This window comes from Leucopleurus acutus, assembly GCF_964270905.1.
Source record: "Leucopleurus acutus genome assembly, chromosome: 1".
NCBI classification, from domain to species: domain Eukaryota; kingdom Metazoa; phylum Chordata; class Mammalia; order Artiodactyla; family Delphinidae; genus Leucopleurus; species Leucopleurus acutus.
In genome coordinates, this window is record NC_139142.1 from 125155586 (window position 1) to 125362388 (window position 206803).

Sequence of the window (206803 nt, forward strand, 5' to 3'; positions counted from 1 at the left end):
TGCTGTGGAGCACGGGCTCTAGGCACGTGGGCTTCAGTAGTTGTGGCGTATGGGCTTAGTTGCTCTGCGGCATGTGGGATCTTCCCGGACCAGGGCTCGAACCCGTGTCCCCTGCAATGACAGGTGGATTCTTAACCACTTCGCCACCAGGGAAGCCTCCAGAGTCTAACATATTCTGAGAGGTTTTTTGTTTGTTTTTGTTTTTAGCGTGAAACATAGTGTTTTATCATATAGGTTAAAAGCATTTGTAAGATTTGATAAATCTTTACTGAGTAGTTTATAAGGTGCTCCAGAGAAAGAGAACCAATAGGATTTGCATGTGTGTATGTGTATGTATGTACAGATAGGTAGGTAGGTAGGTAGGTAGGTAGATAGATAATGATAGATAGAGATTGACTGAGATTGAAGGAACTGGGGCTGCTAAATCTGAAATTTGCAGAGCTGGTCAGCAGGCTAGAAATTCTGACAGGAGTTGATGTTGAAGTCTTGAGTCTGGAGGCAGAATTCTTTTCCTCTTCAGGGGTACTCAGTCTTTTTTCTTAAGGCCTTAAACTGATTTGATGAGGCCCACCCGTATTATGGAGGGTAATTTGCTTTACTCAGAGTCTACTGGTTTAAACATTAATTTCATCTTAAAAAAGAAAACTTCACAGCCATATCTAGACTGGTGTTTGAGCTAGCAACTGGACACTATAGCCTGGCCACGTTGATATCTAAAACTGACCAGCGTAAGTACCCATTAGGCACTAAGCATTGCTCTGGACAGTGGGGACACAGCAGTGAACTAAAGAGAGGAGGTCCCTGAGCCCCGTGAAGCTTGTGTTCTTGTAAAAGTCTGAATGTCATTTCCAGGGTGAGTTGGGGGTGGGAGGGGCAGGCAGAGGAGGAGCTGGGGAGGTTGGGGTCTGGGAAGCCAGAGAAGAGACACGTGACAGCATGAAGGTATGAGGTGATGATGTTAAGACTGGAGTGACAGCGGTGTGCCTGCAGTGGAAGGCGCTAATTGGAGGCGGAATGAATAGTAATTAGTATTTGGGGATCGACATCAACTCTTCATTTTGCAGAGAAGAAAACTCAGGTCTGGAGAAGTGATATGACAAGTTAAAGATCTTGTGACATATGGTGACATTCTTTTCTTTTTCTATAAATGTATTTATTTATTTATGGCTGCGTTGGGTCTTCGCTGCAGTGCGTGGGGTTCTCATTGCCGTGGCTTCTCTCGATGTGAAACACGGGCTGTAGGCGCACGGGCTTCAGTAGTTGTGGCGCACGGGCTCTAGAGCACAGGCTCAGTAGTTATGGCGCATGGGCTTAGTTGCTCTGCAGCATGAGGGATCTTCCCGAACCAGGGCTCCAACCCGTGTCCCCTGCATTGGCAGGAGGATTCTTAACCACTGCGCCACCAGGGAAGCCCTGTGGTGACATCCTCGATATGAAGCATATTCAACAGGTTTGCACTGACATCCTGGGGTACCCTGAATCACAGGTATGGACCAAATTTTAATCCGTGTGAATTCTTTTTTATATATATATAACTGAGGATGCCCTATTTGGCTATAATTGAACACAGCCTATCGTGAAAAATCAGATCAATATCTGGTCAAATGATGGAATGTAGAATAAAGTACCCTTAACTTGAAAATGGTGAGATTAAAGGTCAAGTTACCTAGTTATCGGAATGTGTGAGAACTTCGCCTCAGATAAGCCTAGAGTAGACCCCAAACAAATCAGATTATAAATGAGAATAACCATGCGGGTTTGTTTTTCTGATGACACAGCACCATCGCAGGAGCAGGGGGAGTAGAGACTCCAGGGAAGAGTGGAGACAGCCAGCAGTGAAACGCCACCCTCAACGGGCAGTGAGGGTTTCACATCGGCCAAGAGCAGCCCAGAAAGGTCACCCTTGCTTCCTCCTGAGCGTACCTGTGGCTCTAACTTTATTACAATTAGCGTTCATTCTGATTACATTTTGGAAATATTTCTGTGGGAAGACAGCACCATGACATTTAGACATTTAAAAAAATACTAGAGACTGGACTGAACTCCTCTTAGTCCAGATCTGGCACCTACCAGATCAGAGAGACCATGTGTTCCTGGGCCACCAGCCAGCCAGACACAGGTCTTGCTGACCCAGAGCTCTCACTCTTAACCATTCTACCACAGTGGAGACACCTAGGCTTTAAAGACCCACAGCTCATAGACCGGAATTAATGCTAGGACATATCTATCTCATACTGTGGAAAATTGAATGGAGTCGTCAAAAGAGTTCGGCATAATTCCAACCTCTTCTAGAAACTACCCCTCATCACTGCAATTCAGAGATTCTCCTCCCAGCCCCCTTTTAGTCCTATAACACACAGCTAGCATGTAGTTGCTACTTAATATTATTTCAGTACATGTTTGTTCCTTACATGTTGTTCATTGCATTTTTTCCTGCATTTTAGAATTGCTATTTAACATTTCACATGTATAGCTTGTTGTTCCAATTAGATTGTAAGCTAGGTCTCTGCTCTCAGGGTTATTCTCTATCTTATCCTTCCCACTGTACCCAGGCCAGGGCCAGTTCATAACAAGGCTTTACTCAGTCTAACATGAGTGAAAGGTTTGTTATAAAACTCTCCACGAGCAGTGTCTCTGTAGTCTCTCAAGGTCTCCTTCTCTTCTTCCCACTATTAGTTCTTTCCATTGGCCCATTTGTATAACCCGATGCTATAGGCTGAGCAAGATGGGAGGATGGGATACAGTCCAGTTCCTGCCCTCAGAGGGTGTAGCCAGAGCAGGTGACACAGGTGTGCTTATAATAAACCCTAACAAAATAGAAAGAGTTCCATTAGAGAAGCACAGATAAAGCTTAGTACCGCATGTCAGAGGAGGGGGAGATTGCTTCCAGCTGTTGAGATCAGGGAAGATGGCTTCCGGGATGTTCACTGTCTTGTGCCACTCACCCCCGACAAAGAGAGGTGACCTCGGAAGACTTCAAAGGATACTGCTAACCAAGTAGATAACTAAGAAACTGGAGAGCCTAGCCTTGTCTGTGTTCTTTGGAGTACCTTTGCATTTGCTTTATGCTGCAAAGTGGAATCTGTTTTAAAGACTTACATGGACTAGGGAGAGCTCAGAGAGAAGAGGATGAAGAGAGAAGCCCCAATTTGGTTAATCATGTCAGAGGTGATTTTGGAAAGAGAAGTTTTAGAAGAGTGGCGAGAGAAGCAGCTGGATTGCAAGGTTACAAGGTGGGAATGTAGAATGAAGAAATGGAGACATTCAGTCATTCATTTAGCAAATATCTGAGTGCCAGCTACATGCCAGGTACTATATTAGACAGTGGGATTCAGGAATACGCAAAACAGTCATGTCTCTACTTTTTGGAACTAGCAGCTTATGGGTCCTCTTTCAAGAAGACTGGGAAAATGTTATATGTCAATTGCACAAAGAGAAGTAGGAGGGTAGCACCACAAAGCAGTGGAGAAAGAGTTTGTCTGGCTTTGTTGTTGTGTTGGTATTAAGATGAAGGAGATCTGCATATGGTCTCAGGCTGAGGGGAGATAGAGATGGACTTTGGAAATGCCAGGGGAGGGGGATAGCTGAGACGGCAAAATCCCAGAGGAGGTACGTATAATATGCTGAACCTAGCCCAGCACTGTGTCAAGCACATCTTGTAAATGATCTCACTGGATCCTTACGATAACCCTATAAGGCAGCTATTATTGGAGATGAGGAAACAGGTGCAAGGTCACATATCAAGTAGGTAGATACAGAGATGCAAAGCCAGGTCCAACTGCAAAAGCCAGGCTCTCTAGAGAATTACACTGCTTTGAGAGAATGCGGCCAAGACGACTTTCAGTTGAGCCTAAAACTCACTTCAGCTGGTCTACACCACAATGTTTTATAGTCCTCTGGGCCAATGTTTTCTTGAACTTTTTGCAAAGTTTTGAACAGTACAGCCTGGGGGAGGGGGATCGTCTTCCCCCACTTCAGGCTACTCTGAGTCCACCTGCAATAATGTGCTGGTGCATGGGCTTCCCTGGTGGCGCAGCGGTTGAGAGTCCGCCTGCCGATGCAGGGGACGCGGGTTCGTGCCCCAGTCCGGGAAGATCCCACATGCCGCAGAGCGGCTGGGCCCGTGAGCCATGGCCGCTGAGCCTGCGCGTCCGGAGCCTGTGCTGCGCAACGGGAGAGGCCGCAACAGTGAGAGGCCCGCGTACAGCAAAAAAATAAAAAATAATAATGTGCTGGTGCAGATCCAACCCTGATACCAAGGCTGACTGCTCCCTCCTTGTCTCAGGCCCCACACTGAATCATCCTTGGAGCTACTGTTGCTTCCTTTGGCAAACCCCCGGCACCCATTTCCCTAGCCTACTCCTCTAGGTTCCAGCAGTCACTCTCTCCCCACCCAGCCCGGTTCAGGCTCTAACTCAGAACAGTGCTTAGCATATAATATGCACTATAGAAATGATTGACAAATAGCATTTTGCATTTCTATAGCAATCAACTTACATGGAGTATCAAAACGGCACAGGGGTTGATCAGACAAACCTAGATTTCAACTCCCTTCTCAGTACCTAGAAGCAGCGTGACTCAGAACAAATTACTCTTTCTCTCTGAACCTGTTTCCTCATCTAGGAAATGGGATGGCAAAACCTTCTTCCTACACTGTAGTGAGGACTAAATGAGAGAATTTATATAATGTGTTAAATGTCTCCCTCACAGTGTGTTTTCTTCTCACCTCAAACGCAATCTAATAGAGCACCACCCCTCACAAGAGCCTGTAGTGTTGGTCCCCTTATCCTTGTTCGACACCCTGGGAAAGTCTCAAAAAAGGAAATAGGACCTAAAGCATCATTCAGTTTGCCAGAAATCTGACTGGGTATTCTTTTCAAAATAGAAAAATCCCTACCTTTTATACACTGTCACATAAGGCATTTGCACACCAGAAGTGTGACTTTAAGCAAGAGAAAGAAACTGCCTTTTGCAAGGGCCCCCATGCTATTGATGACATTTTTAAAAGCTGCTGCAAAATCCTCTAATAGAGTTCATTTGTTGGTGGTGTCATGAGATGCTGATCTTAGAGTAGGACTCATTCATTAGACCAGGAGAAAGCCAAAACCTCAACAGGGAAGTTCTCTTTCCGTAAGCAACAACAGATGAAACCAGAATAATGTTCTCACCCACAAGCCACCTGCTCCACTCTGCAGATGGTACGGGGGGGCAAGAGCAGAAGGGGATGTTCGGGGATGTAGTTCGGGGATGTCTTCCCAGTCCAGTGAAAGACAAGCCCCCACCAAAGTCTGCATGACACTGGACACTGCAGAACCATCGTTATGACATCCCCTATCCCATTCCACCTCTCAAACCTTGAAAGACTTTCAGTCTTTCAGGACATGGGTTTTTTAATGTAAATTTGAAAGACACACACAAAACACTTGGTTGGTTAACAGTGAAGAAAAATGAGTTGCTTAACAAGATCTACACCCCCATCCCTGAGACTTGATGTGATTTCTCAAGCAACCTACAATAATCAGTTTAGCTCTAATAGAAGAGGATTAATGTCCAAAATATACAAACAGCTCATGCAACTCAATATCAAAAAAACAGACAACCCAATCAAAAAATGGGCAGAAGATATAAATAGACATTTCTCCAAAGAAGACATACAGATTGCCAACAAACACAGGAAAGGATGCTCAACATCACTAATCATTAGAGAAATGCAAATCAAAACTACAATGAGGTATCACCTCACACCAGTCAGAATGGCCATCATCAAAAAGTCTGCAAACAATAAATGCTGGAGAGGGTGTGGAGAAAAGGGAACCCTCTTGCACTGTTGGTGGGAATGTAAATTGGTACAGCCACTATGGAGAACAATACGGAGGTCCCTTAAAAAACTAAAAATAGAGTTACTATATGATCCAGCAGTCCCACTGCTGGTCATATATCTAGAGAAAACCATAATTTGAAAAGATACATGCACCCCAATGTTCATTGCAGCACTATTTACAATAGCCAAGACATGGAAGCAACCTAAATGTCCAACAGAAGAATAAAGAAGATGTGGTACATATATACAATGGAATATTACTCAGCCATAAAAAAGAATAAAATAATTCCACTTGCAGCAACATGGATGGACCTAGAGATTATCATACTAAGTGAAGTAAGTCAGAGACAGACAAATATCATATATCACTTTCATGTGCATGCTAAAAAAAAACGACCCAATGCACTTATTTACAAAACAGAAACTGATCCATAGACTTTGAAAACAAACTTATGGTTACCAAAAGAGTAAGGGGGAGGGAGGGATAAATTAGGAGTATGGAATTAACATATACACACTACTATATATAAAATAGATAATCAACAAGGACCTACTGTATAGCACAGGGAACTCTATTCAATATTCTGTAATAACCTATATGGGAAAAGAATCTGAAAAAGAATGGATATACGTAAAACTGAATCACTTTGCTGTACACTTAAAACTAACACAACATTGTAAATCAACTATATTCCAATGTAAAATAAAAATTAAATTTTAAAAAAAGAACAGAGAGACACTTGTTCTGCCTACACCACTTCCTTCGCCATAAATGAGGAATCGTCATGTCTTTTTTGAATGACAAAAGAATCTTGCATAGGGTCTGAAAGTAATTTTTTCCTCTTCGAAATGGATGCATCCTAAATGTTCAACTGAGGCTGGTACCCCAGAGAAGAAAGTTTTGACAACTTACCATTCACAAGGTCAACACCAGTCCACATGATAATTTGATTTAGCCCATTAATACTCCAGCCTGCCAACCAAGCACTTTTTTTTTTTGTTTTGTTTTGTTTTTTTTTGCGGTACGCGGGCCTCCCGTTGCAGAGCAGAGACTCCAGACGCGCAGGCTCAGCGGCCATGGCTCACAGGCCCAGCTGCTCCGCGGCATGTGGGATCTTCCCGGAGCAGGGCACGAACCCGTGTCCCCTGCATCGGCAGGCGGACTCTCGACCACTGCGCCCCCAGGGAAGCCCCAAGCACTTGTTTAGTGCTCACAACTGTATGGGAGATAGGGTGAGCTCAAAGCAAAGACCAGATATGTTTATATCTTCTACTTTCTAAAGCTTAAAATTATGTACTTCTTGAGAGAAAAGGCAGAATAATCTTTTTTTAAAAATTTTTATTGGAGTATAGTTGCTTTACAATATTGTGTTAGTTTCTACTGTACAGCAAAGTGAATCAGCTATATGTATACATATATCCCCTCTTTTTTGGATTTCCTTCCCATTTAGGTCACCACAGAGCATTTAGTAGAGTTCCCTGTGCTATACAGTATGTTCTCATTTGTTATCTATTTTATACATAGTATCAATAGTGTATACATGTCAATCCCAATCTCCCAATTCATACCACCCCCACCTTCCCCCTTTGGTAGCCATACATTTGTTCTCTCCGTCTGTGTCTCTACTTCTGCTTTGTAAGTAAGATTGTCTATACCAATTTTTTCAGATTCCACATATATGCATTAATATACAATATTTGTTTTTCACTGACTTACTGTACTCTGTATGACAGTTTCTAGGTCCAACCATGTCTCTACAAATGACCCAATTTCTTTCCTTTTTATGGCTGAGTAATATTCCATTGTATATATGTACCACATCTTCTTTATCCATTCCTCTGTTGATGGACATTTAGGTTGCTTCCATGTCCTGGCTATTGTAAACAGTGCTACAATGACGAGGATAATCTATCTGAACATTAACTATTTATGGGGACTTCCCTGGTGGTCCAGTGGGTAAGACTCTGTGTTCCCGATGCCAGGGGCCCGGCTTTGATCCCTGGTCGGGGAACTAAATCCTGCATGCTTGCCACAACTGAGAGTCTGCATGCTGTAACTAAAAGATCCCACATGCTGCAATGGTGACGCAGCACAGCCAAAATAAATGAATAAATAAATATTTAACTATTTATGATAATTACTCTTTCTTTTTCTCTCCCCCTCCCCTTCCCTCCTTCGCTTTCCTTCTTTCCTCCCTCTTCTGCTTAACTCTTGAGAAAAGTCAAAGAGTGGAAGAGGGAATTTCCATCTTCAATTCACTTAACAAACCCAGGACGGACCTTGGGTAAACTTAAGACTTCGGCCCTATTGGCCTTCAGCTCTTTTCCTGACCTGCTTAGTCCCCACAATGCTGATCCTGCTCACAGGAACCCAAGGTGACTAGGAAACCACATTTTCTGGGCCTCTCCAGCCTAGCCACTGCCGGAGATCGAAGGCTGCAAAGCTGTATCCGTGATCGCCTACATGGCAGTGAGGCAATTGCCAGCATCAGTGGTCATCTGTGCCCCCGGAATAGCATGCAAATGGCTGACTGTGGGTGCAATGCCACAGCACATGCTCCCTGGGATCTGCAGTTTTGACTTTGAGCAAGGGGAAAGGCCACAGTGGGGAAGTTGGCCCTGCCACGTTTCTCTCTTTACCCCTTTTGTAAATACTGAGGACTGGCCGTAGGAAGATGATTTTGATTTGCTGGAAGCAAGCGGAAGAGTGGGAGATCCAGTCACACCATCAGCACCGTGGTTTTAAAAGTGAGTGTAGAGGCGGCTGCTAAGCAAGCGCCTTTTCAGGCTCCTTTTTCAAAGCGGAGCGGAGATTACCAACCAAATGGTCAGACTCACCTGTGGTGGAAACATGAGTGAGTGGCGCCCCCTCCTGGCAGAGACGCCCTCCAGGCCGAGGCTGGGAAAGCGCCCCAGACATTTTGTTTGGGCACACCAGAAAAGTTCAACGCTGGGAGGAATGACAGGGCTTGTTCCGGCCCAACCTGAACTTGTTGTAGAGGAGAGGAAACCCAGGTCTGCAAAAGTGACCTCACAAAATCAGGGGCGGAGCTGAGACACGAAATGAACCACATCTGTTGAATCCTTAACAAGGGCTGAGGGCTATGCAAAGCACAGGACATCCCCATAAGAAGTCTGTGAAGACGATCTCTTCTCTCCCATGTTCCAGGTAAGAAAAGTGAGGGCAAGAAAGACTCGGGATGGCGAATAAGTGACCCAGATCCCCGCTACCTTTCTGATACTTCCCAGCTGCCTTTCAGACACGTGGACATCACAGGCGACAAAGAGTAAGCCCGGGCTCCAGTGTATCTGGAAAAAATGCTGCTACTGAACTATGCATCTGGCTCTTTCACCGGCCCTGAGAGCCTGGATGGAAACAGGCCAGTTCCCTGGAGAGGGAGGGGGTGCTGGGAGCCCCGGAATCTCCAGGAAGCAAGTGGTTCCTGAGAAGTCACTCAGTAAGCAACATTCATCATATACCCTGTTCTCTCCGTTAGCTTTTTCATAAATGTCAGACCAGCTTCTTATTTGGAAAATGTGGTTCCTCTGTGGAACACAGTAGACATTCAACAGATACTTGCTAAATGAATTGTTCCAAAAGGGAATTTGGAGACCATCTCCCCATGCAGTGCTGTAACTCTCCTTCTCTCCCCTCACCCAATATTCACTGTTCAACACCCCCGACACACACACGTGCACGCACACGCACACACGCCGCTCCAATTCCTTATTCAGCTTGAATGTCTCCAGGAAACTCACTATTTTAAGAGGTGGCCAATTTTCAGTAAGTGCTTATCATTAAAATTATTCCTGTTGTTCAGTCCTGTTTGTCATCTAACAGTTGCACTACTGGTCCTAATTCTGACCTCTTGGGCAACATAGGACCTATTCTCTCAAGTTTCCACTGTTCCTCCCTTTCAGGTTTCTTTCATGGTTTCTCAACAAGGCTTCCCTTCTCTGGTCACACTACATCCCTAGAACTCCACCCTGCCTCTGGGCAGATCAGCTGCTGAACAGCAAGGCTTGTTTTTCTTGTTTAGGCCCAGGAACAGCCAGGCCCAGAACTCCTACCTCTGCACTCATGTGAGAAAAACCAACCTGTAAAGCCAGCTCTCTGTTGCTTGCAACCAAACGCTTTCCTAATTGATACAAGTACGTGCTTTGTACCTGGCTCTGTGCTGGCTACTGTATTATGCCATCTCCCAACATCAGGAAAATTCACTAACCGTTTCCACCTCAGTGTTCTCATCTGTAAAATGAGGGATCTGGACCCTATTATCTCCGTGGTCCTGTCCTATCAGATGTCAGCTCCACTGGCCTCACCACCAATGGTCCTCAGCTCCTACACTGGACTCTAAAAAGAGTGATGGCATTTTTCTTCAGTGATTTACAGTCACAACTGTATTTAATTTGCATTTTAATATTTTCCTTCCTGGAAATATTTTTCATAATTGCTCTTTTGGAGGAGGGAGGGAGGGAGGGAGGGAGGGAGAGAAAATGGTTTTGCAGAATCTGTTCCTGATGAGTTGGAGAATCCTTAATACTCCAAATCCTCTCTCTCCTCCTCCCCCTTTGTCATCCATTCCTCAGGCCAGTGCAGGAACAAGCACCCCCAAACACTAGCCTCCATCACTTGGTACAGAGAGCATTGGAAGGTGTGTGATGTGGGCTGTTGTCCACTGGCCACCAAGCCCCAGGGGGAAGGACCACACAGAGTGTTTGACGGCTGATGAGCCTAATATAGTGTTGGCTACTAACTACTGCCAGAACTTCTATAGGCCTCTGTGTGTCCATCTGTATGGGGGGGCGTGCGGTGGTAATGATACCTGTCTAGCCTGCCCTGTGTGGATGCTCTGAGGGGGTTAATGATGTTTTTTTTTTAATGTTCCAACAGTGCACTTTAAAAAAAAATATTTATTTGGTTGCGCTGGGTCTTAGTTGCAGCTCACCAGCTCCTTAGTTGTGGCACATGGGCTCCTTAGCTGTGGCACATGGGCTCCTTAGTTGTGGCATGTGACCTCTTAGTAGCGGCATGCATGTGGGATCTAGTTCCCTGACCAGGGATTGAACCGGCCCCCTGCACTGGGAGCACAGAGTCTTAACCACGGCACCACCAGGGAAGTCCCTAATGACGATTTTTGAACACTGAAGAGGCTGCTTATGTCAGGATCACTTTTAAGATTATGACAGCTACTCTTTCCATATGATGATAATTTTTATGACTAGGATAATTATCATTATTTGTTATGATTCAAAGCTATGAGATGTGGCACGTTGTCTTTACCTAAATATGTCCATGTGTGTCGAACATACATTTATTTGTACAATGACTACATTTATCAGACTGAAGAATCGAGGGTTTAGAGCGTCTAATTACTCTGGCACAAGAAGTATTTACTCTCTTCCTAAAGGACCTAATCCTGTTCCTAAAAGGGAAAAACACCCCTTTAAAGTAAGCGGCAGTTGCCTGGCTATGGCGATTAGAGACACCACGATTTGTGACTTTTACTTCTAACTCTCTGAAAACCAAGGGCAGGGTTCACGCTGAAGCTCTAATTTGAGCCCAGCTCCAGGGCTTGTGCTGCCCCTCTGTTGTCAAGTTTCCCTGTGGGCAATGGAGACAGGAACTACTCTAGTGGCCACCACCGCATGGGAATAATCATCACAAGAGAGAAGAGACAAAAATATTTTAATTGCCTTGTAACCTCTCCTTAGCTGTGAAACAAGGTGGCCTTTACAGCTGCCCCCCAGACAGACTAAACACGGGGCCAGAACTGTTTTGAATGGAAAGTCCAAGCATTTAAAAGGAGTGTTACTCCGTAATCACCGCTGCTATTTATAGAGCTTGCCCGGCTCCACGGGCTTACGGCCACACAGAGAACGTGTCTCGGTGACTGCCCTTACCAGCTGACCTTGCTGGGATTGGGGGTGATGTCCTAGAGGGACCTGCAGTTGGAAGAAGCCTGGGCTCTGTGATGCTGCAGTCACTCACACAAGGTTCCCCAGGAAGTGGACCAGGGCTTGAACCCAGGTCGGAGACTTGTGCTGCACCAAACCATGCAAGGAGGAAGGTGAGCAGACCAGTTGAGCCCTACCATCTTTCCCCTGTCTCATACACACAACTCTGGAAAGCTGGAATCTCTACCCTTGGAAAACATTATTTTTAAAAATTTTAAAACTTTAAAATGAGAAGTTCTCTCCTAATGAAGTTGAGCAGCTCTAGAGTTGCCTGGATTTAGCATTTAGGGACTGCACAATGGACAGCTAGTTTCCTGCTCACTCACTTGCTGGTTGACAGGCCTCTCCCATTCACACAATTTCTTAACAGAAATTCTTAAACAGGAACAGAAATCCAAGGATCACCAGACAGTTGGTTCAAATTACAACATGAATGAAAGAGCCAAAGAAATAGAAAAATTGGCTCCAGAGGAAACAAAGGTAATCTGGGGAACAGAAGAGAACTTGAAAAAAAAATCTGTAAAAAATATCCTCAGAAGAATGTGAGAAGATACCATGCCTTTAAAGCAAGAACGGGATGCTATTTTAAAAGGAACAAATAAGAAAGAGGTCTTGGAAATTAAAATATGATTGCGGAAAGAGATATTCAGTAGAGATTTTGGAAATAAAGACAAGGAACTCTCCCATAAAGTAAAATAAACACAACACACAAAGACACAAGGACAATAAGATGGAAAACGCCCCCCCCCAACCACAAAAAAAATCCCACAGAGACACTAAAAATGAGAGAAAAAGACAACCAATCAAGGAGATCCAAACGCTGTCTTAAGTTTCTGAAAGAGCAAACCAAGAACATGGAGAGGAAATTATGAAAGGAAGAATATAAGAGAAATGTCTAAACCTGAATGATGTTATAATGTAAATGAGTGACATTGTAATTAAAATAGTCCACTGAGTGCCTGGTACAATAAACTTAAAAAATAGATTCATACCTAGATATAGAATGAAAGTTCACAATACTGAGAATGAAGAAGATTCTAAGTGCTTCAAGGGAGAATAAAACAGAACATCAACAAAAGAACAAGAATCAGATGACAATATCAACAGTAGATGCAAGAGGACAGTAGAACAAAGATCTTAAAATTCTGAGGGAAAAAGATGATCAACTTTTATATACCCAACAAAGGGTGTATAAAACCATTTGAACCTTTTGAACACGAAGGTAAAGCCAAGGCGTTTGCAGACATGTAAGGACTCAAGAAACTTATTTCATGCAATCTCTTTCTTAGGAATTTACTTTAAGGTATGGGAGTAAACTGAGGTTAAAAATAAGAGCTAGGAAATACTGGAGCCAGTCTAGGAGAGGCGTCAAGGGATTTAAAGAGATTTCTTGAGCGTTTCCAACCTGAGCAGGAAGCCAGAAATCTCCAAAAAGAGGTCTCCAGGGAAAATGGGCACTTAATACTTAAGTTATGAAGAGCTTGGAAATAAGTGGGAATATGCTAAAGACAACTGATGGAACAAAAAAGAAAGCTACTGAGAAATTCCAGGAGAAACAGAAAGCTACACAAAAAGAACTTCAATTATAATACATACACTGTGTGACTCAGCAATGAGCACTATTTACCTGGTCATAATAATATAATTGTTGCTTACTAATTTTCAGCTGTTGGACTTAACCAACAGGCAGCTCAAGGAAGACTAAACTATGGTTTGAAAACAGAATGTAACCATTAGGAATCTTCAAAATACAAAACTAAAAGTTAGATGAACTGGATTAGGAGAAAGAGAGGAAGCCAGCTGGAGGGAAAAGGAGGGGTATTGATAGGAAGCCAAGAAGTGTTGTCTCTAGAAGATGGAAGAGAAAAAGGTATTGTTTTTATGTAAAGTTGTAAGTATGGCTGCCCTAGCCTGTCCGGCTGCTATAACAAAACACCACAGAATGAGTGGCTTATATACAGCAGAAATTTATTGCTCACCGTTCTGGAGGCTGGCAGTCTCAGATCAGGGTGCCATCCTGGTCTGGTGAGAGTCCTCTTCCAGGTTCAGAGTTCTCCCTGTATCCTCACTTGGCAGAAAGGGCTACGGAGCTCTGTTTTCATAAGAGCAAATCCCATTCGTGAGGTCTCTACTCCCTTGACCTAATCACCTCCCAAAGGCCCCACCTACTAATACCATTGCCTTTGGTTAGGATTCCAACATGTGAATTTTGGGGGGACACACATTCAGACCACAGCAATGGGTCAACAGAGAAATTGAAAATTGGAATATAACAGTCCTGGGAGTTTATAACAGTAGGAGATAGAATAAATGAGCTGTATCACCTGTTATAGCAGGAAATAGGTAAAGTGTAAAACTGGTACATCAAGGAATAGAAGCAGAAACGTTGTTTACACAGATCATGGGAAATAACTAAAACTTTTGGGGTAGAACTGAGGATGAACATTTCAAACTACATTATTATCTTTATATTTAGAAATAATTTTAAACTTAAAAGTTGTAGAAAATAGTACAAATACTTCTCATGTACTTTTAATACAGCCTCCCTTAGATGTTACCATTTTACGTAACCACAGCACATGATCAAAACCAGCAAGTTAACATTGATATGATACTATTAACTAAAATATAGACCCTATCTGAATTGCACCAGTTTTTCCACTTTTGTCCTTTTTCTGTCCTAGGATCGCATCCAGGACCCCATCATTCATTTATTAGTCATGCACCCTTGGTCTCTGCCAATCTGTGACAGTTCCTCAGTCTTGCCTGGTCTTTCATGACTTTGACTCTTTTAAAGAGTTATTTTGCAGAGTGTTTGGCTAGGGTTTGCCTGATGTTTTCTCATTCGTATTAGATTGAAGCTATGCATTTGGCAAGAAGATCATGAGTGACACTGTGCCCTTCTCACTGCCTCGAATTGGGGGTACCTGATATCAACATGACTTATCCCTGGTGATGTTAACCTTGACCACCTGGTTACGGTGATGTCTGCAAGGCTTCTCCAAAGTTACTATTTTCCCCTTGGTAACTGCTCTCTCCAGGGAGGTACTTTAAGACTATGCCAACATCCCGTTTCTCTTTAAACTTCAGCATCCATTAGTGTGAGTCTTGCCTGCAACAATTATTACTGTGATGTTTGCCTAACAATGATTTTTAATTTCTCAGTCTTCCCACATTAATTCACTGGAATTCTTTTGTGAGGAAGAGTTGTCCCCCTCCACCATTGTACTTTACTCAGTTATTTTTATCAGTATAGACTCATGGATATTTATTTTATTCTATGGGTTATAATGCAATACTATCATTTTCTTGCTCAATTTTTTCCACTCTCACTGTTGAGAGCTCCTTCAGGTTGGCTTCTGGGTTCTTCTGAGGTCCCTTTATCAGGTTCTGAGAACTTATTTTCTGTAACTACAAGATGTTCCAGGCTCATCTTGTATTTTCCCTGCCCCAACGCTGGATTCAACTTTTTCTTTAAGGAACCCTGGTTCCTTTTACTGGAGAAGGATGGATCCATCTATCTTTATATATATATTATAAACCAAGATTCATTAGAATTCCTCCAAATTTAACTCACCACCATAGAGCCTCTTCTAGCCTTCTCCCTTTTTTGGTAACTTCCTTCTCACCTTGAGAAATGTGGCTTTCAATATCTATAATATATTTACTTATTTGTTCAGTTCTGGTATATACCTACAGTCGTTTCAGAATTGCTAAACCATACCACTGTGAGAAACAAGTATAGGAACTGGAGTACAAAATTTGTATATAGTTTGTCTTTAACCTTATAGTATCCAAGCAAAATATTGTTCTGCAAAGTTCTTTAGGTTATTTCTTTTCTCCTTCACTCCCCTCAATGTAGTTATGGTATTTTCACCTCAGTCAGGTTCATTTCTTACTGCCTATATGCCACATTGGGTTCGCCCACATCCTGGTTGATTTTAAATGTTTATTTTGGGGTGGTATGTGAAACATGACTACGGTTGTGAGTCGGAGCTTCAAAGAAAGGTCTATTCAGAGAAGTGCACTCTCTTCACATCGCCATGACCCCAGTCCAGTTCTTCCCTTCTTTCATTTCCCACCTACACTCTGTAGGGAACTGTATTTCATGCAAAGTGCCATGAACTGAGTGGCTTAATACGATAGAAAGTTATCTTTTCAGTTCTGGAGGCTCCAAGTCCAAAATGGAGATGTTGGCAGGGCCGAGCTCCCTCTGAATACTTCTTGCTGCTTCTTGGCTTCGGGTGGTTTGCTAGCAGTCTTTGGTGCTCCTTAGCTCATAGATGCATCCCCCTTATCAATGCCTTCATCTTCACATGGTGTTTTCCCTTTGTCTCTCTCTTCACAGGGTCCTCATCTTATAAGGACACCAGTCATACTGGATTAGGGGCTCACCCTGCTCCAGCATGACCTCATCCTAACTAATTACAGCTGCAATGACCCTGTTTCCAAGTAAGATCACATTCTGAGGTGCTGGGGGTTAGGACTTCAACAGACCTCTTCAGGAGTGGAGGGTAATGGTGTGGGGGGGAACCACAATTCAACTCATAATAGTAATCTATCTCTTGGTTTCTGGTTTCTCCTCATATTTTGTATGAAAGAACAAATACATGTATATTTTCCCTATAACTCTTTTTTCTCACATGTAGGATAACACACTAAGATGCTCTTTTGCATGTTAATTTTTTCACTTAACAGTGTAGCCTGGAGGTCATATCAATTTTATAGAGATCTTCATTATTTTATAGAGTGCTTAGTATTCCATTTTCTAGATGAGCCATAGCTTATTCAATCAATCTCCTTTGAATGAGCATTTAGATTTGTAATTACCAGCAATGCTGCAATGAGTAACCTGGTGCTTATATATTCTCACATTGTTGGAAGTGTATCTGCAGGAGGTATTCCTAAAAGTGGTGTTGCTAGGTCAAACTGCTTCTGTAGTTTTGTTAGGTTATTTCCAAACTCTCTTTGCAGTTTGCATTTCCACCAGCAATGTGTGAGAATGCCTGTTTACCCGATGGATCATCATACTTCTTTTTTTTTAACATCTTTATTGGGGTATAATTGCTTTACAATGGTGTGTTAGTTTCTGCTTTATAACAAAGTGAATCAGTTATACATATACATATGTTCCCATATCTCTTCCCTCTTGCGTCTCCCTCCCTCCCACCCTCCCTATCCCACCCCTCCAGGCGATCATCGTACTTTTTAATTTTCACCAGTATGATGGATGAGAACTGTATCTCAGTGTTGCTTAATTTGTCCCTGAGTGAATTTGAACATTTTTTTCATATGTTTGAAGAATATCTCCCCCCATTTTTCTATTGGACTTTTGGTCATTTGTCCCTTTTACAAACATCCTTATTGAGATAGAATTCATACACCATAAAATTCACGCCTTGCAAGTGTACAATTCACTGGTTTTAGTATATTCACAGACTTCGGTAACCATCAACACGATCTAAGTTTAGAATATTTTTATCACCCCCAAAAGAAACCTGGTATCTACTCTTATTCTTTCCCACTCCCCAGCCCTAGGCATCCACTAACCAACTTTCTGTCCCTCTGGATTTGCCTACTGTAGACATTTCATATAAATGGAATCATATAATGGTCTTTTGTGACTGCCTTCTTTCACTTAGCATAATGTCTTCAAGGTTTATCCATGTTGTATTCCATTGTATGAATATACCACATTTTGTTTATCCATTCATTACATGGTGGCCATTTGGGCGTTCCACTTTTTGGCTTTTGAGAATAGTGCCATTTATTAAAATGTCCATCTTCGCCCTATGATTTGAGATGCCATCTTTAATGTCTAACTTTCCATATGTTTCTTGGTCTATTTCTGGGCATTCTATTTTACTGGTCAATGTGTCTCTTCATGTGGCACTACTACACTTTTAATTACACGGGATTTATAGTATATTTTAATATTTGGTAGGGCTAGTCATCTCTAGTAGTTGTTATTTTTCAAGTGTTTTCCTGGATATTTATGCATTTGTTTTTCCATGTGAACTTCATTATCAACTTGCCTAAACTGCAACTTGTCGGTATTGCATTAGCTTTTTCAATTATTTTAGGGAAAACGACATCTTTATAATGTTGTGTCGTTCTATGCAAAAACAGGAAATGTCTTTCCGTTTAAGAATACTTTTGTATCTGTCACGAGTGTTAAATTATATTTTAAAGTCACTTTTCAATTAATTTAGGGGCTGTACTGAGGTTTTAGGAATGCGATAACATGCAAAATAGAGACATGTCACATTCTACGCAGAAAAAAAGACCAGTATCTTAAATGCTAATATGACTCTCAGAGCAAGTGACATAATAAAAGCCTGTAGCCTGATCGACTAACGCCCTTGATGAAATTTTATCAATGTCAGCTGTGGAGGGAAGCTCTGGGCAGCCAGGAAATGCCAGAAATACAGGGTTATTTTCTTTCTTGGATCTTCCTCTCAGGGCTCTGCAGGGAGCCAGATTTTTCCCACCTAAACCATAAAATTTCTTGGGAAAGATAAACAGCATCTCCCTCTTGAAGAGGGGGAGGGGAGCTGATATAACCAATAGTCCATGATCTGAGACAAAAACTTTCCAAACAGAGTGGAGGAGAGAAAGAAAGTGTGTAAGGATTTATAAGCAGGACAGCAAAGCCCTCGTAATAGAATAATCAGGCACTGGATTGACTGCAGAGAATTTACACATATCCATCCACCCTTTCTACCCTCACGCACAAACATACCCACAGAGGACAGAGAATGACAGAATTGATCAAGACACAGAACAAAGGTCTGAGAGGGACAGAACAGAGACCCTGGCTCTGCCACTGTAGCCAGGGAATTGTTAGCAAATCCCCTCTGTGAGAGAAGTGTTGTGTTCTAAGCCCAAAGCACCTTGATACATTAGATTTCTAATCAGTGGTAATGTTTTACTATTTAGAAAATTTTGTCCATGGCTGACACTTGTTATTTTGAGAATGCTGTTCACTACAAGTCCCACTTTAAGAACCTGATAAGGTTCTCTGAGAAAAGGCAAAGCTCTCCCTGCCCATTAGGCCCTGACTCAGGGAAAGACAGCCTGCATTTGGCTTCTCCACCCCCATCCTATCTGGAGGGAGGAGGGTGCCGGCTGGATGACTGACATGCCCTACTCAGCCCACCTGATGCTCAGGCCTAGTGAGGTTCAGGTGAGCTCATTAGTCCTGGATACAAGGGTCTGAAGTTGTGCGAAGCCTGGGTCAGGGGACCACCCAATGCAGCCGACCTCACTTCACAGATCCAGGTCTGCTCCTAATTTACTCTGTGACCAAAGCAAACCCTTGCTGTGTCGTATCTTTCTGATCTGTCAAGTGAGAACAATGACACATGCCCTACCTACTTTACTGGCCTTGAATAAAAGGAGACAATGAATGTGAAGATGCATTAAAGAGAATTATAAGTGCTGTCTGAAAGGAAGAGACTCCCTAGACCGCTTTCAGTGTCCTAATTAGGGAGTGAGGGAACAATTAGATAACTTTCAGACATGTTTGTCATGGATGAAAAATAATATCCATTCACTTAGTGGCCGAGTCACTATTCTAGCCACGGTTGTATGTATGTTAGATCATTTAAAAAGGGGTGAGTAATCTGTGTTCCACAGCTGAAAAGACTTCCAGGCTCCCATAACCTGGCAAACAAACTTCAGAATGAGGCCATCCCCTCATGGCTGGCAGAGGACGCCGAGAACACGGAGGAAGAGGTTGAGTCAAAGGGAAAAAGTTATTGTCACTCTGGAAAAGATTCCGTAGACCCCTGGAGAAGGAGTATCTGTTATATTTAACTAGGAACCAATATAATCAAAGAAAGCCCCACATTTAGGTCTGTCCCCTTTGGTGTGAGCATTGTTCTCTGAGTTCATGCCCATGAACAGTAAGCATCGTTTAGAGTAACTCAATACTTGCAAGTATTCTGTGTAGAGATTCGTGAAATGCTTCTCCCACACAAAAGTCCCGAGCGCGATCTCAGGCAGAGGAAATAATTCAAGCAGTGGCCCTGCTGCGGCTGACGACGCGGCTGCCCACCCGGGGACCCCGCCCGGGCCTCTTCTCCCGGACTCAGATCGATTTCAGGTCAACAGCCCAGAAGGACACGGCCAGACTGTGAATATCGGCCTCTTCGGACCCCAGCCTCGCGTTTCAGGGCTTTTCCACCCCAAGCGAGATGTCCCTTTTCCTAACCTCTATCCCCACTGAGCAGACCTTACCTTAGTCACTTATACTTCTACTACAAACACATTTGGGTTCAGGAAACATTTGTCCTTTGTACTAGAATTCAGTCTTTTAAGTATGGAAGTGAAAGGTCTTATGTGCTATTATTAAAAGAATTTCAGGGGCTTCCCTGGTGGTGCAGTGGTTGAGAGTCCGCCTGCCGATGCAGGGGACACGGGCCCGTGCCCCGGTCCGGGAAGATCCCACATGCCGCGGAGCGGCTAGGCCCGTGAGCCATGGCGGAGCGGCTGGGCCCGTGAGCCATGGCCGCTGAGCCTGCGCTCCGCAACGGGAGAGGCCACAACAGTGAGAGGCCCGCGTACCGCAAACAAAACAAAACAAAACAAAAAAAACACACATTTGGGCTTCCCTGGTGGCGCAATGGTTGAGAGTCCGCCTGCCGATGCAGGGGACACGGGTTCGTGCCCCGGCCCGGGAAGATCCCACATGCCGCGGAGTGACTAGGCCCGTGCGCCATGGCCGCTGGGCCTGCGCGTCCGGAGCCTGTGCTCCGCAACGGGAGAGGCCACAGCAGTGAGAGGCCCGCGTACCGCAAAACAAACAAAAAAAATTTCAGCCATCAGCAAATAGGTGGGGGGAGGCTGGCGGAGGCACATCCAGTTGCCCTTGAATCTCACCCCTCCCGCAAGGGAGGCCAGTCCCGAGAGGGAACTGAGTGTACTCATTTGGGGTGCTTCGGAGTCACTTGCGTCATGGGGCACAAGGGGAGAGGGGAGGGCTTTCTTCCTCCCTCCAGGGCCGCTGTCTTACCTGCTCTCCGTCCTGGAGACGCCATGGCCTCTGCAGGTCGCCGCTGTGACCACACGGCCGCTCACGGGTCCCTGCTCTCCTCCGGGCTCTCCTCCGGGCTCTCCTTCCTCTCCCCCGACACCTCCCCCACGTCTCGGAACCCGTGCTCACTGCTGCTCCCTCCTCAAGCCCGCCTTGCCTATTTCAGGTTCTCTCCCGCCCACGCTTCCCCCGGGGGAATCCCAGGTTGTTCCAATCAGCAATGATACCCGCAGGTGCCGGGACTCCAGGGAATAGGACTGGGCGGGGCCTCAGGTGGAAGCGGGCAAAGTGAAATGGGGCCTGGCTCGGGGACAATTGGGAGCCCAGGTCAGCCACAGCAAATCAGGCTCAGGTGCCCGCAATGTGCGCGGAGGTGGGAAGGTCAGCACCAAGTGGAGAAAACTGTTGGCATTAATTACAGGTCCTGGAATACCTAATAAAGAGCAAAGAAAAACCCAAAAGCTTGGTTTTGGCTGGAGACACACTACCAATTGTATTGTTTATAAACGTCCCCCAATCACCACTTGTTCTATTAAATACAAAATATAATAAAATTAACTTATCAGAAGTGATGTTTAATAATTTGGCGGCCCATGTAATACGATCGCCTCATGGGCTCACAGCTATTTGCTGGTAACCTCCAAATCTTCACCCACCTTTAGATCCACAGCTGCCTATCAGAAGCCTCCCCTCTGATGTCACCCCGTGGAAAGTTCACAGTCCTTTCTGTTCCGGCGGTGGCAACACCGGCACCCATCCAGGTGCCCCGATCTGGGTGTCGGGGTAGGTGTCAGCCCAGACTCCTGTCTTCGCCCCTATTGCTCCCCCCTGCCCAACAGCTGCACCTCTCTCCATATGACATTTCAACCCTGGCTTCAGACGCTACCATTTCTCACCTTCGTCCTTGGAACACTCTCCACATTAGCACCTGCCCCCAGACCTGCTACCCTTAAATAGGCAGAACGAGCTTTCTAAAGTTCATACCAAAGCACGCACTTTTTGGCATGTAACTCTTGAATAGCTTCCCCACTGCTGATCAGATTCCTTAGCATCGAACATAAGTCCTTTCATGATCAAACCCCTACTTTTCCCCCAGCCCAACATAACCTCTGTTATTTCACTGGCTGGGAGTAACTCATAATTATCTCTGGTGGGTCGCTTGTTTTACTTCACTCTTTCTTTTTCACGGGCCACACGCACTGCTGAAAATGAGAGGGCTGGTTCCAGTTCAAAGCCTTTCGCAGGTCTGAGCGCTCAGCCAGAAGTCCTGCATCTGTAGTCTATTAGCTCTCCTGATCGCATTTTGTTATTCTCCTTGCAGCAGAAAAAACAAACAGCTGTGTCTCCCACAGCCTCTGCCTTCCTCCCGACGTCAAAGAGGCTCTCCCCCAGGTGACCCCCTGTGACCCCGCGGAGTTCCTTCCTCTGCGGTGGCCTTACCCTCCCAGTTGTCCAGTCTCATCGCCACCCTCCTGTTTCTGATAAATCACCCCATTCCCCATCCCCCTCGCCCTGTTCTGTGATGATCTTCCAAGGTCCTAGATCCAGCGCTTCACACTGGATGCTGGTTGCCAGCGATTCCCACACGTTTGCTTCTGCCCGCATTATAGGACGTTCAACGTGGGACACCTTCAGCATCACTGTCTGGGGCAACCTCAGCTCTAAGGAGGAGGTTGCAGGTGTGATTTGGGGATTTGGCTTATCTCCCCATAATCTGCATTAGATCTCTCCCAAGCCATCCCTAGCAAACAGAATCCGTGTGGAGACAGTGTCTTCACAGTGCAAAGATAGCTCCCCTTGCAACCAGACTGCCAACCTTAAGCTCCTGAAAGTCAAATCTGGAATCACCACAGACCGGCTATCTGCAATGTTGCTTCGTTTTTGACATTGGGCTCTCTTGGAGAAATTTCTTCCAAGGCTCTGGAGTTGCCTGGAGGAAGCAAGCTAATTTTGCACCTTCCCAGGTTAGCCACTCAGAGCTGCTTCATCATTCCCTTTTGCGGTGTCTAAGCATGACCCAGGCCCATTGATTCCAGTGCTGTCCAATATGTAGCGCCAGCCCCCTGTGGCTATTTGAAATGTGGCCGTTCTGAACTGAGATGTGCTGGAAGCATAAAATACACACTGCATACTGAAGACTTAGTATCAGATAATGAAAATCATCATTAATAATTTTATATTAATTACATGTTGAAATGTTAATATTTTAGATATACTTCATTAGATACATTATTACTATTAAATTCATTTATCTCTTTTTACTCTTTAAAATGTGCCACTAGAAAATTTAAAATTACATGTCACCTGCATTATATTTCTATTGGACAATGCTGGACTAGACCTTGGCTCAGTCTTAAATGTCTTAATATACCTTCCAAAGGCTTGCAGTATGTGCTATGTGTTCCTTCTTTCCCACCCCTAGCGATGCTTAAATGAGTAATTAGATGTTTTGATGATAACGCCCAAATTCCTATCCACATTGTCCCCAGATGGCAATGAGGGAAAGTATGTAAATTGACTCATAGGGGCAACCACAGATATTCAGAGTTCTGGTAGTAACTGAGTTAACAGAGCTTTCTTTTTTCCCTTCTCACACTTCTTTTGAAGATGTAGACAAGGATAAAACATTACTGAATTCCTTGTAGCTTAAAACCACACAACGTCAACATTTATCCACAAGCATTACAACATTACAACACATAGCAATACTGAAAAAGCAAAGCAAAGCTAGTTGGCTACTCCTCCTTCATCATTGAGAATTTGGTCATCCCATTGGAGCTATTTCATTGTCTTCAAGTCTGGAAGTTTATCCCTGGGCTAATGCGCAGTGACTGAGTATTAACCATGTCATTGATCTGGATCGTGTTTTCAAGTCTAGCATCCATGAAAATCCTGTTTGTTTAAACAGATTATCCTTAGCTCACTGTGCTCATTACCTCTTACTGACTGGAGAGAATATGCTTGAGTTTCTCATTTATAAAATATATGTGAAACAAAAACAACTCTTAGGAAGGTATGGGGTTTGCCTTCATAGTAATTATTTTTCATAAGAGAACTTAAGTCAGGATCTGAACAATGAATTGAGCATCCTCAACAGCCTACAGTTATGGCTTTAATCTCTGGTTACCCTCCCAAGGCGAACCCTCTGCTCCAGAGTTGCGTGCTCGCTCAGGGCATCCAGAGGCCCTCCCCGCCCCTCCCCTTCTCTCTGGAGACTGAGAGCCAGCAAATGATCAGCAACTCTGGGCTGTGAGTGGCTTTCTTTGCTTTCGGCTCTGTTTTGATTTGCACTCACATCATTATCCTGAACATAACTTCATGGGAAGGAATACCAATCCTTCAAACAAAAGAGCAGCGATGATCTAGTTCTCTTTTATATAATAAGGAAGCTTCTAAGGATGAGTTGAATCTAATTTCAGGCCAGTTCAACCTTGATGCCACTGAGAAAACCACAAACCTGAGTAGTGATTCGTGAATTCACAGCTGCTGAAGATGAATCCACCGGCTGATAGTACCATTCATTTATCAGGCTTTTCATTGGTAAAGAATGGAACCCTGAACCACGAACTATAAAATTAGATACATTTAAGTGTTTTTCAAGCCACATCTCCATAACCCTTTGCCACCCTTTACTTTTAGGTTGTGTGAGAGGTGGAATTTCTACAAATGGTCCAAAAGCTCAAGGCCCAAATGCCTGCAATCCGTGACCCCCATGATTGTGTTATGCCTACAGCACAGTCGACTTCAAAAGGGGAGATGATAGAGGTGGGACTAATCAACTGAGCCTTGGAAAGTGAGAATTCTCTCCACCTGGTGGCAGAGAGGACGGCAAAAGGAGGCATCAGGGAGGTTGTAAGCATGAAAAGGATTGCACACACCATTGCTGGTTTGAAGATGGAACAGCCAAGTGATGAGAAATGTATGTGGCCTGTAGAAGGTTAGACTGGTCCCCAGATGACAGCCAGCAAGAAAATGGGGACCTCAGAACTCTAGCCACAAGGAACTGGATCATTGAAGCAGCTAAGAGTTCGGTTGGTTGACACCTTGGTTTTGGCCTGTGAGGCCCTAAGTAGAGAAGCCAGCTGAGCCCATGTGGATTTCTTTTTTGTTAATTTTTAAATTAATTTTATTCAAGTATAGTTGATTTACAGTGTTCTGTTAATTACTGCTAAACAGCAAAGTGATTCAGTTATACATATATATATACACTTTTTCATATTCTTTTCCATTATGATTCATCATAGGATACTGAATATAGTTCCCTGTGCTATACAGTAGGACTTTGTTTTTTATCCATTCTATACATGATAGTTTGCATCTGCTAATCCCAAACTCCCAATCCCTCCCTCCCCCACCTACCCCTTGGCAACCACAAGTCTGTTCTCTATGTCTGTGAGTCTGTTTCTGTTTTGTAGATAAGCCCATTTGTGTCATATTTTAGATTCCATGTGGAGTTAATGACTGACTGAACTGTGAGATGATAAATGGGTGTTGATTTGAGCTGCTAGCTTTGTGGTCACGTGTTATGCAGCAACAGAAAACAAATACACCTTGGTAATTTGCTGATTGGATGCTACAGCTTTCTTTTTTTTTGTTGTGGTTCATAATCCACTGAGTTTATATGCTGTGTGGCCTCAGGTGTATTACTTGTCCTTTTTGAGCCTATAAAACCTGCCTCACTGAGTTTTTATGCAGATTACATGGGACCCACGTAAAGTGTTTACTGCAGACCCTGGTGCTCCGCAGGATCTCAGTCAAGCTCCTTCTCTGCATGTGTATTTTCACAGTTCCCATCATCCCCCTATACACAGAGCTTCCTGCCTATTACTGCACAGGGCCAGGGATGCTGTAGGTGCTCAATACATGTGCACTGGGTCTACATACAAACAATACTCACATTGTATTTATGTGTTGGAGAATGAACACATTAAAATGTATACAAAGAAGTCCCTGTTTTCAAGCTGCCCAAGTTTGTAGGCGAGAATTATGTACACAAAGCACAGCAATATACGATCCCATTCATGCTACTAGGTACCAACTGCCAGGCCACAGCACCCTTCCGCTGCTCCAAGAGGAGGAGTGATTTTGCAAGTGGACATAAGCAGGTGCAGAGAAGTTTTCAGTGATTAAGGGCTGGAGGGAGGCGTGGTTTGGGTGGAGGGCAGGGTGCCTGAGTGGGGTACGATAGAAGGTGGAACTCGTGCATTAAGCTGGGGACAGACTGCATTTCATGCCAACAGGTTTGGGCTTCTTCCTTCTGGCTCTGGGGAGCTTTCAGAGCGTTTTTGGCAGAGTAACCTGATCAGATTTGTATATGAGAAAGGAAACACTGGTGTGGGATGGAGGGACCGTATAGGATGGATTGCAGATGAAGAGACTGGCAGAACCGAAACAGGCCGCTAATTTAGCGATATTCTTTAATGCTCAAGAAAAATACACACAAATCTACTATTCACAGTGAGGTCCTGCGATTCTAACACTTAGTATAATATCCTTTATAAAAAGGAATGTGCCTGCCCTGATGGACAGCAAAGCAAGGACTTCCTGTACGGGGAGGCACGGTGCCGGCTAGCTACCGCCCGAGCTGGTGAGCTCTGGAAGGGTGGAAGCGGGGAAGGCAGGCGTCTGGACCCCATAGATTACAACTAGTCTGGATTTTGGCAGAAACAGGGCTGGAACAGCACCTTCCTAGGGCTGACTGGGGGTGAGGGTGTTGGATTCCCTTCTAACTGGGAAACTTCCAGGAGTTCAGAGGAAGGATGAAAAGATACTTACTTCTGAAGTAACACTTGGAATTCCTCTTCTCATAGAAACAATGTTATAAATAGGTTCCATGGCTGGTCTCTGGAATGAACAACAGCAAGTCTGAAATCCAGTCCATTTGTACCTTTATTATTATATTGCCTTCTGTATATTTTACTAACAACCAGATTTTGGGAACAGGACCTGTTTGTAAAATGGAGATTCTCTGTGGTTAAGAGTTTATAATCATGCTAGGTAACCTGCTATCAATTCAAGGTTGTCTTGAGAATTCCATGTGTTGCTGCAGAGAACTAGATTAGGAGCTATTGGCTAAGGATAATGGCTTGGAAACATTTCTATTTGAAAATGAATCACAGTTTCTGTTTTTACTAGAATAGAACTTTATTTGTGGCATCAAGATTTTAAAAAATGGTTTTATATTTTAAAGTATGCAATAACTTTTGATACATTAATCTTGATATCTTTTTCCCATATGAGAAGATTTTAAAAAACAATGTCAAGTGGCTTATAATCCAAATGAATTGTTTAACTTGATAATTCTCTGGAATAATTTCAGCATTATAAATAAAAACTGAAAAGAAGTAACCATTTAAATTAGGATGAAATGCATTTGTAGCACAATTTTATGCCTGTTAAAATTTGATTACAGAGAAAATAATAGGCTAAAATTATGTGCTTATAATTCTAAAAAAACCCCGACGTCCTTGCTTTACGTAAATGACCCTATTTTACTTCCAGCCGTAGAATGCATTTGAGAAACTTTGCTATCTGGGATGAGGGGCTGTGTTGCTCGATACAGATTCCTTTTGGACCATCAGTGCACACCTGGGAGATGATGGTCTGTGGCTGGGGGCTGGTGGTGGGAGTGTCTGGTCTCTTTAACACCCTGTTTTAGCTGAGTCACAGAATCATCCACGTGAATGAATCGGACAAAAGGCAAGCTTTGTATTTTCTCAAGCTCTGATATCTGCTGTATTTCACAGAAGCGATATTTAAACAATCATGTGGTAAAATCTTGTTTTAACAAAAATAGTTTTCACATTCAGTTCTACATAATGAGAACATTCCAAAATGCATTGGCCCATAGTAATATTACTTTGCTCATGTGGAGAAAATGAATTCTGATGGTAAGATCCATGTACAGATAAACATGCATATGTTTATCTGTATATATTCAATATCAGAGATGTTCCTACTTCCTTGTCTGTCAGCAGTCATTTTATTTTTAAATGAAGAGATTTTTCTTTGGGAGTGTAGTTCGTGTTCACACCTGATTTGACAAAATCTGATGGTCAGCGCAAAGCACCTTCTGATCGTATGATACTTTACAAAGCATCTTTCTGGAATTTACAATAATCTTACATGACAATGAGAGTGTGCATGATTATTTTCCTTTGACAGGTGAAGAACCAGGAGCCCGGAGAGGTGAAGTATGCTGCTTCAGTTTAAACATTTGGTAAGCGATAAAATTAGGGCTACACCTGGTGGTCTCCCCTGAATGCTAGTTAGCAAGGTGCAGATAAGACACAGGGTACATAGATCTGTGAATTACTCTCCCTAAGCTGAGCTGCTGATGTGCTGTTTGGAAAGTGGTTTTGCTTCTGTCACATGGGACATCCCTACCAGGTGCTGAATGGTACCCATTGTGTTAGACCCCAACGAACTTTAACCAAGAGCCAGATGCACTTTTTACAACTCTCAGAGTATGCATATATATATATATATATTTGTATGTATTTAAGAAGATTAATAACATATATTTACAATTACCCCTAAATCACGAAGATACCATATTGAGAAATAGCTTTATCTTTTTGCAAGAGCATTTTCTATATAGTCATTCCAATGTAGGTATAAAATATACAGATACAGTCTTGGCACACTTATCTTTGCAGGGGCACTGGAACACTTTCCCTTCTGCCCTCTTCTGCTCACCCCCACTAACGTTTGATTGTTTGGAAATTCCTTTACACATCTCTAAATTCCTTGAGGATGGGGACTCAGCTAGATTTCTTTGAAGCTGACGACTGTCACCCCAGGGCCTAGACAGAGCTATGCACATCGCAGGCATTCAGTAAACCTTCACTGAATACATGCACAGGATTTTTATGTACTTCAGTGTGGTTAAAGTCGGAGTCTCTCTGTAGCATTTTGCCTAAAGAGTTTTGGATTTATAGCAAAACATTTTCATAGTAAACAGGTTTTTAAAAAAGCATAAGAAATGTGGTAATTTAATACAAATTATGCCTTATAACTATTCTTTGGTTATTTTTAACAAATTATTTGGTTTTTTGATTAAAGTGAAATACTAAAAATATAAAAATGCAACTGCAGAGATTAGCTTAATCTGTAAACATAATAAACCCTGTAAACATATATTTACTACATAATTGTACAACTGTAAAGAATGACTAGTAAAGGCAAGTATTATACATTTAACTTAGTTCTTCAAGGCTTATTTAGGAATACTGCTTTGTCAAGCTTTAGTTTGAAGAAGGAATTCTTTTAACTAAACTAACACAGTAAAGAGTGATGACTCTACCAATGAGCCATAAGGATATACAGGCAAGAGGGAGGCGTTAATACCTTAACCCTTAGCAAATTTGAATTTGCTTCACGTCTTATGAACCACCTTGCTTAGTAAAACCGCATATTAACAAAAGCCAAATGCTTTTTAAAATGAAGAAGTAAACAGCTTTTTGCAAGTGACTAAAAATATAGGTAACATACTTTCTAAGATTTTTTCCAAAAATCTGGGCAGTCATGTGCAGTAGGCAGGTCTACAAAATAATAGCTAGCTGCAGGCAGCACTGACTATATTGTAGTGTACTCAATATTAAAGTTTTTTCCCCCAATTTCAGTTTCCTTCTCAAAAAGCATCAAACTTTTCACACATGACACTTATCACAAATATTTCACAGTTATAATTTCAGTAGTTTAAGAAACTGCCTGGCAAATACTGTAAAAGAGGTAAATGTCAAGGACAACACTCACGATTTCAGGCACACAGGACTTTTATACTAGAGGGTGAACTCAAGATAGAACAAAACAACTGCGTAAAAGCAACACCTTATATAAGTGAATGAAATAATGGAAAAGTTGTCATACTATTTCTTCTAATTCTTTGACATGATTTTCTCCATTATCTGGGAAGCATCAATGGCCAAGGGTTAGTAGTTCCCTGGAAAATTTTAAGTCAAGATTTTGCTTATAAAAAAGCGGCAGTAAAACGCCATAGATGGTTACTTGTAATCTAATCGACGCCATCAAAACCTTGAGTGTTCTCAATGGCCATCTGAAGTTTATCCCATAATTCTTCAAAGGACTCATACGGTGGCAAGTCCAAGCGATTAAAGCTGAAAGAACAGAGAGGGGCTGGTTATTGCAGACACTGACAAAGCGAGTTCCCAGGGCAAACTGTTCATGGTGCAGCTATGCGTGCTATGTTTCAACCACACGAAAAGACCTTTTCTCCTCAGGGAGAAGGAATGTTTAGGATTGGACTCCAGGTGTGGACTCTCCCCATGAATTCTTGGTGGTGACCTCTCACCTCCACCCTGATCTCCAAACGTCTGGGCTCCTGTCATTTGAACCTTCAAAATGGAATGTTCTAGTCCTTCTTGGGATGGATCATCATTCATGTGATGGAAGCAAGATCTGGTCAACAGTTTACCTTTTTTTTTGGCTGTACCGTGTGGCATCTGGGGTCTTAGTTCCCTGACCAGGGATGGAACCCGTGCCCCCTACAGTGGAAGCACCGAATCTTAACCACTGGACCGCCAGGGATGTCCCCGGGTCAAAAGTTTAGATGGGTCTCTCCAGTGTTCAGCTGCCTGGTCTTCAGGCCTGCCCAGTAAAGAAACAGCTGTTCCTGGGTTGGTGTGGCTGATTCCCGGCCCTCCTCCTCTCCTCTCCCTCCTCCCCCTCCATATCTGCCACCAACACAGCACAGAGGGAACTAGACCTTCCGTACCCAGACTGTAAGAGGACCTTCTGTCCCCGAGGACTTGTTCTCTAGGGTCAGAGAAACTGCTTACCACGTATGAGCTCTTGGCAGCTTCTCAGGGGTGCCCCACTGCTCAACTGTAAATGACTGTGGTCCGTTTGAGCCTACAAGGAAGAAGGGTTGCTTTGGTTTCAATTTGTCTTACAGGAATTTCTGGGCATTTCACAACTCACTTTTGCTAATGTAGAACTTAAACACACAGAGAACATCTAGTTGCTTTTAACTCAGAAGAAATAATGTTGTCCTGGGCCTGATGACTTTACTGTCCAGCCATGAAATGAGGTCTCCTCTTCTATCAGTGCATTTGGGACCACAGTATCCCTCTGCCCTGGGGCAGGGGGTGGGGGTTGTGTGTCTGACGGGGCTTTTGCTGTTTCCTAGCCCTGCATTTCCATATACCACCTCTGTCATAGGTACACAGAAAATGTGTGTTTTTGAGTCCCACTGAAAACAGCTTTTTCTGATTATTTTTTCTCCATTGCTTTATTTTTTTGCAGTGAGATTATATAATGAAAGATGCAAAAATAACCTGAAATTCCACCATTAAATCTGAGTAAACATCCTATCATGAATCTTTTTGTGCATGTGCATCTATATAGGATTTTATGTGCACGGGATCATGTTATACATGCTACATTTTCCTCTTATTATGGACATTCTTAGAAACTTTTTTTTTCCTTTGGAGTTTTCGCTTAGCTCTTCCTTCTCCAATTCTCAAATTCCTCCAACCTCCCAGGTCATCAATGCTGACAACATGATGAGACACCTTCCATACTTCTCTGATGTCTTAGACTCATATCCAAATATGTGTGTGTGAGGATAGTTGTCAGAAGCAGCACTAAAAATACCTAAATTTTCCATATTACTCTTTTCTCAAAAAGCATTGCTTTTCACACATCACCCATCACAATTATCCATACAGTTAAAATTTCAGTACTTTTGTCATTGTGTTTTCCATAGCATGGAATCATATTTCCTTTCCTCTTGATTCTCTCACCTAAACAATCCATCTGGAAAGCTTCCTGTAAGTCAACCAATATCAATGTAACATACTTTTGCGTGGAAGTTCGCACTTGGCTTCCCGAGGCACCCCTTTCCCCTTCGCGAGTAAAGCCTGGGTACAGAATGTCACCATCCTTTGCCTGACCTCACCAAACAAGCCTTCTGACAGGTCTCCCATCATCTAGCTTTCTCCTGGCTTCAGTGCATCTTCTCCAGGATGACCCAGGATCTTGGTGCTCTGGCCAGGTGTCAGGCCTGAGCCTCTGAGGTGGGAGAGCTGAGTTCAGGACATTGGTCCACAAGAGACCTCCCAGCCCCTCGTAATATCAGTTGGTGAGAGCTCTCCCAGAGATCTCTATCTCAATGCTAAGACCCAGCTCCCCTGAACAACCAGCAAGCTACAGTGCTGGACACCCCATGTCAAACAACTAGCAAGACAGGAACGCAACCCCACCCATTACCAGAGAGGCTGCCTAAAATCATAATAAGTTCACAGACACCCCAAAACACACCACCGGATGCGGTCCTACCCACCAGAAAGACAAGATCCAGCCTCAACCATCAGAACACAGGCACCAGTTCCCTCCACCAGGAAGCCTACACAACCCACTGAACCAACATACCCACTGATGTCAGACACCAAAAACAACGGGAACTATGAACCTGCAGCCTGTGGACCCCAAACACAGTTAAGTTAAGCAAAATGAGAAGACAGAGAAATACACAGCAGATGAAGGAGCAAGGTAAAAACCTAACAGACAAAACAAATGAAGAGGAAATAGGCATCTACCCAAAAAAGAATTCAGAGTAATGAAAGTAAAGATGATCCAAAATCTTGGGAATAGAATAGAGAAAATATAAGAAACGTTTAACAGGGACCTAGAAGAACTAAAGAGCAAACAAACAATTATGAACAACACAATAAATGAAATGAAAAATTCTCTAGAAGGAATCAATAGCAGAATAACTGAGGTAGAAGAAAGGATAAGTGACCTGGAAGATAAAATAGTGGAAATAACTACTGCAGAGCAGAATAAAGAAAAAAGAATGAAAAGAATTGAGGACAGTCTCAGATACCTCTGGGACAACATTAAACGCACCAACATTTGAAATACAGGGGTCACAGAAGAAGAGAAAAAAGAAAGGGACTGAGAGAGTATTTGAGAGATTATAGTTGAAAACATTGCTAATATGGGAAAGGAAATAGTCAAGTCCAGGAAGCGCAGAGAGTCCCATACAAGATAAATCCAAGGAGAAACACGCCAAGACACATATTAATCAAACTATTAAAACTTAAACACAAAGAAAACATATTAAAAGCAGCAAGGGAAAAGCAACAAATAATATACAGGGGAATCCCCATAAGGTTAACAGCTGATCCTTCAGCAGAAACTCTGCAAGCCAGAAGGGTGTGGCAGGACATATTTAAAGTGATGAAAGGGAAAAGCCTACAACCAAGATTACTCTACCCAGCAAGGATCTCATTCAGATTCGATGGAGAAATTAAAACCTTTACAGACAAGCAAAAGCTAAGAGAATTCAGCACTACAACAAATGCTAAAGGAACTTCTCTAGGCAGGAAACACAAGAGAAGGAAGAGACTACAATAACAAACCCAAAACAATTAAGAAAATGTAATAGGAACATACATATCAATAATTCCCTTAAATGTAAATGGATTAAATGCTCCAACCAAAAGACAAAGACTGGCTGAATGGATACAAAAACAAGACCCGTATACATGCTGCCTACAAAAGACCCACTTCAGACCTATGGACATGTACAGACTGACAGTGAGGGGACGGAAAAAAAGATATTCCATGCAAATGGAAATAAAAAGAAAGCTGAAGTAGCAATTCTCATATCAGACAGAATAGACTTTAAAATAAAGACTATTACAAGAGACAAAGAAGGACACTACATAATGATCAAGGGATCAATCCAAGAAGATAATATAACAATTGTAAATATTTATGCACCCAACGTAGGAGCACCTCAATACATAGGGCAAATGCTAACAACCATAAAAGGGGAAATTGAGAGTAACACAATAATAGTAGGGGACTTTAACACCCCACTTTCACCAATGGACAGATGATCCAAAATGAAAATAAATAAGGAAACACAAGCTTCAAATGACACATTAAACAAGATGGACTTAATTGATATTTATAGGACATCCCACCCCAAAACAACAGAATACACTTTCTTCTCAAGCACTCATGGAATATTCTTCAGGATAGATCATATCTTGGGTCACAAATCAAGCCTTGGTAAATTTAAGAAAATTGAAATTGTATCAAGTATCTTTTCCGACCACAACACTATAGGACTAGATATCAATTACAGGAAAAAAATGGTAAAAAATACAAATACATGGAGACTAATCAATACCCTACTAAATAACCAAGAGATCACTGAAGAAATAAAAAAAATCTATAAACAAATGACAATGAAAACACGATGACCCAAAACCTATGGGATGCAGCAAAAGCAGTTCTAAGAGGGAAGTTTAGATCAATACAATCCTACCTCAAGAAACAAGAAAAATCTCAAATAAACAACCTAACCTTACACCTAAAGCAGTTAGAGAAAGAAGAACAAAAAAACCCCCAAAGTTAGCAGAAGGAAAGAAATCATAAAGATCAGATCAGAAATAAATGAAAAAGAAATGAAGGAAACAATAGCAAAGATCAATAAAACTAAAAGCTGGTTCTTTGAGAAGATAAACAAAATAGACACAGAATTAGAAATGAAAGAGGAGAAGTAACAACTGACACTGCAGAAATACAAAGGATCATGGGAGATTACAACAAGCAAGTATATGCCAATAAAATGCACAACCTGGACGAAACTGGCAAATTTTTAGAAAAGCACAACCTTTTGAGACTGAACCAGGAAGAAATAGAAACAGACCAATCACAAGCACTGAAATTGAAACTGTGATTAAAAATTTTCCAACAAACAAAAGCCCAGGACCAGAGGGCTTCACAGGTGAATTCTATCAAACATTTAGAGAAGAGCTAACACCCATCCTTCTCAAACTCTTACAAAAAATTGCAGAGGAAGGAACACTCCCAAACTCATTCTATGAGCCCACCGTCTCCCTGACACCAAAACCAGACAAAGATACTCAAAAAAAGAAAATTACAGACCAGTATCACTGACGAATATAGATGCAAAAATCCTCAACAAAATACTAGCAAACAGAATCCAACAACACATTAAAAGTTGATACACCATGATCAAGTGGGGTTTATCCCAGGTGTGCAAGGACTTTTCCATATATGCAAATCAATCAGTGTGATACATCATAATAACAAATTGAAGGATAAAAACAATATGATCATCTCAATAGATGCAGAGAAAGCTTTTGAAAAATTCAACACCGATTTATGATAAAAACTCTCCACAAAGTGGGCATAGAGGGAACCTACCTCAACATAATAGAGGCCATATATGACAAACCCACAGCAAACATCATTCTAAATGGTGAAAAACTGAAAGCATTTCCTCTAAGATCAGGAACAAGACAAGGATGTCCACTCTTGCCACTATTATTCGACATAGCTTTGGAAGTCCTAGCCACAGCAACAAGAGGAGAAAAAGAAATAAAAGGAATACAAATTGGAAAAGAAGAAGTGAAACTGTCACTGTTTGCAGATGACATGATACTATACATAGAGAATCCTAAAGATGCCACCAGAAAACTACTAGAGCTAATCAATGAATTTGGTAAAGTTGCAGGATACAAAATTAATGCACAGAAATCTCTTGCATTCCTATACACTAATGATGAAAAATCTGAAAGAGAAATCAAGGAAACACTCCCATTTACCATTGCAACAAAAAGAATAAAATATCTAGGAATAAACCTACCTAAGGAGACAAAAGACCTGTACGCAGAAAACTATAAGACACTGATGAAAGAAATTAAAGATGATAAAAACAGATGGTGAGATATACCATGTTCTTGGATGGGAAGAGTCAACATGGTGAAAATGACTCTACTATCCAAAGCAATGTACAAATTCAGTGCAATCTCTATCAAACTACCAATGGCATTTTTCAGAGAACTAGAACAAAAAACTTCACAATCTGTATTGAAGCACAAAAGACCCGGAATAGCCAAAGCAATCCTGAGAAAGAAAACAGAGCTGGAGGAATTAGGCTCCCTGACTTCAGACTATACTACAAAGCTACAGTAATCAAGACCGTATGGTACTGACACAAAAACAGAAATATAGATCAATGGAACAGGATAGAAAGTCCAGAGATAAACCCACACACATACGGTCACCTTATCTTTCATAAAGGAGGCAAGAGTATACAATGGAGAAAAGACAGCCTCTTCAATAAGTGGTGCTGGGAAAACTGGACAGCTACATGTAAAAGAATGAAATTAGAACACTCCCTAACATCATACACAATAATAAACTCAAAATAGATTAAAGACCTAAATGTAAGGCCAGACACTATAAAACTCTTAGAGGAAAACATAGGTAGAACACTCTATGACATAAATCACAGCAAGATCCTTTTTGACCCACCTCCTAGGGAAAAGGAAATAAAAACAAAAATAAACAAATGGGACCTAATGAAACTTAAAAGCTTTTGCACAGCAAAGGAAACCATAAACAAGATGAAAAGACAACCCTCAGAATGGGAGAAAATATTTGCAAACGAAGCAAATGACAAAGAATTAATCTCCAAAATATACAAGCAGCTCATGTAGCTCAATATCAAAAAAACAAACAACCCAATCCAAAAATGGGCAGAAGACCTAAATAGACATTTCTCCAGAGAAGATATACAGATTGCCAACAAACACATGAAAGGATGCTCAACATCACTAATCATTAGAGAAATGCAAATCAAAACTACAATGAGGTATCACCTCACACTGGTCAGAATGGCCATCATCAAAAAGTCTACAAACAATAAATGCTGGAGAGGGTGTGGAAAAAAGAGAACCCCCTTGCACTGTTGGTGGGAATATAAATTGATACAGCTACTATGGAGAACAGAATGGAAGTTCCTTAAAAAACTAAAAATAGAACTACCATATGACCTAGCAATCCCACTACTGGGCATTTACCCTGAGAAAACCATAATTCAAAAAGAGTCATGGGCTTCCCTGGTGGCGCAGTGGTTGAGAGTCCGCCTGCCGACGCAGGGGACACGGGTTTGTGCCCCGGTCCGGGAAGATTCCCACATGCCGCGGAGCGGCTGGGACCGTGAGCCATGGCCGCTGAGACTGCACATCTGGAGCCTGTGCTCTGCAATGGGAGGAGCCACAGCAGTGAGGGGCCGGCGTACCGCAAAAACAAACAAACAAACAAAAACAAGAGTCATTGTACCACAATGTTCAATGCAGCACTATTTACAATAGCCATGACACGGAAACAACCTAAGTGTCCATCATCGGATGAATGGATAAAGAAGATGTGGCACATATATACAATGGAACATTACTCAGCTATAAAAAGAAACGAAATTGATTTATTTGTAATGAGGTGGATGGACCTAGAGTCTATCATACAGAGTGAAGTAAGTCAGAAGGAGGAAAACAAATACTGTATGCTAACACATACACATGGAATCTAAAAAAAAAAAAAAAAGGTTCTGAAGAACCTAGGGGCAGGACAGGAATAAAACTGCAGACGTAGAGAATGGACTTGAGGACACGGGGAAGGGGAAGGGTAAGCTGGGACGAAGTGAGAGAGTGGCATGGACATATATACACTACCAAATGTAAAATAGATAGGTAGTGGGAAGCAGCCGCAGAGCACAGGGAGATCAGCTCAGTGCTCTGTGACCATCTAGAGGGGTGGGATAGGGAGGGTGGGAGGGAGACACAAAAGGGAGGGGATATGGGGATATATGTATACGTATAGCTGATTCACTTTGTGATACAGCAGAAATTAACACACCATTATAAAGGAATTATACTCCAATAAAGATGTTAAAAAAATGTAACATACTTTTTATTGGCTAGATAATACTGCACTGCAATATTAACATTCTGAAGCAACTTCTACTTCTTTTGTAAACCCTTAAGAATTTGAATTTATAGTCTAACACTAATAACTCTGGACCTGTGTGTGGGATATCTCCCCCAAATTCCAAAAAATTCATTATATCAGTGGACGGCTGTAGGCCTGGGCTGCATAAAAGAGGGCACTGGATCTAGAGATGGAAGGGGTGTTTGCCCTGCTTAACTGGATTTGTCTTTCCAATGAGCACATTGGTGAGCAGCAAAGCTCTTGTCTCAGCCTTCCTACTGGGAGTGGTTACTCTAGGTGGAGAAGTGGCAGCTGCTTGACAGGTTCTGCAAACAGATATAAATGAAGCTTAACAAGGAAACCAGGTTGACCAAGGAGGGGACAGTAGGGCTCCAATCTTGGCTCTACTTTCTCTGAAAGATTTGTTCTTCTTGGTATCTTTAAAAGCAAGTAAATGTCATTCCAATAAACAGAATATTTAACTTCATTTAGTCCGTTCTTTCCCCCAAATGTACTCTACTACGATACTCTCTGTGTTTTGTTGTACGCTTATTAACACCCTGTGGAACTTTACACGCTGCCTGCCCTAAACCATCACACTACAGGCAATGCTTTTTCTGCAATGGAATGCAGGGTGGGAATCAAATTTAAAATTCAAGAACGGGAAGTAACTTGAGTCATTTCGTGTTTGCAGTTTTCTCCTTTGCTATCTGATTAGAAGGTGTACATATATTTTGACCTACTTCAGTGTATCGAATTATAATCATTTTAAAATCTTAATTTTTAAAATTAAGCTAAATATTTGTATAAATGATAGAAGCCTGAAGACTAGTCAGCCATGAAAAAGACAACTGCCATAAGCTCCATCTTTTAATGATCAATGGAAATCCTTACCATACAGTTCAGCAAATCCATTCATAGGCACACGGGATGTGCCAGTGACAAACTGAAGTAATCGTATTCTTTTTTCTGAGTCCATCATTAAAACAGCCTGCAAAAGATAAAAGCAGCACTTAGGAACATCACTGGGAAAAAACAGTAACAAAACTATCCTGAAAAATATGCTATCAGAATTTAGTTAGAGCATTAATGATCACTTATGAAATTTGCATGTTTCTTTTAGTTCAAGTTGTGCTTATGGGTGGTTCACGAAGTCCTTGAAACTTCATTTCCAAGGCTACATGGTAACTCTTTAGAATGGGATTATAGCCTACTAAAGTGACAACATTTCCTCTCAGATGTGACTCACGGCTTTTAAAAAATTGTTATTTACTGGTATTGAGTAGCATACACATTTCTGTATAAGATGGAAAATCACATTCCAAGGAGCCATGCAGGAGTCCCAGAGAATACACTGCAGGTTAGTACAAGTTCCCTTGAAGAGTCCCAACTTTAGTAAGGAATCAAGTGCTTACCTCAGCTGTCACTGCCGCTTACTACATGCTGTACATTTTATGTATCTAAAAATATGTATGGAGGTTGGAACCATATTCCAGAAGGTAAACGTATACAGTACAACATCAAAGATAATTTTGGCAGGGCTATACATATTTTTGTCGTATCCCTATGTGATCCACTAGTATAGTTAAATATGACTGAATCTACTGAAAAGTAATTTATGAAAATAGAAGCTTTCTATTACCTTCCAAAACCACTGGATGACTTGATGATTTACACTGTAGCCATTTTTGTACTTTGTGTGTTCTCTCCAGTCATTCACATCGACATCTCCCAAGCCGCACATCAGAAGCTACGTAATAAGAAATGTCAAGCTGTAGACATGAAAAATAATGGGAACAAAAGTCCTGTTTTAAGATATGAACAGTATTTCTTACCTCTAGTTCGTTTTCATCAAAAATTTTGATGAGATCCTGTGGTATCAGTTCAAAAAATCCCTAGTAGAAAGAATATATTTAAAATCCTGGTCAGTGGGGTCAATGGACAATCCCATACTTCGTCTTCTTCCACTATACATTCATGGGCTCTTAACTGACATTTCAGTGTTGGCAAGAAAGTATACCTGTCTGTTCTCTCACTGATTTCCTCAAAGTGGCTATTTTAAAACTTCCCCACAATTTTTAAGCCTCCTCCTCCTCCATGTCACCCCTTCTTTACAGCAGGTAATTTCTACTTGAGAGAGAAAATAGAGGCAATTCTGCAGGATGGAATTCCCTCAACCTTCTGCATCCCCACATACCAACCAGCACCAACATCCACGAGGGCCTCCTCCCCACTGCTGTGGAGAGAGGGACCACTTCCTCTCTGTGCTTCATCTGCTTCCTCAAGGATGTCATCACTAAACCTTTATTAGCTCACTCTTGATGCATCTAAATTTGTTCAAGCCTTATCTACCTTAAAAACAAAACAAGAAAGCAAGCCCCTCTTTCTGCTCTCCACACTCTGGACAGTGTTACTACGCACTTCCAAATCCCCTCGCTCACCCCCATCTATCCCTCAACCACTGCAATCTGACCTCTGCATCAATGCTTCCCTGAAGGTGTCCTGGAGAAACTCAAAGGCAGCTCTGCAGCTACATCTACTACATGCTTTTTAGTTCCCTATCTTATTTGACTTCTCTGCACTACGATATTGTTGACAACACCCTTGTTCTTGAAACTCTGCTGTTGTTGATGGTTTTCCTCCTATGTCTGTCTGCCTTTGCTGATTTCCTTTGATGTCTCTGTTTCTCCTGTCCGTTCCTTAAATGTTGGTGTTCCCACATCCCCACGTGTGGCCATCCACTCTCACCGTTCTTACTGTTCTTTTGAATTTTCCATCTTGTCTAGTCCACACCTCCACTACACACATGCAGAGGATCCCCAGATCTCTATCCTTTAAATCACCCTAAGCTATAGATCTCCCTTCCTGAGAGCCACTCACGTGCCCACACAGCTTTCTTCCCACTGTCCTTACCATTTCTCCCCGGGATTACTGCAGCTCTTTCCAACTAGCCTCTGTGGCTCGTCTTGCCCTCTCTAGCTCATTACATACCACTTCCAGAATGATCTGACCAAACTGTTTCAATACATTGAATCCTGGTGTTCTATTGTTAATAGCCTTTAATGCCACCTTCTTCCCTCACTGGACTTCAGAGAAAACTCTGAACAAACAGGGCCCCCATCATCTGGTTCTTCCCATCTCTCCAGGCTTAATTTCACCTCTTGCATCCTCTTATCCAGTACAGCAATGGCTTGTATTCTCTCTAACGTGTGCCCAGTCTGTCTTACTGCCACACTTCACAGGTGCTGCTCCCTCTGCTTAGAATTGCATTTCCCCTTCCTTTGTGGCTGGCCGATCCCTCGAGCCCTCTCCTCCCCTGCCTCCACCTCTCTCTGCTCTGGTTTCTACCTCTCTTCTCTGCTCACCTAGTACTGCAGGCTTCCCTCTGTCCATTTCCCCCTTTAGAGTCTCTGCTCCTTGACAGCAGGACCTATGTCTCTTTGCCTCTCGCATAGCACCAGACACAGTCAGTGCTCAATGTTGAATAAATGAAAAAGTATGTGATAAATATTTAACAGAAGACTTTTAGTTAGCTTAGGAAATGAATGCCCTGACAACAGCCTAAATGTCTATCAATTGGCAAGTTTAAATCACTTATGAATTTAGAGTATGAATAAAAGGCAGCCACAAAGAAAGGTCGCTATATATCTTGGCAGGTAAAGACCTCCAATAAGTATTTGATAAGCGAAGAAAGTGAGTCACAAACCAACATGTATGATGTGACCCCATTCAGGAAAAGAAACAAATAGTATATTCCACCATCCCTCTAGCACTCTTGTTCCTTTGTTCACCCAAGGTTACTTAAGGTGAGGGGAGTGGGACTGGGAAAGCTGAGGGGGATCCATGTTAAGGAGGACAGTTTATTGCATGGATTTCTTGAATGACTGCATTTTAACTCAACATCTATTCATTTAATATTTTGTCAGTATGAAAATGAATTTAAAATGGTTTTAAAAAGTCATGTACTACTTTTTCTCTGACATGATAAGGCCCAATATTTAAAACTTACGGACTGTACTTTTAAGTTATAGAAGAGGAAACAAAATGAGTACCTCTTTAAAAGCAGCCATTTGCTTCTGGATTCGGTTTACAAATCGCCATTGTATTACAAGACTAAAACAAACAAAACATTTCATCGTTTTCACAGGAAACAAGAAAAACTGTTAAGGTACATGTATTCTGGTTAGAAACAAAAAATAAAGACTAGCTAAGCCCAAGGCAAAAACATGAACATGAGTGAGTAATATGACATGGTTACAGAAAGAGAAAAAGAACATTGAGGCTCTGACTCTGGGGTAAGAGAAAGAAGGTACAAAGAGTCTTCCCAGAAAGAAGTATAAAATTATTTCCAATAATTTACTAAATAGAGTAAAATACTTACAACAAAATACTTACTAAATATATTCCTTTTTGTTCTTATTGGTGACGACTATTTCTGATCCGCCGATTTTCAACTCATGTTGATGGGTCTAAAATTAAGCATGATACCTTGATATGTTATTTTAGTGAAAAAAATTAAGTATAAATATGATAGTTATACCAGAAACCTGGTGTTTTAAATTAAATCCATTCAAAAGCTAAGAAAACTTGAAATATTAGTTTTACTAAAATAAATATGGAATGAGTCAAATGTTAAAGAAGCAGAAATTCTTTCTGAGAGACAGCTTTCATTACTGGAAAATAAATTTAAAAATAGAGTGCAGAAATATGTTGAGTACATGCATTATTTAACATCTAAACTTAAGTTATGACATTTCACTTAAGTTATTAAACTTAAGTTCTAAAGTTCCACAATTTATGTACCATTTTAATTAATCAAAATTTACAAACCTGTCCAAAAAGTTCTTCATCTATGACAAACCTGAGGTCCAGTTCTGTTGGATCGTTTTCAAGAATCCATCTTAGTGAATTGTAATACTCACTATCCTAAATGGGAAAGATGGCATATTTAAAATTTGTGTATAGAAAGAAGATACCTGAACCTGCAGAGGAAGTATGCTGAGGGTCTGAATAATTGGACAAAAGATGAAAAGGTCAGTTGGACATCTTTTACACACACACACAAGTATTACAAAGAGATGAATGACCAGTAAGTATAAGTGCATATATCAACAGCTTGGGGCCTGCTTAAAAGTTTCGAAGTCTAACTCTGTTTGGAAGTAGTGGAGGTACAGATTTTATTATCCAGTTAAAGGGTCAGTTTTGACATGAATCCTAACAGCCGTGCACACTCAGGAGCACTCAACACCTGTTTCACGTGGCCTGTGAGACTGTGTTTGAAGTGTTTAAGCAGCTCTGAGGAGGCCGTTATTTATACCTGGCCCAAGTTGAAGAAAAATCTCAAATTAAATACAAAACTTCAGTGAACCAACGCCAGTAACTGTGCAATTTTATGATTTATGAAGAATTATACTGTTCACACAAATAATGTGTCACAAAAATGGGACTTGGTAACACAGACGAGGTCTCGGAATCCATGTGTTCACACACTGTGTGATGCTATTCAGCATAGGTTACGAAGTTATGGTCAAGGATTTAATCCTTGGGTTTCTGCTTCTTTTATTAATTTTTATATTTTATTTATTTTTTTATACAGCAGGTTCTTACTAGTTATCCATTTTATACCTATTAGTGTATATATGTCAATCCCAATCTCCCAATTCATCACACCACCACCCACCCCTCACTTTGCCCCCTTGGTGTCCATATGTTTGTTCTCTACACCTGTGTCTCAATTTCTGCCCTGCAAAAAATGGTTCATTTGTACCACTTTTTCTAGGTTCCATATATATGCGTTAATATACAATATTTGTTTTTCTCTTTCTGCCTTACTTCACTCTGTATGATAGTCTCGAGATCCATCCACATCTTGACAAATTACCCAATTTCGTTCCTTTTTATAGCTGAGTAATATTCCATTGTATATATGTACCACATCTTCTTTATCCATTCATCTGTAGATGGGCGTATAGGTTGCTTCCATGACCTGGCTATTGTAAATAGTGCTGCAATGAACATTGGGGTGCATGAGTCTTTTTTTTTTTATGGACCCAGGTTGCCACTTCAGGTGGTCAAAATAAGTCATCAACTTCTTGATTCCTTGCATAAGCCTTCTTTGGTGAGCTTTTTTTTTTTAATCCACTAGGGAATATAAGTATAATACATTTTTTAAAATTTAATTTTATTTATTTTTTTACATAGCAGATTCTTATTAGTTATCTATTTTATACACATCAGTGTATACATGTCAATCCCAATCTCCCAATTCATCCCACCACGCCGCCCCCCCACCCCCGCCCTGCCACTTTCTCCCCTTGGTGTCCATACGTTTGTTCTCTACATCTGTGTCTCAATTTCTGCCCTGCAAACCGGTTCATCTGTACCATTTTTCTAGGTTCCACATATATGTGTTAATATACGATATTTGTTTTTCTCTTTCTGACTTACTTCACTCTGTGTGACAGTCTCTAGATTCATCCATGTCTCTACACATGACCCAATTTCGTTCCTTTTTATGGATGAGTAATATTCCATTGTATATATGTACCACATCTTCTTTATCCATTCATCTGTAGATGGGTATTTAGGTTGCTTCCATGTCCTGGCTATTGTAAATTGTACTGCAATGAACATTGGGGTGCATGTGTCTTTTTGAATTATGGTTTTCTCTGGGTATATGCCCAGCAGTGGGATTGCTGGGTGATATGGTAATTCTATTTTTAGTTTTTTAAGGAACCTCCATACTGTTCTCCATACTGGCGGTATCTATTTACGTTCCCACCAACAGTGCAAGAGGGTTCCCTTTTCTCCACACCCTCTCCAGCATTTGTTGTTTGTATATTTTCTGATGATGCCCATTCTAACTGGTGTGAGATGATACCTCATTGTAGTTTTGATTTGTATTTCTCTAATAATTAGAGAGGCTGAGCAGCTTTTCATGTGCTTCTTGGCCATCTATATGTCTTCTATGGAGAAATGTCTATTTAGGTCTTCTGCCCATTTTACACTGGATTGTTTGTTTTTTTAATATTGAGCTGCATGAGCTGTTTATATATTTTGGAGATTAATCCTTTGTCTTTTGATTCATTTGCAAATATTTTCTCCCATACTGAGGGTTGTCTTTTCATCTTGTTTGCAGTTTCCTTTGCTTTGCAAAAACCTTTAAGTTTCATTAGGTCCCATTTGTTTATTTTCGTTTTTATTTACATTACTCTAGGAGGTGGATCACAAAAGATCTTGCTGTGATTTATGTCAAAAAGCGTTCTTATATGTTTTCCTCTAAGAGTTTAATAGTGTCCAGTCTTACGTTTAGGTTTCGAATCCATTTTGAGTTTATTTTTGTGTATGGTGTTAGGGAGTGTTCTAATTTCATTCTTTTACATGTAGTTGTCCAGTTTTCCCAGCACCACTTATTGAAGAGACTGTCTTTTTTCCATTATATATCTTTTCCTCCTTTGTCATAGATAGGTTGACCATAGTTGCTTGGGTTTATCTCTGGGCTTTCTATCCTGTTCCATTGATCTACATTTCTGTTTTTGTGCCAGTGCCATACTGTCTTGATTACTGCAGCTCTGTAGTATAGTCTGAAGTCCGGGAGTCTGATTCCTCCAGCTCCGTTTCTTTCCCTCAACACTGCTTTGGCTATTCAGGGTCTTTTGTATCTCCATACAAATTTTAAGATTTTTTTGTTCTAGTTCTGTGAAAAATGCCACTGGTAATTTGATAGGGATTGCATTGAATCTGTAGATTGCTTTGGGTAGTATAGTCATTTTCACAATATTAATTCTTCCAATCCAAAAACATGGTATATCTCTCCATCTGTTTGTATCATCCTTAATTTCTTTCAACAGAGTCTTACAGTTTTCTGCATACAGGTCTTTTGTCCCCTTAGGTAGGTTATTCCTAGGTATTTTATTCTTTTTGTTGCAATGGTAAATGGGAGTGTTTCCTTAATTTCTCTTTCAGATTTTTCATCATTAGTGTATAGGAATGCAAGAGATTTCTGTGCATTAATCTTGTATCTTGCAATTTTACCAAATTCATTGATTACCTCTAGTAGTTTTCTGGTGGCCTCTTTAGGATTCCCTATGTATAGTATCATGTCATCTGCAAACAGTGACAGTTTCACTTCTTCTTTTCCAATTTGTATTCCTTTTATTTCTTTTTCTCCTCTGATTGCCGTGGCTAGGACTTCCAAAACTATGTCGAATAATAGAGGCAAGAGTGGACATCCTTGTCTTGTTTCTGATCTTAGAGGAAATGCTTTCAGTTTTTCACCATTTAGAATGATGTTTGCTGTAGGTTTGTCATATATCCCTTTTATTATGTTGAGGTAGGTTCCCTCTATGCCCACTTTGTGGAGAGTTTTTATCATAAATCAGTGTTGAATTTTTCAAAAGCTTTTTCTGTATCTATTGAGATGATCATATGGTTTTTATCCTTCAATTTGTTAATATGGTGTATCACATTGATTGATTTGCATATACTGAAGAATCCTTGCATCCCTGGGATAAATCCCACTTGATCATGGTGTATGATCCTTTTAATGTGTTGTTGGATTCTGTTTGCTAGTATTTTGTTGAGGATTTTTGCATCTATATTCATCAGTGATACTAATCTGTAATTTTCTTTTTTTGAGTATCTTTGGTTTTGGTATCAGGGTGATGGTGGCCTCATAGAATGGGTTTGGGAGTGTTCCTTCCTCTGCAATTTTTTGGAAGAGTTTGAGAAGGATGGGTGTTAGCTCTTCTCTAAATGTTTGATAGAATTCACCTGTGAAGCCGTCTGGGCCTGAACTTTTTTTGTTGGAAGATTTTAAATCACAGTTTCAATTTTATTACTTGTGATTGGTCTGTTCATATTTTCTATTTCTTCCTGGTTCAATCTTGGAAGGTTATACCTTTCTAAGAAGTTTTCCATTTCTTCCAGGTTGTCCATTTTATTGGCGTAGAGTTGTTTGTAGTAGTCTCTTAGGATGCTTTGCATTTCTGCAGTGTCTGTTGTAACTTCTCCTTTTTCATTTGTTATTTTATTGATTTGAGTCCTCTCCCTCTTTTTCTTGATGAGTCTAGGTAATGGTTTATGTATTTTGTTTATCTTCTCAAAGAAGCAGCTTTTAGTTTTATTGATCTTTGCTATTGTTTTCTTTGTTTCTATTTCATTTATTTCTGCTCTGCTCTTTATGATTTGTTTCCTTCTGCAAATTTTGGGGTTTGTTTGTTCTTCTTTCTCTAGTTCCTTTAGGTGTAAGGTTAGATTGTTTATTTGAGAGTTTTCTTGTTTCTTGAGGTAGGCTTGTATAGCTATAAACTTCCCTTTTAGAATGGCTTTTGATGCATCCCATAGGTTTTGGATCGTCATGTTTTCGTTGTCATTTGTCTCTAGGTATTTTTTGATCTCCTCTTTGATTTCTTCAGTGATCTCTTGGTTATTTAGTAATGCACTGCTTAGGCTCCATGTGTTTGTGTTTTTTACATTTTTTTCCCCTGTAATTGATTTGTAATCTGATAACGTTGTGGTCAGAAAAGACGCTTGATATGATTTCAATTTTTTTGAATTTAGTGAGGCTTGACTTGTGATCCAAGGTGTGATCTATCCTGGAGAATGTTCCATGCACACTTGAGAAGAAAGTGTAATCTGCTGTTTTTGGATGGTATGTCCTATATATATCAATTAAATCTATCTGGTCTATTGTGTCATTTAAAGCTTGTGTTTCCTTATTAATTTTCTGTTTGGATGATCTGTCCATTGGTGTAAATGAGGTGTTAAAGTCCCCCACTATTATTGTGTTACTGTCGATTTCCTATTTTATAGCTGTTAGCAGTTGCCTTATGTATTGAGGTGCTCCTGTGTTGGGTGCATATATATTTATAATTGTTATATCTTCTTCTTGGATTGATCCCTTGATCATTATGTAGTGTCCTTCCTTGTCTCTTGTAACATTCTTTGTTTTAAAGTCTACTTTATCTGATATGAGTATTGCTACTCCAGCTTTCTTTTGATTTCCATTTGCGTGGAATATTTTTTTCCATCCCCTCACTTTCAGTCTGAATGTGTCCCTAGGTCTGAAGTGGGTCTCTTGTAGACAGCATAGATATGGGTCTTGTTTTTGTATCCATTCAGCGAGCCTGTGTCTTTTGGCTGGAGCATTTAATCCATTCATGTTTAAGGTAATTATCGATATGTATGTTCCTATTACCATTTTCTTAATTGTTACGGGTTTGTTTTTGTAGGTCCTTTTTTGTCTTGTGTTTCCCACTTAGAGAGGTTCCTTTAGCATTTGTTGTAGAACTGGTTTGGTGGTGCTGAATTCTCTTAGCTTTTGCTTATCTGTAAAGCTTTTGATTTCTCCGTGGAATATGAATGAGATCCTTGCTAGGGAGAGTAATCTTTTTTTTTTTTATAAATTTATTTATTTATTTATTTATTGGCTGTGTTGGGCCTTCGTTTCTGTGCCAGGGCTTTCTCCAGTTGCGGCAAGCGGGGGCCACTCTTCATCGCGGTGCGCGGGCCTCTCACTGTCGCGGCCTCTCTTGTTGCGGAGCACAGGCTCCAGACGCACAGGCTCAGTAGTTGTGGCTCACGGGCCCAGTTGCTCTGCAGCATGTGGGATCTTCCCAGACCAGGGCTCGAACCCGTGTCCCCTGCATTGGCAGGCAGATTCTCAACCACTGCACCACCAGGGAAGCCCGGGAGAGTAATCTTGGTTGTAGGTTCTTTCCTTTCATCACTTTAAGTGTATCATGCCACTCCCTTCTGGCTTGTAGAGTTTCTGCTGAGAAATCAGCTGTTAACCTTATGGGAGTTCCCTCATATGTTATTTGTCATTTTTCCCTTGTTGCTTTCAATACTTTCTCTGTGTCTTTAATTTTTCCCAATTTGATTACTATGTGTCTCAGCGTGTTTCTCCTTGGGTTTATCCTGCCTGGGACTCTCTGTGCTTCCTGGACTTGGGTGGCTATTTCCTTTCCCATGTTAGGGAAGTTTTCGACTATAATCTCTTCAAATATTTTCTCAGGTCCTTTCTCTCTCTCTTCTCCTTCTGGGAGCCCTGTAATGACAATGTTGTTGTGTTTAATGTTGTCTCAGATGTCTCTTAGGCTGTCTTCATTTCTTTTCATTCTTTTTTCTTTATTCTGTTCTGCAGCACTGAATTCCAACATTCTGTCTTCCAGGTCACTTATCTGTTCTTCTCCCTCAGTTATTGTGCTATTGATTCCTTCTAGTGTTTTTTTCATTTCCATTATTGTATGTTCATCTCTGTTTTGTTTGTTCTTTAATTTTTCTAGGTGTTTGTTAAACATTTCTTGCACCTTCTCATTCTTTGCCTCCATTCTTTTTCCGAGGTCCTGGATCATCTTCGCTATCATTATTCTGAATTCTTTTTCTGGACGGTTGCCTATCTCCACTTCATTTAGTTGTTTATCTGGGGTTTTATCTTGTTCCTCTATCTGGTACATAGCCCTCTGCCTTTCATCTTGTCTATCTTTCTGTGAATGTAGTTTTTGTTCCACAGGCTGCAGGATTGTAGTTCTTCTTGCTTCTTTTGTCTGCCCTCTGGTGGATGAGGCTATCTAAGAGGCTTGTCCAAGTTTCCTGATGGGAGGGACTGGTGTTGGGTAGAGCTGACTGTTGCTCTGGTGGGCAGAGCTCAGCAGAACTTTTATCTTCTTGTCTGCTGATGGGTGGGGCTGGGCTCCCTCCCTGTTGGTTGTTTGGCCTGAGGCAACCCAGCACTGGAGACTACTGGGCTCTTTGGTGGGGCTAATGGTGGACTCTGGGAGGGCTCAAGCCAAGGAGTACTTCCCAGAACTTCTGCTGCCAGTGTCCTTGTCCTCATGGTGAGACACATCCACCCCCCGCCTCTGCAGGGACCCTCCAACACTAGCAGGTAGGTCTGGTTCAGTCTCCTATGGGGTCACTGCTCCTTCCCCTGGGTCCCGATGCACAAACTACTTTGTGTATGCCCTCCAAGAGTGGAGTCTTTGTTTACCCCAGTCCTGTCAAAGTCCTGCAATCAAATCCTACTATCCTTCAAAGTGTGATTCTCCAGGAATTCCTCTTCCCTTTGCCGGACCCCCAGGGTGGGAAGCCTGACGTGGGGCTCAGAACCTTCACACCAGTGGGTCGACTTCTGTGGTATAAGTGTTCTCCAGTTTGTGAGTCACCCACCCAGCAGTTATGGGATTTGATTTTATTGTGATTGCGCCCCTCCTACCGTCTCATTGTGGTTTCTCCTTTGTCTTTGGATGTGGGGTATCTCTTTTGGTGAGTTCCAGTGTCTTCCTGTCGATGCTTGTTCAGCAGTTAGTTGTGATTCCGGTGCTCTCCTACAAGCCCACCTTTTTATCGGGTTTCTGTTTCTTTGTAGTAGCCTAATCTCAAGGCCTTGCTTTTGGACTGCCATTTTGAAAACATATGCCGTTCATCACAATTCAAATACTGATGCAAGAGACGCATAAAACTGATGTATAACATGTTGAAGTATTTAGAGAGACATTTACTGATATATGCAACTTTCTCTGAAATGCATCAAAAAACCAGGATGGATTGATGGATGGGGGTGTGGACAAGTGAGTATAGATAAAAAGCCAATTGTGTAATCTGGGTGGTGTATACGCACATAGCCATTGTAAAATACTTTCAATTTCATTATGCATTAGAAAATTTTCATAATAAAATGTTGGGGAAAAATGTTCATTTGTATTTTGACACATCTATTGATTTTTTCCATTATTAAAAGGTAAGCCTGTAAGATATTCATTTGCCTGTTCTATCATACTTTATAAATGAAAAAGACATACCACTGATTCCATATCATGAAGTGTTATTGGCTTGTGCAGCATCATCTTGTAAAATGGGCGGATGAAAAAGCCTTGCAAAAAATCAAATATATTCAAAATGATTACCAAGTGAAAGAAATCAGATAATTACATTTAAAAAAATGTTTTAGGCTTAATACTAACCATCCAACAGTTTGCCATGATAAACTGCCATCCCAGCTACCCGGCCAATAAACTTGAAGTAAGAGAGGTGATCTTCATTACACAATCCAGAGTTGGGATTTATCTGTAGGGTATAATTATCCCTGTAAAGATAACCACATTTGAATGTCCCTTTCTATATTTCACACAGAAATTTTAATATGACTAAATAACTGTAAATCATCTCCCTCTTTTCAGAGTTGTTTACCTCTGTTAGAACCATATTACACCATTGGATTTAATGGTTTTAAAAATAGTCATTTTGATCAAAAGGTGGAAACAATCCAAAATGTTATTGAAAGATAAATGGATAAACAAAATGCGGTAGATACACATAACGGGGTATTATATAGCCTTCAAAAAGAAGGAAATTCTACCACATGCTGCTACATGGATATAACCTTGAAGACATTATGCTAATGAAGTCAGTTACAAAAAGACAAATACTGTATGATTCTACTTATATGAGGTACTGAGAATAGTCAAATTCAGAGAGACAGAAAGTAGAACGGTTAATGCCAGGGAGTGGGGGAGATAGTGTTTAAAGGGTATGGAGTTTCAGTTTGGGATGATGAAAAAGTTCTGCAGATGGATGGTGGTGATGGTTACACAACAATGAATGTATTGTACTTAATGCCACTGAACTATGTACTTAAAATGATAAAAATGGTAAATTTTATGTTATGTATATTTCACCACAATTTTAAAAAGTTATTTCTGAAACAACATTAGTTACAGTCTCCGTTTTCTGACACACTGTGATGTACATTTTCCTTGCATCACATCACTCTGTTACTTTCAAAACAGTGATTTTCTTTCTGTATACAGTCATTGTAAAGGTACTTACGTAGCAGAATATTCAAACAACCCATAATAAGGGTTAAACATTTCCTTCGAAATCAGAAAGAACCATTCTCTGGCGACTCCTCCATAATCTAGTCCCTTTTCGCCATCAAACTCAATCCACAGTCTAGCCTTGAGGAAGTCTGCTCTCTTGACCCCCATAATTCTCCTGTAAGAGTCCTCAAGGACAGTTGCACGGCGAAGTTTCATTTCAAATTTGTTTGGAATGTCATTCTGAAAACCCAGAGAAGAGAGACTAATGGTTTAAATCAATTCAACAAGACGACACATTTCTCTCATGAACGTTATAAGATTCATTGTATTCTACCCTGTGCCCAAGATCCTTTTTCAGGGAAAACAGGACTAGGTATATTGTCTGTATTTCCTCCACAGTATGAAAGCACTCATGCATTTTCTCTAGTCACTTAATTACATAGACTTCTGATTTTCACATCTGAAGAAGCAGCTTCTGATGGTGGTAATAAGGCTCACGTGAATGCACTTCATGAACAGTTCTTTCCGTCTTAAGATCCAATGAAGAAGACCATTCTGTGACCTGCAGTCAGTCTAGCCACTGCCTGCTACTTGTGTGCCTGTTGGCTCAGGGTTCTTCCCTGCCCTCCACTTTTCCTCCTTGGAGCCTGCCCGCTTCACTCATTAACAGGTGCTAACATTTACAGACTGTGCCCGTACTGTTCCCAGCATTTTAGTGGGTTAACTCACTTACTCCTCATAACAACACTATGAAGAAGCTACTATTATTGTCTTCATTTTATAGGTGAAGAAACTAAAGATACAAGTTAAGAAAGTCTTAGCTCCTGACTCTCTGTTCTTAGTGAATGAGCTCTGTTGCCTCACTCATCTTTTGTACCTACTTTGCTTATATGACAAATGTAGGTAACTATGCTTTTAGGCAGACCTTGTAAATTACATAGAAATATATCTGAATATTTTATTCTTGAGTGCTTTGTGTGCAACGTTCAAGTGGAAACCATGAAAAGGAAACATACTATAAATATTCTGTCACTTCAAAAAGAGGGTTAGCTCTAAGGGGAAAAAAAAATCAATTTCACTCTCATATTTAAGAAAAGTGGAAAGTCCTATAGAAACATAATAATACAAGCAGTTTATATAAGCAATATAAGCATAACATAATCAGTTTCCTCTGCTGCTTATGCAATTTTAAAAAGTGGTAAGATTGGAGAAAAGGACTTTTAGAATTTTAGGCACTAGGCAAACAGTGCAGGTAACTCAGCAAGCATTTACTGAAGGCCCGCTCTGGGCTAGGTCCATGCTAGGTAGGTATCGCAGCGGGGGCAGAGATGGGAGGAAAAGGGAATAAAAACATGGCATAAGATGTGGTCACTTTCTCAAGGAGTTTATAATTTGGTGTGTGTGTGAGAAACAAATGTAAATGTTACTAATTCTGAGATTTAAAAGGTAGGAAAAGTGTTAAAAATAGAAATAGACGCAAAGTTCTTGTGGGCAAAGAGACTGAGCTATTAATTGCAAGTGAGACAATCAAGGAGGCTTCAAGAGGGGAAGGGAGAGGGCTTCCCTGGTGGCGCAGTGGTTGGGAGTCTGCCTGCTGATGCAGGGGACATGGGTTCGTGCCCCGGTCCAGGAGGATCCCACATGCCGCAGAGCAGCTGGGCCCGTGAGCCATGGCCGCTGAGCCTGCGCTCTGCAACAGGAGAGGCCCGGCAGTGAGAGGCCCGCGTACTGCAAAAAAAAAAAAAAGAGGGGAAGGGAGACAGGGACTGAGCAACAGCATGCAGGAGGGGTCTAAGCCATCTGACAGCTGGACGGTACAGAAGGAGGAGGGGAGGGAGAGGAGGGATTAGAGTGCAAGATGGTTTAGAAGCAGTGTGAGGCCACAGTGTAGACAGCGCGAAGGCTGACCAGGAAGAGCTGCTGAGCAGGAAGCCACAGGATCGGACTGGTGGGTTCTCAGAGGCTGATGGCGTCGAGTGTAAAGGGTGTTTTTAAGGAGAGACAAGAGACGTGCTGGTCAGTGAAAGACCCCTGAAACAGACCGTGTGAGAGAAGACGAGTGGACCATGTGAGTGAGCAGTGGCAACGAAGAGAGGGCTGAAGGAGAAATTTCCACCTCTGAGCTGAGTGGTGGACCATGCATGGGTTCTAGAGTCAGGGGACACTGTGTTCAAGTCCCGGCTTCACCTCACACATCTTTTCAAAGGCTTAATTTCCTCACCTATAAAACAGGGACGATAATACTGACCCTCAGGGCGCTGTTTCAGGACTTATTAGGATAGCGCATTTCTTGTGCTGACACGATACCAGGCATGCAGTGATCTCAGTAATGATCAACCACCCTTATTCCTAACTAATGAGATGTTAAGGATTAGGCAGAAGAAAAGGTTAAAGACAGCTCAAAGCTCTGGAGCACTGATTTAGATATTTTCATCTCCATCTTGCTCTTTTGCTGTGATGTGTCCAGATAGGGATTTTAATTTTTAAATCCTGCTTGGGAAATTTTGTTAAACTGAGGATTCAGATTCTCAGCCTCTTTTCTCAGGCTCTCCAGTCTCTCTTTCTGGAACAGCTTCATGCTTCTCTTAAGCTTTCTTTCATAATTTTAATCTTTTTATGTATCTTTGTTGCATTCTGGGTAATTTCTTCTCTTAATCACCAATCTGATATGTCAGGTGGCTTAAGAGAATGGACTCTGGCGCTAGACCACTTGGTTTGTTTCTGGCTTTGCCACTAATAACCATAGAACTTGATCACATTGCCGAATTTCTCTGAACCTCAGTTTCCTCAGATTTAAAACGTGATAATAATAGTCCCTTCCTTATAGAGTTATTGTAGAGATTACACGTAGATAATACACATAACTTGTTAAGAAAAATGCCTGTTATGTAGTGAAAGCTCAATAAATATTACTGCTTTCATTATGGTTTTTGTGTTCTGTGACCTGCTGCCTCATCAACCATTAGATACTGTAACATGCTTATAAGTGTTCAGACTGGCAAATGGAGAAGCTAGTGCTTCTATTCCACCAATACACTGTCATTAAGAATGAAAATATTTACCAGACAAGCAACTCAAAATAGACTTAAAATCCCAAATAATTTTAAGAGGTAGAAAACAAATTTCGAGTGATTTTAACATAAAATTATTATTGAAAATGCATTGATGAAAAATGCATACTGATCCTCCTCTGAGGATAAAGCATTGATATAAAGCATTGATGAAATTTTAGGGCTTTATTCAGGCATAAAATATCTGCACTATAAAACTACCATATTTCATTTTTTTGTTAAATTTAGGATGAGAAAATCTGTGGAAGCAGACCCACCATCTTGAATCTGGAAAAGCAGGCTTCAGGCTTGGAAGGCAAGTAAGTGTAACCCAATATAGCCACCTAGTGGCAGTACTCCTAAACTGCAGGGCAAGGGGAAAAGCACGAGCAAATTAGAAAGGCATTAAAAAATGGTCATCACCTTCACAGATATAGAGAACAAATTAGTGGCTACCAGGGGGAGAGGGAAGGGGGGAGGGGCAATACAGACTTGGGGGGGGAAGGGTTATTATGGAGTTACATGAAATCGTGTGTGTGAAACCTTTGAAAACTAAAGCACTATGGAATTTAAAGAACCTTTCAATTTTTAAAAATTACTAAAAAAAAAAAATAGTCATCACCAACAGAAAAGAAATAGATGGGCAGATGAGTTTAGTTCCAAACATAATGAATTTGTGGTGATGGAAAAGAGAGTAGTGAACATTTCTGATAAGCAGAAGGAGACAAGCAATAAGAGGACTGCTCCAGCCACAGCTGTACTGTCAAATTATGCAGAGATATATTATATTTGAAGCTGTAAATAACGAATGACTAACACTGGAAAACAATAGTCAAAGCAGAAAAGGAATCCAGAGAGTCCTCCTACACAATTAAGTCCAGGCCTGGGGATAATCTCCTGAGCTATTCTCGCTTAGTTTCTACAAAACCCAAACCCCACAAACCCACGAGGGAACCAGGTTAGAGCTCTTTAAAAGCACACTTCTAATACTATTTTTCTATATTACAAGGTATATTGAAAAATAAAGACATAAAATAACTGTGGTCTCTAATCATATATTACAGGTACTCAAAAAATACACATCCTTTCCCTAAAAGAAACTATTCAAAGTTGTTAATATATAGAATAAATTCTGTTACTTTTTAAAATGCATTTCTCATGCTTTCAGTCTATATGACAATCATTCCTGAGAACTCGTTATAAGTATCACTAACCTGCTTCTTCAACTTTCTTCGGAAGAACTCATACTTTCTTTTGTAATCCCTGGAGTAGGGCACTGCCTTGAGTTGAAAATGTTGGAAAAATAAAGAAGGTTTAAGTTGTTTCATTCTGGAACAATTTTACAAACTCCCCTCTGGGTATTTGATGAACATAAGTTAAAGGCATTAAAAGAGAATATTTGAAAAGTTTAATTCAAAGAAAAACCATATATATAATTTAAAAATTTTTAATATCTCTGTTTAAGATAAAATTGTATTCAGCAATTCCTATGGCTGTAATTTTCATCATGCAATACTCTTGAAATGCAACAGGCCAGAAACAGGAAATGTCTTCCAAGTAGAGAAATATTAGAAATGAACATTTCCATTTCTAAAGAGGCTTTCAAAGTGATTTCTTCATTAAAGGAGTAATTTGAAAAATATACTTTTTGCTTGCACTCTGAGGAGTTGCCTTTTTTATCCATTACTTTAAAAGACTAAACATGGAATCAGAAGAGTAATCTACAAGAACTGTATCTTCAATTTTACTTATTTTTGTGAATTAGGAAACAGTTAAAATCTGAAAAACTGAAGCTGGAAAAAGAAGCTATATAAAAGAGGAAAATGATTTTCCTATCGTTAATCTGACTCAAGAGCAGTGTAAACATCATACATGGTCATAACTGTACTTAAATGTGAGTACGTCTTATATACCGGTATTTACAACGATTTCAACCAAAAAGTTCAAGTCATGACCCTGAGTTGATAGGGTGCTCTCTGCTTCCTCACCAGATACACTCTTGGCTCCTTTGATCTGCTGAGGATTGCCAGCCTTCTTCTTCAGACAAGTACTAGCCTGAGCACGGCAGACCACTGCCTTAGTATTTGACTATCTGGCTCACTGGTTTCACAAGGCTGCCACGCAGAGTACGGATAATGACTTTATATGCTCTTTTCAAATAACTGAGACCTGGTGTATGGGCGGTGGGGAGAGGGGAGATCTGCAAATGTGCTTTCCTCTCAACACCTTTAGTGCTATGTTCTTGATCAAACACCCTTGAAGAGACAGGTAAGTGGACAACCCCATCAGAGGATCCTGGTACAAAGAGACTTACTGGTCCAGTTATGGCTACATTCTGCAACCGAGGATCTTCCCATTGCGTTCTTTTTATATCTGAAGAAAGAGAGAAAAAAAGATGTTCTCCATCCTCATGTACAAAATTCGACACTGCAAAAGATAATGTAATGAAAATAATCACATTGCACATACTGTGATTTATGTAGAAGATTCTTCCATCGGTGTGAGTTCTTTCTTCCCATCCTGGCTATAATGAAGAATATATTTCAGTTATGTTAGGAAACGGTTTTCAACGTATGGGCAGAGAAATAGATTTGGTTATATGGTTGATTTCATTTGCATATTCCATTCTTAGTAGAAGACATCAACACTTCAACAATAATATTAATTATAGTTGTTAAAGAACTACTGTATTCCAAAATACAAATGTTTGAGATAGCCAAGTTAGATGGGTAGCAGTTCTAGAAACTTACAGGTAAAGGCCCCAGGTCATTGGAGGAATCAAGTGATGTCTTTCCTCTCACATGAGCTGGAATTTTCAGTCTTGGATCTTCCTTTTTTGGTAGAGTAAATAAAGAAAACAATACACACACACACACTTTAAAATCGTGAAAGTCAATCTGTTACTATGTTTTCTAATATCAATGGATATCACTTTTATTTCTTTTGCTTACTCTATGAAATAATAGGTTCTCATCTAAAATCTATCACTCACAGGCTACAATATTCAGTTCTCAGATCTCAGAGGAGGATCAGTATTAACTCACTACCTCTTTCACAGAAACCATTCGGAGTATTTTGCCCACTCTTTATGGACTGTGTCACTACTTAGGGCTCTTCTCTAAATAAAAACTGGTGTAAGAGTGGGACATAAAACTGGAGCACATGTTACTTCTGAGGCCCTGAACATGCTTTTAGGCACCTAGCCGCTAAGGTGTTAATTTATTAATATTTATGAAAGATGGGAAGGTAAGCGCAAAAAGGTTATTAAAGGCAGTTCAAATTGTTGAAAGAAAACAAAATTTAATTTATTGATGTATAATTTTAATATTATTTTCTTAAATCATTTATTGTATAATTTTAGTTTTTTTTAGGTATATTGGTGTTTTAAACAAATTTATTAATCAAAATCTCTTCATCTGCAGCTGATTTTCAGTAATTTTTCAATTACTGGTGAACCAACTGCTCAACAACTTTAAGCCTTATCTTAACATAAAAATACCTATTCTACCTAGTCTCATAAGTTTTTTTGGGTACCATGAGATATGGATTCAAAAGTACTTTGGAACTATAAGCCTCATATAAAGGGAAAGGATTATGACTAAATGTCTTCCTCAGTATTCATGGCTAGTGAGCTAAAAACTGCAAACATGGTAATTCCCTGGCAGTCCAGTGGTTAGGACTCCACACTTCCACTGCAGGGGGCGTGGGTTCGATCCCTGGCTGGGGAACTAAGATCCCACAAGCTGCACAGTGTGACCAAAAAAACACACACACACAAAGACAAACAAACAAAAACCCCCAAAACTGCAAACAGGAAGTAAATGTATCTCCATGACAATCCCCCCAAATATTAAAAATAGGCATAAACATATTGAATAGAAATAATCCTATGAAGAATTCAACCTATCTCTAAATGAGGACTAGGAAATGTAGGGTATATTAATGTATAATTAAAGATTATCAAGAACTACACATGAGACACTATTATTGTTGTTATAAATTTAAACTGGAGAGCACTGAAGTTACCCAGGTGGTGGTTTTGGTGTTGTGGTCAATGAAGAAAGGCCTCCCGTTTGGTGCATGCCGGACTTCCCAGCCTTTGGGAAGGAATCCTTGCTCCACTTCAGATGGCTGGGTCACCTGCTGTGCTGCGTCACTCGTGGGGGCCTGTGGGTGAGGGCCTGCAGAAGAACCCTGGCTTGATGGTAGCTGACTGGTCTCCACTGTGGCCTAGAACGTTAATTTAATCGTGTTGCAGTGTTTATAGAGAACACACAAATAGCTGTGGTTAAAAAGGTAACTTAACCTGCAAACAGCACACACAATTATAAATAGGCCTAAAGATTGGAGGCTCATTTTTCCAATACAGTGTTTTGTCAAAGTTTGTTTTTAAAATAATTTACAATTTCTCAGCTGATTCTTGAGCAGTAAGAATGCTGGTTAACCGTCAGTCTGTTAGCCCTAGTTGCAAGGGAAGCTGCAGTGCCAAGTGGAGAAGGTTGTCTTTGCTCATCCAGAAGACTCATGTAGAGTGGGAATTTCCCATACACACAAAGTGGGTTCAAATGCCGGGAAGACAAAATGAATGACAAACATATACTACAGAAATGCATACCTGAAAGGTAATACATTCATGTGATGAAATATAAGGCAGTAGTGAAAAGAAATACACTGGATTTATATATAAAACAACATGATAGGGTTTTAAAACAATGGTGAGCAAAATAATATTTAGAATTACATAATACATCTTTGCAAAACTTGACACACGGACATAAATAACATTTTGCATTGTTTAGCTCTCTATTAAGTACATAAAATAGGCAGGAAGGATCCCCAACAAGCTCACGATGGTAGTTCCCTCTGGGTAGTGGGGTCAAGTGCTTGGCTAAAAGGAATTTAGTTTTATCTGTAAGATTTTAGTTTAAAAAAGAAAATGTCTAGAAATATATATGGTGATTTGTTAATGGCGGTAAATTCAGGGTGTTAAGAAAATCGGTATTTACTATCTTATTCTCTGTACTTTTCAGTTTTAAAAAATTTCTCAATAAGAGACATGGTGATAAGAGAAAATATTTTCCTAAATGCTTGCAAGGAAATATCACAAAAGGCGCTCACTGTTGCCAAGGACAGAGTGTCATCATGACAAAGTTCTTTGATAGATACTAATCATCAAGATTATCTTTTAGCAAAATAATGATCTTAACCATTCAAATTACACAATTACCCAGTGGACCAGATCATTTACTTTGTCCTCCTATTCCCAATTGGACTTGTTTTACATAATAACAAGCGGTGATTCATGTATATTAGAGATCGGCCGGAAATGGCAGACAATTAGCACCAATATCAGAAAATAATTAGAAGCATCCAGCATATACTACAAAGTGACATAATAGCTTCCATAGCTTTCAAATTATGTAAGAAAACACATTAATGGATAGATTGCAGGGTACCTGTACAGTGGGCTTTATCCAGGTAGTAGTTCTGCAATTATGATCCACGTAATATGATCTTCCTCTTTCATCTTGTTTTTCTTCCCAACCTGGTGGTAATCCAGATGAAGTAGGCAAGAGCTAAGTGAAGAATAACAGAAGAATTAAATATTAATAAGAAAGAATCCTTTTTAAAAGGACCACATCCCTTTTTCACTGCTAGCTCTCTTTATTTTTATTTTTTTTAAGATTTTTTTTTTGATGTGGACCATTTTTAGAGTCTTTATTGAATTTGTTACAATATTGCTTCTGTTTCATGTTTTGGTATGTTGGCTGTGAGGCATGTGGGAGCTTAGCTCCCCGACCAGAGATCGAGCCTGCACCCCTTGCATTGGAAGGCATAGCCTTAACCACTGGACCGCCAGGGAAGTCCCCCTGCTAGCTCTCCTTAAAATGAATCATGTTTTAAATCATATTTTAAAGTGTACAGCATTTCACTTAAAAAAAAAAACCTCCAGTAGGACAGATAATAAGGATGAGAACGATAACACTAAAAATCACGAGAGTAATAACAACCACAACCTAAGTGCTTTAACACAGATCATGCCATTTAACCTCCACACAAACCTTAATGAGATAATTAAGATTACTGGCCCATTTTACTTAAGGATGAAACTGAAGCTTAGACAATGGAAGCAATTTCCTACCAGATAACATTGCTAGTATGCAGCTGAGATTTGAACCCAGGTAGTCAAACCACAGATATGATCACCCATAAGTGCCAAGTCAAAAGTTACCCCTGCTTTCTTTCTGTGAGGGCTGGGGACATGCTGATTATTGTAGTGTATTACTAAGGAATAAAAGAGGTCTAGTTTTCCAGGTTTACTTAAAATAGTCCAGGTCTGGCCTTCCTTTTGTCTTTATTTTTTTTTCATGAGCTTTCAGTTTTTAAATTTTTTTGGCTGTGCGGCAGGTGGGAGTCTTAGCTCCCCGACCAGGGATCAAATCTGCGCCCCCTGCATTGGAAATGCGGAGTCTTAACCACTGGACCGCCAGGGAAGTACCCGTTTTGTCTTAGAGATTAGACTCTTCAAGGTTTCGCCTGGTTCCCTAATGTGTCCTACATATATAAACTGTCACACTAGTCTGTTCACTAGATATACTGTTCCCTAGATGTACGGGGGTTAGATGTACATTGCTGACAGTTACGATGAGCTATGAGTCTACAAAATAATGGAAATCAAATTTGCCCAACTTTACAAATGTCCTACAGCTGGTGAGTAGATACATGGGATGTAGTAGACACATCTGCACGATGCAATATCATGAGCTACTGAGACATGTAACAACATGGATAAACCTCAGAAACATCACATGAAGTGAAAGAGGCCAGATACGTAAGACGGCATGCTGTATAGTGCCACTTATATGAAATTTCTAGAAAAGGCAAAACTAGCAACAAAAGCAGATGAGTGTTCACCTGGGGCTGAGGGTAGGTATTAGGATTAAGAAAACTTTTTGTGGTGATGGGAGCATCTCAAACTTGACTGTGGTGATATTTGCACAACTGCATAAATTTACTAAAACTCATTTATTTGTGTACTTAAAAATGGGTGGATTATTATGGCATGTAAATTATACCTTAAGAAAGCTGTAAACATGCAACCAAACAAAAGAGACCTCTAATCAATGTATTGAGAAGAAAAAGTCATGGAAATCGCTTTTCCAGTACCTAAAATGTAAATCATCTCTAGATTCTATGGCTCATCTGGTGTACTTAAAATAGTTTCTCGGATGAGTGCCTGTCAGTCAATCAGAAATTCATGTTTCAATGCATAGAGGAAATGATGAAGTGAGGCGGGAGAAATACCAGGGATCTCCTTAAGTGGCTCCAGGAGAGTGGAGGTGGACAGACACGGGGCAGTAAGTGAGAGGAAGGCTGGGGAGGGCAGTCTTGCCGTGGCATCCACCCTCTTGCTGATGGTCAATGGTGACTGGACCAACTGCACAGGTGGGTACCCCTTCCTTCCTCAGCACAGGGTCCATGTCCCTCTCTTGATGCAGGGCCACCTTTTTAGATAGATGAGCCACTCCTAGGTCGAGGACTTCTGGGCCTGTGCATTCTTTTGCTGGAACTCCCGTGAAAGCAAAAACAATCCCCACTTTTCAAAATTAATATACAGACTGCCATTCAAAATCACAAATGGTTGGTGGGGAAAAAGTGAGGCGGCCAGTCCAAGTGGGGAACTGGAACACTCACAGACCCAGAATGGGGAGAGAATTAGGACATGGAACCAGGCTATTTGGAAGAAAGAGCCCAGACAGAAGGGAAGGTGGCAGGGGCGGGGTCTGTGGGTGGCTAAGAGGGAGGGGAGGCTGAAAGGGCCAGGAGCCTGAGTGTTTACATTTGCTTTGAAAAACAAGCGGGGACCATCTGAGGAAGAGACAAACTCAAAGCAATGATGCTTGAGTCAGAAAGAGGATGGAGGCCATGACGTTGTTAGGTCTAAGCTCCAGTCCAGGTCATGGCGGGAGATGCTACTGAGGAAGCAGCAGACGGCTCCTCAGCGGGCTGATGAGGTTCATCCTGGCCGCCAAGCCTGCCGACACCAGGGCACACCTGCCTGAGGGACTGGCCCCTGACGCAGCTTCTTGCGGAAACAGTCGCAAGATGCCACGGGCCAGGCACAGAGCAGAGGCCACTGGAGACCACAGTCTCGATCTGTACGCAACACCTCCAGCCCACACAGCGCTTCACCTGCCAAGCCCAGACGCTACCCACCAGCAATGGGGACTTGGCTTTCTCATGATGGGAGAGACAGGTCTCCAGGTTTTGTCTTTAAAGGGCCTACCTAACCCATTTCCCCTCCCTCAACCTCATCCCCCAGAGCCCAGATGCTGTGCTGGATCAAACGTTCATGTTCAGCATTCCAAAAAAAAAAGTTGCTGCGTCTTATATTTTTATTGAGGACTGAGGGGAGAGGCTAAAACTCACCACAGGAAGTGTAGGCTGTTCCTCAAAAGTATAGGCTTGTAAGCTGCCTCTTCTGCTGGAATGATTCTTATAAAAGAAAAACAAAAGAACGATAATAACCTTAGGTCTCTGCTTTGTCTTTGAATGGCAGATAAGGTAGCAGGGTGGGTATGATGGGGCAGAAGAAAGAACACCCACCCCACCCACTCTCGGCCTCACTCAACACCATGCCACCCCCGCCGATGCCTTCCAACTTCCAGCTCACACTTGTCCCTCGAGTCCTAGACTGTCTCCTGGACACTTTCTCTTGAAGGTCTAACAGAGAACCCTTTATTGTGTCCAAAACTGGATTCAGCTTTTCCCTGTCCACACCCACTCAAACCTGTTCCTTCGCAGGTATTCCACGTCTCAGTGGGCAGCAAGTGAGGCCAGCAGCTGCCCTAGGCAGACATCGGTCAGCCCCCAATTTCTCCCCCTCCTGTCCCTTACAGCCGGGTCAGTTACCAGATCCTATGCATTCTATTTCTTTACTAGCTCTCAAATACATTTCCCTTACACTTTTTTTTAAACTTCAGGTTTTCAGCCTTTATCACCTTGGCTATTACTATGGCAACATCCTAACAGATGTGCTTGCTGCAAGTCTTATTTGCTTAAATCTACTCTCCATACCCCGTGCTGCAGCCAGAGAGCGTTCTGCAGCGCAGATCTCATCACATCATTCTCTCACTCCGAGCCCTTCGATGACTTAAATTCACTAGGATAAAATCTACAGCACAGAGCACAATGGTTAGTGAGCTTCCGGACCTGGCTCTTCCTGCTGGCTGCAGCCCTCCAATCTCACAACCCACCCTCTGGACATTCCAGATTACTTGTTTCCTGGAACTCGCATAATTTTTCTTTCCTTGTGCTTTTATATGCACGCTGTTGTTGCCATCTGAAATATTTTAGTTCTGTTACTTAATGACATTAAAATTTATAATATATGTATAAATTAAGTCAGAGGAGCCTCTGTAGGATTGTTTACAGTAACAAAGAACTGTAAACCATCTAAAGTCCATCAAAGGAGACTGGAGAAATAGCTTAAGGGTTACTTGCACAAGGGAATGATGTTTGATTATTTTGTTGTTGTTGGTTTTAAAAAGAGCACACCTATATTTACTGAAATGGTCCAATGTCTACGATACAGTATGTAAAAAAAGTAAGTTACCAGAAAGTGCGCACAAGATGATCTCAGGTTAAAAAAATGATATACAAATATGTCTGTGCATGCATGTTTATGAATATGTAGAGAATGTTTAAAACTATATATGCCAAACCATTAATGGCAATTGAGGGAGCACATGTTAGAGGTAAAATGGAAGATTCAATTTTTGCTTTATAGACTTCAGTACTGTTTCAATTTTTAACCATGACCATATAATACTTTAAAAATAATAAATTAATTTTTTTTGAATTAATATGCACATGGTATGAAATTCAAAAGGTACAAAAGATATATGCCCTGTTTACCCTGTTCCTCTCTTCAGAGCCGAGCAATGTGACCAAGTTTAGTTTAGTTTTCAAGAAATATGATACACATATTTATTCTCTGTCATGTAAATACTTTTATAAATGGTAACGTACCAAAAACACTGTTCGGTACCTTGGTGTTTTCCACTGAACAATATCTCTTAGGGATTGTTCCATACAACATATACATTCAAAGATGCTTCATTCTTTTCAATGGCTGCATGGTATTTCATTGTATGGATGCCACCTTTTACTTTTTTTTTTTTTACCATCTTTATCGGAGTATAATTGCTTTAGAATGGTGTGTTAGTTTCTGCTGTATAACAAAGTGAATCAGCTATACATATACACATATCCCCATATCTCCTCCCTCTTGAGTCTCCCTCCTACCCTCCCTATCCCACCCCTCTAGGGGGTCATAAAGCACCGAGCTGATCTCCCTGTTTTATAATTAAAGAAATAATAATAACAGGAAGAAAGGGAATAGGACCTTATGTGATTTATCACCAGCAAATCAATATAGCTTATCCTTGAAGTCTTTGACCTTTCCCACTCCTCTGACCAAAAAATAAAATGAAATGAATGGAAGATAGAATAGACGGATGGAAGAAAGGAGGGGAAGGGAGCAGGCAGGCAGACCTGCTCTTGGATATTCACACAGGCATTTACACAGAACTGTCTACATTGAAGCGTCTTAAGGGAGGTGCTAGAACAGAAGTCAGCAAACTTTTTCTGTTAAGGTCCAGATAGGAAATATTTTTTATGGGCCAAGCGGTCTCTGCTACAACTACTCAACTATGACGATCTAGTGTGAAAGCAGCCACAGGCAATACTTAAACAGATAGGTGGGCTGTAGGCTGAAGATACTTTAACCAGCATATAACCTGCATGCGGTCAGCCCTCCATATTTACTAACTGAATGAAAAGCAAGGAATTCCAACTGGAAATGACCACAGCATCCTCAGATGCCTCTTTGTCTTCCACTGAAAGGTCTCCCTTGATAAGGTTAGAGAGCTAGCCACAAGGACCTCATCAGGGCAGTGTATGTTGGAGTATTTGCTTCTGGACCCCACAGACAGCAATTTTTCAAGCAGTTGCTGGAGTGAGAAGGTCATCTATCTTCTTGTTTAGTCAAAGTACATCGGCTCTTATTCACATGTGTGTTGGTGACATGTGTGGTATAACTGAGAAGGAGAAAAGTAACCCTAAACACCCAGGACCCACCCTGGCACTCATCGGCATCATCAAGACAAAATCAACACTACTTTGTAATCATGCCTAAACACAGCAACATGTGAACACTGTCCAAGCCACAAAATACCAATTATCTCTCTATCCTGGCAGATATAAGTGACTGCTGCTTTTTTGCTAAATATAGCTTTAGTCTCGTGACAGATAAGATTTGAGATACCCAATCACAGAATAATCTCTGTTTCCTGACAGCATCCAATGCAGAGCAAAGTCCTGCTTCCTTAAACCCTCCTCAAAATTGACTAACATGAGCCCAAATCCTTTAAGTCTTTCCTAACATACTGCTACTGAGACACTCGTGGTGTGTTTTCCCCTTGCTGAAATGAGTAATAAACCCAACTTGTTCAATTACAGGTGTGTTCCTGGCAGCCTTTGGCTGGAGGGCACTGATTTATGTAATGGACATTTAGACTCCAATGACCATTTGGGTTTTCCATAACTCTGCCTCATACTATTAGTGGGGCTATTTGAAAACGGCCGTGCTGTAAAGTACCAAAGTCCCTAACACATTATTACGTGTAACTTAAGACAATTTTTTTCTCATCACAAGAAAAAAAAAAAAAACTTGTCAAGTGTTGGATAGTAACTAAACTTACTGTGGTTACAATTTTGCAACATATTTATAAAATCATTATGGTGTACATCTTAAACTAATACAATGCGTTATATCAACTGTATCTCAGTAAAACTGGAGGAAAAAAGATAACATTCAGTCTTTAGACACTGAATGGAATGATATATAATACAAAATCCTGAAGCTCCAACAAAATCTAAGACCATCTTACTGAGCTGGATACTGGCTGGCCAGTGGCTGAATTTCCATAAACAGTGAGTCTGGCATTCAATTCTTCTGCAAGATTAGTCTGGACATCCAAGTTATTTGATGGTGGAGATGAGGGGAAGGCCTGATGGCTGTACATGGTGGCTTCATCTTCTCTTATAACTTCCCAGTTCTAAAATGAACAGAATAAGCTTAAGCCACACATACCTTAATCTACTGCTGTAACATATGTCTATCAACAAGAATGAGAAAATGATTTCTACCTCGGAAGACTCTCGGCTGTAAACACTTTCTGTTTCCTCAGATATCTGCCGCCTGGTGGTGAATGCACGCTGGGCTTGCAGTTGAATGTTACCATTCTCAGCATCTGTTAGGTTGTCCCTGTATTAGAAATGTAAAAGCCATCACCCACGTCTGAAGAGAGTTAAAGTGATAGTCAAAAATTCTGTTTTCATTAAAAAAAAAACCTATATCAGATCAGAATTTATTGTTCTGGGCCAAAGGTTGCTTCAAAAGGCATAGATTAAGTCCTAGGCACAACGGTACCTGCAAGAGTACCTTATGGAGTCAAAGTTTTTGTGAAAATGTGTAATTCCTAATATTTTCATTCATCACTGTGCCTAGGATCATGTCTCCCATATATGGGCACTCAAAAAGTATTTGTTGAATGAATGAATACCTGAGAGTGTCATAAATAATTTCATTATATTATGACTTCACCATGTTCTTACAAGAGTAAAATCTAAAGTAGCTCCAGAAAGTTCATAAAACAGAAGCTTTAAGAGTTACATATACATCTTCATGAATCAGACAGTAACATTTTCCAGAACTGATCTTTAGCCAAGAGTAGATTTCCCATGTAGGAACGCAGAGGGCAGAAGGAAAGACAGTGTAAGGAAGCTATAATTAAAAACTTGATAGAGTACAGATTAAATGGTATCTATCTGCTTTTGATCATATACAGTAATGGACCGTAGTAAATGGACAGTAGTAAAGGCGTGTCTGAATCTAGGAAAGGTACGGTTAATCAGACTGAACACCCACTCCCCAGTCATTTCTGAGTTATACTGTTCTAGCTAGTTGTGTTTAATATAGCCAGACCATAAGATCTAGAATTTTATATAGATATTTAATAACAAAATTATTGTTCATTTATTTAATGACAGATAAGCCCAGGATAGTCAGAAGACCAGTTCTTACTGCACTGCTGCTGGAGAAAACATAGTGGTCCTAAGGGAATGCCTCACACTTTTTTCCTCGTAAATAGTTGATTTTTGCTGGCTGAAAACAACATCAACCACAGTGAAAAAAAATGTGATTCTGCTCAAGTCAGGCTTGCCATAATACTGAGGTATACAACAGGAGGATGTTGCAGAAATTTATCGTGCTTTCGGTCTTGCAATCTGTACGCCATTCTACAGAGATCAATGCCTCTGTGACACGAAGAACTTGGATCATTAATTTGCTTTGGAAGGATGTGAGAAGGGCAAATATCTATGAAAGTGCTTGGACTATATCAGATACAAAATACCAAAGCCAAAAATTAGAACATTATGGGACAAATAAGAAAAATTTTATGTCTGTGTCAAAAAGAAGAAAACTAAAGAAAGACTTCATAAGGTTATAAGGAAGGATAAGTGGAAGGATATTTGATAATAAACATGAATAATGGAAGAATTTATAAATGTTATTTACAAACATACAGTCTGATGATAATAAAAGAAAAATGTCACTGAGGAAACATAAATCAGAATACCTCAAAGGCCATTCTATCCTTGATTTGGGTACATTGGAAAGTATGTATACATTGACCAGATTGGCAAATGGGTGTTTAACAAAAGACCTTATTATTGAGTCCTTTCAACTTTATAAATAATTTACACTTTAAAAATACCGTACTGTAGAAATTAACATCTCATTATATTTTAGTAACAAACTACAAAAAAATCTCCAAGATTTTCTAAACTAGTCTCAAGAGAAAAACGTTTCTTTTGTGGCTACAATTAAAAACAGAAATAACTGGCAATTAATTAAAATAAAGAAGCAATTAGAAGGGTGGTATTTGTGACCCAAATACTTTTTAATACTATCAAATCATTTTAAAAAAGAAGCATCCATGATAGCATTTTTAAAGCCCTGGGCCATAAAAATCCTAGCATTCTTGCAGTTTTTGGATCCCCACACTATTATGAATCCATTTGAGTCATGACTTCAAAATGAAAACTAGTGGTCCAAAAGTATTCAGATTACAAACATGAAAGTCATCACATACTGAAGGGTTGGTCTTTTCCACTGTGTTCTTCTAGATTCATGGTTTACATAGTAGGTCCTTCCAAGAATATCCTGCCTCTCTTCCCATCCTGGAGGTAGAGGGGAAGGTTCTTGTTGCTGCTGCAAATGGCAAGCAGCATCTGGTTGGTCCAAAACCACCCAGCCAGGCTGAAAAACAGAATGGCAACAATTAAGTGTGTGCTTAATTTTTTTAACCTTATAAATTATGCTAGAGGAAGTTTTAAAAGAGATTTAGCACACCCAGTTCCAGAAACTATGCAAAGACAGAATTAGCACATTGTCAACTTTTAAGACCATAATAGGAATATCTTATGATAATGAAGATTTTTTTTTTTGCAAAATGATAACATTTAAATTTTGCTTGAAAAACATTTTTTTTGGAAAAAATTTAAAACATGTCTAATAGGAGAAAAAGGACACAGAAAACTTTCAAATAAACAAACAGCACTGGAAGGCACTAAGAAATTGAAAAGCATAGTTTAACCTTACTCTATTCTCTAAATTATAAATAGGGATAATATCTTATTGGGCATTGTCTCTCCCACAGAGAAAGCACCTTGTTTATGGTGGAAATAAACAACTCTCTGAAACCTGAAAAAAAAAAATCACTGGATGAAGGTCAAATATGTAGAGGCATGATAGGGAAGGGCAAATGATTTAGAAATAATTGAGTGATGGAAAAGACATGATGATTCTCTGGTCTGACTTTTCTCTTTCTCCTCTGGACCATGGAAAGGCATTTTGGTCAGGTCATAAAACAGTCAAAGAAAGAAAGTTTTGTTTTGTTTTATTTATATGCTAGGAAGGCACTGGAAATTTCCTCTGAGACTAGCAAGGGGCAAACATACAAAAACCCTTAGCTAGGGTAGTTATAGAGTAAGGAATTATTTGAAAAGGATAGCGAGGGTTAGTGACATGCTTTTATACAAGAAACCTCATAACAGAAAAGGCAGTCAGTAAAAGGTTCTGCTAAACATCAACATGGTTAGGAAGCACAAATACACTAGTGATGAAAACTTAAAAATTCTCCTAAAGGGACACAAAAGAAGACCTGAATGAATGAAGAGACATAATGTGATCTTGGCTAGGAAGATTTAATCTCAGAAAGGTGTCAATTCTCCCCAAGTTAATTTATAAAGTTGCCAAGATTCCAATAGAACTACATTATGGATTTTTTGGAAAATAACAAGGCAAGGCAATTTTCAAATAGAAATAAAAACAAGCAAGAATAATCAGCACAGTTCCAAAAAAGGAGAGTGAAGATTAACTTTATCAGATAAAACATACCACAAACCACAATAATGAATAGAATTGGAAAACTCAGAAAGAATCAAATTTATAGGAATTTAGTATACGATAAAGACATTTCAAATTTGTGAGAAGATAGGCAAATTACTTAGAAAAAAAGAAAAAAATATCTGGGTTTCTACCTCATACCTTATAACCAGAATGTTACAGATTAAGCAATATTTAAAATGTTAAAAAGTAAAACCAAAATGTATTAGAGCAAACCTGGGGATATTAAAAATATATATTCTAAGAGTGGAGGAGCCATTGAGTATGACATCAAACCTGGAAGGCATAAAAGAGATTGAGTGATTTGATTACAACCCCCCAAATCTGTACATGGCAAAAACTACTAAATCAAAGTTAAAAAAAAAAAAAAGGCAAGCTGGGGAACATATTTGGTACCATAATAATAGGTAAAAAAATCATTTCCTTAATATATAGAGAGCATTTTGTTCTAGACATTGGGGATCTAGCACTGGAGGACGGTTGTGTGCCAGTCAGTTGAAGGCTTAGAAGATGGAAGAGAATTCTTCTATGTTGGAAGATGGGTTCTGAAGAGGAAGGGTCAAGGAGAAGAGCTGGGAAGAAAAGAAATGTTTTCTGGGAGAAAAGGATAGGGGTTTCTGCAGCAAGGTTGGTTTCTTCTGGCTAGCTCCAGTGGGAAGGTTAGAGACTGAGGCAGAAAGGAAGGTGAGGTGTAGGAGAGAGGAAGACAGACAGAATTATTCTGGGAAAAGGAATCTGGATGGGAAGTAAAACAGACTCCTTTTCTTTCTTAGCCTATTTTCTTCTTTATATCTTCTATGGGAACTGATATCTCGTTAATTTCTTTTCCTTCTTTTTATTGCCCAAACTCCATTCTCTCTCCCTTCCCTCTAACCCCTTACTTTTTCTCTCCATCAATGTTTACCTTCCTTCTCTCTCTCCTTTCCTTTCCTTTAAATGATCATGATATAGGATCTATATATCTAAAAATTTGTCTTGCACATATTAAATCACATTTTACTTCTCTGGTCTCAATTTCAAAAGTGTTAGAGTTGAACTTTTATATTTCACTCTCTTGAAAAAAAGACTAATTAAAAAATATGGTCACTGATTATTTTTCTGCAGATTAATAAAATTTATTAATAAAAGGGTTCTCACTTCTGCTGTGAAGGATTATGAAAATATTCAGAGCTTGGAAAATGGTACCAAAAATATTTCTTTAAAATCTTCTTAAAGACTTCTCTTTTTTTCTTTTGCTGTACGCGGGCCTCTCACTGCTGTGGCCTCTCGCGTTGGAGCACAGTCTCCGGACGCGCAGGCTCAGCGGCCATGGCTCACGGGCCCAGCCGCTCCACGGCATGTGGGATCTTCTCGGACCGGGGCACGAACCCGTGTCCCCTGCATCGGCAGGCAGACTCTCAACCACTGTGCCACCAGGGAAGCCCAAAGATTTCTCTCTTAAAGGTCTACTTATTGAATTTATGTTACCCAAGTAAACTTGTGAAGGGGGAAAAAAACTAAGTAAGGGCCTATTTTTAAAAAACCCGTTTCAGTTCCAAGAGGAAGTATAGTTACACATTTGAACATTGTTTAGAAAGAATGAGTTTTCATTTTCTGTCGAGAATGCCTCCCTATTAAACATGTATCAGCTAATATTCTTCACACAATAATTTTCTAAGTATCAACGTATGTTACTTTATTACTAACCTCAAAGCTAATATGCAACTGCCCACAATTTAACAGAGTCAAAGTCCAGAAAGAAAGCATTTAGAGGTACAACAAACATTATATTATACGGTAATTGTGTAAAATACATACAACTAAACCTAAAGTTACAAGGGGTGCAAATATCAAATATTACACAATTATCTATTATAGCCACAGTTTATTGTACTAGGGCATACACTGCCTAAGAGTGAGCCTCTTCTGAAAATTACAATTGTTTTCTTTAAATGGTAGGATTTTATATATTCAGTCACAAACTAAATGTCAAAGACAAGACTTCTCTGGTCATTAGCTACACAGAAGATAAATAAGCACAGATTCATGTGTTTGAATTCCTAGGGCCTTTCATAAATAAACTCCTACATGCTTACATCTACTGAAATTATAAGGTGCATTCTGAGGGAATTCAAACTTTGAGACATGAGACCACAAAATGAAGTGAAGCAGCTCTACCCGCAGAAACTGAACTGTGAATAAGATACCTGTGATACGTGCGTGTGGGCAAAACTTGGAGCAGGTTACCAAATAATGAAATGTGGTTAAAAATTTTTTAAGTTACTAAATAAAGAATTTTCTTTCTTTACAGCAGACATCCTTCATTTCAAACAGAATTCCATTATTCAGGTTTCCCTGTGCACCAAAATGCCAGGTACAGAAAATTCTACTCAATAAATTTCTAAATTAAAAAAAAAAAAGACTGTTATATGACAAATCAGAGAAAAACTAAAATGAAAAACAAGGTAATCAAATAACGGAATTAGACTTAAGAGAGGATACCAAGTTCTCTGATTGCCAGAGTAAGGGCTAACTACAGTCTATGATTTAAAGAAAAATAGTTCTTTCTTTCTGTTATTATGAATTCCCCAACAAAGTAAAGTCTCATTAGTGCATATAAAAAATTCCCAGAAAGCTTTGTTGCAAAAGCACTACTTGTCCTCGAACTTTCTTTCTCAAGACGTTTGGGTGTGTGATGCAGAGCCCAGCACTGGGGAAGGGTCCCTCAGCCTTACAGTTCTGGAGACTTCAGCAGACCTTGATCAAAGAGGCATGACTGCTGAGGAAGCCACACATGCAAAACCCTCCAAAGCAGACTGAGGCCAGCACACTGGGTGATTTCAGTCAATGTGGTAGAATAAGGTGCTATCTTTTGATGATAAGGTTCCTTCAGTGGGAACCTCAAGGGGCAAATGTTTTTGTTCCCTTTTCAGATCATGAATTTTTGTGCTGGAAGAAACCTCAGAGGTCGTCTGGTACAACCCTGTCACTCTGTAAAGGAAGAACCTGAGGTCCAGAGAAGGTCAGACACTCACATGGTCACTCAACTCACAAGCAGCAGAGCTTGCAACTAAGACTCCAGGCTCCAAATCCCTGTCCAATTCTATTCCAAGTACATACTCTCTGCCTCTTCTTCACGCACCCCAAAGGCAGGTGGTTCTGCCCAGATCCTTGACTGGACTTCCTCTTATCCTGTCATCCGTGAAGATGGTTACATTCTTCTGGCCCCCCATAAATGTGGCTTTTTATTAGATGACTTATATTCTCTCCCTCTCTCTCTCTTAGTCTCCTCCTTTTCTATGAGCCCTCCTGCCCACTCCCACCCCAAGCGTGATAGGAAAAGTAACAGGAATTATATTTCATAGAAGAGTTCCTAATTAGTTGAGCCTCCTCAAATATTCCACATATTTAACTTACAAATACTAAATTGTGTTCTTACTTTAATGGAGGGGGAACACGACATCGTTTTAGAAAACTCTGAAAAACTAGAAACAGTTAATGACTTAGTTACAACAAATGCTTTCATTTATAAACATTACAACCTCTATTCCCTAACCCTTAAGAATGCCATCAGTAATGGCCACTCATTCTACAGAAATATCCTTAGCGGAAAGAAATGTTTAACAAATTCTTGGGTAAAATAAACAAATGTCCAGGGAAGTAATTTTTATTTCACACATTAACTTCATTTGAATAGTTATTTTTTCTTTGGAGTATAGTAAAATAAGAAATTAGATATTTTCTTTTTAGTTTAACCAAATATTTATAAAATCTCACCTCTAATTCCTCAGCCTGTTCTGTGTTATCTTCTTCTGAGCCACTGGTTTTAGGTAAGTAAGTCATTTTTAATCTCAGATAACCTTTAACTCTTGATTTGTGACTGTAGAAAAGAAAATAATAATTCACAAAATTTTAATACTAAGAAGAAAAGCACTCATTTAATAAGAGTTTACTGAACATCTACTAGCTACTAGAGGAGATTCAAAGACAAGTTCCAGTGCAGAAGATATTTAAGAAAAGGAATAGATGGTGGAGAAAAAGGAACATCCATAAATAAATAATTGTTATGAGATAAATAAGGAACTATGGAAGTTTAAGTGAAAGATCAGAGAGAATTTGAAAGAGAAGTTGGCATTTGAGTTGGGGCTAGAAGACTGGGGAGGATTTTGATCTATGGCAGTGAAGGGAAAGGCATATGAGTAGAGAAGAGAGCAAAAACAAGGAAATAGATGGGAAACCTGGGGTACAGTTAAGGAAATGGCAGTAGCTGAGGTTGGCTGAATTACAGGATACATAAAGGGAGTGGAAATTGTCCAGCTGATGAGATCCATGTGAAATAAGAGAACTTTTAGATTTTATTTTGCATAGAATTTTGGGACTAGGGAAAGTCATCCTCAGAGATGTGCTTTAGGGATAATAATCTAGCCATGTTGTATAAGATGACAGAAAAGTGGAGAGCAAGGATGGATAACTGCCTGAAACCTAGTGTCTTTGACAGCTGTTTGAATCTGTCATACGTTAATTTACCTCACCTGTTTTCATATTGTATCTTGTATCACCTCTTTGAATAATGAGTTGTCTAAGTTAAGGGCTGCTGCCCAGTGTAGTAACATTTAAGGATTTTAAAACCTGTCTTTCTTAAGCTTCTAACTGAAGACCTAACTCTGTCTATTGACCCCACCAAATCTAGCATCCTGTTTACTTAAGAAATCCTTGCTTGTCCTAGCTTTCTGTATAGGTTTTTTGGGTATTTTTTTTAAATAGATTTCAGTTATGTAATATGACATAAAAGTCCTAATCTTTTATCCTGTCTTCAAGAGATACTCCCCTACCCCACCTCACCGCCAATGCCTCCCTTAAGCTTTTTCCCAGGCCACTAACGTGACTCCTGTCTCCACAGTTAAGGGGGTGTGAACACTCTCACTTGTTATAAAAGATGGATACAGAAAACTTACTCAGATAATATTTTATAGGAGAGTTTCTCCACAATGATAGGTTTTATTATGTTTTTCCAACTAGATAATATGCCTGTGGGTTTGGGCTTAGTGATGCTCAAAAAAATCTAAGAATGTAGCTGGATAAAGCTCTTTCTGCACTTGCAGTAATACCCAGTGCAGACAGAAGATGTGTTTTGAAGATAAAGATACCGGAAAGCATCTGACAAATTGAAAAGCAGGTTACTAGAGCAACCAAATAAGAGAAGAAAGAAATATTTAGTTATTCTTGATAGACAGATGTCACAGTCAGTCCAAAATTAAAGGAAGAAAAGAGACTTATATTGCAAGACTTCTAGAGAAATTAAATATGTGGTTTCTCTTATAGATGGTAAATATGAACACAGTCAGAAAGCACTGTCCCCTTTATTTTAATAATTTATATTACAATGAATACTTAAAAATTTTGATTAAAAATATAAAATATTTTAATCAAAAATTTTACTAAGTTCCCATACTATATTTTTCAATTGCATTTTCTAGTTTTAAAAACAAAACATATAATGTTGTTTTCACAGATTTCCTTCCTCTGCTTTACTCTGCCCTTTCTGACAGTAAAGCCACATACACATCTTCACTAGATTTTACTTGATTCTGTGGTTCAGAAGATCAAAAGGAGTTTTATTTACAGCTTAAACTTAAAAATTTTGACAAAAATAAAGTAATTCAGTTTAGGAAAATGGAATTATGAACAGGCTATTGGGTTGTAAATTATAGTCTTTGCTCATGTTATTTTCTCTAAATATTTGAGTTATCTGAAATATCTTTTTTTAAATGAAAGTATGCTAAATGTAGTTATATATCCCTGAAAATAGTTTTGTGTGTATCAAGTTGGATTTTTTTTTTTGGCTGTGCTATACACCTTGCAGGATCTTACTTCACGGACCAGGGACTGAACCAGGGCCATGGCAGTGAAAGTGCTGAGTCCCAACCACTGGACCACCAGGGAATTCCCTGGATGTTTTTTTTTACATGAATTGATGTTTGTGATTTTTTAAAGCGCAGTATGACAAAATTACATATACTGTAAGATATAAAATACATATAAACGAATGACAAATTTCATTCTCATAGTATGATAAATATAAGGGAGACAAGTCTTTCCCAAAGGGGTATGATCACTTTTTTGTATTTTCAGAATTTTTGCACTGTGCCTACATTACTTTTTAATCAGAAATAGCAAAAAAGCTTTTAAAAACTAATATCTATATGTAGCTTATTTACAAAGGTTGAAACTGAATTTCCAAAGAGGCTACTGTAAGGTATAAAGAGATTAAAAAAAATTTCATATGTTATTATTTTATATTTACTGACCTTCTTGGGTGAAGAACAAAATCCTTAAATGTATATGGTCTCTCCATTCTTGGATTTTCTGTCTAGAATAAAACAGTGGGTTTTTAGGATACATCTGTAACACCAAAAATACATACTTTTCAAGAATATCCATTAACTATGACCTAAGGCATAATCGAAGTTAGAGGTGAGAAAAAAGTAGCTTTAGCTTATTAAACGGTAACAGTTGGTAACTGGACAGCACTTTCACTTTCCTGCACTGTAGGAATTGCACCTGGCATCACAACTCAGTATAAAACTAGCTGAGCAGGTGTGTCGTGAAGACAAAGGGAGGGTAAAAGTGGAAAAACAGTAGAGAATGGTTAGTATGCTTGCGCTCCAAAGAAATATGGAATAGGTACAATGTCAGCTGGCGTGGTTAGGCCATAGAGACAGTTCTAGGAGAACAAAAAAGTAAGCAGCTTGGAAAATAAGACTGGATTAAATTCATTATCAAAAGCTTGCAATGTCTAAAGACTACAGAGAGACAATAAACATCTGAAAAGACTGATAAAGAAGTATTACTTCTCTTTCTTATCAAGCTCAGCAGCCCTTTGTTTTTATTCTCCTTTAATTCTCTGCTGCACTTTGCATTGTTAACTACCCATTCAGTCTTGAAACTCTTAAATTCTCATGACATCATTTTACTTTGTTCTTTTCCGATTTCTCCTGGTCTGTCTTCTCTTTCTCCTTTGACAGACCCACACTGATGAACGTTCAATGTTTTAGCCTTCAATGCTCTCATCCCTCTCGTTTGGACAGCCCATTCTTCTCAGAGATTCTGTGGTTACCTTAACAATGATAGCTCTCAATCCTTCCAGACCCTTTTCCCTACACAACTTATTTTTATATCTCTGTCAGCTGCCCACTTTAAGCTTTCATTTTTCTTGTTTACTACTGATATGCAATATGGCCAAAAATAAATTTATCATATCTCAAAAAAAAATGGCTTTCCTCCTATGTTTTCTACTTGAGATACCACCCTTATCTCGCAAGTTCAACTTGTATTATCTTTACTTTTTGCTTAATTTTATTTTTTTCAACTGGAGCTCCATGTTAAAAACCAGATCCAGTAATGTTATGTTATGAAATGTTCCCTGCATCTGTCTGTTTTCTTCTGTTGCTATATGCTTGGTCCAGGTTCAGTTTCATGCCCATATTGTTGTAATTGATCTTAGTTTCTTTTTGTGAGACTAAGCTCTCCCCATTCTAGTTATTCAATAGAATATTTCCAAAGTGATCTTCCTCAAACAATACTTTCATGATGTCAACCAACTTCAGTGGCTCTCTATTTCTTACTGGGGTTCATGTAAGGGATTTTTTTTTTTTTTTTTTTTTGCGGTACGCGGGCCTCTCACTGTTGTGGCCCCTCCCACTGCGGAGCACAGGCTCCGGACGCGCAGGCTCAGCGGCCATGGCTCACGGGTCCAGCCGCTCCACGGCATGTGGGATCTTCCCGGACCAGGGCACGAACCCGCGTCCCCTGCATCGGCAGGCGGACTCAACCACTGCGCCACCAGGGAAGCCCACGTAAGGGAATTTTGAAAATAAAATGGAAAACTGAGATGAGTTTTCAGAAAACAATATGCTCAAGAAATAATAGCAGTATACACTTCACAAATCAAATATTTACATTTACTATATTGTGTAAGTATTTATTAAAATAAAAAGAATAAACATAAAAAGTAAAATCATGGACATCTATACTAACCGGTAATGGATAAAGAGGAACATCCACTTGACCTAGGAAATCATCTCTTGTCTATAAAAGAAAGAAGAAAAAATGACATTAGTAATATGCTTGATCTTTTTGGAAAACTTTGATGAGCTATTGTCATCATTCACAAAAATGCATCGAATTTTTTTTTTTTGTTTAACCCTATTAAGTATCAATGAAAAAATCAATGGAAAATAAAAGGTAATATGCTACAACTTCTGGTAATGGCAGAATGGAGTATATTAGATTGATCCTTCTGAAGATAATAACTATACACTCTGAAAATATATCAAAACAACTATTTGAAAGCACCACAGAGTGACCAAAAGTAAGCAGAAACTGGAAGTCAATCCTTGAAAGAATGAACTGTACTAGGTAGGATTCCTGTTCATATGGCTTTTCACCTGGTAGTACTCCACAGTTCATATGGTGGAATGATTGGAACTCAAAGAGAAATCTGAAATCTTACTCATTTGAGGAGTCCAAAGACTTACTTTGAAGTCAACAGTCTAACTGGAAAGTGAGGGGGGACAACCCCTGAAAGGAAGAAGACACAAGAGTCCCTTCAAATCTACGTACAAACTCTATCCAAATTCCTAGCTGATCCCTGAACTGCATATGTGAAAGGCAACAGCTGGAAGGCTGAAAGGACTCAGCATAGATTTCACAGTTGATGTTCACCTAAGGGGAGCTAGCATTTAGAGTTCAGCTAAGTTAATAACCTGCTAGAACAAAAATCAACACTCTTTAGGGAAAGATAACAAAACTCATTGTATCCATCATGTGCCACACACACTGTCCAATATACATTAAAAATTACTAAACATGCAAAGAAATAGAAAAATGTGACCCAGTAGCAAGAGAAAAGGTAATTAATAGAAACTGACCACAAGATAAGCCAGATCTTGGAATTAGCAGACAGGAAAGTGAAAGTAGCTATTTTAAAGATGTTCAAGGACATAAAATGGAAAATAAGGTCATAATAAATGAATGGATGGGGAATCTCAGCAGTGAAATGGAAACTATAAAAGGGAATTAAATGTATATTTTGAAATATATATAGAACTGAAAAATAGAATAACTGAATTAAAGATCAGTGGATCCGCTTAACGTATGATTGAAAATAACTAGAGAAAAGTTCTGTGAACCTGGAGATATATCAAAAGAATTTGTATAATATGAAAAATAAAGAGGACTTGTGGTAAAATATCAAGCAGTATAATATATGTGTAAGTGAAGTTCCAGAAAGATAGGAGGGGAAGGAAGAGAAAAAAGAAAGAGAGAGAGAAGAGAGAAAAATATTTAAAGAATAAAATCACCAGCTTCCCCAAATGTTAACATCTTACATAACCATAGCACAATGATCAAAACTAGGTGAAATATTTTTAGAGGAAATATTAACCTTTTATTAATTCATTCTTTTATTCTTAAGCTTTTTTAATTGTTAAAAAAAAAACCTGTACACGTAACAGACAGTAAATATCTGTCACCCATAATCTTTATCAATTTAAAGTAAGCTTATGAAAACCTTGACCCTGCAATCACAGTTCCCGAAGGGCACTAGAGTTAACAGTTAAGTAACTTCTCTGAGATTTTTTTCCTGCATGCATCCACCCATATACTTAAATTTTTTTAAATTGAGGTATAATTGACATACAACATTACATTAGTTTCAGATGTACAACATAGTGATTCAATATTTGGATATATTGCAAAATAATCACCATAATAAAACTAGTTAACATTGGGTACCTTACATGGTTACAGAATTTTTGTTTCCTGTGATGAGAACTTTTAAGATTTACTCTCTCAGCAACTTTCAAGTATGTTATACAGTATTATTAGCTGTAGTCACCAGGCTGTAATTATGTCCTCATGACTTATTTATTTTAAAACTGTAAGTTTGTATCTTTTGACCCCCTTCACTCATTTACCCCACTCCTCATCCCCTGCCTCTCTGACAACCACCAATCTGTTCTGTATGAGCTTGGTTTTTGTTTGTTTTGTTTTTAGATTCCACATATAAGTGACAGCATACGTTATTTGTCTTTCTTTGATTTATTTCACTTAGCATAATGCCCTCAAGGTCCATCCATGTTGTTGCAAATGGCAAGACTTCATTCTTGTTTTTATGGTTAATATTCCATTGTATGTGTGTGTATATATACATATACATCTATTGATGGACACGTGGGTTGTTTCCATAGCTTGGCTATTGTAAATAATGCTGCAATGAACATGAGAGTGCATGTATCTTTTCAAGTTGGTGTTTTTGTTTTCTTTTGATAAATACCCCAAAGTGGAATTGCTGGATCATATGGTAGCTCTATTTTTAATTTTTTGAGGAACCTCCATACTGTTTTCCATAGTGCTGCACCAACTTAGATTCCTACCAATAGTGCATAAGGGTTCCTTTTCTCTACATCCTTGCCAGCACTTGTTATTGACTTTTTGAAAATAGCCATTCTGACAGGTGTGATATGATAGCTCATTGTGCTTTTGATTTGCATTTTCCTTATTAGTCATAATGAACATCACTTCATGTGTCTGTTGGCCATCTGTATGTCTTCTTTGGAAAAATGTCTATTTATATCCTCTATCCATTTTTTAACTGGATTGTTTGGTTTTTTTTGCTATTGAGTTGTATAAAAAAACAGGAATAACATTAACTCATCTATGGACCTTACTCAAATTTCACCAACTGTCCTACTAATTTTGGTCCAGGGTTCATTTTAGGATCATACACTGCGTTTAATTGTCATGTCTCCTTAGTTTCTTTGAATCTGGAAAGTACCTCAGTCTCTTTGTCTTTCATAATATTGACATTTTAAAAGCATACTGGCTAATTATAGGATATCCCTCAGTTTGGGTTTGTGTATTATTTCTTCATGGCTGAATTTAGGTTATGCATTTTTTTGCAAGAACACTATAAAAGTGATGTTGGTGCGCTTCTCAATGCATCATATCAGCAGGCAATAAACCCTGAATCTTACACATTATGGACATTTAAGGACCATTAAATATTTGAGTAAAGACTTTAACATGAGAAACAGAGACCTAATCCAAAAAAACAAACAGCAAGAAGGGAGTCAGATGAATAAGAATCAAGTCAGACTGCAGGAGAAATACTTGAGAAAAACTGTAATTAATATTCTCAGAGATAAGAGATAAACATCTATCAAATAGAATAGGAGGGTATAAAAAAAGCAATTAAAGAAAAGAAAGAACTCTTAGGAATTAAAAATATAACTGAAATTAAAAGTTTAAGATAGAATTAGAAAATAGAGTTAAAGAAATTTCTCAGAAAGTAGAACTAAAAGACAAAAGAAAAGACTGTAGGATTCCCAAAATAAAGAAATTACAGGATAAATTTTAAAAGTCAACATTTAAGCAGTAGGCATTCCAGAAAGAAAAACAAAAAGGGAAGGAATTATCAAAGAAGCATTTTAAGAAACTTTCCCTAAACTCAAGAAAATGAATTTTGAGAGTGGAAGGCCTCACTGAGTTTTAGGTAAAATACCTGAAGAAAAGACCCACAGAAAGGCACAATACTGTGACATTTCGAAGCACCAGAGATAAAGAAATTCTAAGAGCTCTGAGAGATAGAAAACAGATCATACCCCAAACTGAAAGACAAGAGAATAATGATTTCAAAATTGTGAGAGAAAAATATATCCTACATAGAATTCTAGATCCAGCCAAAATATCTTTTTCAATAATGAAGGCAGAATAAAGACATTGGTGTTCTTCTAAGGTAATGGAGGATATATTTCACCAAAATGAGGGAGGACAACATGGTAAGGGAAGATGCAGGGGCGTCAAGACAGGAGAGAAGAAAAGAGGATTCCCTAGAATTATGGGGAAGGGAACTGTCAGAATGACAGTAGTGTAAGACCTACAAAACAACCAGTGCATACTGGAGCAGGAGGATGGAGAGTTATAAGAGGGATGCTTCCACAGGAATAGGAATAATCATAGCCAGCTAACAGGGTTTTGTGAGAATTAAATGAGATAATATACATAAAGTACGTTGCATAATACCTAGCAAGCAATAAGTTTTCAATAAATGTTAGCTGTTATATTTGAAATGCTAGATTTTATAATGAAACCCCTGCTCCCTTTTCCCATGGACCAGTCTTTGGACAGGTCAAACAGGTACATACAATAAAAGGAGCATGGCTGCAGACTGAAGCCTAGCAAATTAGCTTAGTTTAGGGCCATATTCCTATTCTAGAACATGAGTTGATGGTAATTTTTTGAAATGGACAAGTTAGCTTTAATTATATCCTCAAGGCTATGCTGTGGCATGTTTATTTCTGTTTTTATGGCAAGTAGAAGTTATACTCCATAAATGTGATCTTTAAGAAGATAAATAACAAAGTAAAGTACAACAAAATACAGTTAAATCTCAATCAAGATGACAGAGGGATAAATTATTTTGGTTAACTGAATTATCTAATTAACTTAGATTTAGACTTAACCAGATAAGGAAATAAAACACTTTTGAGGGGTTTAGTCTTACTGAATAGCCTTGCCCTCAGTAAACGGAATTCAGTGAACATCTATCTGTTTGATGATTCATGATTTTTCAGTGCTTCAAAAACATGGCTGTGGTCCATTATCACTAGAGGAACACAAGTAGAGAACAGGGTTTCTTAACTTGGGCATTATTGACAATATAAGCCAGGTAATTTTTTTGTTGTGGGGCTGCCCATGCACTGAAGGATGTCCAGCAGCATCCTGGGCCTCTACCCATTAGATGCCAGCAGGACTCTTCCACCAGTTGTAACAACGAAAAATATCTCCTGGCATTGCCAAATTTCCCCTGGGTGGCAAAATTGAGAACCACTGCTAAAGAATGTAGAAAACAGAATGTGTCAACCAATGAGTAAAAGACACCCCACTTTGAAAATAACAGCTTTACTCAGATATAATTCACATACTATACAATTCACCCACTTAAAGTGTACAATCAATTTTGGAACATTTTCAACACCCCCAAAAGAAAATCCATATCTATCAGCAGTCACTCCTCATTTCCCCCCTCTTTCCTTAGCCCTGGGCAACCACCAATCTACTTTATATCTCTATTGCTTTACTTACTCTGGACATTTCACATAAATGAAGTCATATAATATGTGGTCCTTTATGACCAGCTTCTTTCACTTATAAGAAACATTTTCAAGGTTCATTCATGTTGTAGCAAGTATCAGTACTTTATTCCTTGTTTTTACTGCTGAATATTATGTTATATGGATATACCATATTATTTATCCATTTATCTGTTGATTGACATTTGGGTTGTTCCCATTTTTTTGGCAATTATAAATAAGGCTGCTATAAACATTCGAGTACAAGTTTTTGTACTGACACATGTTCTCATCTCTCTTGGGTATATACTTAGGAGTGGAATTTCTGGGCAATATGGTAACTCTGTTTAATCTTTTAAGGGACTGCAGACTCTCCAAAGCGGCTGCACCATTTTATATTCCCACCAACACTGTAAGAGGGTTTTAGTTTCTCTACATCCTTGTCAACACTTATTATTACCTATCTTTTTTATATAGCCCTCCTAGTGGGTGTGAAGTGATATCTCATTATGCTTTTGTTGGCCTTTCCCTGAGGCAATGATACTGAGCATCTTTTCATGTGTTTATTGTGCTCCTTATTTCTTAAAACCTTTTAACTTACAAATCTTTCCTAGAGATTCAGTCTCTATTACAGAGGCAGTGCCTGGTCACTGTGGGGCAGAAAGAAAACATCTTATCCCATATTCCTTTTTCATTGATTGCACTGTGTGAACAAGAGCATAGAGCAAAAATTCCACATACTGAAACCTCCCTTGTCTCAAGTAATTCTGGTATATAAAAATGTATTTTAGAAAGTTCTTGTTACACACCTTCCTTCTTTAAAAGAAGTGATCTAAAATGAGCTTCTTAACGACTACTTTAAATTAAACGATCCCAAAGAAATATATTTCTCATATTAGAAGAATGAACAAATTTTCCAACCTAAAAATCTATATGCATGGTCTGAGGTGATGCAGAAGACAAAACTGGGAACTACCCTGGAAAGTCTGGGACATATGGATTCTCTAAATAGAGGACAATTAGAGGTTCTTTTTTCCATTTACAAAGAAAAAGTAATAGTTTAAAATTCATCCCTAATGAAGGCAAGTCAGTCTGTGATGTTCAATAATGTTTCCCTAGCCAACCGATTATTCCAAACTCAACATCAGGCATTTCCTTGTAAGAATTAATTTCCTATATTTGAACTGCATACAGCTTCATAAAGCAAATTTGCATTTGGTAAAATATAAGTAATTGAAGAATGCCTGAAAATCTGAGAAAGACTTTAGAACAGAAGGTGATTTTAAACACGACCATTTAGGGCACAGGTTAGTCATTATATAGTACTTTTTCCAATATTCTAAAGATACGAATTTCTGTTTCTTAAACCAATTTTTAGAATATTAAAAGAGAAAAATCCAAATTGCTGTTTTTGCAAAACTTCAATTAGAACTATACATGGCTCTAAGTTTAGCAGGACAAGCTGTTATTAACTTTGATAAGGCTGCATAGTGACTGAATGTTCTGCTTCAAAAGAACCCAATGTTGGACTTCCCTGGTGGCTCAGTGGTTAAGAATCTGCCTGCTAATGCAGGGACACGGGTTCGAGCCCTGGTCCGGGAAGATCCTACAAACTGCGGAGCAACTAAGCCCGTGCACCACAACTACTGAGCCTGCGCTCTAGAGCCCATGAGACACAACTCCTGAGCCTGCGCGGCACAACTACTGAAACCCGGGAGCCTAGAGCCTGTGCTCCTCAACAAGAGAAGCCACTGCAGTGAGAAGCCCGCGCACCGCAAGAAAGAGTAGCCCCCACACGCGGCAAGTAAAGAAAGCCCACGGGCAGCAACGAAGACCCAGTGCAGCCAAAAATAAATAAATGTATAAAAAATAAATAAAATAAAAGAACCCAATGTTACAGAAAAATCAGAATTTTAAGAACAGGTATGTTAAAGTGTCATAGCTTTGAAGAATACTTGGCTTTAAAAAAAGTTTCCACTAAATCTGAGTTACAGATAATTTCCCAGGGTAAATCTACTGTATAGAGCAAAATATTAAAGGAAGAATCACTTCCTCATAACCAGAGCCAAACAACAGAGCCAAAGTTTTCTGCTGTAATATCCAACTTTTCATTTCAATCACACATTCTAATCAGCAAAAATGAACTTTATACCTGGACATTAAATATAGCATAGTTTCAGTTTTCAGACTTAGCTATCAGCACTTTTCTAATCAAGATGATTTTTCAAGGTAATTTAAAAACAATAGTAACACATACACAGGATACAAAATTAAAAGAAAAAAGATTCCTAGGCTCCATCTATCTAACTGTATACTCTGTCCTCCCAAGAGACAATAGCTGTTATTTTTTTGTGTTTGGTGTGTCTGAAACCATTCAGAGTTTTCTCTGATACACTCTTATGCATCTTGCTTTTTTTCTTGTCAATATCTCTAGGACCTTGTCCAATATCGGTCCACAAAGAGATGCTTTACCTATCTGATGGGGATATAGTATATGCCATTGTATGGAATGCTGAAATTTAATTAGTTCAGATATTTAGGTTGTTTCTAATCTTTTGCCCATTACAAGCAATGCCTCAATGAATAAAGTTGCATTTATCATTTTGCGTATATACCCGATAATTTTTATTTTGTATAATAATAAATACTACACTAAACTAATCCGAACTAATCTGAAATGGAAGCAGATCTCAACGACTTGCTGTATGTTACAGAAGGAAATAGTGTCCTGAGTAAGCCGAAAACCATACGTAAGTTTTCAAAGATAAGATCAAGATAAAAGATTCAAGATCAAGAAGTCTGCATTGAAATGAATATCTTGCTCAATAACTACTGTCTTCACACAGCTGCTTTCAAATTTTCTATGTGCAAATGTTATCATTCTTCTGTAGAGGTCACTAACAGTCTAAAAAAAATTAACTGGGGCAGGCAGTTAAAAAGAAACAATAAATTCATAGCTATAAAAAGTTCAAGCCATGATTGATTATATTATTTAAATTAAGTCAACAGAGCAAGAGATATTTCAGAGATCATAAAAGATAAGAGTTAAAATCTCTGAAGCTGAGACACTAAAAGTGAAATTATCTAAAAACCTCTTTGTATAAATAGGTAGAATTTAAACTCTCATTCCACTATTTATGTTAAGAGGATAAATGTTTTCTTGATTTAAACACATGAAAAGTAAATATTTTGACATAGAGGATATTAACACGTGAAGCTCTCAGAAAAATAAGCAGAACTTTTATGAATGGGCCCATTTATAGTATTTTTTTAAAAACAAGAAACCATATATTTCCTGCTTTCAAAATTTTATAAAAACTATTATTTTTAATGAACATCTTTCCTCTCAAAAGCCATACTACATGGATTTATACCACATCCTAAATATTATAATTAAAAAGGATTATGAAAATGACTCTAACTTCAGCTTAACTATTTTCTAACACATGCAAATCTTACCAAGTAAAACTGCTTTTTCCTTAGCTTTTTACAGAGCTTCTACCTTCCTATTTACATACTGACTCACTCTATACTGTGACCTGCTTATTTTACACATTTTTCTGGAAGCTCAAGATTTATTGATTCAATCTTTTTTAGTATGTTGCGGGGAAAATGGTGTTAGCTAAAAAAACAGTATACTCTGATCTATGCTATAAAATCACAGTGCTATGGAGACTGGATGTCTTTGCTTAAAGCAAACACTCACCGCCCCAAACTCGTGATTTGCTCTGCTTGCCAGCCTGTCTGGTAGATTTAACTATAACACACAAACTGTACTTGTTCTTCGACAATAGCTTCATACTGCTTGAAAATTTCAGTACATGAATTCTGCAGCCTTTAGCAACTCTCACATTTTTAAAGGGATTTTAACCTAATAGATGGGGGTAGGAAGGGAGTCAGGAGAAATCACTGTCTAAATCAGTTTCACTTTGAATTCTCCTCCTCTGAATTTCAGTTTCTTTGGAGGTCTCTATTTTATAATCATCACACACTTGTGAAAGCTGAAGATTGACCTTGACATGTTCCTCTATCTTTACATCCTGTAAAGTGTAGTTTGTCATTTATTGTGAGGATTTTCAAATAGAAAACATTTTAAAAATACGGTACAGAAGAGAAGGAATCTAAAGCAGGAGTAATGGGAATCAGGTTGTGTTATATCAAACATGCATAGGATTTTATTATTTTCAAAATTCAAATTTAATATATACAACCGACTTTTATAAGCAATTTATATTGTACATCCCTAAACTAGAGGACTATAGAAGGAGAGAAGAAAGTTTTGCATTTATTACAATTTTCCTCCCCCTGCAAAAAAAAGTGAGGGGCTCATCAATTTTTCCCATTGTTTTCAATTTGCATTTCTAAACAAAGGAAAATAATATGAGGACTAAATATATAAAGTTATAACTAGGAAATACCCACAGCTAGACAACTGATAAAAGGGATAAAGATCTTTTCAGAGAGAAAATATATTCACTCTTGGTTAAAAATAGACACAGAGATTCACTCTTCTGAGCTCCAATAAATGATGATACTACTTTTTTCTTTCTAGGAATGTCTGCCAAACTACCAGGGAAAGAAAAAAGGGCAAACTTTTGAAAAGACGGAAGCTAATATTCTCTGGAGAACTGTACCTGTAGTCTAAGTGAGAAACTAGCAGATGGCTGCCACTGTTGAGAAAGATAGAGTGACTCTAATGCTAAGAAACCAGAGCTGTGTAAATCTCAGATACTTCATTTAAAAACAAGTTAAATGTGAGAAGGTGAACTAACATTATCACTTTAAAATGGATCAATGAAAGCTGTGGCAGTTGAGGAAGCAGCTGAGCTGCTTCTGCTCCCAACCTGACCTAGAGTTTCGAAAGCTTCAGGTTGAGTTAGTCCGTTCGAGTGGTTTTCAAACTTCAGCGTGTGTCAGAATCACCTGGAGGGCTTTTTAAAGCCAGATCACTGCCCTTCCCCACCACCCCCAGGTGATACTCAGGCAGCTGATCCAATAGTTACACCTAGAGAACCACATCTCTATTCAGTTCAATTTCTGGAGAAAACCAAGACGAGTAAACAATGATTGATAACAGCTGAAGATGAATGAGCAGGGCATCTAAATTTATCTGTTTTTATCCTATTTCCAAACAGATTTGGTAATTTTAAGATAACACACGATGTAAATAGCACTTAAAGATAACACAGAACAGCAACCCTCTAAAAGAAGCAAAAGGAGTCAGGGGTCTATGTATTTGCATTTCTTTTCTGCTAATATGTACAAATAAAAACATCTTTTCTAATTATGAGAATCCTCTTTCAAAATCTTTGAAGGCTTGCTATTACATAAATATCATTTCCCAAGTGTGTTCTGAGGAATAATGGATCTGCTGGATACTAAAAGAGTTCAAAGGTGGTCACATAATTGGGAAGCATTTGGTTAAACAAAGTTCAAAAGTTTATTTCCTGTAGGATTTTAGGAACTTTACTAGTATGCACTGTGACATCCCAAGAAATACAGCATGTGGCATTATACAAATTTGTTAGTCAATGGGATGGGTTTTATATGAGGTATCTTACAAACTAGTGAGGAACACGCTGAAAAACATTGGTCCAGGGACTTCCCTGGCAGTCCAGTGGTTAAGACTCTGCACTTCCACTGCAGGGGGCACGGGTTCAATCCCTGGTGGGGGAAGTTCCACATGCTGTGAGGTGAGGCCCCCCCCCGCAAAAAAAGAAAAAAAAATCGGTCCAGAGGAAACAATATAAACTCCTTAGCATGGGATTCTAGGTCCTATACTTTTTTTTTTTTAATGAAGATCATTTATTATAAAACCACTGACACTTTCCTTAAAAGGTTGAGCTTGCAATCACTTGAAAGTGACAGAATTAAGAACAGTTGCCCCCACATTCATCCTCATCCGCATCTTTCATGTCACAAACAAAACTGGATGGACCCTTAGCCTCCTGACCTCCAGATTAGCACTCCCTCAAGTAACGCCATCCCCGTGCTGAGGTCAGCCACAAGCACTCATCTGGATTAGGAATTCCAGACCGGCCCCAGCCTTAGATCCTCTACTTTGTCTTTCCAATCTACCTTGCAGCCTTATCTACTGATGTTAATACAAGACTCTCAATAGAGTTTCATGCCTGTACAGGCTGAACAAATCCAGTATTTTGCCCTCTCAAACTCCCTTCGACTTCCTGGAAAATTTCTCTCTCTGCTTGTGTAAATCCTATCTCCTGATGAGGCCCAGTTCAATGCCATTTAAAAAAAAATTTTTTTTAACTTTATATTGGAGTATAGTTGATTAACAATGTCGTGTTAGTTTCAGGTGTACAGCGGAGTGATTCAGTTGTACATATACACGTATCCATTCTTTTTCAAATTCTTTTCCCATTTGGGTTATTACAGAATACTGAGCAGAGTTCTGTGCTGTACAGTAGGTCCTTGTTGGTTATATATTTTAAATATAGCAGTGTGTACATGTCAATTCCAAAAATCTTCTTGATAAGACTAAATTGCTAATCTCCTCCTCTGTAATTCTACTCTGTATCTTTTAACATCTGTATTATAGCTCCCTTCTACTCCAACTAGACCACACATTTTGTGGTCAACAAATGTTAGTGATTGGCTTCTACAGCCAGGCTCTGTACTAAGCGCAGAGAATGTTCCTGATGTCATGGAGTGTACAGTCCTGCATCGTTGACAAACATGCACATATAATTAAAGCATGCATAAAAATTGTAAAGGAAAAGTACAGAATTCTATGGATGTGTATATAGGAGAGGGATTAAGGAAAACTTTTATTCTTTGTTATATCCCAATGTGCATTGCCTTTATAGGTATTTAATACTTAGAGATAAGTTCTAAATTATTAGATAGTTCTAAAAATGAAAATGGGCCAGACTTACTAGAAAATTATATCATCTTTATGTCAATTAATTCCTCCTTTGTAAAAAACTATTTAAAAACAAAAACAAAACTATTTAGACCCAAGGAAGTACTCTATGATGTGCAGAGAACTTACCAGGAAGAAAACAGTAATAGTTCTAGCATTATTAAACCAAATCAGCAATGCCACAGGAAATGTGACAATACCAAAGTAAGATAGTATCAGATTTCCCTTGCTTGTTTGGGAAATAGACTCAAGTGCTGCTTGCCCAGTTCAAGAGGGTCAGTATATTGAACAGTGTTGGAGAAATAATCAAAAGGGTTACACGACCTGTTCCACTTCCAGCAATCTGACTACCTTCTTCAACCTGGACTTGAACTTAACTACCAATGTGATAACTTGGTAATGTCTGGGCTCTAGTCTGGTTTATTGATTCCCTGCCCATGTTTCTCACTGCTTTGATTATGGCTTATGTTCCTGGATCATTTACTGACTTTTCTGCCCCAGGGACTGAACTGTGTTTTCTTCCAGTTGTGAGAGGTTGTCTTCCTTATGAAGAGGTGGTGCAACCTCTTCCCTACACTTGTCCCCAGCCTTCCCCATCTGTTACTGACCTTTTTTCCCCTCTAGTGACCAGAAGCTACTCTCCCATCCTTGGCATATGGAATCCACCACTTGGAATATGCACAGCTGGTAAAGTTTGACAGACAGTATATTAGGCTTGAATCTCTATTACTCAAGTCCCACAGGAGTACAACCATGATCTCCAATGGCAAGTACCTTCAAATTAAAGAAATACATCCACGAGAGGTGAAATCCACAACTTACGTAGACTTAGATTCAGATAAAACTACCCCACTTAGTAGTTTAAATATAATCTCAGAATGTTTAAACAATGTTTAAAAGGAAGGTTAAAATAATTCCTAAGTTTTGCCATATGGTGCAGGGCCTACAATGCCTTGTACATGGTTAAGAAGTCATTATTTAGCTCATTGTTAGGTTAACTGCTCCAGCTTCCAATTTAATCATCCTTCAAGGTAACTGAATCTGAAATTCATAAGCCACTGAACTTCATGTTAAATATTTTTCTTCAGTGTACTAAACACCAGCTAGTACTTAGTGAGTCTGGAGAACATTGCTGACAATTCAAAATTTATCAAAGTTTTCGGTCTACAGATTAGGTCTTTTTTTTTAATAAGCTGCTTTATTGTCTTTTTAATTAATTAATTAGGCTGCTCTGGGTCTTATTTGAGGCACATGGGATCTTCGTTGCCACGTGTGGGATCTTTGCAGCATGCGAACTCTTAGTTGCAGCATGAGGGATCTAGTTCCCTGACCAGGGATCGAACCCCAGCCCTCTGCAGTGGGAGCATGGAGTCTTAGCCACCTGACCACCAGGGAAGTCCCAGTCTACAGACTACTTCAATGAAGTGATCCTCCTGCAGACTCCCCTGATTCATGGGCAAACAGCCTTGAAGTTACAATCATTTCAACTCTCCTTAAGTTCAAACCATTATATACATATATATGTTATTTGACTGCCTTGCTAAGACTGGCCTACCAAAAGTTGGGATGATGTCTTCCATTCTTTTGTATTCCACAACAAATACATTTAAAAAGCAAAATCTGCTCGTTGGAGTTTCAATAGCATTTTCCCTAATCAACAACGAATAGTATTAAGCACAAACAATGCACAGTGACTGGCAAATACTTTCAAAGATTTATTGTCAGTAAAATGAGCACATTTGGACAAGACCTGAAGGGACTGGCCAAAGAATACATCTCAACAAAAACAAAATAATTAATTATCAAACGACTCCCAAAAAGGTTTTCCTCTTCTTTTTCTTCTTCTTTTTCTAGGGAGGTGGGGTGGTAAACCTTGGTACAAGACTACTTTTAGAGTGATAGGATGAAATGCTTTCTCTAACAGTTTTCACTTTTTGAAATGAATAATCCTTTCTAAGTTTTTTTAAATTCAGAAGTAGAAACGGATTATTCTTATAATTTGATTACTAATTATCTGATCAAGTGTAACTTTAGCTGATGTATAAATAGTTTTTAAAGTTTCTCCCAGAATTGAAAGCTTATATAATGTTTATTGAAGAATATAATGTATCAGTGAAAACAGGGAGGGGGTAAGGATGTGGGTTACTGTTGTTTAAGAAAATAAGAACTCAATGGCGTTCTTTAAAACCAAACCTTTTGGGACTTCCCTGGTGACGCAGTGATTAAGAATCTGCCTGCCAATGCAGGAGACATAGGTTCAAGCCCTAGTCTGGGAAGATCTCACATGCCATGGAGCAACTAAGCCTGCGCACCACAAATACTGAGCCTGCGCTCTAGAGCCCGTGAGCCACAACTACTGAGCCCGTGTGCTACAACTACTGAAGCCCATGTGCCTAGAGCCTGTGCTCCACACCAAGAGAAGCCACTGCAACAAGAAGCGCGCACGCCGCAATGAAGAGTAGCCCCTGCTCGCTGCAACTAGAAAGCCCACATGCAGCAATGAAGACCCAATGAAGCCAAATATAAATAAATAAATAAATAAATTTATAAAAAACAAACAAACAAACAAAACAACCAAATCTTTCTTGCTTAAACAGCAGGCAGGTACCAGTGCAGAAAAATAAGGCCACTGGGATGTGGTTCTGCTCCACCCACATCAGATACCAAGCACTGTAGCTTTAGGCGCCTTCCTCAATACACTGGAGCACTGTCAAAGTTATAGGGGTATCAATGGCTTGTTGCTCAAAATGTAATGTTCCAGAGGGACCCTGTCCAACAGAATTTTCTGCAATAAGAGAAATATTCTATATCTATGCTGTCTAATGCAGTAGTCATTGATTACATGTGGGTATTGAATACTTGAAATGTGTCTAGTGCAAATGAGGTTCAGAATTTTAAATCTGATTTCATTTAAATTAATTTAAATATCACGAGCTATATGTAGTTACTGTATTGAACAGTGAAGTTCTAGAAAAATTTTCAGTAAAACAGTACTTTCTGGTTTTATGACTGATTTTTAGTTCTTGCTCTGGGATTAATAAGTATGCCCAGCGTTGACTGATTCCCCCACCATACTGTATTTGGAATTAGGACTCTTTTTTTTTTTTTAATTAGGTTGGTTCATCATAGCTAAGGAAAGGTTGAGTTAAGCTTTTTAAGTACACTCCTGAGAAAGAAGTCACCCTAAGAAAAGGACAAACTGCAGCCCAGTGGGATGCAGTAGTACCCCAAAGTGACAATCCCCGAAAATATAGTAGCAATGACGACAGGACTAGCAAGCATTTGTTTAAGACTGCGTGGGAGCCATCTCTTGGAAACTCCAGCCATATTGAAGAATACTTCATAGCTGCCTGGGATCTTTTCTGGGCAGAAGAGAATGGGTAAGTCATGAAACTTTGGTTATAAACATTATTTTGTCTCCACTGGTGAAGCTTGGGAAGATTCAGGTTATATGTATTGAATAAAGAGATTTGACTGGCTTCAATCAGTATAACATATTTCAGCAGTTTTATCACCTGTCTGATAAAGTTTTAAAATGACAATCCTGGATGATATCCAAATTAATTTTAGAAAGTTAACAGTAATCCTAAGAGTCAAATACATACTATTTTAAGCGAAAGGGAAGAACAGCTATAAGATGGACACCAGATGGACAAAACTGAATTGCTTATATGAATCATTTAAAATTCAGTTTTAATGAATTTCCTAAAGAGAGTAACAAGATAAATGTGAAATTACAAGAGCTGAGTTACTTAGCTTTTACCTTATCGATAACTGCCAACCAAATATTTCAATATAAAGATAAATGGGAATCCTGCAGCCTGTGGAACAAAAACCACATTCACAGAAAGATAGGCAATATTAAAAGGCAGAGGACTAAGTACCAGATGAAGGAACAAGATAAAACCAGAAAAATAACTAAATGAAGTGGAGATAGGCAACCTACCAGAAAAAGAATTCAGAATAATGATAGTGAAGATGATCCAGGACCTCAGAAAAAGAATGGAGGCAAAGAACGAGAAGATGCAAGAAATGTTTAACAAAGATCCAGAAGAATTAAAGAACAAACAGAGACGACCAACACGATAACTGAAATGAAAAATACACTAGAAGGAATAAATAGCAGAATAACTGAGGCAGAAGAATGGATAAGGGACCTGGAAGACAGAATGGTGGAATTCACTGCTGCAAAACAGAATAAAGCAAAAAGAATGAAAAGAAATGAAGACAGCCTAAGAGATCACTGGGACATCATTAAATGCAACAACACTCGCAATTACAGGGGTCCCAGAAAAAGAGAGAGAGAAAGGACCAAGAAAATATTTGAAGGCATTACAGTTGAAAACTTCCTTAACATGGGAAAGGAAATAGCCAACCAAGTCCAGGAAGCACAGTGACTCCCATACAGGAAAAACCCAAGGAGAAACACACCGAGACACATAGTAATCAAACTGGCAAAAATTAAAGACAAAGAAAAATTATTGACAACATCAAGGGAAAAATGACAAATAACATACAAGGGAACTCCCATAAGGTTAACAGCTGATTTCTCAGCAGAAACTCTACAAGCCAGAAGGGAGTGGCATGATATACTTAAAGTGATGAAAGGGAAGAACCGACAAGAAAGATTACTCTACCCAGCAAGGATCTCATTCATATTTGATGGAGAAATCAAAAGCTTTACAGACAAGCAAGAACTAAGAGAATTCAGCACCACAAAACCAGCTCTACAACAAATGCTAAAGGACCTTCTCTAAGTGGGAAACACAAGAGAAGAAAAAGAACTACAAAAACAAACCCAAAACAATTAAGAAAATGGTAATAGGAACATACATATGGATAATGACCTTAAACGTGAATGGATTAAATGCTCCAACCAAAAGACACGGCCTTGCTGAATGGATACAAAAACAAGACCCATATATATGCTGTCTACAAGAGACCCACTTCAGACCTAGGGACACATTCAGACTGAAAGTGAGGGGATGGAAAAAGATATTCCATGAAAATGGAAACCAAAAGAAAGCTGGAGTAGCTATACTCGTATCAGATAAAATGGACTTTAAAATAAAGAATGTTACAAGAGACAAGGCAGGACACTACATAATGAGCAAGGGATCAATCCAAGAAGAAGACAAAAAATTATAAATATATATGCATCCAACATAGGAGCACCTCAATACATAAGGCAACTGCTAACAGCTATAAAAGAGGAAATCGACAGTAACACAATAATAGTGGGGGACTTTAACACCTCACTTACACCAATGGACAGATCATCCAAAATGAAAATAAATAAGGAAACAGAAGCTTTAAATAACACAATAGACCAGATAGATTTCATTGATACTTATAGGACATTCCATCCAAAAACAGCAGATTACACTTTCTTCTCAAGTGCGCATGGAACATTCTCCAGGATAGATCACATCTTGAGTCACAACTCAAACTTCAGTAAATTCAAGATAACTGAAATCATATCAAGCATCTTTTCTGACCACAACGCTAGGAGATTAGAAATCAATTACATGGGAGAAAACTTAAAAAACACAAACACATGGAGGCTAAACAATACGTTACTAAGTAACCAAGAGATCACTGAAGAAATCAAAGAGGAAATAAAAAAATACCTAGAGACAAATGATAATGAAAACATGACGATCCAAAACCTATGGGATGCAGCAAAAGCAGTTTTAAGAGGGAAGTTTATAGCTATACAGGCCTGCCTCAAGAAAAAAAAATCTCAAATAAACACTCTAACCTTACACCTAAAGGAACTAGAGAAAGAAGAATAAACAAACCCCAAAATTTGCAGAAGGAAACAAACCATAAAGATCAGAGCAGAAATAAATGAAATAGAAACAAAGAAAACAATAGCAAAGATCAATAAAACTAAAAGCTGGTTCTTTGAGAAGATAAACAAAATACATAAACCATTAGCCAGACTCATCAAGAAAAAGAGACAGAGGACTCAAGTCAATAAAATTAGAAATGAAAAAGGAGAAGCTACAACAGACACCGCAGAAATACAAAGCATCCTAAGAGACTACTACAAACAACTCTACGCCAATAAAATGGACAACCTGGAAGAAATGAACAAATTCTTAGAAAGGTATAACCTTCCAAGACCGAACCAGGAAGAAACAGAAAATATGAACAGACCAATCACAAGTAATGAAATTGGAATTTTGATTAAAAATCTTCCAACAAACAAAAGTCCAGGACCAGATGGCTTCACAGGTGAATTCTATCAAATATTTAGAGAAGAGCTAACACCCATCCTTCTCAAACTCTTCCAAAAAAACTGCAGAGGAAGGAACACTCCCAAACTCATTCTATGAGGTCACCATCACCCTGATACCAAAATGAGACAAAGATACTACAAAAGAAGAAAATTACAGATGAATATCACTGATGAATTAGATCCAAAAATGCTAAACAAAATACTAGCAAACAGAATCCAAGAACACATAAAAAGGATCATACATTGTGATCAAGTGGGATTTATCCAAGGGATGCAAGGATTCTTCAATATATGCAAATCAATCAATGTGATACACCATATTAACAAACTGAAGGATAAAAACCATATGATCATCTCAATAGATGCAGAAAAAGCTTTCAACAAATTCGAAACACATTCATGATAAAAACTCTCCAGAAAGTGGGCATAGGGGGAACCTACCTCAATGTAATAAAGGCCATATATGACAACCTACAGCAAACATCATTCTCAATGGTGAAAAACTGAAAGCGTTTCCTCTAAGATCAGGAAAAAGACAAGTATGTCTACTCTCGCCACTATTATTCAACATAGTTTTGGAAGTCCTAGCCTCAGCAGTCAGAGAAGAAAAAGAAATAAAAGGAATACAAATTGGAAAAGAAGAAGTGAAACTGTCACTGTTTGCAGATGACATGATACTATACATAGGGAATCCTAAAGATGCCTACAGAAAACTACTAGAGCTAATCAATGAATGTGGTAAAGTTGCAGGATACAAAATTAATGCACAGAAATCTCTTGCATTCCTAGACAATGATTAAAAATCTGAAAGAGAAATTAAGGAAACACTCCCATTTACCACTGCAACAAAAAGAATAAAATATCTAGGAATAAACCTACCTAGGGAGACAGAAGACCTGTATGCAGAAAACTATAAAACACTGATGAAAGAAGTTAAAGATGATACCAACAGATGGAGAGATATACCATGTTCTTGGATTGGAAGAATCAATATTGTGAAAATGACTGTACTACCCAAAGCAATCTACAGATTCAATGCAATCCCTATCAAATTACCAATGGCATTTTTTACGGAACTAGAACAAAATATCTTAAAATTTGTATGGAGACACAAAAGACCCCGAATAGCCAAAGCAGTCTTGAGGGAATAAAACCGAGATGGAGGAATCAGACTCCTGGACTTCAGACTATACTACAAAGCTACAGTAATCAAGACAATATGGCACTGGCACAAAAACAGAAACATAGATCAATGGAACAAGATAGAAAGCCCAGAGATAAATCCATGCACTTATGGTCAACTAATCTATGACAAAGGAGGCAATGATATACAACGTAGAAAAGACAGTCTCTTCAACAAGTGGTGCTGGGAAAACTGGACAGCTACATGTAAAAGAATGAAATTAGAACACTCCCTAACACCATACATAAAAATAAACTCAAAATGGATTAGAGACCTAAATGTAAGACTGGACACTATAAAACTCTTAGAGGAAAACATAGGAAGAACACTCTTTGACATAAATCACAGCAAGATCTTTTTTGATCCACCTCCTAGAGTAATGGAAATAAAAACAAAAATAAACAAATGGGACCTAATGAAACTTAAAAGCTTTTGCAAAGCAAAGAAAACTACAAACAAGATGAAAAGACGACCCTCAGAATTGAAGAAAATGTTTGCAAATGAATCAATGGACAAAGGATTAATCTCCAAAATATATAAACAGCTCACGCAGCTCAATATTGAAAAAAACAATCCAATCAAAAAATGGTCAGAAGACCTAAATAGACATTTCTCCAAAGAAGACATACAGATGGCCAAGAAGCACATGAACAGCTGCTCAACATCACTAATTATTAGGGAAATGCAAATCAAAACTACAATGAGGTATCACCTCACACCAGTTAGAATGGGCATCATCAGAAAATCTACAAACAACAAATGCTGGAGAGGGTGTGGAGAAAAGGGAACCCTCTTGCACTGTTGGTGGGAATGTAAATTGATACAGCCACTATAGAGAACAGTATGGAGGTTCCTTATAAAACTAAAAATAATATTACCATATGGCCCAGCAATCCCACTGTTGGGCATATACTCAGAGTAAACCATAATTCAAAAAGACACATGCACCCCAATGTTCACTGCAGCACTATTTACAATAGCCAGGACATGAAAGCAACCTAAATGCCCATCAACAGATGAATGGATAAAGAAGATGTGGTACATATATACAATGGAATATTATTCAGCCATAAAAAGGAATGAAATTCAGTCATTTGTTGAGACGTGGATGGATCTAGAGCCTGTCATACAGAGTGAAGTAAGTCAGAAAGAGAAAAACAAATATCGTATATTAACGCATATATTTGGAACGTAGAAAAATGGTACAGATGAACCGGTTTGCAGGGCAGAAATTGAGACAGATGTAGAGAACAAACGTATGAGCTCCAAGGGGGGAAAGCAGCGGTGGGTGGGGGTGGTAGTTTCATGAACTGCGAGATTGGGTTTGACATGTATATACACCGATGTGTATAAAATGGATGACTAATAAGAACCTGCTGTATAAAAACATAAATAAAATAAAGTTCAGAAATTCAAAGAAAACCAAAAACAAAAAAAATAAATTAAAAAAAGGATAAATGGGCACACTAGGATATGTTTCCTTTTTTAAAAGTAATCTTTTGTTGAAAACATTAAAAAATGCAGATAACAGGAGATTATTTGATTCCTAAAGATCAATAATAAAATAAAAACCAAATTATAATGTGACTTTCACAAAATAAGATTTATTTTAATGTCTTCAAATATTATAAGCTTATTTAAATGAAAACAATGTTATCAGTAAAAAACTGTGATATTTGAAAACAACTATTAATAGACAATCTGAGTAGGCCTATATCTACAAACTAAATCAGTAATTAATAACCTAAAAATACAGAAAGCACCAAGCCCGGATGGATATACTGGTGAATTCTACAAAACATTTAAAAAAGAAATTATACAGTTCTTTCAGAAGACAATTACACCAAACTCTTTCAGAAGACAGAAGTAAGGGAATACTTCCTAACTCGTCTATGATGCCAGCATTACCTTGATACCAAAGCTAGATGAAGACATTATATAAGAAAAGAAAACCACAGACCAATATCTCTCATGAACATAGATGTAAAAATCCTCAAAAAAGTATTAGCAAATTAAATCCAACCATGTATAAAAAGAATTATACACCACAACCAAGTGGGATTTAGTTCAGGTTTGCAAGTTATTTCAACATTCAAAATTAATTAATGTGATCTATCATATCAACAGGTTAAAGAAGAAAAATCACATGTTCATATCTAGGTGCAGGAAAAACATTTAACAAAAACCAACACCAATCCATGATAAAAACTAGGAAAAGAGGGGAACTTTCTCAACTTGATAAGGAACATCTACAAAAAAACCTACATCTAACATCATACTAACTGGTGGGAAACTAGATGCTTTACCACTATGATCAGGAACAAGTAAAGGGTATCCCTCTTCACCACTCCTTTTCAACACTGTACTGAAGTCTTAGTTTATATAATAAGACAAGAAAAGGAAATAAAAGGTATATAGGTTGGGAAAGATGAAATAAAATTCTTTATTTGCAGATGACATGATCATCTTTGTAGACAATTTTTAAAAATGACCAAAAAACTCCTGGAACTAATGAGCAATTATAGCAAGGATAAAAGGTTAATATAGAAAAGTCAATTGCTTTCCTATATACCAGTGAACAAGTAGAATTTGAAATAAAAAAACACAATACCATTTAGAATAGCACTCCCCAAAATGAAGTACTTAAGAGATAACTTAAATAAAATACATACAAGATCTATATGAGGAAAACTACAAAACTCTGATGAATGAATTTGAAGAACTAAATAGATGGAGAAATATTCTATGCTCATGGATAGGAAGACTCAATATCGTCAAGATATCAGTTCTTCCAAATTTGATTTATAAATTCACGGCAATCCCAGTCAAAATCCCAGCAAGTTATTTTGTGGATGTTGAAAACTGATTCTAAAGCTTACTATATGGAGACACAAATCACCCAGAATAGCCAACAAAATATTAAGAGACAAGAACGAAGTTGGAGGACTGACAGTACCTCGCTGTACAACTACAATATTCCAGTGTGCTAACGGTGAAAGAATAGACAAAGAGAACAGTGGAACAGTCTAGAGAGCCCGGAAATAGACCCATATAAATATGTGGGTTTTTGGACAAAGGAGCAAAGTCAATACAATGCAGAAAAGATAGTCTCTTCAACAAGTGGTGCTGAAACAACTGGACATTCACATGCAAAAAAATGAATCTAGACACAGACCTTACACCCCTCATAAATGTAAAATGTAAAACTATGCAAATCCTATAAGACAACATAGGAGAAAATTTAGATGGACTTGGGTATGGCGATGACTTTTTAAATATAATACCAATATATTATGATAAATATAATACCAAATATAATATTTCTTTCATGATCCATGAAAAAAATAACTGATAAACTGGACTTTAATCAAATTAAAAAATTTCTACTCTGTGAAAGACACTGTCAAGAGAATGAAAGACAAGCCACAGACTGGGAGAAAATATTTGCAAAGGACACATTTGATAAAGGATTATTATCCAAAATATACAAAGAATGCTGAAAACTCAACAAGAGGAAAACAACACGATTAAAATATGGGTCAAAGACCTTAGCAGACACCTCACCACAGAGGATATACAGATGGCATACAAGCATATGAAAAGATACTCCAGGGCTTCCCTGGTGGCACAGTGATTGGGAGTCCGCCTGCCGATGCGGGGGACATGGGTTCGTGCCCTGGTCCGGGAAGATACCACATGCCGTGGAGCGGCTGGGCCCATAAGCCATGGCCGCTGAGCCTGCGCGTCCGGAGCCTGTGCTCCGCAATGGGAGAGGCCGCAACAGTGAGAGGCCCGCGTACCGCAAAAAAAAAGATACCCCATATCATATGTCATCAGGGAACCGCAAATTAAAACAACAGCAAGATACCATAGCACACATATAAGAATGGCCAAAATCCAGAACACTGACAACACCAAATGCTGATAAGGATATGGAACAATAGGAACTCTCATTCATTGACAGTGGGATTGAAAAATTGTAGAGCTACTTCAGAAGACAGTTGGGCGGTTCTTACAAAATTAAACTTACTCTTATCATATGATCCAGCAATCACACTCCTTGGTATCTACCCAAAGGAACTGAAAAATTATGTCTGCACAAAAACCTGCACACAGATATTTACAGCAGCTTCATTCACAACTGCCAAAACTTGGAAACAACCAAGATGTCCTTCAGTGAATGTACAAATAAACTAAGGTACATCTGGACAATGTAATATTATTTAGCACTACAAAAAAAACCAGTTATCAAAATCCACAAACTAGTTATCAAGCTATGAAAAGAGATGGACGAAACTTAAATGAGTATTAGTGAGTGAAAGAAGCCCAACTGAAAAGGCTACATACTGTATGATTTTAATTACAAGACATTCTGGAAAAGGCAAAACTATGGGGACAGCAGAAAGATCATGGTTGCCAGGGGTTACGGGATGGACAGATGAAGATGCAAAGCACAGAGGACTTTCAGGGCAGTGAAACTACTCTGTATGACACTATAATTGTGGATACATGACATTATAAAATTGTACAAACCTACAGAATGAATACCACCAAGAATGAACCCTAAAGTAAACTATGGACTCTGGATGATAATGATATGTCAATGTAGATTTATTAATTCTAACGAATGTACCACTTTGGTGGGCAATATAGATAAAGGAAGAGGCTGCATAGGTCAGGGTAGGGAGTATATAGGAAATCTCTGTACCTCTGCTCACTAATGCTGTGAAGCTAAAACTGCTCTAAAAAATAAAGTCTATTGAAAAAATAAACAAACAAACACAAACCGTCTTTTGAGAGGTCTGGAATTGTTTAGTCTAAACGAACAAAAAGAATCTATCACTGAGATCCAACGCCTTGCCCTCAGGCAATTGTACCTGACAGGGAATCCCCTGACAGGAGGCCACCCCTCAGGCATCTCCAGGTCCGAGGAGAGAAGTCCCCTGACTGGTGGCCCGGCCCTCAGTCGACTCTGTGACAGGATGGCTGGCCAAGCCGTGTGGCTGACAGGGTCTTGGTGCTCCGGCCGGGTGTCAGGCCTGAGCCAGTGATGTGGGAGAGCCGACGTCAGGACACTGGACCACCAGAGACCTCCCAGCCACATGTAATATCAATCAGCAAGACCTCTCCCAGAGATCTCCATCTCAAAGCTAAGACCCAGCTCCACCCAAAGGCCAGGAAGCTCCAGTGCTGGATGCCCCATGCCAAACAACTAGTAAGACAGGAACACAATCCCATCCATTAGCAGAGAGGCTGCCTAAAATCATACTAAGTTCACAGACACCCCAAAACACACCACTGGATGCAGCCCTGCCCACCAGAAAGACAAGATCCAACCCCAGCCCCCAGAACACAGGCACCAGTCCCCTCCACCAGGAAGCCTACCAAAGCCATGGAACCAACCTTACCGACTGGGGGCAGACACCAAAAACAACGGGAACTACAAACCTGCAGCCAGTGAAAAGGAAACCCCGAACACAGTAAGTTAAGCAAAATGAGAAGACACAGAAATATGCAGGAGATGAAAGAGCAAGGTAAAAACCCACCACAGCAAACAAATGAAGAGGAAATAGGCAGTCTACCTGAAAAAGAATTCAGAGTAATGATTGTAAAGATGATCCAAAATCTTGGAAATAGAATAGAGAAAATAAAACAAAAGTTTAACAAGGACCTAGAAGAATTAAAGAACAAACAAACAATGAGCAACACAATAAATGAAATTTAAAATTCTCTAGAAGAAATCAGTAGCAGAATAACTGAGGCAGAAGAACGGATAAGTAACCTGGAAGGTAAAACAGTGGAAACAGCTACCACAGAGCAGAATAAAGAAAAAAGAATGAAAAGAATTGAGGACAGTCTCAGAGACCTCTGGGACAACATTAAACACAGCAACATTGAATTATAGGGGTCCCAGAAAAAGAAGACAACAAGAAAGGGTCTGTGAAAATATTTGAAGAGATTATAGTTGATAATTTCCATAACATGGGAAAGGGAATAATTAATCCAGTCCAGGAAGCACAGAGAGTCCCATACAGGATAAATCCAAGGAGAAACAAGCCAAGACACATATTAATCAAACTATTAAAAATTAAATACAAAGAAAAAATATTAAAAGCAGCAAGGGAAAAGCAACAAATAACATACAAGGGAATCCCCATAAGGTTAACAGCTGATCTTTCAGCAGAAACTCTGCAAGCCAGAAGGGGCTGGCAGGATATATTTCAAGTGATGAAAGGGAAAAGACTACAACCAAGATTACTCTACCCAGCAAGGATCTCATTCAGATTTGATGGAGAAATTAAAACATATACAGACAAGCAAAAGTTAAGAGAATTCAGGAGGAACCAAGATGGTAGAGTAGAAGGATGTGCTCTCACTCCCTCTTGCGAGAACACCAGAATCACAACTAGCTGCTGAACAAGCATCGACAGGAAGACACTGGAACTCACCAAAAAAGATACCCCACATCCAAAGACAAAGGAGAAGCCACAATGAGATGGTAAGAGGGGCACAATCGCAGTAAAATCAAATCCCATAACTGGTGGATGGGTGACTCACAGACTAGCAAACACTTATACCACAGAAGTCCACCCACTGGAGTGAAGGTTGTGAGCCCCACGTCAAGCTTCCCAACCTGGGGGTCCAGAAACAGGAGGAGGAATTCCTAGAGAAGCAGATGTTGAAGTCTAGCAGGAATTGATTGCAGGAATTTGACAGGACTGGGGGAAACAGAGACTCCACTCTTGGAGGGAACACACAAAGTAGTGTGCACATCGGGACCTAGGGGAAGGAGCAGTGACCCTGGGGAGACTGAACCACACGTACCTGCTAGTGTTGGTCTCTACAACTCTACAACAAATGCTAAAGGACCTTCTCTAAGTGGGAAACACAAGAGAAGAAAAGGACCTACAAAAACAAACCCAAAACAATTAAGAAAATGGTAATAGGAACATACATATCGATAATTACCTTAAACGTGAATGGATTAAATGCTCCAGCCAAAACACACAGGCTTGCTGAATGGATACAAAAACAAGACCCACATATATGCTGTCTACAAGAGACCCACTTCAGACCTAGGGACACATTCAGACTGAAAGTGAGGGGATGGAAAAAGATATTCCACGCAAATGGAAATCAAAAGAAAGCTGGAGTAGCTATACTCGTATCAGATAAAATAGACTTTAAAACAAAGAATGTTAAAAGAGACAAGGACACTACATAATGATCAAGGGATCAATCCAGGAAGAAGATATAATAATTATAAATATATATGCACCCAACACAGGAGCACCTCAATACATAAGGCAACTGCTAACAGCTATAAAAGAGGAAATCGACAGTAACACAATAATAGTGGGGGACTTTAACACCTCACTTACACCAATGGACAGATCATCCAAAATGAAAATAAATAAGGAAACAGAAGTTTTAAATAACACAATAGACCAGATAGATTTCATTGATATTTATAGGACATTCCATCCAAAAACAGCAGATTACACTTTCTTCTCAAGTGTGCATGGAACATTCTCCAGGATAGATCACATCTTGGGTCACAAATCAAACCTCAGTAAATTCAAGAAAATTGAAATCATATCAAGCACCTTTTCTGACCACAACACTAGGAGACTAGAAATGAATTAAGGGAAAATAACGTAAAAAACACAAACACATGGAGGCTAAACAATACGTTACTAAGTAACCAAGAGATCACTGAAGAAATCAAAGAGGAAATAAAAAAATACCTAGAGACAAATGACAGTGAAAACATGACGATTCAAAACCTATGGGATGCAGCAAAAGCAGTTTTAAGAGGGAAGTTTATAGCTATACAGGCCTGCCTCAAGAAAAAAAAAACTCAAGTAAACAATCTAACCTTACAACTAAAGGAACTAGAGAAAGAAGAGCAAACAAAACCCAAAGTTAGAAGAAGGAATGAAATCATAAAGATAGGAGCAGAAATAAATGGAATAGAAACAAAGAAAACAATAGCAAAGTTCAATAAAAATAAAAGCTGGTTCTCTGAGAAGATAAACAAAATTGATAAACCATTAGCAAGACTCATCAAGAAAAAGAGAGAGAGGACTCAAATCAATAAAATTAGATTTGAAAAAGGAGAATTTACAACAGACACTGTAGAAATACAAAGCATCCTAAGAGATTACTACAAGCAACTCTATGCCAATAAAATGGACAACCTGGAAAAAAGGACAAATTCTTAGAAAGGTATAACCTTCCAAGACTGAACCAGGAAGGAACAGAAAATATGAACAGACCAATCACAAGTAATGAAATTGGAATTGTGATTAAAAGTCTTCCAACAAACAAAAGTCCAGGACCAGATGGCTTCACAGGTGAATTCTATCAAACATTTAAAGAAGAGCTAACACCCATCCTTCTCAAACTCTTCCAAAAAACTGCAGAGGAAGGAACACTCCCAAACTCATTCTATGAGGCCACCATCACCCTGATACCAAAACCAGACAAAGATATTACAAAAAAAGAAAATTACAGACCAATATCACTAACGAATATACATGCAAAAATCCTCAACAAAATACTAGCGCACAAAATCCAAGAACACATTTAAGGGATCATACACTGTGATCAAGTGGGATTTATCCCAGGGATGCAAGGATTCTTCAATATACACAAATCAATCAATGTGATACACCATATTAACAAACTGAAGGATAAAAACCATATGATCATCTCAATAGATGCAGAAAAAGCTTTTGACAAAATTCAACACCGATTTATGATAAAAACTCCAGAAAGTGGGCATAGAGGGAACCTACCTCAACATAATAAAGGCCATATATGACAAACCCACAGCCAACATCATTCTCAATGGTGAAAAACTGAAACCATATCCTCTAAAATCAAGAACAAGACAAGGTTGCCCACGCTCACCACTACTATTCAACATAGTTTTGGAACTTTCAGCCACTGCAATCAGAGAAGAAAAAGAAATAAAGGAATCCAAATCAGAAAAGAAGAAGTAAAGCTGTCACTGTTTGCAGATGACATGATAGTATACATAGAGAAGCCTAAAGATGTGATCATAAAACTACTACAGGTAATCAATGAATTTGGTAAAGTATCAGGTAACAAAATTAATGCACAGAAATCTCTTGCATTCCTATACACTAATGATGAAAAATCTGAAAGCAAAATCATAGAAATACTCCCATTTACCACTGCAACAAAAAGAATAAAATACCTAGGAATAAACCTACCTAGGGAGACAAAAGTCCTGTATGCAGAAAACTATAAGACACTGATGAAAGAAATTGATGATGATAGCAACAGATGGAGAGATATACCATGTTCTTGGATTGGAAGAATCAATACTGTGAAAATGACTATACTACCCAAAGCAATCTACAGATTCAATGCAATCCCTATCAAATTACCAATGGCATTTTTTACGGAACTAGAACAAATCATCTTAAAATTTGTATGGAGACACAAAAGACCCCGAATAGCCAAAGCAATCATGAGGGAGAAAAATGGAACTGGAGGAATCATACTCCCTGACTTCAGACTATACTACAAAGCTACAGTAATCAAGACAATATGGCACTGGCACAAAAACAGAAACATAGATCAATGGAACAAGATAGAAAGCCCAGAAATAAACCTGTGCACCTATGGCCAACTAATCTGTGACAAATGAGGCAAAGGTATACAATGAAGAAAAGACAGTGTCTTCAATAAGTGGTGCTGGGAAAACTGGACAGCTACATGTATAAGAATGAAATTAGAAAACTCCCTAACACCATACATAAAAATAAACTCAAAATGGATTCGAGACCTAAATGTAAGACCGGACACTATAAAAGTCTTAGAGGAAAACATAGGGAGAACACTCTTTGACATAAATCACAGAAAGATCTTTTTTTTTTTTTTTTGCGGTACGCGGGCCTCTCACCGCTACGGCCTGTCCCGCCGCGAAGCACAGGCTCCGGACGCGCAGGCTCAGCGGCCATGGCTCACGGGCCCAGCCGCTCCGTGGCATGTGGGATCTTCCTGGACCGGGGCACGAACCCATGTCCCCCGCATCAGCAGGCGGACTCTCAACCACTGCGCCACCAGGGAAGCCCCAGAAAGATCTTTTTTGATCCACCTCCTAGAGTAATGGAAATAAAAACAAAAATAAACAAATGGGACCTAATGAAACTTCAAATCTTTTGCACAGCAAAGGAAACCGTAAACAAGATGAAAAGACAACCCTCAGAATGGGAGAAAATATTTGCAAATGAATCAACAGACAAAGGATTAATCTCCAAAATATGTAAACAGCTCATGTAGCTCAATATTAAAGAAACGAAAAACCCAATCCAAAATTGGTCAGAAGAGCTAAATAGACATTTCTCCAAAGAAGACATACAGATGGCCAAGAAGCACATGAACAGCTGCTCAACATCACTAATTATTAGGGAAATGCAAATCAAAACTACAATGAGGTATCACCTCACACCAGTTAGAATGGGCATCATCAGAAAATCTACAAACAACAAATGCTACAGAGGGTGCAGAAAAAAGGGAACCCTCTTGCACTGTTGGTGGGAATGTAAATTGATACAGCCACTATGGAGAACAGTATGGAGGTTCCTTAAAAAACTAAAAATAGAATTACCATATGATCTAGCAATCCCACTACTGGGCATATACCCAGAGAAAACCATAATTGAAAAAGACACATGCACCCCAATGTTCATTGCAGCACAATTTACAATAGCCCAGTCATGGAAGCAACCTAAATGCCCATTGACAGACAAATGGATAAAGAAGTTGTGGTACATAGATACATGGAATATTACTCAGCCATAAAAAGGAACGAAATTGAGTCATTTGTTGAGATGTGGATGGATCTAGAGACTGTCATACACAGTGTGAAGTAAGTCAGAAAGAGAAAAACAAATATCATATATTAACGCATGTATGTCGAACCCAGAAAAATGGTACAGATGAACTGGTTTGCAGGGCAGAAGTTGAGACACAGATGTAGAGAACAAACAAACGTATGGACGCCAAGGTGGGAAAACCGCGGTCGGGTGGGGATGGTGGTGTGCTGAATTGGGTGATTGGAATTGACATGTATACACTGATGTGTATAAAATTGATGATCAATAAGAACCTGCAGTATAAACAAACAAACAAAGAAACTAAAAACAACTAATATTAAACTTTCTTTTGGTTATTTGTATGGAAATGTGTTAATATAAATGTTTCAGACATCACATGGAATTTCTAAAAATCTTACATGTTCTGGTATAATGTTATAAGTCATAATTCTAGTTATTACTTTAAAATGTATATCTCAGAAATAACTAAAAAAAAAAAAAAAGAGAGAGAGAGAATTCAGCACCACCAAAGCATCCTTACAACAAACGCTAAAGGAACTTCTCTAGGTAGGAAACACAAGAAGATGAAAAGACCTACAAAAACAAACCCAAAACAAACAAGAAAATGGTAATAGAAACATACATATCGATAATTACCTTAAATGTAAATGGATTAAATCCTGCAAGAAAAAGACACAGACTGGCTAAATGCCAGTTTATAACAAGACCTGTATATATACTGTCTATAAGAGACCCACTTCAGGCCTAGGGACACATACAGACTGAAAAAGAGGGGACAGAAAAAGATATTCCATGCAAATGGAAACCAAAAGAAAGCTGGAAGTAACAATTCTCATATCAGACAGAATAGACTTTAAAATAAAGACTATTACAAGAGACAAAGAAGGACACTACATTAAATTAAATACAAAGAAAAAAATCAAGAAAAAATCAAAATACAAGAAAAAATTAAAAAATTAACAGTTGTAAATATTTATGCACCCAACATAGGAGCACCTCAATATTTAAGGCAAATGCTAACAGCCATAAAAGGGGAAATTGACAGTAACACAATCATAGTAGGGAACTTTAACACCCCACTTTCACCAATGGACAGATGACCCGAAATAAAAATAAATAAGGAAACACACGCTTTAAATGACACATTAAACAAGATGGACTTAACTGATAGGTATAGGACATTCTATCCAAAAACAACACAATACACTTTCTTCTCAAGTGCTCATGGAACATCTCCAGGATAGATCATATCTTGGGTCACAAATGAAGCCTTGGAAAATTTAAGAAAATTGAAATTGTATCAAGTAACTTTTCTGACCACAATGCTATGAGACTAGATATCAATTACAGAAAAAAAACTGTAAAAACTACAAACACATTGAGGGCTAAACAATACACTACTAAATAACCAAGAGACAACTGAAGAAATCAAAGAGGAAATCAAAAAATACTTAGAAACAAATGACAATGAAATCACGATGACCCAAAACCTATGGGATGCAGCAAAAGCAGTTCTAAGAGGGAAGTTTATAGCAATACAATACTTCCTCAAGAAACAAGAAAAATCTCAAATAAATAACCTAAACTTGGGCGTCCCTGGTGGCACAGTGGCTGAGAGTTCGCCTGCCAATAAAGGGGACACGGGTTCATGCCCCAGTCCGGGAAGATCCCATGTGCCGTGGAGCGGCTGGGCCCTTGGGTCGTGGCTGCTGAGCCTGCGCGTCCGGAGCCTGTGCTCAGCAACGGGAGAGGCCACAACAGTGAGAGGCCCGCGTACCGCAAAAAAGAAAAAAAAAATAACCTAAACTTACATCTAAAGCAATTAGAGAAAGAACAAAAAAAAACCCCCGAAGTTAGCAGAAGGAAAGAAATCATAAAGATCAGATCAGAAATAAGTGAAAAAGAAATAAAGGAAACGACAGCAAAGATCAATAAAACTAAAAGTTGGTTGTTTGAGATGATAAACAAAATTGATAAACCACTAGCCAAACTCATCAAGAAAAGAAGGGAGAACACTCAAATCAACAGAATTAGGAATGAAAAAGGAGAAGTAGCAACTGACACTGCAGAAATAGAAAGGATCAAAAGGGATTACTACAAGCAACTATGTGCCAATAAAATGGACAGCCTGGAAGAAATGGAAAAATTATTAGAAAAGCAAAACCTTCTGAGACTGAGCCAGGAAAAAACACAATATATAAACAGACCAGTCACATGCACTGAAATTGAAACTGTGATTAAAAATCTTCCAACAAACAAAAGCCCAGGACCAGATGGCTGCACAGGTGAATTCTATCAAACATTTAGAGAAGAGCTAACATCCATCTTTCTCAAACTCTTCCAAAATATAGCAGAGGGAGGAACACTCCCAAGCTCTTTCTATGAGGCCACCATCACCCTGATCCCAAAACCAGAAAAAGATGTCACAAAAAAAGAAAACTACAGGCCAATATCACTGATGAACAAAGATGCCAAAATTCTCAACAAAATACTAGCAAACAGAATCCAACAACACATTGAAAGGATCATACACCATGATCAAGTGGGATTTATCCCAGGGATGCAAGGATTCTTCAATATACACAAATCAATCAATGTGATACACCATATTAACAAACTGAAGGATAGAAACCATGATAATCTCAATAGATGCAGAAAAAGCTTTCAACAAAATTCAACAATGATTTATGATAAAAATTCCAGAAAGTAGGCATAGACAGAACTTACCTCAACATAATAAAGGCCATATATGACAAACCCACAGCCAACATCATTCTCAATGGTGAAAAACTGAAACCATATCCTCTAAAATCAGGAACAAGACAAGGTTGCCCACTCTCGCCACTACTATTCAACATAGTTTTGGAACTTTTAGCCACAGCAATCAGAGAAGAAAAAGAAATAAAGGAATCCAAATGGGAAAAGAAGAAGTAAAGCTGTCACTGTTTGCAGGTGACATGATACTATCCATAGAGAAGCCTAAAGATGCGACCACAAAACTACTACAGGTAATCAATGAATTTGGTAAAGTAGCAGGACACAAAATTAATGCACAGAAATCTCTCGCATTCCTATACACTAATGATGAAAAATCTGAAAGAGAAATTAAGGAAACACTTCCATTTACCATTGCAAAAGAAAGAATAAAATAGCTAGGAACAAACCTACCTAAGGAGACAGAAGACCTGTATGCAGAAAACTGTAAGACAATGATGAAAGAAATTAAAGATGACATAAACAGATGGAGAGATACACCATGTTCTTGGATGGGAAGAGTCAATATTGTGAAAATGACTATACTACCCAAAGCAATCTACAGATTCAATGTAATCCCTTTCAAACTACCAATGGCATTTTTCACAGAACTAGAACAAAAAATTTCACAATCCATATGGAAGTATCAAAGACCCCGAATAGCCAAAGCAATCTTGAGAAAGATAAACGGAGCTGGAGGAATTAGGCTCCCTGACTTCAGACTATACTACAAAGCTACAGTAATCAAGACAGTATGGTACTGTCACAAAAACAGAAATATTGATCAATGGAACAGGACAGAAAGCCCAGAGATAAACCCACAGACATATGGTCACCTTATCTTTGATAAAGGAGGCAAGAATATACAATGGAGAAAAGACAGCATCTTTAATAAGTGGTGTTGGGTAAACTGGATAGCTACATGTAAAAGAATGAAATTAGAACACTTCCTAACACCATACACAAAATTAAACTCACAGTGGATTAAAGACCTAAATGTAAAGCCAGACACTATCAAACCCTTAGAGGAAAACATAGGCAGAACACTCTATGACATAAATCATAGCAAGATCCTTTTTGACTCACCTCCTAGAGAAATGGAAATAAAAACAAAAATAAACAAATGAGACCTAATGAAACTTAAAAGCTTTTTCACAGCAAAGGTAACCATAAACAAGATGAAAAGAGAGCCCTCAAAATGGGAGAAAATATTTGCAAACGAAGCAACTGACAAAGGATTAATCTCCAAAATATACAAGCAGCTCATGTGGCTCAATATCAGAAAAACAAACAACCCAATCCAAAAATGGGCAGAAGACCTAAATAGACACTTCTCCAAAGAAGATATACGGATTGCCAACAAACACATGAAAGGATGCTCAACATCACTAATCATTAGAGAAATGCAAATCAAAACTATGAGATGTCACCTCACACCGTTCATAATGGCCATCATCAAAAAATCTACAAATAATAAATGCTAGAGAGAGTGTGGAGAAAAGGGAACCCTCTTGCACTGTTGCTGGGAATGTAAATTGATTCAGCCACTATGGAGAAGAGTTTGGAGGTTCCTTAAAAAACTAAAACTAGAACAATCATATCACCCTGCAGTCCCACTACTGGGCATATACCCTGAGAAATCCATAATTCAAAAAGAGTCATGTACCACAATGTTCATTGCAGCACTATTTACAATAGCCAGGACATGGAAGCAACCTAGGTGTCCATCGACAGATGAATGGATAAAGAAGATGTGGCACATATATACAATGGAACATTACTGGGCCATAAAAAGAAATGAAATTGAGTTATCTGTAGGGAGGTGGATGGACTTAGAGGCTGTCAGACAGAGTGAAGTAAGTCAGAAGGAGAAAAACAAATACCGTATGCTAACACATATATATGGAATCTAAAAAAAAAAATGGTTCTGATGAATCAGGGGCAGGTCAGGAATAAAGATGCAGACATAGAGAATGGACTTCAGGACATGGGGAGGGGGAAGGGTAAGCTGGGACGAAGTGAGACAGTAGCACTGACATATATACAGTACCAAATGTAAAAGAGATAGCTAGTGGGAAGCAGCTACATAGCCCAGGGAGATCAGTTTGGTGCTTTGTGACCACCTCGAGGGGTGGGACAGGAAGGATGGGAGGGAGATGCAAGAGGGAGGGGATATGGGAATATATGTGTGTGTGTGTATATATATATATATATATATATATATATATATATATATATATCTGATTTTCTTTGTTATACAGCAGAAACTAACACAACATTATAAAGCAATTATACTCCTATAAAGATGTTTAAAAAAAAAGAATCTATCACCTTATGGCTAGAAGCTGACTCTATCAATGACATAAGATGAGTAAAGCTATCTCTTATGAGTCAATATTTTCAATGAGGGATTAAAAAAAAATAGGGTCACCTTGTTTAGAACTACCAATTATTGCATAATAAGTGGCTTGTGGCCCACTTAGAGGACTTTCCAGATTCTAATGGTCTCCTCCTGTTAATTTTCTGTATAATTCTTATTTATTTCTGGCTTTATTTTGAATATCTTAGTCTTGATGTAGTTTTGTCCCCAAGAATATACATAATCGAAATTGAGTATAAGTGAAAAGAATTGTGCTTTACATTTTAATACGGCTTTGGAAAAACCATATTCAGTTGAAAAATGTATCATGATCTTTAATTTAGAGTCTTAGGAAGAAGTGCTTCCCTAGATTTCTAGTCTGTATTTAGTTGCAGAACACGGGATCTTAGTTGCCACATGTGGGATCTTTAGTTGCGGCATGTGGGATCTAGTTCCCTGACCCGGGATCGAACCCGGGCCCCCTGCATTGGGAGCACTGAATCTGAGCCAGTGGACCACCAGGGAAGTCCCTGCATTACTTTTTAAAATGTTCTTTTCATGAATTTACTATTACTTAACTGTTAACCTGGATTCTTAGATTTATATATGATTCAGATTGTACATATATAAAACAATTATTATTATGTTATGCACTGTGTCACTTTTTAGTGTACAGCACACCTTCATAAACTCTCACAACAATATTATAAGGCAGATAATAATAGCCACTTTTTACTGAGCACCAACTATTAGCCAAACAGATATCGAATTTCCAGTCCTCAAAATAACTTCACCAAGTTTCATACACTTCATGTTCCCTAAACATGAAATTAAGACGCAGAGAAGCTTTAAGAGGAATTAATACAGCTAATTCACTATAGAGCACATTTTCACTCTACTGGGGAATGAGGAAGGTAAGGTATCCCAGCTCACTGAAGACTTGTGGCGATTAAGGTGGAGGTAAGGTGTAGTTAGGTGATCAATTCTAAGTCCTAACTCTAACCTTACTTTTAGGTTCCAGAATACAGCCTCAATTACATCGATAATAAATGTATTATCAAAAAATGTCTGATTAAAGACACAGAAAATCCTATGCTAAATAATTGGCACGCTCAGCCCCAAAGTGAAATGAAGATCATAACATAGATGAAGAATTAGACAGACACATGTTAAAGGAGAAGAATCCATCTTGAGTTATGTCAACACTAAAGTGACCTAGATGACTTAGAAAGAGATCCAGTCAAAACAGTTTAGAACTATTGTTAATTTTGTTAAGTGTGATAATTGAATGGTACTTTGGTATATTTAAAAGGTCCTTCTCCATTACAGATACACTCTGAAGTATTTATGGGTAAAATTCCATGCTGTATGGGATTTACTTAAAAAAAACTTACAGAAAAAAAGGAGGGGAGGATGTGGAAGCAACCTAAATGTCCATCAACAGAGGAATGAATAAAGAATATGTGGTACATATATACAATTACTGAACATTACTCAGCCATAAAAAAGAACGAAATAATGCCATTGACAGTGACATGGATGGACCCAGAGATTGTCATACTGAGTTAAGTAAGTCAGACAGAGAAAGACAAATATCATATGATATCACTTATATGTGGACTCTAAAGAAATGGTACAAAGGAACCTATTTACAAAATAGAAATTGAGTCACAGATGTTAAAAACAAACTTGTGGTTACCGGGGGGAGGAATAAATTTGGAGATTGGGATCGACATATACACACTTACACACTACTATATATAAAATAGATAACTAATAAGAACTTGCTGAATAGCACAGGAAACTATTCAATATGCTGTAATGACCTACATGGGAAAAGAATCTAAAAAAGAGTGGATATATGGGTATGTCTAACTGACTAACTTTGCTGTACAGCAGAAACTAACACAAAAGTGTAAATCAACTATACTCCAAAAAAAAAAATAATAATTAAAAAAAAAAAGGGATGGGAAAAGACGGATGACCTGATGGACAAAATGTTGGTAATTATTGAAATTGGGAATTCACTGGGGGCTCACACGGGGGGATCACTGCATTATTCTTTCTACTTTTGTGTGTGTTTGAAATTTTCCACAATAAAAAGTTTTAAAATATTAGGGAAGAAAAGACACAGCTTCCAACGATTTAGGTAGTTTATAATAGTTATTGAAGGAAAAGAACATAGTGAAACTCAAAGAGTTGCAGGAGGTAGAAACACACAGTATGTGATATTTGATCAATAAAATTAATCAGAAAGAAGAAAGTAGTTATAAGTGTTGGGTCACAAGTCAGAAGAATAGAAAAATAAAAGTTTCAGAGATAAACTGGTTCTCTAGAAATAGGCTTAAATAATCCCTGAACCTCACTTTCACTCAACAATGGCAAGCAAACAGGACTTGATCAGGACTTTTTCAGAGAGTAAAAGTTAGTCATTAGATTGCAGTCAGCCCAAGTGGAAACTTTCCTTTAGACAACTCTCTTTTTGTTCTGTATGATGCTATTTTTACTAAAATAACCTTCCCCAAGCAGCTTTATTTATCCTGTAGATTCCCCCTATTGTAGTGAAAAATGAATTCCTCTTGGTTAGAAATGTAGAAAAGGGCTTTAGAGTACATAACAGAGCTGAGTAAGTAAGTAAGTAACAGAACATTTACTAGACTTACGATCCTGACTACATCATTTTAACTTTTCTGAGCTTGTTCTCTTATTTCTAATGTGGAGATAATCACTATCTCAGAGAGTTTTTTGAAATGTGGTATATAACGTATGCTGACTGATTTAAACTTTTACAGATATCGGGTTAAGAGTTTAAAAAGAATATATCAGGATTTTGTCCAAGTTAAAACAATCAGTGATGAGGTTTCAGGTTCTAGTGTGACAGTACGCACCCAATGTTCTTCTCCATTAGGGGGTCATTTTGGTCTCCTCTTCCTTCTCTCCTGTACCCAAACACAGTTTTAACAGGTCTATCCTCTTTCTCAGAGGACAGGCACACACATTTACATTTAAATATATTGCCAAGAATGTAAAAGGTTGGGAGATGTGTTAAGGAAACTACAGATTCTTTTATAAAGGATGTTTAAATTTGGTCTTTCTACGAGCATCTTCACTTCTAGAATATACACAATGTATTTCAGACAATAGATATGAAAATCAGGCACCTTACTGACTATATTAATTAAATTATAATCAGTACCTTAAGAATTTGATAAGTAAATATCACTTTTAAGGCATGGTTTACCTTGAACTAACTCAGTTTCAGAACCTATGAAAGAAATCACCTCCATTTCTAGTTTATCACTAACCAGGGCTATAAAACATAACTGGGCAATCGTTGCAAGTTTCTTCTCTGGAGAAACAAACTGACCTTTGAGAAAAGACCTCCAGATACTGACAGTTAGAAGTCTCCCTACAATGAAGTGTACCATTTGAAAAGCCCCACAGAATTACAGAGCCTCCAGATAACTTCATAGTGACTCACTCTCAAACAGGAATAGACAGCCAAGGTTCACCAGCCACCTGGAGGATGATGTCTAATAACAAAGAGGAACAAACAACAACAACAGCAAAACGGCCCACAGGAACCAGAGACAATGTAGGACCCATAACAAAACTTAAAAGAAAAAGCCTTAAGTAAAATATTCTCAGAGAGATAAACGATTACACTTATAAAACAAGAATAAGAATAGGGAATCATCAAAAAACAAGATAGAACTTGAGAAATTAAAATAACCACAATTTTAAAATTAAAGAGAAGAAAAAACTGAGGGAAATATTCCAGAAAGTAGAATAAGGAGGCAAAGAAACAGAAAACAGGAGAGAAAAGTAAATTATAAGATCAATCTGGGAGGTGCAAACTTTGGCTAACAGGAATTCTGGGAAGAGAGAACACAGAGAAAAAGGCAGAAAGGAAATCTTCAAAGAAAAAAACACCTGATTTTTAAAACAGGCACATGTGTCATCTTGATAAAAATTTAAATTAGTTAAAAATTATAGAGACGATCACATAGCTCAGAGTTTAGGCGTTCACCTGCCTGAAGTAGGTATACGGACATTATTATATATTATTTTACTGTTCTCTGGTTCTTTTTTTAAATGGATAATGCTGTCTTCTCATCTAAATTAGAAACTCTTCAAAGCCAGGAATAATATTTGCCACTCGCAGCAGGCACATATTCTATTTCTGATAAATACTTGTTAAACTCATTTGCTTTGAAGATGACTTGAGTTTGCGTTAAGCTCTGTGACTCCTTAAGAGGGTTCAGTCTTTCAGTCTTGGTACAAAAGGTAAAGGTCATTCTTAGCTAAAACAGTTACTTGAAATTCCGGGAACAACACTGAGAAGCCAGCTCTTACATCAAGTCTGAAATGAAGTCATTTTATTAAACAATGATAAACTTAAAGCCAGTCAAATGGCCTTTGTTTAAATACCCTTAAAACTTTTGGCCCATTCAATCTTCTTTTCAGAAAACTTGATCTGAGCCTCTACCCAGACACGTACTTCTACGGTACTAGTTAGTGGAATATGTAGGCTATGAATCAGACTCCACTGTGGAAACTAATCCTTGAGTCACAGTCATAATATTCCATTGGCATCCACCCCAGGGACAAGGTATTCATTAAAGGGTGCCACTCTTTCAAGCAGAGGATGAAGCATCAAGAAGCTTCCACTAAAGGAGGCAAGAATATACAGTGGAGAAAAGACAGCCTCTTCAGTAAGTGGTGCTGGGAAAACTGGACAGGTACATGTAAAAGTATGAGATTAGAACACTCCCTAACACCTAAACACAAAAATAAGCTCAAAATGGATTAAAGACCTAAATGTAAGGCCAGACACTATCAAACTCTTAGAGGAAAATATAGGCAGAACACTCCATGACATAAATCACAGCAAGATCCTTGTTGACCCACCTCCTAGAGAAATGGAAATAAAAACAAAAATAAACAAATGGGACCTAATGAAACTTCAAAGCTTTTGCACAGCAAAGGAAACCATAAACAAGACGAAAAGACAACCCTCAGAATGCGAGAAAATATTTGCAAATGAAGAAACTGACAAAGGATTAATCTCCAAAATCTACAAGCAGCTCATGCAGCTCAATAACAAAAAAACAAACAACCCAATCCAAAAATGGGCAGAAGACCTAAATAGACACTTCTCCAAAGAAGATATACAGATTGCCAACAAACACATGAAAGAATGCTCAACATGACTAATCATTAGAGAAATGCAAATCAAAACTACAGTGAGATATCATCTCACACCGGTCAGAATGGCCATCATCAAAAAATCTAGAAACAATAAATGCTGGAGAGAGTGTGGAGAAAAGGGAACTCTCTTGCACTGTTGGTGGGAATGTAAATTGATACAGCCACTATGGAGAAGAGTATGGAGGTTCCTTAGAAAACTAAAAATAGAACTACCATGCGACCCAGCAATCCCACTACTGGGCATATACCCTGAGCAAACCATAATTCAAAAAGAGTCATGTACCAATACGTTCATTGCAGCCCTATTTACAATAGCCAGGACATGGAAGCAACCTAAGTGTCCATCAACAGATGAATGGATAAAGAAGATGTGGCACATATATACAATGAAATATTACTCATCCATAAAAAGAAACGAAATTGATTTATTTGTAGTAAGGTGGATGGACCTAGAGTCTGTCATACAGAGTGAAGTAAGTCAGAAAGAGAAAAATAAATACCGTATGCTAACACATATATATGGAATCTAAGAAAAAAAAAAAGGTCATGAAGAACCTAGGGGTAAGATTGGAATAAAGACACAGGCGTACTAGAGAATGGACTTGAGGATATGGGGAGGGGGAAGGGTAAGCTGTGACAAAGTTAGAGAGTGGCATGGACATACATACACTACCAAACGTAAAACAGCTAGCTAGTGGGAAGCAGCCGCATAGCACAGGGAGATCAGCTCGGTGGTTTGTGACCATCTAGAGGGGTGGGATAGGGAGGGTGGGAGGGAGGAAGATGCAAGAGGGAAGAGATATGGGAACATATGTATATGTATAACTGATTCACTTTGTTATAAAGCAGAAAGTAACACACCATTGTAAAGCAATTATACTCCAATAAAGATGTTAAAAAAATAAAAATAAAATAAAAGCTAGCCGGGATCTGAAAAAAAAAAGAAGCTTCCACTCATCATTACAGTCATCCCTCAAATATCCTAGTTTGGTTATCTGTGCAAGGCTGTGTGGTCACCCTCATCTAGATTCTAGTTGTCTCTACCCCATTCCAAAGGGTCCCCTTGGCTTCAGTCATTAATTTAATAAATACTTACTGAGTGTCTATTTTGAGCTAAGCACTGTTCTAGGTACAAAGGATATAGCGGTGAATAAGACAAAAAAGTCTCTGATTTAGGGAATTTCATTCTAGTAAATTAGAGCCCAGAAAAGATTACCCATTTGCCTAATCCCTTCTCTAGAACTCAATCAATTCTGGAAAATTTATCAATACATTTGCCTGCCGGCCTGCCTGCCTATCTATCTCCCTATCTTTAACTTTTTTCTTGCTATGCTTCCTTTTTCTCATTGCTTACCTGAAATGTTTAATGTGTTATTAGGCTCCCTGAAGTTAGGCTAAGCCACAAGCAGCCATGAAGACCACAAAAACCCAGCTACCGATAAAATGTCTTCAACTGCTCCAACGGAAGAACAGTTCCTAAGATTTTCATATAGTGATTTATGCTTGAGAATGGATATATACTTTTAAGTAGCATTACAAAGTTACACACAAAGGATTTTTAAACTTTCTCCCTATAGATCTATCAAGAGGATAGCTCATAAGTAAGCATTAATTATAGACGGTGTTTCATTTCATTACATAAGCCAATGTAAGATTCAAACACTCTCAATAGTACCCTAAACTGGCACTGCTACAGGAAAGTATATTGGAAAGATTGAAAGTGTTCACAAAGAGGAAGATAGAAGCTATTGCTTGAGTAAGCCAGAATAGTTAAGAAAAATACATTTCCATTGCATATTTTTCAAATCTCATGCTGAGAGGGGAAAAAGTTAATGTAGGCAACAATTTCAAAAACAACACAAACCAGAATTACAGCCATAATGAATTCAAGAGATTTCTTTAAGCAGAACTGCATACCTTATAGACCAATATTTTTAACTTCTTAAATGAAACTAAAATGTAATCCTAGAAGATTTAATAGTCACAATTCTGCAAGAGTCATACTAAAGTTCTTTTGTGAGACAGGCAGACAATCTTGCTCTTGAATGTTTGTTGGTCCAAACAATCTCTTCTGCATCACATGGTCTCAATCAATAACTAGTCTAAATGTCCAAGAGGATTTAAAACTCCTTGCAAATTATTTTAGCCCTGGCCACAGCATACCTATGGTTCTTCTTTATGTAAAAGTGGAAGAGGGACTCACTGGATACTTCAACGATGAACTGTATTACTGTTCTCATTTAAAAAAATTGTCTTAAGCCTTGCTTCTCAAAGTGCGTTTGAGGAATTAGCAGCATTGGTATGACCTGGGAGCACGTTAGAAATATGGAACCCTGAGGCCCCACTCCAGACCTACTGAACCAAAATCTGCCTTTTAACAAGATCTCTAGGAGATGTACACACACATGAAAATTTGAAAATCAGTAGTCCAAATGACAACTTAATAAGCCATTGTCCGGTTGCAATCCTTAAAGCATTAGAAGGCAGCTTACCAACAAATATTTGAAAGAGGAAAAAAAAGGAAGTAGTCCTAGGAACTTCCCTGGCGGCGCAGTGGTTAAGAATTCACTTGCCAATGCAGGGGACATGGGTTCAATCCCTGGTCCAGGAAGATCCCACATGCCATGGAGCAACTAAGCCCGTGCACCACAGCTACTGAAGCTTGCACACCTAGAGCCCGCAAGCCACAACTACTGGGCCTGTGCACCACAACTACTGAAGCCCACGTGCCCTAGAGCCCGTGTGCTGCAACTACTGAAGCCCGTGTGCTCTAGGGCCCATGTGCTGCAACTACTGAGCCCGTGTGCTGCAACTACTGAAGCCCACGCACCTAGAGCCCATGCTCCGCAACAAGAGAAGACACCGCAATGAGAGGCCCGTGCACCGCAACGAAGAGTAGCCCCAGCTCGCCACAACTAGAGAAAGCCCGCACACAGCAACAAAGACCCAACACAGCCAAAATAAATAAATAAAAAGAGCTATTTCATTAAAAAAAGGAAGTAGTCCTAGATAATATTATTTTAGCTATATCATAAAATGTTATACTCAGCTTTTGTAAGAGCGATGAAAGATAAAAATTAAGAATGTTTTAATGTAAACATTAAGAATGTTTCCGTACTTGATGAACATAAAGACATTGTCCATTGTACCACCAATATCCTTGATGTAAACTTCTTGCTTGGTAATATTTCATCTATTAAGGTACATCACAAAACGTTTCACAGTGTTATGGTTTTTATCTTAGATGTAATACATCTAAGTCAAGAGAAGTCATGATCACCACAGCCCTCTGCCAAGATATCCTAGAACCCTGACTAGAAACATCATGGGATCTCTTGGTCAAGGTCTTTGTTATGACCCATCCATGAATTGGGCTACCAGGTATATAAACATGCTAGCTGCTTGCCCTTCCAAGTTCTCAGATCTGCTCTAGTTATATTTAAAAAGTTTTGTGAAATCTCAGCGAAGGTAAAATTGCTTCCCGACAACTGCTGCTATGTTGAGAGTCTCCCCCCAGATATCTCACTAAACCAGGGCACATCGGCTCACCTCTTGTTTACAGGCTATCTCTAAATGTCGGTCTTCACCTGACCATAGTCTTCCAGTCTCCCACTTGGCCAACAAAGAATACCGAACCACACACTTGAGCAAGACTTCAGGTATTTTGTGTATTTGTTGGCAAGATCATCGGATGCCCTTCTCAGCACTCATTCACTCCTGCTAACCACCCTCCTGACCTCAACACGTTGGCTGGCCACACCCAGGGACTCTGCCAAGCCCCTTCTGCCCATACAGCCTCCGGTCCTGGCTTTTCCTAGTTCATCCTGTTCCCTGTCACCCATAACATAAAGGGAGAGTGGATCTAGAAGGGCCAGGCCTCACCACAGGTAGCACACGGTGGGCTCCATATGCTGGAAGAAGCCGGTGACGGCAAGACAGAGGTGCCTCTTCTCCAAGCCGTTTCTAGGAAGAGGCCTTAAACCCTGACCTGTTTTCTACCTGGAAGCTCTATTTTTGGCTTGTCTTATTTTGGGTGGTAGGGAGGGGTAGAAGAACGTTAGGATAATGCTGCTCGCCAAGAGCTGTGACTACTCAGAGGTGGTTTCACGCTTTCACTCCTAATTGTTTGTTCCCTTCATTTCATATTGCTCAGTCTCCATTTCAGTTTTCACTGCCCATGCTCACTTATTCTTTACTTCCAAGGTGAAAGAACAGAGAGCCACAGACCTTTTCTCCTCCTAGAGAACAGGCTGCAATATCCTTGGGGACAGTTTGTCTTACGCAATTATAACCACATAATACCATGTATTCTATATAATAGCCATTAAATATATACCTTGCCTATACTAACTCATGACTATTTTTATGACATTGAGCAAACAAGCTATGCCTGCTGTTTTTGCTTCCTCACCTGTTTCATTCTTTCTTCAACCAGGCTTTTACACTATGCCCCTGAGCCTACTTTTACTAAAGTCACCAAGGACCTCTTACACTCAATGGATACCTAAATTCCATGGCACTGTATGCTGCTCACCTTGAACTTTCCCTTCCCTTGGCTTTCAGGCCTCCAAGCTCTCCTGGCCTCTCTCCTCCTCCAGTGGCTCTTTCTTGGACTCCTTTTTATCTCCTCTTCCACTGTTTCTCCAAAGTTGGTAGTCCCCAGAATTCTGATTTATCACTCCTCCCATCTCACTTTCATGCTTTTTCAATTCATCCTTACCTAAGTCTTTGACTAGACTCATGACTCCCAAGCTACATTTCCAGCTCTCACTTCTCTCCTGAGTCCTGAGCCTGTATCTCCAACTACCTTACTTGACAGCAGTACTACCAGGGCAGCTTCTCGGTACAGAAACTTAATGACGCATGGTTTTTTCTTTGCCCTCCCAATCTGGCCCCTTCTCCTGAATTCCCTATCTTAGTTCATGATGTCACTATTCACCTGGCCATCCAAGTTAAGAAAACTTTAATTCACTTATAATCCATGGTGTCATAAGAAAGTATCATCTAAAAACATAAAAGTGAGCATGTCACACTCTCAAATAACGACTTCCGTTGCCTAACTATTCTCTGTTAGCAGGAGACACACTGCTTTCTTTCAGCATGACGTGCTCCATGCAATGGGACTCCCACCCACTACCAGCATATTATCTCCTCCCACATCCCTGGACTCCCTGTGCTAGAGTCACACTGCATCTTTCTCACTTTCTCATATACAGCTCTATTTTAGTACATCACACTTTAGACTGGAATTTTTTTTATCTACCAGTGTGTCTCTAACTAGGATGGGAGTTCCCCCAAGTAGAAACTGTGCTTCAGTATCTTTTATTCCCAGAACTTGAGTCAGTGACTGGCAAACAGTAGGCACTCAAACATGTGCCAGATGAATGAATTAAAGACACGTCTACAGAGAAATACAAAGTATTTCTGAAGCAAACAATTCACCTCGCTGAACCACCCTGAAATTAATATTTTAGTTCTTCAGTTCTAAGAAATGTACATATACATGCACACACCTCTCACCAGGTTTCTAAAACTGGTCATTAACATTGTTGCATTACAGTTTTAAGGTTAATACTTATAAACTATATTGATTTTTATAGGAAAGATTAAGTGTTCAAAATAAATTTAACCAAATGTCTCTAAATATTCTGCTAAAGTTAATAAAATAAGGACTAAGAAAATAATGGAACACTAAAAATAGTAAATATTTAAAACAGTTGTTTTGGGAAGAACAGCTAAATATATTATTGAAATCTAAATTCTTGAGATTAGTTTTAAAGGCTTTGAAAGAATTGAAACATAGTTGTTTAAAGTTCTTCTACACTAGGCTTAAGCAATTTATCTACCTAGGATTAAATAACAGAAAATAAACAAAAACGTTTATAATAAAAAGAAAAATGTAAAGTCAAAATTTCTGATAAAAGCATGCATATACATGAAGTATGGAAGACATATACAAGCTTAGGCAAATGCTAAGGTATTTTAAATAATAGGGCAATGAAATTTCTGAGCATCCTAACAATACATGAAATTTAAAAAAAACAATAGATAGGGAAAAATAAAATAATAATAGAGTAAACTAACTATTGCACAGATTTTAGAAATCTGAATGGTAATTTCTGTAACTGTATAAAAACCATCTTAGCTCTTGATCGAGCTGACAATACACACAATGTTAAAATATCAAATATCTACTTTCAGATCAAAAGTCATTATAAAGCCTTTACAAAAGTAACATTGTCTCTCAAAAAATATATATAATAAATATATGCCAGTTATTGTTATGTTATTGTTATTGTTATGCTCTTTGATGGCAATAAGTGAAATCAACATTATTATGTGGAATACAAAGTCTCATCTTCATCCCCACTTGTAAACAACACACAGAACCCCAGTCGCAGATACAGGTAAAAGTTCTCACTAAATTTAAAAAATTAGCCAGTAATGAGCTGTTGATTATAGAGAGCTAGAAACTGGATACTATTCTCCTAGAGACTGGTAGCTAAACACAGAAGAAAAGAATCTGTAGACCTCTCAGTGCTTTAGAAACCAGGGTCCCTGACCAAAGCAGTGATTTAATTTCATGGCTGCTGGGTACAGATAGCTGACATTACTAAATGCTACTCTAATATCAACTTGTTAAATGTGAATCCAGACTCAGCATATCAGAATACTAACCCAGACTAACTGGAGTCATGGGAAATATTTTGGGAGCTGTTTATTTATAAATGAGTTACAATATACCACTATAATTAGATTAATATATAATTATTGATAAACACAGGATTATTTCTAAAACCCCATTATTGTTGTCACTGCTATGTTTAGAAAAAACAACATTACTATTTTTCCTCTTAAAACAAGCCCTTGATTTACCAGTAAACAATTAGATCAATTTAGATCCAGTATGTGTTAAATGTAATGGTCCTATATTGTTTACAATTCTTGTATAGACAGCTGTTTAATAAACATTAAAAGGAGGAACAATTTAAAGCTCTCCAGCAAATGACACACTTCCGAACTATTTTATAATCCAATAATCTATCAAAAAAATAGAATCTGCAGAAAGCTAGGCATTTGGCTGTCACAAAAAAATATTTAAGTTAGCTTACCTAATTTTAAATAAAGCCAATAAAAGTGTATCTTTTAGCCACGCAAAAGGCAGTCACACTTTTTAAAAAAACATTAAAAATACCATTTTTTCAAAAGCATCAACAACAACAAACTATAATATTACCACAAAATCAACTATTTAAAGGATATTTCTAGAAATATTTCTAGGTTAATTTTTCCTTTCAGGTTAATTATTTCATTAAATGTAAAATAAATTTACAAGGTACATGTCGTACAATTAGCAAACTATTAATGTATTTCTTCATAGTATCACTTAATTGCTTTTTTTTAGAAGACAAGACAACTGAATGGATTATAATCTCCTAACAGCTGGTGTTTTAAAAGTTTTGTAAGTGGAATTAATAATTCTAAAACATACATCAGAATTTGAAATGTGATCTTTATTCATCCTCAGTAAAGTAGCTGCTTATATTAACATCTGGGCATTGGATAACAAGAATTATATTTATCAGACTTCAAAAGAGAGAAAACAAACTAGCAATTACTTAATATTTTATTTGCCCAGAAGTGTTAAAAGAATCTTTAATATTGATTTTGTTATACAAACACAGAAAAACAGATAAGTTTTTTTCCCCCAAACTATTATGTACTGTCATCTAAAATTGGTTTAGTCAGAAACATTTTTTTCATTTGCAGAAATCTGGCAAGATCTTCCAAATACAGAAATTTAAAAAATCTATTTAAGTTCAAAACACTTAAAATACTTTGGAAAGGCCAAATTACATTAAAAAACTGTTTTGGTTAAGATTCACTAGAGTTAAATTACTAATATAATAAAGCAAAATTACCAAAATAACAAATTAATTGGGTAATTAGAGAATTATGGAAAATACCTAGCAATTGAAACCAAATTTAAAAATACAAAATTTAGAATTCAATATTGTTGAGTGAGTTACATTTTAGAAGGCACACTTAACTGGTAGCTAAAGAAAAATAGGGTGGAAACAAAATTCCTGTGGTTAAGGGTATATACAAATGCAGATAACATTTATTTTTCCTCTGCTTTAAACATTCAGCATAACAGTTTTTATCGATGATCAAATAAATATATGTATTTTAAAGAAACATTTTCTCTATGTTCACTTATAAGAAGATTTTCACATTTTTATGTAGACTTTTTACTGTTTAATACTTTGAGTGGCTTTCTATATTTTACTTTTTTTCACAATGCTTAAGGAGGGGAGAACACAAAATGAGCATTTTTGAAAGTAGGAATAAAATACGGAGTTAGACATTAAAATACCATGCCACTTGAGGGAAAACATATGAAGGCAAAATGTTATCAAATAAATTATTATTTTAGCTTGTTTTTATGTGACAGAAATGTTTTATGGCTTAAATCACTTTGGAAAGTTTTTTTAAATACATATTTTCTACATTGATAAAATAACAAATAGAGTGAAAAACTACTGGGCATTTTTTCAGATTTACAAATATAAAGTTCATGACTCCACAGTGCTTGCTAGCTAAGGACCAAGAAAATATATAAAGCTGCCAAGTCATAATAAATTTTAACCAAATATTTCATAGAGCCATTCTAGTATAAAATAACATTTACCAAGACCAAAGGAGACTTACCTTACAAGAATGCTGTAAAGAATTAGATAGTTCATTTGTGAAATCTCTGTTGCTGTCTCTTGTTAAATTATCAACTTTCCCTTCATTTCTAGATGCAAACTTTATGAGTAATTGAGATGGTCCCCCCTTAGAACAACTGTGCTTAAGGCTGGATAAACAGGAAACATTTGGATAAGTTCCTCCCAATGAAATACTTCTTTGTAAAAGAGCATGGTTTTTGTTTATCTGTAAATGTGGTCTTTCCAACTGTCCATTGATATTTATTTGATAATCTACATTTTGGGAAGATGGTAAACATGCAGATGTCCTGTGCATAAGCTTAATATACTCTGAATCAGAATTAAGCTTAATTTCTGACATCTCTGGTCTACAATCACCATTTGCTGTTTCACAATCTAATGCAGTTGCTTTTTGTTGGGTGAAATGCACTGAAACGCAAGAATATCCTTCAGATGACTTTTCACAGACAGTCTGATTTGGACTATTATTTGCAATAACAATTTTCTTTTGTAATGAGCTGTGAAGAGGTCGTATGTCTCTTACTTCTCTGGGAGTACAGATTGTTTTAGATAACCGAAGTCCATTGACAGCTGTTGAAAGAAATCCCTTAGCACTACTGCCATCTTCATTGTGGGCAATTTCACTAGGAGAAATAATAAACTGGTGTGAGGTCTGATAGGATCCTTTGCTTGGAGGAGTACCTGTACTTGTTAGAGAAGTTGGTGGGGTATCTGAAGGACTCCTAGGAAAAATGACTAAGGATGAACAACGTTTTAGTGGAATTTTCAAGTTCCTGCTCACAGGCAATTTCATAATCTCTAGTCCACGATCCAGGTCATGCTGGACAAAGGGAACTGTACTTCTACTTCTCGAAAAAATTTCACATGGAGTAGTATTCCTGTTTGGCAAACTTCTATTGGAGATGCTGTCAGAAGATGAATTTCCACCAAAAAAGGTATCATCAGTTGGTGGAAAAGTATAACCACTGCTATCACTGATGATACTGTTGGTGTATGAACCTCCACTGGTGATACTTGTGCATGACCCATAATCACTACCGTTGCTGCTATAAGACCCATTCTCACTGGCTGAGAAGTGACTAAGGCTACCACTGCAAATGGCAGGACTGCTCAAGAGGTTACCATCATCCACAGCATTCAGTTCATTATCAACCACAGCACTGCCATCCTTCAAGACACAAGTAAATGAAGCATCATCACCATCAGCTAAGACATTGCCAGACTGAAGACATCCACTGTACCTTGTTGGCTGTAGTGAAATCTGCAGACAGCTGCTCTTTTTATTAACATTTTCAGGTGAAGGAACAGATGATCCTTCCTGAGACTTAACGTTTTCCTTTATTAACGGAGGTAGTGTAGTCTGTCTGGGAGTCAGCTTCATTTGAACCACGTTAGACGTTGAAGTCCGTGTTGGTCTCGTGAAGCACATGTGAACACTGCTATCCGAATCATCTCCAGAGGTTTCTGACACAGGATAAGTATTGCTTCTTCTGGCTGCAAAGTGCAATCGTAAGCTTTGTGCCATTTGTTCTCATTTCCAAACATGTTAAGGGCTGAAAGTCATAACAAAGATCTCTGTCGGTAGACAGGCTAGAAGCAGCTGCACTGCATCGAAAGAAAAAATCATTTGTGGTGCCTAAAAGAGCTCAGAAGTCGTAGTCTTTATCCTAAGTAAAACCTTAGAGACCAGATATCACGGAAAGAAAAAGACGGCCCATTCCCGAGACTGACGTTTACAAAATGTCTTGAATCGTCTGTAGTCAAAATGCCTTCACTTACAAAGCACTTGATTTCCAGCGACCTTTAAGCTGAGCTCAGCTGCAGCACACTGCCTCAAACACTGCCAACCTTGTTTCAATTATACCTTCTCCAATTTGCATGAATGAGTAACACAAGAACAACAATCTTCTAGCATTTCAAGTTGAAACAGTATTTTTTCACTCCAGCTCTACTAAATGAACATTTAACTATGTGAATCACGGTGCCTATGCTTTCTCCAGCAGAGTTTGACCACTAATATTTTTACCCATAGGGATAGTATTACAGGAAGTTGGTAGGAATGAAACTCCATGTAATTGAGTATCAAATCAAGGATTGAATTTCCAAACAGTCAATTTAGTAAACATAGAAATCTAGTCAATTTAGTCAATTTAGTAAACATAGAAAGGAATATAGACTTAATATTTTTAAAATGAGTAAATTCAAACATGTATAAATTTGGAAATACCAAAACTTTGAGGTGAATTAAAACTTTAGCATTAAATCAAATAGATAAATATTTTAGCTTCCAAAACACTACGTACTTGTAAATAGTGAAAGCTGAAGGATCGAAATACAAAATTAGCCTAGCAATACTACTGCAAAACTTGAGCATACGTCTGAGGAAAAAAAAGTTTGAGAGAAGCTGTCACCAAGCATTTTCTCCTGTAATTTTAAGGCTTTTCCAGCCAAGCAGTACAGTCTTTAAATGATGCCATTTATATTCTGACTATTAAAACTCTGCCAAGAAATAGCCTAAGCAAACATTCCATTAAAAATATATGCAGATTAGACAGAAAAACTATCCCCCAATATAGTTTGAGCACACAAGATATTTTATTCCACTGTCTCTGCAATTCATTCACTTTAGAGAGTGTTGTGGTAGGTAAAGAAGTCTAAAAAGGATTTAACACATCAAATAAACATATCTCAATGCCAATTCTGTTCTGAAAAACTCTAAGGGCTCTTTGCTGTCCCCTACTGGTGCACTGAAACAATTCATTTAGTTGTTGGATATCTGTGAAGAAGTATAAACCATGCTGCATATTTCTTGATATAAACAAAGTACATACTTGTTTACATTTTTGAGTACTAGGACTGCCCTAGAGGTGGAATTACTTACCCACTGCTGATAAAGCTCCTGCAGGAGAGAACAGGAGACTGTTTGTCCTTTTAGACGTTGTGATTTTGTATATGTATTTTTCTGCTGTGTATTTATTTAACTTTTATTTTATTTTCAGTTTACTAGGTAACAGAAGTTTAATATTTTAATTTCTCCCCTAAATGTCATAGACCAAGGTTGGTATTCTACTTGAAAGAAACAAATTTATTTTTAAATAATACTCTAGGGTATATTTAAACCCCTTACCTGAATTTTACAGCTGGAACTCCAGTAATAAATATATACTGGCTCATTCATAGGAAAGTAAAAAGTAAAATAGTTCAGTTGTTTACACCACATGGTACTACACCCAAGTTGTATTTTTCTAAGTGTTTTTTTCTAAGTAAAAGCAAATATGTAAAACATCTACTTGCAGTTTGTTTAAAAAAGAAAACTTAAGATAGTTCTGTTCTCAATCACAATTTTCTAAACAGTGTTTTTAATCAATTAAGAGGACAAAATAGAAATATGGAATTTACTAAATTCTATTTCTGACTAGAATGAGATAGTACTGTTTTAGAATAGGTACAATTATAAACTTAGTAATAAAATTATTATGCTATTTTGGTTTTGTATAATCTACACTATGATTTTATAGACTTTAGTACATATTCCCTTATAATCTTGTTTCTTTAAGAAGCAAGAGTCCTAATCTTTTCACTATACCTTCAAATAACTATAGCAGCTTTCCTTCTTTAATTAAGTTAGGAATCTAATGACTCAAAAAATGGATCACTTCTAATAAGCTGATCAATGAGATTAAACTGCTCATGTCTGTGGCCTAAAACGTCCAGTTAATAAGCAAATATCCTTTGGTTGTTTTTTTTAAATTTTATTTATTTTTTTATACAGCAGGTTCTTATTAGTCATCAATTTTATACACATCAGTGTATACATGTCAATCCCAATCGCCCAATTCATCACACCCCCACCCCCCCCACCGCTTTCCCCCCTTGATATCCATACGTTTGTCCTCTACATCTGTGTCTCAATTTCTGCCCTGCAAACCGGTTCATCTGTACCCTTTTTATAGGTTCCACATATATGTGTTAATATACGATATTTCTTTTTCTCTTTCTGATTTAATTCACTTTGTATGACAGTCTCTAGATCCATCCACATCTCTACAAAAGACCCAATTTTGTTCCCTTTTAAGGCTGAGTAATATTCCATTGTATATATGTACCATATCTTCTTTATCCATTCGTCTGTATATGGGCATTTAGGTTGCTTCCATGACCTGGCTATTGTAAATAGTGCTGCAGTGAACATTGGGGTGCATGTGTCTTTTTGAATTGTGGTTTTCTCTGGGTATATGCCCAGTAATGGGATTGCTGGGTCATATGGTAATTCTATTTTTAATTTTTTAAGGAACCTCCATACTGTTCTCCATAGTGACTGTATCAGTTTAATTCCCATCAACAGTGCAAGAAGGTTCCCTTTTCTCCACACCCCTCCAGCATTTGTTGTTTGTAAATTTTCTGATGATGCCCATTCTAACTGGTGTGAGGTGATACCTCATGGAAGTTTTGATTTGCATTTGTCTAATGACTAGTCATGTTGAGCAGCTGTTCATGTGCTTCTTGGCCATCTGTATGTCTTCTTTGGAGAAATGTCTATTCATGTCTTCTGTCCATTTTGGGATTGGGTTGTTTGTTTTTTTAATATTGAGCTGCATGAGCTGTTTATATATTCTGGAGATTAATCCTCTGTCCGTTGATTCATTTGCAAATATTTTCTCCCATTCTAAGGGTTGTCTTTTTGTCTTGTTTATGGTTTCCTTTGCTGTGCAAAAGCTTTGAAGTTTCATTAGGTCCCATTTGTTAATTTTTCTTTTTATTTCCATTACTCTAGGAGGTGGATCAAAAAAGATCTTGCTGTGATTTATGTCATAGAGTGTTCTGCCTATGTTTTCCTCTAAGAGTTTTATGGTGTCCAGTCTTACATTTAGGTCTCTAATCCATTTTGAGTTTATTTTTATGTATGGTGTTAGGGAGTGTTCTAATTTCATACTTTTACATGTACCTGTCCAGTTTTCCTAGCACCACTTGTTGAAGAGACTGTCTTTTCTCCATTGTATATCCTTGCCTCTTCTGTCATAGATTAGTTGACCATACGTGCGTGGGTTTACCTCTGGGCTTTCTATCTTGTTCCACTGATCTATTTCCGGTTTTGTGCCAGTACCATATTGTCTTGATTACTGTAACTCTGTAGTATAGTCTGAAGTCAGGGAGTCTCATTCCTCCAGCTTGGTTTTTTTCCCTCAAGACTGCTTTGGCTATTCGGGGTCTTTTGTGTCTCCATACAAATTTTAAGATTTTTTGTTCTAGTTCAATAAGAAATGTCATTGGTAATTTGATAGGGATTGCATTGAATCTGTAGATTGCTTTGGGTAGTATAGTCATTTTCACAGTATTGATTCTTGCAATCCAAGAACATGGTATATCTCTCCATTTGTTGGTATCATCTTTAATTTCTTTCATCAGAGTCTTACAGTTTTCTGCATACAGGTATTCTGTCTCCCTAGGAAGGTTTATTCCTAGGTATTTCATTCTTTTTGTTGCAATGGTAAATGGGAGTGTTTCCTTGATTTCTCTTTCAGATTTTTCATCATTAGTGTATAGGAATGCAAGAGATTTCTGTGCATTTATTTTGTATCCTGCTACTTTACCAAATTCATTCATTAGCTCTAGTAGTTTTCTGGTGACATCTTTAGGAGTCTCTATGTATAGTATCGTGTCATCTGCAAAGAGTGACAGTTTTACTTCTTCTTTCCCAATTTCTTTCCTTTTATTTCTTTTTCTTCTCTGATTTCTGTGGTTAGGACTTTCAAAACTATGTTGAATAATAGCGGAGAGAGTGGACATCCTTGTCTTGTTCCTGATCTTAGAGGAAATGCTTTCAGGTTTTCACCATTGAGAATGATGTTTGCTGTGGGTTTGTTGTATATGGCCTTTATTATGTTGAGGTAGGTTCCCTCTATGTCCACTTTCTGGAGAGTTTTTACCATAAATCAGTGTTGAATTTTGTCAAAAGTTTTTTCTGCATCTATTGAGATGATCATATGGTTTTATTTCTTCAATTTGTTAATATGGTATATCACATTGATTGATTTGTGTATATTGAAGAATCCTTGCATCCCTGGGATAAATTCCACTTGATCATGGTATATGATCTTTTTAATGTGTTCTTGGATTCTGTTTGCTAGTATTTTGTTGAGCATTTTTGTATCTATATTCATCAGTGATATTGGTCTGTAATTTTCTTTTTTTGTAGTATCTTTGTCTTGTTTTGGTATCAGGGTGTTGGTGACCTCATAGAATGAGTTTGGGAGTGTTCCTTCCTCCACAATATTTTGGAAGAGTTTGAGAAGCATGGGTGTTAGCTCTTCTCTAAATGTTTGATAGAATTTACCTGTGAAGCCATCTGGTCCTGGACTTTTGTTTGTTGGAAGATTTTTAATCACAGTTTCAATTTTGTAACTTGTGATTGGTCTGTTCATTTTTCTATTTCTTCCCGGTTCAGTCTTGGAAGGTTATACCTTTTTGAGAATTTGTCCATTTCTTCCAGGTTGTCCATTTTATTGGCATAGAATTGCTGGTAATAGTCTCTTAGGATGCTTTGTATTTCTGCAGTGTCTGTTGTAACTTCTTTTTCACTTTTAATTTTATTGATTTGAGTCCTCTCCCTTTTTTTTTTGATGAGTCTTGCTAATGGTTTATCAATTTTGTTTATCTTCTCAAAGAACCAGCTTTTAGTTTTATTGATCTTTGCTATTGTTTTCTTTGTTTCTATTTCATTTTTTTGTGCTCTGATCTTTATGATTTCTTTCCTTCTGCTAACTTTGGGTTTTGTTTGTTCTTCTTTCTCTAGTTCCTTTAGGTGTAAGGTTAGATTGTTTATTTGAGATTTTTCTTGTTCCTTGAAGTAGGCTTGTACAGCTATAAACTTCCCTTTTAGAACTGCTTTTGCTGCATCCCATAGGTTTTGGATTGTTGTGTTTTCATTGTCATTTGTCTCTAGGTATTTTTTGATTTCCTCTTTGATTTCTTCAGTGATCTCTTGGTTACTTAGTAACGTAGTGTTTAGGCCCCATGTGTTTGTGTTTTTTACGTTTTTTCACCTGCAATTCATTTCTAATCTCCTAGCGTTGTGGTCAGAAAAGATGCTTGATATGATATCAATTTTCTTAAATTTACTGAGGCTTTATTTGTGACCCAAGATGTGATCTATCCTGGAGAATGTTCCATGCGCACTTGAGAAGAAAGTGTAATCTGCTGTTTTTGGATGGAATGTCCTATAAATATCAATGAAATCTATCTAGTCTATTGTGTCATTTAAAGCTTCTGTTTCCTTATTTATTTTCATTTTGGATGATCTGTCCATTGGTGTAAGTGAGGTGTTAAAGTCCCCCACTATTATTGTGTTACTGTTGATTTCCTCTTTTACAGCTGTTAGCAGTTGCCTTATGTATTGAGGTGCTCCTGTGTTGGGTGCATATATATTTATAATTGTTATATCTTCTTCTTGGATTGATCTCTTGATCATTATGTAGTGTCCTTCCTTGTCTCTTGTAACATTCTTTATTTTCAAGTCTATCTTATCTGAGATGAGTATTGCTCCTCTAGCTTTCTTTTGACTTCCATTTGCATGGAATATCTTTTTCCATCCCGTCACTCTCAATCTGTATGTGTCCCTAGGTCTGAAGTGGGTCTCTTGTAGACAGCATATAGACAGGTCTTGTTTTTGTATCCATTCAGTAAGCCTATGTCTTTTGGTTGGAGCATTTAATCCGTTCATGTTTAAGGTAATTATCAATAGGTATATTCCTATGACTATTTTCTTAATTGTTTTGGGTTTATTTTTGTAGGTTCTTTTCTTCTCTTGTGTTTCCCACTTTGAGAAGTTCCTTTAGCATTTGTTGTAGAGCTGGTTTTGTGGTGCTGAATTCTCTTAGCTTTTGCTTGTCTGTAAAGCTTTTGATTTCTCCATCAAATCTGAATGAGATCCTTGCTGGGTAGAGTAATCTTGGTTGTAGGTTCTTCCCTTTCATCACTTTAAGTAGATCATGCCACTCCGTTCTGGCTTGTAGAGTTTGTGCTGAGAAATCAGCTGTTAACCCTATGGGAGTTCCCTTGTATGTTATTTGTCATTTTTCCCTTGCTGCTTTCAGTAATTTTTCTTCGTCTTTAATTTTTGCCAATTTGATTACTATGTGTCTCGGTGTGTTTCTCCTTGGGTTTATGCTGTATGGGACTCGCTGTGCTTCCTGGACTTAGGTGGCTATTTCCTTTCCCATGTTAGGGAAGTTTTCGACTATAATCTCTGCAAATATTTTCTCTGGTTCTTTCTCTCTCTCTTCTCCTTCTGGGACCCCTATAATGTGAATCTTGTTGCATTTAATGTTGTCCCAGAGGTCTCTTAGGCTGTCTTCATTTCTTTTCATTCTTTTTTCTTTATTCTGTTTTGCAGCAGTGAATTCCACCATTCTGACTTCCAGGTCACTTATCCGTTCTTCTGCCTCAGTTATTCTGCTATTGATTCCTTCTAGTGTATTCTTCATTTCTGTTATTGTTTTGTTCATCTCTGTTTGTTTTTTCTTTAATTCTTCTAGGTCTTTGTTAAACATTTCTTGCATCTTCTTGATCTTTGCCTCCATTCTCTTTCCGAGGTCCTGGATCATCTTCACTATCATTATTTTGAATTCTTTTTCTGGACGGTTGCCTATCTCCACTTCATTTAGTTGTTTTTCTGGGGTTTTATCTTGTTTCTTCTTCTGGTACATAGCCCTCTGCCTTTTCATCTTGTTTATCTTTCTGTGAATGTGGGTTTTATTCCACAGGCTTCAGGATTGTAGTTCTTCTTGCTTCTGTGTCTTTCCTCTCCTCCTTTGGTTTTTAATATAAAATGAACCAGATAAATGTTTTCTCTTTGGTAAGCTTCACTATAAGCATCAGTTTCATGTCCCCTAACTAGATTGTAAGCTTCCAGAGTGTGAGGACCGCAACTAAATATTTCTTCTGATCCTCTTGAGCTCATGCTGGGCACAATGCAAGCACTAAATAACACCAGGGAGGAGGTTTGATGGATCCAGCTACTACTTCTAAAGAAATATCAAAAAGTACTCCAGCTGGACAGGAAGGAAGGTTGCTTGAAACATTTGCAAAGAGGGTTTCAGCCAAGGAAAAGTAAGAAAATCAATTGCACTTCCTAGCACTCTAGTCTGAGTTTAAATTCTCGGAAGGCTGAACAGTTTGCATTACTGGCTCTGGTCTGGGACTGCAGAGGATCTGCACCAGTATTAGAGCAGTTATGTGTACAACCTGGAGAACCTGGGGTAGAATGTAGCCCTTCAGCCAAACAGATGCCAAGAGAGTAGCATCAACCCTAACTTCAAGGGGAGAAGAGCTGGAGAGTAGTGGCAGGCCTCACCTGGAAGGAGTCTATGTAAATCCTATAGAATTTCACATTCTAGAATGAAACACATAATATCCTAGGATTAGACTGAAGCTCAGGGCCTCACATTCTGAGATATTTGGTTATTGATTATCTTCACAGAAAATAATGTGATTACCTACATGCTATGGACAGGCTCTGGATAATACTAATTGTTGACTAGAACTCTGAAGGCTAATATCCACTGTGATGGTTAATTGCATGTGTTGACTTGGCTAAGATATTTTGCCCAGCTGATGGGTCAAACACTGAACTAGATATTGCTATGAAGCTATTTTTTAGATGTGATTAGTATTTAAGTCTGTAGATTTTGAGTAAAGCAGAATGCCCTCCATAATGTGGTGGCTCTCATTCAATCAGTTAAAGGCCTTAAGAGCAAAGACAGGTTTCTGGAAGCAGCAATGCTGCCTCAAGACTATAACACAGAAACCTGCCTTAGTTTCTAGCTTGCTGCCCAGCACTGCAGATTTCAGATGCATTAACTCTTACCTGAATCTGCAACCTGCCAGCACCACCTCACAGATTTCAGACTTGCCAGCTTCCACTATCATGTAAAGCAATTCCTTAAAGTAAATCAATCCCCCCCACGTCATTATCTCTCACTGTCTCATTCTGTGTGTGTGTGTGTGTGTGTGTGTGTGTGTGTCCTATTGGTTCTGTTTCTCTGGAAAACCCTGACTAATACAACCACTGAACTTGAGAAGCACAGCATCTCTGCCTGGAATATGGAATATAGGCATCTCCTAAAGCTTCAGAGGCTGTATGCGTGCAGAGATAGCTCTTAGGTAGTGACACAGAAGCACTAACTTTTGCACTGGTGGGTAGAATTCATTTACAGGCACATTACTCTCAAATGTCCCATCACCATCAACATCACCACAACCATAACCAAACTATGACTGTTTTAATCCCCAGCTTCTTAAAACTGGCTGAAAAAATATCACTTATATTGCAAATATTTTCCAGATGACTAGAAATTCTTTTTCCTTAAAAGTGTACCTGTGCTCTTCGCTGTACATTTCCAAAGAGAATCTGCTAGGAAAAGGATGCACTTCTAATTTAGTTGTGAATGCTACAGGAGAATGATAAAATGACATTTACAGTGTATAGGCCAATTTACTGCTACACAATCAAGCCTGTTATTCCTTCAATGGCTATAGTTTCTATGACGTCTCAGGTGATCTGTACACTTCAATTCCCTGCTAGGACTAACAACAAATCAGAGCATTAGAATGATGAGCACCACCCTGTTCTAATTATTTCTTGTTCCCTTTTGCTAGTAAAGTGAGCTTTTTAAGAAAAACTACATTTCTAATGCATAGCAGAGTATCTAACACAGTAGATGCCTGAAATGGCATACTGTAGTTAACACACAAAATGTGATATCAGAGAGCCACAAATGCATGATTCCATGAACGTTAAATAACACTCTGTATTAATGATGAAAACTTTTCTGAGTGCTTTGATAACTACTATCTCATTTTATTTTCATAATATATTTATCAGATAGGTAAGGCAAATACTGTTATTCCAATTTTTAAACATGAGAAAATATTTTCAGAAGGATTAAATAATCTGTCTAGGGTTACAAGCTAACGTACCAAATCACAAGCCAGACTATAAGGACTCTGACTCCTTGGTATGGGGATCTATAATATCCTGTTACGTGCATTATTTTTTTTTGTTTTAAGAAATATTCCATTGTTAATATCAGAAGCAATGCTTTTTTTCTTTCGACCTATCGTGACACCCTGTATGGTACTCTATACGTGGCAAATGGTCAAGGAGTGTTAATGCACCAATCAGAGCATGATAGATATCAGTTTTGGCAATGAAGAGTCGCACCATAATAAGATTATCAGCAAAAAAGACCAGATAACTATAAGCAGGGTGGAAAGTATAAACATGTCCTCCTTGTGGACAATATGCAAATAACTCAAATAAAATAGTTCACCAGTTATGTACCCAAGAATCAAGAAGAAATTCATATCAGTGTCACTAACAACAGGAAAAATAACACATGACCCAGCAATTCAATCCCAAAATATGAACCTTAGAGATACACTCATACACGTATATCAGGAAACATAGCAAGAATGTTTATCAATTGGTTATAGCAAAAACCTGGAAACAACACTAATATCTATTAAGAAGGATAAATACATAAATTATGGTATTACAACATTTGCAGATGAAGGGAAAACTATGCATCTGTAAAATGTCTTATTACAGATCGACCTTACAAATATAACATTAAGCAAAAAGCATGTCACAGAGGAAAGTATTCAGAGTGCTACTACTCTAATAAAATCAAAAATATGAAAAAGGAAACTACTATGCTTTTAGGGATACATACATACATGATAAAAATTTTTAAATAAGAAAGATAAACACAATATTCAGGACAGTGGCTACTACTTGCAGGGGAAGAAAAGGAGATGCTATTGGGGAGGAGTATGAGGGGTTTTGAAAATTTTGGTAATATTCTAGTTCTTAAGTTGAGTAAGAAGTGTACAGATATTCATCTTATTATTTAAAATAAGGATTTATATTAAACATATTTTTTGTATGTCTATTTCATGATTAAAAAAACACCAATACTAAATTTCACCTGGTCCTATCTAGAAGGAAAACAGATCTGTAGCAACAGAGGGAAAAAAACAGAAGACATTCCCTATTCTATTAAAAGAAAAAAAAAAGGCAAAAATACAAACAGAAAACAAAAAGCTCTGTGACTAACCAAATCTGATAAGCAAATCATCAACATCTGTCATTCAGCCTTACAAAATTACATTGCCAGTTAGTGCTGAAGTCTCCCTTGGCTGCAGAAAAGTACCTTTGCCTGTTATGATACTAATGACTTCAGCTGCAATATCTTCAGTTACTAGTATAGTTATCACTTCTTGACAGAAAAAAACAAAGTGTTGTATAGTCCAACACTAAAAATAGATTCTTTAAAAAATCCAGTTTCCATGTTAGCTACAAAATGAATAAAACTGTTTAATTTCTTTTTTGGTGCTTCTGTTTGGTAACTGATAAGCTTTGAATATATAACACTGTTCTTACACCTTCATATTCAAATCTTACCAGTGTAAAATGTAAACATAAGATGCTAAAAAGAAGGTTTGAAATAAAGTTCCAAAGAGACAAATTAGGAAAAGAATAGGATTTCAAGACAGTCTTTAGGAAATCAGGAATCAGAACTATCCTTTTATAAAAATAAAATCAGGTTATATTTGCTTTTTGTCCCTCTAAGGACTGGCAATCCTTCAGAGGACTTTACTTCATCGGTGTAGAGAGGATAGCTTTCCTTTGTAGAATAGTGGGGATAAGGGAAAGTATGGGATGTCATAACTGGATACAGGTAACCCCAAGAAATCCACTGGAGTGAGGAGGGGAAGGCTCCTGAGCCTGGGACTACCGACCAGGGTACAAGGATGAGTGTGAGGGAAGGCCAGACAAAGAGGCTGACTTTCCTGCATCTCCTGCCATGTCAGGCCTTGAGGAAGACCGTGAATCTGCTGAGAACTGACAATCACAAGAGGTGCCTGGGAGAATAGAAGGGTAGAGAGTAGCACCAGGAAAGAGGGAAAAAAAAAATTCTATCTGTCCACCATTTTGCCCAGAGTCTCCATAACCAACCCCAAAGCATCCCTCACCTCACAGATCCCCAGCCCACTTTTCCTTGCTGCTCTACTGAAATATACCCTTGCTTCACATTTTACACTCGTACAATAGAACTCACCAATCGATTTTCATCAAACACTTCAAAAAGAAGCCGGTGCTGCTGAGGGTGAACCTAAGTAAGAAAAAAACAACCTTTCTTTAAAAACAAGTGAACATCGGAACTATATTCAATATCTTGTAATAACCTATAATGGAAAAGAATCTGAAAAATTATGTGTGTGTGTGTGTGTGTGTGTGTATACTTTGCTGTATACCAAAAACTAACACAACATTGTAAATCAACTATACTTTTAATTTTAAAAAAGTGAACATCAACCCACAAACACTGAGAAATAAATGTTTGAAAATGTTACCATTTCCTAATTCCTGTTACTTACAATATATTTTAAATTACACAAGATACTTAATATATACAAAGCTCAGACCAGTCACAAGTCACCCATTTTCTAGCAATTTTTCCATAATGACAAAGTGGATTTGGTTGCTTATTTTTCCGTTTTTTCTAAAATAGAATAAAAGAAAGTAAGATAAAATTTCTTTTTTTTTTTGGCCACACAGTTTATGGGATTTTAGTTCCCCGACCAGGGATAGAACCCACACCCTCCACAGTGAGAGCCTGGAGTCCTAACCACTAGACCTCCAAGAAATTCCTGAAAGTGAGATAAAATTTCAAAAAATTACATATTTACAAGCACTTAAAAATACAGATTAGATTTTAACTTATTATCAATTTTATGTACTCACTTTTTATTTATCAGGTTAGAAATACCCAAAGTGGATGCTGATTTTATGGAGACTAGTGTTCTGAATCCTTTTAGTACTGACTTGATAAAACCAATCTTGTTTATACTATATAAAGTACATAAGCAGTCAAAAAGTATACACTGAGTTTTCACTTACTGTTTATATCTTATAGCACGAGTAAAATTAACATGCAGTAATTTATTTTTCAAAGCTAATGCTTTTATCTTTGCTGAAATGTTTCAATATCAAGTTAATATCTACTAAATATCAAACACAAAGAAAATCTTTAATAATTTGTTATACCAGAGGTTAAGATGATGTATGAAACATTCTCACATTTAAGTTGATATTTTCTCTATGATAAATATATTACATTAAACACTGAGATATTTTAAAACTTTGGTTTACATGTCAAAAGTATCGACAGCCTTCAGAAAAAAGTCCTATATGTGTGACAAAGATATAGAGATACCTAACCCAATGTCCACTCTCCCTTATGCTCTTTTGAGAACATAATCCTAATTTTACCTGCAACAAGTGCCCAGGGTCACCACACTGCACAACTCTTGGGGATAGGGGCATTAATTTTTTTTTAATTGAAGTATAACACAAATTCAGTAAAGTATAAAGTTTACTAACCTTAAATATACAGCTTGATGACTTTTCATACATGTTTGCTGTGTCATCATCACCGAGATCAAAATATGGAACACTCCATTCTATTTTATGTATTGTTTTCTATATGAACAGTGCCCTCTGGACTTGTTCAACACTGAGACTCTCTAAAAAAAGTTCCCTTGGGCTTCCCTGGTGGCGCAGTGGTTGAGAGTCCGCCTGCCGATGCAGGGGACATGGGTTCGTGCCCCGGTCCGGGAGGATCCCACATGCCGCAGAGCGGCTGGGCCCGTGCGCCATGGCCGCTGAGCCTGCGCGTCCGGAGCCTGTGCTCCGCAACGGGAGAGGCCACAACAGTGAGAGGCCCGCGCACCGAAAAAAAAAAAAAAAAAAGAAAGTTCCCTTGCACCCGGGGGCGACCAAAAAGGCCAACCTACCAGTGGTCACTGGGTGGGACTTCTGGAAAAGCTCTTTATTTCTTTATTTAAAGATTGAGTATGCTTTTCTTTTTTAAAAAAATATTTGTTTGTTTGTTTATTATTGCCTGCGTTATGGCTTTATTGCTGCACGCAGGCTTTCTCTAGTTGCAGCGAGCAGGGGCTACCCTTCGTTGCGGTGCGCGGGCTTCTCATTGCGGTGACTTCTCTTGTTGCAGAGCATGGGCTCTAGGTGCGTGGGCTTCAGTAGTTGTGGCACATGGTCTCAGTAGTTGTGGCTCGCGGGCTCTAGAGCACAGGTTCAGACATTGTGGTGCACAGGCTTCGCTGTTGTGCGGCATGTGGGATCTTCCCGGACCACGGCTCAAACCCGTGTCCCCTGCACTGGCAGGCAGATTCTTAACCACTGCGCCACCAGGGAAGTTCCTGGGAGAGCTCTTTAAATGGGGCTGACTCAGCTGGGAGAGATGTCGCTTTTGCCCTTTGTACTTCTTTTTCCTGTGTGGAACTTGGTTAGGACAGCTGGCACCCCTACAGTCATATTATAACCATGGGGCAACTATGAGGACAGAAGCCCCAATTAAGGGCTATATATGCCACGGGGATAGAAGAAACAGTGTTAAGACAATAATCTCTTCTAGGAGGATATAGAGGAAATTTTGGGGAGGAGATGACGCTTGAGCTAAGACTTGAAAGATGGGAAGAATTTGAATAAGAAAATATAGATAATATTCACAGCAAGGAGATCGCAGGAGGAAAGGCATGGGGGCAGAATGAGCATGCTGTAAGGAGATCAACTGATAAGAACATTTTTGTGTTAGAAAGTGGTAAGAAAAATTTGGTTAGTCAGTGTAGAGCCAGACTGAGGGCACTGATATCCAGAAAAGGAATTAAGACTTGATTGGTATGGAAGAAAATTAAGCTTTTAAATGAAAAACTGATACGATGTAGATCATATGTAAATATTATTTTGTCAGTGATACATAAAATAAATTGGACTAGAGAGAGACCCCGGAGTCCACAGAGACTGTGGCTCTAGTAACTCAGGTATGAAGTGATGAGAGCTTTGCCTGTGATTGTCCCAGTGAGACTAGGGAGGGAGACAAGAACATGAAAAATATTTTGAGGGAAAAAATAAAAAGTCTCAATGTCTAACAAAATACCTGGCAGACAATGTAGATGTTCAATGAATATTGCTAAGAAAATAGATATATGTGACTTGAATAGGCCTCTGCTGTCCTGGTTCAGACTATAATTAATAGCTTCCTAACAGGATGCTCTAACTCAACTATCTTACCTTTTAAATCTACCTTTTCTATTACAACTGGAGTGACCTACCTAAAAGATAGCTTAGGCCATCTTTACTGCCCTTCTCAAAAGCTGTTCCCAGTGGCCTAAAGAATAATATTCAAATGCCTGAGCATGGAATGATGCTTCCTGATCTGAGTCCAATCTGCCTTTCCAGCCTTGTGTCCTGTAACTGTCGCCTGCCAACACAAATACACATACACCCTATGCTCTAATCACACTAGAAACAGTCTAATCACTGCTTACTGTGCTTTCTGATCTGTACTACATGCTAAGGTCTCTCCATGCGCAACACCTTCTCAGCTCGACACGTCCAAAATCTACCCCTTGTTCAAGCCTCAGCTCAAACGTCAACTCCGCCCTGAAGTCTTACCTCCCGTCACTCCCCCTCCTCCGTTTCCAGTTATTAAAAAACTGACTAGGGCTTCCCTGGTGGCGCAGTGGTTGAGAGTCCGCCTGCCGATGCAGGGGACGCGGGTTCGTGCCCCGGTCCGGGAGGATCCCACATGCCGCGGAGCGGCTGGGCCCGTGAGCCATGGCTGCTGAGCCTGCGCGTCCGGAGCCTGTGCTCCGCAACGGGAGTGGCCACAACAGTGAGAGGCCCACGTACCGCAAAAAAAAAAAACAAAAAACAAAAAAAAAACTGACTACATTCTTCCATTTATGAAGTTAATAATATGTAATAGCTCTCTACTGAATTATAAAAACACCATAAAAGACTTGGTTACTTGTTTTTTGAGGGGGGTTATATCAAAGGCACACCCTAAGTGCAAGAATACAATTTAAAACATGTGGTGAGAATTCTAATTCAAAATGGCAGCCTGAACACAAATATTAACCCTCTCCCTCCTGAGATCCTGTTTTCATAATAGCAAAGGAGTTTGTAAAAGGTATTAAAGCATCACAGCAAAGATCATATGCACGTGCAAGGGCCACCAGCAGGCAAGCAATTTCCATACCTCCCTAGGAGGGAGATGAAGTGGGGATGAAAGCAGGCTTCTGAAGAAACTGAAAACTATTAAAAGAACAGAATGTTGAAGCAAAGAGGTCAATGGCCCAAATGAGAGAATATTCCTATAGCACCTAAACCTCTAGTAAACACATGCACACACTGACACACACACATTATTAAAGAGTTTCTCTTTGTGTCTGATTTCAGGTAGAGGTTCAACAATAATGCAACCATCAGCTGTTGTTTTTTTTTTAACATCTTTATTGGAGTATAATTGCTTTACAATGGTGTGTTAGTTTCTGCTTTATAACAAAGTGAGTCAGCTATACGTACACATGTATCCGTATATCCCCTCCCTCTGCATCTCCCTCCCACCCTCCCTATCCCACCCCTCTAGGTGGTCACAAAGCACCGAGCTGATCTCCCTAACCTATGTGGCTGCTTCCCACTAGCTATCTATTTAACAGTTGGTAGTGTATATATGTCCATGCCACTCTCTCACTTTGTCCCAGCTTACCCTTCCCCTCCCCATGTCCTCAAGTCCATTCTCTACGTCTGCATCTTTATTCCTGTCCTGCCCCTAGGTTCTTCAGAACCATTTTTTTCTTTTTTTAGATTCCATATATATGTGTTAGCATACAGTATTTTTCTCTTTCTGACTTCACTATGTTTGACAGACTCTAGGTCCATCCACCTCACTACAAATAACTCAATTTCATTTTATGGCTGAGTAATATTCCATTGTATATATGTGCCACATCTTCTTTATCCATTCATCTGTTGATGGACACTTAGGTTGCTTCCATGTCCTGGCTATTGTAAACAGTGCTGCAGTGAACATAGTGGTACATGATTCTTTTTGAATTATGGTTTTCTCAGGGTATATGCCCAGTAGTGAGATTACTGGGTCATATGGTAGTTCTATTTTTAGTTTTTTAAGGAACCTCCATACTGCTCTCCCTAGTGGCTGTATCAATTTACATTCCTACCAACAGTGCAAGAGTGTTCCCTTTTCTCCACACCCTCTCCAGCATGTATTGTTTGTACATTTTTTGATGATGGCCATTCTGAATGGTGTGAGGTGATACCTCATTGTAGTTTTGATTTGCATTTCTCTAATGATTAGTGATGTTGGGCATCCTTTCATGTATTTGTTGGCAATCTGTATATCTTCTTTGGAGAAATGTCTATTTAGGTCTTCTGCCCATTTTTGGATTGGGTTGTTTGTTTTTTTGATATTGAGCTGCATGAGATGCTTGTATATTTTGGAGGTTAATCCTTTGTCAGTTGCTTCGTTTGCAAATATTTTCTCCCATTCTGAGGGTTGTCTTTTCATCTTGTTTATGGCTACCTTTGCTGTGCAAAAGCTTTTAAGTTTCATTAGGTCCCATCTGTTTATTTTTGTTTTTATTTCCATTTCTCTAGGAGGTGGGTCAGAAAGGATCTTGCTGTGATTTATGTACAGAGTGTTCTGCCTATGTTTTCCTCTAAGAGTTTTATCCTGTCTGGCATTGCATTTAGGTCTTTAATCCATTTTGAGTTTACTTTTGTATACAGTGTTAGGGAGTATTCTAATTTCATTCTTTTACACATAGCTGTCCAGTTTTCCCAGCACCACTTATTGAAGAGACTGTCTTTTCTCCACTGTATATTCTTGCCTTCTTTATCAAAGATAAGGTGACCATATGTCTGTGGGTTTACCTTTGGGCTTTCTGTCCTGTTCCATTGATCGATATTTCTGTTTTTGTGCCAATACCATACTGTCTTGATTACTGTAGCTTTGTAGTATAGTCTGAAGTCAGGGAGCTTGATTCCTCCAGCTCTGTTTTTCTGTCTCAAGACTGCTTTAGCTATTCGGGGTCTTTTGTGTTTCCATACAAATTGTGAATTTTTTTGTTCCAGTTCTGTGAAAAATGCCATTGGTAGCTTGATAGGGATTGCACTGAATCTGTACATTGCTTTGGGTAGTAGAGCCATTTTCACAATGTTGATTTTTCCAATACAAGAACATGGTATATCTCTCCATCTGTTTGTATCACCTTTAATTTATTTCATCTGTGTCTTATAGTTTTCTACATACAGGTCTTTTGTCTCCTTAGGTAGGTTTATTCCTAGCTATTTTATTCTTTTTGTTGCAATGGTAAATGACAGTGTTTTCTTAATTTCACTTTCAGATTTTTCATTGTTAGTGTACAGGAATGCAAGAAATTTCTGTGCATTAATTTTGTATCCTGCTACTTTACCAAATTCATTGATTAGCTCTAGTAGTTTTCTGGTGGCATCTTTAGGATTCTCTATGTATAGTATCATGTCATCTGCAAACAGTGACAGTTTTACTTCTTTTCTGATTTGGATTCCATTTATTTTGCTTTTTCTTCTCTGATTGCTGTGGCTAAAACTTCCAGAACTATGTTGAGTAATAGTGGTGAGAGTGGGCATCCTTGTCTTTTTCCTGATCTTAATGGAAATGGATTCAGTTTTTCACCATTGAGAACGATGTTGGCTGTGGGCTTGTCAAATATGGCCTTTATTATGTTGAGGTAAGTTCCCTCTATGTCCACTTTCTGCTGGGTTTTTTTTTAAACATAAATGGTGTTGAATTTTGTTGAAAGCTTTTTCTGCATCTATTGAGATGATAATATGGTTTTTATCCTTCAGCTTGTTAATATGATGTATCACAGTGATTGATTTGCATACATTGAAGAATCCTTGCATTCCTGGGGTAAACCCCACTTGATCATGGTGTATGATCCTTTAATGTGCTGTTGAATTCTGTTTGCTACTATTTTGTTGAGGATTTTTGCATCTATGTTCATCAGTGATATTGGCCTGTAGTTTTTTTGTGACATCTTTGTCTGGTTTTGGTATCAGGGTCATGGTGGTCTTGTAGAACGAGTTTGCGAGTGTTCCTCCCTCTGCTATATTTTGGAAGAGTTTGAGTAGGATGGGTGTTAGCTCTTCTCTAAATGTTTGATAGAATTCGCCTGGGAAGCCATCTGGTTTTGGGCTTTTGTTTGTTGGAAGATTTTAAATCACAGTTTCAATTTCAGTGCTTGTGATTGGTCTGTGTATATTTTCTATTTCTTCCTGGTTCAGTCTCAGAAGGTTGTGCTTTTCTAAGAATTTATCCATTTCTTCCAGGTTGTTCATTTTATTGGCATACAATTGCTTGTAGTAGTCTCTCATGATCCGTTGTATTTCTGCAGTGTCAGTTGTTACTTCTCCCTTTTCATTTCTAACTCTATTGATTTGAGTCTTTTCCCTTTTTTTCTTGATGAGTCTAGCTAATGGTTTATCAATTTCGTTTATCTTCTCAAAGAACCAACTTTTAGTTTTATAGATCTTTGCTATCATTTCCTTCATTTCTTTTTCATTTATTTCTGATCTGATCTTTATGATTTCTCTTCTTCTGCTAACTTTGGGGTATTTTGGTTCTTCTTTGTCTAATTGCTTTAGTTGTAAGTTGAGGTTGTTTATTTGAGATTTTTCTTGTTTCTTGAGGTTGTATTGTATTGCTATAATCTTCCCTCTTAGAACTGCCTTTGCTGCACCCCATAGGTTTTGGGTCATTGTGTTTTCACTGTCATTTGTTTCTAGGTATTTTTTGATTTCCTCTGCGATTTCTTCAGTGATCTCTTGGTTATTTAGTAGTGTATTGTTTAGCCCCCAATGTGTTTGTATTTTCTACAGTTTTTTTTCCTGTAATTGATATCTAGTCTTATAGCATTGTGGTTGGAAAAGAAACTTGATCCAATTTCAAATTTCTCAAATTTACCAAGGCTTGATTTGTGACCCAAGATATGATCTATCATGGAGAATGTTCCATGAGCACTTTAGATGAAAGTGTACTCTGTTGTTTTTGGATGTAATGTCCTACAAGTATCAATTAAGTCCATCTTGTTTAATGTATCATTTAAAGCTTGTGTTCCCTTATTTTCATTTTGGATCATCTGTACATTGGTGAAAGTGGGGTGTTAAAGTCCCATACTATGATTATGTTACTGTCAATTTCCCCTTTTATGGTTGTTAGCATTTGCCTTATGTATTGAGGTGCTCCTTTGTTGGGTGCATAAATATTTACAATTGTTGTATCTTCTTCTTGGATTGATCCCTTGATCATTATGTAGTGTTCTTCTTTGTCTCTTGTAATAGTCTTTATTTTAAAGTCTATTTCAAAGTCTATTTTGTCTGATATGAGAATTGCTACTCCAGCCTTCTTTTGATTTCCATTTGCATGCAATATCTTTTTCCATCCCCTCACTTTCAGTCTCACTTTTCAGTCCCTAAATCTGAAGTGGGTCTCTTGTAGACAGCATATATACCGGTCTTGTTTTTGTATCCATTCAGCCAGTCTATGTTTTTTGGTTGGAGCATTTAATCTATTTACATTTAAGGTAATTATTGATATGTACATTGTTATTACTGTTTTCTTAATTGTTTTGGGTTTGTTTTTGTAGGTCTTTTCCTTCTCTTGTGTTTATTGCCTAGAGAAGTTCCTTTAGCATTTGCTGTAAAGCTAATTTGGTGGTGCTGAATTCTCTTAGCTTTTGCTTGTCTGTAAAGGTTTTAATTTCTCTGTCAAATCTAAATGAGACCCTTGCTGGGTAGAGTAATCTTGGTTGTAGGTTTTTCCCTTTCATCACTTTAAATATGTCCTGCCAGTCCCTTCTGGCTTGCAGAGTTTCTGCTGAAAGATCAGCTGTTAACCTTATGGGGATTCCCTTGTATGTTATTTGTTGCTTTTCCCTTGCTGCTTTTAATGATTTTTCTTTGTATTTAATTTTTAATAGTTTGATTAATATGTGTCTTGGCATGTTTCTCCTTGGATTTATCCTGTATGGGACTCTCTTTGCTTCATGTACTTGATTGACTATTTCCTTTTCCATAGTTGGGAAGTTTTCAACTATAATCTCTTCAAATATTTTCTCAGTCCCTTTCTTTTTCTCTTCTTCTTCTGGGACCCCATACTTCAAATGTTGGTGCGTTTAATATTGTCCCAGAGGTCTCTGAGACTGTCCTCAATTCTTTTCATTCTTTTTTCTTTATTCTACTCTGCTGCCGTTACTTCCACTATTTTATCTTGCAGGTCACTTATCCATTATTTTGCCTCAGTTATTCTGCTATTGATTCCTTCTAGAGAATTCTTAATTTCATTTATTGTTTTGTTCATCATTGTTTCTTTGCTCTTTAGTTCTTCTAGGTCCCTGTTAAAAGTTTCTTGTATTTTCTCCATTCTATTTCCAAGATTTTGGATCATCTTTACTATTATTACTCTGAATTCTTTTTCAGGTAGACTGCCTATTTCCTCTTCATTTGTTTGGTCTGGTGGGTTTTTACCTTGCTCCTTCATCTGCTGTGTGTTTCTCTGTCTTCTCATTTTGCTTAACTTACTGTGTTTGGGGTCTCCTTTTCACAGGATGCAGGTTTATAGTTCCCGTTGTTTTCCATGTCTGCCCCCAGTGGGTAAGTTTGGTTCAGTGTGTTGTGCAGGCTTCCTGGTGGAGGGGACTGGTGCCTGTGTTCTGGTGGTTGAGGCTGGATCTTGTCTTTCTGGTGGGCAGGACCACATCCAGTGGTGTGTTTTGGGTGTCTGTGACCTTATTATGATTTTAGGCAGCCTCTCCGCTAGTGTGTGGGGTTGTGCTCCTGTCTTGCTCGTTGTTTGGCATGGGGCGTCCAGCACTGGAGCTTGCTCATTGTTGAGTGGAGCTGGGTCTCAGCGTTGAGATGGAGATCTCTGGGAGAGCTCTCGTTGACTGATATTACGTGGAGCCAGGAGGTCTCTGGTGGTCCAATGTCCTGAAGTTGACTCTCCCACATCAGTGGCTCAGGCCTGACACCCGGCCAGAGCAACAAGATCCTGTCAGTCGCACAGCTCATCACAACTCCACAGCTGAGGGCAAGGGGTTTCTCTCAGCTCCAGGTTGCAGTGCTCCAGGGAAGTGTTCAGATTGGCTTGCCTCCCATAGACATCCAGAGCAGTCTGTACAAAGCCACAGAGCATCTCACGTCTCACTCTCTGATCCTCCTTGCTCTATCGATTTTGGAGCTGTTGCCCCCATTTTAATCATGAGGCTTTAGAGCTCTGTAGCCAATGCTATTAGAGCTCAGCCTGTCATCCCATGGATCCCTTCAGCATTTTTGTGCACACCTGCTCCCCAAGCACGTGCTCTCTCAACAGCAGCAACTGCATCTTCTTCAACCATCAGTTTTAATATATAAAATATAAATAACTAAAAATGTAACATGTAATTGTTGAATGTTTAGGCTTTTCATATATAGAAGCAATAGATGATTACCAGAGATCACAGATGTAGAAACAGAAAAACTGTCCCCAGAGAAAAGAGATACTTAAGAAACACCTTTAAAAACTGTAAGGTATATCCTTGGAAAAATTTGGGAAAGTCTTGCATCCATAAAGCTAAAATAGGGCACTATAAAAAGAGGCAAGGAGTGATGTTGCAACTAAAAATAACTGTTGAATTCAAATATAAGCAATTTTAGGTAAATTTGCAGAAATATCCCAAAATGTAGAGCAAAAAGCTAAGCTGAAGGAAAATATGAGAGAAAATAAAAAAGAGGATTTTCTGAACAGATTCAGTGAAAGAATTAAGCCCTAATGTCCTAAAACAGAGGTTACAGCTTATGGACCAAAGCCAGCTAGGCACTTGCTTGCTTTTTTTTTTTTTTTTTAACAGCCCATAAGATAATAATTTTTTTTACATTTTAAAATGGTTACCTTTTAAACGGCTATATAAGTACCTACACAGTAGCCTCAATTTTTGTCTCCTGCCTGTGTGACACCTAAAATATTTACTGTCTGGCCCTTTATGAAAATGTTTACTGACTCCTGTCCTAAGACATTTAATGTATGTTATCTATTGATTTATCTCATATATCTAGGATGGTACTCACTAAGACCATCCTTGGAATATGTGAGGAAACTATCACTCAAATCATTTTCTGTGTTCTGTGGTTCACATGAGGAATTCTGACTGAGAAAGATAAGAATCAGTCTAGGTAACCCTGCACCCAACTAGCTGGAATCGCCAAACAATAATACAAACAGAGGGAAGGAAATTATTAAAGAAATTATTCACACAAAAATTTTCAGAGCTGAAGGGAAACAGTAGTCTTTAAATTGAAATGCTCATCAAAGGCCCAATACAATGACACTGTACACACAAGGTATAATACTGTGAAATTTTAAAACACCAGGGTAAAGATAAATCATCACATTTTTCACAGTGAGAGAAGGATCACCTCCAAAGGAACAAGAAGCAGCCTTTTCAATACCAATACCATACTCAAAGTTGATAAAGCACTGTCTTCAGTTTCTGAGGAAAAATGAGTTTCAACCTAGACTCCTATGAGGGGCCAAACTACTGGCCAAACACATAAGTTGGCGATCCACTACTCATCTGTCATAGCTGGAAGCCAGTTTGGGACAGGGATGTGTGAGCTATTCAGCAGGATGGGAATAAGGACCAGCATGACAAACAGAAACAGTTAAACAGGGGTTCCTTCTGGGAAGCAGGAATAGGAGGGGAGAGGTTGGGGCACCAGAGTCTATTGCTTTTCATTATAAGCCCATTTATACTATCTCATTTTAAAGCTATGTGTGAATTCTTTGATGAGATGATTGTTTTTTAATTTATTAAAAATAGGAGTAAAGCTATGGTCATAAAAATAGAGTTTACAGGGTCATATTTATAGGAAAGGTGTAAGAAGAAGAAACAAAAATAAAAATATTGAGATAGGTTTTTTGAAAAATGTCTAAGTCTATAAATGCATAAAAGAATAGAGGAAAAAAACACTTTCCAGAGGAGTAACCAAATTCTCAAAGAAGGACAAAGGTATTGACAAATATCAATTTATTCTCTGGTATTCATAAAGAACCTGAAGTAATGCTCCTGGAAATTATGCTGGTGGTTGCAGGAAAAAAACACAACGCAGTCATACTTTTTAAAAAGCTTTATAAAGATATAATATATATACCATGTACCTGACCCACTGAAAATGCACCATTCAATGGTTTTTAGTATATTCACAGAGTATGCAACCACCCTCGCAATTCTGGAACATTTTCATCACCTCAAAAAGAAGCCCCATGCCCTTGAGCAGTCACTCCTGATTTCCCAACTTCCTCAGCCTCAGACAACCTCTAATATATTTTCTGTCTCTATAGATTTGCCTATTACAGACATTTAACATGAGGTGAATCTTACAATATGTGGTCTTTTGTAACTGGCTTCTTTTACTTTGCATAATGTGTCCGAGGTTCACCCATGTTGTAGCACGTATCAGTACTTCATTCCTTTCTATAACTGAATAATATCCCACTGTATGTATATACCCCAGTTTGTTTATCCATTCATTTGTTGATGGACCTATGGGTTGTTTCTACTTTTTTTTTTTTTTTTTTTTTTTTTTGCGGTATGCGGGCCTCTCACTGCTGTGGCCTCTCCCGCTGCGGAGCACAGGCTCCAGACGCGCAGGCCCAGCGGCCATGGCGCACGGGCCCAGCCGCTCCGCGGCATGTGGGATCCTCCCAGACCGGGGCACGAACCCGTGTCCCCTGCATCGGCAGGCGGACTCCCAACCACTGCGCCACCGGGGAAGCCCTACTTTTTTTTTTTTTTGCGGTACATAGACCTCTCACTGTTGTGGCCTCTCCCATCACGGAGCACAGGCTCCGGACGCGCAGGCTCAGCGGCCATGGCTCACGGGCCCAGCCACTCCGCGGCATGTGGAATCTTCCCGGACCGGGGCACGAACCCGTGTCTCCTGCATTGGCAGGCGTACTCTCAACCACTGCACCACCAGGGAAGCCCTGTTTCTACTTTTTGACTATAATTAATAATGATGCTATGAGTATTTATGTACAGGTTTTTGTGCGGACATATGTGGTAAGTAGATTTTAAAATAAAAACTGTGTAAAAATTAAAATGAACTAGATAAGTATTTTTACAAGCTTTAAGCGTTATATAAATAGAAACTATCTTTGCATTTTTATCTACATATTTTATGTTTTTCTAATTTGTTTCTCTATACAGTTATTGCTAATCAACAAATATAAAAATGAATTATAGATACACAGCCATGGGGAAAAAACCCAAACAGTAAAAAAAAAAAAGATATTCAGTATAGTGAATTATAAATCTCTCACCCTTTCCCCACCCTCAGAGAAAATACTGTGAACAGTTTCTTGGACCTTCTAGAAGTATTTTTTGCAAATACCAGCATGTGAGAAAGCTGTTCTGTTTTTACACAAAAAGGTGCATCATATATACAATGTTTTGCACCTTTGTTCCTTCATTTAATGTATTTTGAAACTTAACATCCTATCAATACATATACCTCTGTCTCTTTTTAAACAGCTGATGAGGATTTCATTATATGGCTACACCATACCTTACTTAGTGCTTTATTAATGGGGCACCCCAGCCTTCTTCCTAGCTAACAGAATTCTGATTTTATTCAAATAATGGATGATAATGTGTGTCAGGGAGCTACAGGCAGCTACTCCCTACCCCGACCCCACCCCCCCCAGGAGCTGACTTCTGATTCCTCTAAGCCTCCCGGTAATTCCACTCTCTTTACTAATGACGGGGTTAGAAATACACATACAACATAATTCCGGTCCAAGAGACATGAATCAAAGTCTCCTAGGGAAACTTTTGGAAAAGGGTTCTTCACTTTTTAAAAGAGACATGTGAGGAAACATTCTCCCTTTTCTACCTCTGGACATCATCATGGGAGGCTATGTCATTAGGAACTGCTGGAAGCTTCTTGTGACCAAGGACAGAAAGGCAAGAGAATCCCAGAGAGGCTAGGATTACGTGAAGCTGAAAGCATCCTAAATGATACACTTCAGAAGGGCCTTCCCTAAATACCCTACATTGAGAGAATCCCCTCAAGTCTCTAATATCCCCTGATGCACACTCCATAGCACCCAGTGTTTTCCCTTGACAAGTCTCAGCACATTGGTAATTCTTTTGAGAAACTAGTTTATAGGGGTCCACAGCAGACAGTAAGCTTCGCTGAGGGTAGGGACTGTGGCCTCACATTAATAAGCATTAGCAAAGTGACTGGGAAAAAATATCACACCAATTTTTTGTGTGTGTGCGGAGGTGGAGGAGTATAAATACATGGATAAAAATACGTAGGAAAAAATACCAGACTATCACACAATCAGTGGTGGCATTATGGAGATTAAATTATGGCCCATTTTTATTTCTCTTTCTAAAAATATCTGTGGTGTACAAGTTATGTTGCTTCTGTAACATAATACTAATATATTCATGAACATATACACATTTTGTAAATATAATATGATGAGTATGAATACTAAAGATATAAACTGAGCACCATGGGTGTACAGGGAATGAAGTGGGGCTGTCTTTTTTCAGATGCTCATACACTATGCTGATGCACAGATTATACAATGTGTACATTGCTCCTAATGTGTCAAACATTTTTCCTTCCTGATAACTTGCCTCCCTTGGTCTCATATGAGCAACTATAAGTGTAGATTTTACTATAATTTTCTATTGAGCATTAACTTCAATTTGGAGTCTCCTCTATTTGTTAATCTACCAGTAACAGTTCTCCACAAAAGACTTTCTTTGAACTTCACGTTTTCTCAAAGATATAAAGGCTCCCTTCAACTTCTGGCCACAATTTCCATCTGGCTGAATGCCCAATAATCAACATTTTACTGTACTCTGTTATCTCAATAGACATTTTTACGTGAATACATTCAATGGAAAACATTTTGTGCTATGTATAATGATATAAATGACAAGAAGAAAATAGAGGACTGCACATAATTATGTCCTTTGTACAGCAAGTATTAAATCGCCATGTGTTTTCTATATCTAGCTGTGATGAATTAGCATTGATCCACAAAAATTTATCTAGTTACCCTTGGAATAAATTTGCAAATTTCTGATTAAAATAAATGCACAGCCTATGATCCCAGAATAGAGGAATACTGGCTTGAACATTTGGCAACAGTGAAATTATAGTAAAAGAAACAATGAGTAAATGGCAGTAAAGTACTGAGCCAGGTTTATCATCTACAAATGGCCTTCTTTCTTATTTTTGTAGTAACATCTCTAACTCAAGAGTAGTACTGACTTTCAAGTATCCATTCTAAGAAAAAAATCAAGATGGTAAAAAATAATGGGAAGATTTTTAATTAAAATTTTTAAAAATTTAATTACAATTTTAATTCCTCTAATGGATAACCATATTATCTACTTCTACCCACACTTTGATATTCCTTTCATCCCTGATATTGTTCATTTGAGTTTTCTTTCTCCATTTTTTCCTCCTTTTTTAAATTAATAAATTACTGTATTTACTTTTGGGTGCATCGGGTCTCTGCCGCTGCGCGCGGGCCTCCCCCCCTCCCCAGCTGCAGCGAGCAGGGGCCACTCCTTCGTTGCAGTGTGCAGGCTCCTCACTGTGGCGGCCTCTCCCGCTGCGAAGCACGGGCTCTAGGCACGCAGGCTTCAGCAGTTGTGGCACGGGGGCTCAGTAGCTGTGGCTTATGGACTCTAGAGCGCAGTCTCAGTAGTTGTGGCACACGGGCTTAGTTGCTCCGCGGCATGTGGGATCTTCCCGGACCAGGGCTTGAAGCCATGTCCCGTATATTGACTGCAGGATTCTTAACCACTGCGCCACCAGGGAAGACCTGAGTTTTCTTTCTCTCTTATTAGGGCTTGCTATGGTATAGCAATTTTATTAATTTTTTCAAAGAACCACCTTTAGTTTCATTTACTTTCTCTACTTTTTATCCATTTTCTATTTTATTGACTTCCATTCTTATTTCCTTCCCTCTACTTTTTTTTTTTTTTTTTGGTGTTACGCGGGCCTCTCACTGCTGTGGCCTCTCCCATTGCAGGGTGCAGGCTCAGGACGCGCAGGCTCAGCGGCCATGGCTCACGGGCCCAGCCGCCCCGCAGTATGTGGGATCCTCCCGGACCGGGGCAAGAACCCGCGTCCCCTGCATCGGCAGGCGGACTCTCAACCACTGCGCCACCAGGGAAGCCCTCCCTCTACTTTTCATTCTTTGGTTAAGGCAGAAACTTAGATCATCGATTTTAAATCCTTTTTCTTTTGTATATAAGCATATAAAGATGTAAATTTCCAAGCACTGAATTAGCTCATCCTATATTGATATGTTATGCTTTAATTATCAATCAGTTAAAATGATTTCTAAATTTCCTATGATTTTCTTTTTGATCGCGGCTTATTTAAAATACGTTTAATTTCCAAATATTTATGGATTTTTGAGATATATTGACATATCCAGATATACATGTATAATATATATCCCAGATATACATTGCAGAATTCTATTTAAAGGTTGTTGTAATCAGAGACTATATTCTATAGAATCTCAAGCCTTTTAAACACATTCAGACTTGTTTTATGGCCCAATATATGGTCATCTTGGTGAATGTTCCATGGGCATATAAAAAGAACGTATATTCTTCAGGTACAGGCATACTTTGTTTTATTGTGTTTCACAGATATTGCGTTTTTTACAAATTGAAGGTTTGTGGAAAACCTGTGTCAAGTGAGTTTACTGGTGCCATTTTTCCAACAGCACTTGCTCACTTTGTGTCTCTATGTCACTAACAATTCTCACAATATTTCAAAATTTCTCATTATTATTATATTATGATACCATTGTCATGGTATCTGTGATCAGTGATCTCTGATGTTACTATTGCAAAAAGATTATGACTCCCTGAAGGCTCAGATGATGGTTAGCATTTTTTAGCAATAAAAAGTTATTTTTAAATTAAGGTATGTATAGTGTTTTTAGACATAATGCTATTACACACTTAACAGACTACAGTATAGTGTAGACATAACTTTTATATGCACTGGGAAACCAAAAATATTGTGTGACTCACTTTATTGTGGTGGTCTGGAACTGACTCCACAATATCTCTGAGGTATGCTGTATCAGATGTAGTGTTTTATACATGCCAAACAGGTTAAGTTGATTGATAGTGTTCTTCAAATCTTTTATGTACTTACTGGATTTTTGTTTTTTGGTCTAGTTGTTTTATCAATTATTGAGAGATGTGTGACAAAATCTTTATTCTGGATTTATTTCTCTAGTTAGTTCTGTCAATTTTTTCTTCAAAATTTTGAAGTTCTTCTATCAGGTGTATTCATAGGACTGTATGTCTTCTTGATGAATAAATGCTTTTATGATCATGAAATCTCTCTGGTAATACTCTTCATCCTGAAGTCTACTTCATTTAATAATAATACAGCCATTTCAGGGTATTGTTTTGTTTGGCTTAGTGCTGGTATACCTTTTCCTGTACTTTTACTTTTAACCTGTCTGTGTCTCTATACTCAAAATGTGTCTCCTGTAAACAGCATATAGTTGAATATTACTTTTTTGTAATTATTGAGATGGTTTGCTTTATGGCTTTATGGCTTATCATCTATTTCTTTTCTATTTTTTTTATTCCTCTTTTCTTCCCTTTCACCTTTTTAAAAAAATTATTAATCAAGTGTTTCTTGGTATGCCATTTTATTTCCTTTAATGGACCTTCACCTATAATATTTCATTTTAATTTCTTAGTGACAGCTCTAAGGATTACAATACGCATCCTTAAATGTCACAATTATAAGAGAGTTGACACTTTAATCACTTTCGGATCTCTTTCAAGAGAACCTGCATAGCTGATTGGCAGCCACAGCTAACCATGTACCTTTGAATCTACCCACTGGGTTCTCTTTGCTTTCTCTCAAAGACTGGGCACTCTTGCCCAACACAGGACTTCTCTAACAGACAACCTTTGCTGGGAAACTCTCCATCAGTCTGGGCGAGACTTTCTCAGAACTGTGCTGCAGTGTGAGACTCTTCCTACCCAGTCCTTTCGCCCCTCTCCTTGAGCAGGTGTTAAGCCTGCATCATGAGGAGAAGGCTCTTCCCATCTGTGTGTCTTCCCTGTCTAACCTTCACAGGTGCTTCCCCAATAAACCTCCTGCATATCTAATTCCATCTTGATGTCTGTTTCTTAGAGAGCCCAAACCAACACAGATGGTATGAGTAGGGGGGTGTTAGGACCAGCCCACACTCACTTGGCTGGCAAGGATCTCCCTATCCTTAGTAGAATGTAGGACATATATAGTCACTGGCAGAAGATGGTGGTCCAATTCCTTGCCTGGCAAGGATCTCCCCATCCTTAGCAGAATGTGGGACATATATAGTCACTGGCAGAAGATGGTGGTCCAATTCCTAAAGACTTCTCCAGGGGTGTCCTAGGCAAATGTCCTGGTGGAGGGAGACACCCTTGCCAGTTTGATGTATAACGCACTTGAAAGGTAAGGGAAGAACAATACCTACGAGGACAATGAAGTTGTCTAGTTTTTACTACTGATGACTTACAGAGAGACAATGAGAAAATAAGGGCAGTTAACAAAAGCAAAAGGTTAAATCTGAGAGACAGAGGGTCTCTTTGGTAATGTATAAAGAGGCCTGCACCTCCTGAAGTGGAAAAGAGGACAAAACTGAGGAGCAGTGTCAGAGCTGACAGAGCTTGCAGAGCTCAGAGACATTTAAATGCTCAGTCACTGTGGGTCTATTATGTTAATGTCAGGGCCCTGGCTGGGAAAACCTGGGATCCTGATGTGCAGGACAGGAGGATCTGGGTGGACGCCCCTGAGGATTTTGGTTCCGCAGGTCCCTGAACCCTCAGAGCTTGCAGAGTAGGGTATCTCATCCCTCTGTAATAAGAGCTGGCACTTCCCACGTGCAGGATGACATTGCAGAAGCTGGTCCCCACACTCTCTCCTCAGGAGTTGCCCCCACTTCTCCCCTGGTTATCAAGATAATAATCAGTGTTAAATCCCGGCTGGGCCTGATACAGAATGAAAGCGATTACATTTGGAAGAAGCTTCAAGAATTAAACAGCATGTCCTGGCACGAGCCAGAGGAATATCTCTGGGACTACGATTGATCAAAGGGGCAGAAACATAAGACAGCATAAGCAAGAATTCATTGACATGGAGGCATCTTCTCAGGACAAGGGATTGAACATCCTGTCAAGGATCCCATGAGATGAGGCAAGGTTCCTGCTAGAGTGGCTCCTAGAAGTTGCCCTGGCATATGGTAGGGGAAGGAATAAAAAGGCCAAGGGAAGTTGGAATGCTAGAATTAAAAGAAAAAAAATATATATATATATAAAATATGAGGCCAAAATACCTACCAGATGCTTGTATTCCATGAGAGGGGAGGGAACCACAGTCATCAGGTGTGTGCTGGTAAGAGGGGCAGCAGCTTCACCCAGAAGTGCAGTAGTGGCTCTCGTCTGCATGCCAGGACTGATGGTGGGAGAGGTGGTCAAAGAGCTGGGCTCCTTAATAGCCATGCATGGGGACGAGCCTCCCCTTCTCCAGTAAGAGGCCGGCCAGTGACATTTCACTGCTAGAACCAAGGGGGCTACAATTATTGTAATGACCAGCCACGTAAGAGGGGCACTGAAGCTGACTTGACCTGTAGGGTATAGAGCATGGGGCCCCTAAGGGGCAAAACAGGCAGGTGATCAACAAAAGTGCTGCTTAACATCTACAATTACAAGAAGGAAGAATGGAGAAGCAGTGGCTAAGGACAATTGTCCCAATTAAAAAAGAAAAGTCACAATCCCTCATCCAGTTCCCCAACCTGAGCCAATTCTCAGATCCACAGTACATTGACTGAAGAAGTAACCTAGTCCATAGGAGGAAGGACTCTGCATCACTGTAGGAAATGTATATTGTAATGATTCCTCTCTTCCTCCCCCAAAAGGACTATGGCCACTTATTTGGGTGAGTGTATATTGGGGAGAAAGAATAATCAGACATATTGAGGACTGCTGGAAACAGAAACCCAAAGCGTCATTAGGTCTTCCATATTAAAGCAAGGACTTACAGAGAACAGAAAACAAATGGAGTCCTGTCTAACGTTCAGCTTATACCGAGTTCACTAGTTCTGTGGATCCACCCAGTAGTCATTTCCCTAGTTTTCAAGTGTACAATAGGGATTGATATAATGGAAGTTGGATCTCCTCACTACCACCACCACATTGAATCCGTGGCTTGTGGGATAGGAGCTATCATAGTGAGAAGGCCAGGTGGAAGCCTTTGAAACTGTCCTCCCTCTGGTGAAGATAGTAAATCTAAAACAATACTGACTAGATATGACAACAAAAGCACAAGGAACAAAAGAAAAGAGAAACTGAACATCATCAAAACTTAAAACTTTTGTGCTTCAAAGGATACCATCAATAAATTCAAAAGACAACCCACAGAATGAGAGAAAATTTTTGCAAATCATGTACCTGACAAGGGACTTGTATCTAGAAATATAAAGAACTATGACAACTCAGTAACAAAGAGACAAATAACCCAATTATAAAATGGGCAAAGGATCTGACTAGACATTTCTCTAAAGAAAATATACAACTGGAAAATAAGCTCATGAAAAGATGCACAACATCATTAGCCATCAGGGAAATGCAGATCAAAACCACAATAAGATACCATTTCACACCCACTAGGAGGGCTCTGATAAAAAGTCAGATAATAACAAGTGTTGTCAAGGATGTGGAGAAGTGAGAACTCTCATACTCTGTTGGTGGGAATATCAAACGGTAAAGCCACTTTGGAAAACATTTTGGCAGTTTCTCATTCGATGCAGCAATCCCACTCCTAGGTATATAAACTCCCCAAATGAAAATATATGTCCACACAAAAACTTGCATCCAAATGTTCATAGCACCATTATTCATAATAGTTAAAAAGTGGAAATAACTCAGATGTCCAACTGATGCATGAATATAGCGTGGTTAACCATATAATGGAGTATTATTTGGCAATAAAAAGAAATTAAGTACTGATACATGCTACAACATGGTTGAACCTTGAAAACATTATACTTAGTGAAAGAAGCCAGATACAAAGGACCACATATTATATGATATCATTTATACGAAATGTCCAAAATAGGCAAATCTCTTTCAGAGGCTGAAAGTAGATTTGGACATTGCCTGGGAAGAGGGGCAGATCCTGGGGGAAAACGAGAAGTGACAGATGGTGGGTCTGGGGTTTATTTTTGGGGTGATGAAAATGTTCTAAAATTGATTTTGGTGATGGTTGAACAACTCTGTGAATACAATAAAAACCACTGAATTGTACACTTTGAGTGAGTGAATTGTATGTTATGTTAATTATATCTTAATAAAGCTGTTTAAAAAACAACAAAAATACTGCAACATAGTGGCAATGTCATATATTTGTACCACCACTAAAGACCTAAAGGATATAAGAGTGGTTCCTATAATATGCTCATTTAATTCTCCAGTCTGGTCCCTACAGAAACCAGATAATAGCCTCAATCACCTGCTGGTTCCTGGATACAAGGAGTCCAAGTGCCCTGGCAGCAGGTATAGACTGTGGTTCAATGGAACCCTTGATATGTCCCCTAGAAAGACAGTGCTCCCTCTGGGGACTTGGACCTCTAACTCAGCAGAGCCCACAGTTCTAGGGACAGGAAGCACACAGTCCTCCAGTGGGTCTTTGGAAATGATGGTAAGTGGGACCCCTCCTACTTCTATTCCTTTGTTCCTGGACCGTGTAGTCTTTCCATTGTGAACACAGCCTCATATTAGGTCTTTGGTTTAAATGATTAAACTGGCACCCCATCTTTACAGAGTATTGCCTCCATATTGGTGCTTCAGTTGTGCCTTCAGTAGGCCATTCCAGTGCTCTGTGAGGCTGCCTGCTTCTGGATGGTGTGGTAAACGCTGTGACCAATGGATCCCATGGTCATGGGCCCATTCCTGCACCTCCTTCTCTGTGAACTGGGTCCCCTGGAAGGATGAAATGTTGCATGGATTCCATCCCTATGAACACAAATTCTGTAAGCCCCCAGATAATTGTGCTGCCTGAGGTTCTGCAGACAGGAAAGGCAAATCCACATCCACAGGTAATTTGAGGAAAAATTACTGGCCCTTTCAGAATGGAAGGCACCCAATTTAATAAACTTACCACAGAATGGCTATGATCATGAGGGCTAATGGTCTGCAGTTTTAATTTTCTTATAAAGTCTTTGGTCTGGTTTTGGTATCAGAGTAATGCTGGCCTCATGAATAAATTGGGAAATGTTCCTTCCTCTTCTAGTTTCAGTAAGACATTGCATAGAATTGGAATTATTTATTCATCAAATGCGTGGTAGAATTCAACCAGTGGAACTACCTGGGCTCAAAGTCTTCTTTGTTGGATGGTTTTTAACTTCAAATGCAATCTCTTTAAGAGATAAACTTTTCAGGTAATTTATTTCCTATTAAAGTTTTGATGGGATATGTCTTTAAAGGAATTGATCCATTTTATCTAAGTTATTGAATTTATGGGCACAGAATTGTTCATAATATCCCTTATTTTCCATTTAATGTCTGTTGGTTCTGTAATGATGCTATTTTCTAGTTTCTTCAGGTGGAACCTTAGATTAATGGTTCAAGACCTTTCTTCTTTTCTAATATAATTTAATGCTATATATTTTTCTCTAAGCATCGCTTTAGCTGCATCCTACAAATTTTGATTTTTTTTTTTTTTACTGAAGTACAGTTGATTTACAATGTTGTGTTAGTTTCTGGTGTACAGCAAAGTGATTCAGATATATATATATATTTTTCTTTTTCATATTCTTTTACATTATGGTTTATTACAGGATACTAAATATAGTTCCCTGTGCTATGTAGTAGGACCTTGTTCTTTATCTGTTTTATACATAGTAGTTTGTATCTGCTAATCCCAAACTCCTAATTTATCCCTTCTCCACCTTCTTTCCCCTTTGGTAACCGTAAGTTTGTTTTGTATGTCTTTGAATCTGTTTCTATTTTGTAAATAAGTTTGTTTGTGTCATATTTTAGATTCCACATATAAATGATACCATATGCTATTTGTCTTTCTCTTTCTGACTTACTTCACTTAGTATGATAATCTCTAGGTCCATCCATGTTGCTGCAAATGGCATTATTTCATTCTCTTTTATGGCTGAGTAGTATTCCATTGTGTATATATATATATAACATCTTTATCCATTTGATGCTGTATTTTTATTTTATTCTATTAAAATACCTTCTAATCCCTCTTGACAATTCTTATTTGACTCATGGATTACTTAGAAGTGTGTTGTTTAACTTCCTAATATTTGGGGATTTTTCAGATATTTTTGTGTTACTAATTTGTACTTTAATTCCATTATAATCAGAGACCATACTTTGCATGATTTAAATTCTTTTAATATTGTTGAGGTTTGGGTTTTGGCCCAGCATACTCAGTAAATACTCCATGTGCAATTTTAAAGACCATGTGTTCTGCTGCTGTTGGGTGGAAAGTCTATAAATGTCAATTAAATAAAACTGATTTGATCGTGTTGTTCAGGACTTCTGTATCTTTACTGAATTTTTTGTCTACTTATCCTACCAATTACTGAGAGAAGAGCATTTAGTTTTCCAAGTATAATTCTCGTATTTTTCCTCAGCTTAGAATACCTTTATCACACTGTCATTCCTGAAGGATATTTTTGTTAGATATAGAATTTGGAGTTGACTATTCTTTTTTCTTTGCTACCTTAATTACCCTGTTTCATCACAGTTTCTGATGAGAAATCCATAGTTATATGAATCATTGTTCCCATATACATGTCATTGTCAGTTTGAGGGCCCTCCTGGGAACCTGAAATAAGTGCTGACTGGAGTTTGCTCTTATGGGATAGTGAGGCGGGGTGAGGAGGAAGGCAGGAATGTGACTGGAGGGTGTATAAGAAGAAATGTATCCACTTGTTGGTAGGCCTTCATCATCTCTTGCCTGGATCAGTGTATTTAACAAAAGACTGGGGACCTCCCTGGTGGCGCAGTGGTTAAGAATACGCCTGCCAATGCAGGGGACGTGGGTTCGATCCCTGGTCCGGGAAGGTCCTACGTGCTGTGGAGCAATTAAGCCCATGCACCCCAACTACTGAGCCTGCATGCCATAACTACTGAAGCCCACGTGTAGAGCCCGTGCTTCACAACACAAGAGAAGCCACCACAATGAGAAGCCTGTGCACTGCAACAAAGAGTAGCCCCCGCTCACCGCAACCAGAGAAAGCCTGTGTGCAGCAACAAACACCCAACACAGCCAAAAATAAATAAATAAATAAACAAATGACTGGAGAGACACAAATATCGCATCATCTTTAAAATCAAACTCTGCAAAATTCGAATAAGACTGTTCTCTAAATCAGAATTAAATTAGAATAAGATAATTCCAGGTTTACAATTATCCTTTACCTCTTCATTACCTTACATATGTTTTTCATAATAAGATAAATGGTTCCAGGGCCATGTCAAAATGGGGATACCTAGATTTAAGTCTTTTAAATTTTTACAAATTCTTACAAGATACATTTAAGAATACTGTAAGTGAGAACTTATCATTCTAACCTACTGAGAAAAATCTTTGTTGTTATAATGAAATAAAATGCATACTTACTCTGAATAATATTTCTTCATTCCATTTTGGATTCAAAGTCTAAAAGACAATAAACATATTATAACTAACTGTTTAATATTTTGTCATATAAAAATAAAACAAAGTATATTTTTGAAAAATTTGAATACTGCTAAGTCTAACCTTTTTAATGGTTTTCGTTTGCATACTTGTAAAAACTCCATTCACTGGGTCATATAACGTCACTCTCACATAAGGATCACTGTTAAAATTAAAAAAAAAAAAGTTAATTGTTGCTTATTCCCAAACTCAGGTTACTCGAACTGTAAAAAATCACAGAATTTTCCTTGTTAACAATTTCTACAATTACTTCCTACACTTAAAAGTAAGGGTTCCTTAGGCAGGGGTAAGTAATTATAGCAATCCTTGCATTTTGTTAAAAAGCTGAAATACCATGTTAGTGAAATAGACAAAGAATTAGAAAGAAAACCTTTTAATCACAATTTAATGATTTCCAACCTCTTCAGATTTTTGAAGTTTTGTTTTATCTTTATTACATGTCTTCCTCTTTTGGGTTAAGAAGGTTGATTCAATGATTCTCAAGAATAGCTTTGCAAGACCTCAGGTTGCTCCAAGTTATCTCATGGGTATAAACTCTTTTTACAAAATAAAGGCAAAGTGCTTCAGTTCAAAATAATTATATGACATGTAACCCCTTGTACAAAGAGACATGGAGAAGGAAAACCTTGTGATATTTAGGTTTGCAAAGCAAAAGACTTTAGACATTTTACTTGTCCACGGTCAAATTTCTCCCATTTCTCTTGGGGATCCCAAGTACCCACCATTCTCCACCACAAACTCCCTCCTCCCATTTCCTTATACAACCTTACCTTTTACTTTAATTGACAAAAATCAAAGTCATTGTAATACTCCCAACATCCTGGTATTTATCAGAGCCCATCTTACCCCTAACCTCAGTGATGCTGGTATTTCACCCAATCGCCCTTGTCCATTTTCCTCCCACTTCCTCTGGAACCTTATGTCATCTATTTTGACTTCTCCCTTTTACATCTCCAGCTTTTCTTTGACCTAGGTTTTTCTAGTCATAGAAATGTTATTAAACGCCCCCCCCAACTCCTTGACTCTCCTTCCTGCCTCCAGCAAAGCAAACTAGATTTCTTTTCTTTCTGTCTCAAACTTTCCAAGAGAATAATCTGTAATAATAATAACAATTAACATTTATATAGCAATTACTCCGTGCCAGGCACTGTTCTAAACAGTTCATATATATTAAATTTTGGAATCCTTATAACGACCTATGAGGTAGGTATGATTATTATCTCTATTTTACACAGAGAGGTAAGTCAACTCATCCCAGATCACACAGCTAGGAAGCGGAAAAGCAAGAACTGAAACTCAAGCACCTGGCTCCAGAGGCCCTGCGCTTAACCGTGATGGCATACGACCTCTCTTTCTTCATTTCCTCAACTCCCAGTGCTCTTCACAGCCCTATAATCTGGTTTCCACCTCTTTCCTTCAGATCCATTCCTTGAAAAGTCACCAATCTTGCTAAAACAATAGACACTTTCTAGGCACTTATTTTACTGGTCCTCTGTAGGTTTGATAATACTGACCATTTCCTCCTTGAAACTTATCTCGTTTAGCTTTCATGACACAAGTCCCTTCTGGTTCTCCCTTTTGTTCTCTCTACATATTTCCTTCACAATCTCATCCATGGTTTTAACAACTAACTACATCCTGTCAAATATAAATATAAAACATAAATATAAATATATATTCCTGATCTCACCACCCAGCTAGACACTTCCACCTGGACAGTCCACAGACAATGTCTGTTCAAGAGTTTTGCCTATTTTTAATTGGCCATTTTATCATATTGAGTTGTAAGAGGTCTTTATATACTGTGAATTAAAGGCCTTTGTCAGATATATGTTTTGAAAACATTTTCTCCCAATCTGTGGCTTGCCTCTTCCCTTCCTTAACTGTGTCTTTCAAACAACAAAAGTTTTTAATTCTGATGAAGTCTGTTTCAACATTTTTCTTTCTAAATTTTAGGTTCATATTTTTTGAGTTCCATTCAAGAAATCTTTGTGTAACTCAGTAGAGCAAATATTTTCTCCTATGTCTTCTTCTAGAAGTTTATTAATTTTAGCTCTTATTAATTTTCTATATTATGTGTGATAAGGAAAGAGCTTCATTTTGTTCCATATAGATAACCAGTTGTTCTAGTATCATGTACTTAAGACTATCCTTTCTGTTGAATTACCTTAATGCTTAAAGCAACTGACCATATACATGTATATGTGTATGTGTGTGGGGGTGTGTGTGTACTTCTACACTCTTTATTCTAGTCCACTGAACAATATATCTGTTCTCATGCCAATGCTACTTTGTCTTGATTACCTATAGCTGTATAAAAGTCTTGAAATTATGTAGCAAAAGTTCTCCACCTATGTTCTTCTTTTTCAAAATTGTTTTGGCTATTCTATGTCCTTTGACTTTCCATAACAATACTGGAATCAGCTTATCCATTTCTCAAAAAAAAAACATGGCTGGGATTTTGATTGGGATTGAGCCAAATCTATTCAATTTGGAGAGAAATACAACTCTAACAATAATGAATCTTCCAATTCATGAATATGAAAATATTTATCCATCGATTTAGATATTCAGTTTTGCTCAGGAATGTTTTATAGTTTTCAGTGTACAGTGCTTGCAAATCTTTTGTTAAATTTATTTCTAAGTTTTAAATTTTTATATTATTGCAAACAGATTTTAAAAATTCATTTTCCAATTGTTAATTGATTGATAGGATATAACAATATGACTAATTTTGGTACACTGGCTTTGTATCTTGTGGCCTTATATTTTAGTTCTAGCAGCTTCTTTGAGATTCCTTAGGGTTTTCTATGTACATGATCAGACAGTCTACAAGTAAGAAGTTTCTTCCTTTTCAGTCTGCATTATTTTTATTTCTTTTCCTAGTCATATTACTTGGCTAGGACATCCAGTACAGTGTTGAACTGAATGTGAGCTTCTTATTCCTGAGTTTAAGTTTAAGCATTCAGACTTCCTGAGTTTAAGTTTAAGCATTCACACTGTCATCACTGGGCATGATATTAGCTATTGTCTTTCTCACGGAAAACCTTAATCATGTCTACAACTCCCATCTATCCCTAGTTTGCTAAGACTTTGTATCATGATTGGGTACTGAATTTTGTCAGATGCTTTTTTTGTTTTTATTGAAATGATCATGTTTTTCTTTTATTGTATTAATATCGTATATTACATTGATTAATTTTCATATGTTAAACTTATTCTGCATTTTATTATTAGTTTGTTGAGAGTTTTTATCACAAAAGGGTGTTGAACGTTGACAAATGTACTTTCTACACCTATTGAAATGATCATGCATTTTTTTCCTTCTGTGCTATATTAATGTGATGATTTACAGTGGTTGACTTTTTTCAAATGTTGAACAAACCTTATATTCATAGGAAAAATCCCACCTGATCATATATTGCTATATATGGTTCAATATAGGGCTACTGAAGTTTTCTATTTCTTCTGTGATCAGTTTTGGTAATTTCTATCTTTCAAAGATTTTGTCTACTTCATTTAAGTTGTACATGATTCTTTATTGGCATGAAGTTGTGCACAGTGTTCCCTTTCTGTCTTTTTCATTTCCATAGGGTCTATAGCAATGCCTCTGCTTTTGTTCCATTATGGTAATTTGTGCCTTCTCTCTTTTTTGCTCTTGATTGGTCTAGCTTGAAGTTTAAAATTTTTATTGATCCCTTCAAGGAATGAGCTTTTCATTTCAATGATTTTTTCCTATCATTGTCCATTTTCTATTTCACTAATTTCTGCGCTTATCATTATTTTCTTCCTTCTACTTACTTTGGAATTAATTTGCCCTTCTTTTTTCTGATTTCTTAATCTCAGAAATCAAGCCATTCATTTAGATCTTACTCTTTTACTAAGTTTAGATCTCACTCCTTTTCTAAGTTAAACATTTTAAAACTATAAATTTTCCTCTAATACTTTAGCTGCATCTCACAAATTTTGATGTTGCTATATTTTAATTGCATTCAGTTCAAAATGTTTTCTAATTTATCTTTTGATTCCTTCTTTGACTTATAAACAAAACAAAGTGTATTGTTTTATTTCCAAATATTTGGGATGTTATTGGTTTTTAACTTAATTCCACTGTTATCAGAGAACATCTCCATATGATTTAAATCTTTTCTAAATTCTTGAGATTCGTCCTGTGGTCTTACACATCGCCTATATTGGTGAATGTACCATATGCCCTTGAAAATAATGTAAATTTTGCACTTGTTTGATTTACTGTTTTATTGCCCAGCATAATATGGCAGACAGACTCTAGGTGGCTTCTTTTATCCCCACCTCCTAATGTTCATGCCTTTTGTGGTCCCCTCCTCGTAAATGCGGGAAGGATTGTGTATTCTAACCAATAATTATATCAAAAGTGACAAAATGTATGTGGTTACATTACAAAAGATTGTAACCCATCTTGCTAGGAGACTTTCTCTCCTATGATAGCTTTGAAGAAGCAAGCTGCTATCCTGTGAGCTGTCATATGAAGGCCATGTGACAAGAAACTTAGGATGGCCTCTGGCTGACAGCCAGCAAAAAACTGAAGCCCTCAATCTGGCAGTCTGAAAGAATTGAATGCTGCCAACAACCACATGAGCTTGGAAGTGTATGCTTCCCCAAACAAGCCTCAGATGAAACCATAGCCTTGGCCAATGGCTGACTGCAGATTTTCAAGACCTTGAAGCAGATGACCCAGTTAAACCATGCACAGACTCTGTGACCCGCAGAAACTATGAAATCATAAATAACGTGTTCTTCTAAGCTGCTAAATTTGAGGTAATTATAGTTGTGCAGCAATCGATAAATAATGTGAATATACCATGTGCACTTGAAAAGAATGTGTATTTGGCGGTTGTTAGGAAGTGTTCTTTGCATCAAAGTTCATAACATTGTTCAACTTACTGTTCTTGTTTTTTTTTACCTTGTTTTATTAACTGCTGAGAGAGAGCTAATGTTTCCAACTATGATTGTGGAATTTTTTCTCTCTCCCTCTAATTCTGTCAACTTTTGCTTCATATATTTTCAAGTTCTCTTGGCAAGAACATACAACTTTATGATTGTTTTATCTTCTTGATGAATTTATTCTTATATTGTTGTGAAATATCTGGAAATAATTTTTGTGTTGAAATCTCTTTTATCAGATATTAAAATATCCACTTCAGTCTTCACATGCTTGTTTGTACGGCTATGCATCCCTTCTCTTTCAACCTACCTGTGACTTTATATTTTAAGTGCATCATTTATAGACAGCATTTAGTTGGGTCTTCTTTTTCAATCCATTCTAATAACTTCTACCTCATATTCACCTTAGTCCATTAATGTTTAATGTAATTATTGTTATGATTAGATTTAGGTGTATCAAATTATTACTAGTTTTCTATTCTTCCCTCTCCCCTTTCTCTCTCTCTTTTTTGATCATTTGTTCTTTTCCTGGCCTTTTGTTTAACTATTTTATTTTTTCAAGAATTTCATTTTAAAATTTCTATTGCTTTTTAATCTGTAATTCTTTACATTATTTTATTTATTTTTTTATTTTTATTTTTTTTGCGGTATACGGGCCTCTCACTGCTGTGGCCTCTCCCGTTGCGGAGCACAGGCTCTGGATGCGCAGGCTCAGCAGCCATGGCTCACGGGCCTAGCCGCTCCGTGGCATGTGGGATCTTCCCAGACTGGGGCACGAACCCGTGTCCCCTGCATCAGCAGGCGGACTCTCAACCACTGCGCCACCAGGGAATCCCTACATTATTTTTTAGTGATTTATCTAGGTATTACAATATACATGCTTACTTTTTATTCCACTTACACTTAATATAGTAAACTCTACTAAAAAGGTTCATAATGCATACCATCCCTGTCCTTTATGCCATAGTTGTTATATGTATTCCAATACATATAACACATATATACACAATACACAATATAACACAATACAATACAATACAAAACAGTAAGTTGTGATATAAACAGGCATATGTTTTTTCTAAAAAATTATGATGAAAAGAGCAAAAAGTCTTTCACATGTTTCTAGATATTTACCATTTCTGATGCTCTTCATTCCTTTCTGAGGATCTGAATTTCCATCTTATATCTACCTCTTTAGCTGGGAGAATTTTCTTTAGCTTTTATTATAGTGCAGGTCTGCCAATGACAAAGTCTCATAGTTTTCTTTTATCTGAAAGTGTTATTTTGTCATCATCCTGAAGAATATTTTCACTGAATATAGTACAGAACTCTAGACTGACAGCTATTCTATTGTTCCATTTTCTTCTGGCCTCCATAGTTTCTGGTGAGAAGTCAGTACCCAACTGAATTATAGGTCCCTTGTATGTAATTTGTCATTTTCTGAGTTTCTTCTGTCAGAATTTTTCTTTATACTTTGTTTTCAACAGCTTGACTATTATGTGCCTCAGTATGTTCTCAGTGTTTATCCTGCTTGGTGTTTTTTTGGTACTATAAACTTGTGTCATTCATCAAATTTGGAAAAAATTCGGCCATTATTTCTTCAAACAACATTTTGCCTCATTCTCTCTCCTCTATTTCTAGGACTCCAGGTACATGTATGTTAGACTGTTCAATATTATCTAACAAGTCCCTGAGTCTCTGTTCACTTAAAAAATTTTTTAAATCTTTGTTTCTCTCTCACCTCTGGTTGGGAAATCATTTCTATTGATCTATCTTTAAGTTCAATTAATTTTTCCTCGTCATCTCCATTCTGCTATTAATTTCATCCAAGAATTTTAATTTCAAATATTATATTTTTCAGTTCTAGAATTTTCATTTTTTATGGGTTCTATTTCATTCCTGAGATTTCCAATCTTTTGACTTATTGTGAGCATATTTTCTTTTCTCTACTGAGAATGTGTTTCGTTTTCCTGGCTTTTTATAAATTATATAGCTTTGGATTATATCTTAGACATTATAAATGTTAAATTGTGGAGACTGTGGATACTGTACTTTCTCTTTGATGAGCATTTGTTTGTTTTTATCATGTAATTAATTATCTTACTTGGACAAGAACCACAAGCTCTGTTTCTTGGGCAGCAACCCTGATCTCTGTTCAGATCTTTTGTCCTCCAATGAGTTGTTTTGGATCTGCTATCATGTGTGTGATTCAGGGTCAGCCAAAATGTCAGTGGACATAGTTTGGGAATTTCCTCTCCAGTTCTTTCCCTTCCAGAATCCCCACCATTGTCATGTTTTCTTCAGAGTAAGTCTTCTGATTTCCCAGGCTATGAATATTATAATTTTTCCATGTTCTGATTCCATGTGGCCTCAGACTAATTCATAAAATTGGAGACTCACTCAGTACAACTCCACACCTCCAAACATGGACTCTCCACTAGACTCTCTACCTGCTCTGTTCGCTCTCCACTGCCTTTAACTTGCTGGTTTTTATAATATGTTCAGAGTTTATGGTTGTTATCTGCAAAAGGATTCGTCTGTTAGAATTTTACTGATTCTCAGAAACAGAACTCAATTATGTATCTTATAACTGCCACTCTCAGTTATACCTTTGCCTAAGTTCACAAACTCTGCAATTCAGATGTCAAGGAATTTAGTAAACCACGAACGAGAAACATTATTCTACCTCATAAAACAGCTTACTAATAATATTACTCAATTTTTCATCTAACCAAAGTTTGGAAAAAAACTAATTAATAAATACAAAGTTTTAGAATTACAACCCAACTTCTTACACTTACCTAGCTCCCAAGATATCCTTTTTGGCAAGGCCTATTCCAGCTATAACTTTTACCCTCACAATTCGGGAAGTTTCCTAAAATACAAAAATTTATATTTTATTTTCATATATTTATAACTTACTCAAGACACATTATCTTTATATATATGTGTGTGTATGTGTATATATATATATATATTTCAAATAAGGTAACAGGATATGAAAATTAACTGGAAGAATCTTTTTCAGGAATTAATTTGATTAAAAGCTATATAAAGGAAAATAAAAACTATATTGTTATTTGTAATGACTTGATTATCTACAAAGAAAAGCCAAAAAAGCTAGAGCCAAATTGTTATAATGACTAAGAATTTATCATTGCTTCCAAGAAAATCTAAAGCCAAATTATTGGAACTGATATAGATTTATCATTGTTGCTAGGTACAGGATAACACAAAATTTAGAGTTCATAATCATTTGTAATAATTACTTAGGTAATTATTTTAAAAATCCCTTTCAGTAAACTATATATTAAATAAAACTATAATGGATTGATATTTTAATGTAGGAAACATTAATTTTCTTGGGTATCATAATAGTATTATGAGGTTTTATATAAGAATGTCTTACTTTTTTTTTTCTTTTTTTTGCGGTACGCGGGCCTCTCACTGTTGTGGCCTCTCCTGTTGCAGAGCACAGGCTCCAGACGCGCAGGCTCAGCGGCCATGGCTCACAGGCCCAGCCACTCTGTGGCATGTGGGATCTTCCCAGACTGGGGCACGAACCCGTGTCCCCTGCATTGGCAGGCGGACTCTCAACCACTGTGCCACCAAGGAAGCCCAAGAATGTCTTACTTTTAAGAGATACATATTTAAGTATTTAGGGACAAAGTAAGATAAAGTCTGCAACTTACTCTTAAATGGCTCAGCAAACAAAAAGTTGAACATGAGCGTATGTGTGTGTGTATGGAAATAAAAGGAATAAGCAAAATGTACCAATTTATGGATCTAGCTGATGGGTAATCAAGTGTTCATTATACTATTCTTTTTATTGTCTCATAGATTTGAAATTTTTCAAATAAAAAGGTGAGTAAAAAAATACTATAAAACAGAATACACATTTAAAAAATTCACAAGTAAGCAAAACTGTTAGATACATTGAAATAAAATTAATAAAAGTCAAAAACCTTTATGGATAAAATTTGTAAATTATTGAAGAAAATAAGAAAAATATAAATAAATGAAGAAATTCACTGTGTTCATGGAAGTAAATATTTAATATTATTATGTTTTCTCCAAAGTAAATTATAAATTCAATACAATTTCAACTCCCCTCCTTGAATTATTTCATAGATCTTAACAAATGATTCTAAAATTCATAGGGAAAAGTGAGAATGAGTAAAGAGGTAAACTATAGCATTTGATCACTATCTTATACTATATCTAAAAACAAATTGCAGATACATCAAATTCTAAAAGTGAAAAAGAAAACTTTAAACATTTCATAAGATACTTTAGAATATTTCTGACATTGGAGTAGGAAAGGATTAAAAAAATACAAACTCTAATGGAAAAAATTGTTAGATTTGACACTAAAATTATGTTTATATATTTCATATGGAAAAAGATGCCATGAACAAAATGAAAAGAGAAGGGGACACACGGGGTGGAAATATCTAAAATATATACACCATGGACAAATTATGATTATCCAGATTATATAAAGAACTCCTAAAAGCCACTAAGTGAAGTTTAAACAACATAATACAAGAAATCATAGAGAATGGCCAATAAACACATAAAAAGATCCTCAATTTCACCAGTAATAAAAGAGACCTCTAGTGTAAGTGCTGCCAAAGCAAGCACAAGAGAGAACTCTAATACACTGTTGGTGGGGGTATAAACTGAAGAATAACTTTGAAGAGATATTTGGCAATATCTACTAAAAGTTCTAAATCAATAACCCAGGAATTGCACTTTTAGATATAACCCCTAGATAAACTCTCACTCATGTACACAAGGCCATAAGTAAAACAGTATTCACAGTAGCATTTATAAGATCAACAAATGTGAAATAAATGTTGCCCAACAGAGAGCAATCTAACTGATTTTATTCTAAAATTATTCCATCAGCCAGATGAATGGGAAGAAAATGTGGTACACACACACACACACACACACACACACACACACACACACACACAATGGAATACTACTCAGCCATAAAAAAGAACGAAAATTTGCCATTTGCAGCAACATGGGTGGACTTGCAGGGCATTATGCTAAGTGAAATGAGTCACACAGAGAAAGAAAAATACTGTTTGATATCACTTATATGTGGAATCTTAAAAAATACAACAAACTACTGAATAAAACAAAAAAGAAGCAGACAGATATAGAGAACAAACTAGTGGTTACCAGTGGGGAGAGGTAGGGAGGGGCAATATAAGAGTGTGGGGCACAAACTGTTGGGTGTAAGATAGGCTCAAGGATGTATTGTACATCATGCAGAATATAGACAATATTCCGTAATAACTAAATGGAAAGTAACCTTTTAAAACTGCATAAAAATTTTAAAAAATAATAAAATTATTCCATCAGCAAGTAGTAGGTCATATTCCTTTCTGAGGAGAGATCTGGGTGGGGGAAAATATACATATCATAGGGTATTTATTTCAATCTTCTTCCATTTCTAAATACTTAGACCCACCCTTATTCCTGGAGGTTTCATTGAATAAATATGATAACAGAAATATTCTATCAGCTTCAAAACTCAGATGACAAATTCAGATAACACAAAAATCCTTGACTAGAGATGCTAGATATTTTATAACTTTCCTCCATCAGCAAATATAATTAAATATACAGCTGATCTTGCAAGTAAGAAGAGAAATCCTCAAGTATCAGAAATAAAGATAGAATTGAAAATCAGAGAGGAAAACATAAACTGAAATTTCAGTTTTCTGTGGGAACTGATTTCCAAAAATCTGAAGAGATTTACAGAACTACCATTTTTTTCCTGTAAGGTCATTGAATAATTAGGCCAATTAAAATATTCTATTGGCCCTACAGCTGAATTCTCCTATACCAGTTGACTGGAAAGTGGCTATACTTTACAGTAGGACTGATTCTGAAAATCAGAAATCTTTTCTCTGATGACTTAATAAGTACAATGTTTTTCAGGTGGTAAAGTATAATCAAAGGTGCCCTCAGCAAATAATCTTACCTTTTCTAAGTGCAGACAAGTGTTTATAGTTTGTACATGACCTTAATTGAGGAAAGAAATTATCATACCTCTCTAAAAAAGTTAATCCATATTTGTGGAGCTCCTGACTTAAAATCATCCGTGTTGGCCTCTACTGAAACTATCCCCCAGAAGTCTCCGGAAGAAAAATGTAGCAAGCATTAACTAAAAACAATTCCAGGGGATGATAACTTGCAGTCACAGACACATTCAACTTTTACACTTTATCCTTGCATTTCCCACCACAAAGATGAGAACTACTTACTTTAGATGCTGTGGTTAAATGATGTAAAGCTACAGTGATTTAAGATTCTTTCATAAAATTAAATAAGAAATGCCGCTTACTTGCATTCATTTAACTTCATTTTAGAAATTTATGATAGAAAATTGTCCAAACAGCTCTCTTCAATCACATCCATAAGCAGAGATCACATCTCACATCATCTTTGAAAATGAAGGAGAAGAACATGTATGTTGCAACTAGAGACCAAACTCTTAAGTAATTTTAGAATCATGATATTAAAAGTATTATTAACAGAATTCTGGATAGTACCCAAATGAGTAAAAAAGAAACAAAAATGAAACATCTTTTCCTTAATCAAAAAAGAGACATTATCCTCAAGCAGATCAGGGCTCTTCACTAAAGCTGGAATCTTCCCCCTTCCACTCACAAGACAGCTTTACGGACTTTTGAAAGCAAAATAGAAAGGTTGTAAATTGCAGGCAAAGATGTGTCATTTTCAGCCAAAAACAAAAACCAAGGAAGTTCATTAGCAGGAAACATTCACTGAAAGAAATTCTAGAGGATGTACTTCAGGCAGAAAAAAAGTTATCACAGATGGAAAGTCAGAGGGGCAGGAAGAAATGAAGAAATAACAAGCAAAAAGAATGTTAACTGCATGAGGAAAAAAATTATTAAAAAAATAGCAATGTTAATGATGATGATGACGATGACGTGTGTATGCTCACACAGGCATTTAGTGAGTTTCCATTCCACTTGGGATCCAATACAAAATCCTTAATAAACGGCCTTCAGGTCCTGACTGACTGGGTTCTGCTCTCCTGTCCTCTACAGATTCATCTCCTGATACCATCCCTCTCTCTCCAACACTCTAGCCTTCTTTATGTTCCACTCCATTTCATCTTTTACACATGCAGTTCTATTTACCTAGAAGGCTTTTTTCCTCCACTGCCTGGCTAACTCCTATCCATCCTTAGTCTACTTCCTCAGCTTTTCCTCATACTCTCTCCCCTCCTCCATATAAGATTAATTCTTTTCTTTCCTGTTATATATTTTTATCTTCCACTCCTTTTCCTTCAAAACATTTATAAAACATTGATGTGTGATTATATATTTAATGGCCCTCTCTCCCTCTAGGCTGTAAATTCAGTAAAGTCTGCTGTCCATCGTTATAGCCTCATAGCCTGACTCAAACACCTTACATATAGTAAGAGTTCAACAAATATTTGTCAAGCAAATACAGAATTCAAGTACTTCATAGGTCCACCTAAAAGCTACAAGAACAAAAAAAAAAAAAGGCAGAAGATCTGGAAGAACAGAGGAACAATTACAAGTTAATTTTGCACATGTTCCATTCATCATCTTGCTGAGAAAGAATCTCTTCTGTTAAATTCTTTTATTTGAGCAACTATGTGCAGTAGGACAGAGGAAAGACCATGTCTTTGTTACAAAAGAGTTCTGGGTTTCGATCCCAGATCTGCTACCTAGTGAGATAAGTCCTTGAGCAAGTCACAATCTCAGATTTCCTATCTGTAAAATGGGGAGAGCATTACCTAGTTTTACAGGACTGTTATGACAATTACAGCCAAAGCATTGAGAACACAGAACCTGGAGCCCAGCATAGAGCAAGCATTCAATTAAAGGCAGCTATGATTATATTTCAATTGACTCTTTTACTCTGAAAGAGCATATCTTCATTAAGGAATCCATAAGCACTAACATGATTGTTTGTTCACATTACTCTCTTCATTGCCCCAACATGGCTCACACGACAGAAGCCAGACATTTGGGTCAGGCCAGGAGGTTATGTTGAGCTACAGACATATTTATTCCATAAAAGTCTTATCAAACCCTTTTACCATTTGTCTGTGCTGTGTCTTCTTCCTGTCATTTATCTGCAGACCTCTTAGCCTTACATTCATTTATCCTCTTAAAACTTCAACAGGATTGAGATGGGAACCAGACTAAATAGAAGCTTCAAGAAGGAAGAGGTCAGTAACATCGATTCAGTAGAACAGTGGGTTTAGCAATTCAAATCAGCAATCTTACATGTCTCCAGGTGCTGTAGAATATTCTTAACAACAGACATAGCTAGGAGACAGGCAAATCAGCTGAATTAAATATCCTGCTCTACATTAAAAGGCTCATACACCATGACCAAGTGGGGTTTACCCCAGGAAGGCAAGGATTCTTCAGTATACAGAAATCAAACAATGTGATATACCATATTAACAAACTGAAGGATAAAAACCATATGATCATCTCAATAGATGAAGAAAAAGCTTTCAACAAAATTCAACACCATTTATGATAAAAAAAAACTCTACAGAAAGTAGGCATAGAGTGAATTTATCTCAATATAATAAAGGCCATATATGACAAATCCACAGCAAACATCATTCTCAAAGGTGAAAAGCTGAAACCATTCCCACTAAGATCAGGAACAAGACAAGGATGCCCACTCTCACCACTATTATTCAACACAGTTCTGGAAGTTTCAGCCACAGCAATCAGAGATGAAAAAGAAATAAAAGGAATCCAAATCGGAAAAGAAGTAAAACTGTCACTGTTTGCAGATGACATGATACTATACATAGAGAATCCTAAAGATGCCACCAGAAAACTACTAGAGCTAATCAATGAATTTGGTAAAGTAGCAGGATACAAAATTAATGCACAGAAATCTCTTGCATTCCTATATACTAATGATGAAAAATCTGAAAGAGAAATTAAGGAAACACTCCCACTTACCATTGCAACAAAAAGAATAAAATAGCTAGGAATAAACCTACCTAAGGAGGTAAAAGACCTGTATGCAGAAAACTATAAGACACTGATGAAAGAAATTAAAGATGACACAAACAGATGGAGAGATATACCATGTTCTTGGATTGGAAGAATCAACATTGTGAAAATGACTATACTACCCAAAGCAATGTACAGATTCAGTGCAATCCCTATCAAACTGCCAATGGCAGTTTTCACAGAACTAGAACAAAAAATTTCACAATTTGTATGGAAACACAAAAGACCCAGAATAACCAAAGCAATTTTGAGAAAGAAATATGGAGCTGGAGGAATCAGGCTCCCTGACTTCAGACTATACTACAAAGCTACAGTAATCAAGACAGTATGGTACTGACACAAAAACAGAAATATAGATCAATGGAACAGGATAGAAAGCCCAGAGATAAACCCACACACATATGGTCACCTTATCTTTGATAAAGGAGGCAAGAATATACAATGGAGAAAAGACAGCCTCTTCAATAAGTGGTGCTAGGAAAACTATACAGCTACATGTAAAAGAATGAAATTAGAACACTCTCTAACACCGTATACAAAAATAAACTCAAAAAAGGGCTTCCCTGGTGGTGCAGTCGTTGAGAGTCCGCCTGCCAATGCAGGGGACACGGGTTCGTGCCCCGGTCCGGGAAGATCCCACATGCCGCGGAGCGGCTGGGCCCGTGAGCCATGGCCGCTGAGCCTGCGCGTCCGGAGCCTGTGCTCCGCAATGGGAGAGGCCACAACAGTAAGAGGCCAGTGTACTGCAAAAAACAAACAAACAAACAAACAAACTCAAAATGGATTAAAGACCTAAATGTAAGGCTAGATACTATAAAACTCTTACAGGAAAACATAGGCAGAACACTCCATGACATAAACCACAGCAAGACCCTTTTTGACCCACCTCCTAGAGAAATGGAAATAAAAGCAAAAGTAAACAAATAGGACCTAATGAAACTTAAAAGCTTTTGCACAGCCAAGGAAAACATAAACAAGATGAAAAGAAAATCCTCAGAATGGGAGAAAAATTTGCAAATGAAACAACTGACAAGGAATTAATCTCCAAAATATACAAGCAGCTCATGCAGATCAATATCAAAAAAAACAACCCAATGAAAAAATCAGACATAAAAAGAAACGAAATTGAGTTAATTCTAGTGAGGTGGATGGACCTAGAGTCTACCATATACAGTGAAGTCAGAAAGAGAAAAACAAATACCATATGCTAACATATATATATGGAATTTAAAAAAAAAAAGGTTCTGGGCTTCCCTGGTGGCGCAGTGGTTGAGAGTCCACCTGCCGATGCAGGGGACGTGGGTTCGTGCCCCGGTCCAGGAAGATCCCACATGCCGAGGAGCGGCTGGGCCCGTGAGCCATGGCCGCTGAGCCTGCACGTCCGGACCGCAACGGGAGAGGCCACAACAGTGAGAGGCCCGTGTACAGCAAAAAAAAATAAATAAAACAACAACAAAAAAAGGTTCTGAAGAACCTAGGGTCAGGAGAGGAATAAAGATGCAGATGTAGAGAACGGACTTGAGGACACAGGGACGGGGAAGGGTAAGCTGGGATGAAGTGACAGAGTGGCATGGACATATATACACTACCAAATGTAAAATAGATAGCTAGTGGAAAGCAGCCGCCTAGCACGGGGAGATCAGTTCATGCTTTGTGACCACCTAGAGGGGTGGGATAGGGAGGGTGGGAGGGAGGCTCTAGAGGGAGGGGATATGGCGATATATGTATACGTATAGCTGATTCACTGTTATAAAGCAGATACTAACGCAATTATACTCCAATAAAGATGTGAAAAAAAAAATCCTGCTCTGAAAGATGTCAAAAACTTATGCCAGATGACCTTTAAGTGACAGGGCCAGAATTACAACCTAGTCAAATTCCATTTTTTATACCCCTGCTCACCCTAAGCAATGTATTTAAAAGGTGCCTCTGAGATTCTATTCCTATATGACATATGAATTGCTAATAGTTAGCTGTTAAAAAAGACTGTAGTCCTTTTTCCTCTTCTCTTCCTGGTGCAGAGGAGTCCATGGCCGGCCTGAGGCAGAGTTTGGGGGAAGCAGGGAGTTTCATGGAGAGGCACAGTCAGCATGCCCACCTGCATGGGGCACTGAGGCAAAGAGGGAGGTGTCATACAGAGAGGCTTCAGGAGCATGCCCACTGGCATGGGACTCAGAGGAGAGGAGGAGAGTGTTGCATAGACATACACAGCAGTACTCCCAGTGGCACCCAAGGATGCAGGGAGCTGAAAGTGGGGTGCAGAAGTGCAGACAGAGGAGATACCTGCATGACTGGGAAACTAGTTACACCGAAAACATAAGTAAATGGACTGAGCACATAAGTAAATGTATTGAGAATAATGAAACTCAGCATTTTCATTTTTAGAGGAGGTACTTATGACTAGAAAGAACCCTGAAGTACAATATTAGATTTGAATTGGAGATACTTATATGAATTAATTATTTTTAGATATATGAATAGAGATTGATACAGAAATAGCTACAGATTTATGTGTTGACTTATATATGTATATATGTGTGGCACACACATACATTTCAGCTCTCTCTGCTGAGATGGCTGAAGAGCAATGGCATCCAGTAGCCCTGAGCACAGTGAGCACACAGATCTTGGCTTCTAAAAACCATTTCCTACTAAAAGTAATCAACATTTCTAGGAGAAATGGCTGATCTCAGACAGTGCCGGGCCAGGCAAAATACAAGAGGATCTTGGAACATCTGCCAAAAAAGTAATGAAGAGCTCAAAAGAATGATGTGGACTTGTCACAAGAACATAGGAACCTCCCTGCAAGGGCTTCCACTGGCCAAACTGAAATAATGTGAGGCATAAAAAATTTAAGGATAGAAATTAATTACAACCCATTGAATAGGGTGGGATTCTACAAGTCCATGCTGATACAAATAAATAAATAAATGGATAAACAAATGGCCAAGAAAGGGAAGGCTCTTCTTAACACAGAATGCCAATTAATAAAAATGGAAATAGGGCTTCCCTGGTGGCGCAGTGGCTGAGGGTCCGCCTGCCAATGCAGGGGACGCGGGTTCGTGCCCCGGTCTGGGAAGATCCCACATGCCGCGGAGCGGCTGGGCCCGTGAGCCATGGCCGCTGAGCCTGCGCATCCGGAGCCGGAGCCTGTGCTCCGCAGCGGGGGAGGCCACAGCGGTGAGAGGTCCGCGTACCGCAAAAAAAAAAAAAAAAAAAACCCACAAAAAAAATGGAAATAAAAAATAGTAGCATTTGTTTCAGGTGGAAGTCATCATCGACGGGTAGTAAAACTAGTGGATGGAGATCTGTTGAATGAGGGATAGGATACTAGCATAATCTTTGAATATGTCCCCACAAAATACCAATCAATTATAAAGGGAAAAACGGTGAAAATACCAAGAAGAAACCTGGCAGACACCAAAATTACCAAGTGATCAAGGTTATCACCCACAGTCATGAGACAAGCCAAAATCATGTACCCCTGATATGATACACTGAGAAGAACACAGTATCATCTCTGTGATTCCTGCCCCAAAAGTGTGGCCTTGACATGATCATGAGGAAACAGTAAACAGATCCAGGTTGAGAAACATCAATAGGTTATACAGCCTGTACTCCTTACAACTGTTAAGGATAAGAAAGACTGAGGAACTGATACAAAGTACATGCAACATACACTCCTAGATGGGATCTTGGACCGTGAAGGAAGAAGAGAAATTATTAGAACACTGGTCAAAGATTGAATGGGATCTATGGATTGGATGGTAGTGTTGTAACACTGTTGACTTCCTGGCTTAAAGGGCTGGATGGCTGTTATGCAGGAAAGCATTCTTGTTTTAGGAAAATACATACTAGAGTATTTAGTGGTGATGGGGAATCGTGTCTGCAGATTGCCCTCAAATGGTTTCAAAAACACTAATGAAAATGGCAAAAAAAAAAAAAAAAAAAAGGGTTATGGAACAACTGTAGTGAAATATCAACAGTTGGAGAATCTGCTTTAGGAGGATTTGGAGTTCTTCGTACTGTACTTCCACCTCTTCTGTTGGCTTTAAATAACTAAAAAGCAAACAATTAAAAATAAACTATATTATATCTACTTCTTTGTTCCCATGGAAACCCACAAAAAATACTTTAGAATGATGCCGGAATTAAAAAGATGCAAAAAAGCCATAATGGCGAAAACAACACATGAAAGATTGGGTTAGATACTAACGCAGTTGCTGCTCACACTGTGCTTCTCCTTCTTTGTGTGCAGGGAATATAGGCTGGGAACTTTGTTCTCAGGCTCAGTACAATGCCAGGATAGGCAGGGTCTGCTTCTGCTCAGTGTTAGTGGGTCTAGAAGTGTCAGAATACGCACTTCTTTGTTACCCTGTTTCTTACGCATTGTCGTAGCTGTCAGCATGAGAGGCATCCATTCTTCTGTATGTGCAAACTCTACTCCCAAACTGGTGATGGAGACTCAACCCTTTCCTCTTTATTTCCTTCCTTCTTTTCCTTGTTTCAGTCAGGTTTCAGTTGTCGGAAACAGAAATTAACTCTAGACATTTTAAGAAGAAAGATGCTCATACAGGGAATTAGGTGCTTCCAAAATTGTTAGAAGAGCTGGAGAGGCAGGCTGTAGGCTGTGTCTTCAGAGGACCCGAAAACACCTCGGAACTGGCCTACCCAGGAAGCTGCTACGTGTATCCGAGTCAGAAAGGTAGGTAATCAGGAGCCACCACCAGATCTGTTGACTTTAAGAACATACCAGATCTAGACCGCTGTTTCTGTAACTTCCTGTCAATACCCACAAACCAAGTTACAGATACTGAAACACTTTTGCAGAAAAACTCAATGTCTACACTTGTCAGCAGAAAAAACCAAGGAAACAAGAAGTTATGCCCCACTTCATTTTCACCTTTCCAATCTCAAGTAGGTGCACCTCATTGGGAAACCTATTTCACAACCTCTTTCCAGAATGCTAGGTGCAAGAGAGTCTGGGAAACATGGTGTTTAGCTTTCCAGCCTCTGCATAACAGGGAAATCCACTGAAATGAAGGGGGAAGGGATGCTGAATGGCAGGCCCCATATCTACCACACTCCTCACCACAGTTGGGTGGGAGTTATCCTCTACTGTTAATCCCAAGAGACTGTCAGAGCAAACTTGGTATAAATTATAGTATACTACTTGCTTAGTTTGTTATTCTTTAATGGCAAAATTCTATGCACGGAGCCAGGACCATCTCTTACTCAAAGACACATATGTGGAAGAAGAGCTAAAACCCACCCCAAAGTGAGAGCGAGATATAATGACCTAAATTTTGGCATTCTTCAGCACCAATATGCTCATACAGTGTGACTCAGCGGCTCTTCAGTATATACCGATTAAATTACACTTCTCTCACTATCTTCTATCCCATTCCTATTCATTTTTCTTTGTTTCAGTTTCAAATTTAAAATAAGAATTATCTCTTTTTGCTGTCATATCAAACCTATCTTATAATCACTAGTCTGTGAGTTTTAGAAAATGACATAGCTGCAGTGTTTTTCTTCCAAAAAAAGGAAGGGGGAAGGGTTGCTTTTCTAAGCCCACTTTTACTTTTGTGATAGACCAGAAAATAAAAGGCAAGTGATAGTGATGAGATGGCAACCTCCACCAGGAAACAAGTGATTTTTGTCTTTCCCACTAGACTTTGAGCTTCTCACAAAACAGGCAGATGCTCTTTTTTCTGTGTACCTAGTGCCTAGCATACTGCATGATACAGAACAGACAGCTAAAAAACATCTGTCGAATGAATAACCCAAATTACAACGGAAGAAGTAGAAGATGACACTTCATCATCATGTCTCTTACCTGCCTATCTCACTCTCTTCCTCAACGTGGAAAAAGTGAACAGGGGAGTGGGAGGGAAATCTGAGTCATGAGGCTGACAACTGGGACCCCCACCCTGTGAACAGAGTGAAACTGCCCAGAAGTACAAATCCTTCATCCAGTTCAGGAAAACCTCAGTTCAGAGGGCCCTTAGTCCCGGATGCTTACTGACCACCCAGCAACTGGCATGATTCAATTTATCTCAGCTGGGCAGAAGAGTGATATGAGAAGCAGACAACTGAAAACAAATCTCTACAGAGAAAAGAGAGAGAGAAGATGCAAGATGCTATGATCAGTTGGTTCTGCTGGAAGAAGGTGATATGAGAAATTTGGAATAGCAGAGCCTACCTCTGAGTAGTAACAACAGGGAAAGAAAGTCCAAGGCCAGCCTGATTGGGTTGGAGGCCAGTTTGAGATTATCTGCATTGAACAACTTATTGTAGCAAGCAGGGAGATCGGACTGATAAGAAGAAAGCTATCATAGCAGGTTCAACACTGCATTATTTTCCTCTGATCTCTTCTACAGAACAATAATGGAACATTAGCTAGAATATTATCTTCAGCCATATACTGACTGTCCTTCCTGAGGGACTGCTGAGCTGCCACCATTTGTCCACCATCACTTGTTTCTCTTCTGGTAGCAATAACTAAGAAATTAACTGCATCACATAATCATTCTCAAAACGCTCGGAGATAACTTGCTTGCATCAGCAAGTTGCCCACTGTTTATAAACCAAGAACTTCCAAGAGAAATGTAAAAGACACTTTATAAAAGATGTTTTTTGAAGATACCAAGTTACTAAGAGAAGGCACTATTCCAACACTCTTAGAAAATCTAAGCAATCAATCTAAATTAGGCTGAAGGAGTTACAGTTAAGTGGGTCTAATCCTGATAGCAGGTACATATGACAGTTTAGTCAATGAACAAGAATGCTTAAAATCTTTTCCCAAACTTAACTTGTCACTGTTAGACCAGATAGCCTTTCATTTCCCACCCATTCCCATTTTTGAGACAATCACCAATAACACAGGGAAGGCACATCTCACCTAAAATGTAACTGCTCTTTACAAATAGCCTTATTTTTAATAAGCGTTAAGGCATAACCAGCCTAAGTTATTAAGCTGAAAAAGAGACAATTCTCAAATCACAGAATTTTGAGTGAACAGCTGTGGGAAGTTCTTTTAAATATTTATACTTTTTGGCTTAATTTTTAAAATACCAGTGAAGACCAGTGAAACACAGCGTGAACTTTCCACACTTGACACTTGCTGCTAAATAGAAGGGGGAAAAAAACCTATCTGCCTGCTTTCCCATCCCCGTCTCCTGTAAAGGGGTTTTAAAGGATTTCAAATGAAAAAGAAATAACCCAAACAGCTAATGACAATTCTCTTGTAAGTCTTCAGGTCAAAGTCCATAAAGTTAAGCCCAACGGGCCTCTCTGCCAGAGCAGGCTAATCAACAGCCGGGATGCTAAGCTCCAGGGAAATTCGCCCCGCCCCACCCCCGCCCGGAGCTCACGCACACTCGGCCGGGGGTGGCAGGAAGGGGCAGGCGGGGTGCTGCGCGTGCCCCCGCGCACTCACGCTGCTGGCTGCCTAGCCCCGCTCCTCATCACTTCCTGAAGGAAAATGACAAGGAAGGCGGCAGTTCCAGGGAAGAGCGGGGTGTAGAGTCTACAGGCTCGCGAAGAAAATGCGGCTCCCTAAAGCACCCCACCCCACCCCACCCGCCTGCGCGCGCCAGGCAGCCCCGGGAGTCCCCACGGCGCCCGGCGCGCTCCCGGAGCTCGCGCAGAGGGAGGAGGGCGCTGACAGCAGTCCCTCTGGCCGCCGTCGCCTCCTCCCGTTCGGCTGATGGGCAGCGCGATGGGAAGCTCGCCCCGCAGCCCCGCGACCCTCGCACCTCGTCCTCCGGGACTCCGAACACCTCCACCGCACAAGTTGCCATTTCCGAATGGCTCCAGCAAACCGGACGCACTCGCCCCTACCCAGAGAGTGGGAACTGTAGTGAGGAGGAGAGGGAGGAGAGGGAGGAGGCGGAGGAGGAGAGGGAGGAGGCGGGAGGAATTGGAGGAAGAGGGGGCGGTGTTCCCCTGGGCGCACAGCGACTCCAGCGGCCGGCCGGCGGCATGGCACGAGGAAGCAGGGCGGGGAAGGCCGGCCGCCCCTCTGCAGCGGCGCGCGTCGTGGGGCTCTGGGCGCGGGGACCGCACGCGGTGGGAAAACGTGCGTGCTGGGGCTCGGGTGGGAGGAGCGCGCGCGGCGCGGGCGCGCCTTCAGTCCCCACGCCAGGACGATAGTGGCTGACGCGGCCGCCTCTGGGAGCCAGGCAGCTCCAGGGCTTTGCGCCGAGCCGGCAGTGGCGCCCGGAGGACGTCCGCCCTTCCCCGGGGAAACAAAGCTGCGGCTTTCCTCGGCAACGAGTCTCACTGAGATCCGCCCCAGAACTCGGCCTCTGACTAGCCACCTGGGATCAGGAGAGCTTAATATTATTCTCTCCACAAACTAAAAATCAGACCGCTTTTTTGTCAGTTAAGGCTGCCGATTCCAATAGAAGCTGGACCTTGAGACGCCCAGGCAAAGCCCAGCCTGAGCATGGTAGCAAACGGGGAGGCCTGTAGGGATCGCATCAGTCTTGGACTCAGGATCTGAAATTCTCTCCTTGTGATTTGTAAACACCGTACCAATCAATGTTTCCTGTCATATGGTCTGTCCATCTTTAAAGCCTACCAATAACGTTCAGCCTCCAGGCTTAACGCTCTAAATCTGCTTAGCTAAGTAAGCCTTGATCTGCAGCACCACTGGAAGGTAGCGAAGAAGGGGGGAAATAAACTAGGACCTCCTGTGCTATGGAATAATCATGCTTATTTAATAGTCATGTCTGATGGGGTTTATAGTTCCACAGTCACAGGAAGACTCTTACCAAACAAACCACCCAAAAACAGAATGGGGAAAATGATAAGCACTCATTGTCTAAGCCAGAATTAGTATCTTGTCCTTTTCCTACAGTTGCAGAAATTTGCAAAACTCTAGAATCTCAAAATCTAATTTAAATTTTCCTTAAGGAATACAGAATAAACAATTTAAAATACCAGTATTACTGGTTTGTTATATAAGATTCTGTTGTACTTTATGTTTGGCAGGATCCATTTGTGTTACGTATGAAAATTCGATTAATAATACATCATCCAAATTTTATCATCTGTATTAGGCAGAAAGAAGTGGCAATTAAGTAAACATGAATGTAGAATTCCAGAAAGGTCAGGAATTGTTGGCTTAACTAAATTTAAAAAGCTATCATAGTATTAATGTCTTTGTTTTATAAACTGTCACATACTTGTGTTTTTTAGTAGGTTAGGAGTAAAATCTGAAAATATTTAGTATGCTCTTTTATTTTGGAAATAATACTTTTCCCTAATCTCTTTCTGATACACATTTTAATATTTGAAGTAGGACAGTCATGTCATTTCAGGGCATGGTTTCAAACAGATATAGAAATAGCTTCCATCCTCCTACTAAAATTTAATGAATGGATGAGAAGGATACACACAACCTAAAACTGGTAATAAAATCAACCAGAAATCCCAGTGGTTTATACAGTAAAGCATCAGCTCATATAGCCAATAGGCAATAGTGAAGATAATTCCAAATACCACTGATTTGACTCATGATTTCTTATTCTGTCTGAATCCAAAATCATAATAAGAATTAAGCAGGCAGTTAACTGACATATGATGAACTACAGTAATTATTATTTCCCAGCCAAAAGCTAGGAGAGGCCCTGTGCATCTGGTACCTGGAATTATAAGGAAGTTCAAATAGAGAAGGTGGTATTAGCTGGTGGTCCAATAATCACCACTACCATCAAGAAAGCTGTGTAGAATGAGAAACCCCTCTTCAACTGGACATGTCGCTCAATTGCATGGTATACTCATGCAGGCTTTTTGCCCACCTAGGCTGCCTTCAACTAAGTTCATGTTGATTTGACTTGAATAACTATGTATGTGTACAACCATGTAAGAGGCGTGTTTGAAGAATGTGATATTGTGCATAATAATTTGTTCCCAGCCTCACACCTCTGCTAGAGATTGCCCCCAAGTGAAAGGCTAGGCAATTCTAGCAACCTCCAGTGGCATCACCATGCTATTTCTTGTTCGTGAACCTGTTCTCCCTTCAAATCTCTTTTTGCGTGAGCCTTCAAACTGATAAAGGAGCAGTAAACAAATGAGAAATCAGTAAACTTCGTCAAGACCTCCTCATAGTCTATGTACCTAAACCTCTTTATCTCTGCCTAAACTATTAATTGTAATGCAGAAGTGGAAGTTGTTTTCATTTTATGAGTCTTTGAGATAAAAAATTCTGGTGTTAAATAACTGATCTATCAAGGGTAACAATATGAAAGATACTTTAATGTTGGTTATTAATTCTGTAAGGAATACCAAAAAAAAAGTCCTTTTTGAAAGTTACCCTTTAATTCTCTCTCCCATAATATCTGCTGGCGGCCTCTCTTCTGATACTAGATGTTTGAGTTCTTTAAGTTTCACTTTTTCTTCCTCTTCTTCCACTCTCAACTCCCTGTAGCTCATCCATTGCCATTGCCATTGCCATGGTTTCGGCTACAGTCTTTGCAGAGTCTATCTCAGACCCAGAGCTCAGTAGTGCAGGGAATGTTACTTTTAATATTACTATATAATGTTACTATGAATGTTACTATTTAATTCTGTAACAGAACTTAGTCCCCACCTCGAGTTTCCTGTCTGCGCAGTAGTAAAAAACCTAATCTTAATCAACTCGGTGTTCCTCCTCAACCCTCTTTCCTCTAAGGTTGATTCTAAGTTCTAGTAGGCTGTTGTGGTGCAACATCATCTTGGGGACGGAGGGCACGCACGGTCTTCATCGTTCCACGCTGGCATTCGTAGATGCATCCTTGATCCCACTGGTCTCTAGTTGCGGTCTCCAGTTAGAATGACATTTGGCTGTTAGTAACCCAAACTAGTAGGATTTAAAAAATAGATATTATATTGTTCTCTTCTATAAGAGTCTAGAGGTAGGAAGGCCAGGGTAAATATGGCTACTTTGCTCCACAAAAGACATCAGAAATCCAGGAACTTTACGGCTCGCTGCTTTGCCATTTGTGAGTGTGGCCCTTATCTTCATAGTCCAGAGAGAGGCTAAAGCTCCAACCATTATGTCTATGTTGTAGGCAACAAGATAGAGGAAGGAATAAAGAAAGGAGTTCAGGTCTCATGCTCGATTTTTAAGAAAGGCTAACGGAGCCTTCTACTTAAACTCTTAAAACAGATATGAGGGCTTCCGTGGTGGCGCAGTGGTTGAGAGTCGGCCTGCTGATGCAGGGGACACGGGTTCGTGCCCCGGTCCGGGAAGATCCCACACGCCACGGAGCCGCTGGGCCCGTGAGCCATGGCCGCTGAGCCTGCGCGTCCGGAGCCTGTGCTCCACAACGGGAGAGGCCACAACAGTGAGAGGCCCACGTACCGCAAAAAAAAAAAAAAAAAAAAAAACAAATCAGAGTCACATGGCTGTATCTAAATACAGGATAGGAAGAGACTTTTTTTCTGGGAAGGCTTGTTGAGTTTCTGTTACTGGAGAGGAACGGATATAGGAAGGGAATTAGCCGTCTCTGCCGTAGCATCTTCACCCTGCAGCATCCTTGGAGAAATCAGCACTCTCATCTGTTTCTGGTATACAGGCCATTTTAGCTCAAACATGAAAACCCCTTCAGGTCCTCCGACCTCTTTTATCTGCTCCTGGCCCTTCCTGGTTCCTGTGGTTGTTTCCACAGGCTGGGAACAACCCTTGTGGCTGCAGAGACATGGGGCTTATCTCCAGCCTACCCTTTGCCTTACTTCTACGGTACTGCTGCTGTTCCACTCTGGAATGAGGTAGGGGTCGTGGGCACTTCTGTAAAGCTTTCCGTGTAAGACTGTACCCAAGACACAGGTCACCTCCACTCTTGGATTCCAGGAATCTAACCTTTAAGGGAAAATCCAAGTGTGGGAAGGGAATTCTCAGAGCCTCTTCTCAGAGATAGTCACCGTGTCTAGTACTGTCCAACAAAACTTGCTTCAGTGAAGGAAATCTTTTTATATCTACATTGCCAATATGGTAGCCACTAGCTTACATGGCTATTCAGCACTTGAAATGTGGCTAGTGCAACTTTTTAATTATTTAAATTTAAATAGTCACTTGTGGTTAGTGACCTCTATATTAGACAACACAGGAACTGTGTCTAACATGTCCAAAATTATAGAAACATTTTAAACTAAATTTTGAGTACATACAAAAGATTATAAAAACAGGTAAGGTATAAAGAATAACAGTGAATTGGACACTAATATACTTATCACCCACTGTAAGAAAAAGAACATTACCAACAACTTTTTTCACCTCTTTCATGCTTTCCTATTCCATTTCCTTTTCTCCACTCACCAAAAGATAACTACTATTCTGAATTCTATGTTTACCATTTTCTTGTTTTTTTAATTATTTCATCAGATGTATGTATTACTCAATAATGCAGTGTTCATGTTTGCTTCTTTATATGAATGCAATCATAAAGTGACTTGGATTCTTTTACTCACCATTCTATTTGTGAGATTGATTCACACTGATTTGTTTATCGCAGTTAATTTATTTTTACTTCTGTGTAATATTCCATTGGATGACTCTATCACAATTAATCATTCTTCTGTTGTTGGACACTGGGGTGCTTCCAGGTTTTGTTTTGAATTTGTAAAGACCTTTTATTATATGATTTAGCTGTTTCAAATGTTTACAGCACAATGTTTAGATAAATTACAGTGGCAGCTCTGAAATTTAATAATGGTTCAGAGTTTGTATCACTTGAGATAAATGAAGCACCAGTGATATTACTAATCTTTTCCCAAAGGTGCATCACATTCAAATACAAAAATGTCAGTTTGTGATTATGGTGTTAAACATCTGATCCCATTATGCTTTTTTTTATTTTAATGAAGTAAATTCTAAAAGTTTTTCCCCACTGAAACCCAAATACAGCACAGTGCTTCTTGCTTTAACTTTCTCTTCCATGCCATGTTAAGGAGTTTGAACTTTACACTTCAGCAATGAGAGTCAATGCTTCCCATTTTTTTTTCTTTTTTTGGGGATTATTTTCTATTGTTGTTTTGTTTAACTATTACAAATAATGCTACTATAAACAGTCTTGTTTATAAAGTCTTCTTATGGGACATCTTGTTATGCCAGAAAGTAATGAACGTTATGATGGGGACATGTCAAAAGGACACAGGAGCCCACTTGAAGAGGTTCCCACTGGCCAAATACAGACTAACTTGAACGCCGAAATAAAGTGATAGCAACAGATTATAATCCAGTGAATAAATCCAGTACTATGAGATTATAATCTAATGAATAAATCCAGTACTATGAGTCCACACCGATGTAAATTCTAATAGATGGGTAAATTCAAAGTTTGGCAAGTGAGATTTTTACAGAGTTTGATGTTGTGTACATAAGGGAAAAAGCTGAAAGACACCACTGTAATTAAATGATCAAAGTGAACATCAGTAATGGAACAAATCGAAATGTTACAGCCTGATAGGATGCAATGAAAAGAACACAGTATGACTTCAGTGCTATTCCTGCCCAGCCTGAATCTAATCATCAGTAAACATCTCACAAATCCAACTTAAGGGACATAATATAAAATAACTGGCTTGTAATCTTCAGAAATGTCAAGGACATGGATGTCAGAGAAATTTGAGGAACTATTCCAGAATGACAGAGATTAAAGAGATCGTATTAATCAGGGTTCTCCAGAGAAAGAGAACCAATAGGATATGTGTGTGTATGTGTATATATATAAACTTATTGTAAGGAATTGGCTCACATGATAATGGAAGTTGGCATATCCAAAATCTGAACTTGGGCCAGCAGCCTAGAGACCCAGGAGAGCCAATGGTGCATATGAAGTCCAAAAACTGTTTTCTGGAGAATTTCCTCTTGCTCAGGGGAGGTGAGTGTTTCTGTTCTATTCAGGCCCTCAGCTGATTGAATGAGGCCCACCAATATTATGGAGAGCAATCTGTTTCACCCAAAGTTTACCAATTTAAATGTTGATCTCATCCAAAAACACCCTCTAAGTTAATACATAAAATTAACCATCACAGAGACATGACAAATAAGGCAACTCATGATTCTGAACCCCATTGCTATAAAAGACAGTATTTGGACATTTGCTGAAACATGACTATATCTGAGGATATATTAAATGGTTGTAATGTATGAATGTTAACTGCCAGATTATGATGATTATACTGTGGTTATGTAGATGAGAATGATCCTGTTCATAAGAAGTACACACTAAGGTATTAGAAGGTGATGGGGCAGCAAGTTGGCAAAGTACTCTCAAATGGTACAAGAACAAATGTCTTTATACTTTCTGGACTTCCCTGGTGGTGTAGTGGTTAAGACTCCATGCTCCCAATGCAGGGGGCCCAGGTTCGATCCCTGGTCAGGGAACTAGATCCTGCATGCCACGACTAAGAGGACACATGCTGCAACTAAAGATCCCACGTGCCACAACAAAGATCCCGCGTGCTGCAACTAAGACCTGGTACAGCCAAAAATAATAAATAAATAAATAGATTGCTTCAGATTATTTTTTAAAAAGAAATGACATTGTTCTGGTCAAAAATAAATATCTCCAATAAAAGGAACCCAGGTACCTTGGAGAAAAGGCTGATTCTAGGACTGGGGCAGGGAATATACAAGATGAACCTGGAGCATCTTTTAGTGCCAGAAAGTAAAGAAGTGCTCAAAAAAATCAAACCCACGATTACCACAGCTGGAACAGTTTGAGCAACAAAATAAATAAATATTGGATTATAACCCAAAGTATAAAATAAATATACATGTCTGTAATGATATAAATAAATCATTTGGTAAATAAATGGGGGAGTAGAGACAAACCTTTGTGTGAAATTCAAAATAGTTTAGGTAGATACTTCACCCTCCACCCCAAGGAAGGGGAGCATGACCTACCGCTGCTACAGTGTGGGATAAGCATAGTAATTTTACCCCAAAGGTTACAGTATGGAAAGGGAGGAAAAAGAGGAACTTTATTTATTTTATTTTTATATTTATTTTAGGCTGTGTTGGGTCTTTGCTGCTGTGCGCGGGGCTTTCTTCAGTTGCGATGAGTGGAGGTTACTCTTTGTTGTGGCGCACAGGCTTCTCATTACGGTGGCTTCTCTTGTTGCAGAGCACGGGCTCTAGGCATATGGGCTTCAGTAGTTGTGGCACGCGGCCTCAGCTGTTGTGGCTCACAGGCTCTAGAGCGCAGGCCCAGTAGTTGTGGCGCACGGGCTTAGCTGCTCTGCAGCACGTGGGATCTTCCTGCACCAGGGCTCAAACCCGTGTCCCCTGCATTGGCAGGCGGATTCTTAATCACTGTGCCACCAAGGAAGCCCCAAGAGGAACTTTATAGTGGAGAAACCTGACAAGCACTGCCTCAGCCAGGTGTTTAAGGTCAACATCAATAGTGATAAGTGATGATAATATGTACCCTTGATATGATGGGATGAACGTAGCACCTTACCTCTGTGAGGCCAAAAACTATAACCCCAGTCTAATCATGAGAGAAACCTCAGACAAACCCTAATAGACAATCTACAAAATACCTGATGAGTACTCCTCAAAACTGTCAAGGTGCATCAAAAACAAGGAAAGTCACAGCTGTGAGGAACCTAAATGTAATAGTGTAATGTGGTGTCCAGAATAGGATCCTGGAACAGAAAAAGGACATTAGGTAGAAACTACAGAAGTCTAAATAAAGTATGAATTTTAGTTCATAATTATTGCAAAGGGAAGATCCTGTTTCTTCCTTTCTATGGAAGGAAAAATCCAGTTCTTCCCCATTGTGTTTCTCCCCTGTGTATCTCCTTTACCTTTACAGAGAACATGTCACTTCTGACACTTCTGTTCACTAAGTATGTAGAGGTTTTTTTCCCCATACCAACAAGCAATTCCTGAACACCAACTGGGTGTCCTACAATTCAGCTTCATTCTGATACAATACAATTCAGCTTCATTCTGGTACAATCTAGCCAGAGATACCATCAGATTCCACAGGTTAAGTTTCAGTCCTAAAAGGCTACCCTCCTCCCCTTACCTCAGACACCAGTCACAAACCCAGGTTATCTCCTGTACTTCTGACGGACAGGCTGAGATTCTAACGACCCCCTCCTTGGGTTTGATTAATTTGTTAGAGCAGCTCACAGAACTCAGGGAAACATTACGTTAACCAGTTTATTAAAGGATATGATAAAGGATACAGATGAACAGCCAGATGAAGAGAGCTCTGGAAGGGTCCCAAGCACAAGAGCTCCTGTCCCCATGGAGCTGGGGTGCCTCACCCTCACAGCGTGGATGCGTTCACCAACCTAGAAGCTCCTCAAACCCCATGCTTTTGGGATTTTATGGAGGCTTCATCACACAGCACTATTGACTCCATTTTCAGCCATTCTCCCTTCTCCCAGCCCTCATCCAGGAACCCATGCAGAGTTGTCTCATTAGAACAAAAGACAGTCCTATCACCCACGAAATTACCACCCAGATTCAGAAGTTCTGTGTCAGGAACAGAGATCAAAGATCAATAGTAGGGCTTCCCTGGTGGTGCAGTGGTTGAGGGTCCGCCTGCCGATGCAGGGGACACAAGTTCGTGTCCCGGTCCGGTAAGAGCCCACATGCCGCGGAGCGGCTGGGCCCGTGAGCCATGGCCGCTGAGCCTGCGCGTCCGGAGCCTGTGCTCCACAACGGGAGAGCCCACAACAGTGAGAGGCCCGCATACCGCAAAAACAAAACAAAACAAAATAAAAAGATCAATAGTAGAACAACAGATGTTCCTAGTGCTCTTATCACTTAGGAAATGCCAAGGGTTTTAGGAGCTCTGTGCTGGGAACTGGGGTCAGACATATATTTTCTATTATCTCATAATAATGCATCAAGGTTTTTTAAATTAATTACAACAAAGTACCATACTAACATAAGATGGCAATAACAGGAGAAACTGAGGGTGGGGTGGATAGGCACTCTGTTCTATCTTCACAATTTTTCTGTAAATCTGAACTGTTCTAAAAAGTAAAGTTTAAAAATAAGTAAATCTTAGTGTCTTTCAAAAAGTTTTACAATTTTCTCCACTGTGGTCTTGCATATATTTTGCTACATTTATCCCAACATACTTTGCATTTTTCCTTGCTACTGTAAATTTAATGTCTTTTTTTTTATTACACACCCTAATAGTTTATTGCTGGTGTACAAAAATACAACAGTTTTGTACATTTACCTTAGTATTCAACAAACTTCCTCAACTTCATTATGTCTAAAATAATTATTTTCACTTTCACACGGACATTCATTAACATCTCTGAATGACAATTTTGCTTGTTCCTTTCCATTCCTCTCAACTTGTGTTTCTTTTTTTTATCTTAGTGTCCTGTCTAACAAATAGACATGGTGATAACAGGCATAATTGTCTTATTCCTGGTTTTAAAGAGAATGATATTTGCTGTAGGGTTTTGGATTTTGTTTTCATTTGGGGTTTGTCTTTTTCTTTCTAGCCTTTATTTGGTTAAGAAGCTCACTCCTATTCCTAGTTCACTAAGCTTATTGGTCATAAATGGACACTGAATTTTACTTAACAATGTCTTCTGTATCTTTTGAGATGGTCTTTTTTCTTTTAATCTTCTAGTGTGGTAAATTTTGGTTAAGTTACAGTAATTAGTTATGGTAAATTTTAGGTGTAAAGATGTAGTCATTCCAGATTTCCCCAGTCTTTTCAGGCTTTAACTCGATTATTTTTCTTTTCTCCCCATTCTCTCACGAGTAGAATCTAAGTACGAGGAGCTTACATGTGGTCATGGCCGTGGAGGAGGGTGACTGGTTTTTTCCTGTCATCCCTCCGTATTGTAATTCTAGCTGTTGTCAGGTCACCTATCATTCGCTGGCTGTTGTCCCATCTCTACGGGCTCTCCTGGTTCACTGGCCCTCTCTCAACCATTTTCCACCCTCTTTTAGGATTGTGGAAACTTCTGCATGCTATCCCCTACTACTTTGGAGACTGAAATCTTGGTAGCTGGACTCCAGCACACTGTCAGATCACACACTATCATCCTTTCTACTATAGCTATTATTTGCTGCTAGGTATGCTAGCCAAGGAGAACTACCTGGGGCTTACCATCTCATAGGGATCCTGATAGGAAGTGGGCACACACTTCCTCTCAGATCTCCACCATTATTTGGGAATTATATCACTGTCTCCTACTGATAGCTCAGCAGTGAGGATGTAGGCTGGGAGAAGGGTCCTTTCTCAGAGACACTCAACTATATCTTGTTTTCACCTCCAACTCTCTCTTAAGGGTAGGAAAACTGGCTCTTTTATCATCATTCATTCTATCGAAATCTGATGCTAATGGCATCAACTTTGGCTCTTGGCACTCAAAATCCAGGCTTTTGAAACTCAAAAAACCTTTTTATCTCAACCTATTTTTTCTACTAGGAGATTCAAAGCTCTGTTTTGAAACTTATAAACTGAACATGGACTCATCTTTCTCTTTTCTTTTCTGTAGTAACAGCCCTCCCCTGAGGGCAGTAAATATGGAAAGCACTGCTCACTGCTGCCTGGGTTGGAGAAGAGAGAGGCAGGCGGGATATTCCAGGAATAATGAGTAATTATCAACAATAACATTTCACAATAATATTGTACACAGCTTCCACACTCTGCCTGAATATCTTTAAAAACCCTTAAATTTAATAGATCCAAGGATGAACTCACCATTGTCCTATATTCTTTGTGTCTAGAAATGGCATTACTATCTACCCAGTAGAAACTTCTGAGTATCCTCAAATTCTTACCCCCTACCCCCTTTCCCACCATCAATTTGTTATATAATAGAAATTCTTCTCCCTCCAATCTCATTATAATATTTTGTCTTATTGGTATCCATGGCTAATGTCGGTGTACCAACCACTCTCTGCTTATTGGCTCAGACAGATAGGTAACTCTTCGTCCTTCCTAAGCCACCTGTGTCTTCTGAGACAAAGATTTGTAGGCAGGTAGTTTATTTTGGGTCATGCTCCCGAGCAGTGGTGTGCTCAGACTCAGCTCCTACTGGCTCCCAAGGACCAACTGGACCAACTATGCATATCTCTATCCAACTGCAGAAATGGGCAAATGGTACAAACCAGGGTAATTTTTTTTTTCCTAGAGAGCAAGGAAAAAACATTGACCAGCATACTACTCATCCTAGGGAACATGAGTGAGGGCAGGAGAAGAGTAAAACAGGGAAGGGGGTAAAACCAATGTAATGGTTTTTGAATTACTGAGTTTGATCATTATTATTGAGTTGATGTGGGGCTCAGTCTCACTAAAGTCCCCTGAACAGCCATGCAGAATACACCTCAGAATTTTCTTTTTTCTTTTTTCTTGGCCGTGCCACACGACCTATGGGATCTTAGTTCCCTGACCAGGGATTGAACCTGGGCCCCCTGCAGTGGAAGCATGGAGTCCTAACCACTGGACCACCAGGGAATTCCCATACCTCAGAATTATCTTCCCAAGAAAGGAGTATTTATCCACGGGTTTCCATTCCCCACTGGACAGGGGTTGTCTTGAGGGGTGTTACCTCTCCTACTTTTCCAGATTTGCTTCCGTGTAGCATGGCTGAGAAGGCTCCAGCCGGCATCTTAAACAGGAGTGACAGTGAAGCCTGGGTGCAGAAGGGGACAGCCTGCTGAGCAACCAAAGGAAGTCACTGCCCGAAGACGTCTCCACACAGCTGGTTGCTGCAGCAGGACTGAAGTAAAGGCTAGATGAGAGGATATGAGGAAATACGAAGCAGAGTGCAAAAGAAATCCAACACAAGGATTAGTTGCAGCGCCCACTGCAGTAACTGGGCTCAGAGTAGTAATTAATCATCATCTCTCTCCTAAAATACCCAGTCTAGATTGCCCCCGCCCTTGGCCAGCACTTCAGCAAGTCTGTGTTGTTGCCTGGTGGTGACTCAGATTTTTATCTCCAAGGGCTGTGAACCGTCAGTTGTATTAACCTTATCAGGCCATCGTTGTTTCGATAGACTATTTACAGTTATCATTGGACATGCCAGTATTAGGATATGCCGCAGTGAATCCCCTGAGTTCCACACATGCTCTTTCTTGTATAGCCCCAAACTAGCTCTTCATGAGAATCAGAGTTGACCCCTCCCCCCACACATATGATAACTCCCTCATTTGTCTATGGGCCTACTATTATGAAAAGCTCAAAATGACCAAGTGATAGTCATAGTTTCAGGTATAGTGGAACCGTTACTGTCTCCTAAAGGAAGCATCCCCACACACCATTTCAAGAACTAGGACTTCTAATCCCACAGAGCCTAAATTGCAGAAGCAGGGAACACAAATTCCACAAATGAGTCACTGAGATGATTGTGAGAGAGTCTAGCCCATTTCCACCTTTTGGGTCACAGATCTGAGGGTCTAGTTCTTAGAGAACAACACCAAAAGTCTGCTACCTTACTGCCCATTGTAGTAATGTTCACAGGCCTCTGTGCTTCCAGAACCCTACTCTTACAAATATAGTTTCATGATAATATCTATTATTGCCATCCCTGCCCTACAGAGGTTAGCCAATGAACCCAAAGCCATTAGGAGCCCCCTCGCCAGTGCATTCCTTATTGCCTTAGTGAGGTGCCCTCTGTTGTCCTCTTAGGGAATACAGTTGGATGGTGAGTTCTCTGATGAGTTTATTGATTATAAGCCAATTCTAATATTCCTCCCTCCCCAAGCTTTCTGATTTTTACCTCAGTGATCCTGCGAAGGCTGTTTGGACCCCTCTTCTTCATTTGCTGTATGCCACAGTCACGCTCAAGTCTCAAGGAACAATCCCAGCAGCATATTAAGACTAGATCCAGGTATTCTTCTCAGGACTCTAAATTCTGAGTAAGACGAGAATAAGCCCATTTTAATAAATTCCCCTCACCCAGCCTTTATAGTCTGCCCTTTGTAGTCAACACCTTCAAGATCTATTCTTGCTTATGCTGTCTTGGTTTCTTTCAGCTACGGTAATGTGTATAGTATTTCCTCCCAGAGCAGGCATTATATTCCTTTATTTTAAGGCTGTGCTGTGACCTGACGCAAAAATGCATCCATTATGTTTCTGGAGGAACTGATGGGCCAGGATCTTTTTTTTTTTTTTTTTAACATCTTTATTGGGGTATAATTGCTTTACAATGGTGTGTTAGTTTCTGCTTTATAACAAAGTGAATCAGTTATACATATACATATGTTCCCATATGTCTTCCCTCTTGCGTCTCCCTCCCTCCCACCCTCCCTATCCCACCGCTCCAGGCTGTCACAAAGCACCGAGCCAATATCCCTGTGCCATGCGGCTGCTTCCCACTAGCTATCTACCTTACTACGTTTGTTAGTGTGTATATGTCCATGACTCTCTCTCGCCCTGTCACAGCTTACCCTTCCCCCTCCCCATATCCTCAAGTCCGTTCTCCAGTAGGTCTGCGTCTTTATTCCTGTCTTACCCCTAGGTTCTTCATGACATTTTTTTTCTTAAATTCCATATATATGTGTTAGCATACGGTATTTGTCTTTTTCTTTCTGACTTACTTCACTCTGTATGACAGACTCTAGGTCTATCCACCTCATTACAAATAGCTCAATTTCGTTTCTTTTTATGGCTGAGTAATATTCCATTGTAATGGGCCAGGATCTTGAAGAGGACAAGCATCGTCTTGAGAGGCACCTGCCTGGTGTAACATCTTTGCAGGGCCTCTAGGTGCAGGAGGTTGCTCGCCGCTAGCAAGGGCAAGGGAAGGGCTTCTGCCAGTCCAGAGAGTTCAGGGAAATCTGGGTTTATTAGTTTCCTAGGGAATGCCATAGCAAATTGCCACAAACTGGCTGAGTTAAACAACATAAAATTCTTCTCTCACAGTTTTGGAAACCAGAAGTCCAAAATCTAGGTATTGGCAGGGTAGCACTCCCACTGGAGGTTCCAGAGGAGAATCAGTTCCTTGCCTCTTCCAGTTTCTGGCAGCTGTCAGCATTCCTTGGTTCGTAGCTGCATCCCGCTGCTCTGTCTTTACGTTGCCTCCTCTGTGTATCTGTGTTATGTCCCTCTGCCTCTCTCTCATAAGAACACTTGTGATGGCATTTAGGGCTCACCTGGATAATCCAGAGTAATCTCCTTATCTCAAGATCCTTAACTTACATCTCCAAAGACCCCTTTTCCAAATAAGGTAAAGTAATTACAAGTTCCAAGGATTGAGACTTGCTATGTTCCGGTGGCCATTATTCAGTTTAGCATAATGAGGTTTCAAGTTTCTCAGGCTCTTCCAACCAAATGTCCGCTTCTAAGGTTTACAGAACTGAGTCCAGTATTTTCTCCATCAGAGCCCTGACTTTGGCATGACCAACCTGTTGAGTCTGTGTACTCAGTTTCCTGTGTAGTGTTGCCACCCTTGCCATTAAAGCTTGCACTTGTTTTCATCACAACCTGCCTTAGAGCTACAGGAGAAACAGATCTCTTTACATGGAAGATTTCTGACTTTCACCATTCTATAACATTGCCCACGCTGTCTTTCTTCTTGCAGTGCCCTTCTGCCTCACTTTTCTTTTACTGGAAAGCAGTTACACATTTCTTTTTTGTTGTTGTTGTTGTACGCGGGCCTCTCACTGTCGTGGCCTCTCCCGTTGCGCAGCACAGGCTCCGGACGCGCAGGCTCAGCGGCCATGGCTCACGGGCCCAGCCGCTCTGCGGCATGTGGGATCTTCCCGGACAGGGGCACGAACCCGTGTCCCCTACATCGGCAGGCGGACTCTCAACCACTGTGCCACCAGGGAAGCCTTGTTTGTTTTTTTAAAAAAATTAATTAATTAATTATTTTTTGGCTGCGTTGGGTCTTTGTTGCTGTGCGTGGGCTTTCTCTAGTTGCAGTGAGCAGGGGCTACTCTTCCTTACAGTGCACGGGCTTCTCTTTGTGGTGGCTTCTCTTGTTGGAGAGCACGGGCTCTAGAGAGCAGGCTCAGTAGTTGTGGCACACGGGCTTAGTTGCTCCGTAGCATGTGGGATCTTCCTGGACCAGGGATAGAACCCATGTTCCCTGTATTAGCAGGTGGATTCTTAACCCCTGCGCTACGACGGAAGTCCCAGTTACTCACTTTTTAAGATCCAGCTCACATGTCACAATTCCCCCAGGCAAACTTAGTTGCACTGTTTTCAGTGTAATCACAGACCTCGATTCTTACCTTTTTCTTCAGAAAAAAACTTTAGTCAGCTTTCATTCTTTTAAAAATTTATTCATACCTCTTTTACAGGACCTAATGCGTTGTCTTATAAATTGCTTTACAGTGCTCCCTGAATTAATGTGGGAATTCCTTGAATATAGGAATCGTGTATTATCTTACCACTGGACATATAGTAGCCAGGCAACAGTTACGTGTTAAATGAATGAAAGATATTTCCCAGCAGTAGAGGAAAGGGCATATGTAACACTCATATTTTTACCTCATAAAATTTTTACACTTATGGATTTTATGTTGTTTTCTTATTGCATCTGACTCAGCTCTACAAATAAATAAGTCATGTCTAAACCATCAATACTCTAGCTCAAAACGTGTGAGCAAATGCTATTGCTTGTTTTCACTCCCAAATATAAAATAAACTTACAAAGAACATTCAGTTTTAGTTATTAATGATTTTTGAGTGATAAAATTGAAAAGTGGAGGTTAGGAAAAAATATTAATAATTACTACAAAAATATGGTCTTTCTATAATGACTTGTTGAGCTTTTACTTAAAATGAGTAGCATTTAGGACTATAGATGATATTTGCATGAATTATCAAAAAGATAGAAAGGTAACGATTTGAACTGCAAAATGTTTTATATTGTTCTCTGGAGGAATAAAAGACATTGTATCAGTGGATTCTTTTACCCTAACTATTCTTAAGTCTGAATTAGAGAATCTATCCATTAAAGTGAATTTGAGTTAAACATTTAAGAAATTGCTTCTACTTTATTATAACATATAGAGTAAAAGTATTATAAATGAGGATTTCTACACTGTAATTTGAAATGACTCAAATCTGTGGCTAAAAATAACATTACCTCCATATAAACCCAAGAAGACAAGTTGGAAAGCAATTAGAAGCTCAATATTTTATTTAAAAATTAAAAATTATCCTGTAGGTAATGTGGTGTGTGTGCGAGTGTGTGTAATTTTGTCCTCTTTCTTTACATGCCACACTTCTAATGCAAAGAAATCATTTCTAAGTTACACGTGGCCTCAAATATCTAAACCATTGAGAAAACTCTCTTTGAGTTTTCTTACCAAATATATATGTGCTAGCTGATGTTGAAGGACAAAAAAAGTGTTTATTGCAAAATAAATAGAAAAATACTGACTTCAAAAATAATGTTCTTTTGCCACATTGAGCTTTTTGGATCAGTTTTATGTATAGAAATATTTTCCTATTATGTGAAAAATTCATAGAACACAATGTGAAATCTAAACAACCAAATTAACGTCAATAGGGAAAGAGGTTAAATAAATCGTGGTATATTGACACTATATTCCCAAAAATATAAATATATAAATTAGATGGCTATGCAACACCATAGATTAAAAGACATAGTAGGAAAAAGAAAAACAAGTTGAGGAAAAATGTATACTATTTACTATCTAAGTAGAACTGTATGCATCAAACTTATAACAGTGGTAACTTCTGGCACAGGGGGAGGGTATTGGGATTTGGGGATTTGGTCAAAAGGAACTTTAGCCTTATTGAAAATGTATTCAATATTATGTTTTTTTACGAATAATTTTAAATCTCTTTTTGTATTATAATTAGTTAAAACATGATTAAATGAGAGAATGAATGGAAAATATCATTAACTATACAGTGCTACATTAATATAAGGTTTAATACAAATATAAATTTATATTTAATATAAAAATATTAGATAAGATTTGGTGTAAGGAGGAAAAGATAAGGCACTTAACCAAAATTACTCCTGATTCTTATTCAATGATAATATTGCAAGGAAATAATTTTCCAGAGGACTTTTTAGAATAGTTTAAAATTTCTATTCAATGAGAAACCAAATTCTGGCTCATGATGGCTCCAGGACACTGTCACTGTAAGTAAGAAATGAGCATTTAAATGAAAACTAATGTTATAACATTTGCTTTTGGCTGCCCAATGGATCTCCCTTTGGAAAACTTCCATTACTCCCACTTTATATAATTCTGAAAGAATGTCCATCATAAGCCAGCACACCCCTTACCACAGGGATGAGAATGTGGTCCAAGCTAGGCCACTCTAACTCTCTTCTGGGAATTTAAGTTTTAAGTGTGGAATCTAATAAAGGACTCAATTAGAAAAAAGACAGACAACCCAATAAAATACTTAAACAAGCACTTCACAAAGGAGGGTATCTAATTATTCAATGAGCATATGAAAAGAAGGTGTTCAACATCTAAAGTCATCAAGGAAATGTACACAATGAGATAACACTACTTACTCTCCAGAAAGGATAAAAAATTTTAAATGACACTACCAAGTGTTGATAAGAATGTGGAGCAAGTGGAACTCTTATCATCTGCAGGTGGGAATATAAATGGGCACAGCCTCTTTGGAAAGCTATTTGGCTATATCTACTACATCTGAATATACGCTTACTTTACCACCCAGCGGTTACACCCTTAGAGAGTGAAAACATATGTGAACCAAAAGACATGTGGAAGAACATTCATTTGTAGCTTTGTTTACAATATTACCAAATTGGAAACGACCCACATGTCCATCAAGAACATAGTATTTGTAGAGTGAAATACTATATAGCAATCAGAACAAGCAATTGGTATATGCAACAGTAAGGATATATTTCACAGGCATTACCTTGAGCAAAAGAAGTCAGACATTAAAGCATACTCTATGATTCCATTTAAATAAAGTTCAAAAATAGGCAAAACACATTTATGTGACAGAGAAGTCAGAATAGTGGATACCTTTGAGGGGTAATGACTGGGAGAGGGCATGAGGGAGATTTCTAGGGCAATGATAATGGCCTATATCTTGGTATACATACTAGTTATGAGACAGGAAGGAAGGGGGCAGAGCACAGCCGTTAAAAGAATGACACAGCCGTTGAGAAAATCAGGATATGACAAAAACTGGTTAGAACCAACTAGGCCCAAGATGTTGGAAGATTTGATTCCCAATAGCCCTTGAATCTCATTATATGCTCATTGAAATACATTAGCTAAATGACACACCCATCAATGGCGCCCTGACAGTTCTGAGGCCCACCATAAAAGGCCAAAAAGTGGGCCATGGCCCAGTTCCTGGAAATCCCCACCCCTTCCCCAAAATAGTTTGAATATTCCTCCTACATGTTAGCATATGAGATTACCTAGCCCATAAAAACTAACCACCCCATACCCCGGGGGCTGCTCGCACTTTCTGAGCCGGTCCACATTCTGCCTATGGAATGTGTATCCCTCCCAATAAACCTGCTTTCACCGTGAAACCTCTTACTATGGCTCGCTCTTGAATTCTTTCCTGCGCGAAGCCAAGGACCCTCACTTGGTGGCCTGTCCCAGGGGCTCACTCGCATCCTGGGATGTGATATTTCCTTCTCCCATATCAGTTACATGAGTGTGTTCACTTGGTAAAAATTTATTGAGCTATACACTTAAGATCTGTGTACTTAATATATGTTATACTTTAATTTAAAAGGTTTCCAAAATAAAATTTCTAGCAGAGACACACAGAGATGGAAGGCAGGTGGAACCAAGTTACCCCAAAGCTGGGACCTCTATAAGACTGACCGTGAGTTCCCACCTCTGAGCTCCCCAGAGCTCCAGAGCTATTCTAGTTTCTCTCTTGCCCAGGAACTGGTTGTTAAATTATTGTTTTGATTCTCTGGATCCTTACAATAAATTCCTTTCCATTTTTTCCCTAACATAGTAAGAGTTGGTTTCTTACTGAGACCCAACTTGAGTTGCCAGGAAAAATGTTGGTATTATTCTTGAGGTAAATAGTTACTTTATGTTTTTAAAAAGACAAATGCCTTATAGGTAAAGTGGAAAAAAATTTTCTTATAAATGATAGAAGCCTAGTTGAGTACATTGGAATGCTTGGCTATAAGCAAGAACGTTATATAAGTGACGTCTGTACTGGAAGGGAATGCCATATAACTTAACAGCAATAAAATCCAGATCTAACATCAGAATTAAAAGAATAATAGCCACATGGGTAAGATCAGTTAGACCTGGTGTCTCCTGCCAATTATTACTCTTGAGCACACTGACCTAAACATGATTAACTGATCCTTAATATTCCCTAGTACAACCAAGAAGGCTGGAAAGTTTAAAATGGCTAACTTACAAGGACAATTCTCTTCTAAAGAGGGTGGATCCTGTTAAAAGAAAGCCCCTTCTGTTTTGTTGAATACCTTGATAGATCTGGATACACAAAACAAGGCTAGAGCTAAATTTGAGACTGAAGATTTGAATTGTTCTGCATTTTAGAGACAGAAGAAATTGGATTTCCTGGTATACTCATTGAAGGTAGAGGAGTTCAGGAAAGAAAGGAAGAGGATAACATGAACTTGGGGAGAAATGGGTAGAAAAGAAACATACCTTGGGCTACACACCCCTACACACCCAAAAAATTATTTGCGTTTTAACAATGCAAGCCCCATATCTATCTCCCCAAAATATTCAATCAAGGTTACTCAACACATAAATGTTTCTTGTGTGTGTGTATTTCAAACACAAGAGT

At 38.7% G+C, this 206803-nt stretch overlaps 1 protein-coding gene across 5 annotated transcripts; it reads right to left on the minus strand.

The window, feature by feature from the left end:
- Nucleotides 1-29832: 29832 nt before the first annotated feature.
- Nucleotides 29833-186983, minus strand: NEDD4 (NEDD4 E3 ubiquitin protein ligase; the record flags this gene model as incomplete). Of its 5 annotated transcripts, XM_082846364.1 has the most annotated exons (29): nucleotides 29833-29935; nucleotides 30617-30689; nucleotides 38487-38583; nucleotides 39235-39342; nucleotides 39428-39487; nucleotides 41645-41705; nucleotides 41988-42061; nucleotides 42423-42518; nucleotides 50396-50466; nucleotides 50558-50679; nucleotides 51423-51652; nucleotides 55677-55742; nucleotides 56777-56835; nucleotides 56932-56986; nucleotides 57213-57293; nucleotides 58489-58692; nucleotides 59919-60038; nucleotides 62893-62958; nucleotides 66417-66584; nucleotides 66676-66793; nucleotides 68685-68851; nucleotides 73757-73859; nucleotides 76288-76349; nucleotides 78017-78067; nucleotides 140474-140527; nucleotides 165025-165063; nucleotides 165166-165244; nucleotides 172827-172900; nucleotides 186854-186983. In XM_082846364.1, 29 exons carry the CDS (start codon nucleotides 186896-186898, stop codon nucleotides 29833-29835), a joined length of 2706 nt encoding a protein of 901 aa, XP_082702490.1. The 5 variants fall into 5 exon arrangements, with proteins under 5 accessions (XP_082702490.1, XP_082702488.1, XP_082702486.1 ...); XM_082846362.1 differs by lacking the exons at nucleotides 140474-140527; nucleotides 165025-165063; nucleotides 165166-165244; nucleotides 172827-172900; nucleotides 186854-186983 and adding an exon at nucleotides 127333-128877 and having other exon boundaries at nucleotides 68685-68803; XM_082846360.1 differs by lacking the exons at nucleotides 140474-140527; nucleotides 165025-165063; nucleotides 165166-165244; nucleotides 172827-172900; nucleotides 186854-186983 and adding an exon at nucleotides 127333-128877.
- Between the last annotated feature and the right edge of the window lie 19820 nt (nucleotides 186984-206803).